This window comes from Rhinolophus ferrumequinum, chromosome 19 (assembly GCF_004115265.2).
Source record: "Rhinolophus ferrumequinum isolate MPI-CBG mRhiFer1 chromosome 19, mRhiFer1_v1.p, whole genome shotgun sequence".
Classification (NCBI taxonomy): Eukaryota; Metazoa; Chordata; class Mammalia; order Chiroptera; family Rhinolophidae; genus Rhinolophus; species Rhinolophus ferrumequinum.
The window spans coordinates 47,238,131-47,496,584 of NC_046302.1; the positions used below are offsets into that span (position 1 = coordinate 47,238,131).

The following is a 258,454-nucleotide window of genomic DNA, read 5'->3' on the forward strand; positions in this document are numbered from 1 at the left end:
GGACCAGAAGTGGGCTAAGAGTTGTACCTAGTGTGCTTCCATGGAAAGAATCCGCCAGAGCTGGAAGAGCAACTAGAAGCATGAGAAAGGGAAGGGCAACTTCAGTCAGAGAATGGTGGGCCAGGTGAGTCAGTACAGAGCTTCCATTTTAAAACAGGGGGGAAAGAAGTGGCTTTTCTCTAATTCTTGTCCTCAAACTTGTGGAAATGAACCAGAAGAATGAACTGTGTGGAAGTATACTTGATTCGCAGAGAAACTAGACAACAGCCATCCTCCAAATCAGTCCACATTTGGGCGTTGGGATAGGGGACAGAGGGATCCATCAGCAAATATGTATCAAGTATCTACTGTGTTCCAAGCACTTCTAGGTGTTAGGGACACAGCAGTAAACAAAAGAGGTAAAGATCTCTATCCTCACAGAGCTCACATTCTAATGAACGAGATAAACACTAACCATCAGGAGTCAACCACGTAGTGTGTTAGAAGCGGGCGTGAGTGCTGGAGGATCTAGGAGGGAAGAAATCAGAACTGCAAGGTACTGTTAGGATTTGAGATCAGTGGTCAGTGAGGGGAGAGTTTACTCATTTCGGATGTCGGGGGGTGGGGGGTCACACCATGGGAGGGCTAGGGCAGAGGAAACGCAGCCCCAAGGAAAGTACTGTGGGGAACTTCTCACTGGGAAATAGCCGCTACCTTATTCCACGCAGAGGTGGGTAGAGAAGGAGGAAGCAATAGGAGGGAGACAGACGTGAGATGTCCCATTAGATAGAATCACTTCTGAGACTTCTGGGCCCTCAAATGGAAGCTGAGAGACTTTTCTTGATTATAGCTGATCAAGGACATGTGATTTTTTTTTTTGGAATAAGCCCCTGCTTTGATTTCTGTCTGGGACCATCTGGGCTTCTCATAAAAATAATAATAATAATAATAATAACATAGAATTTTAAATTCTTGATCTAGCGGTACAATTAGAACTTGTACATATTTGTTTGTCACATCATAAAGTTGGAGTCTGTGCTCACACGACCACACAGAGGAAGCTGGCCTCCATCTTGCCTTTCACCCTTTACAAAATCGCTTTAGAACACGTGGGCTCTCAGAGGGTTTCAGAGCTGCTAGGACAAACAGTTGTAAAATATACCCTGTACCAGGAGGCAGAAGAGGTTTTTGTGTCCCTTTGATTTTTTAAAAACAATTTAAGCCCAAGTGACATCTGCGGATCTAAATGGGGGTAGAAATGCCAGGCTGTTCACTTTTGCACACATGTTCTTTTCCAGCGGAACAGAACATACAAATGGGACACGAGCCAGCCCTGGGCAAGTTCCACCCATCCGCCGGCAGCTGAACCCAGGCCCAACACACACACAAAACTATATATTCACAAATGAGAATGCTTTGTAATTAGAAACGATTGTGACTTCTTTGGATATTCTTTTGAATAAGAATCTATTGCAACTCTTAGCTATTATGAGGCTATGAGCAGCTTGGCCCGGGATACGCTGGTACAATAGATAACATAAAATTTTAACACAAACTAGACATCCACCGTCCAGAACACGGTGCCCATTGGCAAGGAGTCATCACATCCCTGCCATTCTCACGAGTGATAAACCTGCTGTTGAAAACACAGGCCCATTTTAATGAAGCATTTGTTTATTTTTGTCATCTGCCCGTCACAGAGTCAGAGAACCCTGTAGGAAATGGAGACACTTATATGTATATGACCACCCTGATGTATCAGGTACAAACTCCCCAGCTAAATCCAGCAGGCCGTCCTAGCTTGATGCCTGGTTTGAGCGTTCATTGTATTTATAGATTTCTGACACTGTATTCTTATGGAAACAAGGGGAAAATCAATAGAAACTGGATATGTGGCAAACTGAGCTCAAACAATGGCTATGAATGTGGGCATTTCTGAGCCCCCAGAGCACCACCTTTGGAGGGGGAGAGCTCACTGCACACTTACCGTTATTTGTGCAAGGAAAACAGTGATTCATCTCAGAACAGAAGGTCAGGGTTTGGGTGAATGCACAGATGGCCACACAGCCCCACAAAAGCCATCCCTGACAGCCGTGGCGGGGACAAATCCCATTGAGGGTGACCCTTCTGTCCCTGGTCTTCCAAATGTTTTTAAACAGATGAAATCAGATTACAACAAACAATAGGGCACTTTGGAAAAAGAATGGAAGCATCTGTGAAAGGAGAAAAGGACAGCTCCATCTAAGAGGGGCATCGCATGGGCTGACTGCAAACCGTGAAATCTGAGAGTAGAAAATCCTTTCCCTTCAAATTGTCTCTCCAAGATACACTTCAAAGCCAGATAGAGGGGAGGAGGGTTACAGGATGACTTTGACTTTTCATTTTGTACCTTTTGATTATTTTTTAAAAATTTTAATCACGTGTGCTGATGCTATCTTTATTATTAAAAATTATTACTAAAGAAAGTACCCTGGTCTGTTGAGAGGGCTGTGGACACACGCGCGTGCACACACACCCACACACACATTCTAATCAAAATGTGTCCTGTACCTTTTTGCTACTGTGAAACGTCCTAGAATTCCACTGCTAAATGCATCTGTAGGATCTCCATGGGGAAAGCAGGCTGCAGGCTGCCTGGGAGAAAAATGAGCATTTTGTCATTTGTAAACCAGGATAAATCACTTCATAAAAAAGGCTGGAGATGGCAGGGTTTTCTGAAAAGATGAGATGTAACCAGCTGATGTGTTTTCTCCTTCAAACCCCTTTTCAAAACAAAAACTCCATCTATGTTCTCTCTTTTATTAAAACCCCATGCCTGAGGAGAAGAGTATTTTAAAATAGAAGTCAGGTGTCCTCAATGCAGCCCATGCCCTGGAGAGAGGCAGCTGGGGAGTCATTCTGTACTATCAGTGTGGCGCGGGGTCCAGCGCCTTGCAGGGCAGGGTGTCACAGATCAGCGTCGTGGCGTAGCTGGGTGTTCCAGACTGTTAATTGAACTCTAGGTCCGGCCATGCACCTCAACATTTCAAGACCCTCCTACCTGTGGTCTAGACACCCCCTCTAAGTGTGGTCCCTGGCCAGCATGGAGATCCCCCCAGAGCGTGCTAGAAATGCAGGATCTCAGGCCCCCCCAGACCTACCCTATCAGCCTACACGTTCACAAGATCCCAGGGGACTCCCAAGGGACTCGTGGGCTCTTTCAGTAGGAGAAGCATTGGTCATGCTGCTCAGAGGAGGGCGACCAATTCTTCCAGGTAGGATCAGGGAGTCGGTGAAGTGGTCTTTAAAAAAACAACCAACTATCTGAAATGGCTACATAGTCTGGGATTCCAATGGAAAACTCTGGAGACAGTCAAAGAGATCAGTGGGCAACAGGAGTTGGGAGGTGTGGGGACAGAGTCCCAGAGAGCAGTTGCCAGGCTCTCGGCCTCACGTGGAAAGGTGCCGGCTCGGGTAGTAGATGGCCATCAGCTGTGACTAGTTGGCCGTCAGCTGTTACCGGTTAGCCACTAGCCACTGATATAACTGCCGTGGCTATGCTAGCAGGTGCGGATTGCAGTTAGCAAGTGAGGTGGGTAGGCAGAGAAGTGGATGGCAGGTTGCGGATCGTGTGGCTCCTGCTTCCTGTGTTTCCAACCCGGCCGCCAGCGAGAATATAGTGAGTATATGACTCCCCTATATCTGTGGCTCCGTGGGTGTTCCTTTTTGGCCTCACCGTGTCCTGCGTTCTTATGTGGGGAGCGGGACCAGAGACCCCGCATGACACCCTGCATGACAGGAGGGCAAGAAAGGAGGGATGAATTGTGGAGCGCAGTGGATTTGCAGGGCAGCCCAACGAGTCCGTATGATACTGTCGTGGTAGCTACGTGTCATTATACGTGTGTTCAAATCCAGGAAGTGTGCAGCACAGAGTGACCTCTAATGTAAACTGTGGACTTTAATCAAAATGCATCAAGAGGGGGGAGGGGGTTCACACAATGTGAGGGATATAAAAGATAAACTTCTATGTATTACTTTGTCTTGTGCACCTGAAACTAATACTAAAAAAAAAAAGCAAGGAAAAAAAATGCATCAAGATTGGCTCGTCAGTTATAACAGGTTATCACACGAATGCAAGGTGGTAATAATAGGGGGACATAATGGAGTGCGAGTGAGGGACATATGGGAATTCTCCCTACTTCCCCTCATTTTTCTGTAAACCTAAAACTGCTCTTAAAAAAATAGAGTCTATTTGACGACAACAACAGAAAACTGGCAACAGACATCCTCTCTCAGTTTGGGGTACATAAAACTGTCCCTGAGCTGTCTACACATTGTTTCCTCTTGCCCGTGTCAGCTGGTGCCATGCTGCTCAACACCTGGGCAGGACGCACACTGGCAGGGAAGGACGCCCACATGGAATGGGTGGGCCGGGCTGGGATCCCTGGGCGCTAGTGCACCCCACGCAGATCTGCATGCATCTCCCTGTGTCATTCAGCCGGGGTCAGCCCCAGTTTTACAGAGCGAAGGAGATGGTGAGCAAACCACAGTTGTGATCTAAGCACGGGGAAAAGAACACAGACACCAAGTGCTCCATGCTACAGGAAACTTAGTAGCAAATGAGTAAATTCCTAATCCTGGGGGAATGTAAAATAAGGCAGAACCTCTCAAAAACAAGTGTCTGCGCTAACAGAGGCACCTGACACTGTTGACTTAAATATGAATTTAATGAAACAGGACATTATCACTGGATGTGTGGATCACGTTGGGACATGGCCTCCCGTTTCAACAGCCACCTCCAGCCACAATAGCGTATTCGACACCAGTGGGACACCTGGACCAGGTAAAGGAATTCATGTTTTCTGTTTAAAGAACAGCTGGAAGTGTCTAGAAATCCACTAGGTCTAGGAAACCACTAATGTCTAGGTTAGGAATGGGCGTGGGAGGATTTGGGCTGTGGACAGACCCAAGCCCTTGACGACACAGTCACGTGCAAATATACAAATCGACACATAACTCGAGGTCGGTAAAAATGCTACGGGTATGTACAAAGATGGACTGTCTTTGAGACTGATAATTGATTCGGTCTCTCCGTAAGTCTGATCACAAACTCTGCTCCGAAGTCATTTCAACGAAGATGGCAGGTGACAGCTTTAGAGGCCGCTGGGAATAAGGATTGTCACAGCACTTTCTGCAGGCTACGTGTTCTCTCCTGGGTGTTTTCAGACGTCCACCCACACGACTGTGCTGCTTGGGGGTAGCTGTCGGGTCACATGGGATGCTAGGTTTTCTTTTCTGCTGGGGTCCCGGATGACGCCTTCTTCGCTGTTGTGGAGTTTGGCTGAATTTTGTTTTTCGCGATGCTTGGCTTCTTCTGTTTCTGGTTGTTGTTTTGAAGTGATTTCAGCCCCAGCATTTTACAATACTTGTTACACTGGTGCAGTGCTTTAAACTGATCAATGAAGGTCATGGAACAATTGCCTTTAAATCCTTTGTACCTGTGAGTTTGGGTGGAAGGAAAAATAAGTGTTGAGAACAGGCCCTTTACCTGTGTTACAAGAAAAATTTTGAAAGGGGAAAATAATGGTGCATGGAAAATATCTTTGTTCCTCTTTTAGGTAAGAATGGCCAAATGGTTGACACGACTATTGATAGAAAACAACGAAACCTGTGGGATTCAGCAAAAGCAGAGACCCGTGGTCAAGGTGTATGAGTGGCAAGGGCTCTGAGCGATGACAGCTGTATCATTGCCCCTTTCCTCTTCTCCTAGTGACTAGTGCTGGACCATCTTGCTAAACATCACAAGACCTCGTGATGATCTGAAAGCTACCTCACCTCACCCAGAGGTTCTGGATCATGAATTCTAGAACTTTGGGGCTGGATGAAATGATTCAGTTTAGACCCTTCAATTTACCATTGAGTGAATTTAGGCTGGAGGTGGTAGGGCCAGCCTAAGCAAACCGAGCAAGTTAATGTGAGAGACATGAGGATGCAGCCCTCTGCGTCTTCCTCCTACAGAAGAGCTCTCTCCTGTGACACCTCGCCGTCTCCCCAGGAGGAGAAGAATCTGAGCCTTTGTGTCTGGCAGGCTGGCCTTCTGCCTTGGAGTGGACTCAGGGGCTGTTCCTTTTGGTTGGAACATTTAATACTCAGACTGTAGGTGTTTTTGCATCCCAGTCATGGTAGGTTAGTGTCCTTTCTGAATAGACAAGCCCCAGATCCCGTCTTCCTACCCACCTGCAGAGGAACATGGTCCATCAAGAAAGCTGGCCGAAGGGTAGTTGAGAGGATGAAATGAGAGAATCCATACAAACCACCTAGCTCAGTGCATGACAGTCAGTTAATATTGGCCATATTATTATTATAATTATCAATATTAAAAATGGTGCAACTGATGAGGCCTTCCGGTGGAAGGGATGTTGAAGCTGACATCAAAGGCTGAGGGATTTGCCAAGTAAAGGGGAGGGGCAGGGCCGTGCCTGGCAAACAGAACCGTTGACATCATTTGCAAGGCCCAGCACCATATAAAACCATGGGCTCCTTGCTCAAAAATCGTTAAGACTTTCAGGATGACAACAGCAGAACATGCATTAAACGAAGCCCTTCGGAGCGTGGGGCCCTGTGCGGCTGCACAGGTTGCACGCCCATGGAACTGGCCCTGCTGGGTGTGAGAGAGTTCTAGCCATGTCCAATTAGTAGAGCCAAACACAAACTGGCAAAAAGAAGTCTGTGATGCTGGCATCATGTTGAATCTATAGCTAATATAATTCAAGAAATGGGCCTCCTTCATTTGTTGGTAGAAACCATAAAGGTCAACAAACCTGGAATGAATGGGCTGGACTATGAGCTTTTCCCTCTGAAATCCAAGCCGGGTTTTAAGCTGTTAAAGGCATGAAAGCTTTCTTTCATCTCTGGAGCCAAAGCGCCAGTGAGCAGCTCCCTCCTGACACGTGTGTTACAAATCCAGCCTGCTCCCTCCTCCTCTTCCCTGAGAGGAAATGGTTCTACCCCTGGGAGTCCACAGTCCACTTTCTTGCTAAAAAAAAAATGACTCCGTTTTTAAAAGCCAAGCTCCCTCATTGAAGAAAAAGCCAGCCCGAGACAGGCGTCACATCTAGCAGGGTAGAAAAAATTCTGTTGCCAACCCTGTCATCTTTACATCTCTATCTCTTCGGGCAGGAGACCAGGAGAAAGGCTGAAATGCCAGCCTGACTGCATTTCCTTGGTGCCCCGAGCACTCCCAGGCAGGGTGTGAGGCCACCTGGGCCTGTATTTGTCAGTCGTGATGAAAAGCCAATCCCATCCTCCTCCTAGAGAAAGACCTCACTTGTCTCACCCGATTCCTGAGCTTCTCAGACAAACTAGGAAGATCATGAGGACGGGCAGGGCCTCCCTGTTTAAGCAAGTCACAGTCTTCTGTCTCAGGCTGCCTCGAGGCTTTGAAACATTCAGACAACATCTAGTCTCTGCAGAGAAAAATCATTAACTCACACTGTGAACTCCCAGAAAGTGCACCAGTGGCTTCTTAAGCACCGCCTGGCGGCCAGTGTGTAACACCGGGTAACAAGTGAGTCCTTATATAATGATTCCCACCTGCTGGAATAGAAAGGGATGAGTTTGGACAGAAAAGCAGGACTTATGGGCAGCCCAGCAGCATCTGGGAGCCCAGACCTCTGCCCGGGAATCTGGCGCCTTCTTTTCCTCCACGTCCCTCTTTCTTTAGAGTCCTTACAGAAAGCCAGTAAGGCATCAGAGACAGGAGCGGAAGTTCTACAGAAGACCAGTGTGGGCATGGTGAGGCCCTACAGGGAAGGCCGTTTACGCGGCCCTTTCTCTGCCCCCAGCGCCCTTCAAGCCCCAACTCAAGTGCCTTTCGGTGGAGCCCTTCTGGCCGTCTCTACACCACAAGAAGAAATCTCTCCCACCTGATCCCTGTATCTCTGTGAAAACTACATCTACTTCTCACATCTGCACAGACTATGTTCTCTCCTAGGACACTACTTTTGCCCCAAACACCTGTCCAGGGAAGGCTTTTCAACAAAGGTCAAGGGAACAAATGAATGGATACCAGCCCTGTCCTCAGAGCTACCTCATCTTGTCCCAGAGTCGTTCTCCAGATCACTTTTCTGAACTTCTCTTTCTCAATCTAATTTTGGACTCTCAACTTGGCATCTCAAGCAATACTGGACTTGCCTCCCCTCGCTCTCTGATGTATACATATTTTTTGCTACCTAGCGTCTACACAATTAAAAGTCTTTCTCCTTTCACAATTTGGTCCCTGTCTCAGCCAGGAATGCCTGGCTTCCACTTTGACCTCTGTTCCCTCAAACTCACAGCCATTGTCGTTGCCGAGGAAGAAAAGAGGGCAACATCCTTTGTGTTGTTAGATAAGTTAACCCAGAGTTTTTCAAAGGACACGAGTCCTCTGAAATTACACCAAGCTCTCCTAAAATACCATGCAGTGGGAAAGACAGGTTCTCCTGCTCAAGGCCCACCTTGCGTGCCACATGTACCAACTGTCACCCTCGGGAATGGAAGAGACCACAAATCTGGAGTATTGTGACATCTCTGCAGCATGACCCCCATTGCAGACGCTCTCCGTCTTATTCTTGTGGGATGTATGTACTGGGTTGGAGAGTGTCCCTTCCAAAGTCATGTCCTACCCAGAACCTCAGAATGTGACCTTATTTGGAAATAGCGTCATTGAAGATGTAATTAAGATGAAGTCATACATAAGAACGGGCCCTTAATCCAGTATTTCTGGTGTCTATATAAGAAGAGGAGTAGAGATAGAGACACGCAGAAAGAATGCTACGTGACGATGGAGGCAGAGATTGGAGCAATACATCTGTAAGCCAAGGAATGCCAAGCAATGCAGCAACCTCTGGAAGCTGGGAGACAGGCATGGAACACATTTTCCCTCACAACTTCCAGAAGGAGCCAAGCCTGCCAACACCTTGCCTGTTGGACTTCTGATCTCCAGAACTGTGAAAGTTCTGTTGTTCTAAGCCATCCAGCTTCTGGTCATTTGTTATGGCAGCCCTAGGAACCTAATACAATAGAATAAAGAAGAACCCTGTATTTGCAAACTCTTCCACACATTTCCATGTTTAGAAACTTGGGCTCTGTGGGATTTTACTAACTGGATCTTTTTATCCTTAACCTCAAATTAGTATAACTTTCTAGCCCATCACTTTATATTACTCTATCCGTCCCCCAGCTCACTATTTCCAGAAGTGGAATAATACGTCTATTCCACTGAGTGTTACCCACTGGAGGGTTTTCTTAAATATTTTTCCCTCTGGATGGGAGAGGTGCATACAAATTACCCAGGGATCCTGTTAAAATGCTGGCTTGGATTCAGTAGGTCTGGGGTGGGGTCTGAGAGTCTGCACTTGGTCCAGTGGTCCCACTTGGAGCAGCAAGGACTTAGACTGAAATGGCAATGACCTCAAATCATCCCTATTTGCTTTGGAAACATCTTTATATTGAAACCGGATCATGGTTTTTTCTTGAAATTGTGTCATACATTGTAAAATCACACTGTAGCATTTCACTTTGGAAGGTGAGGGAATTAGAGGGAGCTATTTATTTCCACAAGCCTGCCCTCACTGGACACAGATTTATTCAGTACAGGTATACCTCACTTTATTGAGCTTCACAAATGCTGCATTTTCTACAAATTCATAGCAAGGCCCTCCACCAGCAAAAAGATTACAACTCGCTTTATTACGATGATCGGGAACCGAACCCACAATATCTCCACGGTGTGCCTGTTCTTACTATGACATGAAACCGTGCTAGGCCTATTTCTCCTGCTTCAAAACCATTCCTCTGTCCTCTCATCTTGATCATGGATGGCACAGCCTTCCAGACTCATACAAAAGTCGCCAGTTGACAGCATGGCCGGCTTCCCTCTCAGCATATCCCAGCTTCCCTGGGAGATTCATTATCTCCAAACATACCGGGAGCAAAGCTGCAGAAACTTCCAGCTCTGGCTGTGATGAAGAAATCAAAGTTCTTGTCTGGCTTTATAAAGGACTTGTTTAAAGAAAACTAGGTGAGACAAGAATAACCTATAGAGAATTCCCACACTTTGGGAACCCTTTTAGAAGTAAGTCTACTTATAACACAAGTTAGTCTTGTGAACAAGGACATCCCTTTCTAAGGAAAACTTTATAGGGAAGGGCAACAAGGACATGCAATTGAAATAAACCCCTAGTTTGGGGGGGGGGTGTAAAATAAAGCTCGGATTGGATTTATGGACAGGTAGAACCAATTGTCACCTATGTGTAAAAAGAGAGGCCCTGGAAAGCCTCCCACCCTGAAATCATCGAGTATGCCTATAGTTCCATCAATCCTCTTCATTTCTTCATTCTTTGGGTACCAGCTATCTGGCAGGCATTACAGGGGATTAAGTGGGATTAATAAGGAAGGTGACCCTTTTCCAGAATCTGGCCATCTTGTAGGGAATTGAAAGACACATAAGCAAATAGTTACATTACGCTGTGATGAAGAACTACAGTAACCCAGGGGATGTGATTTGTCCCACTGCCTGGCTGGCTCTAAGAACATTTCACAGAGGAAGGAGAGGTTTGGGGTCTATCTAGCAGGGCGAACAGCATGGGCAAAGGTTCAGAGGACAGTCTGAGCAAGAGCAGGCATTCTGAGGAAAGGTGAGGCCAGCGGACATGTGTGGAAGGCTTCAAAAGTAATGCTATATAATATTTCCTGTGGGTTGGCATGTCTCAAAATATGTGCCAAGGAGCAATAGATGCCTTGAAAAAACAATAATTCTGTGGTGTAAGCACTGTGATGAATGCTACATAAGCTCCCTCCCGGCCCGCTTCCGCATTCGAAACACACGTCAGCTCTTCAAAGACTCTATGAAGTGCCACACTAACAAAACCACCTAGGGTTTCCCCAAACCATGTGACAACGGAAATCTTGCTATAAAAACCGCTTCTGTTAAAGTCAACTGAGCTGTTTGCGTTGGGGACCATTGTAACATAACCAAATATGTGTTTTCTAGAGAAGTTGTATTCTGAGGTTGTCTATCGGCTGAACTTCCTCCCCTTGGACAGGTGTGACCTTAGCACCTGACCCCCACAAACACCATGGGAACCCTCACCCAGCCTATCGCTCTCGCCCCCTGGTGGTGGTCCTTGCTTCCCGCCTTGTCCTGCAGTCTCCCACAGCAAACCTGAATGTTCAGTCAGGTCACCGTCACACAAGTGCTCCGACGTCTCCATCTCCCTTAGAACAAATCCCAGCTCCTTCCCTTGGCTCGCAGCCTTTCTGGTCTCACCTGCCCACTCTCTGTCCTTATCGCCAACCCCTCCCTCAAGCCTCGGGTTGAGCAACAGCCCCTGCACAGCTGCCTCCATGGACGCAAGCCCTGGCATTTTCTTCCCTGATATCCACCCGGCCTAGGAAAAAGCAGAATGCTGCAAGTTTAATGAGAGCAAAAGCATGCCCATGGTCTGGTTCTCTGGTTCTGCCGGCAAGGGCATTCTAGAAGCTCTGCAAACTTGCAAGGTTCCTGCTCTTACCCGCTCTCGTTGCTTGTGAAGGCAACCCCAAACCAGGAGGGCCTCTGTGATGTGAGCCCCAGGGGAAAGAGTGGAGAGGGGCCCCCAGGGAGTTGATGGAGAGCCAATCAGCTACTCTGGGTCCACTGGAGGCCATGAGTCACACCCCCACAGACAGGCAGAGAGCACATGGTCCTCTCCTTAATACCTAAAACAGAAACTGAAGTTGGGGACAAAGGGAACAAAGGATGGGCTATTGGAGATAAGACACGCGTAAAATAGGCAGTCTGACGTTCACCTGCTATCCTAAGCTCCAGAGCTCTGATTGCCAAAGGCTCGGCCTCATTTAAGCTGCAAAGGGGCCTCTCCCTTTAGGGCCACAGGTGAGAGCAAAGCGTCAGCGTTCCCACTCAGAAGGCAGGGTGAGGGTGGGGCAGAGGCCACACTTGAGTGTGTTCAGGATCCCACAGCGCTGCCTGCAGGGGGTCTTCCTTATGTGACAAGCCCTGAAATCCTCAGGAGGGGCTTTGGCTCCTCTGGAATGCCACTCCACAAGTAACCCCTCATTCTTTGCCTGTCCGTAGGCTCCTTCCCTCCGGCTATCGGACAGCTCTTTTAGACACACACACACACACACACACACACATACACACACACACACACCCCATTCCTTTTTCTAAGTCCCCTCTAGGCTTTATTTTTGTCTTCTCGTGACAAACAGGTTGAGTCCATGACGTCTTAGAGGCACACTCACTCCCTCTTCAATCCCTGTGACCTGGCTCCCCACCATGTCATTTTGCTTAGACTTTCTTAAAGGCGCTAATACTTTTTTCTGGACACTTCTGGCCTTTACCCTGTCTTATTCTCCTGCTCAGGTTCTCTGTGTCCCCTGGCTCTCTGGGCTATCACTTTCTCCTCTTTCATCCCCCACCTACTGTCTGCCAGGCTGTCCTGCAGGGGGCAATCTTGAGTTCATCACTCTTTCCAGATGTTCCTTCTGTTTAGATTTGTCTCTGAAGCCGGATGAGAAATGTCTGAGAGCCTGGCTGTGAGTCTCTCCGGTCCTGGGGATGGAATGGGCAGGGGGATAACTAGCGAGTAGTGTTGGGGAACAGCAGGAACCCCACGGCTCTCTAACTCCAGTCACTTCAACAGAAGTGTCCTTTGTAAGACTTTTGGGCAGAGGCCAAGAGACTGCCATGCTATTCCCACCCCGTGAAGGGGACGTGTCCTGCCTGACTCTTGGGCCCAGGAGACTCTGAATACACACTAAGAGCATTGCCGTAGTGTCAGCCTTGCCAAAATTGTGAAAAGGGGAAATGTTCCCTACATGGGCCACGAGACTTTCTTGGTGGCAAAGACTGGCCAAATACATCAGCCACCGGCTAACTAGCTCTACTACTTAATGGCTTGATCAGATTAAAATAGGATGCAGGCTGCCTTTCAGCATGAGTGACAATGGCAGCAGTGTGGGAAAGTTGGTATTTGGGTGTAAAAGTACCCTTTCTCAGGTCTTTTAGGCTTGCGAAACTGGTCTGACATTGGTGAATCACCTCTAGGTCTGGCTTCAGACATTCACTGTAGAATGTCCGGATTCTACAGTGACCTGGGCCCTGCCGTCAGCTGCACTTAAAGGAAGTTAGGAAATTCTGTTCCAACGTCCTTTGTTTCCTCCCCTCCTGGCAGATTTGTGCATTGCATTAAAGAGTCCGCCTAGAAGCACCACACACACACACACACACACAAGCCTGTTCTAGGGTTATGTTTCTTGAATATCAGATCCCACTTCCTTCCACTGCCAAGTTTTTTCAGCCCCTCCTCTCCAGGTATGGTGGTGTCTCGGGATTGTTTCACATCCCAGGTGGCTGTTACCCCACCATCTGCTCCTGGGTACACAGGGGCTCCAAAGTGGGCTGCTCTTGGCATGGAGGGCAGAGCGTTTTTTCCTGGAACTCAGCTTGACCGAACGTGGGGTCTATTTCAGTCTTTGCTCTTTTTCATGACTTGCAGAACTAGAGCTAAGCACACTGACGCCACTAGAGAATGCTTGCTGGAGGCAATTGTCCTCACCATGCGTCTACCTTGATATTTGGGCCCTTATCATCTCATGTGTGCCCTTCCACGGGAACAAGCCATTTGTGATTCTGTCCGGGGTTCTTCTGAATTTGGTTTCCATGTCAGGGGCACCTGACACCTGCCATGCATCCTTATGTCTCAACATCCTTTGTTCTAAAGGTAGAAAGTCACAACGCTGGGTGGTGGCCACACTGAGAGGCGACTTTGTGTCTAGTCATACCAATCCTATTTTTGTCCAGTGCTTATTTTCTGCGAAGAAATGTGCTCTGGGTACTTCTCTTTGTTTTACTTCGATCCAACAATGTGAAATGGACTTTGGAGGGGAGACGATAGAGGGCAAAAGTATTGCCTCTGCTGCCCTCTGATGGCTAACTTGCAACCTTGCCATTCCCCAGAAACAGCGGCTGGCCGGGGCGGGGTTCGCAGGACCCACTGTGACATGCGCAGGTCTGCTCGCCTGCAGGCACAGATTTATAAAGGTTTTGCTTTGGCTGGTCCGTTAAATTTCCAAATCTCCAGTTACAGAATTAGGCATTTTTCCTTCTCCCCCTCAGAGACCTCTCAACGGCTGAGCAATTTCAAATCAGAGATATGGTCAACAGTCTAGTTAGTGTCTTGGGTCTGCCTAGAAAACGGATTATTAGCTGTTGAAACAATCCTATTTGCCACACTTTGCAGTTTGACGCTTTTGTACTCAACACTGCCGAAAGACGATGGGTATGGAGGTACCGGTAATGCATTTCCAGACATATTTATATTGCTGGCTCCAAGGAGAAATATTACATACTTGTGTTTTAGGGACCATACCACCAGGTAAAGTTGCATTCAAATAAGTAAGTCACGACAGTTGCCTGTTTTCTCTTATGAAATTAGAAGTAACTGTTCACCCTCAAAATAGACCACATCCTCTGACTTTACTAAACAAGAGAAAAGTCGGGTGGCATTTATGGGGGTTTCAGCAGCCAAATATATGATCCAGATTGAGACACAGGGAATATTTTCTTTAAATGACCCAATGGCTCCTCTTGCTGCCAAGTATCCCGAACCCTGCGGACCAAACAGGGTGGGCCCTAAATTTGGGAGAATTTGTTTTTCTTTCTGTTTCAAACAATACAGAATATTGTTTATCATTATTATCATTATGAATGATTCTTAGAACAAGTCAGATTTGGCTTCTCGTTGCTTCTCTGTTCCATGCCTTGAGATCTTTCTAAAGTGGTCAAGCGCCCATATGTAATGCTGTCTACACAGAGCACTGCTTCTTAAGACGGCACCCAGTCCCCAGGCTCCCTTTCCAGCACAACTCTCCCTTTCCAGCATGGACGCATTAAACATACACAGGGTGCTTGCTAAGAATAAAGAGAATGTGCTTAATCAACGTTTAGCCATCAGTCTTCTCTCCTGCTTTCCAGAAGCCCTCTGAGGCCCTCCCCAACCTTTCCTTCCCCCATTTGCCATTGCTTCCCACCTGACCTTTTTTCTGCCTGTCTGCAAGCTGCCTCTGAACTTGAACCTTTTCCAAGTCTCTTCCCATTGTCTGAACTCCGTTTTGCAGTTTTGGCTTCCACTGGAGAGTTTCTTCGATCAAATCTGTCCTCCAAACCTTAAGGACCTGCCCCTTTTCCGGGGAAGGCTTATTTCATGCAGGGCCCTGCCTGGAAGCAGGCTGCCTCCTTTTTCTGCACTGCCTGCTCCTCACTTGAGAAGTGAGAAGGTCGGATGTGGTTGCTGGTTTTCACGCCAGAGCAGAGAGGTTTCCAGGGGCCTCCCAAGACATCTCCCAACCACCCTTTGCACTCCGATCAGAGGTCCCCCTTTTATCAGTTTTTTAAACTGGGATTCTAAGAAACATTTCTTTGGGGGGAAAAATTGTGACTTAAAGGAAACGTTTGAAGAAAAGTTTAAAACAAAATGGACAAGATGATCTAATATCCTTTCCAAAGTTCTCGATGCTTCAGAACACCCTCTCTCGCCCACCTCCTGCTTCCTGACCACTCCGTGGGTGGGAAGACAATAAGTAACACTTTATAGACATTTTGCCCTGGGCTCCAGCCATCAATTCTTCTAATGGGTCTTGGGCAGCTGTCCCAGGCCAGAGAAATCACATTAAAGCTGAGAACAAAATCAAGGGATCGGATTTCTTTTTAAATTAGGAGAAAAATGTGATCTGGGTTCCTGGATGTTGTTGAGATGCTTTTGAAGGATGTCTTAAATAATCACTCTCTTAAGCTTCTCTTAGTTTTTAAAACTTCTTGGGCAGCTTTCTGCTGTGTTTTGGTAAAAAGTTATCTAAATAATGGTATAAAATTTGAGCACAGGCCAGGCAAATTCCTATGACAGCACAAAGCAAGGCTGCCACTAGGAGAATCAGAAGTGGCAGGATCAAGATCTGAACCCGTCTTTCTCTAAAACCCTGCTCTCCCCTCTGCATCACACGTCCTTCTGATGTACTCTCTTCTCCAGCCCAAGGCCGTGACCAAATTCTGGTCAGCACTGAGGATGGAGCATGGAGATAGTTCCAACACGAAAGTTTATTATCCTGAGCAGTTTCTGAAAAGGAAAATACCCAAACTGCATTTTTCTAAAACCTTTGGCAGTCAGTGAGAACTTCGCAAATCAGACTTATTGATCTGGTGGTTAAAAGAAAGAGTGGTCCCCCGTGCACTTCCCCCGCCTGCAATCCCTCTACTTTTCTCCGTCCTTCAATAAGGTCGGAATCCTTGTTAGCATCCTTGTTAAAGCTTTGCTGACGTCCATGGTCTGAGATACCTGGAAGCTCGCGTGGGTCAGTCGTTACGAGCTAGGAGAGTAACCTGTACTGGTCACACGTTCTTTTTTCTGTATTTTCACGCTTTCACATGTGGGGAATGCTGGCCCTGGAGGGACTGCCCCTCCCAGGGCTAGCCAATTCCTGGAGAGTAAATGACAGACCATCTAAAACACCTTTCATATGCAAACTAACCAGCCAGGAGCCCGCCCCCACCACCTCCTCTCCTGGCTCTCCCCTCAGAGCCACTGCCCGCTCCCTAACCAGCCCCGGGCAGGTACCAGACGACTAGGGACAGCCCCTACACCCCGGAGCCCACTGGAAATGTTCAAAGGAGACAATTTTAAGTTTGCTTACCCTGCCTCACCCATTCCTTCCCACAGAAACCACAATGATGGCTCTTGCCTCATTTTCCCCTCACTCCTGCTGTCTGATCCACACTGGTGCTTCCCGGTGTGCCCCCACCCCTCCCAACCCATGGCTGGCATGCCCCCTCCTCTGGGGAACTGAGAGCAAACTAACACTTCGGTTGCAGATGTCTCCTGATCTGTTGGCCTCAGCATACCTGAACAATAATAATACCTACATTCAAAGCAGAAGCCATTCCTTCTGGACGGCACTCACCCCGTTGCCGCCTCCTTACACACGGTCTTAGCTCCTGGGAACAGCAGCAATGGGCAGATGTAAACCGGTAGCACCCAGAGCTCTGTTTTCACCAAGAACCACGAAGAGCTTGCGTTCTCCTCAGTGGTGGTCAAACAAGGCAGTGAGAGGCACTGTTTGTTAAAGAGACACCCCAGCAAACTGGGATCGTGCCATCTAGGCATGCCGCCCCCTGCCCCCCGCCCCAAAGCAAAGCAACACCCTACACATGTTAGGCAAACAACCCAGGTAACTAATCGTAGCTCTTCCAGAGCCATTTCCTCCTGTAACCATCACCATGGAAGTCTGGGAGCTGCCTAAAGGGGTACTTGGGGGAAAATATGCTAAAGATATGCAAACTGCATTTACTGCGCTCAATTACAAAGTAAATACATATATACCCATATATATATATATATATATATATATATATATATATATATATCTTCATTCTAATAATGAAGATATTAAATGTAGAAAAACGGAACGTTCATAGTTAAAAGGAATCCCAGTAATGCTGGCATTCTGCCCCCCCCTCCCCCGCCCCCAGGACTCCTGTTAGTAATTAATCTTGAAATGCCTTTGCAGAGTTCTTGTTTGTTTCAAAGTTAGGAAACAAATTGTTTCCCTGGGAGAACCAAGTCCATAAATGTTTTATGTAAGTGAGAGAAATGAATTGAATTCGTCCCAAGAACATTTGTCACCCTCAGTTAGGACAAGAAATCTGCTTTGCCCACATCAGCCAAACAGTGTTTGCCCAGAAGGTGTTTGGAAGCCCAGAGTTGAAGGATAAGATGCACTTGACTTTTTTTTTCTACTCACCCTTTAGCTAAGGTTGCTATGCCAACGTCAGTTAACTTCATTCCTACACCTATAGGAAGAGAGAGCAAAGATGGAATTTGTGTTACCCTGGGCTGCTCAGAAAGATCGGACAATCTATTCACTGGGGTAGGGGGTAGTGACAGCCCGTCATCATTTCCCTTCCTGCATAAACACACGCTTTCCTCCTTGTTTCCATCAGTGGAGGCCTCTTTCTGTCAAGGCTGACACCCTTTCACACATGTGTCCAGCCTGATGGGAGGGGAGTGGGTAGGGCCGGCCTCTGACGCAGCAGCTCAGGGCAGTCCTGCCTCTCTAGGGTGGTGGCTATGGGCACTTGCTCCAACTCAGTCTCACCATTGCAACCTAGTGATGGGTCTTTGATGGCCGGGCACGGGGTGCACAGCGCCACCCCAACAGTCTTCCCGCACCTGCCAGACCCAGGCCTCACGCTTGCTGTTGTTCCTCTCCTCCCTTTGACTCTTGTCCTACCTGTGCCAGGCGGGGATGGCTGTCTTCCCCAAGGCCAACAGGTGATCTGCTCCCTGAGGGCCCTGGCAGCATAGAAACCGGTCTGGGCTGTGGACATAGGAACGAGCATCCTGCCTAAGCCAACCCTGAGGTTTGACCTGATGGCAACATAGTTTTCATGGGTCCCCACTCCTATGAACATTGTTTTCTGAGGCTTAGGGAAGGCTGCTAATGGGTTAATGCTCCGATTCAGGAGAGTCTCCCTGGAGCAGAGGAAAAATACAGGCCATGCGGCTATGCAGGCTGGTTCACCAGCCAGAAGCAATGAGCCCTGCTCTTCGGCAGTGCACCTGTGAGCTGAATTAGACACGGCACTTTGGGTGAGCCAGTGAGCATTTTAAAAGCTTCTTTCACAGCTGGCGATGAATCCATATCATTCTTTCAAAGCTGCTAACAACGAGAACATATGTAGAAATGCTTCACATAGCTTTTATGATAGGGACTGAGCTTTAAAAAAAAAAAAAAAAAAAAAAGACACCAGATTGCAAAAGCCCTCTTTGGACATCTTGTTTCGTGGAAAGTTGTGTTTAAAAATCACAGCTCTAAGCTGCATGGAAGTCCAATTTGAAAAGTCACTTGGCACAGGGTCTTTGAACTTGGGAATTGCTTTTTATGGTTTCTCACAATTACCAGCTGTCACTTACAGTTTAGAAAAATAGAATATAATTTTTAAAAGGAAATGTCTCTCTCTTGATTTAATAATTTGCCAGCAATTCCACCAAGGTTATTAAGGGTCTCTATAGGATAATAATTTAAATTCTAGTGTGCAGCTATTAGACTGAGCTGGGGTAATGACCATCAACGGGTTGTTTCTGGTGGAAGGAAGGAAGTAGGCAGCGTGATGAGTTCATTCTCCAGGACTTGAGTGCATGGGGCTTTTGGGTGACAGCCTCTAGAGGTCTAGCCTCTAGAGCCGCTAGAGGTCTCACCATTGTGCAGACCATCGGGCCAAACCCCAGCCTCGGCTTTCACCCCTCAAACCGGCAGGACCTGCCACAATCCTGTGAATAAGCAAGGGGAGGGGATAACGTTTTTAAGAGTCTGAGGAGGTAATGGTCGAGTTTGGGTTTGTCTCTTTTATTTAATCCTAATTCCCGTGTCTCAGTAAAATTATAAAATATGGATATTGTCTAGAGAATGGATGTGCTCTATTGTGCCGTAATGCCGATGACAATAGAAAGATTTTTCCCAGCAGCAGCAGAGGGCAAATAAACACCATTATGAAACACAATGCCACCACATTAAACCACACACGTCACTTACAGAGAGATGTAATATTCCACTAGAGTTGTTTACTAGTGCCTGGAAATGAAACTAGCTGTGCATGAAGCTCCAGGGTGTTACTTTTCAGTTGAAGGATTATATTTAATGCAAAATGAACTCTGAAGGAGTAAAGCTGGGGGAGTATTAACAATTGCACAGCAGAGTCTGTTGAGACCATATTTTGGGAGTGTGTAGCAGGGAAGAAGCCTCTTAAAGCCAGCAGGTATGGCTGCCTTCAATTTGCAGGCCAGTCCCATCTGCAAGACTGCAGCGTTGCACTTCCCTGCTGGTCTTCGGAGAGTACCCAGCGGGACCCTTTAACTTCAGGGGACACTTGGAAATCTCTTGCCAATTTGTAGATTTGTGAGTGAGTGCAAAGAGCTTGGGGTTTGGAGTCAGAAATCATGGGTTGGAGTCTTGGACCCCTCTGCTTGTTAGCTGAGTGACAGCAGGCAATTAAATCCCTGTCTTTGGGCCTCTGTTTTCTCATCTGGAAAATAGGGGTCATCATATCTTCTTTGCAGGGTTATTTTGAAGATTAAACAAAAATCACAGGAGAAAATATGTGCAAACAAAAGCTAGTACAATCCAAGTAAGGTCTGTAGTCTAGTTAATGAGATTGTGCCAACACCGATCTCCTGGTTTTGATAATGTACTACAGCCTTGTAAGAGGTTAGCAGTAGGCGAAGCTAGATGAAAGGGATGTGGGGACCACTCCGGACATTTGTGCAATTTCTTACGTCTATGGTTATTTCAAAATAAACATTTTTTAAAATAGGGAACACTTATTATGTGTTAATGCTTCGTTAAATATTTCACTATTTAGTATTTATTTCGTTAAATGTTTTACCCGCTCCATCTTGCAAAGCTGAATCCATCTGGAAGCGAATCTGCCGACTTAACTTGTGAGTGAATGACCCCTTATGAGTGAATGACCCCCAACCTTTGACCCCACCCCCTTCCCCGGGGTGGACGCAGGAATGTGTACAGATATTTCTGGCTAGTCACTGAGTTTCCGTCACCCCTTCCTCTGGGGCAAGGCGCCCTACATGTTACCTATGTCTTCGGTCATCCTGGCCCAGGGCCTGCTGACATCGGGCCTGTCAGCCTCCCCTGACCACCCATGCACTCCTCCCGGAGCACACAGGTCCATCTCTGAGGGAGGAGGAAAGGAGATGGCCTAGGAGGGGAAGGCAGCAGAGATCGGTGTCTTGCCACTGCCCGAGACAAGCATTTCCTGTACGTGAGTTCCCTCTTACATTTATTAACCAACAAGCTGGACTTGTCTGCCTCGTTCTGTGGTCTCTCAGCTCCTTCGGCATTTGGGGGCTGATTTGTATACCCTGCCTTTTCACAGAACACTATGTCACGTGATCCTCACAATAACCCCCTGTGCAAAGTGCTGAGGTGCAGAAAGGTGAGTAATCTGCCCACGGCTACCGGCTAGGCAATTGAGGAGCAGGGGCAGAACCCAGAGGCAGTCTTACTTCTCATCAGCGTGTTCTGATCTTATTGAAAGGTCTTATACGACAATGTCTGGCATTTAGTAGGCATCCAATTATAGTTCAGATGTTTCTTACCAGCCTGATTATCTGGGAAGGAAAAGGAATAGGAAATAGAAACCCCCTGTGGCAGAGCTGGTGGGGCCCCACCCACTGCTCTCACACTGACCACTTCCGTGCACACTGGCCCACCTCCAGGTGCCACCACTGGCGTGTCTTTGCCTGAGAACTTTCTCTAATCACAGAAGGCTGCTTTGCTCAGCTTGGCTTGCCCATAAGTAGCTGCCAAGTGCAGGCGAGTTAAAGCCCCCACCAGGAGCAGCGTCGCAGTGGGAACTAAAGGAGGCTGGTGTATAAATACGCCTCCTCCCTCACTCCTTGGGTACAATCATTCTGAGAAGTGTGCTTTGCAAAGGCTCCCAGAGTTCCCCCAGCAGGCGTGAGCTTCAGGTGCCCAGAGCAGTAACTAGCTGTATTACAAGGTACCCTACTGGCTGCCTTCCCTTTCCCTGTTACACTTCTCCGCTTTCCTATCAGTGTTTCCGGGGATCCCCCCTCCCTGAATTGTGTGTACTTGGACATTGGTGTGTAGTAAAGGATTGAGCTCGCTCAAAGAAAGGTTCAATCCTTGCCCAACTCTTGAAAGGTAACTTCCCAGCCCTTGGAGTGTGCTGCTCGACAGGAGTATTTCTGTCTACCTGGGACCTTGGGCCATGTGGTATCAGAAGGACATCTGGAGTGGCTAGAGGCTAAGGTCAAGCTCAGCAGCAGTCAGTCATGCCTATGTGATGGGCCCCAATATAAACTCGCATACCAAGGCTCAGGAGAGCTTCCCTGGTTGGCAGTTCTCCATATGTGTTGCTTGCTACACATCCCTGCTGGGACAAGTAAGCATGTCCACATGACTCCACCAGGAGGGGACAACTGGGAGCTCCCACCTGGATTTTGCCCCATGCCCCTCCTCCCTTTGCTGATTTGAGTCTGTGTCTGTTTGGCGTAGTAAACCGTAACCATGAGTATAAAGGCTTTTCTGGGTTCTGTGAGTTCTTCCAGCAAATTAATGAACCTGAGGGTGGTCTTGGGGACCCCAAACTGCAACGCGTCTCAAGGCTGTCTCTGTGGGAAACCTAAGTGTGACATCTCCCTTTCATACAACAAACGTATTCCTAAAAAATGTGCATATAAATTGAAAACATGCTGTCAATTCATCAGGAGAGCTTGAAATCTAAAGTCATTGCGAAAGACCCTTTCACCTATTAAAAATGAATTATCACATCTTAATTTATCTTTTGGCATTTCCGGGCTTTCATATGTGCTTCTGAGTCTATGCCTGTTGAGGACATAACAATAAAGTCAATCTTTGGTGGCCTATTATAATGGGAAGGCATCATTGGCATGAATTATTAAAATGTACTTTACATCTCCATTGGCTGGTCATTTTAGGCTCCTCTGTCACTCCTTGTTTCTGCTGAAACATTAGTAACACCTCCTGCTGGTGAAGATGCTTACGGGAACCCAGCAGACGGCCCTCACCGTCACGCCCCACCTTCAGGAGTATTCCAAGCCCACAGCACCCCCAGAGCCTGGGGCAAGCTGCTTTCCTCACCTTGCATGTCCGTGACCAGGAGACAGCCACCTGTTTTCTGGTATACCCAGTGCTGGAAGGTACAACACTTCTGACCAGCCTCTGATTCCCTTCTCAAGAAGTTGATTTCCTTCCCATCCCTAATAGAGTATTTCACAAATTCTCCAATCAGCTCCTCCTCCACTGTTGCATATGGGATGTTGTTCTCAGGTCGATGGATAAGAAAAATAGGAATGATCCTGGAAGGGAAGAGAATATGGGCACACGTCACCTTCTCAGAAGGAAATACTGGGTGCGTTCTATCTCACCTGGAGTAGCAGGGAGCTTCAGAATAAGCCCGGGTTCCATTAGATTTAGACTAAAAATTCCCCAGTGATTAGTCAATGGATAAAAGGATGTGTTTCTGTTTATTTGTCCCTACAGTTGGTCAGAAACTCTTCCTTGGGATGGAGTTTAATTGCTCATGTATAAATGAATGTCTTATTATCGTCACATCTCAATGACCCATTGGTCACGTGACTAAATCCATCTATCTATCCATCATATAGACAACTTTCCTTCCTTCCTCCCTCCCTCCCTTCCATTCAGTCAACAAATATTCATTCAGTGGCTTCTAGTATCAGACACTCTTCCAGACGCTGTTCCAGAAAACAGCAGCAAAGAAAACAGGCTCTGCTCTCATGGAACTTACTTTTAAGTGAAGGAGACAGACAATAAACAAGTAAATGGATAGTTCTACGTGCTGTGTGACAAAACAAAGCAGAGCAGAGGAGTTAGGTAGTGCAGGGGTTGGGGAGGGGCTGCTATTTTATTTAGGGCAGTCAGAGAAGGCCTTGCTAATAATAAAGCACATTTGAGCAGGATCCTGCAGGAAGTGTGGGTAAAGGGGCATGAGGATATCTGTGGAAAACTCCTCCAGGCAGAAGCAACACCACATGGAAAAGGCCCTGGGGCGGGAGCATTCAGGGCATGTTGAAAGCATAGTGAGGAGGCCAGGGTGGCTGGAGGGCAGTGAGCACGGGGAGATGGTAGTAGAAGAGTGAGGACAAGGGAGGGTCTGGTTGGCCATTTAAAAAACTCTACCCTTTGTAATGAATTGGATGAGAAGCCATTGGAGGGTTCTGGGCAAAGGAGTGACATGATCAAACTTCTGTGTTCCAGGGATCATTTTGCCACTTGGTCTGGAACAAACTGTGTGAGGGCAAGGGCAGAAGCAGGAAGACCAGTGAGGAGACTCTGCAATAATGATGGCAGCTGGAGTGGAGAAGTGATCGGATCCTGAATGCATTTTTCAGCACTAATCCATTCAGTGTCACACCATCCTTGCTGATGATTTCATACCAGCTCCACTCGCCTCTTACCATACCTCCTCCCCCAACCTCACTGTTAGCTGATGACTTTGCTTCCTGTTTCATTGTGAAAACTGAAACAATAAGAAGAGGACTTCTAAAAGCTGCCATCCCGCATATTGCTACCTCCCAAGGTCTGCACCTATATCCTCAACCTTTCCACCCTTTCTGTGGATGAACCCTCCTTGCTCCTACCTGAACCATCTCTTCCACTGTGCCTGGATCCCAACCCCTCTCAAATACTCAAGGATATCATTCCAGCAATTGTTCCCCACTCTCTTCCATTAATTTCCCCCTCTACAGAGTCATTCCCAATGGCATAGAAACGTTGCAGGATTTCTGTACAGCATGTTGACCCCACAGCCCACTTCAACTACTGACTCATAGTTTGCATCAAAACTCAATTCAATTGTAGACTCACTGTCTCCAATCCCTCCCCTCTCGTTCTCTCCTGAACCCACCCAAAGAGGCTTTCCCACTAAAGAAGCTTTGGTCCAGGGCACCATGTCACTGAGCCCAGTGGTCTCTTCCCAGCTCTCATCATACGTGCTCTCAGTGGCACTGGACACAGTTGATCTCACTTCTTGTTGAAACACCTACCCATGGTTTCCAGGAACTTACTTCCTCTTGCTTTTCCTCCTATTTCCCTGGGTACTTCTTCTCTGTCTCCTTTGGCGGTTACTCCTTTCTCCCCAAACTTGAGACTCTCGCATGCCCTGGGGCAGCTCTTCTCTCTCTGCACACACTCCTTAGTGACCTCCTTGCTTTAAGTACAATGCGTATGTCAACCATTTCCACATTTATATCTCCAGCCCAGACCTCTCCCCTGAATTCCTGACTCACGTTTCTAGCTACCTACACTCCATCTTCACCTGATGTCAACAAGGCATCTCAAATTGAACACAGCAAAAATTGTACTACTCATCTACCCCAAACGCCTACATGTGCCCCATCTGGGTGACTGGCAACTCCACCCTTTTCATTCAACAAATGTCTACTGAATAGCTTGTGGCAGAATCTCAAAAACTCACCGGGGAAGTGGAGATGAAAAAGACAGAGTTCCTGCTTTCCAGGGCAACCACGGGAGCACCTAACTCCTACCTCCTAACTAATAAAGACAGGCAGACTTTCCAGGTGTGGTGTGGCCAGACTTGAGTTGTAAAGACTGTATAGAAATAAGCTGGCAGAGTGGGAGGCAAGAGGGTGGGGCATGCCAACGAGCCCAAACCCTCTGGGTGCCATTTTGAGGACTCATCCCTCCATATACTGTCACCATTCATGTGTTCACAAATTCTCCCACAATAAGGAAGAGGAAGCGGTTTGGGATATCAAAATGTCCTAACCCATCTTCCAGTCAGTGGCATATTTGCTGGGGTGCTGATGAAGCTAAGCTGATTAAGCCCGTGTGTGAAAAGCCCTTGTGCAGGCTCTTTCCAAGTCCCTGCATAGTCTTTATATTCATAATCTCGTGTTCTCTTCCTTAGAGAGGGCCCCAAATTGTGTATGAATCAAGCCGCACAAAAGGTGGGCCTGCCTCTGCCAGAGGGCACTGCAGTTCCATGCGTGGTGGACTGGTTACCAGATTGGCCCTCTTCCTCCTTGAGAAGAATTTCAGAGGACCGAGACTGTGAAGAGGGGGACTAGAGGAGAAAGAGAACGGGGTGAGTTTTTATAATGCGAAACCGTGACTCGCTCCAGATTGCTGTCTTAGGGTATTACACAGAAAAGCAATTATATATTTTCCTGTCTTATGTTAATTTTTCTTGAAGTTGCTGAGAAATGTTTGGTATTAAATAAATATGTTAGGCCCTTCTTGGTAAAGAGCAGAAAGTATTGGACTTTATACGTGGTATGTCCAACATATTACCGCAAGGAGAGTATTTTTCCCATTGTGTGAGTTAACGGGGTCAGTGTAGACAAGAATTCCTTCCTTCTTTCTTCTCTCAGTTTTTACCGATGTACATGAATGACTCCTGTTCTGAAATTTCCAACATGCAGCCTGTCTCTTTCCCCTTAAGCATGCACATGTGATCGCAACCAAATAAACAGACCAGTGAACACAACCTCCAGGCACCCTAAAATTTGCTGGGATGAATAAATATTTAGCCAATGAGTAGGTAAAAGTAATCAGTGTGATTTATCTCTGTAGGATTCTGGGAAGTGGATACTACGTTCTTATAATCCTGGTCACCAATTCACTCTTTGCTGACACAGCACCACATTTTATTTTCATCCTAAGATTAATTGTTTGCAATAGTCTCATGTTCTCTTATGTTTGCTTATTGTTTAGACACCATAATATCCATGAGAATAGATACCCTTTCTTCTCTACTCAACATGATAGATACACTTATTGAATACATCCATCCCTCTTTCCACATATACATTTATTTAAAGAATATTTATCAAATGTCTTTCTGTAAGCCTCTGATGACAGGATAGCAGCCATGTGTGCCCTCATAGCTTACAGACAGAGAGACCATTTGAAATGCTTGTCCCACTGGTCTTTTTAACCTCTCGTCAGTCCAGGCCCCCCCAAGTTCCCAAAAAGCCAGAGGTGGAAATACAAGAGGGTAAACACACTTACTCTGGCACTTCTCCAAAGCCTTCCAGAGGCTGTGCTTCAGCAGCATATATCTTGGCATAGTATCTGGCAGTATTTTGAACATAGCATTCCTATATCACCCAAACACATGGGAAAAACAAGTGATTAGAGGAAATTCAGAGAGCTGCTCAGTAAAGCTAATCAGATTTCCTAATAGAGAACAAGCCAATGGATTCTGAAAGCCATCCCTTGGTCGAGGGCACAGAAGCAACAATTACTGCAACCTAGAGTTGTCTACTTGCAGAGGAGCTCTGAGACCTGAAGAAACTATCCAAGTGAAAGTCAAGTGGTCTCTGGGGTCAGGTGGCCCTGAATTATAAAATTTGTACAACCACATGGCTGAAGTTCATCCCTGAGCTAAGGGGTCTGGCCCCTCGGCAGGATGTCAGATAAAGCTTGGGACCTGCTGGGTTTCCCATGAGTCTTCCCATCTGAGGTTCTCCTTCAAAGGTATAATATGAGCTGTAAGGAAGCACCTTGACAAGGCTTATGGAAAGCAAATTGGATTCTGCTTTCCACTCTGTCGTCCCTTTCTAAGAGGGAGTCTGGATGCCGGGGGATTTTCCACAACTGGGCCAGAAAGTACTTGAGATGGAAAGAATACTCAGTGAAAGAAAAGAAAAAGAAGGGTGAATTTGGAGAAGAATGAAATACAGTTGGCAAAATTCTATACCCGGAGAAGATGGCTGCCTTCGTGAGCACCAAGTACCACATGACACGGCCACATCTGAGAGAATCATGGACGCTTAATGCTTGGGAACACCCAAGGCAGTCATCTAAGTATATCTAATCTACTCATTTTATAGGTAAACATTTTATAAAGGCCACCTAGTTTGGAAAAGAGCCAGATCCAGCTCTCCTGAAAGCTTAGCCCATGCTGATGTCAAGAGTGAAATACATGGACCAACGTGGGAGGGGGAGTCAGGGAGAGCAGCTAATGCTTTCCTCCTCTTCCCTCTTGCCTCAAGAGTACTGTGATTCAATAACAGAGAGACGTAGGAACTCAGCGAGAGATGAGGTCACTCATAGTTTATGGGCTGACATTGAACCAAATTCAGGAAGACAGGAAACAAGACAAATGCTTCTGTCCTGCCCTTCTAAATATACCCCACCATCCCTCCTCCATCCAAAACAAAATGCTCCTTATTTCAGCTGTCCTTGGGGATCCTGGCATCCAGTCGAGCTTAGAATCCCCACTTTCTATGTCATCCTGTGTCCAAGTAGATCCAAGGCCTCAGCGATCTCAGGGAGCTTCTTAGAAACCAAAATGGTCTCAGCCCAGGTCGGAACTGGTGAGATGTCTCCAGACGTAGGCTGAGTCCCATCTGGCTGACACGAGGCCAAGAAATTATTCCCTGGAACTGAGACGGGATTCCCAGCAGTCAGCCTTAATCCAGGAGCTCCCTTATAACCACACCCCAAAGGGAGAAAATACCGTCTTGGAGACACTCCCATCAGTTCTGAGTCTGATTATCAGGGGGTCCCTCTCACACCTCAAGTGACACCTTTAGGGCAGGTGGACCCACCTGGGCAGCGAGATTGTAGTTCCTCTGGACGAGCTCATCGTTGTTTCTGGTCCCATAGGCAACGGCGTTGTGTACCTTGAGCACGCAGGCGTGGCCGGGCTGGAAGACGGGCAGGAGGCCCTGCATCACTTTGCTGCGGAAAGCTTTCCGGTGGACGCCTTCTCCGAAGTGCAGCTCCTCCGTGGCAATCTGACCTCGCAGGCGGTCCCCAAAGTAGCTGTCACGGAGGAAGTCTTCTTTAAAGATGAGCTGGCTGAATTCAATCTCTTCACATCCTAAAACATAGCTCACTTTTAGCTGTACACCACGTCCCCTTCCGTGACCCAAATCCTGCGTCTCATCTTTGCGCTGTGCCTCTGTTGGGAGGTAAGCGTGGTTTCCCCTTTCAGGTTCTACAGGTCAACCTCGTCATTGTCCCTATGGAGGAACACTGGTGCGCCAAGGGCAGGATCGGGGGATATCGGAAGGTCAGGGTGAGGCCTCAGTGGATCAGATAGGAGGGAGGGAGATTGGTTGGAACAAAACTGGGGAGACTAGGAAAATAATTTTAGACATATTTGGAAAACATAAGTAGAACCATGAAAGAAAATTAAAGGTAAATTGAAAAAATGGGTGAGGTGTACAAGAGGGGGGACGAATAATAAGCTGTGATTGATCCATGTTTCTCAACCTCTTTTCTCATCCTTTTTAGAATTTGTTTCTTAATTGTTCCCCATAAAACTTTAATACTGCAGATGTACTGTATATCTGCTTATGTACTGTATGTATATCTATGCTTTATACACAAAAAGAATACGTTTTCTTGCCTCCCCCCCCCAACCAATTTTTGCCCTTTTGGGGGCGAGACTGGCTCTTGAGAAAGCCTATAAGTGGTAACTATAACAACTAGGTAGGCAAAAACCAAAACGAAAAAAATCAAGTAAAAAGAGCTGCCTTTGGGAAGAAATTGATAAAGGTAGAATGATTTCAGATTTATTTGTAATAAGAAAAGTAGAATTATTTTTTTCTAGCAGCTGTTTCAGAGTTGATTTTGCACACATTTCAGACAACAATGGATTCAATCAGAATGTTCCATTTTAAACTAGACCAAGTCATACTTCTGAGTGGCTGAGAGAAGAAAGCAGGATGGCTTTAATGAAATAAGATTGTTTAGATCTTTTTTAAAATGACTCCCACTCCTCAAAGTCAGGGCAAACTGTCATCTTCCTGAATATTTAAAAGAAGAAAGACATTATGGCTTGTGTGGAAGTCCCACTTCACAGTTCTGTTTAGAATATTTGCAGAAATATTTTTCTGTCTTTTTAAAAATATATTTTCAAATCATATCTGTTAAGAGCAGTCTATGACTGATGGTAGCTGTTAAAATTATAAGGAGACTGAAACTCTTTATAAAGGGTATTGATTAATGTCTAGGCCAAGTTGTTGCCAGAAAGAAAGGAAGAAAGAGGACAGGTGGAGGGTTTTCAAATAGAAAAGGTGGGTGAAAGTGCCAGTGGAAAGAGTATTCAGGAAGATGCTCCAAGAGTTTTCACAAAGGCCAGCAGAAGTCTCCTGCTGAGGAAACTACCCTGGGTTTCTACTGAGAATTGGGGTGAAGCAGTAGAAAAACAGGTAGATAAATTTTGAGATAGTTGTATACAGATTTCTTCCTAAGTAACAGAACCAGAATTTTTTTTTCAATTTATGGTTAATTTAAAAGTTAAATTTAAAAATTAGATAACGAAATGGAGAGGGAATACTGTTTATATTACCCAGATTTTCTCAATTCCAGCTACATATAATTAATTTCATTATAGTAATTTGGCCCCTACTGTCACTTAGGAAAAGTTTTATATGTATGCACCAGAGCCCAATAAATATAAGCTATATTTCCTTTAAAATCTATTTTCCTTTAAAATCCCCACACTTCCAAAATTCAATTATTCTTAAAAGTAAGACCTTGTGCACTTTATGCTTGAAGAGTCATCATATTTAATGTTCCAGATTATATGCTTAGAAATAACAAGAAAATTTTTTGTGCAGTACTGTATACGGTATCATTAACAATCCAATCTATAATTTCCAACCAAAATATCTACTTAACAAAAATTAAAAAATAAATAAGCAAATAACTCTTGAAAGTCCTGTGTGCTATCATTAAGTTGTGCTATTTTGTATGTTATTTGAACCATTACTCATTTGGGGCTTTCTCATGAACTGAGTTTTACTAGTTTATTAATTAGAGACCAATTTGTAGAATGTCATTTTTTCCTACTCAAAGATATAAAACTAAAATGTTTAGTGGTAGAGAGCCCTTCAAATAAAAAAGGTGGTAAAGAAGTCATTTGAAACACCTTCATCTGAAAGTGTAAAGGGAAAGGCAGGATAGGTGTGGCCTCCCAACACGATGAGTGATTGAAACTGGACCCCCCAGTCTCAGGGAGAAGAAGCTGGCAGAGGGTGATGTCATCAGGGTACAGACCCAAACCCTGCGGTTGGAGTCACAGGGCAACAACAGGGGTGTCATTTTCACCAGGTGGCCAGTAGCCTCTGGGGTCTCATTCCTGACTGGTAAAAAACTTGAGAAATGAGTTTCTGCAAAACTAAATTAATGAGGTCATAGCAATTATGTGAGGTGTGACAACCAAGCAATGCTAAGAAGCAGAGGAGACAGAGAAACACTTCTTCCGAAGGTCGTTTTGTTTTCTGAGAGGTAAGAAGGAAGGACATTCTTTTGCGTATTTTGACTTTTGGGGAGATGGGCACAGAAATGGGGGAAAGATTTAAAATTATACCACAAATACACTACACAGTAAACACAGGTCCTCAGCATTTGAGTGGGTTGGCGAAGAGTTTATATTTAAGTTTGTTGTTTTGGATAAATATCACAATATTTGCTAGACCATTTCGAAGCCAAGATCCTAACTTCTTGCCTTTAATGTACCGAATCTTGGTTGCCTTTGCTGTCTTGCTTTCAAGAAGATTTCAGGTATTTTCTTTAAAAAATAGCATATGTGCTACATCTTTAAGAAATCAATGGAATTATCAGAGTTTTATTTATCTCTTTCCTAAAAGTGACCAAGTGTCAGACGTGCACTGTGCCGAAAGCTGTGGTAACATGGGGAGTGGGGTTCTTGAGAGGCTCGCTCCAGCTCCTGAGAGCTGACTGTGGGCAGCTTTCCCAGCTCCACGCTCTCGTGATGTCACACGGTCAGTTTAAAATTGGCCACGGTGAGAGTATTTACACCACAGAAATTGGAAAACTCTATAATTCAGGGCCTTCTCTCCCCACCCCCCAGGCATGTTGTTAAAAATTTACCAGCACACCACTGGGTGGGAGTGGGCACATACGAGGGAACGGGTAATTTTCCCTGAAAGGAAATACATGACAAGCCTGGACTCCATCAGCCTGTACTCAGTGGGTGGCCCGCTGGCAGGGCGAGAGTTCAGGAGCAGCTGTCGAGCGGTTGCTACACCAGGTGCGCACACGTGCCAAAGGAAGGCACAAAAACCCATCTTTCATTTTCACTAAGATGCAAATGAATGGAGTTATTCTCCTAGACACCTGGCTGTCTTTGGGAATCTGCTCAGCTAGACACACTGGAAAGTAAACTACAGAAACAAAACATGCTACAGAAGTGCCAGAGGCTGAAAAAGCCCATGCAGATGGCTGAATGCAAGTCTGACGCTTAAAGGAAAAGGCCTGACCCCAAACTCCTCCTCCACATGTTCCCAGGAACCACCCACCACAGCCTGATCTCTTTCATAAATGATCCACTTTTGGATACTCCTCGCCTCGTGAGCTTATACTAGGCCTTACAATCGGGTTGAAATGGCTCATGAACCATCATTCATTTCACAGTGATTCCTGCGCTCTCTCCTGCGTGGTTAGAAGAATCGTGAGAATGTTCTTCCACCACTGATTCCAGGAGCTATTTCATGCTTTATGGTGGGCCCATCTCCTCTGATACCCATCTCAGATTAGCTTACCTTTAGTATCCTGGTGGCTTGAAAGTTGTTCGAGAACTAGAAGAAGGTACAGAAGACAATGCCGTCAGCGAACATGAACACTCCGAGCTGGTTGGAGCTAGTGGTTCTTCTTTGAAACTGAAAAGCTGAGGCTTACCTTCCGTGGTAAGATTAAATTCAGCAGTCGCTTTTCCATAACTGTTCTCGATGCTGCAGTAATAGAGACCCTGGTCCTTCTGACTGGCTTGAAAGATGACCAAGGACACAGCAGAGTTGTCTCCTGCACTGCAGTGGGGGACATTAACATTGGCTTGCATCATCATTCTGAAGTTGCATGTTTTCTAAGACACTTCTGAAGAAATGGCCAAATGCAGAAAGGGCTGAACAGGAGTGGAGCTAAGCTAGGGAGACAAATGCAAAAGAAGCCTCTGCCATGAGTGCCATCAGAGTAACACTGCTAAGAATTACATCGGCTGGAAGGAATAACCTGGGAACTTCTCAGAAGACCCCATCATCCATCACCAGCCCCGGGGAGCCGAGGAAGGGGCGGGGTTGGCAGCATCCATTGCACAACATCCCATCTAGGCTGAGAAGTTCTCAGGTGTCCTTCCTATGGCCAACCAGTGAGAACCCGCCTTCAACAGCAGCCAGTTTGTCATTCCCTGGTTGTCAAGCAGGAGTGATGTGACCTGTGCTCCAAGACATTGCTCTGCTTTCAGGCAACCCACTCCATGGGGACAACGGCCCTTTCAAAAGCCCAGGGCACCCTGGTGACCAAGAAGGTACTGATGGCCTAGGCAGCACTGGAGGGTGCCAGCTTGAGAGCTTCATGGAGCCAAGACACCACTTTCCTTTTCTTGGTGTCCTCAGAGTCTATTCGCTTTTCCCTAGCCACGAGAAAATGTCCTGAAACCTAATTTCCACACTTTAGCCTGTTAAGGAAAAGTATACAAAATGTGGGGACAAAAGCAAAAGGCTTGCATGTCCTGTGTATGTCACTGTTTAATGGGCTTACCCAAGGAGAACGTAACTACAGGAGGGCACTTCTATGTTTGACTTTGCTATTTACTATATCAACAGAACCCACCCAGACACTAAGTCGGGACTTATAGGTTTCTGTCTAGGACAAAAGATACCGCCCACCCCCTACCCAAGGTTTAGTACCTCTCAAACATTAACCAGTTTTGTATACACGTATATTTGCAAACCAATTTAAACATTCTTTTGCCTGATTGACCATATAAATCTCCATTGCTCAGATGCTCCTTTGAACAGCTTACCATCTTACTGACTCTTCACTATTTAATGAGTTGAAGAAGATCTTTGCTACATGCTCCTATTATGTTTGTTTGAGAGATTTCAACTTTTTAAAAAATTATATCTTGACAAGGCAGTAAGATATTGCATGGAGGGACTCGTAAAGGAAAACACTCAGCTGGAACTAGGGGTGAGAGAAATGCGCTGACATTTGAAAGCCCACCTGAAATAATGTAAATGATTTCTTACTATAATATAATAATATTATACTATTATTATACTTACTATTATATAATAATATAAAGGAATTATGACTCCCACATATTCTCCAGGATTAGCATAAAGAAGGTGACTGGGTGCACCCACAGCGGACAGTGTGGCCGAGAAGAAGCGAAGCAAACATCGGTAAGGTCTTGGCCACAGGTCATCTGTCAGCAGCATTGCCATTAATGTGGTATGTTCCCTAGAGCGAGATTAGGTTTTCTACAGACGCCTCAAATGGAAAAGGGACCTGAAAGAGTCAGGTGCCAAATCTGACCTGAGAGCAAAGCGGCAGAAAAGGCTGGTTACGTGCACTTGGCTAAAAGTATTTTAAATGAATAATTAGTACTTCTGTTTTATAAAGCTCTAGAGAATATGCTCGATTTAAAAATCAAGCTATTATTTCTCCATTCTAATTCTTCTCATGCCATACATAAGACAAGCAGGGGAAGGATGACATTTTAGGCAAAGCGAGTTTATTACACCGATCACAATCCAGTTAGACTTTCTGGAGTGATGCTATAGAAACAAAACTATAGCGCAAATGTTTCATAGTTGCAGTGGGGACATTAACTTCCAGACATATGTTCCAAGCAGACATATTTGATTTAATTATACAGAACACTCAAATGTTCTCACTTTTTCAGTCTACTTGTGAAAAGATTAATACCTCCCACAACTCAAGTCGCTGAACTTGGATCTCCTTCAGCAGAAAGAAGCTTCTGAGAATTGTTTGGGTTATGCCGGTTTCCATCGAACCAGATTATCTGTTTCCAGAACGAGCCACACTTCCTCAGGTGTGTCCGGTGAAGCTCGAGTTCATCAGTTCACTTGAACAAGCTTTCATTGCCAGGAAGTTGCTGTAGGAAGCCATTGACCAGATTCATCCCACACGGGTATTCTCACTCTCACCTCCTCCTCCTTCTCTCTATCGCCTGGGCCTCAGAAATAAACCGGTTTTCCCAACTTATACATGGTTGCTTATTACCCTCAATAGCGGCTAATTTTCTGCAACCCCGTGGATTGTTTTTCCTTTTGATTCACCTTCCGTAGCGTTGTTTGATCTTTGTCAGGTTCATGGGAATTTATGAAACAGAAAACACAGCAAAACTCACAGACGTACAGAAGCAAGCGCTTCAATCTTGTCAAATCATCTTCTAGCGCTTCTCAGACATGTTCCCCGAAATGTAATGAAAATATAATGGTTTCAAAATTTTTAATTTAAAAGTGTAATTTAAAATGGCTTAAATTACATTGTTAAATGTGATGAAAGGTTTCATGACTTCCTAAGGCCACAAAACTCAATGGTGGCAGAGCCACGGCAAGAACCCATCACCCTTTCCCTGTCCAGACATCTGTCTTCACTATTTACTCTTCTTGGATACTTCGGGTGTGAAATTTCTGCTTCGGTTTTCCTTTTTACTTCCTATAATTTCTTATTTTATTTTAGAACTACACTGTGAAATAAACAAGCAACAACTGTGAAACATAACCAGGGGCACATATCTCACCTTCTCTGCACTTGTACTATTGACTTTGAATCTTTTGTCCACCAGATAGTAGACTCTTCATGAATTTCTGCAAACTGGCAGCTTAATTTCACATTTCCGGAGTGATCAGGGAACATCTCGGCTTGGATCTTTTTCAGCAATACCGGAGCTAGAAATGAGAGTTGCAGGTCAGTATTCTTAGTATAATAGTTGCAAAGGGCTTTACAGTGGGCAAAAGACTTTCCCATTACATCTCACTTAATTCTCACATCAATCCGAAGAGATGGATAATAATTATGACCCTCAGTTTACAGATGAGGAAACTGAGTGTCTGAGGGGAAATGTGGCTTGTCTAAACGTAGGAAAAGGAACAAATCGATGTAATAGAAAACTCTTATGAGAACATTACTTAAATGAGAACATTACTTAAAATTCCTTGAGTGAGGTTGAGAGATATGTTTTTTAAAAGATGAGGGTTGGTGGGGGGAATTATAGATACCTAGTCTATACTAGAACCTGGTTCAAATAAAGATGATTTTAAATGATCACCAGATGGTCCAGGTCAAAATTAGAGCTGGGGATTAGGGAGTACAACCTGGATTATACAAATAACTGTGGTTAAACTCCCAGATGAGAAAGGTAACTGATCAAGAGTTATTTGCTGAAAGATATTCATCCATCTTTCCTCTGATTACTGTTGTCTTTGGCTGAAGATGTCCTAGTGGTTTGCAGTGATGTCTGATAACAATTTCAGTAGTACACCTGATGTGTCTACTTGAATGAAATAGAAGCAATAAGGAACCCGTTCCCAGGCTTGGGAGGAGACCTTTGAATACTGCTTTTTAAATCAGGCATGAGGGCTCGGCAAGCTAGGCAAATGTGTAGTTACTCGGGGCAGCCACTGGGCGGCAGCATAAACGTTAGCACAGGACAAGGATAGCGGACCCAGCCAGGTGATCAGAATCATTTGGCCGGCAGTGAGGTTACTGGAAATGTGGTGTCAGTTGATTAGAGACCAAGTTCCGTAACTCTGCAGCTTTGGTAATATAAAATATTATAATCCACAGCCAAGACAAAAGTCATCAATACTGATGCTTTGTTCGCTCTATTGCCTCAAATTCCCGTGCTGTGGAATAGTCGATGTGTCAAATGTGCTTCCCTCTCCCCTTGGCTGCCAACAGACACTTGGATAACACAAGGCATATTTAAGGGCTTCTTTTCCTCCCAGTAAGTGACAACGGGCTGTTTGGGAGACACATTCTCCAACTAGAGAGCAGCTGAGGGTACTCCCACTTGATGGGAGAGAGAGAAAATATACCAAGTAGTTATCGGTGGCAAACCCCATTTCCATTCATTGGGCCCTCCTGGCTGTTGCCGGCTGTTGCCGGCTGTTCAGGCCCCCAGTCTCAAACTCTTGGTCTCATCTGGGACATGTTTCCTCCAGGGCCCTTCCACCACAAAGTAATGGCAGTCTTCCTGGGTTATCTGTGGAGACCTAAATGTTCCTCAGGCTGCCAACCCCGGACACACTCTGTGGTAAGTTCTGAACACAGAGGAAATTAGGGGACGGAGGGAAGGGCATAAAATGGGCAGTGGAACTAAATGAGGGTCTTTGAGCGATATGAAGCTGGCTTGGACAAGAGGCCTCAGGGCTTTGGAAAGGACCCCTGTTTGTGTGGGAGAAGCGAGCAATGCAGATGAGGGAGCTGAGAGGTCTGGGAGTGCAGCTGGACTACGCTTTGAATGTCAAAATAGGTCACTCAGTTTGTTTAATTTCTTTCAAAAATCATCCACGTCATCCCCACCCCCAACTCCCACCCCACCAGGTCCCGGGTGCGAGAGCACCGCCCCGCCCAGAATGCTGCACCCCTCATCTTTGCCATTCTTTGTGCTCACGGAGGCCGTGTGGCAGCTGAGATCAAGTCTTTTTTCTCAAGGGTAACTTGAATAACCATGGACAAAACTTCCAAATAGACTGTTCACCTCTGGTGGGAACCCTCTTTAGAGATCTTTTAAAGCATTGCTTCATTGTCTTTAAAGGTGCTTTAAAAAGTGTGTATTAATAACCTGGTTGGATCCCTCCAAAGTCTTCCGAAGGCAGTTTGGTCTTTAACTCTTTCTGTAGCAGGGCTGAGGGCCCATGGGATGTGGACGGGGGACAAGCCACAGCCTCCAAGTCTGAGGACTCCACTAAGAGGGAAACACCCTCCCCTGGAGCTGGGGGGGGGTGGGGTGGGTGGTGGGCAGAGTTCTCTGCTCCAGTCCCCGCAAGCGCCTTCACTTGCTTCAATATCTTCTCTTCTGACTTCTATCAGGTTTCGTGGGAAGGGGCTAAAACATGACATAAAAGACGCTAAAAGTCAGGTTATGGGACAGAAATGGGGGTTGAAGTGATTTCCTGGGCAAAGCAGAAGAGACTGCAATTACCAGGACTCTGAGCCTCAAGGGGTCTGCACCCTGGAGCAGAGACCCCAGGGCACTTTAGACTCACATAAACGGGAGGGTGAGTTGGAAGGAAACTTTAGGTTCAAATTTGGAAGGAAACTCAATGTTCAATGAAGCCCTTTTTACTGAAAATCAATGATTCAAGAGGAGACGCCCAAATTGTACCTAAATGTTTCTTTCTGGAAATCCTACTTAGCGTGTGGTCTATTTAATTATACTAATTAGCTACACTGATTAATGCTTCTGTTTATCTTTTAAAAATATTTTTTAAAGGATAATTAAACAGAAGGGAATCTTAATCACGCTCCTTCGATTAAACATACCAATAGGCAGCCAGTATCGGTGGTTCTCCCCCCAGATTACCTGGGAACTTGTTAGAAATGCAGTTTCTCGAGCCCACATGTGGAATCAGAAACCCTGGAGGTGGAGCCAGCAGTGTTTCAGCAAGTCCTCCCGGTGATTCAGGGGCCGTTGGAATTTGAAAACCACGGGCCGACCTATGTGCCGAACCATTTGGTCACATAGCATCTGTGCCCACCTGGTCTACACCCACCTTAATTGCACAGGACTCAGGAGGACACGAGAACTTCACATCTGGTCGACAAACCCACATTTTTAACAGAATGCCACAGAGCCTCACCTTTTCCTTCTCTTTTGCAAGGTGGCTTCTTGGGGTCTTTTTTCTCATCTGTGTGTGATACGGATGTTTCGAGTTTAGGAATCTTTTTAAGAAAGCCGGAGTTCTTTCTGGCGTTTTCCTTCTCTTCCAATCTCAGCCTCAGGGCAGCCACCTTGGACAGGATTTTCTTCTTTACTCCCTCAGCTAAATATCCACTTCCTATGATTTCCTGCTTCTTCTTGACTTCCTCTGATGCAGCCACTGGGGATCTGCCAGTCTGGGCTGCCATGTAAGTGAGGCTCTGCTCGCCTGACTTTCTCCCATGGCCCAGGGTGGCACCGGGTTGACCTGGGCCCTGTAGTGTCTTAGGAGCTGTCTCTGATGCACATTCTCCTGAAATGAACGCCAAAGTGACTGCCGGGGAGCCAGATGCACTTGTGGGTTTGGTTTCCCTATTTTGGGGCTCCTCTGTTTCAGGTGCCTCACTTTTGTGGCTGATTGAAAAGTTTGTGATGTTTCCCTCAGGAGATAAAGCAAAAGGTGATTGAGGAAGACCACTGGGAGAACACAAGTGTTTCCCACACTTACTCATGATAGCTCCCCTCTCCTCTGAGTCAGAAAACGCACATTGAGGGTTTCTGGGCTCCACTAAGTCGTTCTCAGAGACACCAGGAATTTGACCTGTGGCGTTGTGAGTGTCAACTCCAACAGACGCAGGAGTCATTGCGAGGCAGCTAGAAGGAGGGGAAGTGGGGAAAAGAAAATCTGCTTCATGCTCTTTCCTTTGTTCAGCCTCCCCTGAGCTGCTCCCGTGGCCTTCTTGTACTTGACTTCTGCTGTCCCCACTTGGAATTGTCTCCCCACCTCTGTCAGGACACGGGACTTGGGAAATGGCAGCTTGGATGTCCACTTTTGCTTTGTTGTGTTGACGTGGACCAGCCTCCCCTCTGTCACTGGCTTCTTGGTTTCTGTTGATGCTGTTTTCACTTGAAATGGTCCCCCCACTTTGCTGGGGGCATGGGACTGGCCAGATGGCAGGTCGGACGTCCACGCTCCGGCCCAAGTGGCCATCATTCAATGTAGTCTCCTCTCTGATGACCCCTAGAGTGGCTTCAGAAGGCTCCTGTGTTTCCGCCTTCCACTCCACCACACCCGTTTCATCGATGGGGTCTACAGAGGACTCGAGGATTTTAGGGAAGGTCAGAAACTGTTTAAAGAAGGTAGGGTGAGCCACACTGAGGTGGTTTGCTTCTTGGTTTTGACTCACATTGCTAACGTTTTCCTGCCCTCTAGTTTCAGGAGCCTCTGATGGCAGATCCGTGACACATAATTCCTTCTCATCTACAGGGTCCACAGACGACTCCAGGAATCTGGGTTGGTTCAAATACTGGGAAGAAAGACTACTCCATTGTCTACAGCGGATTTTTCTGTTATTAGCAAGGGCTGAGCCAGACCCAGCCTGAGGACTATGAGCCAGTGCTGCTGTTTCAGAGAGGTCCAGCTCTGGCCCAGCAGCACCTGCCTTTGGAACATTAGATACAGCCCAGACCCCATCAGGAATCACAGCACCAGCTTCTGACTCCTTGCACTCAGAATCTGTCAGTTGTCTTGATGGCCAGACTTCTGAAACAGAAGCCTCTAGAGTTATAATCTTCAGTTTGTTGCCTGCTTCCCAATGTCCTGGTCCGCTCTGTCTGGGTTCCTCTGGGGGGATATTAGAGAGCAGTAGATCTCTGCTCACAGCCTGACTGTCATCTGCCACAGTAGCTTTAGCCACCAGGGACACGCTGGTTCCCAGGCCTGACTTCTGCCCTCTTTCTTCTCCAGAGTTTGGTGACGCATGGTCTAAGGGTCCTGGGTTGATGTCCCCTTGACCAGCGGATGTCGTAAGCCAACTTTCTTGGAAACTAGCTTCAGAAAGAGAACCCTCGTGGGGCAGGTTCTCCTGCTGGACTCTCTCTGTTGTTTCACTTCCTTTTTCTTGGAAATTCTCTTCAAGGTTCCTATCATCTACTCTGTCCATGGTGCAGCTCTTATCTCCAGGCTGGTTATCAATGTGAAGCGGGGAATTGCTATAGAAAGCTTCTCCCTCTGAGAGCGGGAGGACACAGACTGGGACTCCTGGTCCACTGGGAGCCATGCAAAGGAGATCTTTTGGAGATTCAATGGTAGAACCATTTAAAATATGACCCAATGGTCCACTGGAAAGTTGAAAAACATTTTCATCTGGTACCTGAGGTGAGCTCTGCTCAGGGCTCTCTGCATGGCTGTTCTCTGCAATTGAAACAGGCAGGTATTTGGCTGGGTAGACTTGGGTGGCAATGGTAACAGTGGGTGTGTCCCCACTCTCCCTGGTCACCTCAAGATTATCAATTAATGTGGTTGACATCTCTTGAGGAAACTTCACAGTTGAACTATGGCTGGCTGATGTGTCTGAGGTATCCGGGGCACTGGTACAGGGGCTATCGTCACCTCCTTTTTCAAATTGCACCGAAGAGTTCTTCTCGGGAGACAGAGGCTGTCGTTCCTCAAGACCTCCCGAGATGCCAGGTCTCAGCCCCTCCTGGCTAGCCTGTCCTCTGGAGGCCAGTATGGAGCTAGAATCCTCTACCTCGGCTGGATTTCCCCCTGTGGCACCTTCACCGGCGTTTTGTGACATGTTACAGGGGAAGGTACTGATAGGAGGGAAGGTGACCGAGTTTCTGTCATTGTTGCTCACGCATGCAGACTGTGGAGGCTCAGAAGCTTGTGCTTGAAAAGGAACGTCCAGTGTTTTGTCATCAGGAGAACATAAATCGGATACTTCACTTTGACGTTCTACCAGCTCTGAGTCCACGGAGCAAATTTCTTGAGGCAAGTATTTATCTACTGGGGCTCGAACAGGAGAATCCATGGTTTCACATGTTCCTTGGTCACCTGCTTCAAAATGCTCCACCACACATGCTGCTTCTCTGCTTCTTGTCCCATCACATACAGTTCCCAAGGTGGGGACAATATTTGCAGGACCAGGGGAAGCAACAGAGAGAGCCTCAGGCTCTCTGGAGTCAGTGCTGCCCACTTCGGGGAGATGCATTGCCAGCTCACAGGGACATGTATCCGCATGATCAGCGTCTGGGAGGCTCAGCTCTTGTCCCTGGTCTTCCCAGGAATGTCCAGGTGCATTGTCTTCTCTGTCTTGGTTTTCTTCATGCTGTGGGCCTTGAATACAGCTTTCTATCTCCAGATGTTGGGCCAGTGATGCATTTTCCTCATTGATCTCTCCTAAGTTGGGGAAGGAATTTGTTGTGGTCCCAGTAAATGCAGACTCTTCCCTGGCAGGCTCTGAGAAAGCTGGCATCTGGCTCAGAAGGATTCTCTCCCCGGCTGTTTCCTGAATGTGCACCTAGGAAGATGAAAAGTGATATTAATAGAATTGTTTCTGGAAGAGCGCACAATAGGACATAACTGCAATCTAAAGAGTGTTAATCCTTGATGACTGTAATAATAGACAAGAAGAGCAATAGGAATGATTGAAATCTGAACATTAATCCCCACACTCGCTCCAGCTATTAGAGATTTCCTGGAGAAATGCAAATTTAAGCAACTGTATGTTCCAGGGGACCATTGGTCAAATTGCCCATTGTAAGCAAAGAAGTTCCTGAGAATCATCATTGAATGATTTTTTTTTTCTCTCTCTCAGGAAAAAAGAGGGAAATAAATGGAATGTTAACTATTTTGATCAAGTAAGCCATAAGAGCTTGTAAGCCATAAGACCTTTCCAGAAAGATGAATTTCCCATGATCATAACAAATGAAAAATGCAGTGCTTATAAAGTAGCATAGAGTTATCTTCATCCCCAGATATGACAGCTTGATGGTTAACAATGTTACTGAAGAACAGAGAGGCACATCCTTTGAGGCCACCTCTAATGAAGTAATAGGATTATGATTGGCCATCAGCACTGCCAATCATTTCTGCTCCGGGACAGTTATAAAATCTCGAAATGCCACCCTCACTTTAAAACAGATGTCTTGTGACAGGTGAACCCAGGACTATTTAAGTTTAGGGAAAGAGACAGACAGGGAGAGGGAAGGAAGGAGAAAGGGAGGAAGGAAGGAACCTATCGTGGTACCATTTGAATGTTTTGTGATATTGGATATTGTTTAAGCAAGCACCAAACTTTGACTAAATTCTTGTCTCTTGAGATTTTTAGCTCACCGATTATTTTAATGCCTATCAACTTTGTGCCCAGCTAAGGAGAAGGGAATTGCTGCTCATTTTGGACTAGCATTGCCATCTTTGCCTCCAGGACTCCTGCTTTGGAGCAGCCACATTCAAATGTGCAGAAACCGATAACTGGGCTTAAAGACGGGAGGAGACAGTCTCTCCCCCAGTGTTCGACAAAGAAAAGCTGAAATGTTCCTGTGCACAGGGCAGCTCCAGAGACCTGAGGCTTGTTTCCATCACCCACAGGTGAGACTCACCAATCCCTTTACACACGTCCAGTGGCAAACAGGACAACAGCATAACCACACCTCCTTCCTACTACCCCAAGGATGCTTGCGGCCAGCAGGGATTCACGTCTCATTTTCTCCTTAAAACTACCCTGATGTCCATTTAACTCAAATTTCATTGGCATAAAAGTACTAACTAAACAAGAAGAAACTTACTATAATTCCTGTGTTAGTTATAATCTCCATGAGTGCTGGGACCATTCATCGATTCAACAAATATTTATGGAACACTCCCAAGGTACTAGGGAGAATCCCAGGTGATGAGGGTGCAATACAGACACGCTGCCCGTCTGCAGGGCAATCGCTCCCATTCTACGTTGTATTCGAGGCCTGTCACAGTTAGCACCTAACAAGCGCTCCGTAAGCACTTGTTGAAAGAAGCACGGAGTGAATGAACCGTGTACGAGGTGAGACAGCTCTACCCAACGTCATCCATTCCAGCTCTAAGTTGGAAGGGTTTGGACCCACCTGCTCCTGACTTTGGGACAACTCTATTTTAAAAGGGACTTAATCGTACACAGTAGGCGGGGGCAGTACTGGTTCACACCCTGGTGTTTCTAAAACGAGAACAGATTTACTCTCTGCCGATAGCCCGTTTTCTCATCATATTAAACTGGAAAGGGGAAAACAAGAAAGAGAATTTCTGGAAAATAAGAAGTAAGGTTTGACAAAGGTATCGAGGCGTTTAAAGTGTACATGGTTTCACCTCTACACCTGAAGGTCTTTGACACCTGTACAGAGCGTTCATTTTATTTGCTATTTCGGTTCAGGTTTGTGTTTTTTTTTTTTTTATAATGAACTATAGCACAAATACACTGAACTATTAAGCTCGGAGAGTGTGGGTAGCTGCCTGGTCATGATCTGAGATGTGCAGGAGACTGTCTAACCAAAAACTCCAGGGCCCTCGCTTCAGCCTTCCTCTACTGCCTGAATTTCTACTACCTGTGTCAGTCCTTTATTTTAAGATCTTGCCATCATCACAATAACATCAGTGCCAGCAGACATTTATGGATTAGCTGCCATATGCAGAATTCTCTGCCAGGCACTGGACAAATTTTTCCAAAGGGCTCAAGTTAAAAAGCCACTGTTACTTACTGAGATGTTACACACGCGCTATTGCTTGCTACCGTATCAGCAGAGTTACAGGCTGACATGGAGAAGACACTAACACCTGGAGAGGGTAAAACACAGGACAAGTAAGCTTTGATTCAGAGGAGTTTGGTCGTTGGAATATAGCATCGTAGCCTCGATTTACAAAATAGTCATGTTCCTATGAAGGTATATTCACTCCTCCTCTCTCTTCCTTTTAAAATAAAATCCTACTTTAAATTAGCCTGGTGAAGCCCCACATGTAAAAACAATATGGCGAATCCTTGACTGTGTAAATTCATGTACTTGGCAAACATTGACTAAGCATCTATGACATACCAAGCTCTGTTCTAAACACGAGGATGCATCAGTGAACATAACAAAGACTCCTGGCCTTTTGGAAGATACGTTCAAGCAACAATCCATAGACTTAGTCCACTGCTGATGGGAAATTCCATAAATTTGATTTTAACTAACCAATGGGGTTTTCTCAAAGCGGAGCTTTTAATAGCCTGGTACATACTTGTCAAGGCTTAAAGGCCCGTTCTAAGGACAGGCCCCTTGGTCTCATGCAGAAGCCAACTCAGAGAAAGAGAAACCAGACTCACACCTTTCAAATAATTCAGGCCTTTCATTTAAAACATCTCTTAGTTAAGGCATTATGAGAGAACTCCAACAAATGATTCTCCTGCTGCTTAGCTATTCTCATCACGGAGTGAATGGTGAGACTCAAGAAGTTTTGTTATGTTTTCATTCATGTGAAAAGAAGGAGGGTTTGGGGCTCTAGGAGGAAGCCCAGTATAGTGTGTGGAGTGTGGACTTGGAGGACTGGCCACCTGGGTTCAGCTCAATCCAACACTGCATGCACACTCCCAAGTAATCTCTTTGGCCTCTCTGACCCTCTGTCTCTTCCTCTAAGGCTAACCACACACATATCGGCACCATCCTGTCAGCACTCACTGTTCTCTGTGAAAAGGAAGTAGTGGCTAAGGCAAACAGAAAATTGAGCAACTCTGACGAGCAAAGCAGTGTGCTGTGGGCTTTACGTAGGCTTTCTCATTTGATTGGCAAAACAAATCTGAAATACTATGCGATCATGTCCTTTACTCATAAGGGGAATAGCCTGGGTCCAATCAGAAGATAGAAACCATGGAGTGGGTTAAATAAGGGCAGGTGAATATCAAAAATTATTCATTGCAATAGAAGAGTAACTAGGGTCGAGGGAAAACAAGATGGTGCTCTAAGGTGAGGGAGAGCAAAAGGAAGGACAGCGTGGAAGGAGCTCAGACCTAGTTGGAGAAGGTGTAATCAGGCCACCACATAGCAGAGACACTCACTGGTTTAGCCAGGCCAGAGCTGACCTGGACCTGCTGGGTGAGCAACAGCCCACCCTTCCTCATGCAGGCGGGAGCAGGTGGTCTCCAGGGCACTGGCAAGGCAGAGACCAAGGCCTTCAGCTTGGGTGGGTTACATGTGGGGGGGGAGGGAGAGGGAAAGGCAGTCCCAGACATTCAGGGCCACAGGTGGTTGTATACAGGCCACACAGGGGCGTGTGGAAGAAGTCTGGATGTTGACACAGACAAGAGGCCTCCAGAGCAAGCGGACCATGCCAAGCTCCGGGTTCTGGGTAGAAAGGGCTGCAGGAAGCTTATCATGAGGCCAAGGTCACAAGGTCACCGATGGACCATGTTCTGGGCCCCATGGCTAGGACAAGCTCTATGGGATGACTACAAACCCCTATCACTAACCGCCCCCGATGCTGAAAATGACAGGAATTCTCTTCTTCTTGCACTGTCCTTCCAACACTCTCTGCTGACACAGCTTTACATCGAGCTTATTTTAAGAGACATGGTTAATGGGATTCTATCATGGAGCGCCACTGACGGCTGTGCTCCGAGCTGAGAACCAGTAAATTGGGAACTGGCACATGAGGTCCCTGATGTACAGACTTAGGAAGCACCCCACGGTCCCATAGTCAATGGCCTAACCAGGATATATAGTCAATTAAAGCCATTTAATGAAAGCCATTTCCAGATTTTCTAACGAGAGAAGTTAAGACGAACCTCACCAGATGGCTGGGAACTCCAATTTAAACTCAGAATCTCTGAGCTTCTGACACACTTGGGTGGAAGACTACAATGGTCCCTATTACATGCCACATGATCACTTGTTTGTCGGCTTCCTCGAGCTCAAAGGGCAGGGATTCTGTTTTAATTTCTGGATTTCCAGAACCTCAGACATAATAGGGACTCGATTCATTTTGCTGTATGAGTAAGCGCGTGAATGAACACAAAAAGAGGAAAGGGAAAACCAAATGTAGTAACACTTCCAAACCTGTTTTTGAAAGCAGCACTGAGCCTGAAAACTTACAGTCTTCCCTTCCAGCATTTTCCAACCCCATCTCTATTCAACATGCCTCCAATTCTGCAAACACGTTGTTTTCATTTACTGGCCTCTCCAAAAACTCTGCTTCCTGTGTGTGTCTGCCACGAATCCCATGGAAAGCGTGTGGCCTTGCCATCCTCCTGGGATGTTTAGGGTTATATCTCATCATTAATGAGAGTGACCTGGATGCCAAGAAAGTCATGACACTCATTTGAGTCACTAACAATAGAAGATGGTATGAGAGAAGATCCCTCTTCTTAAATAGCTTGTAATCCAGCTGAAGAGACAAGATGCACATGGAAAAAATAAGTAACAATTCTCGACAAGTTGTGCTAATGGCCAGATGGATGGACCTAACATGCTGCCACAGGAGCAGTGGGAAAATCACCGGAGTCTTCTTCTTCCACGTGATGGACCAGATCCCTGCAGTGCAAAAACCAGAGGTTGCACCCTTATGCTTTACGTATCGATTCTTAGATAATTCTGGAACATTTCTGTGCCTCAGGAAGCATCTCTACCGATTAGAGTGGGCAGATGTGGTAGACGCTGTTGGTTGACTAACTCACCAGCATCCCCAAGCCCTTTTGCCCTTGCTACTTCCAACTAAAGAGGCTGGACAACTGCATACTCTCCCAGCCTCCTGCATAGTGAGACAGAGCCAAGGGGTCCGTTCTGGCAGGTAAGACGGAAGGGAAATTCTACTAAGCAGCTTCTGGGGGAGCTTTGCTCTCCTTACAGAAGGCACGGATATGGTGGGCACTGTGTCTACCTCTTTCCTTCTTCCTGTAACGAAGATGTGATGTCTGGCACTGCAGCTGTCATCTTCCAGGCCTGAGGCAACCAGCACAAGAATGAAAAGCCAACACACTGTGGCTGGTGGGACAGACAGAGAGAAAGGAGTTGGGAGTTTATAGGCATCCTTGAGCCGTGGGAAGAACACTGCGACCTGCTACCTCCAGACTTCCTGAGGTCTTTCTGTTTGAGGCCAGTAGCAGTTGGTTACTCTGTTCGCTGCAGCTAAAAGCAGTCCTAATGGATACAGGAGGAAAATATATTGCTGAGGGATAAGGGAAAAGACATGTGAGGTTCATCCTGGAGCCTTACTGGAAGCACTGGGTGAACTTGGGTAGAGATTAGTTTGAAGGACAGTGTCACAAAGGGCAAAGGGCTGGTCAAAATGCCAAGGGATCAAAAGGGCCTGAGGCTAGATGAAGTCCAGCGGGGGTGGGGAATGGTGGGGAGAATGGGGAAATGGGAGAAGACGGATCCAGGGCCGGAGAATCAGTCACTTAGCTCCTTGCTTCAGCGGGGCAGCACTTCCATATGCCAACAAGCCCTCCCGCGGGATGATTTTCTTTCTCTAACTCCTGTTTCTTTTCAAATGTTCTTTGAATGTTCTTTCCACCTCACCTGGATTAGATACAAACAGCGCCGTGTCCTTCAGTGGTTGTCTACACATCATCAATTTGCTCCTGCGGTTCCAGGAATCTTTAAATGGGAACATCCCCCACTCCCCAATGCCCTGGGCTGCTGTAGCCTTGCCCACAGCTAACCTTTCCTAAATATCTGCTGAGCCCTCACTGCCGGCTCAGCATCAGAGGGTCATTCGTCATTCTCGATAGATCAAATCCATACCACCTGGGCCTTCAAAACTGAAAACAGCCCAGTCCCCAGCCAAAGAAAGCTTAAAGGCAACCTGAAATATTTCAGGAACTTGAGTTTATTTTTAGGAGTCGCCAGGTTGCCCAGAAAGGAGCTTCACTTAAAGGTTTTGAATGTTAAAGTAACACATAATAAAGTGGAGGACACTCCTCTAATGTCCCCAATCCTGAAACCCGATATTGAACACCCCTGTCATTTGACCAGCTCATCTTCATACCATTCCCTCCTGGGAGACAAGAAATCTTCAGCCAGCTGGTTTCAGCCTGTCCTGATTTCTTGAGAAAGTTGTAGCATGTGTAAAATACCGATTTGATCTCTTATTGAGAGAAGACTGGGTTTCCACGAGGAAAACCCTTTTCCAGGGATAAGGGGCTGGAATCTGCCTGGTGACACCGTGTGAGCAAAAGAGCACTGGACCATGAGCCAGGAGCTATGTGTGTTCATTGTGAATCTTGGGTGAGGTGTGGCAAGTAGCAGAACTTCCATTACGACTGGTAACGGCAATAGCCACGAAGCCCAGTACAGCCCTGAACACACGGCAGACACTGCTCTAGTGCTGTACATACATGAACGCAGGTCGTGTTTGTAAAATGGCATAGACACGTACACCTTGGGGACTTTGGGTTTTGTCATGTGAGTGAGATATATACTCGTACACACAAGAAGACCATTTGGTGAGAAACCCCACGTACCGTGGGTCAGAAAAGCATCCATCTTCCTTCCCTGTGTACATCTTCATTTTCCTGCATCCCGGAGTGTGCTGAGAGATGGGGCGGGGCTAGATTTCCTTAAGTGTGACCGGGAGATACGCAAACCTAAGAAACGCGGAGTTGGGAAGGCCAGCAATTTTTCTTTCGTTTCACCAAGCCTTTCTGAATAATCCTCAGGTTTTTTGCTGTGTTGTGAAGACACTGGACTCAGATGAGTTGGTGAAAGGAACGTGGAGTGGGGTGATGGAAAAAGGATTGGACCTCAGACAACACAGGGTTTGTCTGGCTCCACTAGCACATGGCAAGTGGCTTTGGAGAAGTCACCGGATCTCTCCGAGGCCGTTTCTTCCACAGTAAAGTGAGAGGGTGGAGAGTATCTCTTGGGCCACACAGCTCTGGTGTTCTCAGACCTGCTCCCATGTAAACAACACAAACACTGAAATGGGGCTTAAACCTCACCTTCCATTTAGAACCAGGCTTTCCTTTGACTCCTCCTAGATCTAAGTCTATTAACTAAGAGTGTTTTTAGGGGAAAGGACACGATGTGTCACCGTACGTAGATCAATCCAGAACGAGGCAGTGGGGCCCGAGAGAGGGCGGGGGAAGACACAGTGGACTGGAGAACAGGTCACCCTGGGGAAAGCACTCCCTGGAGTCCTAGCTCTTGCCCTGCCTCCCCCATCGCTGCTTCTCCCTCCTCTATGAAGTAAGTAGATCGCACTGTGTCAGCACAGGGGCCCGGAACAGTTCTGGAGGCTCCCAGACCTAGTCCAAGCCAATGCAAGCTATCCCAGCCACAGAACGGAAGACCAGTGGCCACTGGCCCCCAACTTTGCTAACCCTTTTTTGGGACCGTAGAAAGTTACAGCTTCTTCTTCCGAGGCAATCTCATTTTACCCACACAATTTTGCATATAATTTCAGGGGCCTCCAGACCCTCTTGAACCCGTTGATCCCCATTTCCGGGCCCTGGGATCATGGAATGAGTCCCTGCTGTCGATCACGAACTGAGGAATGAGTGAATGGCATGGTATTGTTTACTTCCTACACACCGAAACTTCTCTACAGACTTCAGACTGGATAACAAGAGGGGAAAAAATTAAACCTTAGCCAGTTCCTAGGAGAGCGTTTTCAAATCAACATCTCTCTTCACCGTTTCTAGAATTTGTGAGCAAAATCAAAACCAAGGTAGTAGCAATTACCGTACTGCACTGACAATAATACCATGTACAGAGCAAGTTCTTGTAAACTTTAGAAACAGGAAGCGCTTGTCACGGTTACTACACTACTATTTTGCCCGTTCAGTGTGACTTCAAAGTGTATAGTACTGATGGTATTTGGCACTTGGAAAATCTGACTATAAACATAAATATAGGCAGGTCGCCTGTTTGGGATGCTCAATATCAAAAATGAGGAGCAAATGCAAGCTAATATGCCATATGTCTCTTCTAGGAAGTAGGAGGACAGCCGTGTCTTCAGGTTTGGTTAAGCAAAAATATCCCCTTAAAGAGTACAGGTCCAGGAGGGTACGGTTTCCCCGCCGGCAAGAACAGTTACTAGATGAGATCCAGAGACAGCTGCATTCAGTAGGAGAAATAAAAGTTCTTGGAATAGTGAGATCCACGAGAGGAAGGACAGGGTTAGTCACGCTCATCTTGGTGCAAGGTACATAGTAGGTGCTCAAAAAATAGGTCAAATGAGTGAACACCTGTTCAATCTGCTCTTGATCCAGTGTCAACATAGATAGGAAGCCTGTGCCCCTTTGCAGTCTGGTTCTCTTCTCATTCTCCATCAAGTTCTCTGTTGAAACATTGATCGAATCTCCTACCTGAACAATTGCCTGAGAGTCCTGTGCTTTGGTTAATATGTGGGTTCTACTAAGCTATACCTCTTCTTCATCACTAATAATTTGGTGCTTGGTTAGCCTTGGTCTTCTTTAGATCTAAACTGAAGCCATCTGTTCTTGTTTGAGTAGAGAGAGAGAAGCATCTCTTGTTTTAACCATTAACAATTGAGGTTTCCAATATATACTACCCGGAAGACATCAGCATAATTGTACCGTGACCACCAGGCACCGAAGGTGGTGATATCCAATTGACCATGGGCAGAGTTGTGAAATCACAAAGTGCAACTGAAGGGTTAAGTTTCACACCTATACTTGAAAGATGAAGGGCATCAAAGGCAGGATGTGGGCAGGAGCATGGTGCAGAGTCAACTGGAAATTCAGGGACCTCCTTTGATGGAGCCATCAAAATCTACTTTCCCCTTGTAGGTGGAAGGAAAAAGAATGATTCACAAAGAAGTTTCTGGGAAGCTGAAGTTGTTGGGGAAATGCTTTGAGAACCAAGAAGGAAAGAAAATGTCTGGGATTCAACGCAGTGATTTGAGCTAGGAAAGGGAAAAACATGCTTAGCTGATATCTGCACTTACGGTGGTTTGAGAATTCACACATCTATATAACTTCTCGGACGAATGAGTTCATGCAATCTCTTTATTCTTCCTCTGGAACTGATCTGGTCTTGCTCATAAGCTCCCGATCACAGGTAGGGGCTTGGAGAATGAGTGGAGAATGAGTTGTCGCTCTGACTGAGCCAGCCTCTGATCCAATAACTTGAACAGACCTTAGAGGAATGTTCAGGCCTTTAGTTCCACCCACCAGGACCCTGCTCCTCCGGCAGCTGGTGGCTGAGCTGCCCTCATGGGTAGATGGGTGGGGGTCCGGTCCCCATGTCCCCAAAGGGAAGCCGGGAAAGAGCTCCTGTCCTCACCGTTTCCCTTAGCTTATTCTAACACAAGGGTGCAGTCAGGATGGGTGTGTTTTCTGGGCCCTGACTCCATCTCTGTGAGGCTTTTTGTCCCAGCATCTCTGAGGAGGATGTTCAAGGCTTGGGTACCCTTGTTTAAACCCTCCTGCTTTCTGACACACTCCTGCTCTCTGATTGTCCAGAGATAAGACTGATCTAATACGCAGAAAGGAACTTGGAAAACACTTCTCTCAACAAAGCCCAAATTTAAAAATTATGGTCCCGTTTAAACAAAAGCCAGGCCAACACCTGTTTCTTTCCATTTGCTTTCCTCAGCACAGCCCTAATCGCGGTCTCCACCTCTCACCCCGCAGATGGCCCTATCTCCCACGCCACTTTGGAAAAAGGTCCTGGAGGCAGAAATGAGAAAACAAACATTTTTTTTCTGATGCCTCCCTGTACACACCACTGGCAATGGTATTAGTTTGCTAGGGCTGCGGAAACAAATGACCACAAACTGGTGACTTAAAACAACACGCATTTCTTCTCTCAGTTCTGGAGGCCGGAAGTCTGAAATCAAGGTATCCCAGGGCCAGGCTCCCTCTGAAGGCTCCAGGGAAGAATACTTCCTTGTCATTTCACCTCATCTTGACTCATGGCCTCACCTTAACTAATTACATCTGCAAACATCCTGCCCCAAATAAGGTCGCGTGCGGAGGTTCCAGGTAGACGTACATTTGGAGGGACATTCCTCAACGCGCTATAGCAACCCTTCTTTCCCCAGCCTGTCCTGCTGGCCCTCCCTCCCCACCGTCTCCAGTCTGCCACCAACTCTCTGCCCGTGAAGCTTTGTCACCTCACTGGGTGGTGTGGACTTGAGAAGAGAGTCGGCATGGTATTCTAACAGCAGGACAAGTACAGGGAGGCTGACATTCTTCTGGAAATTACGCCTGTTGCGGTGGTAAGCAAAGCCTGTCGGGAGAGTGGAAGTCAGTACCACCAAGGGGCTATTTCTGGTCCCTGCCCTGCTCCTGTGAAGGCTGGTGTCCTGGAGCCCAGCCTTCCAGCCCCTGTAAGCAGTCAGCCACTTCAGAATGTTCCTAAGGGAACTGCCCAGGCCTGAACTGGATGTCCTTCCCTCTGCGGATGGAGAGGCAGTGACGGGGGAGTTGCTTGTGCTTGCTCTCAGATATAGACCCCAACTAGAAATCTTAAAGACGAAGGAGTCAACGGTTCCCATGATGGTTATTTTCCTACCCGACATCACCAGTTTGATGGTAAATGTTAAAGCACTTGTTTTTAAAACATCACTGAACAAAAATGCCCGAAATCGCAAAGCAGTATCAAAATACCTGTGCTGACTCAGAAAGATAATTTTTTCAGCATCAGCAGAAAGGGGAACTTACAGAATTTGCAATCTTACCCTCCTGCCCCGCCCCCACCCCACCTCAGCTCTGCAAATGCGGTGGAGGCAGTGAATCGGAGGGGGTGGGAGAACGTGCTTTTTCATGTTTCTGTCTTGCCTCTTTAACTAGATTTAACTCAGTTTGACAAATTGTATTGACAGCCACTGTACTGTGTCTGTTCTGGGCGTTACAGATGAATCAGAACCTTGTCTGTCTCCACGTAGCTCATAGTACAGCCCCGCTGGGCAAACCAACAGCTATAATGTACAGTATATGTTAGCAGAGAGAAGCATAAAACATTATGGGAGAAATCCATTCTCCTTCAGGTTGAGGAGAAGGGACAAGTGTATCAGGGAAAGATCCAGAATCCATTTATTTGCTGCCTATGCATTTAAATTTAACACTTTTACTTGTCTAATCCTTGTTGAAAGCTCTCCATGGGCCAGGCCTCATCCTCACTGGGAGGATGAACATCCCCAGGGAAAGACTCTGCCTTCTTGAAACTTCCGTTCTGTGTTAAGGAGGTAGACAAGGTCAAGGAGGTCAGCAGATGTTTTATCAGGAGAGAAGGCCGAGGAAACAGCATGAGCAAAGGCACTGAGGCAGGCAAGTGCTCAGTTATCCAGAATGACCACGATGTGGGGAGCATGGAAAGGGAAGGGGGGAGCAGGGTGACAATGTGTACAGAGGCTAGAGCTAACGTGCTGTGCGTGGCGTTCAGATTGACTCCTGCAGCGAGAGGGTCCACACAGTCTGACAGGGGCTGGGAGGGTGGTGTTGTTTTAAACAAGGGATTGCCACCCCCAGCTTTAGGCTTCGGGACGATGGTTGCAGTAGCATGTGGACAGTATCTTAGAAGAGGGAGACACTGGCCCAAGTTGTCTGGAAAGCCACCTATTGCAACGGTCCAGATAAAATGATGAAGCCTGGGCTATAGCAGTGGCTGACGGGAGGGAGAGTGTTGTGTATAGAATCACGTCCCCCAAAAAGATACGATCAAGCCTAACCCGTGTCGCCTGTGCATGTGAGTTTATTTGAAAATAGAGTTTTTGCAGATGCAATCAAGTTGAGTTGCGGTGACTCTATATTGGAGTGGGCCCCAACCTGATGACTGATGTCTTCATAAGGAAAAGGAAATGTGGACACAGAGACACAAGGAGAAGGCCAGGTGGCCAGGTGACCACAGAGACAGAGACTGGGGCGATGCAGCCGCAAGGATCGTCGGCAACCCCAGAAGCTACAAGACAGGGGCAGGGAACGGCTTCTTCCTGGGGGCCTCCAGAAGGAAGCAGCCCTGCCAACGCCGTGATTTCAGGCCTCTGGCCTTCAGAACTGGGAGATAATCCATTTCTGTTGTTTTAAGCCCTCGGAAACCCATAGAGAGAGGAACACACTGCGGAGGGAGAATGGGCAGGATTCAGGGACTGGAGATGAGGAATGCAGCAGGGACCCCTCTCGCGTTTTCAACTCAGGAATGTCACTGCAGGCTCTCTGAGGGGTTGAGACACCTGCTTGTTATAATACTGTACACATTAAGTCGATGCTTCATACACATGTGTTAGCTCAACTGTCATCTCTGGGCTATATAATAGAGTCGCTGTACAACTTGGTTATTTGTGTCAAAGTCCTACTGGGGGTTCTAGGGGAAAGGTGAAGGCAGCATGCCCAGGGTTGCTAGGCGGGGCAGAGTCGGTTCAGAATCGTGACAATAGATGTCTGCCGTTCCAGGCTCTGATTGCAGGGGACTGAGAGGAACTCGACACCTTGGTGGAGTGCCGTGTAATGGGTGCCATGGTTCATTTCTCTCTGTCACCACAGGCCACATCCTGAACTTTGTCCTCAGCCCTGATCATAAACAGCCTGTAACATCTCGGCGTGCACTGCCCTGGAAGAGCTCCCAAATGATGTGGGAACCCCCACCCTCCCAGCATCCTGTCAGGTGGCCCCCACCTCCGCTTCTCTTGAAGATCCTGGGCCCTCGGGATGAGTCACTCCGCCATCTTAGTTGGTTCTTTGGATCAGTCACGGGTTAAGAGGCTTCTCTGTCTTCCCTTTTCCCTTTTCCCAGAGGTATGGAGATTCAAGGGACCTGCCTGAGCTGGTGTGTGTGGGGTCGGGGGTGTGAACTAGCCTGGTCCATCTGCCTCAGTGGAACACCACCAGCTCAACATGCATGGAGCAGGGCCTGCAGGGAGCATAGGACAGGTCTAGAAGTTCCACAGAAAACAGGGTATTTGAGCTGAGCTGAGCTTTTTTGCAGAAGAGGAGGATGATACCAGAGGAGTCCAGGAGAAGCTGGCTGCTGCTTTCCCTGTTTCTTTCCGCCCTTGCCCTTCTTGATGAAGGTGACTCAGAAGAGAAACTGGGGCGTAAGGGAGCAGCCTGAGGGGCCACTCTGGCTGCTGTACATGTTTGGCTTTCTGCAAGTTCAAATCCATCAGTATCTTTTCCAGCCAATCCTCTGAGTTTCTGTGTCCTCTGAAGAGCACAGCTTAGTAGTGATTATGAGGCCAGATCCAGATATGGATTAGCATATTCAGCAGCTTAAACCTTTCTGCCCTCTTCTAATCTTCCTGTGGCCCACCCCAAGCCCACGAGTCCTCTGGAGGGTAGAACCGCCATTCAGAAACTTGAGATGGGGAGATCAAGGGACTCAGAGACCCTAAAAGAGACACTTCCTTTCTGTTGCTTTGTTGTTGAAGGAATATTACACCACGGTCGCTCTTCTAGTATTTCCTTCCTGCCCTCTCTCCAGTCAAGCAAAAGGGGAGGTGATTTCTCACTGCCCGGGGGGGCGGGGGGAAAGGGGTGGTGGTGAGTGAGAAACAAATCTGGCCTGCATTCGAGACACAGCTCCTGGGCATCAAAATGTCTAAAATCTTAGGGGAGTTTAGAGGATTCTCAGAGGCCCGACACCCTTCCTAAAGGAGCTCCCCCTTTACTCTCTGTTTTTATAGCACTCGTCACTATGGGTGCCACAGCTGCGTCTGTTCATTGTCTGTCTCCCCCACTGGAAGGTAAGCACGCTGAGGGTGGGACTTTGCTCACTGTTACGTCCCTGGCACCGAGAAAGGGGTCTAACAGATAGTAGGTGTTTGATAAACATTTGTTGAGAGAACGAAGGACACAGAAGGAGTATTTTGATCAGAGACTAACCTCCCCTGGTGAGAGACAGATCTGCTGGCCTGGGAGTGAAGGCAGGAAAGAGGGACCTAGGATGTCTCTGTTCCCAGCATCCAGACCAGTGCTGCTGCCGGGAAGTCAGCAAGATCCTGGGGGACATGGCTATGTGGCACCCTGCAAGATGGGCCATCAGGCTCCTCATGTGGCATAGAAAGAACAGGAGCCACCAGACCTGAGGCCACGTGGGCCAGGGTAATCGTCACCTCTCCGAGGTGACCTCATTGACCAACAGCACCAGGACAGTACGTGAGGACGCACAAGGACTCGGGTGATCGTTTCCTGCAGGCTGCAGACGTGTGCTCAGGATGGTAGCATTATCATGATATGTCTTGCACCCAAGTGTTGGGCTGGGCTTTGTTCCAGCCGCCTCGGTCAGTGAAGACCCAAAGGTTTGTTGCATAGTGCTTACATCCTTCTGTTCATCATACAAAGAGCAGTCAGAGGGATGGTGTAAGGACCGTTATTGGACACGTGTGTGAAGCAAATGAATTTTGGACTAGTGGGGGGTTTTGGGGTGAGGAGGCAGGCAGAGGTGTTCAAAGGTATTTTGAACATAGCAGGAATATTCTATTGTTTGTCCGGCCCTTGGCTGGGTTTCTTCCCCCTATTTAGGCCAGTGATAAGGCCCCTACAGGCTCTGGCCCCAACCTTCCTAGACTATCATCTATACCAGGGGTGTCCAAACTGCGGCCCGTGGGCCAACTGCAGCCCGCATCCATTGTTAATTGGCCCGCAGCAAATTCCAAAAATATATTTAGTTTACTTAAATAAACCAGGTGAGGCAATACGTACTTCACCTCGAGTGAGTGGCCCGGCTGTGTGTGTATTTTACCGCATGTGGCCCTTGGTGAAAAACGTTGAAAAAGTTTGGACACCCCTGCTCTATACTCACCTGGTTCCACCCCAACTAGACCTTGCTTTCCCCTGACACATCCCCTGAGCCAATCAATGCGCTAATACGGGCACTTTTAATTATGGCTGATGACACCAGAAGTTTGTATATTCAGTAAAAACAGGTCAGGTCTCTTCTTGTAAGCTCTTCTTAGCAATTCAGTTCACTCACGATGTAGATCTGGAAGTAATTAACCTGCATTCCTTTAAAATATATGTTAAAACTCTTATTTTCATGCTTACAGCAATTAGCTTAAGAAAGCGTTGAGATTCAGATCACACGTGGGCACCCACCATGGCCGAGTCCCACCACTTTTTGGTTAACTTCATCATGTTCTCCTCTTTGTCAATGGGTGATGTCACAAAAAAAAGAGAGGCACCGTGGAATTCTGACCCATGCCAAGTTGTCTAAAGGAAGGAATTCTCACATAGGCCTTAGAAAAGCACCGTTTTTACCAATATTACCTAGTCATCGAATTATTACTAGAGACTCTATCAGCTTTGGAAAAGTCCTCACCTACCAGGTGGTGAAGATATCTTTTATTGTCTGGTGGGACGTTGCACACCAGACTTGTTGGGTAGATCCCCAGAGGCTGGGAAGGGAATGGCTGCAGCCTGAAGAGCCTTCATCATCTCAGCAGTGATGCTGGATGCCCATTTTAGAGGAAGTTATCTGATCCCCTTGCCCTGAGAACTGGTCTGATACTGGCCTAGCGGTTAGTATATGGTTCTAACTAGGAAGGCCGTGGGCTTATTTTTTAACTATTTATTTTTTGAAAAAACAACTGTCAAATACGTTGAGTAGATAATAAACACACACAGATACACGATGGAGAATTTACAAGGCACATAGTGAAAGAGTATCAAGTGGCCGTTAAGTGTCCCTCCTACCCCCGCCACCTTCTCAGTTTCCTTCACCAGAGGCAACCACAGTTATCAGAGTTTATTTTCGTTCTAAAGAGAGTTAAGGAACTCGGACCTAAAATGGAATTGGTAAGCTAGGTAACGTCTGTGTTTGGGGCTGAGGGCCTGGAGTCAGGCAGACTCCGTTCAAAGCCGGGCTGCACCACCTCCCAACCCAGAGCCCTGGGACAGCAGCAGGATTTATCTCACTGGGTTGTTGAGATAATTAAATCTCGACAGAGCTAACCCATTGAAGTCTCAGCACAGCCCCTGGCACATAGTTCCACTATATAATGGGCAGCTATTCTTAGCTATTGAGCAATTGAATGTGCTGGGAGGGTGGGGTGGGGGGTATTGAATACTTTCTGGGAAATGCCCTAAGCCTTTGTGGTCCCTGGAAATCCCTGGGAGTTTGTCAGAAATGCAGGATCCCAGGCCCCGCCCCAGATCTTCTGAGTCAGACGTTCTCACAAGCTCCCCAGTGGTGATCTCAGTACGTGGCCGAGTTTGAGAAACACTATCCTATATGAGCCCAGGAATCCTGGAAAGGACTGGGATTCCCAGCCTCTGGGGAGACAGCCATGCTGCGATTTCTCGTGATGAAAACTCATGACAAAAGCATTTTTAAGGGAAAATCCATTCCCCCTCACTCTCCCCAGCTTTTGTTCCACATAGGATTTCCCAAGCCCGGTAACCTGTGAGCTCCATGAGCACTGAAATGCGTCCTCTTTTGTCCTGTAGTTTGACAGTAACCTGATAGATGGCTTGGGGGCAAAGTGGCATGTTGTTTTGAAAGTGATACAAGAGACACGTGGAGCCTGCCCAAAAAGCAGCAGGGGTGCCCGGATGCCAACTGGGACACTAAGGCCCTGGCAGTGGGGGGCTTAGAGCTTGTCATTGGAAATAAAGGCTGCATGAGGTGAGGGGCTGCTAGGCTGTCGGGGTCCTGGGGTGACAATTGCTGCTGTTTGCCTCTCATTCCGAACTAGGAATACATGGCATATGGGAAGCAGCCCTTTCCTTTAAGATAGAATTACATACGACAATGGGGAATACATGTCGTTATATATTTGTCCAGACTCATAGAATGTGCAGCACCAAGAGTGGACCCAGGTATGACCTATGGACCTTGGGTGACCATGATGTGTCAATGGAGGTTCATTGATTGTAACAAATGTCCCGTCTGGTGGGGGATGAGACCATGCATGTGTGAGGGCAGGGAATATATGAAAAATCTGTACTTTCCGCTCAATTTTGCTGTGAACTTGCTATAAAACAGAAAGTCTGGAGGTTTTTTGTTGTTTTTTTTTTAAAAAAAGGGAGAGCAAATTACATTTTGTCACTGGTTCAGCTGCAGAAAAGAAAACCAAGGCCGAGGCCTAGGGTAGCATGCTATCTAAAAATCACAATTGCAACAGAAATAACTAAGAGCTGGGCTGTCCGACCCAGAAGCCTTTCGCCATATGTGGCGAGTGAGCATCTGAAATGTGCCTAGTGCAACTAAGGAATTGAATTTTAAATTTGATTTCATTTGAATTAATTTACACATAAATGTAAAAATGGACATGTGTGATTCAGTTGGGAAAACATTTTAAGTAGGTTTGGAACAATTGGGTATGTGACTCTACTCTTTCAACTGTTGATTTCATTTAACCACACTACAGGACAAGCATTTCCAATGAATAGTCATTGAGATATGCTCTAAGTGTAAAATACACCGGAATTTGAAGACTGAATACAAAAAAAAAAAGTGAAATATCTCATTAATATCTTTCATAGATTACTTATTGAAATACCATTTTGGTTATAATGAGTTAATAAAATATTAAAGTTTATTTCACTTGTGCCTTTGAACTTTAACAAAAAAATGTGAGTTCCAAAAAAATTCAAATTACATATCTGGTTGACGCTCAAAAACTGCTGGTGGGAATGTAAAATGGTGTGACTGCTTTGAAAAACAGTATGGGAGTTCCTCACAAGGTTAGACATGGACTACCCCGCAATTCCACTCCTAGGTATTTTCCCAACAGAACTGAAAACACATGTCCACACAGAAACTTCTACATGAATATTCATAGTGGCATTATCCATCATACCTACAAAGTGGAAACAGCTACAAAGTGGAAACAGAATGTCCATCATTTGATGAGTGGATAAAAATAAATGTGGTTTCTCCATATAGTGTATATGATCCAGGAATAAAAAGGAAGAAGTATTGATGGATGACCCTTGAAAATATTATGCTAAGTGAAAGAAGGCAGACGCACAAAAGCCACGTATTGTATGATTCCATTGATATGAAGTGTCCAGAGTAGGCAAATCTATAGAGATAGAAATCAGGGTTTGCCAGGGGATAGGGGGGAGAGGAAAATAGAAAATGACTGTTAACAGGCATGAGGTTTCTTTGGGCGTGATGAAAATATTCTGGAACCAAATAGTGGGGATGGTTGCACAACTTATGAACATACACAAATTGACATGTGCAGCTTGCATGAACTCCTATTGGTCAGTGCTGATTTAGATGAAATATCAGTTTCTTTCCCAGCTACCCCTGGTGCAAGCACAGAATTTAGCCACAGCTAATCAACACGGGTGATTTCTGCTGCCCCTACCCCCTCAGGGGACATTTGGCAATATCTGGAGACATTCTTGATTGTCAACAGGATTGGGGATGAGAAGCAGAAATTGCTCCTGGCCAGAGAGGCTGCTAAACATCCTACAACGCACCGTTGACCATAATGAAGAATTATCCGGCCCCAAATATCAGCAGGGTCAAGTTTGAGAAGCCCTGCAGTAGAGGCTGCTCAGAGGTTCCCAGTTTTCTTTGCACCACCTCAGCCTCTTTGACTGCCTGAGGTCAGAAGGTACCTTCTGGGCATGACCTTCCCACAATGCTTTCTCGTGGAGCCCGGCCACATCACAGGTATTCTCAGGCCAGGAGCTCCTCTGGACACTGGAGATTCTGCTGATTCAGAGACATTCTAAGCAGACTCCTGAAAGTGCCCACAAGTTCTAGAGTGGAGTAGCTGTGGAGTCCATGACTCTGTCCTGACTCTCTGAGGCTTCCTGAGTTCCAAAATGTTATACTTGCTTTAATATTTATAACATGTTATATGTTGGATAGATTGCCATTTTTCTTATTGTTTTCTCTTCCATGTCAGATTTTCTAAGCCAAAGACAACTGGAATTTGCAGTCTGTGTGTCACAATTGGGCTCTTTCTGTGAAGACTGAAGTCAAAACCTGAAGAAGGGTATCCTGACTTGCTTTGAGGTATTTTGAGTTAAAATTATCCTTTCTGCTGTATTAGTTTCTTATGGCTGCTGTAACAAATATTACCACAAACATAGTAGTCACTTAAAACAATGCAGATTTATTATCTTACAGTTCTAAAAGTCAGAAGTTCGACATACATCCCACTGGGCTAAAATCAAGGTATCAGCAGGGCTGCATCCCTTCTGGAATCTCCAAAGGAGAAACCCTCTGATTTCTCCAGCTTCTAGAGGCTGCCCACATTCCTTGCTTGACTCGTGGCCCCTTCCTCCACCTTCAAAGCCACCAGCATGGCATCTTCAAATCTCTCTCTGACTCTGACCCTCCTCCCTCTCTCTTTTACTTAGAAGGACCTTTGTGATTACATTTGGACCACTGGATAATCCAGGCTAATCTCCTCGTTTCATAGCCCTTAATTTATTCACAGCTGCAATGTACCTTTTGCCACGTACAGTAATATTCACAGGTTCTGGGGACAACAGCATGGACCTGAATTTGGCGGACCTACTTTTGTTCTGCCTACCACACTGTCACCTGGACCTGGGTACTCTGCTGGGGTGGTTCCTTGGCCAGCATCCTGCCACCCTCATTCCACAAGGAGAAGAAATTGGGACATGTTTGCTTTTCCAGAATTGTGGCATTTTCCCAGTCTGAGTGTTGAGGTGGTTAAATGTGGACTTTCCGGATCCTAATTCTTACGTGAGTGCCCTATGCCCCAGAATGGTCAGTGCGAGATGTATCTGTTATGGAATGAATTGTGTCCCCCTCTCAAATTCATACGTTAAAGCCCTAAGCCCAGTACCTCAGAATGTGACTGCATACGGAGATAAGGTCTTTAAAGAGGTGAAGAAGGAATAATGTCATTAGGGTGGGCCCTACTTCAATCCGACTGGTGTCACTGTAAGAAGAGGAGATCAGAATAGAAACAGAGAGAGACACCAGACACACACATTCACAGAGAGGTGACCACGTGAATGCACAGTGAGGAGGTGGCCATCCGCAAGCCAAGGACAGACGCCTGGGAAGATACCAGCTCTGCTGACTCCACCTTGGACTTCTGGCCTCCGGAATTGTGAGAAAATAAATTTCTGTTTTGAAGCCACACAGTCTGTGGCATTTTATTATGGCAACCCCAGTAAACAAAAACACTACTTTCCCACGTTTATAGCTTTGCATCGTTTGAAATGAATCTTTTCATATTACTTTGGTTTACCAAGTTTCTGAAATTCTTGTCACACGTGCTGAGTTTGACATCCCCTTTCACAGGGGGGCCTAATAGATCACATGATGATGTTTAACTTGACATTTATTAAGCTCTTCTAACTATCAGGTGCTGTATGTATTCAGTAAAGCTCACCACTGACCCATAAGGAATTACAGTCCAGCAGGACAGACGTATCAGTATACGGCCAGTCTAACCCAGTGGAATGAAGAGACATACGGCTATAGTGGAGGGAGTGAATCAGGGCTGGATGGTTATGCGGAGGATATTAGAATCCTGAAAATTAGAATTGCACTGAGACATAAGGGCCTTAAACTGAGAAAATGACCAGGACTTTAGCTTAGAGTCTGCCAATGACCAAATGGTGGGACCACAGGCAAAGAGCTTAACCCTTCTCTCATGAAACTGTAATTCCTCAAAGGAATTGATTATATAAATAACTTTTGTAATTTGTTTACAAGCATTTTCTCATATCCTTAAATATTTTGAAAGCATGATTTTTAATGGCTGCATAGTGTTCCAAAGAATTTTGTACCACTATATTTAACCATTCCTTCATTCCCCGTTGCTAAACTTTTAGATTGTTCCATTATTACAAGTCATGTGGCAGTGAATATTCTGGTCCAGCAAGCTGTTTACATCTCTGATAATTTCATTAGGTTAATTGCTGGGCCAAGGCTTGCATTTTAAAAGCATTAGTAAATACTGCCAATTTGCCATCCAGAGAGGTTGTACTAATTTGTACTTCTACCAGCAGTATAGGAAAAAGCCTGAGTTTCTTCACAGTCTTATCAACACAAGGTATTGTTATTTTATAAATAATCTCTGAAAATTGAGGAAGGAAGGAAGGAAGGTAGAAAAGGAAGGAAGGAGTTGATAAGTTTATGGTGTAATTGTACATTTTTTTATGAGTTGCCTATTTGGTTCCTTTGCCTCTTTTTGATTAAGCTCTTCATCTTTTCATACATTGTTATCTTTGCCTATACATCACAAATACTTTTCTAAGTTTTCTTTTCATGTGTTTTTAAATTCTGTTTATGATGGTTTTTTATGTGCAAAATTCTTATATTGTCAGAGTTATCATTTTTTCCCCTTTATGCTTAAAAAGACTTTCTTCACGTTGAGATTCACATTTTCTTCCACTTTATTTGACATTTATTTTGGTCACTGATGTGAAATCAGAGATTCAGGAGACTTTAGGCCTTGGAGAGTTAGAGATCTAACCCCTTAAGCTCACACCCAGGAAAGAGCCCCAAAAAGGAGGAGAAATGACTCCATAACATACATCTGGTTAATGACAGAAACAGGACCAAAATCAAGAATTCCAAGGCCCCAGTTTGTTTTCCTGTTTTAAAAAATTAGTTTTCAATAATATAGGTAATAAATAAATACAGTTTCCTTTAATAATATTACATTACAAATTTCCCCTTCAAATGTGAGATTCTTATTTCCCTCCCCAAAGTTAGTCACCATTATCATTTTGGTGTAGATCGTTCCAGACTTACAAAAAAAAAAATTCTATCTACTTATATATGTATCGAGTATGTACAAATAACATACACTATTATGGGTTGGTTTGGGGGCATAAATGGTATCATGTTCTATGTATCATTCTGCAATATACCTTTCTTACTCTACATAATGTTTTGAGATGTCTATCATTTGAACAGGCCACACTTTAGCCAATTCCATATAAATATTTCCTTACACAAACAATTCTGCAACATGTATTATGGTCCATGTCTCCTTGGGCCCATATGCAAGCTTTTCTCAAGAGTGGATACTGAGAAGTGAAACTGCTACATAATGGGTAATATTCTTTTTAATTTTAAAGGATATCATCAAATTACACTCTTGTTGGCAATGTACTTACTCATTTCTCCATAATCTCACACTTGATATCATCATCCTTTAATTTTTTTGTCTATCTGATGGGTGAAAGATGTTATATTTTTAAAATTTATATTCTCCTAGTTACTCACAAGGATGTACTTTTTCTCATATGTTTATTAACCATTTGTAGTCCCTCTTTTATGAACTTCCTACTTGTTTAATTTTATCCTTTTTTAATTCAGTTATTAGGGGTATTTTTATCTGTTTTTTATATACTTTGGAAATTAATCTTTGTCTATTACTTATGTGCTACATTTTTCTTCTGGTGTGTCACTTTCATTTAAGTTTATTTACAGTGTTTTTTGTTATATAGAAATTTTTAATTTGATGTAATCAAAATTAACCTTTTCATTCTTTGTTTTATTTTGTTTTTTTATTGGGGAACAGTGTGTTTCTTCAGGGCCCATCATCTCCAAGTTGTTGTCCATCAGTCTAGTTATAGAGGGTGCAACTCACTGGTCCATGTGGGAATCAAACTGGCAACCCTTTTGTTCAGAACTCACACTCTAACAAAACTGAGCCATCTGGCTGCCCCTGTTTTGTTTCTTTTGGTGTGGTTCTTTGCGTCCCCAGAACTTATGGCTTTCAAGTTCATAAAAGTAGTTTCCAATATTTTTTCCAGTAGTTTACAGTTTTGTTTCTTTATATTTAACTCAGAGATCTATCAGGAGTTTATTTGGAGTCCATTGTAAGGTACTGGCCTTGTTTGTTTGTTTGTTTGCCTATATGACTAATTGTGTCAGCATTAAAGATTTTATTTCTTCCCTAAAATTTGAAAGGCTGTTTCTATCATAAACCAAATTCCAATATATTCTTGGGTTTGATTCTGTACTCTCTACTCAGTTTGGTTTATTGATTTATCTATTTGGGACTACTACCATACTGTCTTGATGACCATATCTTTTGTCATTTGTATTGATAGATGGTTGGTTAGTCCCACTTTTTTTCTATCCCATTTCAGCAAAACACATTCATTTTCAGTGATAGCAAAAAAAAAGGAACAGTAAGGCATGTCTCTGGCCCTTAGCTCCCACCCAAGGTAGTGATGAGGGATCTGCTCCAGGGACTAAAACCCACCCTCGCAGCCATGTGACCCTCCTCTCACCAGCCTTTAATGCTGCCACCCAAATTCTTGTCACTGAACTACTCCTCAAAATAAAACTCAGCTGGAGATGACACACCTGTTTTGGATTAGTTACAATAAATCACGATCTGTACTTGTTTCAGTTGCCGGACAGGTGAAGAAAAAGCCTCAGTTATAGCAAGCCAACTAGAAAGCAGCGAAAAATTCAAATCATGTGTTTTGTTTTTTTCCTCCTAGGTCAAAGTGGTTACCCTTCACAAGCCCTAAACTTCCTGTTGCTTCCAAAATCCTGTGATTCTTTACAGGAAGGCCTCAAGGTGTAGTTTTTCTTTCTAGGTGTCAGTCTAATTAAGCCCATGGTTTAAATGTTACTGTCCATGAGAATCACCAAGAGAGCATATCAGAAGTGCAGATTCAACAAATCTGAGGTTAAAATTTAGAGATCTGTATTTTTAAACACGTACGTGAGTAGGTGATTTCAATGCAAATAATCCAAGCCCTCACTTCGAGGCACTGCTCTGAGGCCTCAGAGCACCTGAGCAGAAGGAGGTGTTCAGGCCCCCTGTGAGGTCTCCGTGCTGTAACACGTGTTCCGTAGTAACTTCGCCCTCGGAGAGCAGGTAACAGAGGAATGGGCCTATGAGATCACCTAACAGGGGAATGGCGTCAGTATAATACAGGTGCTGCTTTGGTTCATATGCAATTTTTCCTAAGCCAAGGGGCTCTGAATTGCTGGAGGAAGTTATAGAATCTAGAGCGAGAAATGGAATAGCCTTTAGCTCGGCTTTTGCATGGGCAGCAGGGAGCCTTTCAAGCTGTATTTTAATAAAAAGCTGAAGCCTGCCCCAAAGCTCCTCTCTGCTAAGAAGCGACTTCAGGCAGGTGTGTCTGAGAGCAGGTTGCCGCTCCCAGGCCCACCTGATTCACAGCATCCCCTCAGGCTCGGGGATCCACTTCTGTCTTCAGGGTCTCAGCACCTTCCAGCTTATTCTGAAGGGCTGCCAGGATTTCCACTCAGTCATCTGGGGTAGTTTTAAAATCTGCCATGGCAGCCATTGCCCAACCTCAGCCGCCCCCCCGGGTGGTCCAAGTGAGTTTCCTGGGTACGTTTTTTTTACTTTTTGTCTCTGATTTAAAAATGGCCTATTTATGAAGTGGCCTGTGAGGAATGCTGTTTCTCCAGGAGCTTTGGTATTTTAAGTGTGTGATTTTTGCAGGATTGAGGTATTTGGGAATGCACATATTGCACTAGAGTAGAAACACCTTGTGTGTGGAGAAGACCCATTGCCTCTGTGTGAAACGTAGTCCTGAATAACCTGGCTGCTAAGATCCTGGAAAACAGGGGGTAAGGGACTCCAGAATCCCCGAGGGAGCTCTTGCATTATGTGTACAACCTTTAGCTCTCTGCAGCCCTGCTTGGTGGGGGTGGAAACTGGAGCCCCCCCCCCCAGGACGACCCTTGTATTCCACTGGCTGAGGGCTCTAGGCGTACATGCCTGAGCCCTACCCTGGAACCACTGAAATCACGACTTCCGGTGGTGGGGCTTGGGCATCTGTATATTTACAAAAGACTACAGGTAATTCTAAAGCACAGTTACGATTCTCAACAAACAATCACCTGGGAGCTTTCAAAACGCCCAATGCCCAAGCCACACCACAGACCAAATTACATCAGTATCTCTGGGGGCAGAATTCATGCATCAGACTGTTTAAAGGTCCCAGGAGGTCCCATGGGTAAGCCAGGGCTGAGACCACTGTTTAGGATCTTTTCTAATTTGAGAAAATTCTCGTCTCTGTAGACCAGACTTTCTGAAACTTGTGTGTGCATATGAATCTCCTAGGAATTGGGTTAAAATGCAGGTTATGATTCAGCAGGACTGGGGCAGAGCCTGAGGTTCTGCATTTTGACAAGCTGGTCTGCAGACACACTGTGAGTAGCAAGGCTTAGGTAATAATGACTTTCTATTGATTATTTAATTACTGCAATGAGCCAGGGCATTCAGTGATCCTGCAGGTCCAGGACAGTAATGGTATTTGGCAGAAGTGGCACAGCCGGCTTTGTGATTAAAAACAAAACGGCTGTTTGTGTTACTCCCTGGATCAGCCATGGAGTGGTGCTGACAAGGGCTGCGATTGCCAGGTGCTGAGAGATGAGCGATTATAAACTTCTGCCTTCCCATCATGAGTAAAGAGAGAGAGCTGGCTTGTCAGCCTTCGGGACTCAGTTTTAACAGTTGTTATTTGGGGGGAATACATTTTATTATGTAAATGAATCCAAGATCTCAGGTTGTGCTGTCCCAGATATGAAAACTATATTGCAAGAAGGTTTGGATTATCTGCTTATATTTTCCCATGCTTAAAAATAGAGAGAACTACTATGTGCCCTGCCTGTCACTGGATGGCCATGGAAAGTTTGAAGCTGCTGGATAACCTGTTCTTGCACTGACTGTCTAACTACTAGGTTGAACTTAGATTAACGTGAAGTTTCATACCACAGTTAACACATAAACCTACACAGATGGCATATTTCTATAGATGTTAATACACACACACACACACGAGTACAAGTAAAACTGGAAAAATCTGAGTAAGATCAGTAGATGGTATCACTGTTAGTATCTTGGTTGTGATATTATACTATACTTTTGCAAAACGTTACCATCAGGGGAACCTGGACAAAGTGTACAGTGATCTCTATTATTTCTTACAACTGCATGTGCAATGTACATTATTTCTTACAACTGCAACGTACAATTAGCTCATAAAATTTCCAATTAAAAAAAGATATAAAACACTTGTAGCCAGCCCTCCGTATGTCTTTCATATGGGGAGAAAGAACATATGTGTTAAGAAGGTAGGTAATAAACAAAATAAACAGGATAGTACTTATTAAATGTTGATTGCATACTAGGTAATGTGCTGAGCATTTCACATGCAAAACTTAAATCTTCACAACACCCTATGAGGTGAGTAGTAGTAGTATTGTTGTTGTTATTTCTGTTTTAGATGAGGAAATTAAAGCAGGGAGAGCTGAAGTAGTTTTTCCCAGAGTCACCGAGTCAGAAAGCAGTGGAGCAGGAACCAAACTCAGATTGGGAGCCCTCAATACTATACAAAGCATGTGGACGAGATTGCTTAACTCCTCTGGAGGGAGAAATCATAGGTGAGGATGAGGAAAGTGCTCCAGGGGAGGTGCAACTTGAAGGACCCCACAGGACTTGGCCCCGGGACCAGATGAGCTGAGGTAGCAACCAGCCAAGCGAGGGCACTCCAGACAAGAAGGTGGAAAACACACCACATGTCCGAGAAAATGCTTCGTTTTCCAGATGGAGAGACTGGTGGGTATGCCCGCTTTGCCTCTCAGAAGTAGACGGAAGCAATACGTGGAAAGTCTTAACTGCTAAGGGGTTCATGGTGAGATCTTCCTGGATCTAATTAGCCATTTGTGAGAGCGAGTAAGACGCTGAGAAAGCCAAGGTGGTGTGCGAATCGCCAGCAGTTTCCCAAGGAACCCACGTGCCAGGTGTGGATGGTTGAGCACAAACCAACACATTCCCAGGGAAGCGAGGTCCTCGTGGAAAGTTGGTATGTGAAGGGAACCTGTGACCATGAGGGCCATAAAGTGCTTGAGACCAGTCATCACGGGATCATACCTGACTACACATGGAATTTCATCTCGTACTGTGTGGCTACTGACTCATTTAATTACAGAGTGGCTCTTGTGTGGCCAGCACTATTGCAAGGACTTGGGATACATCACTGAAAAAAGTACAGTGACCAAACTCCCTGCCCCCGTGGAGCTCACCGTCTACGCTTAGTGCTTATTGCTGATCAGGAAGATTCTTCACTATCAGAGCCTAAGAATACATGTCCATACTGTACACGTGAAATCTCATGACCCCAGAGAGAAATGCAAATCTCTCTGGGGTAAAGCTGGGCAGCCAAGCAGAAGGAAAAACATAGCACTTCTGATTTAAGAGTGACAATGATCTTGTGCCAGTGTGGCCTCGGGAAACTTAAGATGGGTAGCCTGTCAGGCCTTGCCTCTGAGTTGGATCAGGAAAGTGCGATCAAAACCAAGGTGAAGGATTGGCAGTGTAGCCTTGAAGATGGTTCAAGTTAGCCTGGTTACCCTCTCTGTTGTCCACTCCCAAACTGGGATTAACTTTGGAATCTTCCATAAATGTAGAGTAATTGGGGGCTTTCCAGTCCTAGCCTGGGGAAGTATTATTTCAAGACAAATCAGAACAAGATGGCCTTGCATTGTAAAGGCAGGAAAGGAAGACAGGAAGTAAGTACAACTGGAGACATGTGTTTAGGCAGGAGATATTCTACAATATAGCCTTGTGCTTATAACACAGTATTAGAGATACGGAATTTTCCCCAGAATGCTAAAAGCTATATACAGATGAAGCGACAAGCTGCTGGTCACTGTCTCTACAAAAGACACCTAAAGGTAAGTGAATAGTATTACCCCCCAACCAAGGATTTTTAATCATTGGGAAATTTTAAGTTCCCACAAATGTCTAAGAATAAATACTTAAAACAGCTTTTGACTTAGTTATGGAAAGATTCACCAATCCTTATTTTTTTGAACAGTATTATAAAACGTTGGATTTATTTCCTAATGACACCCCCCCGATTCTTTTGTGTCACATTTACAATGACGTGAAGCCATTTGCTGTAAATTTGGCTGTATTGCATATGAGTGTGAGAAACACAGACATCTCCTGCAGTGGGACGGTAACTTTTTGCTTGGGTCAGCAAATCTCACTACACCACTATCCCTGTGACAACATTCTCGTGCTTTTCTCAAGGCAAAATGAATGCCACCAATCCAGAGATCCTTTTCCTACTTCAGGCTGCACAGAACTGCTCCTGAATATACAGCTTCCATTCACATTTCTGGTTGGCCCCTGAGTGAGAGGTCAGCTCCGCTCGGACCACAGCAAAGTGGAAAATGGCCCTACTACCTGCAGAGTACAAGCTTTCTAAATAATAGTGTTCACGATTCTCAGAGAACAGTCACGCCACAAAACACAGGTCGGACCTTGAGCTGATAGCTAGGGAGGTGGTTGTCCACTCATGAATGTGTGAGCATGTACGAATGTGTGAGCAAGAGTCCCATAAGAACTTTGAGATAAGAACGTGCACGAGGCAGATGGCCCTGCTCGCAGAGATGGCCCATTGTATGAGGCTGCATGGCCAGGAAACGAGTGAGCCTGTGGTAACCAGGGCTCTCGGTCTTGGAATTTAGGGTGCAAGGTGAAGGAGACAAAGGGGGCTCCTTCCTTTGGCTCCTCTCAAATTTTGGCAGTTGAGGGAGCTTAGAAATTGCCTCCCACAGTGATAGGTCTAAAAGGAACATTGTCTATGGCCCCCTCCCCTCCACTTATACTCCTTTGTGGCCACTTGACACCACCCCCAACCTTTAATAGTTAAAGTAATTTGCCCAGTGAAATGCTCAATGTGGATAAACAACTGTAAAAATTCACTTTGCTGAGCCAGGAAGAGCATTTATGTAAAGGAAAGGAAATGCTATATTTATTGACATGAGAAAATGAACATTGTAACTGAATTTTGTATTAATATTGGGCCAAACCTCCTCCATAAATTTATCTTGCTCACGAATCTGTGGTCACTGGTGTGTGATCAGCAAAGTGGTGTGTGTTAAACAACCAAATAGGATTAATCTGACTCTCCTGCAAAAGTAAAGTCTAAATGGAGCTTTTAGAGGGCCAGTTTGGCTAGTGGAGTAGAACAATTTGCTTAGTAAGAGGCTATGTCAGATCTGGAGGTTTTTAGATTGACTATTTCATGACTGAGTCTTTAGAAATCAATGTATTAAATGTTTACTTTTCACAGAGACAGTTCAATAAGTTCGAATGCATTTGGGAAAAGTTTATTTTCTTTGGAGTATGTCTAGTCTTCTATAAAGACAATGCTAGGTTCCTACTACAAAGTTCAGGGAAGGGAGAACACAAGATATAGTAAAAATAATTGATAAATAACTCTTCTTGGATATTTTTTTAAGAAAAATGAAATCTTGGCCATAGTACAGCATCAGTTCAAAGCCCATTTGCGACCCTTTAAAATTACAAATATAATAAATTCATGTATTTAATTATTCCCATGAATTTAATTCCATCTCTTTCAAATAAACCCCCAAATCAGTAACAGGGTAAAACAAATTTACTTCCTGGCAGTATATTCTTAGCCTGTTTTGTATTTTGTGGTCTAAGACAAACAAAATAAAACACACATCCGATCAAAGCATCCCATCAGCCCAGCAAAACCAAGTTTGTCCACTTTCTCCAGGATCACCAAGGGAGTTCTACAGCGCTTTCAGACACACCGAAAATTTTCATTGTTACTATGAATTCTGATTAAAGCCAGCACTTACCATTTTCAAAGTGCTCCTGAAAAGTGACTAAAAAGAATGTTTTGTTTTTGTTTTTCTTTTAAAGTTTATACCCAAAACATTTGCTTGAAAAACTTTCTGAATAGTGGCATTGCCCGGTAAAACACATGCAGTAGACAAAATATCAGATTTCTTTTTCCAGCTGTCCAGAATCCCATTAGTGCCTCTTACTTCTGTCTTTTGCTATAATTAGGATGGCTTAGGGTTTATCTGGGCCTTTTTTCAAAACCAGATTTCCTTCCTAGCAGCAGCAGCTGTCATTCACAAGTAACCTGACTGTGCCGTGCTACAGCAATCAAGATAAGAATTGAAGGGACACACACACAAATCCCTTTCATCTTGTAATTTTGTAAAAGAGGAGTCTTACCTGCCGGTGATCACTCTGGTCTGGAACCCAGCTTGTTTCAAAGAGGTTATTAACCTGTACCCCTTCTCCTTCCAAGTTCAAGTTTCCTTTTTGGGGGAGTGCGCCTGGTGGGGTTTGCAGGGTTTTTGCTTCTTGCTCTGCTTGGGTTGGAATAGTACCTTCTCCTGCATGGAACTGGGAATTCAGATCAGTAGCTTCTGTTTTGGCATGAGAACTCTCTTTTTCCTCACTCTGGGCTAGTGGGTGCTTAACGGGTTCTTTGGGATAGAGGAGATTAAGGGTGCCGTCTGTTGCACTGTCTTTCAGGTTGGGGTTCAGCTTCTTGGCTTTTCCCTTAAATCCTGGTCTCCTCACCCTGGCAGATTTCTCTGAGCCCCTCTTGGTCCATAAATCCTTTTCCTCTACTGTTTTCTCAGCCGTGGTCTCCAAACGCTGGTTCATCCCTGACTTTTCTAACTCACCAGACAAGCGCTTTCCTTCTCTCTCGGTCACTGCTTTATCCATGTCAAGCAGATTGCCACCGGCGAATTCCTCTCCTGCTTGGTGGCTGTCTCTGGTTTCCGCCTGAATTCCTGGATAATCATTTTCGGCAGCAGCAATGGGTAGTTTATATCTCCCCTGGTCTGTCACCGTAGACGTTCCATCCTGCTGAGGTCCCAAAGTCAGAGTCATCCCTGTTTGTGGGGATGAGGGGCTGTGGGTAGAGACTTGGTGGCGTCTTACCCTCACTTCTTGGGGTTGTGAGTGATAACCACAGAAGCCAGTGGTGGCCTCCATCGGCCCAGTGTTATCTGACACCTGAGGCCCAGAACCCATTTCACTGAGGAAAGGCTCACATGCCCCCAGGCAACACTCACTGAATTCCATCACTTCGTCATCGCTTTCTAATAAAAAAACATGCTCAGGCCCCTGCAAGTTCAATTGCCAAACTGCATTAGAGTAATCCGTCATAACATCGGAACATTCCAGATACTCCAGGTCATCATCTGAAAACTCCTCGGTGCAGGTTAGGGTTATCTCTGGGCAAAGTTCATAGTCACTGTCAGAATCTCTGCTGGAATCCTGTGGGTTTTCTTGCTTGGTGACCATGGCCCTGTCACCTGGGTAGATGGAGGTGGCTACCTCCGACAGCGGTAGGCTGACGCTAATGTATTTCTGTACCTTGGGATTTTGATGACTAGAGTTTAATTCTTCAGCATTTGGGCCGTCGTTGGGTAAGGCACCATCCGTTAACTTTGATACTTTGGGCTGCATTGTCCCGTGGCAATATACTTCTGGTTTATCGGGAATATTACTTGCATTTGGAAAAAGCAACCCATCTGCAACTCCCTCTGTGTCATTTGGATCGCAAGCCCCTTCAGTTTGTCTTACTCCTTTAACATCCAAGGGATTTTCAGAACTGGATGCACTACTGCCATTCCTGGCCAGTAACTGGAGTGAGCGTAAATGGTTACATTTGGAGGACGGGGAATCAGCTGACATGGGAGTACCCAAGGAGGGACTTTCTTCTTCCTTATAAGGATGCTCTTTCTCATCAATTGGATCTGTGCTTTTCTGCTCAGATGTCTCGGTTCCATGGTTCCAACCTCTGTCCCTGTCATCTTTCAGGTGAGGAGACAGTTGTGAGTCCTCTGACGAGCACTCGACTTCAATGGAAGCAGAACAGCAGATCATTCCAGAACCGTTTTTAGCAGAGATTTGGTACACAGCAGCGTCATTTGGGGAACAGCTAGGATGAAAAGAACATACAGGTAAGTTTGCTATGTTTGGACGTGCATGCCAACATCTCTCACGTCATGGCACATGCAGAAAATGGGCATGGTTTTTACTGCACACTCTAGCTAGATCTGTGGTCTCGCTGGAAAGGGGTCTGTGGTCAGAGGCAATTGGCTTCTGGTCTCCGCTGCCCCTAGTTCTGCTGAGAATCCTGGGAACCTCAGCGTTCTCACTTAAGATTTTCCATAGTCCTACCCCAAATTGAAAATGCTGAGAATTACTTAGATGAATTGGGACATTCATCTAAGTCTAGTCTCTTCTTCTCTCCTTTTATTTTAAGCCATTTTTATGCTATGGGAATTTGAAAAAACATTATTTTCTGGAGGGAGGCATTTTACACAAATAACTGAAGTATTCTACCTCATGTCGTGGAACAGCATAAGCAATAGCTCTTTTTAAGATCGTACCAAGAAGCCATGGTTCTTGCCGGGGGGCTGTAAAAATAATAGCATATTAGGATTATGTGTATGGAGATCAGTGCCGTTTCCTCTTTAATTTAACAGGACTATTTGCTCTAAACCACAGCCAGTGAGCCCTCTGGCTTACATAAAGCAAGCCATGTGTTCAGCTTTGGCCCAGAAGGAAAGGAACTGACTCCTGGGCCACGCCAAGCCTGTTCTCCCTGCTCCAGAAGTGACGGTGAACGGCTCCTCTGGCCCTTCCCTATGTTGATGCCTGGAGCCTGGAGCCTGAGGTGTTTGGCTGACCTTCCCGCTGAGACCCCTCTCCAGGCTCTGCAGTCCCAAGAAAAACTTGTTGCACTTGCTTTATGCCCGTAATTGGCACTCTCACTGATTTCCTTTGACCTCATGGGAATTGTAATATTGCTGATCTCAGTCTCGGCTTTATCCAGCTCAGAAGTCAACAACCTTTTTCAGACGGCAGGGACTGTGGGGTGGGCTCAGACTTAGAGGCAATGCTTAGACCTTGACTGATCTGTGTAAAATGTGCACAAACATTAGTCCTGGAGGGGCCGTGTTATCCACTCACAGCTACGGCGCCGTCTTCCGTATCCTTTCTTCCTCGTTGGCGGGACCCCTGTGTCTCCCCATGCTTTTATGTGCTCATCAGCCCTCAGTCGTTGGGTACCAGCTAACATAGGTCTCTTTTTCGGAAATCATAGACTAATTCTATTTCTGTGAATACATTGTGTTGTTGTTAACCTGGTTCCCAAGTATAGGTTGGTGGAAAAGTAATTGCGGTTTAAAAGGTTAAAAATAGTTGCAAAAACTGCAATGACTTTTGCCCCAACCTATATAAGCCAGGCAGAGGTGACTGGGGTTGGCCCACCCTGACCCACACCTGATATCCGGCCTTGCACGGGGAGACTGAAATTTAGGGCAACTTTCTGGGGAAATAGTACCTGCCCCTGTCTATTGTACAAGGTTCTTCTCAGGTTCCAATGAGAAAATCACTGTGAAGGGGCTTTGCATAGCAGAAACTTTATGCCACATGTATTTTATAAGAAGGTGGATACAGGTGTTAGCTAATGGCAACCATATTGTAATGTAAATGTCTCAAATCAATGTTGTACACCTTAAACGTACAGAATGTTATATGTCAAGTATAACTCCATGAAAAAGGAATGGATGGGGAAGAGCTAAAACCAGGTTACCTCTGGTTTTCAAGGAGCATGCAGAAGCATGACCAAAGAGTGCTACTTAAAATTCTTGAATCAGAATCTATGAGTCAAGGGCCTGAGAATCTGCTTTTAAATATCCCAACACATTGTGCTACAAACGGTCCTTGGTCCACCCTTAGAGATACCCTCATCCTCCTGGTCATTCATCAGGCTGAGGTCTCCTCAGTTAAAGCTGATAGAGAGAAAGTCATTTTTGCTTGAGTTTCACATCACCCACGTCCTTCCCTTCATGTCTCTTTTCAATCAGTGCTTGGAGATTTGGCCTCAGTTATGAGCTTACAAGGAGCATAAAACAGTGCCATGGGCTTCTGGAAAATCCCAAGTAATTCTGATTTCCCGATTTATCCAGGCCATGATCTCTCTGCTAGAGAAACCGCCATTCCTGAAGGTACCATGACTTGGGTGGAAAAGAGACAGGACGAAAAGAGAAGAAGGGCGAGAGGCACAATGGACCAGGTAAGAAATCAGTAAAGGAGGGGTACAGAGAAGGTTCTCAAGCATCAAGAAGGGAAAACAAAACGAATTTTAGAAACAGAGAGAGAAAAATATAACTGGGTTAAATATACTCATTCAAGTTCTGAATGACAACAAACAGATGGGAGAATGTTACGATTTAGGAATGTAGGATTTTATGGAACATGTGTTTTAGCTGATGTAAGATTTACAAGTCAGCCTAAGTACACTGAGGAAGAAAAGGAACTCAATTAAGTATAATTAACTTCTCACTGGCTAATGAACACCTTTGAGAGGGTTATGGTTTGTGGTTGATGCATCCTGGATAATTATCTCTAAGCGTCCTAAAGATGAGGGGGAGGAAATCAGGCCAGGAACCCAGCACCTGTTGAAGGCCTCCTCTGTTACACAGTGTGCTGGCTGTTGTCTGCGCAAAACGGAGGCTCAAAGGAGTTGAGAAATTTCCCCAAAGTGACAAAGCTAGGAAGTGGTGGAGCCAGTGAGGAGACCAGAGCCTTCTCCCTCCGAAGCCTGGCTGTGTATATCCTGTTAGAAAACTAGCATTCAGAGAAGGGAAATGACAGAGCGTGGAGTGATCATTTTTGCAGTTGAAGTGTTTCTGTCCTAAATCTTCATACTTGACAAACTCGTGGCAAGTATCTTCTAAGGTGCCCCATATTATGTGAAGAGCTGAGGAAGAGTCAAGGAGATACGTGAGGTATCATGTCCAGCCCTAAAATACTAACCATCCACTGGAGGAGATAATATGAATTTCTCACAGAATCTTGTACGTCAGTTCTGTGCTAAATTATATCATACAAACAAACTGGAAGAGCAAGGGAGTTCAAAGAAGGGACTTCAGTGGTAGCGCTGAAATGGTGTGAGCAGGGTTGGGGTTTAGAATCTTTGCAAGATGCTGGCAGAGTGACCTGTGTGCCCCACAGTGATTTGACAGGTAGACAAGACCATCCAGGAAGAAATTCCCTGAACAATTAATTGAGTTGCTCCTTACATATCTTTCCTTTTGGATGAAAGAAACAACAGCATTCCTCCCCCTTGCTGTGAAAGTCTTGCTTAAATACTCTAGTTTCTTTCCAAATTACTAATTTCCATATTAAAGGAATAGAGCTGCCTGCAACCTTAAGTGGATGGGGCTTCTTCTGAGCTGAATCCCCTAGGTTGGTCTAAACCAGAGGTTCTCAAATATTTTGGCAGCAGGACCCCTTTACACTCTCAAAAATAATTGAGGAGCCCAAAGAACATTTGTTCATAGGGATTATATCTATCAATATTTACCATATTAAAATTAAAACAGAAAAATTAAAAACATTTATTTATTCAGTTTAAAATAACAAAAATAAACTCATTACATGTTAGCATAAATAACATACTTTTATGAAAAAATACCTCTAGTTTTTCCAAAACAAAGTAAAATTTCCTAAGAGTGGTATTGCTTTACATTTTTTCACATATCTTTAATGTCTGGCTTAATAGAAGACAGCTGGATTTTTATATCTGCCTCTGTATTCGGTGTGATACAATAAATTGTTTTGGTTGAAGTATGTGAAGAAAATCTGGCCTCAGGCCTCACTACATAGTTGGAAAAGGAAGGAGTATTTTATAGTCTTTTCATATGATTGCAGATACTCTTCTCTGATACTATACACAGATTAGTTGCAATGTGGAATCTGAAACAATATCAATGAACTTTTCATACTTGTTATATAAAATCCATTGGTCAATGTTGCATTTTACTGCATGTTTTACCCATGCATGATTTTGTAATATCATGTATTGGTCATTTGGAAAAACTTAGTTCATGAGATCTTCCAAATATTAATACATTTCAACATACATATTTTTAAAATTTACATTTATTATCACTACTGATCTTATCAGAATAATTTTGAAATATTGGAAAACTGTCAAGCTTCTAATGAAAGATACAAATATTCCAAATTTCTAGTTAGGGAAATAATACGAACATTAATTTATCATAATTATGTAAGTCAATCCTGTGCTAAGTTGCATGGTAGAAGAGTGAAGGACAGCAACAAAATGGCAGAGTAAGGACTTCTGGAGATTTCCTAATCCATAAAAGCAACAAAAACACTTGGAAAATTTGTCTGAGTCAACTTTTTGAGAACTCTGAAAATTAACCCCAGGCAATCTGAGGAATATTTATTGAAGATGGGGCAGGACAGAGTTAAAGCATTTCCAAAGCCCCATTCCAGGGAACATTCCCAGGGAACATTCCCAGGGAACTATCATGATTTGACCTCTCTGGTGGCTCCCTGGAAGATCCCACTCACAGGATTATCTTTAAGTGATCTGACTTATAGCTCACCCCATGGTGAACATCTTCCCTGTGGACATTTGTCACAAAAAACTTCAGAGGCAATTGTTTAATATCATGGCTGCCTGCGGCAGGGGGTAACCACTGAGACAAACAATAGGCTAACCACAAAGATTGAAAGGGAAAGCTAAGGAGTGAGAGGTCCATAGGGGGGCATATTCCTGGGAATCTAGAAGACCATGCCCATGTATAAGGTTGTGAGCATGGCCAGGGTTATATATATGCTCGGGAAAGACCTGAGAAGACACTAAGCTCTCACCTCTAACTGACCTTAAGGATCTATGCTAGCAGGAAGTGAAGGCAGAGTTCTCAGCTGCCTGGCTGGGTGCTGAAGGCATGCATGCCTCAACGTGTGCACAGAGTCCCTCAACAAAAACTGGCATCTAAGGAAATCTCTGTCCAATCCCTAGTTAACCACTAAGCTAACTGGTTAGAGACTGTAGTGGCCACAAAGAATACGGTTTTTAAAGAATTCATTCAGAAAAGTCACTAAACAAACAGCAACAAGCCTTGGGAAGGGCTTAGCACATTATATTGTTCAAAATGTTCAAATTTCACACCAAAAAATTATGAGACATGCAAAGAGAGAATAAAGTGTGGCTCATACACGGAGAAAAAAAGTAGTCAATAAAATCTGTCCTTAGACTTGCTAGATAAATATTTTAAATTATTTTAAGTATGTTCAGGAAACAAACAAACAAAAAACACATTTAAAGAACTAAAGGAAAGTATGAGAACAATGTCTCAATAAAGACACAGAAATTATAAATAAGAACCCACCAGAAATTCTGAAGTGGAAAATTATAATAACAAAAATGAAAAATTCACTAAAGAGCTCAACAGCAGATTTGAGAAGACAGAATACACAATCAGTGAACTTTAAGATGATCATTTGAGATTATCCAGTCTTAGGAACAGAAAGGAAAAAAAGAATGGAGAAAAGTGAACAGAGTCTCAGAGAACTGTGGGACCATCAAGCTTACAACTTAAGTACTTGGATAATGAGAGTCCCAGAAGAAGAGGAAAGAGGTCAAAAGAATATTTGAAGAAACTAGAAGTCCCTAGTTCAGAGAAGGGACTGTAGTGATACTTGAAAGCTTGGATGTTTTTAAAAATTGAGTTATGACTGATATGTAACATTACATCAGTTTCACACGTACAACATAATGATTTGATATTTATATATATTGCAAAATGATCACCATCGTAAGTCTAGTTAACATCCATCACCGCACATGGTTACAATTTTTTGTCTTGTGATGAGAACTTTTTAAGACCTACACTCGTAGCAACTTCCAAATGTACAATACAATATTATTAATCATAGTCACTATGTTGTTCATTACATCCCCAAGGCTGATTTACTTCATAACTGAATGTTTGTGTCTTTTGAAAAAGATTGGATTTTTATCACTGGCAACACATACACTTTTAATTTTCCTTGAAGTGGCAGGCCTACATTGTTCATTTTTGAGAAAATGTTTGCCAAATACCCAAAGCTGAGTAACCATCATTTGTCCATTGTTCTTTCAAGTAAAAACTGAACTCCATGAAAAAAGTGTCTAGTTCAGCTTGCAACTTAAACAACCGTACAGATACTTTTCCTCAAGATGACCATCATCTCAAGGAAATCCAACAGAGCTGCTCTAGGCATATTTCCTGTTTCATCACCCAGAATCTTAAAAGGGCGTTAACAGAGTTGTCAAGACTTAATAAAATTCACAATGTTTACTTATGCATCAAGAGCATTATTAAGGAAAGATTTTTGTGTTTTTGGCTTGTTTTAAACGGTGACTGTATAGCAGTGAAGAATTCCATGACAACTAGTAGAGTTTGGGACCACTGCCTAGATTCATGCTACAACCCCAACAGTTTTACCATCCATTGCGTTTTACCATCAGCGCACAATGTCAATACAGTACAAAAGGAAAATAATGTTTCAGTATTTTTGTGGTATCAGTTTTGATCTTAAGGACCCTCGGAAAGTGCTTTAGGGAACTCCAGGGGTCCATGGACCACACTTTGAGAACCACTGCATAAAGCTATTCACCAGAAGAAGCCGTAAAATGCTCTCAGTATTCTCTCACAGCCTGACAGCCAGATCTGATGCTGGACTCGGAAGAGGGGCGCTAGCATGGAGGGCTGACTGTTTTTGCTCCATACAGTCATCTATGCACTTTCTTAGGCAGATGACTTAATCTCTTTGGGCCTCAATTTCCTGATTTACAAAGAGAATGAAAACCTGTATCTGGATTCCACCCTCCAGAGATTCTGATTTGATGCTCAGTACATGGGTCTATGTGATTTCATTGCTGGCAGGAGGAGGCCAGTTCCATCAGTGCTGGCGGTGGAGGGTCGGAGGTGGCTGATCTTAGAAATTCCTCAAGATCCTGTAAACTTAGGATGGTTTTGTGCCTTGGCAACAAGGGTCATAAATGTGGGTGAGAACTTAGAGCACAGGGCAAGTGTCCATAGGACTAGTAACCCTATAAAATAAGAATATGAAGACAAGCGGATAGGGAGTAGAGTGTAACAAGTACAAAAAGAAGGCATGGAGTTATGGTCCCTCTAGCTGCCAGAGCAATAGACCTATCGAAATGAATATACTTTTAAATCCCTACATTTCAATCATCATCATCATCATTATAATAACTTTCACACGTATTATTTCATACATCTATTTATTCATAATTCCACTGGCACAAATAAAATAAAATCAGTTACTCCCAGGTGGACTGAAAAGAGGGTTCTCCAGCTCTTCTGCCTCTTGTCTCCTGGAGATCACTTCTCTGCTCCGCAGAAACTCTCCCAACAATATTTAAATTGCTGGAACTCAAACTGTGCAATCTAACCAGGTGCCCTGAAGGTAGAGTTCATAGACAAGGAAGCTGAAATGATTGGCTAGAGGTAAGATTTGGAATCCCCTCTGGATTGCAGATATTATTCTATTTTATGATGCATTCCACTTTCCAGGGGAAGAAAACAAGATCTGGGAAGGACATGTCTGCAGTGTCTTCACTCATGCAGTTAGGAATGCAGGGCTGGAGAGGCCTCTGAAGTAACCCCCCCCCAAAGGTGGCTGTAAATTTTCTGAGCCTTGCCTGCCCATGCAGCTGGGAGGGGGGAGAGGACATCTGTGTCCTTGCCATAACCATAGCACCAGGTGAAGGTCAATATTTTCTCATACTAAGTATCTGTATTTTCTTACTTGCCTAACTGCTGCTATCAATTTTATTAATTGAATTATTCAGAATCATTAAAGGAATGAGAAACACTTTTTCATGTCCCAAAGCTATGTTGGTTACAGAGATGGAAGAGTTCTAACACTAGAAACACACAGAATTTCTTGATCGTATTTTCTACAAGCAGCTAGATACATTTCAAAACATGATGAGGAGATTCCTCATACATTTATCAATTTATTCGGTTATTTAGCCAACAGATATATTAAACCATACGTCTGAAGAGCTGAGGGGGACCTGAGCTATGCCGTTCCTGGGCCTGTCTGTCTCTCACCCCCTCGGCACCCTTCCCCTGTTTTGCTCTGTATCGTGGGGATGATCCCTTCATACCATGTTTTCCTGGCTCACGGGACCACTGGCTTCCTGCTGCATTTGACCAAAGAGAGGCAGGAGAGGGGAGACTGGGAGGAAAGGACAAGTCAGCCTCAGGTGGCATTTCTAGTAGGCGCCACCTCTTCTGTAGCTCTGGGTCCCACAGAACAGGCCCACCAGGGTTCTGCCTTCTGCCCCCTGATCTGGGACCCAGAATTGGTCGTCCTGCCACCTCCTTTTGTCTCTGCAGCCTAGGAGCTGGTGTCTTCCCACTGATGCTAATCTCGGAGTAACCTCACTGCCTGCCCCCACCCTACCCCCTTTGGTTCAATCACCTGTATAACCCTGCATTTAATGCTTGAAAATGATTTTTGTTTTCCTGGTCAGACCCCGGCTGATACAGAGATGATTTGTCTTACAGATATTGGAACTGAGGCCCAGAGAAGATGTGACTGTCTTAAGTTATACAGCTAAAAAAAATGATAAGGAATGACTACCACAGGTAGGCACTGTTAGCCACTGTATAGAGGATAAGATATGAGATTCCTAGGCCCTCACTCAGAAGCTCCTCTTCCAATAAGGGAAACATATCTATATACAGACAGCTTTGATATAGGACAGCATGTGCTCAGGGCATTAAAAATCCGACCAATTATAGAGATTCAGAGGAGGGAGATGCCAGATAATGAGGGAAGGTTTCCTTGGACTGTAAAAGCTGAAGCCAGCCGAGGAAATCCATGGTAGGATTTGGGCTGGAAAGATGGTATGTGCCTGGAACTGGGGAGGGGCTGCTCATTTCCGGTAGAAGGAATAGCCAGGCCCTGTCAGGAAACAATAAACCATTCTTCATTTGGGACCTGGGGGAGCGGTGGGCTGTAAGATAGGTTAACTTCATTATTTACTGTTTAAACAGGACACTTTAGAGAGTCAGAAGGGACACAGTTAATTCTTACACCAAGACCAGAGGCAGGAACTGGGGCAATGCCAGGGAAACTAGGTTGACCCAGAAAATCAGGAGGCACGGTCACCCACCAGGAGGTCGGCAAGGCCCAGAGAGTGGAAGATTTTCCTTCCCAGAGTGAGGGGTTTGGACCTCAGGCTCCAGTTCACTGGGAAGCAGATCAGAGCAGCTCCTTGGGGAGGAACGGAAACCTTCTGGAAGATGCTCCTTACATTTGCACAGAGTACAGGTGAGGATGCAGCACTCCTGCTTGCCGCTACGGATATGGTCTGTGGCCTCTGGTTGAGCAGGAAGAAGGAATACCCCGTTCTCCTATAAGTCCTGTGGGACCTACAGTTATATGTACCCGGCCACTGGGTGGGACTTGAAAAGGGTAACAAAAAATTGGTGGTGTAAGACTTGGTTTTTTCCCTTGGGGAAACCGCCGATTTTGCCGAGAGATATTATCAAATTCCAAAAGGCACAGTTGAGACAGTGAGCCCTTCCAGTGGTAAGGAGGGAAGAGGTCAGGGAGGCCTGGATCTTCAAGGAATAATGCCAGGAGCTTAGAACTTGATCCCAGTGAGAGGGGAGGGCATTCTGGGCAGATGTACCAAAGCTGGAACCAGCAGGTCACGTGTAAGGGACAGTAGAGAAATGAGCTGGCGTGGGGAGTCGCAGGAGGTAGATGTGGTAGGTGAGAACCCTAAACGGCAGCAGCGAAGGTTTGGAAGGCACAGAATTCTACTCTGGAGCACGGCCTGAGAGCCAACTACAGGGGACGTTCTACTTCTCTTCACCACGTGCAATCCTGGGCAAATCGGAGAGGCGGATTGCAAAGCTGTGTGGCGTGGGGCTTAAGTGACAGACGCAGCAGCAAGCCTATCTGCCCGCCTGCTGAGCGATGATGGACAAACTACTAAATGGCTTGGGACAAGAACTGCACCTACACCAGAGGGAGTTAATTCCTATAAAGGGCTTAAAGCAGGTCCTGGCACCCAGTGAGGCCCACATCAGTAGTTCTCAGCCCCGGCTGAACGTCAGGCTCACCTTGAGTGCTTTTGGAAAACACAAGTGCCAGAGGGTTTTCGGGACAGTGAAAATACGCTGCATGATACCATAATAAAAAACATATCATTACAGATTCATCCAAAGTCACAGAACGTACACCCCCCAGAGTGACCCCTGGTGTAAACCATGGGCTTTGGGTGGTACTGATGTGTCAATGGAGATTCATCAATTGTGACAAATGTCCCACTCCAGTGGGGACGTTGATAGTGAGAGAGTCTGGGGTGGGGGACAAGGGGTATACAGAAACTCTGTACTTTCTGCACAATTTTGTTGTGAACCTAGAACTGCTCAAAAAAAAAAAAAATGAAGTCTATCTAAAAGAGGGGAAAATACCAGTGCCAGGGCCCCAGCAAAAAAAGCAATTAAGCATCATTGTGGGGGTGAAGGGCTTTGCCATTTTTTAAGCTTTCTGGAAATGGGCGCCAGAGCTCCAAAGCACCGAGCTAATGGAGTGTCAGGTCTTGTATGTTAGGAAGGATGTGGGAGAACTGGTCAGATAGTGGTAGAGGAGAAGGGACCTTTGCTTGGGCATGTATGGGGAGTGGTTTCCTGGCCCTGTTTTGGTACAAAAGTGCTGAGCTTTTGACAACTTTTTGAGCCTCTGGGAGCAATGCACGCTAACCAGACATTTTTTAAACAAGAAATGAGCACATTGACTTCAGAAAGAAAAAATTCTTTGGCATTACTACCATCAGATCAGGTGTTGTGAACAGACGACTGACCCCTCTTATCAAAAGAAAACTCAAGGGTAGCTGGAAGCAGCCACCATCCACCGCTATCCACCACCCAAGGCCATGAAGTTAACATGGTGTCCCGGAATGTCTCCAGAAATCTCAAGGGACATCACGACAATAGAAAAGCTCCTAGATTAAACTGTAAAGCCACCTATGAAAAACATGGCATCTTGAAAGCAGGACAGAGAGCAACGCAGCCCTAGACACCGGCCCGGAAGACCCAGAGCTCTTAAAGGCAAAGTAGCTTACAATTCTGAAGGCTTAATATTGCTAATTCATCAGACACCCAGGATGCCCAAAACCAAAGTTGATTTTCCTATCCAAACCTGCTTCTCATCCGAAACATCCTTAGAGCGGGGCTTCTCGTGCATTAATGTGCTCGGAAATCTCCTGGGATCTCGTTAAAATGCAGAATCTGATTTCCTAGGCCAGGGCTGGGGGCTGGGAATCAGGCATTCTAACAAGCTCCCCGGGACGCAGCTGGTCTAAGTCCCCTTCGAGTGGCAGGGCCTTCCAGTTGCTTCCAGCTGTATGACTCCAAGTATCTACAAGAGTGGAAGTCCCTGTGTTAAATTCGCAGGAAAATCATCAGCTGTCACTTGACTTGCTGCTTCATTTGAACTGAGTTCCCAGCATATGCCTGGCATATGCTGCCCACCCCCATGCAGCTCTGTGGGTGTTCGAGTTGGTTTAGCTTTTTTTGAAAAAACCTAATTGCTGGACCCAGGCAGGGACACTGCACAGAAGCAGACCCAAGGACGTCTCTCTCAAAAGCCACCTGGGAGTCTGGTTAAGGAAAAAAGCCAGCACAATTTAATTGCTTCTCTTTGAGTGCTGCTCTGTGCTCAGAGCCTCTGTGTCCCTCTCTGTCATCTTTGCCAGGCCATCTCGTTGCGCTTCTGCCTCGCTCCCATCTCCTGGTGGCCTCTGGGTGAGCAGGCATGGCTCCTGGCAGTGACAGGAAAGCAGGGAGCCATCTCCGTGCCCGGGAAGCGCAGCCCCATGTTGGGGGAAGGCTGGTCAGGGCCAGCAAGGAGGGAGAATCCCCATCCTGCTGAAGCAGCACCACAGGGAATGGAAATGACAAGGACAGAAAGGAGGTGGCCACAGAATGAAGAGAAGCTCAGGCTCCCTGGAGCTCAGTGGATGACAGCAGCCACTGACATTGTGGCCTTCTCCTACAGCTCCTGTGGGAGGCTGTTTAAAATACTTCCTGTCTTCCAAATCCCCTTAAACAGCATGAAGTACCACTAGGCTGTCCACAGGCATTCAAATCAATTCCCCAAGTTCAGATGGCTGCCCGTGGAATGGCTCGGTAGGGGAGGAAAATGTCGTCCTTGACAGTCTTCGGGTCTCCTGCTGGGTCTGAAAACTAAACTGACAAAGACAGACTAACAGGAGAAAAGTATACACATTTTATTGAATTTGGGCGTGTATGTGGGAGCCTTCACAAGAGAATGAAGACCCGAAGAAGTGACGAGAGCAGACAGCTTTTGTACCTTTTAGACAAAGAAACAATAAATGTAAAGGATTGATAAGACAACAGGGTTTAAGCTAGAGGTAGCAAGTGATGAAGAAGTAACGAGAAAGATAAGGGTTGGTTTAACAAGGTTTCTTTGCAAGACTTACTGGCCACAGATTCCTCATCTCTGGTGATAAAAATGTCCTCCCTTCCCCTGATTTCACCTGGGAGCTTTATGTCCTATTTCAGGGAAGAAATGCAACAAGGAGAGGGCAGAATGACTTTCCTGCTTCTGCCATTTAAAAAAAAATTCCTTCAAATTAGGATATTTAATATGCCAAGGTGCCATATTTTGGGGTAGCGTGTCCTAAACCCAATCAGCTTTTTTCCCTCACCTCAGAGCAAGACTCTGTGAAGAATATAACAAAAGCACTGAACGTGTTGTGTAATTCATCCCATGAATCTTTAGTGAAGAGACAGTCACTAGACACACAGCAGGGGACAGATCAGACGAGTCTTGGCTCTGACGGAACTTATATTCCAGTTGGGGGAGACTCGCAAGAAACAAAAATCCACAGAAATATACATTGTGACTGGAGACACCCCACGTGTCCATCCACAGGGGAGCGAAATAACAGATTCTGACAGATCCAAATGATGAAACACTGAAACACTGCCCAATACAAGGAAAGAGCTATGAACACACCAAACAACATGTAATTCTCAGGATAACTATGTGGTGTGAAAGAAGCCAGATACGAAAGAGTGCATGCTTTATGATTCAGAATTTGTAAAATTCTAGAAAAAACTAGAAACTCGTCTCCAGTGACCGAAAGCAGAGCGCCGTTGTGTGAGGATGGGTGGGCAGAGACAGGGGCAGGAAAGCAGGATTGCCAAGGGCACTGAGATACCTTTTGAGGCTGATATTTATGTTCACGATCTTGATGGTGGTGATGGTTTCAATGGTGTGTGCATGTGTCAAAGCTTCCCAAACTGAATGCTTTAAACACGTGTGGTTTCTTGTATGTCAATTATACCTACACGAAGCTGTTAAATATGTGTGTGTGTGCACATACACACAATGTCAGGGGCTATGTGAAAAATAAAGCAAGAAAAAGAAGGAAGGACATGCTGGGGGCAGGTGGTGCTGTTTTAGACGGCTGGTCAGAGAAGGGCTCAGTGATCAGGTGATTTTGAGCAAATCCTTAAGGACATTAGAGAACTAGCCATGGGGGAGAGAACATTCCAGACAGAAGGAAGCACACAGGCAAAGACCCCAAGGAAGCACACTACAGGCCTGATTAACACCTTTGAGCGCTGAAACGGCTCAGAACTGAGTTAAAGCTTCAAGATCGCCCAAGCTTCACGTAGCAGAGTCTCGCATCTGTCCTGCCTACCCAGAGTCCACGTCTGCAGCCTGAGCTTGGCTTCTTAGCACCTGAGGAAGCAGCAGTCACACTGTACCAGCCGTGGACTGTGCACTAAGATTCTCAGTGAAGAATTCAGAGACCTGTTTGATCACGTCTCCTCTGAAATGGGCAGGCAACCTGTTTCCACTTTCAAATACTCATGACTGAGAGTGAGTGACTGTGTTTCACAAAACACAGAAGAACTCAGGGTAAAAAGAGTTAACATTTACTTAGCATTTACTGAGTGTCAGGCACTGTTCTAAAAACCTATGTGTAGTATCTCATTTAGTCTTCACCCAACCCTGCCAGGTGAACACTTTTAGTATGCCCACTTTACAGATATAGAAACTGAGGCAGATGGAGGATAAGCAATATACACAATTAAGAAGTAGGGCCAAGACCTGAACCTGGGCACTATGACTCTAAAGCCAGCCCCCTTAAGTCGCCACATGTGACCTCACAGAGTCCCGAAAATCTCTGATTCTTAACCAATGGCTTCTACACACCTTCACGCCTGTCCTTGTACATGGCTGGGACACCGTCTATATTTGGGGCTGTCCTATGGATGAAATTGTGTCCCCCGAAAATTTATATGTTGAAGTCCTACTCCCCTAGTGTGATGGTGTTGGAGGTAGGGCTTTTAGGAGGTTCTTGGGGTTAGATGAGGTCATGAGGGGGGGGCCTTCACGATGGGATAAGTGCTCTTATAAGAAGAGACACCAGGGAGCTTGTCCCCTCTCTCTGCCCTGTGAGGACACAGCAAAGAGACAGCCATCTGCAAGCCGGTAAGAGGGTCCTCACCAGAACCCCACTATGCTGTACCCTGATCTTGGACTTCCAGCCTCCAGAACTGTGAGAATTAAAGTTCTGTTGTGTAAGCTCCCCAGTGGTATTTTTGAGCTGACTAACACAAGCAGGGTCAGATGGGCCCCGCCAGGTCCAAACCCCTCTCACAGGTTGAACCCAATCTTGGGTTCATCTGGGACTCAGGTGTGGGCTGTAGGAAATCCAAGAAGATCCACGGCGTCCACTTAGCCCACCCACGTTCCAGGCTGATGTCTCCGGAGCTGAGGAGTCGAAGCTGCCAAGACTGGCCCAACCTTGCAATTTTCAAAAAAAAGGGAACTGGTGCCTGTGTTTTGGAGAGGGCAAACCAAGCTGTCGGAAGGGAAAGAGTCCGGAGCAGGCCGAGAGGAGGCATAGGTCCAAGGCAAACAGCAGGTCACAGAGAACTCTAAGACAGAGCGATGGGAGGAAGAGGTGGTCGGCAGGGCCAGGACAGGCTTCCAGGTGATGGGGCAAAGGTGGAGGGAAATTTCATGGGACGCCCTTGGCTGACTGCACGACAGAGAAAATAGGGCTGGCTGGCCAGGACATGTCCCCAAACCGAACCTTGTTCTTAGTCCTGCTCCCACTTCCCGCACCCTTCCCCTCGGAGTTGGAGCAAAGCCCTTCCTGGGACTCACAAGGCCTGATTTGGTTCCAGCTCTGCCCCTAAGTAGCTGTCTGCTTTTGTCAAGTCACCTCTAAAGAGGGTGCTGGTCAAATGATCACTGGTGCCCGGGCGGGGACGTTTACATCAGTGAGACTCCCCATCTTGTCAGTCCTCAGAAATGTCAGACAGTGACGCTGTGATGACAAAGTCAAGCTGAACCCCAGCTGGCCAAGGAACTTCCCTAATGTTACTGGTCTACTCCCAGTTCTCAGAAGGTGCCGATGGAGTGGCATTTTCAGTGACATTCAGCACATGTCCAATTTCTAATGATCTGTTCACCTTCCTCTGGCTGTCCCAAGGGATCAATCTGTCACCTGTCCCCAAACTCACATCGATATGCCATGAGAATTAGCACCTGGTGGGAGCAACCACCCAAGTCTGGTGCCCAGGAAAAGATAAGGGGTCACACAGAGAAAGCTGAGCGTTCCATGGCCTGGCTCCTGTAACCATTCACTCCTCAGAGACACTTACTACCAAAGTCAGAACCGGAATGTGATGATGGGTGATGGATTCTGGCCCAGACCTATCAACCTGGAAACTAAATGGCAATTTCTCATCAGACCCTCAGGACTCATTCAAGAAACGCTCCAGGCGTAGCCTAAGGACTGGCCAGGTGCACGCCTGCTGAGTTCATTCAGAAAGAATGCCACAGGAGGCCGCCTGAGCTCTGTGCTGGGAACACACAGGACTTCTGGGTGCCGGAAAATTCTATGGCTCATCCTTAGGACTTATTACACCTACTTAAGCTCATGGGAACACGAAGTTCACAAAATGCTTTCCAACCTTGGATAAAAGGCATTTTCTGTCTTAGCCAAGAATAGCAAGAGTCAGTCATCTTTATTTCTACCCAGTGATTTCCTGATCAAACACATTCATTATATTTTATCTTCCAAGAGGGAAATAGTGGCAAGGGAAAATACTGCCAAAGTAAGCTCCTTTTCTTTCTTCCAAATTGTCTTATTTTTAATCAATTCCAATATTATAGTTCAGTGTGGGGCATATGTTCAAAGCGTACAAAATAACCAGTATTTATAGAGTATTCTAAGTTCTTTGCATGTGTTAGTTTACTCCCCACACCAACCCTACAAAGCAGGTACTGTCATTCTCCCCATTTTGCAGATGAGGAAACTGAGATACAGAGAAGTTAAGTGACTTGACCAAGATGATACAGCTTGTAAGAAGTAAATCTGGGGTTTAAATCCAGATCCCTTGGCTTTAGATCCTTACTCTCAATGGTGGAAATAATCTCCTGTCCTTTGGAAGTGAAGGTGATGGTGACAGTTCTACCTTTAGCAGGATGTGTGCCTTGAGGTGTTTCTTCCAGAAATGGAGGTCTTTTTAACTGATTCACCTCTGCTTGTTTGCCCAGCCACATTCACAATGAACAGCTCATGTTTCTTAGATGTTTGACAAGGGGTTTGGGTTACCCTGGGTGATCAGGTATAGAAAGAGGATGATGGGCCCTCCAGGGGCAAAGTCTTTGGCTCAGACAACAAGCACTTACCAACAATTTTCTGCCCACTACAAACCAGAGTGGCTTCGAGAATGTCACACAGTATCCTAAGGCTACTAGCATCTCTGTGTCCACCCAAATGTGAGGAATATGTGAGAAGACCGAGACTTCATTAAAGTCACAGCTTCTACCTTCTAGAAGCCATTTGAACAGGGTGTCAGGTACAAACACATATGACAAAACAACCTCAACGCTTGTGTCTGGGTTATAGCTCTCCTGTTAAATGCCCGTTTCCTTCTTGTCTTTGAAAATTCTCCCCTGATTCTGACACGGTTCAATATTATCCATGTGCCATTATTCTGGCTCTAACACAACTGGTATTATAAGCTGGGCACACAGGACTGAGCCTGATGATGCCAGAGAGAGTGGCCAGCAGCTCCATCTGACCACCACACAGCACGTGAGCCGCAGGGACGGGAGGCGAGTTGGGAAATGTAGGTGTGTGGGAAACGTTGAAGAAGAAAAGGTCTTCTGAGCGTGAACGTCTCTCATGCTTGACCCCTCCTCTGCTGTCTTCGTTCAGGCTCACCCTCCAATCCAGTCTCAAACTAAAGTCATAGGGATGTTCTAAAAAAACCAAACCTTCCCATGATCCTCTGCTGCCCAAAACTCCTTCACAGATTGGGCATTGCTTTTTAGGAGAAAGGTGCAAACCCCTTAACTATGGCACAAGGGGTCCCCAGGGCTCAGCCCCACTCGCCCTCCATCTCCGGGAACCCTCCCTGTGTCCTGCCAGGGACTGAATGCACTGCAGGACTGTGCGGTTCCCCTGGCCATTGCCCCACTGTGGCAGTGCCCCAAAGGGGAGCTCTGCAGGGCCTGGCCCCTGCCCAGCCAATGCCAGGGTGGAGCTGATGAGAGAGCCAGGGGGCTTCTGGGCCCTCCCTCTAACCCAGGCACTGCTACACCATCCACCCCACTCTCCCTCCTTTCCCCTCCCTCGTAATCTGTGCTCTCTCCGCACAGGAGGACGTGATTGTGACCATCAAAAGGGGCCTCCTTGCTGCAGAGAGGAGTGTCTCTCTCTTTCTCTCTAGGTGTGGGTTTCTGGACAGATTTTTATCTGTTGCTTTGCTGCCTTTCTTTAAATTGTGATCATAAGAGACCACAATTCCCCATTTGTATACATACCTTGCCACCTGCTTTCATTATGAGGTAGAAAACATCAATTTGCATTTTCCCACCCTCCTTCCACCCCCACATCTTTTGAAAAAAAAAATTTTTTTTTCATGCTACAGTGCAAACCATGCTGTTATTACTGCTGTTGCCCTCCTCGGGAATGCTTCCTTGGCTTTCCATTCCTCTGGCCTGCCGTGCACACTGGACCTGTCATAACAGAAAGGTCACAACAGCACCGGTCAATCTCCTCCAAGTGGCCTCATTTGCCCAAAGTACAGTTTCATGAGATGGGAGTGGTATGAGGAGGAAAAGGCAGAGAGGATGGACGGAGGGGGTGCTGAGGAAAAAGGAAAGATCGGACAGTCGGTGCAGAATCGCAGAGTAGGCTGGTCAACCAGAAAAGGCCCTTGGGAAACACAGAAACAGGAGCTTTCAAGTATCTACGAACACAGATTTAGTGACCTGAAGACTAAATTCAGAGGAAGAAAGGAAAGTATTTTTCTTTGAGGGAACTATGAGTTCATCTGGTGGTTTATGGTAATTGATAAGGGCAAGAAAATCTGACACTATTATCAAAACTATCTTTTAATCTTTGAAAGGCATTCGCACAAACACCATTCATTTTCCTAACCAGCATTTAACATACTGGTAGAAGTCGAACTATTTGCAGAGGAATGTTTTAGCTGTAAAGCATTTTTCATCTCAGGCAATACGTTGGCATTACCAGGGATTCAGACTGCTTTAGTCAAGGGGGAAGACCAAGCTTTAGTGGGTTTTAAAAGCTCCCCAGGCAATGCTGAGGAGCAGCTACAGTTCAGAGCTACTGGTGTAAAAAGTCAGAACTTTCAAAAATCTTTAGTACCCAGATTATTTACTATTAAGCAGAGAAAAGCAACCACCATCTGTTATCACGTGCCCTACCATCATTTCTTGCATTTGGTCCGAATACTTTTCCCAGCAGGTGGGCTACTTTTCAAAATGGCAGCCAGGAATTTGGAAAGAGTGTATTCTGTCATAGCAAATCTTTGATTTTACAGAAACCACTCCTGGACATAAGAGCAGAGAATGAGGGCTCCCTACCTCTTCCACAGCACAAGTTCTGTCCCTAAGTTTCTCTCCCCTGTGTCTGGTCTCTCCCACCTACCCTTGGGGTTTCATCATGGCCTTCTCATTCCTTCATCTCTTAACTCCCTAAGACATTAATTTTGCCTATGTTTCTGGTCCTGCGTAAACACCAAATAACACTAATAGCAAATCTTAATTCTTAAATGGCATTCTATCTGTAAAAGAATATGCGTCAATTTTCTATTCTGGCTAAAAAGTGAGTATAATATTTATCTTACTGTAAGACTAAAATTAATCAATCAAAAATAGGTATTGTGTGCTCAGAGGGACAGAGGCACGGGTGGGAAACATACAAAGAAGTACTGAGTATAGATCCACAAGGATTTCACCATCTAGACACGGGGGATGAACTATAGCCCAAAGGCCAAATCTGACCCCCCAACTGTTTCTATAAATAAAGTTTTATTGGAACACAGCCATGCTTTAAAAAAAACAAACATATTGTCAATAGCTGCTACTGCACTATAATGGCAGAGTTGAGTAGCTGTGAAAGAGATCATCTGGACTCCTAAGCCTAAAATACTTACTATTTGGTTCTTTGTAGAAAAAGTTTGCCAACACTGATCTAAACAAACTACCACCACCAACAACAAAAAACTTATACATACATATAGCCATCCTTTTAACAGATATGTATGTTGCAGGCATTGTATTAGGTCCAGCAAATGCCTTAGTATGAAACAGAGAGGACTGCTGCCCCTAGGAGGCCCACAGTCTACTGAACTATCCACCACTCCTGAGAAATAAATAAGTGCCCAAAAGGAGGCCCGTGGATAGGAGAAGAGAATACTTGAGGCTGGACACATCCTTGAGTAACCAAAATTACTTGTGAACCATAGAGGTAGATTCTAAATTGAATGGGGTGAAAAGGTGAGAGAGGATGGTCTTGGAAAAATCGGAAAGTAGAGGCAGGAAAATCCAAACTATGAATGAAAGGGCAGCAAATGGCAGTTGGGCTGTCTCCCAGTACATTGAAGGGTGAGGGGAAGATGGCGTGATTTGTTTACCACTTGTCTTCCATGCTGGACCTGAGGTTGTACGAGAGGGTGTGGACCATGTTTATGTTGTTCACCTCTATCCCAAGAATTAAGCAACATGCTTGCCATACAATAGCTGCTTGATTAATATTATTTAAAGAAGTAAATATTAGATGAATAAATGGATAGCTTGGATATAAGGTCAGATATACTGGGAGAGCCAGTTGAGTGAACATTTCAACTATGATCTCGGATCTTACTTTGAAACAAAAAGGTGAATCGGGAGATAAGGAAGCCTATGCTTATTGAACAACTACTACACAACAAGCCTTTTATGAGCATTAATTCATTTAATTCCCTTAGCCATCCTTTTATTTTATGTATGAAGAAATTGAGTTTGGGAGACAAATTGAGTTTGACATCACACAGCCAGAAAATGGCAGAGCCAGAATTCAAACTCAAGCCTTACTTGGTTATTCTCAGATCCACGGCTATTATTGTCACACCAGTCATTGTCATATCATGCTCTGCTGAACCTCTGGCTCCTCAGAACCCCCCATAAGGGACATCGTGACAATTCTGTAGCATTGGGGACCAAGAGCACAGACTCCCACCCAGCTTCAACCAGAGCAGTCATTTTCTGTACTTCACATATGGAACTTCCTGATTTCATCCACCTAGTTCTTGGGGGAACAAAATGGAATTAGAAACCACTATTTGGGACCATGCTACTTCCTAAAATAAATCCAGAGGATATGGTTTCTAGCCTTCACCCCATCACCGATTTGCTGTGGGATCAAGGTCAGTCACTTCTTCCTTCTATTCTTACACAAGAAAGATTGGATGACAGTGCTGAAATCCTATTGTGCTTCTTAACTTTCCAGAGAGAAGGTTAATTGAAAAGCTCATTTAATGAATGAAAACGGCTGGGCCCCCTGGAATAAAATTCTAAGTAGTTATAATCCCATCCATGGCAGCAAATTAGGGGAGTGTGATTAGTTACCAGGCAGAGCTCAGCAAAGACTCATTGCTGGATGCCTGCCGATCACATCCAACATTAGGACTCAAAAAGCAAACACGAGCCAATCATTTGGCCTTACCTCTTAGTAACCAGCACATGACAGGGTTCAGGGATCTCAGTAAACAGTCCACAGAGACTCCTCCACTTACCAATAGAGATGTAACACATGAATATACTGATTCTCGAAGAATTCATAGCTGGAAACAATGTCACAGTCCTCTATGGTTTGACCATTCTTATACCAAGTTACCTCTGGCTTGGGCTGACCTGATGATACAAAGATAAAGATGTTCTTATTACATTAAGTATTTTTTTTACAAAGGAAAATAATAAAGCTGTGAGTAAGCATGGGTCATAAGTCATAGGGATGAGCATAATGGAGAAGTCGGTTGGGGAACTAGAAAAGCTCTCTCGTTGGTACAACGGATTCATTCAGTCAACACTACAGGGCATGTTATGTGCCGAAAACGGTGCTGTGCTGGGGTGGGCGTAGGGCCTACAAAACGAAAATCACTGCCTCTAATCTCAAGGAGCTATTAAGAAAAATAATTTAAAACTTAGAACTAAGACCAACATGAAGATAGTACCCTCTTTCAAAGTCATATGGGGACAAAGGCCCATCTAAGAATTATCTAGGGCACTGTACTTTATTTCGTTCAATGATCACTACTGGTTAAAATTCCCAGATTTAGTGAAGTTCCATGTAAACTTGTAGATGTTTATCCAATAAAGCCACCCATGACCTCTGTCTAGCAGAAAAGATAACCCCATAAATTATGGTTTATTGCCCTATGGGACACTGACTAGTGTTTTACCTAATCCAGCAATCTGAGCCTAACATTCCTTTGTTAAATTGTCTATAAATACCTAATTCCTCCAATGTTCTTCAACCAGGCCTTAATACTTCCTGTTTCCCTGTTTATTTAAAAAGCTGAAAAAAAAGATCTTTGAAATGTTAATTTCCTATTTGCATGGGAGTCACTTTATCTTTCTGAAAATTATACTTTAACAGTGCTTAGAGTCGAGTGTATGTTACGGTACAAAAAAGGGAAGAACAAAGTGGATGAGCAGGTGCCCTGTCTTCCTGAGGATGAAGGAATCTGGAATGTAGGTTTCCAGGCTGGTACTGTGCACCTGTGACTGATGTCATCACGGAAATTGATCTATGCTTTCTCCCTCAGTAGGTGTTCATCTTCCCTGGGCGATCATTAACCAGATATAATGTTAATAGGTTAATCTTGTAACGCCCCCAGGAATTCCATTCACAGCTTGGGACTTTTTCCCCTTGTGATGGGGCAGGAAGGTTTCCAGTGCATCCCAGAGAGCTTTCTCACTAGTCTCCATGTCATTGAAAATTCATCGAAATGTGCTATATATACAGGAGGAAAGCCTGGTGTTTGGAAAATACACCATTCTGAATCCATTCCAGGAACATTCTTGTGTGTTCTGTCTTATGACATGATTTTTGGCAAGCAACCCCAGAGACCACTGAGAAGAGAACTTCATGTTCTCAGACTCAGACCATAGACGGGACTTGAGGATGCTCAGAGCCCCTCTCTCTCCATGTGTCGCCAATTTGGGGTCTTCCAGCGAGACTACCTCTGTGCCAACACCACGAACGTGATTGGTGGCAACTGGGTGTTCCTCTTTGTTCCTCCTTCAAGGAGGGACCCGAATAATTGGTTCCTGGCGCTAGGAGCAGACAGACCTGCATGCAAGGACACATCCTTCTCCAGCACCCGTGCGGCCGAGTCTCTTTCAAGCAAATGACTGAACCACTAAAAATGAGTTTCCCTGAAAAGCCACCGGGAGGTTGATGATCATAGTTCACTTCTGCCTATTCTTCTCAGCCTTGTGTCCCACTTTCAGTCAGTTTTACTAGATTCCTCCTTAGGAAGCATTTAATTGCTCCCTTTTGTGTGTGTATGTGACTTTTTGAAGAAAGTATAGCAAGTATGCATGAGCTGGGCCTGGGGAACCCACCCTGATCTCTCAAGACTTCAATGTTTCTTTCATGCAGAATGATTGGGGCTGAACGATTCCCCCAGTTTCTTCATGGCTGACTGGTTTTTTCCCTTTGCAAGGTATAGATCTGAATAATCAGCCAGAAATGAGACCTGCGCGGAGAAGTGGTATCTTGTACCTTGTGGGCGGTTCTCTTTTTTCTCTCCACTTGCTGGAAACCTCCCCCGATAATCCTACCCTTGTTTTTAAGGGCTACCTGTCACAGATTGAGAGCCACCTCCAAAACGTTTCACAAGTACCTGACTAATGTGTGTGGGGACCAGCTTCCTGGGGAGACAGGGGGGCCCTATTCTGAAAGCTCAGTGTTGGCGTTCTGCCTGTACCCCTCTCTGAATGGCTATTAATAAACAGAGAAAAAGAGAGGACTCAGGTTTGGGCTCAGAGAGGCTGAGTGCCCAGTCTACCCTCCAGCATCCAGACTGGAGACGAGATTTTATTACAACTTCTGCTAAGGGAGAACTGCCAGTTCAGAGGCTGGCACTCCTCCACTTAGGACTTAGAAAAAGGGATCAGGGGGAGAAGAGTTTTCTGTCTGCCCTCAGGAAGGACCACTGGGGCGTGTTTTTTGAGAATAGAGACATAATCCAAGAAAGAAAAGAAAGCAACCCACAAGGTACAGGGTAACACTGCTCTCCCCAATTATTTTCCTTCTATTTTCTTTTAATAATAAATCCTTTTCACTACTGGGGGTACAAATTCCGGGTCAGCTCTGGGTTATTTATTCTCTGGTTCAGGGGGAATTCCGGGGCCCTGCTTTTCCTGCACTGGGCACTTCTGCCTTCCTCGTAACCTTTTCACTGCTCACTAGCATGCCTGAAGCAAGCAAGCAGTGGGGAGACAAATTTAACCAGTTTTTGGGTATCAGTAAGAGAGTGATGGAAGAAAGAGTTCAATCAGTTGTCTCAAGTGAAGTTATTCGTGCCATTCCTATGTGCCACAGGAAATTAAGGGTGGATTATCTGAAAAAAAATAACTAGTGTGGGAGTTGCCTAACCAAAAACCACAGTGTGAAGTAAAGATCACAATAATGTGTCCAGGAAGTGACTCGAAGAAATCGTTTAGAAAAAAAAAAATCATAGAGGATTTAGTTGCTCGGTTGGTTGGTTACGTAGAATAAACTTCCCAGGTAATTTTCCCAAGTGCTGTTTTAATAAGGCCTTTGTAAGCCAAAAGGCCTGGTCCGCAGGACGATTTCAGAGGGTGATTAGCAAGTGATGAGTACCAGCTATTATGCAGCGAAGGACGGCGTCTGACTTCTCAGGAACTTTCTGGGAAAGCAGCGTAGATAAAAAACCCAGTGCGCGCCTCTGGGGCCCTCCTGAGTCTGTCATCCTCTCATGCCACATGAATCTGAAAAATAAAAATCCCCAACATCACCATTTATTCTGGGACTTCTCTGACTTCCCTAAGAGTTTGAGAAACCCCCGCAACCCCGTTAGTAGTTCTTAGAGAGAAAAGGAGCATGAGGCGACTCCCTTGGCTTATAAAAGGCTGGGGTTGGCGCTCAGGCTAGTGGGCAGGTTGGAAGTCCTCGGACAGGCTTTCCACCCACACCACAGCTAGCATTTTGGCGAGATACTTCTCTGTGGTGCCTGTCCTGTGCATTGCAGGATGTCTAGCAGAATTCCTGGCTTCCACCCACTCCATGCCAGTAGCAACCCTCCCCCAACTCGCGACAATCGAAAATGTGTGCAGACACTGCCATTGTCCCCGGGGAGGGCAGCGCTGGTTGCAAACCACTAGCCCTAGTGGATCCCAGGGCAGCGAGAGGCCAGATCGACAGGGAAGACCTGCATGTGCCTACTCTTGATGCCACATCTACTCAATTCTCTTTCTCTCCTCAAAGTCTTCTCATGTTGAGCTTAAAAAGGGTGTATGCCTATTAGCCTCCAAAAAGGGGAGTTGACTAAATGCAAAGGACTCTCCAGGTGGGAGGTGTTCTGAACCTGGGACAGACAGGTGCCCCGGGAGGGCAATGACGGCTAGTATTTTCAAACAAGCATGCATTCATTGATACAAATTGACATTTAACACCTGATTGGTCATCGGGTATGTTCTTTCATTTCTTTTAAACTACCTACTGAGTGGTTATGAATACCTCCTACATCTTACAGACAAGGAAGGTGAGGCTTAAAGAGGTTCAGGACTCTTTCAGGGTCATGCACACAGCTCCAGTGGCTGTGCAGGCTGACACCTTTAGGGTGCAAGGTGACCCCACAGCTGCACTGTGCACCGCTCCTGCAGAACTGCAGCAGCCCCAAGAACCGTTGTCTGAAGCCAGAGGACACTTCCCACCCCCTCCTCTGGGTACAGAGCCAGCACCAATCTGCCGAATCGAGCCTTTGTGGAGCTTCAAGCTTGGAAATCACATTTGTCTCTATCCATAGTCGGGTCCCAATTCTCCCGATTCCCGCACACCACGGAGCTCAGGAAAAGGAAAGCCCACACCACAGTAAGATACGTTTTCCATGATCAGAGGAGGGGTGCTTAGACGCTGCACCTGGTGACTCCAGGGTGGCTGAGGGCCCTAACACAGAAGCCCGAGCTAAGCTAAGTGGAAGAAGCTGGATCTAAACGGCCACAGCTGTATGGTAGAAGGGAAAACCCCTCTCCACAGGGGTGTAACAGCCTCTTAGGCATTTAGAACCAATTCTTCCCATTTCCTTCCCACTTTCCAGGTTGTTGCAGATATCCAGAGGGCCAGCTTGCCAGAGACAAGTTCCCTGACAACAGTTCACGGTTTCACCAACACTTGAAAACCTTCCGCTGAGAGGAAAGTGAGTAAAGGAGAGGGATGGGAGGTAAACAATGTTTGAGGACTTGTGCTTCTGCTTAGGACTGGCTACGTAATTGGCTGGGCCTGGTTCAAGATGAAAATAAGGGGTTTCTTGTTTAAATATGATTACGATAGTTAAGATGGCAACAGTGGATCAAGAAATGGAGCACTGGGACCCTTTTGGGCACAGGCCCTTGTGTGAATGCACAGATTGTGGGCTTAGGAGGTCGGCCCTGCCTGGCAGACGCCTCCCGGGGAATATTTTGCCCACAAATGCCTGCTGGTGCTTCCCTCTGAGGCCTCTCCTGCTGCATCTGATGTCCCCGCAGCATTTCCTTAATCTCAAAATGTTCTGTTTACAGGTATGGTCAGGCCTTGAAAACCAAAAAGCATTCCCACGCTGCCCCTATGTGAAACACCAAAGCTCTCTGAGTATCAGGGTTAAAAGAATAATAATTTAGGAGAGTACACTTCCCTTCCTCAGAACAGTGTGTGCAGAAAGCAACTTTGTGCTTAGACCTGAGCATACGTAAAGGGTAAAAAAAGCCGTAAGTTAAAGAAATTATTATGTTAGCATTGAAAAAGAAGAAAACTGTCTGGGTGTGGGTCGGAGCGTATGGGCTGGCAGAGAAGTTTGAAGAGTTGCGGAGATATGTGGGGAAGACTGAGCCAGAGAGATTAAAAAGAGGATTTTAAGAAAGTTTGCTCTGTGATTATGAATTGGATCCTTTTGACATGCTTTAAAAAAAGACTTGAATTGCGTTTCCAGTTATTTTTAGTTGTAGGACACTTTAAATGTAACTGAGTGAAGAGATTGGACCCCATGGAGGCCCTGTTCAACATGTGCTACATTTAAAAGCCTTCGTAGGCCCCTCTCGGTGTAGATGGTGAATTAGTTGCACAGAACAGGAAGAAAATTCATCTGCAAGATGGCAGGATACACACCTCCATTCCAGTTTAAGTGCCAAGTACATTTGCTGGAGGGTTCCAATTAGTATAAAAAGGCCAGATTTGACACGCATTTTTATTTACTTAGAAGTCATAGGAATGGCTAATGGAGAAGTTGTTCTCAAGTACGTTGGAAGCAAAAATTATCTTAAAACAATAATTCAAAAGGACACCTTTTATGCTATCCGTCTTGCACAAGAATGCTTAAAGAAAACTTAGTGAGTGTTGTTGAATTGTTGTATGAATCAATGAATAAGCCAGAATGAATGTGGCTCCAACAGGACACAGAGAACCAAAAACATGAACAGTGATATGCTGTCTTTTCACTGTTGAGGAAACGTGGGCCCACCCTCACAAAATACGTGCAGAAAGAAGCTTTTCTATTAACACCAAAGTATTTACTCATCCATCTTAGAGGTTTGAACTGGTGATGAGAGCTGAACCGTGGACTTGATTTGAGATAAAAAGTTGGTATTTCTCAGAATTATAGAACACATAATTTTAAGGCTTCAACGTAAGCATAAGACAGAAAGAATGGAATCTAAGTCCCATTTAAAATTTTGTTGTGGTATTTCACAGCTCGAAGTACAGATTATATTCATGATTTCATCAACTGTCTTTGAATCAATATAAAATATAGAACAAGGGTTGGTAAATGTATAAAAATGCGGTTTCAGAAAGAAAGAGAGAGAGAGAGAGACAAAGAAAGAGTCTTAGATTTAGAAGCATTCTCCAAATAAAGATATTTTGTGCGTTTATTGCCGGTCTGGTAAATTTCCCAAAGAGGAGGAACACGCAATTTACATATTTTGTATCCCCAGTCGGTATATTGATTTGGACATGGCACATAGTCAGGCTTTATTATCCAAGAAAAGCAGTGGACTAGACGTCAGAATTTTTAGTCCTAACACTTCCAAAACTTATCATTTTTTGAATGGCCCCATAGCATAGATGGTTAAGAGCTCTAGAGTCAATTCCCTGGGTCCAAATTCTGACTCCACTCCTTCCTAGCTCAATAAGCACGTCACAACCTCTCTGTGCCTCCGTTTCCTCAACTGTAAAATGGAGGCATAATACTTGTACATACTTCGTAAGTTGTTGTGAAGATTAAATGAGTTATTCCACGTAAAGCTCTTAGTACAGTGCCTGGAACAAAAGTAAGTGCTCAAAACAGTCTCAGAGACATAGAGGAAAAACTGAGGGTTGCTAGATGGGAGGGGGAGTGGGAATAAAGGGGAAGGTGAGAGGATTAGAAAGCACAGTCAGTAACCACAGGATGGCCATGGGGATACGAAAGTCAATTTGGGGAATGTAATCAGTAATGTTGTAAAGATTTTGTAGGGTATCCGATGGACACTTGTCTCATTAGGGAGACCACCTCAGGGATGATGTAGATGCCTGATCACTGCACTGTACACCTGAAGCTGAAGCTGAACAATAGTGAACGTCAACTATAATGTTATATATAATACATATATATAGTTACAAGCAGCAGAGTGCAGCATTAGGAATAGAGACAGTGGAAATATAATGGCTGTGCGATGTCAGAGGGGTAGTGGATGGGGGCAGGGGGGTTGTCACTGTGTGAGGGATGTAAATGATAAATGTCTAACTATTACATTGTTTTGTGCACCTGAAACTAATAACAAAAAACGAAGGGAAAAAAAGTAAGTGCTCAGTAAATATTAGCACTATTTTTTTTTTTAAGTGCAGCTTCAAGTTGGAAACACTAGCTCTTCTTGTTGACTGGCAGTGGTGCTGACATCTCTACAACACTTTTTTTTAACAGCTTTAAATAGAGGTAATTCACAAACCATTCACCCATTTTAAAGTACACAATTCAATGGCTTTCGCTATAGTCGGAGTTGTGCAACCATCACCACAATCAATTTTAGAACTTTCTCACCACCTCAGATAGAAACATACACCCCTTAGCTTTCACCTCTCCATCTTCCAATCCCCACCTCCAACACACACACACAGTTCAAGGCAACCATTACTCTACTTTCTGTTTCTATGGATTTGCCTACTCTGGACATTGCATATAAATAGAATCATATAATATGTGATTGTTTGTGACTACTGGTTCCTTTCTCTTCACATAAGGTGTTCCAGGTCCGTCCATGCTGTAGCGTGTGTCAACCTTTAGTCCTTTTGATGGCTGATCTGTAACCCTTCCTAGGAAAGTTGTTGGGACCTTGGCTCTCCACATCCCTAGGAGACTTACTCAGACAAGGGAGGTTGCGGGGCGGGGAGGGTGCAGAAAAGAGGATCTCATGGCTGGAAAACTCTCCTGACCAGCAAGCATCATAGGACTACAGACCAAACCCAGGCTTTGTCGCTTGCCAAGGACAAATCTATGTACAGCTCTGCCATTTACCTGGTTGAGGTATTGAGCCTGTTTCCCCCGCTGTAGAAGGAGATAATGACAATGTTCTAAGAATTAGAATACTGTATGGACATGGCCTAAGAAGAATCTGTTACATAATTGGTTTTCAAGTTGGCAGTCATTAGACTTTAAGGAAAGATTTCACTTGTTTCAATTTCCTTTTCTGCTGTGGGTTACCACAATGATTTTTTTTTTTAAGTGATATACCAATTAATGTCTAAAAATCTCTCCTGCTATAATATTCACCTGTGATAGTAATTTACAAGACACCTCCCATCCCCTTTCCCAGGACCCACTGGTGGGAGAGGGAAGAAAGGACACATCAAGCTGTCCAGAGTTGGGGTGACATCGAGGACCTTATGTGTCATCTATGACTCCTCCTCAGGTGACTGCTTCCTGACAGTGAGGTCCCACAGGTTACAACACTGACAAACACACCAGTTGAGTCACACAGCTGGTTCAGTGACCACAGGCCTGGGGGTGCTGACTCTAAAGGAAAAAAACAGTTAAGTCAGGCTGTGGTTCATGTTTCATGACTCCTCCGGAGGTGAGAACCCTTGAAGACAGATTTATCATGGTCTGCTAGAGATGGAGAGCCAATATTGAATTATTGATTAGCAGAGGGGACCGTGGTGGGATTCACTTGACAACCGTGGAGAGGTAACATGCTAACTGGAAAGAACACAAGCCTTGTGTGGTTTTGTTTTTCACCTGTGTGGTCCAGGGCAAGTTGCTTTCCTTATAAAAATGATTAATTATACAGATCCTAAATGTATGGATTTGTATCCTTTAAAATACATACAAAGGTAAAGTCTCCCATAAACATTATCCCCTCATTTCAGCACTTTCCCAAAAGGAAGCATTTGCTGTCCTTTTCAGGCCTCTTTCTGTCCATTTATATATATCTATATATATATAGATATATATATAGATATATATATAGATATATATATATAGATATCTATATAGATATATATTTAAATATACGTACAAATTTTTATACATATTTAAAATATATTTTATATATTTTTTTAATTTTATATATATTTTAATATTGAAAATATGTATTGAAAATATGTAATTTTATATATATATAAAATTTTGTTGTATGCATGGTATTAAATTGTATATACTTGCCATTGCAGTTGGCATCTTACTTAATAGTAAGTTTTGGCAGTCTTACGAGGTCAGGACAATCCATAAAGGGCTGCGTCATTTTAAAAACTGCTCGATGATATCAGTACAGCATGGGAATACCACACTCAATCTATCTGTCCTTGTGTTGATGACGTATACCTTGGCTGGAGTTTTTCAGGCTGACAAATGTGTCTCCAAAAACATTCTGGCACAGGCCTCCTTGGGGACTTAAGTGGTTCTCTAGACTAAATACCAAGAAACGGAATTACTGGATAAAAGAGTAGTCACTTATTACATGTCGATAGCTTCTCCAAAATGGGCAGGGCCCTTAACAGAATAGCAAAAGGATGTGGTGATAAAGGGCCTGTGGTGATTCTTGGGTTCTGATCTCAGCTCTGCCCCTTACTAGCTTAGCTTCTTTCTGCCTCACTTTCTTCACCTGTAAAACTAAGATAATTGCAGTATCTACTTCATTTGATTGGTAGGAAAATTGAGTATGGATAAAGTTCTTCTGAATAGCATAGTTAGAGTTATGTAAGTGTTAGCTGCAGCCAGGCGCTTTGGGGTTAACATCAGCAAAATCACAAGAAAATCTTCGTCTCAAATTGCGGGAGAACAGGTAAGAGGTATAAGAGAATTCTTTGAATATTTAAAGCTCTCAAGTGATACCAAGTTTTATTTTGGCTAATCTGCCCCACACAGATAGCCGGCGGCATGGCTGCTGTCAATCGAAGGTGTCAGAGAAGAGCTCTTAGCCACGCGCAGATAATGGGGAACCGGCCCTTCTGGAGCGGGCGTGAAAGCCAGCTGTCGGAGTGCTTTCTCACTGGGGACAGGAAGGCTTAGTTCTGATTACCCAGCTTAATCCAATGGCAGTTGGGTTCCTGAATTTGCCATCTGAGTTACTATAGATTTGGGTATCCCATCCACCGCCAATCAATACCAGTCCTATGTTAGTCAGGGAAAAGGATCCTCCCCAAAGATGAGTTCGGGAATTTCAAAGGGTGGGGAGGAGGGGGCAGACCAGGCGGGGAGAGACAACTAACATGTTTTCAGTGCCTTCTATATGTCAGCCCCCAGGCTGGCCACTTCATAGACATCATCATATTTAATCCTCACAGTGAAAATACCAGGTAGGTATTCTTTCCCGTTTCACAGACAATGACTTGGAAGCTTACAGTAATTTTAAAGGGCTGATGTTACAAACCTAACTCCTCATTGCCTACAAGTGGCAGGGCTGGGACAAAAGTCCAGGAATGTTGGCACTCAGCATTGTGGTCTTTCTTAGGTATGATTTTAGGGCTGTATGTGAGAAATAGAAGCAAGAAAAAAAGCCCGTGAAAAGATGCTCAACATCACTAGTCATTGCGAAAATGCAAATGAAACCACAACAAGATAGCATTTCACACCCACTAGAATGGCTATAATAAAATAGATAGCCAAATGTGGGCAACGATATGGGGAAAAAACAACCCTCAAACGTTGCTGGTGGAAATGTAAAATAGCACATGCATTTTGGAAAATAGTTCGGTAGCTTCTTAAGAAGTTAAACATAAGTTTACCAAAAGACCCAGAAATTTCATTCCTAGGTATTGATCTACTCAAGAGAAATGAAAACATATCCACACATAGACTTGCACACAAATGTCCTTAGCAGCATTATTCATAATTACCAAAAATTGAAAATAACCTAAATGTCCAGCTAGTGAATAGACAGACAAAATGGTAGAGCCCTACAATGGAATACCATGAAACAATGAAAAGAAACAAACTAGGATACATAGCACAATGTGGATGAACTTCAAAAACATTGTTATTATGCTCAGTGAAAGAAGCCAGACACAAGAGACCGCATCACATATTGCATGATTCCATTTCTAAGGAATGTCCAAAAGAAACTACAGAAACCAGAAGTAGATTATTGGTTGCTGGAAATGGACGCAGTAGAGAGAACGCAATTAACAATAAATGTGCACGAGGGATCTTTTGAGGGTGGTGAAAATGCTCTAAAAATGATCTACGCAATGGTTGTGCCCCTTGATCAATTTACAAAAAACATCATTGAACACTTAGAAGGGATGAATTATATAGTATGCAAAATATGCCTCAATGAAGTTAGTCTTTAAAATAGAGGAAAGAGACAAACATTTAATAAGCACCTACTACCGTGTTTCCCCAAAAATAAGACCTAACCAGACCATCAGTTCTAATGCGTCTTTTGGAGCAAAAATTAATATAAGACCCGGTCTTATTTTACTATATGACCAGGTATAATATAATATATAATATAATAAATATAATATAATATAATATAATATAATATAATATAATATAATATAATATAATATAAAACACTGGGTCTTACATCAATTTTTGCTCCAAAAGTCACATTAGAGCTAATGGTCTGGCGAGGTCTTATTTTCGGGGAAACACTGTAGGTATATTGCAGCATTGCTTGTGACAGCAAAAGATTAGAAGTAACCTAAATGTCCATCAATTGGACTCTAGTTACAGTACATCTATACAATGAAACTTTTTTTTGGGGGGTTGTAACCACATTTTTTTAAATTAAAGTTTATTGGGGTGATAATTGTTAGTAAAGTTACATGGGTTTCAGGTGCACAATTCTGTAATACATCATCTATATATCACATTGTGTGTTCACCACCCAGAGTCAGTTCTCTTTCCATCACCATATATTTGACCCTTTTTACCCTCATCTACCACCGCACCTCCCTTACCCTCTGGTAACCACTAAACTATTGTTTGTGTCTATGAGTTTTTGTTTCTTCATTCGTTTGTCTTGTTCTTTTGTTGTTTTCAGTGTTATATCCCACATATCAGTGAAATCATATGGTTCTCAACTTTTTCTGTCTGACTTATTTTGCTTAGCATAATAATCTCAAGATCCATCCATGTTGCTGCAAATGACACTATTTCATCTTTTCTTATGGCAGAATAGTACTCCATTGTGCATATATACCACAACTTCTTTAAACAATCATCCATCGAAGGACACTGGTTGTTTCCATGTCTTGGCCACCATAAATAAAGCTGCAATGAACATCGGAGCACATATATCTTTACGGATAAATGTTTTCAGATTTTTTGGGTAGATACACAGGAGAGGGATTGCTGGGTGATGTGGTAATTCTATTATTAATTTTTTTGAGGAACCTCCACACTGCTTTCCATAGCAGCTGCACCAATCTGCATTCCCACCAAGAGTGTATGAGGGTTCCTTTTTCCAGTGGAATTTTTTTTTTTTTTACTTTTAATAGCAACGGGCATTAAAAAAGAATAAGGCAGTTTCTGTATGCATTGATATGGAATAATCTCCAAGATACAACATTGTTAGTGAAATAAGCAAAGTATAGAAGAGAGTATAGAGTAAGCTATCACTTGTATGAACAGAAAAGAAATATTCTAATATGATTATTCATATTCATAACGATTTTAAAACCACACTAGAAACTGGTAACCTGATTGCTCCCAGGCCCAAGTGTCTTAGGAAAGCTGGGGATGCAAAGTTGAGGACAGTGATTGTCTCTGCATAGCCTTTGGGACATTTTTAATTTATAAATGTTACCCAATAAACAAATGCAATTTAACTTTTAAATATTAATAGTAAGCAACTCCCTGTGCCCAGCAGTATGCCTGACACATAGATACTGGGAACTCTTAACACTGAGCTGTAGCTGCTACTCTGCTCTCGGGATTTGTGAACTTTTTCTTTTTAATGTGGAAAAGGGCGTCTTGCATTGATATTCCCTTCCCCGGCTACTTAAAATTGGTGGCAGTTTCCAACTTTTTAAGGGAGGGTTAAAAAAATAGCTCAAGTTTAAATGAAACAGGGTGAGGGAATTTCGCACGTCCTCTGATTTTACAATTGAAAAATGCCCCTGAAACACAGGAAAGGGAAGGGACTTTTCCAAGGTCACACGGCTGGTTAGTAGCAGAGTCCATGATTCTTTTTTTTCGTTTTTTTCAGTGTCCATGATTCTTTTCATATATATATATATATATATATATATATATATATATATATATATATATATAATTTTTTTTTAATTTATTGGGGTAGTGTCCATGACTCTTGATTCTGATTTTCAACTTATTGTGTCGACAGGACACATTCCTTTGCCTATTTCATCCTTGTCCTCTCTCGGGGTAAAGACGGGAAAGAGAGGAAAGACCATGATGCTATAAACCAACAGAGTGTGACAGTGTTGTTAATGAGCCCAACTTCTGTGAATTAATTGGTGAAATCCCTGTGTATGAGGTTGAACATAGTGGGCTGATAGCTGTGTCCAATCCAGGTCTGCATCACCAGGCTCGTCACCAACCCTGTCTTGGGCTCCTCCTCCTCTCTCCTCCACATTCTCCCAGGCTCTCTGTGTTTTCATACTCCCTTCCCCTGGTGACAAAACTGGAAGCCAAATATTTGGACAATGTTTATTTTCAATTGCACCAAGAGATGTGGAGTTTCCCTGTGGAATTTCAGGCATCAGCCACTTTAGGGGAGGACCTGGGAAAAGTTCTGTCCCACTCCCTGCCCTGCAGGGGCAGAATAAGCCCACCGCTGGTGTAAGAACTGAGCCTGGATTCATTATGCTGAGCAAACCACCTCTCAGTAAGCCTGCTTAAAGAAAGTCAGCTATGGGGGACCAGGGAGATAGTTCTGTAAGAGTTTTCAGTCTGACCACCTTCTACCATCATCTTCCAACCCAGCCAGCCAGAGGGTCTCAGGCGAGAATTTTTACTTTTGCCTCCACTTGCCCTGTTTTCTGAATAATTTTTTTTATTGTTCTTTAATTTTCTTTTAGTAAAGTGTGCTTTAGAGATAAGGAGCACCACACCCAATAATAAGCACCTGGGAGGGTAGGGGGGCATACTGCATCCAAGGGATTGGACCATTCAAAGACAGGACTATTCTGTGGGAGAATATTTTAACTTGCCTGGGCAGGAGTTTAAAGCAATCCCATCCTAATTCTTTAAAGTATGAAGTTACCCATGGCTAACCTTATGACTCAGGAAAGAGATGGTATGAATATAGAGGCCTTTCTCCAAAATATCCCAAAACTCCTGAAGTGACCATTTTGCATGTCCTCCTAACGCCATTCCACACCTCTCCTGTGGTTCAACAACCCTAGTGCTGGGTGGACTAGACCTTGCCCTTCCTGCTTTGTGGGAGCTGAGTGGTCTAAAGGATCAAGTACTCCTTGGTGACTGGTTTATTAACCCAAATCTAAGCCATTATTAACCCAAATCTAAGTCAATCAGCTCATGGTTCTCTCCAGACACTAGGTCAAGGGTGATCCAATCAGTGCAAAGCTTATATCTTTCACCTAAACCCAAAAAAGAAAGCATGTGGATCCAAGGGGAGGCTGCTAACCATTTGAGACTGTGAGAAAACGAACCTGAAGTTGAAACCAAAGCACCGAGAAGAGTAGAGTCTCTAGAAGTGAAAAGAATTGGAGCCAGGAGTCCTGACCAAACTCCTGGACTTTTCCATTGTGGGAGCAATAAATTCCTGCTACTGTTTACACTAGTTTGAGCTGATTTTTTATCGTTACTTCTAGAAAGCATACTATAGCATTCATACCTTCTCCTCCCTGGCCCATGGAGCCTGAAAGTCCTACCATTGGCCCTCCATTCCAGATCTCTATGTCGGACATGCCTTCACCAAGCTATAGACAGAAATAAAGGATTTACGATTAGATGGCTTCATCAAAGACTGCTTCTCCAAGAAAGTTCTGGCTACAACTGTAGCAAGCTTAGCCTAAGCAAACGAATTTCTGATTTCGATTCACATCCTGTCTTTTTCTGCCCTTTATGTTTTGTTTTGTTGTTGTTTCCTTTATAGAGAAAGACCAACTTACATCTCTATGTGTTCAAATCGCACCAGTTTTCAAACCCCAGCTCAAGTGCTAGTTTGCCCTTCTCACCTCCCCTGATAGCCTCAGCTGGAGAAACAGCCCCCTCCCAAATGACTGACTGTGTACCTCAGTGTGCCCTCCCCACACTCAGTATTCCCCACAGACATGCACTGCTGTAAGCTGTTTGCCCGCAGGACACCGGATGGGTTTATCTTTTGTCCTCTCCACAGCTCTAGCATATTATGGCTGGGCCTTCTGCATCTTTGAGAAGTAGGCAAGTTTAGTGATTGGAAAGAACAAGCACAATACGTTTTCTTCAGGAATTACAGGCCGAAGAAAGGGCTAAAGCAGTGGTTCTCAGGAGTGTGGTCCCTGGACCACAGAATCAGCATCACCTGGGAACTTGTCAGAAATGCAAATTCTTGGGACTTTCAGAATCAGAAACTCTGTGGGAGGGTGGGACCCAGTCACCTACCTATGTTTTAACAAGCTCTCTAGATTCTGTTGCACTTTACAGTTTGAGAACCACTGGACTAGAGGAAGGTCTTAAACTACCGACTGAGGAGGGAATGCATCTGGTTTTCTAAGAGCAGGAAGGAAGACCAAGTGAAGATCAAGGTGAGTTGTGTGACCCTGGACGTGCTGGTAGCAGCCACGAAGGAGATGGCTTTGGGAGGGGTAGGGTGCTATGTACTCAGAAGGGAATTATTCACCACTATTGTCTCCTCAACCTGTGTCTGTCTTTTTGATCTCATGTCCAAAGTGTCCAAGTCATTTGGGGCCATCCCAGGTGGGTGTGCATTGGCCAAAACCTCAATGAGGGCTCCAAACATTTTTAAATGTTTCAATTTTTCCAACCCTGAGATGACATGATCACTTTCTCCCAAGTGTCTTTACATTTCTGAATTTCCAGGTTACCTTTTTTTGGCAGAATTAAACCCAGAATAACAGGATTCCTTATGAACCCATCATTAACTCAAGCAAAGAATTTATCAAGATGCTCTGACGTGCCTGGGCAAAAGCTGTGGGGCATCGCGGTAAAGACAACAAGGGCGATCAATAATAAAGACGCTCATCAGATTCTTCAGAGCCGTCGCATGAGGCGAGCTCGGGATTCTTGTCTGCTCCATCCCTCTGTGGCTGACTCGCCCTCACCCCAGAGCAAGGGAGCACAATGACCTTGAACTTCCAGCCACCACTCCTGAGATGACACTCAGCTACTGTCTCTGCTCAGCCGCCCAGTGGCGAGTCCACTTCAGAGCATTCTCACTCCACTCACTCAGTGCCTGTGTCTACGCAGGAAGGGAATCAATGCAAAGCTCAACGCTAATCTTTGAGGAAAGGCTGGGCTTGTGCCTTAGTTTTCATAGTAATCACAGACATCATCTTGTATGCAGAAATTCACCCTCACCTTCCATTCCTATGGATCCATGAAAACTCATATTTAAATATAGTACTGATATGTACTACTAAAAATACTAAAAAGCATTACCAAGCAATGTTAATAAATCTCGACCTCTCTTTTTGCATAATAAATACATCATCAACCACTTTCAGACAAAAATAGTTTTTCTTATGTATTGTAGATGCATTCTAAAATATATTATTTAAAATTTTTTTCCTCTCAAACACATTGTTTTCAAGTACAGTATTTTCCTCAAAAAATCTAATTCTCTATGTTATTTTTGTTTCATCATTGCACTGATGTCAAAAATGTGTACTTTCTATTACTTTATAGTTTATATTATGAAAGCATTCTGAAATTTTAGGGGTGGGGGGGAGAGAGAGAGATTTTTACTTAGCTATAGCCAAGGGGAAGAACTAGCCTAGTGGAGAAGCTACGATGTGACAGATACTTTAGGGGTGTTTACTCATCGAATCCCCCATCAACCCTGTCAGAGTTGATGTTATCTTCCTTTTACAGATGAAAACACTGGACTTCAGACAAGCTGAGAAATTGTGCTAGAGTCACTGCCTCTCCCCATTTCCACCCAGAGTAGGACATTCGATCGCATCCTCCCTGCATAGGCTGATATCTACACGTAAGTGCACTCTCAAAAATGAATTAAATGGGGGTTGGGCGGATCTTTGCAAGTGATGAAAATAGGAACTTGACCATACCTAAAAATCTTCCCCAAACTGTGATTGGATGTTTTGCAAAAATGTCAAAAAGGCAATGTAATTTGGGAGCTGAAATACCGGGGTTACCAAAAAAAAAAAAATGTATACAAGTAGATATTTTGGTCAACGTTGCTCAAGCAGTAGTTCGCCGTAATCAGAAGTATCTGGACGCTGATGGGAACCACTTTGAGCACCTCTTGTAATTGCAGAAATTAAACTTGACTTTATATTCATCTTTCGTTATCGGTATATATTGAGTATTACAGTTTTAATAGTTTTCCCTTCTTAAAATGTGTATACATTTTTTTGGCACCCTCTGTACAATTAGTTTGTTTTAAATCCAGATCTCCAAGATCTGAACATGTTTTTTTAACTGTTAGTGCCTTTGAATACAGGATTTGTCAATTTGTTGATTCAGAAGCTAGCCTACAACATTCTGGGTTTCAGTTCAGAAGCCTCATAGCAAAGAATCTCATTCAATTTACCCTTAGTTGGTATACTATTATAAAACATCTCCTCCCACTCCTGGTTAATTAATCTTCAAAAATGAAGGCAATCCTAACTTAAGGAAAAGGTTGTGGAAAGGAAATAATTACAGCAGAAGCAGCTTTAAATGCTGTTCTTGCTTTTATCTATTTTTAAATGATTGCCAGATGTCTGTAACTGATACCCTTAATAAGTGGTTTTAAAGTTTGGATGTGTTCATCAAAATGTAACATGGCAGTGGTGCCATTTTATTAATGGCGTTTTTGGGGTAGACTCTTTGCCTTAAATTTTTTAAAAATCTGTGTAACAACTAGAGTACAACATCATGCCTCTATAGTTAACAATACCGTATTGTACACTTAAAAAATTTATTACGAGGATATATCTCATGTTAAGTGTTCTTACCACAATTTAAAAAAAAAAAAAAAGGACAGAAGATCTATTTTAATGACTTGATGAGTGTTGGCAGCAGCCATTTTGAAATGCCTGCTAGCTTTTTAGCAACTTGCATTCCTGCTGTCAGACAAGTTACTGCTGTGTCCACTCAGAAAGTGAGGGTTTTCAATCATCCAGATAATCCAAGTAAAAGGAATAATTTTTGACTAAAATACTACACTATTTCAGACAAAAGTATCTGAGGCCTGAGTTACCTGAATAGTTACCTCAAGTTTTCAAGTGACTTTGCAAAGCCTGTACAAATCACTCCTTTGAATCATCCTATATGTTTGTTTTTTCTCATTGTTGAGATAGTCATGATGCGAAAGAATCTCTTACAATTATTGTCAAGCCAAAGTAAGCAGACATAAAAGAAAAAATTTTTCCAAGAGGGTCAAAATGCACCTATACTGAAAATGAGGATTTGGCCACTTTAAAACCCTATACACCCAAATGTACCACATACCCCCTCCTTTCCTTCTGCTCAGTTTCGTAAGAAAACAATCTGCTTTGCTCCCTTCTGTAGACAATGTAAACAACTACATATTTAAAGCACAGCTATTCCTTATTTAAAAACCAAAGTCTAAATACTTACTTTTCGGTACTTTTTGTCCCAGAGACGTGCTAGGAGAGCTGGCTCGGCTGTGGGCTCCCCAGGCTGTGTGTGAAGCATTGACTGGGTGCCCCTGATCCCGGGGCTGGGGATTCAGAGAAGCTACAGGGCTCAGGGTCTTTTCCACGAAGGAGTCAAAACACACTTGGGTCTGTTTCCAGAAAAGCTCCTATCTTCCTAAGAGGGAAAATTCCGTGCCCAGGGAAGTTCTGGAAGAAGAGCATTTTTCCCTGCCCTTGGATGAACTAGGTCATTGCTGAAGCTGGAGAATATTTTTTAGCATCACAGTGATGAAACTTGAGGGCTGTTCCTGCAGTAGGTGCGACACTTGTTGACGCTGGCACAGGGGCCTGGTGAAATGCAGCCCCAGTGAGCTGATGAAACCCAGACAAGCTGTCACTGATGTCTCGGGAGACCAAGCAGCATTTCGCAAAGTCCCTGCAGGACCTCAGGTTTAGTTGCTCGCTCTAGAAAAGTCTTGCTGCCTGGTAAGGTGATTAAGGCTGGGATAACACCAACAGTTCTTCTACCAAGGGTATCAGCATCTGAAGTACGCATAGGAAACCCATGGAGGGCGTGGAAGGGAGGCGAAAAGAATCACACGTATGTTGTTTGTTTAGAACTGGTATTACACAGTCGTTCTCTGAAGTTCTCTGAGAAAGCAGAAGCCACAGCAAGGCAGGATCCACCCTCCTCTCCACTCCTCCTCCAGCAGTCATTCTGTTCTCTCCCTCCCCACACACATGCTCTCTCTCCCTCTGGTGACTACAGTAATAAGAAGAGAATAGAAAGAGAAGAAACCTACAGAAGTAATACCATGGACCCGTGTGCCTTCAGACTCTTGGGAATTGTTCCTGTTGACAAAGTAGATTTTGTAGTGTGGGCATTTCTTTTCTTGAATTTTGTTGAAGTTATCATTCTGTAATGACTTTGCCTCTCTACGAAAGTATTGTAATGTACCACACCTGGAAACTGACAGCTTAGAAAGAAGCTTCTTATGAAACTGACGGAGGAGGCTAAATTTAGCAGCCCTGAGTGGGTGACATTGAAAGGGACATAACTAAATAGTCCCTCTGTCCTGAGCACTACAGCCCTCAAAAGCACGTTGTTTTTTACACAGCACAGTGAGTGCATCACAAGGCCTTCCTTGATAGAATGAAAATTTTCACAAGACAAAAAAAAAAATCATCTAAACTTATTTAATATCAAGAACTGTGCGGCTGGTGTGTGCTTTTTTTCAGTTTTATCTTCATCTGAGAAGAAAGATATTGAAAGTTGAGAGACTCTAAAAGAATGACGGTCTCTTTGGGAACACAGCCGTGAAATGCAACAGAATGCAGAAATTACCAAACCTTGGTGACCGTGGCTATCAGTTGGTGTTATTATAGCTGGATCCTTTTCAGAGGGTCTTTCCAGATAAGAGGTGCTAACTTGAAGATGAGAGTGAAGAGAGGAAGAAGGTGACGTGATAAAAAATAAACAAACGGTATCGCACAGCAGCAGGATAGGGCAAAGCCAAAAGGAAACCAACATCCCCAATGCAGTAAGTAAATGAAATGTGGTCTTGAAAGACGAGTTGCCTGGGAGTTCCTAAATGGAAAAGTTGACATTCATTATGGAACTTAATTTCGTTCCTCGCAAACAATTTGAAAGATGAACTCCGTCAACTCCTAGCGTTCGTCTCCTAGTAAAATAAAGTTAAGGAGCAGAGGACTGTATATATATATGAAGAAACCTCTTAAGAAACTCACGGAGATGGCTAAAATTAGCAGCTCTGAGTGGGTGACTTTGAAAGGGACGTAACTGTAAATATTCACTCTGTCCTGAGCACTACAGCCCTCAAAGCACATTGTTTTCACACAGCACAGTGCATGTATCAACCAGACCTTCCTTAATGGAATGAAAATTTTCACAGGACAAAAAAATCATCTAAACTTATTAAATATCAAGAAGTGTGTGGTTGGTGTGTTCTGTAGATATGGATTTCCCTGTATTTCTCATTAGCCTGCAGCCATAGAACTTTTGTTTTAATCTTAGGTTTGGGGAAGTAAACCTGGGAGAAAATCAGAAACAGAGATCTTTGGATTTAACTCAATTAGAACAGGACACTGTTCTGAATTTTCCTTGATTATTCAAAGGGGAGGATAGAAGGAGGTAGAAGAAGGGAAGTTGGAGAGAAAAAGGAGGGCATATATTTGGGTCCCTCTAATAGCACTAAAAAATGTATGAGTTTGTGATTAAAAGTAAAGACCTAAAAAATGTTTAGGTTTTTCTCAGTAAATAGTATGAAATATAAGAAAATAGGTTTAAGCAATCTCTTTTTCTGAAGCTATGGGAAAAGGAAAAAAAAAAGAAAGAAACTTCATGGTGAAGAGATTTTCCTCTAAGACGCAGAATTGAAAATGTATGTTTGTATCAGATGTTTTGTGATTGCTTCTCTGAAAGGCCGTTTGGGCTTTGTTGTTCTCTTGAATGAATGGGTACCACTCGATTCACAGGCCACTCTAGGCTTACAGAGGACTGGCATCCAGTCAGTTCCCCACTAATCTGAATATTTAAAGAAAATTCATTAGGCTCTTAAGCTGCTCTTTGGTCCCATAACTTGGGCTTGGATGGGTACGTGAGGGGTTTATCCGTTCATTTTATACCTCCTGGCACAGAAGGTCCTCGAACATTCTTCTCTAATGGTACGAGTGATGAATGCCCGTTCCCGGGTAGAGCACATTCTTGGCTGCAGCTTGGTACCAATCACATGTCAGGTCAGATCAGATTTTCTGCCAGTGTCTTTGGGCCAAGCTGGAACCAAGCAGGTCACTCCTGCTGCAGGGAACAGTCAGCGTTGGGGGGTCCCCCCCAAGACTGAGAGCATAACTCGCTCTCCATCTCAACAATCCATCTTCATCCAGGTTCTTGTATTTTTTGCACTCTGTGTGGTACTTCACTCTGTGGACGTGATCTGAATCAGGCATTTGCAACCTTCATTCAGTTCCCTGTATTTTAAAAGGCTGGCAGTCACTCAAGTAGGTCAACTCAAAAGGCAATTTTCCCCTCTTTCGCACAGTTGTGAAAGAAATATTAATGTGAATAAGGCTCTGTTCTTTCATGGTGGTTTTCATCCCAGGTAACAGATGTCTATAAATTTCTTCGTGAGAACATGACATTTTTAAATATTTGCAAAATAATCATTTAAAAAATACAATTGTATCAGAATTCACGTATCTGAGAGGGAACTTTTCCAAACATATGAACGTTGTTTAGAATTTGGATTTCATTTCCCCCCAGAGTATCAAAACTATAAATGCTATTTAGGTTCACAGAACACCTTACAGAAGTATTTAATCTCTCATGTTACTGAAGTGCTGTATTTCAGCTACTTAAAACTACAAGTATAAAAACCAGGTTAAAACTCAAGTTAACTACATAGGACAGTCTAAGTACCTGGAAAAAGAATCCAAACTTTCATGTGGTAAAATTCTGGCACAGTTTATTCCAGTCCCTCAGTTTCATTTTAAAAACAGCCACAAAAAAGTATTACTAATCTCAGAACAGAACAGAAGCAAAATTCCAATTTTCACAAATGTGTATGTTGAGCCTTACACCCAATTTCACAACTATAAGTCAAATTAACTATTTGAACAATGTATGGAAATTTACATTTTTAAAAAATATTTGCATATGTTACGTATAGTCGGTATTTTATAAAAGTTTCCTTTTTAAGGATTTTCTTCTGATTATAAAAGCAATGCATGCTTATTACTGAAAATTTCATACTAATTACTGAAAGTGTTTAATATTTTTATTTCAAATCTCCCCCCATCCACAGATACCCACTATTTCGGTGTATTTCCTTCTCCTTCTATTTCCCCTTTGTGCATGTTCATACATAACAGTTTTCTTTTCCATCCTTTTTCTTTTTCCCACTTAACAATTATAATAGAATTCCACTTCTCAATTATAATAGAATTCTTGAGGAAAGCCTACATATTATTCTATCACTGGAACGTGTTATACTTTATGTAGCCAGGGTTATAATAGATATTTAGATCGCTTATATATTTTATTTTTATAAATGATGTGAAACACTCTTACAAATAAATCTCTGGGCACATGGATCTTATCTAAGGACAGGATGTTCAAAGTGACATTAGTGTGTCAAAGGTTAGGAATATTTTAAGGCTTTGAAATATATTGCCAAACAAAACTCTAGCAGTTGTACTGCCTAATGTTTCCACCAGCAGGTAAGAGCCCGCCCACCTCACTGAGAGAGGATCTTGGCACCAAACGCTATCCCTGAAAATGTTTTTGCCAACCTGACAAGCAAAATTGGTATTTTAATGTACATCTCTTAGATTATTAGTGGTCTTAAATATTATTTTATAAGTTCATTGGCCCTTTTTTTTAATGAATTGTCTTTTCGATTTTTTTGATCAACTTTGTTATTTGAGTGTTTTCCTTTTGCACATGTAAAAGCACTTCATATATAATTTGCTGCAAACAGGTTCAGTCTTCCAGTTTGTGGTTTGCCCTTTTATTTGTGAAGTCTTAAAATACAGAAGTTACACATTTTTATTTAATAAAGACTCTCTCAGTGGGAGGGGGTGTGTTTAATAGGTACAGAGTTTCAGTTTTGCAAGATGAAAACGTTCTGGAAATCTGTTCACAACAATGTATACATATAACCCTACTATACTACACAGTTAAGAAGAGTTAACATGGCACATTTTATGTTATTTTTTTACCACAATTTTTTAAAAACCATCTTTCTCTTTTGTTTTTTTTTCCTTTGTGTATAAAGCCCTCGTCCCTCCATGTACTTATCCACCACCCCATGTTACTACAGGGCAGAGCGGAGACTAAAGTTGGGTTTAAATCAAGCTCTTTTCCCTCTTTTTCATGTCACTTGGTCTGTGCAAACATGCTTGATCAGTTTATGCCTTTTTCCTTCTGAGAACCCAGATATCTAAGGTTCTCAGTTTCCTTGCTGCTTTAGGGGCTTCCGCTCTTTGCAATTAAGAGATTGATACAGGTATAACAGTTAGGATTTTGGTTTGAAGACTCTAGACTTTCCCCCCATTAAAAATAGAATGAAAGTCTTAGGACTTTCAGCTATGAGTGAATGAGGAAGCTAGAAAGTCTTCTCCCCCCAAAACAACTATAAAGATGGACAATATAGGCAAACAGCCATTTTAATGTTCCGGAAATAAAGCAAAGGCATGCGACAATGCGAGAAGCATTTATGGTTTAAAAACCCGTCAGCAGCAGATACTAACAGTGAGTCTCTATGGCATTCTTGCCTAGAGCTGCTCCCATTCCCCCATGCAGCTCCAGCGTCACAGAGGTTCTGCCAGGCAGGCTGTGAATACTGGCCTTTGGAGCAGTGGACCACACCTCTGGCCAGCAGTGTTATCAGTGAAGTAACTCTTGGCAGCAAATTGAGTAGAAATGGCCAGCTTCTGGCCTGAGAATGGGATTGGGGTTGGAGCAAGGATCTGTCTGGCTGAGGCTGTATGCATTACAGGTAGCAGTGCAGACCAGGGAGGATTCACCTGTCCATTCACACTTTCCCAGCATGCACAGAGGAGACACGAAAGGGCCCAGCAGTAAGTAAATATCCAGGCAGACTCAAAAATGGCCATAACTTGAATGCATCCCGCTACCCACACGGAGGTTTACTGGCAGAGGATGGACGTTTTACCGGCTTAAGGCATTTGAACACAACTTCTGTCCAATCATTAATGGAACACTAGGCTATGAAGACACAGGGCTGACCCCTAGAAAGCCAAGCTTTAAAAACTTTTAAAGAAAACTGAGCAGAAATATTTGTGTCCACATACTTTGGGGGAGAGACATATTTCATAGATCTACTTCAAGCAAATTACTAAACTGAAAAACAAACAGCAACAACAAGCTGGGGAGGGGGACGACTGGAATTCAGAGGTACCACAATATGTTATCTAAAATGTCAAGTTTTCAATGAAAAATTATGAGACACGTAAATAAAAAGGACAGTGTACTCTTATGCCGAAAAAAGCAGTCAATAGAAACTGTCTGAGTGTCCCCAGTATTACCCTGATATCAAAGCCAGACAAAGACGACACAAGAAAATAAAACTAAAGACCAATATATTTTGTGAACGTAAATCCAAAAATCCTTAACAAATTGCCAAACTGAAATCATCAATATATGAAAAGGATTACACATCATGACCAAGTGGATAAACCCATGATTAAATTAAGAGGCTTTATCATCTGATGGTTTAACAGCTGAAAGTTGAGTCACGTAATACACTATTAACAGAATAAAAGACAAAACCACGTGATTATCTCGATAAAGGCAGAAGCAACTTTGACAAAATACAGCATTCATTCCTGATAGAAACTCTCAACAAACTAGGAGTAGAAGGGAATTTCCTCAACCTGATAAAGTGCATCTATGAAACAAAAAACCCACAGTGATTATTCTACTTAATGGTGAAAGGCTGAACTATTTTTTCCTTAATATTAGAGGAAAAGAGAGAACACTGACTCTTGTCAAGAGTACAGGAGGATCTAGGCAGGGCAATAACGAAAAAAGCATCAAAGCATCCAGAAGGGAAAGGAAGATGTAAAACTGTCTTCATTCGTGGATGACAGATCCCATATGTAGTAAATCCCAAGGAATCAACAAACCACTGCAACTAATTTAAAAAGATTAGCAAGGTCACAAGATATAAATCAATATACAAAAATCAATTGTATTTCTATATACTGACAACTCTTTGAAAATGAAATTAAGAGAACAATTCCATTCACAATTGCATCAATAAGAATACTTAGAAATAAATTTAAAAGAAAACTGGTATACTGAAAATGCTGAAAAGAGAAATTAAAGATGATTAAATAAATCGAGAGACATTCCATGTTTATGGGTTGGAAGACTCAATATTGTCAATGTGGTAATTCTTCTCAAATTGATCTATATCTTCAACACAACCCCCATGAAAATCCCAGCAGAGTTTTTGTAAAAATTAATAAGCTGGGGCCAGCCCAGTGGCTCAGGCGGTTAGAGCTCCATGCTCCTAACTCTGAAGGCTGCCGGTTCAATTCCCACATGGGCCAGTGGGCTCTCAACCACAAGGTTGCCAGTTCAGTTCCTCGAGTCCCGCAAGGGATGGTGGGCTGCGCCCCCTGCAACTAAGGTTGAACACGGCACCTTGAGCTGAGCTGCCACTGAGCTCCCGGATGGCTCAGTTGGTTGAAGCGCATCCTCTCAACCACAAGGTTGCCAGTTCGATTCCTCGAGTCCCACAAGGGATGGTGCGCTGTGTCCCATGCAATTAGAAACGGCAACTGGACCTGGAGCTGAGCTGCGCCCTCCACAACTAAGACTGAAAGGACAGCAACTTGAAGCTGAATGGCACCCTCCACAACTAAGATTGACACAACTAAGATTGAAAGGACAGCAACTTGACTTGGAAAAAAGTCCTGGAAGTACACACTGTTCCCCAATAAAGTCCTGTACCCCTTCCCCAATAAAAAAAAAATCTTTAAAAAAAATTAATGAGCTGATCCTAACATTTACATGAACATGCAATTGAATTAGAAGAGCCAAAACAATTTTTAAAAAGAACAACAAAATTGAAAGACTTATACTACCTGATTTTTTAACTTAATAAAAAGCCACAGTAATCAAGACAGATTTGGCACACGGTTATATGCTGCGAGTCTATATAGATGTATAAGAATTGAGAATCCAGAAGAAAACCCGTACATTTATGTCAATTTTTTATCGAGCTATGTCAATTAATTTTTTGACGAAGTTACCCAGATAATTCAACAAAGGAAAGGAAAAGAAAGGATTGTCTTTTCCGCTAATTAACAACTTTATTTGGTTATACGTACGCAAAAAAACTAATTTGACACCTCACACCGTACACAAAAATTAACTCAAAATTGATGAGAGACCTAAGCTGTAAGTGCTACAATGAAAAACTTCCAGAGGAAAACATAGGAGAAAATATGATTTCAAGTATTTTGGATATATACCCAGATATGGGATTGCTACATCACATGATAGTTTTATTTTAAATGTATTGAAGAGCCTGCATACTGTTTTCTATAGTGGCTGTACCATTTTACATTCCCACCAACAGTGTACAAGGATTCCAATTTCTCCACAACTTTACCAACACTTGTTATCTTTTGTTTTAGTGATAATAGCAACCCTAACAGGTGTGACGTGAGATCTCACGATGGTTTTGATTTGCATTTCCCCAATGATTAGTAACGTTGAGCATCTTTTCAATTACCTGTTGGCCATTTGTGTATCTTCTTTGCAGAAATAAGGACTTTTTAAGTCCTTTGCCTGTTTTTTAATCAGCTTATTTGTTTTTTTGCTATTGAGTTTTAGGAGTTCCTTATGTAGTTTGGAAGTTAACCTCTTGTCATGTATATGATTTGCAAATATTCCCTCCGTTCAGTAGGTTGCCTGCCCTTTCACTCTTGTTTGCTTTGCTGTACAGAGCTTTTTTTCAGTTTCATGTAGTCTCCCTTGTGTAGTTTTGTTGCCTGTGCTTTTGGTGTCACATCCAAGAAATTATTGCCAAGATCAATGTCAAGAAGCTTTTCCCCTATGTCTTCTTCTAAGAGCTTTATGGTTTCAGAACTTGAGTTCAAATTTAATCCATTTGGGGTTACTTTTTGTGTATGGTGAAAGAGAAGAGTTTGCTAGGCATGTGGATTTCATTCTTTTGCACGTGATATCTAGTTTCCCTAACACTATTTAGCGAAGAGATTATCCTTTTCCATTGTGTTCTTGGTCTCTTTGTCAAAGATTAATTGACCATATATGCATGGGTTTCTTTCTGAGCTCTCTCTTCTGTTCCATGGGGCTCTTTATTCTGTTCTATGTGTCTGTTTTTATGCCAATACCATATTGTTTTTTATTAGTATAACTTTGTAATATAGTTTGAAACCAGGAAGGGTGATGCCTCCAGCTTTGTTCTTCTTTCTCAAGATTGCCTTGGCTCATTGGCATCTTTTATGGTTCCATATGAATTTTAAGATTGTTTTTTCTGTTTCTGTAAAAAAATGTCATTGGGATTTTAGTAGACATCGCATTGAATTTGTAGTCTTCTTTGGGTAGTATGGACGTTTTCAACAATATTAATTCTAATCCACGAACACAGGATGTCTTCCCATTTGTTTTGGCTTTAATTTATGTCAGTGGTGTTTTATAGTTTTCAGCATACAAGTCTTTCACCTCCTTGGTTAAGTTTATTCCTAAGTATTTTATTCTCTTTGGTGCTATTGTAAGTGAGATTGTTTTCTTAATTTCTTTTTTGAATAATTCATTGTTGGTGTATAGGAACTCAACTGATATTTGTATGTTGATTTTGTATCCTGCAACTTCACAAAATTTATTAGTTCTAACAGGTTTTGTGTGTGTGTGTGTGTGTGTGTATAGTCTTTAGGGTTTTCTACATATAAGATCATGTCATCTGCAAACAGAGATAATTTTACTTCTTCCTTTCCAATTTGGATGCCTTTTATCTGATCTTTATTCCTGAGTCACGTTAAAAAGCATGGAACCTACTAGGTAAACCGGTGACTTTGAATGATTACTTCGGATTTCAATTCCCATGTGACCTAGGGAATAAATCCTCCTGAACATGATATTCCTCGTGACAGATACCCAGAGAGCCAGGAGTCTAAGACAGAATTATCACCAGCCACCTCGTGTGACACTTGCTCCTTTGACAGTGTTATTATGCTGGTCTCTTATGCAACAAGACAGCATGAGCCCGTCCTCAGACAGCTGTGAAGGTGGCAAGGGGGCTCTGCAAAGGTCAGGAAAGAGCTCCTGAACTTTTTCACCATCTGCTGCCTGCTGGTCAGGTAGCCTTGAAGACTTTAACGCCCAAGATTCTGCATTAATAACATTAATTTTAAAAGCATAATAAAGGTTACCTGATCTTAAATCAGGGTTTTTGGCAAAATATTATGTTTCTTGTTCCTACCATTTACTTTTATAGTTTCATCATCAATTAAAAGACCAATCTATTCTACCTAACTGATAAATTAGCAGGATAAGTGTAAGTACCTTGCCTGGAGCTAAACTTCACAAAGGAGTTCCCTCTAACTCTCAGCTTTCTGAAATAGTCTACCCCCAGCTTCCCTCCTTTGTTGAACTCCAAAGTCCTGGCTAAACTCTAAGCTGTTAGATCCCTCTCTTGCTGTAAAAGACTCATGTGGCTGGGTTCTGGGCTCAATTTTGCCAGCCCAGCAAACTCCTGTCTTTGCTGCCCCCATGAGAGGGCTTGTGACTACATTCTTAGAATATGGCCTTTCTTTTTCTTTATAGTTCACACCCCTGTTTCTCATGAGTCATCCAAACCTGTCTTCCTGAGGACAAAAGCAGAACTTCATTTTCGGATGGAAAACTACTGTCCCAACCTGCAAATGTGGCTACATGTGATAGTAATAATATACCAACCAGTTGACATTTGTGTGCGTTACACAAACACTTCTCCATATTCATTTACTTTATGAGTGTTAATTCCTGAGTCCATTTTTTCTGTCCCACTCCCCCCACCCCCACCCCACAGCGATGGGACCACAGCGACAGCCTGCCAACCTCCTCTTTCTGTGTCTGTCACCATCATTACCACTTCCTAGCACCACAGCCACCACCAACAGAGGCTGCCAGCAGAAGTGAGCAGACTAATTTTCTAGAAACAGTTTTTTTGTGTTTTTGGGTTTTTTTAAGATTTTATTGGAGAATATTGGGGAACAATGTGTTTTCTCCAGGACCCATCAGCTCCAAGTCCGGTTGCCATTTTCAATCTTTAGTTGCAGGGGGCGCAGCCCACCATCCCATGCAGGAATTGAACTGGCCACCTTGTTGTTGAGAGCTCGTGCTCTAACCAACTGAGTCACCTGGCCGCCCCTCTTCTAGAAACAGTGTTGTTTTTCATATCTCCCTTGCTTATAAATCTTCTGTGATTCTCCATCATTAATGGAATAAAACTAAAATATGTCAGCCTGACATTCCTGTGATGAAAGCCAACCCAGAAGTAAATTCTGAGGGAAACGTAAGTCTTGTTTTTGGGTCACTCTGCTCTTCTGTAGGGAGGGTGCAGGCCTTGTAGTCAAGCCTTCATCCTGTCCAGGTCCCTCCCCTTATCAATTTCAGCCGTACCCTCATCTCAGTCGATTAATGATGTGTATAGACCAGAGTTAAATCTATGACAAAGTGTCAGTGGCATATGTCATTAGCACCTCAAAGGCTTCTCAAAGAGAATATATTTTATATTGGCGTGAAGCTAGACTCTCCAAGAGCTCATTCCTGGGACCGGAATACGTTGACCTATAGGTAGAAATGCTTTCACGGAACTCCGCTTCTCCCCAGTAGACACTCTGTATCCCCACCAGTCCCTTCTCTTCATTTTTCCCCAAACACTCTCTATTGATCTCACCTGCTGGATCTTTACTAACACTTGTCCTTCCAACTCCTCATGGCTCAACTTAAAGGGCACCCGCCTCCTGGCAGCTCTTCATCCAACACCCCTGTACCTCCCTTCTCTAAACGCATGTGTCCCTCATTTCTCTTAGCACTGAGTTCCCTGAATTCTTTACATCAGTGGTGGTGGTGGGAGTCTTTCAGAGAAGACTGGGCAGGAAGGCTGTGCCAAGCTGTGCTCTCTTCTTCCCTGGAAATGTGCTCTGGCCAAAAGGAGGGGATTAAGTGGCCGGAGGCAACTACATTTTGTTGCTGCCTCTGACTGCTTGGTCTCTACATTTCTCAGCCCCATTTGTAAAGTCCTGCGAGGCTTGATGCCTGTCTTTTCGTTTCTTTGTGGTTCCTGCCCAGGATGGCACAACACCAGACCAACAATCGGTCCTTCTATGGATATATGCCTTATATGGATACCTCTGTCTGGACTTATCCAAGATACAGCTTGGATTTTTTTTTTCCCCACTTCATTTCCATTTCCAGTCTAAAGGGAGCAGAGGATCCCTCTTTTCTGGAAGAACAATTGCAAGGGCCGTTCACGATTACCCAATTCAACTTCATTTTACCCATACTACAGATTCAGACAAGCAAAGATTCAGACATATTCAAAGACCCAGTGGGGATGGGCAGTGGAGAATGATTTTGCTACATTCCGAAAACCACATCATGAAAATAAATTAATTTTGGATGCTGAGTGAATCATTTGTACTGCTCATGAAAAATTATTTGTGCCACAATGTCTGATTACCCATTGTTTGACCAGCCCTTTTCACTGCAAATAAAATGTCTCCAACCCTAGAAGCACTATGGATTTTCCCATTTTAGTTTTTCCCCAAACAGTAAAGCTGAAGTACTATAACAAAACAGCACTTCGGCCCCTAGATGTGTGACCCTGGACACATTTTACCTCCCTGAGCCTCCTTTGGTAAATGAGAGTAAGTACAGCTCCTCCCTTGTGTTGACGTGAGAGTGAGTTACTTATGGAATGTTCCTAACACAGTACTTGCTCTATGGGACGTGCACAGTCATGGTTAGTAACTGGCACCATAGTAGGGGGTGGGCACACAGACTAGCAGAAGACAAAAACCTCTGTCCTCACACAGGTGTGCCCAGGTAGCCAAGGAAGTGAAGAAGAGGGGATCTCAGAGGGAAGGGGGAGAGTAGGGCAAAGGAAGCTTCCTGGCAGTGACATATGAGAGGGGTTTTGAAGGATGAATAGGAGCTTTGGGGAGGATGAGGCAGGGTCTGCAAAAGGACATCCTGACAGATGTAACAGCTTCTGCAAAGTGATGAGTGGAAGAGCTAGGCTTGTTTCAAGGAACTGCAAAAGTCGTTTGGTAGAGCTGGAATTTAGTTAGAGGGGAGTTGGCAGGGATGGCTTCACAGGCCTACAACCTGTGAGGCTGCAGAGGGCCGCTTGCTTACAAGGGCCCCATGCTCAGTCTTCTGTTCTGCGGTTGCCATCATGAAATTATTCATGTCTAAACAAGGGGCCCTGTGTTTTCATTTTGCAGGGGGCCCTGCAAATTATGGAGCCATCTCAAGAGCAGATGTAATATATACTTTGTTAAAAAAAAAACAAAAAAACAAAAAAACAAAAACGTGTAAGTGTGGGATTACGGGCAAGTTACTCATGGAAAAGGACATATAGGTATTTTTAGAAAGGGGACTCATGTAAGAATTAATATTGGTACCAGAAGAAATCTTGAGGATATCTCCCACGTTAGAATTCAGCAAGGAGTAGTTTTTGGCCTAGTTAGATGTTTTTAAACATCCATACAAATGTAGATACAATACCATATCAGACATTGGCTGATGGTGGCGGATTTCTTTTATCTTAGCTAAGAAAGTATTGTATGTTTAACTCATCTGCTTTTCTCTGAAAGTCTTTTGTGTCCCCTCTCCTGCCAGAATTAATAACTGCTTCTTGAATGCTCTCGTGATATCCTTGTAGGTGAGTCTTTCATATTTTCAAAAAAATTTCCTAGAAATTGAATTGCTAGGGCAAACAGTCCATTTTTCCTTTCAATAGATATTGTTTAATTGTCCTTCAAAGAGTTACACTAACTAACATTCTTCTTAACTATATGAGATACCAGCTTTAAAACATGCTTGCCAATACAATGTAGTATCAGACTTTTTTCCTTTGTATTTCCCCAGTTCCTTGTACTGCCCTATAATATAGGAGTCGAAACTCTGTGATTGATTATTTGTTTGATTGATTGATTGATTGATTGATTGTTAAGTACACGGGGTAGGTTACATCAGTTATCTAATTTGATCTTCACAAAAAGCCCCCCCAATGTAGGTGCTGTTATTTTCACCATTTTATAGATGAGGAAACCAAGATTAAGAAGTTTAAGGAATATATGTGAGGTCACCTGTCACCTGGGCTTGTCTGACTCCAGAGTTCATCCTCTTAATCACAATTCTACTTCTATCTGAAAACTTGCTTTTGTTTATTTACATAAGTAAGCCAGGTTTTACTATAGAAAAATTAGCAACTATAGATAAATGAAAAGGAAACATCAGTATCTTTAGATAACCCCAATTACCAGTTTGGTGTACATTCCTACAGATTTTACATATAATTATAAATATATGTGCAATTATAACTTATAATTATATATTAACTTATTTATAATTACTTATTTATCAAAATGAGATGCTCTTTCTACATATTCTGTAATCTGTATTATAATTTTTCATTTGGAATCTTTCCATTTAAATAAATATTTAGACCTAGTGCAATGGTGTGTCATTGTATAAATGTAACTTAATTCCCCCATTTACCAGCGATGATATGCATGCCGGTTTCCCTACTCCTCGATCACATTGGACATTTTCATATCTTTTCTTATCATTATCGTTGTTTTCATTATTCCTTTTAACATTTGGCAATTTGGGAATCTAAATAGGTATCATATTCTATTGTTTAATTTTGAAATCTTTTTCTTGTATAATTTTTAAAAAATTTTCTATTCCAGTTGACATACACTATTGCATTAGTTTCAGGCATATAATTTTGAAATTCTTAATGAGAAAGATTAATTATTTTTTTCCATTAGGTTTCTAGCCATATGTGTTCCTTTGTGAGTTGGCAGTTCTTATACTTTTCCATTTTTCTATTGATTTCTTATTCTTATTGATTTGGAAGAGCTTTAAATATATATATTAAAGACATTGACGCTTTTACTGTAACATACATTGCGAATCAAACACATTTTTCTCATTAAAACATAGTTCCCCATGTTCTTCATTGAATTTTCTTCTTTGAACACTGGGTTAACCACAGGAAAATTGTAAAATCAATTAAATTTTTCTCTGGCTCCCTCCCATCGCTCCTTGACACTGTCCTTCCCCTCTTCTCTTTGTAAAATTTCTGAAGAATGCCTAACTTGATTAATAATATCTCTTACAGGTTGTTGTACAGGGTTTTTATACAAAGTAGATTAATTATTAAAAGCCATTTTTTAAATGAAGTTCCTTCGCTTACTAGCTGCCTCATAAGATTGTTACAATAGAATTTTTTTGTTTGCCAACTGAATAGCTGGAGTCAGCATAATTTAATTGCATTCTGTTATTTAAACAGAGGTTAAGTATCTCTTCATATGTTCAAAAGCCATTTGAGTGGTTTTTGTCTGTGAACAGCCTGTGCATGATCTTTGCTCATCTTTCTGTTGATTATTAGTCTTTTTTTAATTGACTTGTGAGAGTACCTTATATTTAAGAATAATACCCCTTACCCTGAATATACTTACCAGTTTATCACTTGGATTTTTACTTTATGATATTTTTGCCATGAGGAAAATCTTAATTTGTATATAGACAAATTTACCAGTATTTTCTCTTAAGTCTTCTGAGATTTTACATTTTCAGAAAACCCTTCCTATTCTAAATATAAAGACATTCTCCTGAATTCTCTTTTTATATTTGTATGGTTTTATTTTTTTTTCCAACTTTATCTAAATCTTTGGTACACCTGGAGCTTGTTTTGGTGTGATGCACAAGTAAAGGAAACAATTTTTTTTTCCCACTTGTGTCAACAACTAATTATTCAAAATCAAAATTTCCCCACTGATTCAAAATGCCACCTTTATTATAATTTAAATTCTCATCTATTTTGGGTCTCTTTTATGGTTCTGCATTTGTTTCCATTGATCTGCCTAACCATGCACTGATGTAAAACCATTTTAGTACTGATGACTTTTTAAATTTATTTTGATAGGGCTGGTTTCTTCTCATTACTCTTGTTTTTCAAAAACTTCTTTGGTGTTACCTGTTTACTTTTCCATAGGAACTTTCTAATCGTGTTGTCTGGTCCCTCTCCACCAAACTCCTGTTGGTGACACGATCAGATCTGAATTTCAAAAAGATCATTCTGGCTGCTGTATAAAGAATAAGGATTCATGAGAGAGGATCAGTGAGAAATGCTGTTTCAGGAGTTTACAAGAGAGATGGGGGTAACTTGGACTAGAATGGCAGCGATAGAGATGGAAAGAAAATCGGATCGAGTAGTATGGAGGAATAAAACTTGACAGGACTTTGTGGTGAAGGTGATGTTTCAGTTTAGGAAGAGGTAGGTGGTTTCTAGTCCTGCCTGGAGCAACCCTAAGATTTAGTCCCATTCTGTAAAGGCTCCACTCTGGATCAACACAAGGATGCAGAGTTAGTATTGGAGTTGCCCTGAAAATCAGGGTCCTCCTGGGAAGACTTGGAGCTCTTCTGTAAAGAGATATCATGGTTCAGACAAGATACCCTGAAGTGAATTACCACCCCCACCATCCCTAGCATCTGATCCCCAAAAGTCTGATACTTTTGTCCCTAGTATCAGACCAAACCACCTTCTAAAGCACTTCACAGGCTGTGGGGATGTACCCATGACCTCATGGTTCTAAATGGCAATAGTGTATTCTGAGATATTCTGTCACATCACATTTGGGGCGTGGAGAGCCAACTTGTGGTTAGTGAGGGAAAAATATGATACTTCAGTTTTCCTTTCTTCAGTTCCTCAAAAAGTTCCTCAAACAGAATTACCATAAGATTCCACTCCTAAGTATATACCCAAAATAGTTAAAAATGGGAACTCAAAGAGATCCTTGTATACCAATGGTCATAGCAGCATTGTTCAAAATAGCCAAAAAGCGGAAACAGAAATGCTATACGCATGCAATGGAATATTATTCAGCCTTAAAAAGAAGGAAATTCTGACCTATGCTACAACAGGGATGAACCTAGAAAGCGTTATGCTAAGTGAAATAAGCCAGTCACAAAAGGACAAAAATTCTGTGATTCCACTTATATAAGGTAACTACAATAGGCAAATTCCTAGAAACAGAAAGAAGAAGAGTGGTTACCAGGGTCTGTGGGAAGGGGAAATGGGAAGTTACTATTTAATGGATATGTGTTTCTGTTTGGGTGATGAAAAAGTTCTGGGAATAAATAGTGGTGATGATTGCACAACATTGAGAACTTAACGTCACTGAATTGTACACTTAAAAATGGTTGAAATGGAAAATTTTATGTCATGTATATTTTACCAAATTAAAAAATGATAGATTTTTTTTTTAAGTTTTCTTTTCTTAGAATGTGTCATGAGAGAGGCACCTCCCCACACCACTGAGACAAAGCATGATCGTGCGATGTTGGTTATAAGTAGTATTAGTATCCTGTGACCTAGGTATTACTAAGTAGGCAATATACTCTCTCACCCAAAACAATGCAAAATATTTTGGGAAACAAACTATATAACCTGCATCTCCGGAAATCCCCTCCCAAGTAGCTAACCACAAAGGGAGGAAGCATATCAAGGTGAAACCAAAAGTTTACAGTCAAAACTTAGAGTTCATATTATTTCACTCTGTACTAATGAGCGCAAGTGCAGATGTGCACATTTGGCACATTTGATACGATTGGGGCATTTAAGTTTTCTTTGCCTTAGTCTTTCTTTATTCCATATTTTAGGGACATTCTTCTTCCCGAATGTCTTTTAAAGAAAATAGGTCTAAAGCATTTGATTAAACAGAAGCTATTTAAAACTCACTTGATAAATCACCTGAATATTAAGTCGCCAGAACTAGGCAGTATCCTTTGAAGAGCTCTGATGACAGCTGGGATTGAAACTGAGTTACTGTTGGTCAAACTCATGTTACAAATGACTGCTGAGCTAGAGATGCTCAAGTTGACAACATTACGTCCATGCAAAAAAATTTTTTGTATGTTCCAGAGGACACCCTTAGTGGAATCTGTCATAAAATGTAAGAACATCTAAATGAACAAACATTCCAGAGTGAACAGCAACATGGTATCCAGAACAAGGAAAGCATAATTGATTATTATTTGCAAATAAGTGGATTTAAATTATAGTGATAAAATTATTTGGCAAAATTCCACACAAAAGTGAATTTTTCTAAACACATAGTCATCATGAGATTAAAGAGCGTGCAAAGGTTCAGGTGTTGGCTCAATGATAAGAAGGAATAAAGAGAACTGCTTCTCAAGGGAGGGAGGTAATAGTCCTTCCAAGTCATTGCTATATGTGATGAATATATGTGCTTTGAAATCTACAAGTCTGTGGGCATCAATGAGCTGGGAAAATGACAAGTTAAAGAAGACAAATGTAACAAGATGTTAAAATGAAATTTTCAGCTGAGGCACCTAAATAGACACCACATTCTATGGCAGTACAAGAATACTTAAGTGCAGGATTTACAAAGCTGGTGGCATAATAAAAAATAATAACCACTACACACCTATTAGAATGGCAAAATCTGGACAACACCAAATGTTGTGGAGCAACAGGAACTCTCATTCACTGCTGGTACAGCCACTTTGGAGGACAGTTTGGCGGTTTCTTATAAAACTAAACATACTCTTACCATACAATTCCACAGTCTGCTCCTTGGCATTTACCCAAAGGAGTTGAAAGCTTATATGTCCATGTAAAACCTTTCACATGGATGTCAAAGCAACTTTATTCAAAATTGCCAAAACTCGGAAGCAACCAAGATGTCCTCAGTAGGATAAATAAACTGGGGTACATCCACACAATGCAATACTATTCAGTGCTAAAAAGAAATGAGCTATCAAGCCATGGAGGAATCTTACATGCGTATTACTAAGTGAAAGGGGCCAATCTGAAAGGCTACACACTATGATTCCAGCTATATGATATTCTGGAAAAGGCAAAACTATGGAGACAATAAAAAGATCAGTGGTTGCCAGGGATGAGATGAGGCAATAAATAGGTGATACATGGAGGAGTTTTAGGGCAGTGAAAACATATTGTAATGATGGATCTATGCCATGATATGTTTGTCTAAACGCATAGAATGTACAACACCAAGAGTGAATTTTAGGGTAACTACCGACTTTTGGTGATTATGATGTGACAATGTAGGTTCATCATTTGTAACAAATGTATCATTCTGATGAGTGACGTGGATAATGCGGAAAACTATATGTGCGGGGACAGGGGTATATGGAAAACCTGCATCTTCCTCTCAATTTTGTTGTAAATCTAAAACTGCACTAAAAAAATGAAGTCTAAAAATACGATTTCCTGTTTGGTTAACCACTTGGAAAAATAAAATACTTATTTAAAAAAAAGAAACCCTACTGGGTGATTTGCTAGTTAAAGCATTTACAGAAAGATGGTGTGATGTTAGACCCAGTACCTAGAGGGACAAACTGCCTTAGGCAATGAAGGGAATCAGACTATGCCACCCCAAAATATGTCACTTTGGCAAAGTGATTATTTTAAGTTGAAGACATTTGAGATTCAACAGATGCAAGGGTGGGAGGGTAGCCTTCTGGGAGCTTCCCTTACCTGATAAAAAGTACAGTGGTATCTCGGTTTTCGAACGTCTCCGTTGACAAACATTTCAGTTTACAAACGCCGCAAATTTTATGGATCTATGGTATCATTAGATAGTAAAATTCATGCTAAATTTGCAGTTTTAGGGGTTAATTTTAAAGCTCTGGAACGAATTAATCTGTTTTGCATTACTTTCTATGGGGAAACCGTGCCTCGGTTTTCGAACTTTTCAGAACTCGCACGATCTTCCAGAACAGATTACGTTCGAAAACCGAGGTACCACTGTATTAATTCGTGGGAAATATGGCTGCCATAAATTCCTCTTTAGGGTGGATCTCCCAGAAGGGAGAACGCAAATATAACCCCAAATCCCTTCGCCAGGGGAGAGTAATGACCCTGAAGAAGACTGAACGACCACTCCTACCTCATACTTATACAGACAAACGTTATCACAAATTTTATTATCATTCATCTGTTCTCTTAAAAGCCTATTGGCTCTCACCATTTAAGAAGCAAGTTACTGCTTTTGATGGTTCACACATGCATCGGAAATAAATCTTTCCCCCTGTTAACCTGTCTTTTGTCAGTGTACTTCACAGACGCCAGGTGCTGAACCTAAGAGGGTAAAGGAAAAGGTTTTTTTCCCCTCCCTTACAGCAAAAAGGGGAATTTGTCGGCTCAGCCAACTAACCTGCAGGAAAGGTAGATGTGCGCTCGGCCGCAGGAGGACCACAAACAGGGCCTGGAACACCACCAACCCTTTCTCCTTCTCTCATTTCTGCTTCTGTCAATGCACCAGTCACTCTCTCCCACCACAGCCTGGCTTCTTCCACAAAGCCATGCAGACATGGCCTCCAAACAGCTCTGACTCATACCTCACAGTTTTGCTACCTGAGATAGCCTGAGACCCTCTTCATCTGGTTGAAGGTCAGAAACCTCCGGGACTGGCCAAGCTTGGGGAACCTGACTACCTCCAGCCAATCACTGGGTTCAAGAAGCAAATTCATAAGCAACTGGGGGTTCTCACTGAACCACACATTGAGAAGCAGCATTTCTGAGAAGAGAGTGCTACTCTCGGCAGATAAAACAGTACACATTCACTGCATAGTCCTTCCAAACACCACTGTGAATGCCTCAGCCAGGCCCTCCGCATGGCTCCCTTAGCATTCTAAATCCTCACCTCTTGGGCATCCTACATCCCTGAATTTCTCCACTAACATTGGGTCGGCGGGAGGGCTGGGAAGCGGTAGAATCCCACCAAGAGTCACAGCCAGTCATCTGGAGCCGTTTTGTAGTTTGCCATCTTCCTTTATTCATTCCATCTTCCTTTATTCAATTTCAGGAACAGTACTGGCCATTATTCAAGACTCCCATAGTGCCTACCACGTAGCCGTGAAGGCTTTCTCCCCACTCTGTACTCCCTGTATTCAGTGTTATATATCTCAAAAACCCAGACCACAAACTAAACTGTGCCATGCTCCTCCTTAGAGTAAATCTTGGATTATCAAATTATGGGGAGTGGGGAAAGATCAGCCCTTGTTTCCCCACCCTGCCCACTGTCTGCTCTGTCTTCATCTCCCCACTTGGGTTGGTTCCCCTTCTACTGAGACCCACCCTGCACTGTTACCAATGAAGGAAGGTAAGATTAATGACTCTAGCTGTGAAGACTGCGCCTGCCTCACCCTTCAAAGCTTCAGGGAGATAAATTTAGACATAAAACAGGAAGTAATTCTCTGTGTGGCTGAGAGAGATCTAAGGGAAGTTATTGCCCCAAGATATTTTAAAGCTAAAGTGTGGGGGAGCACTTCTCAAACATTAGCATGGTTCAGAATCACCTGGAGGGCCTATTAAGCGGATATTGTCGGGACCATGTCCAGAGCTTCTGATTCCCAAGGTTTGGGGTGGGGCCTGAGAGTCTGCATTTCTAAAAACAAAGCTGCTGCTGTTGGTCCAGGGATCACACTTTGGGAACTACTATAGCGGGTCAAGAACAGACAGAAAACCTCTCTAGGCCACAGAGCTCTCATCTGACGTTGAAGGTGTTTGGCTAGACTGGCTAAGGATCTCTTTAGAGCTGACATTCCATGATTACAGTGTTAAATAGGAGACTACATGTGTACTTGTGTTGGGCGATTCTCATTCTTATTAATAACCTTCTAGGATTAGGAATGATGGACTCAGAGTGGAAGGAATCTGACCAATGAAGGCATAATTATTTCCTGAGTAATAAGATACAATTGAATATTTTTAAAAATGTGACAACCATGAAGAGTCTGAGAAGGTCCCTCCGTCAGAAACCCCAGGAAACTGAGAACAGGTCACCCTTGGCAGCATGGGGAGAGCCAGTATTAATGGATTTCACCACCTTTGCACCTGAGTGTGCTCACCTGCAAAAGTAATGGCACCATTTACTGGAAATGGTCATGGTTGTCACATTTTTTAAAAATATTAAATTATATCTTATTACCCAGGAAATAATCATGATATCATTGGTCAGATTCCTTTCACTCAGTCCACCATTCCTAATCCTAGAAGGTTATTTCTGTTTGTTCCCGACCCATCTCTAGGCCTTTTGATAAGAGTCTCTGGAAAACTACTGAACTACATACTCCAACAATACAGAAATTCTAAGGTCTAAAATGTTGCTTTGTCACATTTTCCATGTTTATATAATTTATCTCCTCAACAAGGTCATAGGCTCCTAGAAAACGGGTTCTGTTTTATATTTTGTCCCATGAGCTGTGTCTGAAGGGATAGTGAGGACCGGAAATCCTGAGTCCCCTTGTCAATATCAGCTTGGTTCCCAAGGGACGTATGTATGAAAGAGGGAAATGTTATGCAAGGCACAGTGCAGACAAAAGTACTCTCTACCAATAAGTAAGTCATCAGCCAAAATCCTTTTGGTAGAATTCTACCATGATAGAATGGCATAGACTAGTGGGAACCACTACTTTATCTCAAGGCCTAGAGCAGAGCTGGCCTTATCAACTGCTCTCTCCATACTTCCTGTCTTTTAGGGGCCACCCTGATCCCGTATTGCCTTTCAGTTGCATGTCTAAATCCCCACACCACCCCTGGTCTAGTTGGCCTTGGTCCCAAGCTCTTAGGGCTGGAGTAGGGAGTTCCCAAACAAGACAGCAGGATGCAACAGGACCTAGTAAGCAGACTAAGGCAGCACTTAAAACACAAAAGAACAGAAATACAAATATCAAGGAAAATAAATGACAAAAGATTAGCTGAAGGTAAGTCAGGATGACACGGGATGGTGTATGGTGTATGTCCACCATCTTGACAATCCTATAAAGGTAAATGGGCTCATTTTTCATGCACTAGCTCTATGGTCTCTTGGTTGGGGTGCTCTTCATAGCCCTGGCTCTTTGGAATCCTGGCTGAATAGGACAGCTTGCAGCCCATCCTGGGGAGGGAGAGGAATTCAAGTGGGGATTGGGCAGAGGGTGGCGAGCAATGACCTTGCTAGAAGCTGGTAGGAGCTGGATGCCTAGGAGAAGAAGAAAGAGCCTTTCTCCCTCAAGAGTGAGCCTGATTTATGGACCATCCCGTTCACCTGGCCCCTCTACTGGTCTTCTTTGCTTCTCCCACTTTTAACATTCTTACTCTGTGAAGGGAAAGGGAAAAGAATCAAGTAGCCTCAGAGAATTTGGCCCTTTGACTCTCATCAGCGTCTCCTTTCCCCACTATGCCTTGATTTCATCACTGACGTACAGAAGTACTTCGTCTCCAAAGGTGGAATGAAAGGCAGAGATCCTAGGCTCTCCCTAGAGTAATGGTTCTCACCTAGACTACATATTAGAATCAGATGGGGAATTAAGAAAAAAAAAAATCCCAGTGACTAGGCAGCATCCCCAAGACAATTAAGGAAAAATCTTCGGTGTGAGACCCAGACATCGGTGTATTTTAAAACTCCCCAAATGATTCTAAGTACAGACCAGGCTGAGTGCCACTGCCCTGGAGGTTGTGTCCCTTCTTAAGCCTGGCTGCATGTTAGAATCACTGGAAAGACTTTAAAAACCACTGTTGCCTGTGCCTCACCCCAGACCCATTAAACCCAGAGTCTCCAGGGATTGTGGCCCAGGTATCAGTATGTTTTTAAGGTTCCTCGAGTGATTCTTTTGTGTGTGTATGTGGTATGTAACATAAAATTTACTGTATATAACATAAAATTTACCATTTTAACTTTTTAAAGTATATAATTCAGTGGTATTAAGTACATTTACAATGTTGTGCAACCATTGCCACTATTCCTTTCCAGAACTTTCTCATCATCCCAAATAGAAACCCTATACCATGAAACACTAATTCCCATCCCTCTCTTCTCCCAGCCACTGGTAGCCTCTATTCTACTTTTTGTTTCTATGAATTTGCCTCTTTTAGATAACTCATATAAGGGGAATCATAACAGTATTTGTCCTTTTGTGACTGGCTTATTTCACTTAACATAATGATTTCTAGGTTCATCCATGTTCATAGCATGTGTCAGAACTTCCTTCCTTCTTAAGGCTGAATATATATACACACCACCTTTTGCTTATCTATTTATCTGTTCATGGACATTTGGACTGTTTCCACTCGTCGCTGTTATGAGTAATGCTGCCAGGAACACTGGTGTACAAGGACCTGTTTGAGTCTCTGCTTTCAGTTCTGTTGGGTATATACCCAAAAGGGGGATGGCTGGATCATATGGCAATTCTATGTTTAACTTTTTGAGGAATGGTCATACCCTAATATGATTCTTATGTGTGGTCAGCATCCCTCTGACATCCTAAGAGAGTACCAATTGGTCACTGGTAAATATTATTGAATGAATTTCTTCATTCATTGCATTGTAGGCCAATGCAATTGTTGCTGTCACAAAGTCAAACGACTATTGGATGGATTAGTGTAGTTAGTACTCTTTTGAAAACCCCAATAAAGTATCTTATGGTCATGAGAATTATCACCTCAACGGCCATTCCTCTCTTCAGTGGAAATGTGTCCCCAGTGATTTGTTAGTACTGATCGCTTAAGTATCAGAGTTTCTGAATGGCTTACATTGTGGCTAATAAGTGAGATCTGATTCAAGACTCTTCCTGTCCTAATGCCATATCTATCATGATACCTAGTATTATTCCTGTGCTCAGACACATCTCCTTAAATAGGAAGGAGAGCATGTTGCACATATGAATGTCTTCCATCTCATAAAGTATTGCTAAACTGTCTGCTGATAGCATCAGGAGAGTTCCGTCGTATGTGAGGAATTTTTTTCTCTTGCCGCTCCATCTGGTACTTTCTCCTCAGTAGATTCACACTTCCTTCCTGCTGCCAACGGATTACTCACCACTCCCTTTCCTTGCCAGAAGCAGAGAGAGAGTTTAGTCTAACTTGTACGCTAAGCACTGTAAGGAAAATTGACAATGACTAAAAAGTAAAAGGTATCTTAACTAGCTCATCTATCTGGGTTAATCTATGACTTTCATTGTCTTTGATTTAGCTATTTGCAACTCTGATAGAAGTTGCAGAAAACTGATGGCAATGCAAACCATTCATAATTATAAGTAAATAAATTATTTCAGGTGGAGGATCAACTGCCTCCCTTCCTCCACTGTGGAAGAAGTCAGTTTTGCAGTTATTAAGCTAATTCATTTCAGCATCCTCCTGGGCTTACATATTTATCTTGATCTTTGGATTCTCCTTTGAAGTGGTTGTAACATCTTTCTGGTTCCCTTGTTCACTAATGTGTTAAATAAAATCTTTGACACGTGTTCATTGTACATTTGTTGAGAGCCATGATTTTAACTTTCTTTAAAAAAAAACAAAAACTATCCTATCCAAAATCCATAACACCATCAACACCAAATGCTGGCCTAGTTGTGGAGCAACAGAAATTCTCATTGTTGGTGGGAATGCAAAAGGGTACAGCCACTTTGGGAAACAGTTTGGCAGTTTCTTATAAAACTAAATATACTCTTACCATGCAATCCAGCAATTTTGCTCCTTGGTATTTACCCAAAGGAGTTGAAAACATGCCCACACAAAAACCTGCACATGGATGTTTATAGCACCTTTACTCACAGTTGTCAAAATTCATAAGCAACCAAGATGTCCGTCAATAGATGATGGATAAATAAACTGTGGTACATCCAGACAATGGGATATTATTCCATGCTAAAAAGAAATGAGCTATCAAGTCATGAAAAGACATGGAATAACCTTAAATGTTTACTACTAAGTGAAAGAAGCCAATCAGAAAAGGCTGTATGATTCCAACTGTATGACATTGTGAAAAAGACAAAAATATGGAGACAGTAAAAACACCATTGGTTGCAAAGGGTTGGGAGGGTGGAAGGATGAATAGAAGGGGCACAGAGAATTTTTAGGGCAGTAAAGATACTATGTATGATACCATAATGCGGATACATTGCCATTCAATATATATTTGTCTAAACCCATAGAAAGCACACCACCACAAGGGAACTATGTAAACTGTGGCCTTTGGGTGATTAACTATGGCCTTTGGGTGATTAAGATGTATCAATGTAGGTTCATTCATTGTAACAAATATACCATCTGGTGGGGGACGCTAAAAGAAGAGGCTATGAGGGCAGAAGGTATATGGAAAATCTCTGTACCTTCCCCTAATTTTGCTGTGAACCTAAAACTGCTCTTAAAAAAAAAAAAAAAAAAAGGAGCCTTAACAAAAACAAAAAATTTAAAACCATCCTTTAACAGTATTTGGCATAGAACTTGGCACAAGGTAGACATGCAATAAATATTTGTTGATGATTGAATTAATTAATTAATTGATTAATGGATTTAAACAAGTACATAAGTTCTTGCCACGGATGATTCATTGTGAAGGAAGGATGTGAAATACTAGTGTGATGCTTAGGTACTATTCCAAAGATGAAATCAAAATGGGAAAGTCCCCCTAATCCTTTGGGAGATGCCAGCAAGAAGGGGCTGTAAGGGATGTGGAGATCCTGTGTCTGAGAGAGGACGGAGACGCCTCCACACACAGGCTGTGTCAGAGGCCATGAAGGCTGCTGGTGTGGAATCATGGTAGGAAATAAGCAACGCCATTTAAATCAAGACTCCTGTTTCCTTTCCCTCTGCTGTAGACAGAGCCCAAGACCTGCAGGTTTTCTCCTGCACTGGGCCATTGAAAACCTATCCAGGGGCCGGCCTGGTGGCTCAGACGGTTGGAGCTCCGTGCTCTTAACTCCGAAGGCTGCTGGTTCTATTCCCATATGGGCCCTTAGGCTCTCAACCACAAGGTTGCCGGTTCAATTCCTCGAGTCCCACAAGGGATGGTGGGCTCTGCCCCCTGCAACTAAGATTAACATGGCACCTTAAGCTGAACTGCCTCCTGGATGGCTTAGTTGGTTGGAGCGTGGGGCTCTCAACCACAAGGTTGCCAGTTCGATTCCTCAAGTCCCTCAAGGGATGGTGGGCGCCCCTTGCAACTAGCAACGGCAACTGGACCTGGAGCTGAGCTGCACCCTCCACAACTAAGATTGAAAGGACAACAGCTTGATTGAAAAAAGTCCTGGAAGTACACACTGTTCCCCAATAAAGTCCTGCTCCCCTTCTCCAATAAAATCTTAAAAAAAAAAAAAAAAAACCTATCCAGATATAAAATAATATGTCACTCTGGCATTTTTAGTTAGAGTACTATCTATAGAGAGATTGGGTGAAGGGAAAAAAATCTATGAGTCAGTTTCAAGGCTTGTGTTTTGAAGATTACATCAATGGATTTCCATAGAATGAAACCACAGCTTCCTGCCAATTGTCTGGATTCACAAAGATCTATGTCACTTTTAAATAATGAGGAAGAACTCCCAAGTATATTATCTATAGACATGCATGAACATTTTTTTTTTTTTAAGGAGGGCGCAGCTCACAGTGGCCCATGCAGGGATTGAAGCGGCAACCTTGGTGTTATCAGCACCACACTCTAACCACCTGAGCTAACCGGCTATCCCCTTGACATGCATGAACTTTTAAGGGGCATTTAAAAGCCAGCTCTCCACTCTGTTTTTCTCCCATCTTTATATAAATGGTTGATATATAGAAAAGGAAGCTATATTGCTGTTTATTATATATGTGTGTGTAATTTAAGTCTCACAACAATCCTTTGAAGCAGGTACTATTATATCTTCCGCTTTTTACAGATGTGGAAATTGAAGCTGAGAGGTTAAATAACTTACTTAAAGTCATACCACTAATAAGTGGCTGCATCAATATTCAAATTCTGGGCAAATTCTAAAGATCACATTCTTGCTACCATACTATTATGCCCCATAGAGAACCACAGAAGTGAAATTGCATAATAAAAATATTAACATTTGGTTGGGAGGGGAAAAAGACTAGTCATAAAAGGTAATGTCAGCCGAAGGTAGAGGCTGGAGTGCGGTGAATGCATAGGTTATAAAATTGCTAGGTGGAAAAAAGGATCTGGCCTAGAATGAGATAAGAAAGGCGCTTGTCTTAGGTGTCTTGGAGTCGATAGGAGAAGCAAGGGAGGAGGTGGGACGCCCCTGATCAAATTGGGAAGGATACTCACAGGGTACATAGGTACCCACTTTAACCCGTAGGCACATACGAGAAGCTATATCAGCAACACCTTGCATATGGTAGACTTAGAAAAAGGAAGTCTGTTGAATCTCAATTTTAAAAGACTAGAAACTAGACTCATAAACTAGACCAATAAAGACTGGAAGACTTGATTTCCATAATTGGTCCATGTAGTTAATAGACTCAAAATATTTGTTCAATGATTGAGGACAAAACAGAAAGGCACTGGAAGTGACTGGGAAAAATTTACCAAGGCAAACAGTATGAAAGAAGCTTTTGCATTTGCAAGGATAATAGCTATCGGTTATTATTCACTATGTATGAGCCAAGCAGAATACGTGCTTAATATACATCAACTCCTTTAAATCTGGTAACCACTCTATATATACTATATTTTCAGTCCCATTTTAACAGATGAGACAGAGAATTAAGTCACTTATTCAAGGTCATAAAACTAGAATCGAGCAGCTTTTTCTGGACCCAAAGGTTCTGCAGTTCGCCATTATACTGCATTCTGAACTCCGAATTTACACTGTACACCAATGGCTTGTACTAGAATGTGGTGGAGACTGTATGGGGCATCTACCTCCCCAAAAGTAGAAAATTTGGGTGTCCAAATTATTGCTACCAAAAATCCTGCTGTCCTGTGGGATGAAAAAGCTGATGCACGAGAAATTGGGCCAGGAAGCCTTGTGTCTGGGTAATACCTGGCTGGTCACACTTTGTTAAATTGCTTGCTTTTGTCCCAAACGACCCTATAGTTTTCAATGGGACAACGACCTTGAATATTGCTAAGCTTGGGAAAACGAGCTTAGGTGACGTCTGCATTTATCTCATCTATTCTGGACCCTTCCAGGGGAGGATATTCTCTCTAAGGTTGCCTGCTTTGATTTATGAAGATTGTGGGTGGCAGTCTGACTTGGAGGAAACCAGGCGATTCCTGCTAAAAACAATCACTTCCAACATCTCATTCGTTTTAAATAGGCCACAGCCTAGCTAACAAAAAAAAAAAAAAAAGGCATAAATTTCGGGCAACTTCCATTAAGTATCCGGATGCCTGGCATCACTTCTCTTCACAACGCACACACACCAATCCCTGAAACCAGGAAGCCTCCGCTGAGGTTGCCCAATGCGGGCGCTGGTGGCGTCGCCCTGCACACTGAGTCAGCGGAGCGCGCCCCGGGAGCAAGCGGCCAGGAACTGGAGAGCTGCGTGCTCCCGTGTTTGGCGTGAGGCAATCCTCCTCCCACGGTCTCGGGAAGCCCCGACGCCACAGGCTTCCTCGCCGTAGTGGAGCCGCCTCGGCGTAGTTCCTCCGCGGCTTCCTCCTACAGCGGCAACCACCCAACCCTTCCTGCTCCGCCAGGACTCCACCTCCCCAGGTTTGAAGCGCGCGCCTCACGGAGCGCGGAGCCGGCAGAGAGGGCCAGGGAGGCGCGCGGCTTGTGCGCACGCGCGCAGTGGGCGGCCCCGCCCCCGCCTCCAGGCCCCGCCTCCTCGGGGCGGCTGGGGCGGCTGGCGCGGCCGGTCTGCCCGGCTCCTCTTTGCAAACCTGTCTCCCGCGGGGCGGGGAGCGGAGCTTCCTCATCCGAGTGCGGTGCAGCGCCGCCGAATTAGTCCTTCCGCCCCCGCCGCCGCGGTGCCCAGGCGAGCGAGGGGGCGAGCGGAAGGTGCGCTGGAGCCGAGACCCGCGATGTGGCCCGCGGGAGCAGCGGCAGTGGCGGGGTCGCCGGCGCGGGACATGTCGCGGTGCGTGGATCTGCTGCAGGCCCTGGCGCCCCTGGCCTCGCAGCCGCCTCCGGCCGCACCCTCGGGGCCGCCGCTCCCAGCTCCGGCCAGCGCGACCCTCAACCGCCTTCCGGAGCCGCTGCTGCGGAGGCTCAGCGGGGTCTTGGACCGAGCGCCCGAGGGCCGCGGTTGGAGGAGGCTGGCGGAGTTGGCCGGGAGTCGGGGGCGCCTCCGGCTGAGGTGAGGCGCCGGGGGGGTGGGGGGGGGGGCGGTGCTCAGGGGTGGGGTCACGTGGGGTGGACTTGGGCTCGGGGCGCGAGGGCAGTGTGGGGGGGCACCCTGGTGGGAGGGTGGACCCTGATGCTGGAGAGCATCGGGGCCATGCGAGACGGTGCAAGGGCCGCTGATGTGGAAGGAGGAAAGGACGTGGGGACAACTCCAGTCATCTTCCAGAAAGAGAGAGCCTTCCCCCAGCAAAGCCCTGGGAATATTGGAGCTTGGATATTGAACCCCGGTGTTCACACCCTTTTCCGACGCTCCCCCCCGGGAGCTGACAGAGAAAAGTCGAGGTTGACCTAGGAGTATATTGAGAGGAGGAAGGCTGTCAGGAGAGCGTTGTGACAGGCAGTGACTCGGAAGGACTTCAAATGCAAACTAGCGGGACACGGGCACAGACCTGGAAGGCCTGAGGAAGGTTAGCGAGAAGTGCATGCAGGTAAAGAGGTAATGGAAGAGTTTGGGGTGCAGGAGTTCATGATGGTTTTTATGTAGGGAGAGGGGGATGGTGGAAAAAACAAACTGAACTCTCCATCTTCCTCCATCAAACCTACTTACCAAGTCCTTTTCACGACTTCGCTATGAACATGTATAAGTAAAACTATTTTCCTGCTACCAGCCTTGGAACCGCTGTGCTAGTGGTTCTTGAACTTTTGGTCCCTGGACTCCTTTAAACTCTTAATTATGAAAACCCCAGAGCGTTTTTAATGTGGGTTCTATGTATTCCATACATATAATATATACTGATATTTCCCATGTTAGAAATTAAAACTAAGAAATTTCTAAAATATTAACTTCTTGAAAAAGAATAACCCATTACATGTTAACAGAAACTACATGTGGAAAAACAAACTTTTCCAAAACAAATAGTTTAGAAAACGCACTGTTTCACATTTTGAAAATCTCTTTAATGTCTTGGCCTAACTACGGAGGGCTGGCTGCGTTTATGTGCCTCTGCATTCAGTGTGTTGCACTCTCACAGATTATGTAATGCCAGACACTCCAATGTACACTCCTGGCAGAGTGAATGAGAAAGATAAATGACATCTTAGTATGAAAAATCATTTTGACCTTCTGGGTCCTGTGAAAGGGTCTCAGGACCTGCATGAGGGTTTCCCAGATCACACTTGAACCATTACTCTATATCATTGGCATGATTTTGGTCTGCCTTTGAACCCTTTAGCAGTTCTTTTAACTTCTCATGTGACTAAGCTTTGTCTTGTACTGTAATTATTCATATACTTCTTTATAAACCTGTTGCGAACAGGAACCATAGCTTAAGAGTGTATCATGCATAGAAGTTATATTACACACTCTATAAATACTTTTGAATTGAGAGGGGAGACATTCACTCAAAGTTATAGTTATTGAGTGCCTATTATTTGCTAGAAGTTCCAGAAGATAAAAAGAAGACAGATATTTAGTTCTTATTCATAAAGGCTAACTCGTAATGAACTGTCATTCTGGAACAGTCACAAATAACATGTTAAGTGCTATGTTGGGTGTGAATGATAGTAACAAATGTTTATCATTTATTAAGCACTTAGAATAGACCAGTGTACTGTTTGCATGGATTATCTACTTGAACCCTCACAACAACCTTCAGTTTCAGAGTTTGGGGTTAAACCAGAATCTGGGAGTATTTGGCCACACAGAGGAGTAACAATAGAGGATGGGATCAAGAAGTTGTAAACTGGCAAAGATGAGCAGACAAATGGTATAATTTTTTTCTGTTCTAGGAAATTGTCCTTTTGGCTACGGAAAGAGAATCCAAAATACTATTATTCTAGGTCCATAGATTTCTGAATTTCTAGACTTACAATAATGTGAAAAGTTGTTTTCTTTGGGGGTCAGACCACCAGATCTGTGATTAGTTAACTGGTGCTATTAACTAGTTCTGTAGTTACTGAAGGCTCTGGCCTTTCCTAAACAGGGAAGGGCCTGGTAGCAAGGGCTCCTATTTGTGATGAGAGAAGAAAGTAAGGCCCTGCCACTGAAGAAGCATGGCTGATGGAATCTAAGAGTAGTGGATACCCCAAGCCTTCAGTGAGGTTTTGTTAAAGGCTGTAGAACTGTGTTAGCTTTCTTTGGGGGAACTAACAGAAAATTCTGAACTCACATTTCTAGTGAAGCTAGTATAGACAGAAGGGCAGTTGCCTACCAAGAAGTGACAAGCAACAGAAGGCGTGCATTTGTGGAATCTGGGAATTCCAGCGTGGGAAGTCTGATAAGAGAGGTGGAGTTTCACCAGTCTGCTAGGATGCTGAGGGTTATAGTTCATAGTAGGTTAGTTGTGGTGAGAAGAGCCGGGGCACCCTGAAGGTTGAAGAATTGGGGGACGTGAAGCTCATATACCTGTTGAAATCGGGATTAAACTGACATAACAAAAGGTTAGCACTGGGAACTTGGGGGCTAGAGAGGGACAAAGGAGGGGGCAAGGAAAGCTGGTGATGCTTATTCTGTTTAAGACAAAAAGTTATTTTAACGTAATTTCATGCTAATAGCAGAAGAGTGTCTATGTTAGTAGAAGGTCCTAAAGGTGTTCTTTTCTAGTGTCAACCTAAGAATTGTAGAGGGAAAGTCCAAGTGGTATCAGTTCCCATGAGGGTGTGAAGTGCTTTCCTTAGGATCACTGGATTCACAGCCCTAAAATCTCAAAGGTTGCTTATTCTGTTTCTTTTCACTTTTTTCGGACTTTATACATCTTTCCTCAAACGAGATGAGAATTTAAGCCACAAGAGTCCGTTCTGAACTGTCCGTCAGGGATTAGGAAAAATTATAAGTGTTTTCAGATGGTTACTGATGACTCAGACTAAATCCTTACATACAGTAGCTTAGTTTCCCACAGCCGTGTACACATGGGAATATAAACTCAGCCCTAATTCCATTAACACCCTTCGCTGTCAGCGTAGATAGGCACAGGTTCTGAGTGTCTTGCTCAAGCTGCCGAAGTACTATGGTGGCATGGGACCTAGGAGCCCCAAAGATGACAGAGCTTTCAGGAGGCTCTGTGCTGCCCAAATTCCATGAAGGAGGGAGCTTAGAAATGGGGCTGTGGAACATGGACCAAGGGAAATGGTCAGTCACTGCCTACCTGCTGTAGAGAAGGTGCTTTTAGCTGCAGAAATCCTGGCCTGGAGAAGGCTGGTAGGAAAGAGAACCGTGAAAGGCTGAAACAAAAGCTTTCCTCCTGTCTCTCGCTCTTCCGTCTCTATGTCTTCTGTCTCTCTCTTCAGTCTGTCTCCGCAATCTCTGAATTTTGAAGTGCCTTAGGGCTCAGGCTTTGTGTCTCTTTCTCCACACTTCATCTAATCCCCTCAGGGTGTTACCCTTTAGTCTCAGGATTTTACATATGTTCAGATTGATTACTCTCAATCTTCAGTCCATATCTTTGCTTTGAACTCCCAGGATTCATGTGTGTAGATGCCTGTTTGCTGTGTCCTTTTGAATGACTGATAGATGTCTTAAAAGTAACATGTCCAAAACTGACAAGCTTCTTCACTTGCAGTTTTCTGCATCTCAGTAATTGCAACTATATCCCTCCAGTTGCTCAGGCCAAAAACGTCCGAGTCATTCCTGCTTCTACTTTCACACACACCATCCATTTTCTCAGCAAATCCTGTCTGCTGTCCCTTCAGTATAGATCTAGAATCCAATTCCTGCGGCTACAGCACTGGGCCAAGCCACCAATACTTCTCACGTGGAGTAGTCCAGTAGCTGCCTAACTTCTCGGGCTTTGCCCCACCCCCAGTCTGTTCTCAGTATATCAGTAAGAATGATTCTTTTCAAACATTAAATCACATCTTACCCTTTCTCTGCTCAGAACCTTCCAGTAGCTTTTCCACTTCAGAGGGAAAACACCATTTAGCTACCTGTTAACTCTTGGACCTGATATCTCAATATTGCCTCCCTCCTCTCTCTACTCTAGTCACACTTGCTTTCTTGCTTTTCCTTGAACACAATAGGCTCTTTGTACCTGCTGTTTATTCAACCCGAGGTGGTCTCCACAGATAAACCAGGACTTGCTCCTTTACCTCTTCAAATATTTGCTTAAAAGGCACCTTCTCAGTGAGGTCTTCTCTGACCACATTATTTAAAATTACCCCCCCCCCCATCTGCTCCAGCATTACCTTTCTCTGCTTTGTTTTTCTGCAAAGCACTTGAATGGATGGATACATGCGCGCGCATGTTATCTGTCCTCCTATAGAAAAATCCAGGAGAGTAGGGAATTTTGGTTTGCTTGCCGCTATATCCGCAATACCGAGGGAAAAAAGGCTGGCCTATTTTAGGTGATTAATAAATATTTGTTGAATGAAGGACTAAAGATTCCAAAGAGTAAATGTACCATAAAGAGAAGCAAAAGAACCTAAAAGCAGTGCCATGCTTTGGACCCTAAAGGGTGTATAATATGTTTTATTTGATTATATACTTTTAAAAGTAAAGTTAAATATAGGTATATTTTTTAAAAGCGAAGACCATTTGCTTCAGTAATAGTCTTTTAAATTAAATCAGAAATTCCAGATTAGGGCTGGTAGAAACCACTTCAAAGCACAGTCTTACAGGAATGTAACTAAAAAAGGAAAGAAAGAAAAGTTGGGTGTGTATAAGCATCATCTTAGCTGAAAACCAGTGCTCGTGTGGAAAATCAGTAAAAGGAAAGGAGATACAGAACTTTCTTTTTCTGCTGTGCCGCTTGTTTTGGAAGAGAAATCATCGTCCACTTCACTTTGATCTTTATTTGGGGGAGAAGAAGACAAGTTGTTTTTCATTTTCTCTTTATCAGTATAAACATTAATTAGAGCATCACTTGGTTGCATTTGATGAGTTCTTAATTTCATGTATCAGATCCTGATAACCTTTCTGAATCACAAAAATTATATTCAACATACAGCATCCTTATGTTTATAAAACTCATATTCTCATTATTTGAAAACTTGGTGATCCTCATATTGTCTCTAATACTGGTTCCTTGACCTGGGCAGTACAAGAACTAGTGAAAGAAATTTTTACAAAATAAAGGACCAACAGGCATGCTCAGCTTCCTTTTTTCTACTGTTGTAGTCACCATTATTTCATAAAAGAACGGACACTTTAACATTTAAAAAAAGTAGGAAAGACAATCTTTGAGTAAAAGGCAGTCTTGTCCTTATTTTTATCAGTTTACCATGGGCTTCAGATTGCGCTGCCACTGCACTGCGTCCAGAATTTGGGAATGGATGATTCACACTTAACAAGAATAGAGTATTGAATATATAAATTTACTAGGATATTTAGAAAAGAATGCCTAGTTCATATAGAGATATGAGGCCTTGGAGAGCATTATCAGGTTACCAAATAATAGCTATGCAAAAACATTTTTAAGGAAAAGCTAAAACAGTTTCAGAAATAAACATAATTAAGAGATTAACCTTAATATTCTTTTGCTGTCCCCGTATTTTGATTGCATAATAAGAGCTAACTTTTACCGAGTGCTTATTATTTGCCAAGCACTGTGCTAAGTACTTTGTACATGGATTATCTAATTTAATTCTAACAAGCCTATGAGATAGATGATATTGCTATTGAAATTTTGGGTGCATGCATTTTTTATGAGATAAGCAACTTCATCACAGAATTATAAATCTTGGGTGACCATTATATAAATGCTATAGCAGCCTTTTAATAAAACTGATCAAAATGAATGTGGATTAAGAATATTTCAAGTCATATGAAAGTTTGCCAGCCTGGTACTATTACGTTTGGCCCCTTCCACCTCTCCTGGCTTCTAGACTTTTCAACTGGGATTGAAATTCACTCAATAATCATTTAATAATGAATAAGACAGATTTTAGGTATTGAGGGAGTAAATATATACATGTGTGTGCATACCGGGGTGCCCAAAAAATGTATCCACATGTCTTGTATTCTTCTTGTTTTTATTGGTATATATTTAGTATTACAATTTTAATACAGTTTTTTCCTTTCTTAAAATGTATATACATTTTTTTGACCCCCTCTGTATATGATGGGGTTTTTGTTTTCAAGGAATACTGTAATCTAGTTGGGTACAGAAGACATGCTTAGTAGCTCATGGTTTTAATGGCAAAATCATGTCAAATAATACATATATACCAGGGTTCTGTAAACACTGACTGATGGGACAAATTCAGGCCACTGCCTGGTTTTGTACAGCTTATGAGCTAAAAATGGTTTTTGCATTTAAAAATTGTTAAAACAAAAAACGAAAAAAAAAGAATTTGTGATATATACTACATAGCCCACAAAGCCTAAAATATTTACTCTCTGACACTTTACAGGAAATGTTTGCCAAATGTGGTATAGAAGATAAACACCTTTAGGTGACTGCATCTAAAATGTGTTTGGTGGGCTGGTGTGGTCTGGGAGAATCCCACAGAGAAGCTTGAGTTTATATTTAACTGTAATTCAAATTGACAAGAGAGGAAGCAGCGTCTGCAAAGGTGTATGAGGTGTGAATTTGACAAGTATGTCGTGGAGATTATCTAAAGGCTTTGGTTGGCCTTTATTGTAGGTTAGGTCTCTTTGGGAAGGTTTGTTTTGTTTTTGTTGATGTTTTGATTGTTTGGTTTTACCTTATTTTTTCCTTCTCTTGAATGTGTCATACTTGTACTTTCCCTTCTATGAAATGACTGCAATCCATACTCCTCTGTCCCATATTTATGGCTTTCTACAGTCTGATCTTAACCTGTCTTTCTAACCAGTATACGACTACCTAACACAGTAACACTGAAAAGAATGTAGTGCGTGTATGTTCAACACCGACACTAAAAAGGAATAGTTTTAACAAAAGGACAATGAGACAGAATGTAAAGCTTCTGTAGAGCAGGGACAGCAGACTTTTTCTGTAAAAAGCCAAATAACAAATATGTTCAGCTTTGCAGACAAACCACTCAGCTCAGCTGTTGTTACAGGAAAGCAGCCACATACATTTGTAAATGTGTAAATGAATGCATATAGCTGTGTTCCATTAAAACTGTTTACAAAATCAGGTGACTGGACAGGTTTGGTCCACACCCCCAGTGTTAGGGTATTTCTAGGCATGTAGAAGTACGTTGAATGTCAGTAGCACTGATTCTATTTTTTAAAAATTGTTGAAAAGTGAGTGCACATAGTTAAAAAATTCGCTAGTACAAGAGGCTTTATAATAAAGAGTGAATGAATCATCCAGCCATGAGCTCTGCTCCCCTGGCCCCCCTCTCTAGGGCAACCACTGCCCCCAGTTTCTTGGCTATCTTTCCTGAGTTAGTCTGCATACATAAGAACAAACACATATTCTTGCTAATAGAAATAATATACAGAACATACACTGTTCGGTGTGTTATTTTCTTCATATGAATACACACATAGACACACTACTTTGTTAATACAAAATACTCTATGCTTTTTTTTTTTTCATTTTTCAATATGTCTCAAAGATCTATGCCTCTTTTTGGTGCCATGTTATACTTTATATAAGTACAAAAAAGAATAGAGGGATGTATCTGATGTTCCTGTCCCCTATCCCCAATTAAAGGTAAAAATTTTGATCAAAATCAAGGCCAGATTTCTCTCGCATGCAGTTTCTAGATTTCTGTCATTCTCCTGATTTGTAGCCATGGGAGCTGAGTTGGAGATGGGAATAAAGAAGAATCGCCTGTAATGGCAGAAGGAGGAGGGAAGGACAGTGGCATTCAGAATGTAAATAGTTTTTCACCGCTCAACAACTTGTGATTTAATCCCCACAACACCTACTATGGTGACAAGCCTAGAGCAAGCATATCATGTTGAAGAAAATCGTTGACTTGAATTAAATCTGTTGTTTGCAGTTGTCTGGACTTGGAGCAGTGTTCTCTTAAGGTCTTGGAGCCTGAAGGAAGCCCAAGCCTATGTCTGCTAAAGCTCATCGGTGAGAAAGGTTGTACAGTCACGGAGCTGAGTGACTTCCTACAAGCTATGGAACACGCTGACGTTCTTCAGCTTCTCAGCCCCCCAGGTACGTTTTTCCCTTGGGTATGTTCTCCTAGAGTACACGGAGACAAACTTGGAGGGAGAGAGCGCATTTGACCAGATGATTTGTGTGAACGATTGTTGGAAAAGGTAAATGAGGTATGGAGCCTCATTTTTTTTCCCCCGGGTTGAAACTAAAGAACCCATGAAAAGCAAATGCAATATATCAACATTGATTGGATTGTGGTTCAAAAAATCAGCTGTACAAGACATTTTGGGACAAGTAGAACAATTTCAATATAACCTGCATTATTAAATATTGGGGAATTATTACGTGACAGTGGTGTTGTAGTTTATAGAAGAATGTCTTTAGTCCAAGGCGATGCATACTGAAGTATTGAGGGGTAAGAGTTCTATGACTTATGTTGAAATAGTACAGCCCCCCAAAACTAAAAGTACACATTCGTTTTTATGTATATATTTATATGAATGAGATAAAGCAAATATGACAAATAGTATTTAAAATTTTGCCAACGTGATGCTTCTGAAATATTGATTGACAGGACTGTATGATTTTTTTTTTGAATATACCAATATTGAGTGAGGTTTCTCACTTCCAAAGTCAGCCGTGAGGAATAGGAAACTGCCCCTCCTCTCCACAACGCCAGGTAGAGTCGGTCAGCTCCAGTAGCGTCGTGTAGGAGGGACCAAGCCCTCTAAGTCACCAGGCGCCAGCGGCACACAGACCTCTTTTCTGAGGGGTCCAGTTTGCCACTACAGGTCCCACTAGAAGCAGAGAAGCCAATGAAGACCTGAGGGAGCCGTGGACGAAGGACGTGATGCTCTCTGTTTTACATGGTTTTGTTGTAAGCAATTTTTATTACACGACAGACTTGTTTGTGATTTTTAAGTTACCGGGAACCTAAAATTATAATTCAGATCTTATTCTTTGTCGGTTCTGGGTTTGGAGAGTTAGGGGCACATGGTAGTGGTGTGCTATCAATTACATGTACCAGAAACCCCAACTCAGGTTGGCATCGTAAAGGGAATATGTTGGTTCTTCTAACTAAAAAGTCTTGAAGCAGGGTGGCTTCCAGAAGGGATGCAGGGGACGGCCGCCGTTTCCAAGGAGTTGGTTTAGTTTTGTATTTGCTCGTCCCTTCTTGTCATTGGTTTCTGTCTAAGACTGACTTTCTACAGCCACAGGATATCTACGAGCTCTTCTTGCCTTTATCTTGTCCCAGCAGAAATCATAAGATTCACTCTAGTTAGCTCATTTTGGTCACGTGCCGGTCCCTACACCTGTCACTGTGGCCAGGGAGATGGAATTTGCCGAATTGCCTGGCTTAGAGCCAGGGGTGGAGTTGAGTCAAGTCAGCTTTCCAGAAACCACACCAAACAACAGTGGACCTGTTGGAAGGAGAAAGGGGCTAACAGATGCTGGGGAGGGAACTGAAACGTCTACTGCAAATGGAAAGGATCCTGGATGATGAGTCAGGAAACTTGGACCCTTAGATTACCTTCTGCCTTACGAGGCCTAATGTAGGTGATAAAATAGACCTCTTAGAAATGCCTCCTTTGTGTTACACCCTGTGTGGGATACTCAATGTGTGTCTCAGGGCCTCTTCATACCAAGAGGTATGCGGGTACAGACCCGTCTACATAACACTGTTGTCTGTCACTGATCAGTAAACTTCTCCTTAAGGTGACATTTATTAACCTTTATATCCCCAGTGCCTAGAATGGTACCCAGAAGTTGTGACGATTGAAATCTGCCCGTCTTGGGCGCTCAATTAGCTACCAAGTTCTCATACTTTATAGAATACCCGGGCCTCTGAAAACGTAAGAAATCTCTTTGGGAAGTAAGTGTAACTTTTATGTCTCATTGTTGTTCTCAATAATTACCCTTAATTACTCTGACCATTGGTCGTCAAGTCTATAAACCGAGAGGAAGTGTTCTCTAACTCTCGGGGTTGTAGGAGTTACGTGAAATAATGCTGCATTGAATTACATCCAGACGACAAGTGAGGCCCCACGTGTCATGATTTGTAGTGTAATCACTGGCCTGAGATCTAAGCTGTGCCAGTTTTTCAAAGCTTCCCACGTATGAAATTGGGTTTCACTGAAACTGAGTCACATATTTCTTTACGTGCAGCCTGCAAATTTTAACAGTACATTTTGATCTTTGACAAGCCAGCAATGAATGCAATTCTATACTAATAAACATCAGTAATCTTGAGAAAAATTCATTTCTGCTTTTTGTTTTTTCCTCCAAATAGTGGCGCTACCCTTTACTGTCAGTGTTCCTTTAGGAAGCTCAAGCTGATATTTGGCCTACAGGCTTTTTCAGTTATCCCCTGAGACTTTCTCACATTTGAGGGGAGAATAAAAAAGGAAACCAGTCTCTACAGTACCATTTATGCACTGTTTCTGTGAAGTGTTGTCCTATTAGCCATATTCCACTAGGAATCAACTGTTACTTGAATGTTAATTCTTGATTTAAGAGGAAATATTTTGAGATCTGATAAAGGTCAGTCATTTCAGTTAGAAATAACTTACTGTTAGCTTTCTATCTGCATCTTATGTGGATAATCTAAAACTTACTGTATTTACAGACATTAGAACAAAGAAATAGAAGAATTATAGAGAAGAATTTTAATATTTTAATATAAAGGCTATTGAGGACAAAAGTATTATAATTATATTAAGAATGTAAGCTCTGATAGAATCAACTTAAGTTGAGATTTGCTCATTCACTCAGTAAACATTTATTGTATTCCAATACGTTTGCTGTTGTTCCAGGCATTGTGGTTGGTACTCTGAATTCAAAGAAAACAATAGTTCCTGCCTGTTGAAAGTTCATATTCTAGTAGGGGAGAGAAACCTGTAAATGTACACATCAGATACAATTACAAAAACAAGTATATATAGACTAAGTTTTATCTGATCTCCAGTTTTTCCTTTTCAGTAATTTCCTGAATCTTGGCGAAAATACAAACTGGAAATATTCTAATGTTTTCTCTCTTTTTTTGTAGTAATGCAGTTTCATAGGAGAACATTAGCTGTTAGTCCACAGAAAGTCCAATGATTTTTCTCTGATTGTCTTTATAGAGAGGTATGGTTTGGGTACGATGAGTTCTGTTGAAGACGCTATAAGCCTATGAACAGGACTTTCAACACCTAAATGCAGGGAGAAGGGGAAATTTTAGATTTATTTTGCCATAGTCCATTTCAGTTGTTTGTGGGATGACAGCCAGAGACAGCCAGCTGATGGCTGTAGTTTCTCTGTTTTTGAGAAACTGACCGAGATTCTTTTATGGAATTGTTGGGTAGCCCAGGGTAGCTGGAGAAGCGTTCTCCTATTTGTAACTGGAATGATTTCCTTGATTAGGAGCCGACCTCAGCGGTCCCTCGCTTAGCATGAGGTCTGAGACAAGGGCAGCTCACCCCCAGACTCTTGCTCTGAGGGCAGCTCACCCCCAGACTCTTGCTCTGAGGGCAGCTCACCCCCAGATTCTCGCTCTTTGTGGGCTCTGATACCTGATGTGTTTTCTGAAGAAGTGCCACATGACTGACACTACCCCGCCTCTGCTTTCTCTGTAACTGGGCTTTTCCACAGCACATGAGTGGCCCACTTGCCCTCAGTCTGCTCTTACCTGTACTTGCTGTTAGAGGAAGTGCTTACAGTTTTCATGCTTGGATGGTTGCCCTCCCCACTTTCCAGCACTCATTGTTTCCCTGTTCTTTGGTTTCTGTGGTCATCTCATGGGAATTGGAAGGGGGTAGGGATGTTAAATGAATGTGCTGAAATTGTTTGAACCGAAAGTCCATAATGATATTTTAAACCTTTATTTTTTCATTAAAGGATCAAAGCCCCTGATCCCAAAGTAAGCTATGTTGGCATCCGTTTGCTTAGCGAATGCACATAAACGTAGATGTTTTTATTTGTTGCTTTTAAGTGAAAATGTTTCGCATGTGTATTTATAGGCTCTGTCGATTAGAGTTATGTAGGTCACGAAATGCTTGCCAAGGAAGTAATACCCTGACCGGGCATTGATTAAGTAGAGGCCGGACAGTGGGGGAGAATTTGGAGAGAGTTAACATCTTCTATGTGGGGTTCATTAGATGAATCCTAAGGTTCTTTCCAGCTCCAGTTTTGTGATGTTGGCATTTTCTTTCATTCTTCGCATAAAAGGTGCTTCACTCTCTGTGCATATCAGATGGCAGTGGCAGAGTCGTGTGAGATCTCGTTGTGGCATCTTTTCCCTTTGCCACCACCCGTTTTTTATTTCATGTCACTTCACTTTTTCTCTTTAATCCCTTATAGCACACTCATTGTTAGATTTCTGATAATCAATTTTATTTTCCTTTACTTTTATTGTCTTTAAGACAAGAGCAAAGATTGTTGAGTATTATTCATTAGTATCCAAAATACCTTTACTTCATATTTTCCCTTCACAATTCTGTGAAGTAACACAACAGTACAATTACAAACATTTATATTTTAAATGTGAACAAACATTTATGTGGAAAACGAGATTTCCAAAAGTTATCAGTTGACCAGAGTCACAGTTATTGACAAAGGTAGGTGAGAACCCAGGTCTGCTGACCCTGACCTGAACTCAGTGCCATTGCCGTAAAGCTAGGAGATTTCGGGGTTCTTTGGGAAACCTAGTTATGGATTATTCCCTGTTGCCTCTTTGACCCTTGGACTTCAGTTTTTTTCTTCTTGCCAAATTAAAAAGTACTCAAGTACTATATCTTATTATAAGGGACTTTTTTTGTTTCATAAGTGACAGAAATTTTTGAAAGGAAAATAATCACGAAGTGAAAAGAGGCAAAGGTGGTATGTGTGGGAATAAGAATAAGGAAGAAGCAAAGAGATAGAAAGGGAGGGATAAATGGGGTCTGAAAGAATGTGTCTCAGTGCCGGGGTGTTCAGGGTCACTGGATAACGTAGGAGAATAAAGGATCTGATGAGACGAGGTTTAGCCACAGTGGGTGCAAATGTAATGACTTGTAAGAGGGACATCCGTGAACATGGTTGTGTAGTGGGGGGAGTTGGTTGGAGAAAGGGGAATGGTATTTATTGTGGGACACTGTGGGCACTTTTCAATGATAGCTTAGACATTTTCAGAATAACTTTGAGGAACAGTTTTAGATGGAACCTGATGGAAACATTTTTTGGTTCTTGACCGCTGAAAATAGATGCACTGTAATGTGTGCAATAGATGTGTTCCTGGAAATGCTGTTTGTAAATTCCATCCATTTTTAAGTGCATCGTGAGAGAGAGTAACGTACAGGGAACCTATGACAAGTCAAAACTCACCCTAATTTACCCGTTTTGTAATTCCTGCAGGGTCTTTGCCTTTGTTGTTTAGCATCACCTATCTGTGATCTACACAGGTGAGTGTTGAGAGCACATTCCTCAGGTTCCATCAGACCCAGTCAGATTCTCCCATCTTACAGGAAATTAAGTAACCTCGTTGCCTTCTTTGCAGATGGTATCTGAACATAGGCATGTTTGCCAGGAAACTGTGCATTCACCCTTTAAAACAGAACTTTCATTTGTATGCCGTGGTACACCCTCCGTAGCACTCTGTTCCACCTTCTTTCCTTACCTTCATTCAGCACCTGTTGACTAGTGGGCGCTGCATGAGGGTGGTTAAAGGTTGACCAAGGTTCCCTGTCGCCTGGCGCTATGTGGGAGGAAGGAAATATGTGTGGTTAAAACATGGGAGGTACTGTGACTTCTTTTCTTTACAACTCACCAGGGCGGTTTCCAAATCACATTTTTCCTTTCAATTCTCCGTCTTTGAAGCAGTAAGTAATAAATATCGTGTATTTTCTTGCTTGTTGAAGGCTAGATGACTAAAATGGTTGGTACAGGACAGATGTATGAGCTTTGCGTCTCAATGTCCATTAAAAATCATGTAGTCTCCCACACAAAGGAGGATGCCTGTTAGAACACACTGGCCGATGGGTCCTTCCCACTGAAGTCATCTGTCCTTTTTAAGACACTCTCGGGAGAAAGCCTTTGCATTGCCATCGTTTTTATCTGTGTGCTCTCTGTAGGATAGCAGAGAATACTTGGTAAGTTTACAAGCACTGTCATGGTTCAAGACATTGTACTCTGCCCGACACACTCCCTTCAGCAAGAGCAGCTCACTGTGGCGGAAGGTGGCATTCGCATGGAAGGTGCAGTAAGAATCACTGGAAAATGATAACTGAGGTGGCAGGTGGGCTGATTGATTGTGGTCATCATGTCACTATATGTACATAAATTAAATCATTACTGTTGTACACCCTAAATATGTACAATTTTTCATTGTCAATTATACCTCAATAAAGTTGGAGGGAAAAAGAGAGTCAGTGGGATAACAAAAGTAAGAGGGTTTTAAAGGCCAAGAAAACCTGTTTGTATCCTGTTTCTGCCATTTTACAATGAAAAAAAAAAAATTAGGCTCAAGAGAGGTTAAATAATTTACCCAAGGTAATTTGGGTGACCTTCGGCAGATTACTTAACTTTATCTTCTTCATTGTAATGCAGATCTAATTAATTATCTAACTCGTATGGTTATTTTGAAGGTGAGAGAGCAAAATGCCTGGCATATGTAAAGCAGTAAGGTGCTGCTATAGTAATTATTATTATTATAAGCATTCATTCAACAGAGGGGTGAACACCCACTGTATCCCCATATGCCTGGCACTGTATCCCCAGGTGTCAGGTAACTGGGGACTGAAACACACAAGGTTTTTGGTCTTGTGGAGCTTCTGTTTCAGTAGGTGAGACAGACGATACGAAACAGGAAGTTCAGTGCAGTGAAGGACACACCGCAGAGCGAATGTACCACAGAACCAGGAGGGAGCTGTAGCTAATTTAGCCCAAAAAAGCTGGAGACCTGGATGATGAGGAAAACAGACTCTGCTATGAAACATTGGGGGCTGGAGGGAAAACCCAGCAGAGGGCTAGTAAGAGGAAAGGCAGTCAATAGCTTGTGTCCCGGAAGAAAGAGGTCCGAGGGGCTGGAGCGTGGTGAGCAAAGGAGGAGGAGGGTAGGTACGAGGTCGGAGAGGTCAGTTCAGGGAGGCCCTGGTAGGCCCTGGCAGGGAGTTTGCATTTTATTCTGAGTCCAATGGGAGGTCCGTAGAGGGTTTTGGTCAGAGGCACTCTTGTGTGACATGGACTCATTTATGTTTTAAAAAGATATTTGAGCTGCTGGTTGGAATCAAGGAAACAAATTAGGCTGTAATGATAGTTGAGTCAAGAGCTGATGGTGGCTTGGATTAAGACACGTGCAAAAGCTTGATGGACAGGACTTTCAGTTACAGTATTTGTAAAGAATGAGGACGCCAGGAGGAGGGATGCAGGAGTGACTGCTAAGGTTTTGTCCTGAGTAACTGGACACGTGGGGTAGGCTGGAAGCTGATGGATCTTCCCTGACATGGGGGAGACTGCAGGCTCTGGGGGAGGGATAGATTTTGTTCGAGAGGGACTTGGAACGTGTTAGGATTGAAACGGCTATAAGACACCCACCTCTTAAAGCCAATTTAGCCACAGCACTTATATTTTTCAGATTTATACTCATCCCCTCCTGTTGTTGCAGTTTCTTTCCTCTTGTCACACCTAATCTTTGTATCTTAAAGATGTGATGTAAGTCTCTCCTGGCAGATGAGTGGTGTGCGGGAGCACTAACACACACTTGGGAATTGGCAGGCTTACACAAGAGTGCTCATCCCGTTTCCCAGTGTCACCAGGTACTTTCCTACCAACGTGTATTACAGAACTCACAGACACTTGACTTCATCCACCCTGTGCTAACCTGGCATCAACGTAAAGAATTAATGAATCTGAAAGCTCTCCCTTGGCAAAAGTTTCAGTTCTTTTTTGAGAGGCTCTACTCCAGTAAAGGTTTTTCTAGGGTTTCTCCAGACCCTGAAATGGTAATAGGTATGCTATAAATATTTACTCCAAATGTTTTGGACGTTGGTATCTTTCATGGATTTCACATACCTAGTTTACCTCAACTACTATTTTTCCCCTAGAAAGTTTGGTACCTTTGATGTATTAAGAGTGTTATTATTTGGATCAACTCCTTCAATTGTAATATCGTTTTGTTCCTTTGGATGGGTGGACTGAGAGGAAAAAGATACTGTCATGAGATCATATTCAGGATAGAGGAGGAAAGAAAATAACAGTAGGTGAGGGAAATGAAGCTTTCTGAGAGGTAATGATCTTTCTCCTTCCTGAAAGGCAGCCAACCCAGCTTTACGTGTTACCACCTTGGCAAATGTGAAATTTCCTAACTTTAGTTTCTTCTGTATCAGTTATCTGTTGCTACATAACAAATTACCCCAAAACCAACAACTTGAAACAACAACTTTTTATTATCTCACAAGGTTTCTGAGGATAGGAATCCAGAAGGAGCTTAGCTGGGTGGTTTAGGCTCACATTTTGGCCTCTAATGCGATGGCAGTCGAGCTGTCAGCCAGAGCCACAGCCATCTGAAGGTTACCCTGGGTTTAGAAAACCCCTTTCTCGGATGGTTCATTCACACGGCTGTCTGCCAGAGGCCCAATTTTCTTTCTAGCGTTCGGGCCCCTGTGCAGAGATGCCTGAACGTCCCGTCCCGGTGGCAGCAGCTTCCCAGAGAGAGCGACTGAGAGAGGCAGGAAGGAAGAAGGGAGGGGAGAGGGATTCCATTACTGACTCCGGGATTTTCTTCGAAGCTCTTGTCAAAAGTTTTCCAAGGTTCCTTGCTGATAGTCAAATGAGAAATGTTTGTATGACATGTATGAAATTTATGTCCTGATTTTCTGTTGCTGTGCCTTTCTGTTTACAAACTAACTTTCATTTTAATACTAAATCACAGCATTGAAATTCAGGTGTTCCTTGTAGACATTTTCTATGGTGTTTCAATTCAACACTTGTCTTTACTAACAGTGCACTAACTCCGTTGAGGTGCCAGCCATTCGAAGAGCTGGTACTGAAAACTGCTGCCTGGCAGCCATCCACTGTAAGGTACATCCTGATTTCAGACATGTTCAAATGTGGAAACAATATTTCTAAGAATTGAAGAAGTAAGACAAGCAGTTGTGGGAAGTACGATAGATCAAAGTCTTCTGCTAGCGAGTTTCTTTCCTCCTAGTTTTTACAAAGCCTGCAACTCTGAAACTCGGAACCTGGTGGGGAAGGAGATGTGAATGGGTGATTGATAACAAGGATGGATATGCAGGTTATTTCCAAAATACTTCTTTTTTTTGGTTTCAGAAACATACACAAGGAAAACCCCTTTTCTGTGACTTCATTTATGTAACTTTTTTCTTTAAAGGAATAAAGATCACTGTAAACCCAGAATCAAAGGCAGTCTTGGCTGGACAGTTTGTGAAACTGTGTTGCCGGGCAACTGGACATCCTTTTGTACAATATCAATGGTTCAAAATGAATAAAGAGGTAATTTTTTTCAATGTCTTTTAATTCCTCTGTTATAAGAAGGTAGAATGATAGAAAATGAATGAGTGTCTTTAGCCTCAATATGTTCTTAGGAATTTTGATCTGCTGTGTTGTTACTGAAATATTCAGTGGGCATTATTTTGGTAAGACAATTGCAAAATTTTGTCTAAAAAATTGTAAGCAATAATAAAACCAATTCTCTCATCTAAAAATTATGGAAAATAGGGATTACTTGGAGCAACAATGGTAACCAAGAGGAGAAACATCACATTTATGCAAAAATCATGTTCCAACCAAAATCTTTAATTAAAAGTCTTTCAAGGTAACGTGGAAGGCGAATACAACATTATTTTAAGTATTCCACATAACTGTATTATTTCAGAAGGTTTAGGCTATTGTGAGATTGTGAAGTAGAAGTCATTTGGGGGTGGGGGGCATTTATTCCTCTTGTGGAAGTGTCTGATCCCTGCACCATCCGATCACATATTGGAATTGTCTTTTCTTAAAAGTTCTTCAAGCCACTCGGCCACTGGGGAGTTCTCACCGACATGGCTGGTCCGTGTTGTATCTCGTTTAGTGGGCTTCTCTCTTCTCCCTCACCCAGCTCCCCTTGCCCTCTTCCCTTCTGGATCATACCTTGAAACTCTGTATTCTTTTCAGCCTGTGAGTCAGATAACTAAGTTTTCTTCCAAACTCAATCATAAGTCTACATTTGCAAACCTAAAACTGAGTTCAAGATTATGATCTTTCCTTGAATGGGATCGCCCTATCTTGCCTTAGAAGAATTGTGTAGTTTTACACAGTTTTGTGTTTCCATCCCTGCCCCACAGGGAAGGTAGAGCAGCTGTGCACGTAGTAAAAAGACTGCGTGTGGGCTTTGGTGCTAGACAGGCTGTGTTGGAACCCTGGCTGCGGTCACTAGCAATGTGAATGCCTGTTGTCGAGGTTGTGGGCATTTCGCAGGAAGGAAGCTTTGTGTTCTTAGGCTTTCAAGAAATGGTAACTAATGTTATCTTTACCAGATTTCCTCAATTGCAAAGTTGCTTTCATTTGAATATACACCTTTTGAGGAAGAAGTGATGGATAAAACTTATTACATCGAATAGATCATTTGTCAATCATGTCGTGATTTGAGAAAGGCAGGAATGTAGGGGTCAGGGAGTACGTGTTAGACTTGAAGAGCTGTAATGGACTTGACACTCTGACAAGCTGAGTTTCATCAACCCACGCCTATGTCTGTGGGTCTGTTTTAGGAGAGAATTCATGGAGCAAGTACTTGATGAGCACCTGCTTTGTGCTGGCCATGTTCTAAGGCCGCGCTGATGAAGCACAGACAGCAAGGGCACTGCCACTTCCAGTGGGGACAGACAGTACGCACAGGACACAATCCTTTGAGTTAAGAGCTATAAGGAAGATTACCAGGGTGATAGAAATTGAGAAGCCACTAAAGGTCTTCAGCAGAAGTAACATGATAGGATTAATGTTTTTAAAACACAGACTGTGCTAGATGAGAAATAGTGGTTGTGTGGACCATGGACCAGGGGGTGGCAGTGCGGATGGAGCAAAGCACATAAGTCTGTTTATTTTAGAGACAGAGTTAACCAAACCCCATAGATGGATGTGGAGCCTGAGGAAAAGGGACAAGAGATCAAGGGTGACCCCTAGATTTTTTTTTACTTAAGCATCTGGGGACATGTTGCATACTGAAGTGTTGAAGATTAGGAGAGGTATAGATTTAGGGAGAAAAATCAGGAATTTGGTTTTAGACATGTTAAGTCTGAAATGCCTACTAGACATCTAAAGGAGTCAGCTAGTCCGTTTGGAGACAACATTGAAAGTTTATATAGTGGAGGAGGAACCAGTAAAGAAACTAAGAAGAATCTGCAAGAGAGATAGGAGGAAATCCAGGAGAGGATGACAGAAAGCCTAAAAGGGGAAGGATTTCACAGAGAAAGGGGTGGTCAGCATTTCAGTGCTGTGGAGAGGGGGTGGGTCCAGAGAGATGTATTTGGGGCTTTTTGTTTATTTGTTTGCTTGCTTGCTTGTTTGTTTGTTTAAAATACAAGGCACTAGAATATGTTTTTGAGAGTGATACAATACAAGAAAGATGCTAAAGCAGAGAAAGAAAATTACAGGAGCCAGATCAGAGAGGATGGGATTGTCTGTCGGAGAGGAAGAAACTTTTCCTCTACCCTCTTCTGTTCAGTCCCTGCGGGACTGTGCCTTAACTGACAAAACCCGGATTAGCAAGAGAAAAGGTTTATTCATGTGGGAACTTAACAAAAGAAGTCGCTCCGTGGATGGTTAGAGTTAGAGGCTTATATACCTAACTTAGTAGGGAAAAGGTAGGAAGGAGAAAAGGCCCCTTTGGGAAGAACAAATGGGTTTCTTTAGGAAACACAAAGGGGTTTCCAGAAGAGTAAATGGAGACAAGAAAGTCTGTGATACTGTTTATTCATGCAGGTGCGAGTGGTTTTTCCATCGTCTTCCTGACCATCAAACCCCCCTGGAGTGGGGATTTATGGTAGGTGTATTCTTGGTATCCTTCCTGGGAGTAAAAGCCGCCCTGAAGAGGGAATTTATGGCCGCCTCATTTCCCAGAAGGTTCTGCTTTTAGTCAGATAAAGAGAGCTCTGAGAAGGCTTTTTTCCTGCCTCTGTTGAATCCCAAATGTCTTCAGCTTGAACTAATCTTCATGCCAGGCGGCGGTTCTCAGTGGATCCACAGATCCTAAGTCCAGGTAGCCTTTGTCAGGAAGACACCTTTTCTGTTTCAACAGGAGGGGAAAGAGCAGTTATAAGGAGGTGCAGACATAGATAGGAGTGAGATCTGATGGGAAGAAGAGGACAGAGTTTCTGCGTGAGGTCCGTGGCTGAGGGAAGTAGGACTGGGTAGCTCTGAGGACAGAGAAAGTACACAGTAATAGTCCAGCAGGAGAGGAAACGTAGCACATGAACAGGATAGGATTGCCAGGTGGTGCTACCGTGTTTCCCTGAAAATAAGGCCGGGTCTTATATGAAGGTTTGCTCCAAAAGACGTATTAGGGCTTACGTTCAGGGGATGTCCTCCTGAAAAACCATGTGAGGGCTTATTTTCCAGTTAGGGCTTATTTTCAGGGAAACACGGTAGGTGCAGCCTGCTACCCTGCCGTCAAATCTTCAACAAAATGCTCTTTCTGTCACAGTTTCTGAGAGGGGGGAAAGAGTTGAATTCAGTTGGGGTTTGGAGAGAAAAAGAGCTGAGCTTGTGAAAGTACTTTGCAAGGGAGCTAATATAATATATCATGGCACTTAGGCCCTTGGCAGTGTGTCAGAGTTGGGGGGCGCTGATAAATTGAAGGGAGCAGCAAGGGTGAAACGAACCTTAGTGTGGTGACCAAAGTTTGGGAAACCCTTGGAGGGCCGTTTCTTCCCATCACTCATATGCTTTCCACAGCCCTTCTCTGCCCAGACCTTCAGAGAAGTATATTGGGAGAGGAGCCTATCCGCTTCTAGAATTTTGCAGATGAGAAAATGGGCTCTTGAGGTGAAATAACTTGGTCACGTGTGCACAGCTAGTTCGGTCAGAATTCAGGTTACCTAGTAGCCAGGCCAAACTTCCTGTGTACTCTGTCTTTCATGTGGTGTTTGTCATGTTATATGACTACTTAACTCTTAAATGTTGCAATTGCAGATTCTTTAAATACCAACGATTGAACAGTTTTATATGACAGAACAGATACTTTCCTGTTCGTGCGTTTGGGGAAGATATATGGGAGAGAACTTATTAACTCTCTGGTTAATGGATTTGTAGAAGACTGTGGATTTCTTCAGTCCTAAATTATTCAAAATGTTGTTAGAACTTGGAAAAAAGATACACTTTTCAAAACTCCAAGGACATCATACATGCTACACAGCACATTTTTTTCATAAGGCATGTTTTGACGAGTCATTCACTGACATTCTCTTATTAATTCTTTCACAGATTCCAAATGGAAATGCATCAGAACTTATTTTTAACACAGTGCATGTTAAAGATGCAGGCTTTTATGTCTGTCGAGTCAATAATAATTTCACCTTTGAATTCAGCCAGTGGTCACAGCTGGATGTTTGTGATGTCACAGAAATAGCAGACAGCTTCCAGGGTAAGTAATTAACTTGAATGTTGGCAAGGGAATTGCCTTATTTTATTTTATTATTTTATTTTATTTTATTTTAAATGTTTTCTTTTAAATAACTTCAAAGTATGAAAGTATTACCCAAAGCACGCATATATACTTTCCCCAATATAAGGTCACCAGTTGTTAAGATTTTATCCCATGTTCTTTAATTCTCTTTTTCTGTGGATGGATTCACACACACACACACACACACACACACACTCACACACCTTAGGATAACACGGCATCTTTCTCAGTCTGACCCTGCTGCTGACCTCTTAAACTTGCCTTCTTTCATGGATTTGAATGGTGTAGTCCCTGATTTGGGAAGAGAAAAAAATCTGATACAGCCTTGCTGCTCACTTTTCAATTCCTTTCTACACTGTACATTTTTCTCCCAAACTACTGTATTACTCCTAAAAATTTGTGCTATAGAATAAAACTCTGTCTAGTTGATGTAGACATGAAAGGGCATATATGTATCTTTCCCTGCAATAAAACATTTCATCAACCTATTTTTACTCTTTGTCATCCACCTTTTTAGTCCAATAACTAGTATTGATCAAGAAAAAAGCAGTCTACTCTAAAGAGTAGCTATCAGATAGTATTTTGTTATTCACACACACACCATCAAGACCATATCCTTTGTCATTTTTGCCAAACAAAAAGAATAGAAGGGAAACAGACTTTTGGTTACTATTCTTATCTTCCATTCTTCTCTTGCAATTCAGCTTTTCCTATACCTAAATAAATAAACCATCTCAACAAATAGTCATGATTAATTAAGAGAGTTATTTATATCTTTCTAGACTGTTTCTGTGCATGTAATGAACTTTAATATGTTTATAAATGGAATCTTATTCATTCAACAAATCACATGCAACAAGGGAGACACTGAGTGAACCGCTGAGTTTCATGATAGAGACCTGGAATTGCATAACACTGACAAGCCCGCTGTCCTCGACGAACTTAAACAGTAACAAATGAATGCTCAGTAAATAATCCTTCTGGTATCTGCCTTGGGAAGAAATGCTAGTGATAACCCATCCATAATTATTCAGTGCAAATAATAAAACTCCTTATTTTAATAAGTCAAATCCAACAGTAGAGTGTATAGCTTTCTGTGTTAAACGTGAATATCACTCAAGATGTTAGTAAGTTGTTTGCCGCCACAAAAAAGATTCTGCGGCCAAACACATTTGGAAACCACTTGAACTATTTTCCCCTCTGACTTTCACAATGTATACTAAAATGCTGAAAGCTCTGAGAAATGCTGCCATTAAAAGTATCTGTTTAGAGTGGCCGGATGGCTCAGTTGGTTAGAGCACGAGCTCTGAACAACAGGGTTGCCCGTTTGATTCCCACATGGACCCATGAGCTGCCACTGAGCTTCCAAAGTGGCGGCTGGATGGCTCAGTTGGTTAGAGTGCAAGCTCTCAACAACAAGGTTGCTGGTTCAATTCCCACATGGGATGGTGGGCTGTGCTCCCTGCAACTGAAGATTGAAAACGGTGACTGGACTTGGAGCTGAGCTGTGCCCTCCACAGCTTGAAGGATGACTTGGAGCTGATGGGCCCTGGAGAAACACATTGTTCCCGTTATATTCCCCAATTTAAAAAATTGAAAAGAAAAAAAAATGAAGGATGAACTTGAAAACATTTTTTTTAATTAAAAGGGAAAAATTTTTTTAACCTATGGATTTTATTTATGTTTAATGATATTTTTCTTTTAATTTAAGGAAGTTTGGATTGCGTCTCTGAAACCAAGCTGCAAATCTGTGTTGAACCTAGGTCCCAAAAGCTGCTGCCAGGCAGCACGTTGGTCTTACAGTGTGTTGCTGTTGGAAGCCCCATTCCTCACTACCAGTGGTTCAGAAATGAATCACCGCTAATACACGAGACAAAAAAGCTATACATGGTAGGAAGTTGGATTTGGGGAGTATTTTGTGTTAGTATGTAAAGTAAATTGTATAATTAAAAATTAAGGTAAACATTGAAATTTATATTCTTTGGGATGTTTTCATGTTTTCAGAATTTTTGTTTCAAGTCCCTTGTTATTTAATATTAATTGATTCTTAAATTTGCAAAAGTGCTAGAATATACTGGTACCAGGTCTAAGGGCTTATACTAAAATGTCAAATAGTATTGCACCGAACTCAGTATTATTGAAATCATTGTATCATTTCCTTGCTAATATGTAACCTGATGAATGAAATAATCTAAGAATGTCTAAAGCCTTCTGAAACTTTGTTTTGTAGTTTTTATAAAGTACAAAATAACTTTTTCTCCAAACCAACTTAAATTAAAATTGAAGAGGAAATGTGTGTATGTTCTGATATTAATGTAGGTGCCTTATGTGGATTTGGAGCATCAAGGAATCTATTGGTGTCGTGTACATAATGACCGAGACAGTCAAGATAGCAAGAAGGCAGAAATCATCATAGGTAAGCAGTAGTAGTCGGTGTTCTGACAAATGGAGTATAATATAAGCTATATAAAATGAAACATTTAAGCAAAGGCCATTCTGCTACTTTTTACCCCATTCTATTCAATGGTGTGTTAAGTATCAGGAGTTACACTGTTTATATAGAAAATTGAGAGAATATATACTAAATTCATAATCCACTTTCATACACCAGGAGCAGAAAGAACCAGAAAAATCGTTTTTTATTTAGATATTTTTGAATATTTTATTTTAAACAAGTATGGCAAAAATGTATTAAAACTTTAGTTATCAAGAACTTGCGTTAAGTCTCGTCTCTGGAGAGAAAAAAAAGAACTTGCGTTAGTGGGAAAAGATTTTTAATAAAACATTTGTTAAAAAACAAACATCACAGACATATGAAGGAAAGCATGATGATCAGTCAACACTCCCCATTATAAAGTACATAATTGTTCTACTTATGCTTAATACATTTATGGTTGTATTGTTAATAGTCGGAAATGTTGATGCATATGTTGGTTTGCCAACATATTTCTGTGATATTTATCTCTCTATTTGCTTGATGGCTGCCCTTCCTAAGATCATGAATTACAGTATATTCACATTTGTTTTCTCTGGAACAAGGAAGAACAGATGAGGCAGTGGAGTGCACTGAAGGTAGTGTAATCCTTTGGTTTGAAACCAGATATCCTGCATGCTGGTTCCTCTTGGGATTGGTGGAGTACTGTAACCTACTGAGTGCAGCAATGGAAAAAATACTAGCTTTAAGAAATAATTTTGATCTAAGGATATTGTGTCTTTGAGGGTTTGTCAGTTGCCATAGGACACTGTTAAATTGACATACTATGAAAATAACTCAGTTGATTTTCTATTGCATATAAGGAAGGATAAAGTTCTGCATAACATCTAATGAATAGTGAACATTTGCAATTAATTTCTAATGCTGATTTTTATCTTCACAAAATTTGCAAAAAAGATGGATGGCTATACTGTCATGGAAAGTTGTTTAGATTATTTTATCTGTTTTTGAGCCATGATAATATGCCTCTCAAATGTGAATGTAATTTCTATTAAAGTTTCAGGCCAGGAGATTTATTGTTTAACACATGTTATATCAAATATTAAACATTTTTTTAATATAAAATTGATAAGATCCATTTTTGAAGCGACAAAGTTGCAGCTTAATCTGCCGTGTCACCTTTACCATAATATATAAAGAGAACTAAAAATCTGTTTCAACATACGCTTCTAATTTGTTTTAATTAAAACACTGTACATAAGTTGTAATGAGTACATTTTAAAACTTAAGTTCCCTTAGTATGATATCACATTATTTTGCAAAATTAGGTTTGTGGATTGCAAAGTATTTTTTCAATTTCTGCCTCTTTAAACTATTATATAACCTTCGGCTCTACCTGGATAAATTAAGAAAATAATGCTAAATCTTATGTTTGCTGATTTTTCTGTTCTTCAAATCACTATTGTGTCCCTTTCAAATACGTAATTACTGTTTTCATCCCAACACATGACTGTGAATGGGAGTTCTCTATTCACAATGGGAGTATCCGAATGGGAGGATACGGGAATTCCAGTCTCATGGTCTATGGGCTTTATAGGAGGGAAGTTACATGAAGAAATCCTAACCAAACTCCTCTTTCTTCTCTGACTCCTTTTTTGCCTAATTGCAAGACTTTTAAAACTTCCTAACGTTGGAGACCTATTAGAATGAATAAATAAAACTAGCTTTGCTGTCCCATTTGGCTTCAGGGTGATGGCTGTAAATGATGACCTTTCTTTACCTGTAAGATTCTCCCTATAATTTTTGCAGTAACATCATATCGTTATATAATAATTTTCAAATAAATCTGTTCCAAACACTTAGAGATGAAAATCCAACTATGAAACTACTCTTAGAAATTTCAGATGGAAAAATGAGATCCAACATTTCTTTCTAAAAATATCTACAAAACTGAGACATTTTATAATTGGTTGGTTGACGCAGATCATGAGCAGAGTCCTATGTCATATCATTTTTTTTTTACCCATGGAACATGATGTTATCAATTTCATTTTATGTGTTTCGTTAAAGATATTTGATCAGGACAAGGGGTGGGGATTGAATTAGGGGAAGCTCAGGGCATTTGTTAAGGCAGTGAAACTATTTTGTATGAGCACTGTAATGGTGAATAAGGGGACGCAAGTTTTACAAAATCATTTAGTAGGAGGTCAGAGGAGGAGCCTCTTGTCATTTAATGAAAATAATAATAGCTTAGAAATCCTAAATGATACCCACAACAGTATTCTTTCCTATTTAATACTTGCATGGCTTCTCATTTAAGGTCTATGGAAAGTTCTAAACTGATGAAACATGATAACATGCTTTAACAGCTCAAAACCTTCTTTGATTAGTCTTCAATATGTGTGCCAAGTTGGCAGTTGGATTACTTAACCCTAATCTATTTTCTCTTATTTTGTTTCAGATGAATTAAATCATCTCGGGCATCCTGGTGAGTAATATAAACATAAAACATTGGTTTTAGATTTTTAAGTTATTGAATACAATGACTTGAAGATACTGTAGATATTCTTTTGCTATAGTAGTATTAGTAATTTTTTTCTTTATTAAAATAATATAATTCAGGGTTGGAATTATATGAAGTACAGTTCCATGCAAGTGAAAATATTAAAAATATTCTAGATTGTAAGGCTACAAGGGTGGAAAAGTAAGTATACTGAGGCAACATAAAATATCAATGTACCTTTTATCATTGTGTATGACTCTGAACCATAAAAAGGCAGTTAGTTAGTGGGTGAAGTACATAGTATTCAATTTGAAAGGCAAGAAGCAGTCTTTGAAAGTAACAGGAGTTAACATTTCTGAACTCCCCAGACCCCAGGGACCTTGTTCAGAGTTCCTCAATCATAGAACATATATGAACAGGAAGGATGTCTTGATCTGAAGTAAAAGGTGTGTTAGCAGGAACAGGTGGAGCTGTGCAGGTAAGTAGTAGGTCAGTGACCATTAAGAGACTGACAGTTGGCAGGCGTGGTCATCAGTCATTGGCCAGTTTTAACCAGAGTGGATTTCTGAACAAATTCAGCTACAGGAAAGCTTTTACTCTCCCTAGGCAGTGTAATAGTGAGGGGGACCCCTCGCAGACAGAGGACGTGTATAGGTCGTGGGCATTCAGAAAGGCAGTGATGGAACCCGGGAATTGAGCTGAAAATAAAACCTTCTAAGACTTGATTATGAAGGCAGTTGTATCATTTAATATTTACAGAGAGTTCTCTTATTTCCTGACATGCGATAGCTCATTATCGTAGCACCATATCTAGTTTGCTTAGTTTCGTGCCCATATTTTGTTAGTAAGTATCTGTTATTGTTAATAAACACCTAACGATGATTGCACTGTGCTGATTACATGTAGGCGAATTAGACAAACCAGAAAGCCAGTGTCAGCTGAGTGTCATTCTTGCTGTACCGATCTGGAGCTCAAGGGGAGCCTCAGGGAGCTACCCAAGCATCCAAACCTGCCTGCCGTCGGGGAACCCTCCTAGTAATGGAGCCAGGTGTTTCTCTTGGTCTGCTTAGAATCCTGTGCGCCCTGCAGTGAACATTGTGAAAAGTGATTTCAGGAAAGCTTTTGCAAATAGCCACCACTTCTAAAATAGCCACCAAGCTTCTAAAATTTTCTTGGCATCCTTTCATTTTATCTGTACTCTTCAAGACTCAGACACACCAAAACATTTGAGTTTTAGAAAAATAAAATTGAATAAATTGAATAGACTCCAGTAGCGTATGAGTCGTTTAAAAATGCACAGAAGTTACCCTCTGTGTAACTGATTGCATTCCATCTCTCCCTGTATCTCCTCCTGCATGGTCGCCAGGGGTTGGGAGTATTTCATCTTATGTAGAACAGATGGCAAAGAGCACAAAGTGTGGAATGAGATTTGCTCCAAGCTTAATAACTTTGGGCAAGAGACTTAATCTCTCTCTGCCTCAGATTCCTGACCTGTTTAATGGCGGTGGTCATCCTCTGTCCCTCGTACAGTGAGGTTCATTTCAGTCAGTTATATTGAAAGCACGTAGAACAGCACCTGGCAGGCATTCAGTAAATGCTAATTCCCCTGCTGCTACGGCTTATTCCCACCACCCACTGTTTTCACATTGTCACTTCTCCCTGGAGTGTTCAAGATTATCATCCCCAGCTCTGGTGATCCGCCGGCTCTGATTCTAGCTTTGTCCATCCAGGTATATGTTTTTATCAAGAATTTGAAAATCTTAAAATCATAAGCTCCCTGTGAGAAACCAGAGTCTGTCTTTTAATGTCACTGATGTTATTGTTCATTGTTTCCATATACCTCTAACCCTGAAGAAACTTGTAGCACGAATAATAACATCTTATGTTTTTTACATTTTCACTTCTTTATAGATAATAAAGAGCAAACAGCTGACCAACCTCTGGGTGAGTAGAGCTTTAAAATGCTTGATCAACATATAATTATGATATATATCTCTTATGGTGATCGTGAAAAGATTAAAGACATTTTAACTTGACAGCTTTTGTAATTATTTAAATAAGATTGGGACCAAATGGTGTGTTTTGGATATTTGTAAAGGTAATTGTAGAACAAGAGACTTAAAAAGATTATGAATTCAGTCTCTGGGACCCAGTCCGCTTCTGTGGAGTGATTTCTTTGTTCTGGCAACATGCAAACATACAAACATGTAAAGAGAAAGAAATGTGTATGTTACACAGAAGTGAGTAACACTGTCCCGGGATGGGGTTAGTTAGAAAAGCAGCTGAGAGGCTGCAGGCACCGCTCTGCATTGTGAAGGATGAGTAGGCGAAGGGCCTCCCAGACAGAACCTAAAAGGCTGGGTACAGCATGGCAGGGAAATGAGACAGTGTTGGATTTGCAGAACTACAAATACCACTCAGTGAGAAGGATGCAACCAGATCTTCAGGAGGCCCATTTCCCATACAGGCCCTCGCAAGGAAACTCTTGGGTGGAGGGGTGAAGGAGATTTGTCTCTCTGAAAGGCCAGTCTTGTATCGGTGCAGAAAGCAAACTGGAGAGAGACGTTTTTGGTTAGGATAAAAATGTAAACACTGTTGCGGTCATCTAGATAAATAGTGAGAATCTGCATAGGCGAGTACCATGAGAATGCAGAAAACAGGAACAAATTCAGAAGATCTTTAGGTGATGGAATCAGTAAGCTGTTTTTGTCATCTTGCTATAGGGCATAAAAAGATAGAGAGGAATCACTTGCCTGTTAGGATTCTTGCTTGGACCACTCAGGGGAGAGGGATACAGCCCACTGAGTAGAAGAAGACAGACTCAAAAGCAGGCTTCAGAGGATGGATGACTGTCAGCGGGTGCCTACCCAGTGCGAGGTGTTTGTGTCACATCTCGGTGAAGTGTGCAGCAGGCGGTTGTATATGTGGGACTGTCAGGCGAGGCCAGGACCACGGGTACAGTTAGGAGTGTCACCAGCAGAGACGTGGAAGTTAAAACCAAGGAGCAGCGAACGTGAGATTGCTACATGCCTTCGAGAAAAGGGCATAAAACTGGCTAAGTTTTTGGGTAGGTGGTGGGGAGGGCGAGCATACAGTGGTTTTTTTTTAACAATTATAATCAGTTGTCATTGGTCAGATATCATAAAAATTCAGATTTCTGGGTTCTTTTAAAAAGGGGTAGCTTTCAGTTATGGCTAAATAGTGGCTGCCCCTTTAAAAAGGGACGTATGCTCACCTGTTTCCCTGTTGTGAACATTCTTTCCCTTTGTCTCCCCTTTTCTCCTTCCCCACGTGATCTCGCCATGTAGCTAAATTTCTTTACATGGTGGCTGGATCCCCAAACTGGAAGCTGTCACACTTCTTAAGGTTTAGACTCAGAACTAGCAAAGTGTCATGCCTCATTATGTTGTTCAAAGAGAATCGCAGGGCGGCCCAGAGTTGGGGTTAGGGCCTGGGGGCTGGTGTGACGGTGACTGCACTACACAAGGGCAAGGCTCCCATGGTTCATTGGGGGCTGTCTTTGACCACAGCTGGAAAGGTGGGCATGGACTCCAATAGGAATGGCTTTGTTTGCCAGACTAAGGAATTTGGACTTTTTTTTGTAGGACATGCGAGTAGAGATTAAAAGGTTTTCTGCATGAGACCAATAAGGACTGGATATTCAACCAGTCAGATTTGATGCTAATACTCAGTTTTTGATAGATGGCTCAAGATTCTATTTAGTAAGTACTTACATGGCACTAAATATGTGCCAGGCCCTTTTCCAGGAGCTTGTTAATGCTGAGTCATCGTAGATGAGAGGCGATGAGTAACACGCCCATATATATTAGATGTGGGATTCATGATATAACACTATACCAATGTTTTAAAAAATACATTGCTTGGAACTTTGGAAAATGTTTAGGATCATGTAGTTAAAATATCTTTCTGAAGTGGTTTTATTCTGTTGCTTTATCAACTTGCATTCGTGTTTCCTTTTTCCAATAAATGGTGTGTGTTCAAGAAATTGTGGGTGGCTGTTACAGTAAATGTTTTTCTGCAGAAAATTTCTTCCACTTATTTTATCATTTGAAAACTATCATAAATTGATTATTTAGTTGCTATTTTGAAGTTTCCTCACTCTTACTCCTCAACTTCAAATTTTACTATTTCTTTATCATCTCTCTAAACTCTGACCGTTTTCTTTCCCCTTCTACAACCAATTTCCTGCGGTGAGTCTTTGTCATCTTATTTCGACTATTGCAGTCTGCTTCTCTGCTCTAAACCCTCCGCACTTCGCTTGTCATTCAGGAACTGTTTTACAAGTAGATTGGGCAAGGTAAGATTTATTTACTCATCATCTCCATTACCATTACACTCAAGAAAATGCTCTAAGACATTTTAGAAAGTAGCTATTAAAAATCACCATTAGGGAAAACATTTTGAAGAATTATGGCTACAATGTATGTATCAATTATCGATATATATATTTTAAGGCACATTGTCGAACACTTGCATTCTATAAACTATACCAAATATTCTTTGCAAACAGATAACAAAACCAGTGAATAAAGAATTAGTAGTAACAGAAACAGCCTATGATGCTAGTTTGACAACTGGCTTTTTTTCTATTAAGTACCTTTTAATTGTTTTCTGACAGTAAAACTTAGTTTAGGATATGTATTAGAATTAGATTAGCATCATGTTCCACCAAAAACCTACTTTGATTTGCAAGCACTTTACTACCTAAATAACTTCGGGCACCTCATGATTTGGGCTATAATGGTGTAAGCCAGAGATAACACATTCTCTTACTTCCCTTTACTTAGAAGTCGATTGACCTAACTCCTTCCTCATGGTGAGGTGGGGTCTGAATTCTTGATAGGCTGGTGGGCTCACAGAAAAATGCACTGACAATTTTCTTTCTGTGGATTTGCCAGCTAATAGTCTTACTATATAGTGAGTACTTTGGTGTAAGAGTGCATGCCTAATTTATATAAGAAGAAACTATTTTTTTTAAAAAAGGAAATATAGTGATGTTAAGTTTTATACTGCCTCCTGTTGAAACCTATCCTTAGTGTTCTCAAATTTTTCATTGTTTTAGAACTAAAGAGAGTTTAATAGAAGCTTTATGTCTGAATCCTTATATAATCTTGATATTTGGCCTTTCTTTTGGGTAAAAGAAGAGAGTATCACTTGTATAGGAGTTGAAGTGACTTCTATTAAACAGAAATATGACTTAGGTATCATTTGTTTTCTCTTCTGAAAGGTGTATACTCATACAAATGAGTGATTTGTAAGAGATCTCTGAAAACGTAGATATAGAATAAAGATACCATGGCATGGAAATATTGAGGCTTTTCAGAAAGTGGGTTTTCTGCTACTTTGAAAGAGTCACGTTCTTTGAGTTGGTACTAGTTTTTCTCTGGACCTTGTTTAACACTAGACTTAAGTATTCTGTGGAAAGAGAAAATTTCACCAGAGAGATGTTTGGTGAAATTTAATCAACTTAATGATTTGAAACATCTGAAATTCTGTTAAATATTGCAGAGATGAAGTCAACAATGTGATTATTTGTGCTTGCTACAATTTCATAAGAGTGGTATTCATAATAATTTATAAGTAAACTACTTAGCAACACTTTGTGACAAAGGTCAGTCACCTAGTCCTAGCCTGTGACATAAGGTAGCCTGCAATCCTACCCAGCCTGTCTCTTCAGCCAGTTACTGGTCCTGCTGGGTGCTCTTGTTACACCATTTCCACTGCTCTCTTATGTCTCCTTCATGGATTTATACCATAGCATCCTCAAGAAACACACTATAACACGTTCCTGTAGCCATGGCATGGTCTCATATCTTGAACTTTGAATCCCACCTCAGACTAGCAAAGGTACAATTTTGAAGACCTCTTAAGCACTAGGCTATGTCCAGCCTCCCACAGATGTTTTTGGACAAACTCTACACCTGATGAAGCCAGCTGGTACTTTTTAGGCATAGGTGTGGATCTTTTTGCCTCCAAAAAACAGAAAAAAAATTGGTATAAGAACATATCTTTGAAAAAAGTATCAAAAAAAAAAAAGTCTCAGTGCACTAAGTCAGAAAATAAACTTTAAGATATTCATACAAAAGTCTTCACGTATCCCCAAAGTAGCTGTATCTCACCCAAATGGGACATTTTTTTAAAGAAGCTAAGAGAAGCTCTTCCCATAAGCGGCCTGAGACGACCTCTAAAAATGGTTCACTATTCACTTGACCCAGAGAACCCCACAAAATCATGTAAATTGAGAGGTTCTAATCTATGTGTTCATTTGAAAAACACTCGTGAAACTGCCCAGGCCATCAAGGGGAGGCATATCCGAAAAGCCACCACGTGTCTAAAGGATGTCACGTCACAGAAGCAATGTGTGCCATTCCATCATTACAGTGGTGGGGTTGGGAGGTGTGCCCAGGCCAAACAATGGGACTGGACGCAGGGTCAGTGGCCCAAAAAGAGTGCAGTATTTTTACCGCACATGCTTAAAAATGCAGAGAGTGATGCTAACCTTAAGGGCTTAGATATAAACTCTGGTCACTGAACACAGCTAGGTGAACAAAGCTCCCAAGATGCTTTGCAGCACTTACAGAGCTCACGGGCGGGTTAACCCACGCATGAGCTCCCCCTGCCACACTGAGATGAGAGAGAGCAGATTGTTCCAAACCAGAAGAGGAGGTTGCACAGAAGAAACAGATCTGCCAGAAGAAACTAAAGAAACAAAAACTTATGGCCCAGGGTAAATTCAGCATCAAATAAATGCTAATAAAATATGAAAAAAAAAAAGACGAAGCTAAGAGAAGACAGTACATCACCTGAAAAAATACAGATACAGTACTTGTTAAGTTGCTATTTTTTTCTTCTCTTTGGTATTTCCCCTCACTTGCTCTGATATGAATTCTTCCTGTTCTCTTTTGGTATTTTTGTTTTTAGCCTTCTTGTCAGCAAAATAGAATTTAATTTGATGGGAACCCAATTTCAAACATTCCTTGTTTAAGTTTAAAAGTCTGGTTCAATATTATATTTTACACTTTTGTTGTAATTCAATAAAACTATACTTTAATATTAGTTACCATTATGCTTTATATACAGCTAATATCCTTTTCCTGGTTCTCGAAAGTATCAATAAGTTTAATTTCAGTTGTTTCGTTTATTAGACTCTGTGGTCCTCGGTATAGGTCTGCTGCACAAAGTGAACATTTGAAGATAAATAATAATGAAATCTTATTTGTAAAGCATACTTTTTTATTATAATGATACCCTTTCCATAGCTTTCATTTTAATCTTTGTATTCTCCTTTCAATCCCTCTTCCCACCCCTTTTTCAACAGCAAAGGATAAGGTTGCTCTTTTGATAGGAAATATGAATTACTGGGAGCACCCCAAGCTGAAAGCTCCTCTGGTGGACGTGTATGAATTGACCAACTTGTTAAGGCAGCTGGATTTCAAAGTTGTTTCACTGTTGGATCTTACCGAATATGAGATGAGGAACGCTGTGGATGAATTTTTACTACTTTTAGACAAAGGAGTATATGGTAAGATATTTGTAATCTCTGTTTTTATAATTAGGCACTATTTTCATTGTACAAGTTAGGTTAAGAGTTAAAAATCAGAGAAAGGTGCAGTAAATAACGTTGTTGAATTGAAGAGTTTTATTATTGTAAAAAATATTTGATCTTCAATGTAATTCCATATGAATAATTCATTAATGTCTTTACTTGCATGTCTTGTGTCAAAACAACACTGTTCTTATTAGAATTCTTACCAGTCTTAGGTGATTTTGTTTTTTATTGATGACAAGAGCTACAGCACAGTAAAATTTGATGACTAGATGGTAAATTGTATACTCGTATATCTTAAATATTACTCTGTGAGGGGGGGTAGTATAAAAGGTAACCCAATGTACATTCTGTATTTGTTTCTTTTTTCTAACTATCACATGGTATTTTCTGGTCTTTAGTGGAAACTAGAATTTAACAAAGACATGTTGATGAATGAGGCATATGAACAAAATTTGTAAACTAAAGTTTTATACATACAAGTATATAGCTAAATGGACCTCCACAAAAATTGTAACAGTAAATTTTTAATGGTTTTTCTCATTCTTTCATTTAAATATTTTAACACTGCATATATGATAAAGATTTTCCGAAGACACCAAATGTGCTGTCAGTAGTAATTTCTTTGGTGATTTATTTCTTTTAATTGGTATAACCACAGCTGTAGGAAAGCCAGCTGTTGAGTTCCTGTGAGCCGTGTTCCACAGGAGTGGTGCCTACCATGAGATTGTGCGGTCACATGTAACTGCCAGGAAGGTGACATTGCTGGGCCCATTGTGAGGAGTGCCAGTGATGAACAAAGAGCAAGCATCAAGTGGCTTCTGTATCTTCAATTTTACTTCAATCATTTCTAAAATTAACCTTATTGGTAATTAGATTGATATAATGAGGCAAGCTTGCTGGAATTGCTAATGGTCTCAAAGGAGAATTTTTAATGGAAGAAAAAAATTTTTTCAAGATTTAACACATCACTGTATATGGGATGGGGAGAATCTTAAAATCTTATTTAAATGAATTTTCTCTTAAATAATAAGGATTACAGTTATAGCACAAATGAATCAGTAAAGTAAATACCTCAAATTTTGGATTTAACTCTTACGCTGACGTTATAATAACATAATCTTGCCTATGAGTATTATATATGGCGTGATGACTCCGGGTGAATCTACCCATTTTTCTTATGACAATATGATAGAATACACTATGCAAACGTGCCCCCTTGATAATGCTTACATTTTTAATCCAGAATAAGGTGGCTGTTTGATTATTTTTATATAATTTATCTCTGTTTTTAAAGTGCCTAGATGGCTTAACTAGGAAAAGGCTTCTAACACTTCACTGAAATGAGATAAAAGGAAAAAATATTAACCAATTTAGGTTTTTGGATGGGTGAGGCATTTTAAGAGTGACGGAATTATATGAAGAATTATGTACTTGATTATTTATTCTCATTTCTTATTGATATTGTCACCTTGGCTTTAAGTCCTTTGTTTGACTTTGTAAATCAAAACCTGTAATTGCCCCTGTGAAGTGGAGAACCAGAAATATTTACAAGCTGTGGTGAGAGGAGTTCAGCTTATTCTGAAGCTTTGTCTCAATGTAAAAACATCGTCTTGGAGTATGGAATATAGAGGCGCATTGGAGCAAAATGTCAGCGTAAGAAAGCTGGAAAGTTTTTAAATCCTACTGATTCGTGTCTTAACAGGGTGGCTGCATTATATTTTGAAGTATTGTGACTATTCCAAACATGAGACACATCCACATTGGATGTAAGTGTGGTAGAGGCTTGAGGGTATAGGGCCTTTCTCCTGGAGGGTACCGTCCTCTCCAGCGGCCAGCCCCACGTCACTAGGAGCACTTTGTGGGTGGGGAAGGTGGAGGCAGAGTCAGCACGAACAACATTAGCTACGGAGAGCACAGGCGCTCAGCTTGATGCCCTTTGTGTTGTATTGCCCTCGGCTTTGTGAAAGAAGCAAAAATTGCAACAGAACAGAAAATAAGTGAGTCACTTCTAAACATATATTAACATAAGAAAAACAATCTAAGAACAGAAATAACTGCCTTATACGACCTGTCTTTGAAGGTAAATAAGAATCAAGATTTCCAGTTATCTTCTATTGATAACTGATATCCACCCCACCCAATGCCTTTCTACATTCATCACTTGCTGCACCTTAGCTGTGCTTTTGTGAAGAAGATTAGAGGAGCCTGGCCAGAATATGGCAGAAGCCTTACTCTGCAGGAGTCATTCAGTCTGGTACTAGCGGTGTGACTATGACCGAGGCATTTACCTTTTCTAAGCCAAAAAGGATTTATAAAATGGATAGAGTGACTTAATGAGGTGGTTACAGAATAAATAACTATTTAAATAGATAAAATAACTATTTCTGTGCCTGGCACACTACAAATGCTCAAAATACTGTGGCTATTGTTATCGTAATTTCCTGATTTCAAGTTTTCATTCATCTTTGTGTGGGGGATTAGGACTAGGTAGCATTTCATTTCAGGCATCAGTTAGAGAAACCCAGCTTGCACGTGTTTTTATATATGAAAGTTCAGCCTATGATTTCATTTGAAAAAAATGGAGGGGCAGTTAAGTAATAATGTAGGGAAACCATAAAAAAGCACTACACTGAGGTTTTATATTTTCTGAAAGTACAGTTAACGAGAAAGCCAGCAGATTATACGGAGACAATATAATACAGCAGTGGTTAGTTCTTATTCTCTCACTTACTAGTTGTATGAAGTTGGATGAGCTATTAACTCTCAGTGGCTCCGTTTCTACATCTGTAAAAGGGGAATGATAATATTCCCTGCTTTGTGCTGAGGTGTGTGCTATGACGACTGGATAAGGTAGTATGTAAGTAAAACTCTTTCTTGGAACAGTGCCTGGCATAGAGAGCTGCACAGGCTGGCAGTGGTGGCGGGGGTGGACGTTCTCATCAGAGCGTTGTGCCAGGTACACTGGAGCTCAAGTGGGAAAGTCTAACGTTTACAGAATTCTGTTTTTAACCACATTAAATTTGCCGTCATTTATAAAGATAACCTATTTTGTCCTTCTATCCTTGTATAATGGGATAGTTAATTAAATTAATAAGCAGTACTAGAAATGGAACTTTTTAAAATACAGTGATTTGGTCTAATTCCTTTTACGTAAAAATGCTTAATCTCCTGTAATATAATTTGGATGTAGCCTTTGATACAAAATGCTTATACTTTTCCTAAACCATTTTGGGCGGAGTAAAGGTGTTTTGTTGTAAGTGCCTGAATTTCCACAACTGCAGAGCTGGACATAATGGTGTTGAAATAATGGACCCACTTAGCTTCCCCTGGATGGTGGAGCCTAAACCTTCCCTCGAAGTTGCTTCGTCTGCAAGTCAAGTCTTGCCAGAGCCAGACGTGTGAAATGATACAATGGGAGCAAACCCCAAGCTGTCTGCCTGGCTGTCTCTAAGTAATACCACTTGTAGAAATGGTAGCATTTTACTGAAAATCAGACCCTTTACAGAAAGGTCCCTGGATCTACATCTGTCCTGATCAGTTTGCATTGTTAATTTAATGCATCCAGAAGGTTTTTATGGAGTTCTGTTATATCCATAGCCTAGATAAGTGGTATGCTAGGTGTCGAGGGAGATCCAGAAAATAAAGAGCGTGATCTGTACTCTCAAATTAATAAGTCCCTTGATACGATGAGAAAAAGTGCTACGTATGGAGTCCAAACACCTTTCAGCTGTATGATTTTTAACCCAATCATTTAATCTTTTTAAATTTAATTTTCTCATCTACAAAATAGGGGTAGACCTCGTTTAAAGATTGTTATATGGATTAAAATCAGATCATGGAAACGAAGGTACTATGAAAACTATGGAAATGCTATACGATGTATAGGATTAATGTCTTTGTTATGATCCTTTTCATCAGAGAAATTAAATATACATTGAACTGTAAAATGTCAATAAGCCAGCATGTGATTAAGTGTCAAAGAGCGCTGCTGTGGGATTTTAAAGAGGGGAAAGAGTGAAGTGTGTAGAAACTTAGAAACCAGGTGATAATTTGCTGAGGGTTCTGAACTTGAGATACCTCTGAGGCTTGGTTGAGATTTGCATAAACAGGAAGGAGATGGAGTGACTTGAGCAGGGTCATGGAGGTTAAAAATAAGTGTATCTTGCTCTAGAAGCAGTAAAGAGACTGATGGGGAATCGAGTCAAATTTTGAATACTTGATAGAGGAGTATACATTTTACTCTTTTAAAGTGTACAATTCAGTGGTGTTTAATATATTCACAAGGTTGTGCATCACTCACCTAATTCCAGAGCGTTTTCCCCACCTCTTACCCATCACCAGTCACTCCCCATTCCTCCGTACCCCACGCCCCTAGAAACAGCAAATGTACTTTCTGTCTCTATGGGTTTGCCTATTTGAAACATTTCATAGAAATGGAATCATTCCGTATGTGGCCTTTTGTGTCTGGCTTCTTTCACTGAGCATAATGTTTTCAAGATTCAGCCATGTTACAGCATTATTTTTGTGGCTGGATAATCTTCCATCATATGGATAGACCGCATTTTGTTTATCCATTCCTCAGCAGATGGACGTTGAGGTTGTTTCCCCTTTTGGATATTATGAGTAATGCTGCTGTGCACATTCGTGTACACACATTCTTGTGTGGGCCAGTGTTTTCAGTTCTCTTGGGTATATATCTTGAAGTAGAATTGCTGGGTCATATGATAATTCTAACTTTTTGAGGAGCTGCCTAACTCTTTCCAAAGTACCTGCACTATTGTATATTCTCACCAGAAATAAGTGAGGTTTCCAATTTCTCTACATCCTTGCCAATACTTGTTACTGTCTGTCTTTTTAATTATAGCCCTCCTAGTACGTGCAAAGTGGTACCTCATTTTGTTTTGCACTTTCCTGACGAATAGTGATGTTGGGCGTCTTTCAGTGAGCTTGTGAACATTTGCGTATCCTGTTTGGAGAAATGGTTATTCAAATCCTTTGCCCATTTTTTACTTGGGTATTTGTCTTTTTGTTGTTGTAAATAAGAGTTCTTTATATATTCTGGGTACAAATTGCCCTTATAGATAATGTGATTTGCAAATATTTTCTCCCATTCTGTAGGTTGTCTTTTCATTGACTTGATCTTCCTTGCTTAGTGAATTAAATCCACTCCCTTTGTCATGATTTTCAAAACATTCCCTATCTGTGCACTCTTGCTTTCATTTATTAATACAACAATCATGTAATTCCTTACCAGGCTAGTCTCCTTTCTGTTCCCTGTCATTCCAGGTCCAAGCCTTGTTTGCTTCTGTGGTCACCGCCTATATAATATACCTGTGCGCGCACTCTCTCTCTCTCTCTCTCTCCAAATTGTACCCATTCCCCCAAGACCATCCATTACTGTTTCACCTCACACTGATATTCTTCTTTGCACTTTACTCTTCATACAGGGTTGCCCTAATCACGTACTTAAGTGCCCTAATGGCACTTAACTATACACTGACTTTCTTTGTTGTTTAACTAACAGCATGAGTATGCCTGCCTGAGTTGCAGGAACTTTGTCTTCCTTTTCTTTTTCATTTCCTTCAGTGCCCACGTGATTCTATACAGGGCACGCATGAGACATAAAATAAACCCATACCAAATAAATGGGTGTGTCCGTTTCGACATTTTTTTTTACCTGAAATTCTACCTATTAAAGAACCATTTTGGGGCCGGCCCGGTGGCTCAGGCGGTTAGAGCTCCATGCTCCTAACTCCAAAGGCTGCCGGTTCGATTCCCACATGGGCCAGTGGGCTTTCAACCACAGGGTTGCCAGTTCAATTCCTCAGTTCCGAAAGGGATGGTGGGCTCTGCCCCCTGCAACTAAGATTGAACACGGCACCTTGAGCTGAGCTGCCTCAGCTGCCTCAGCTGCCTCCCAGGTGGCTCAGTTGGTTGGAGCGCATCCTCTCAACCACAAGGTTGCCAGTTCGATTCCTCAACTCCCTCAAGGGATGGTGGGCTGTGCCCCCTGCAACTAGAAAACGGCAACTGGACCTGGAGCTGAGCTGCGCCCTCCACAACTAAGACTGAAAGGACAACAACTTGAAGCTGAATGGCACCCTCCACAACTAAGATTGAAAGAACAACTTGACTTGGAAAACAGGCCTGGAAGTACACACTGTTCCCCAATAAAGTCCTGTTCCCTTTCCCCAATTAAAAAAAAAAATCAAAAAATAGAAAAAGAACCGTTTTTCTCAATTTAATAGGAGTTTCAGAAAAGTCGAAGGCCTGGATCCTGCTCTCTGGGACCAAATGAACCAAATTTGGTTTTGGTGGTCAAAGCCACATTGTCTACTAGGAGTTGGGGCTAGAAATACAAAGAAGTAGAATTTTTGTTGTTTCCTGTCTAAATGCCTTTTTACTATTAACTTTAGAATACCATATAAAGAAGTCTTATATCCAGAATTCTAAGAGGTCAAAATTAGTGGGCTCTAGAGATTGCATGCTTGGGGGATGTCTTCGCAAGTATTTCCGTAAGGAAGCCCATACTGATATTTTTGTTGGGTTTGTTTGTTTGTTTGCAGCTAAAACAAACTTCTTTTCAAGAAAGCCTTAGGAGCTGTTTGGTGCAGTTTTTATAATATCATTTCTCAGTAAAGAAATAATGGCTTATCTGTTGAATCCTAAAACGAACCCAAATTTTAGATGATTAATTCAAGAGATTCTAGATAGAAAATCACTGATATTTGTATCTTATAACAAAAAGAAATAACCCTGAAATCAGATTTCCCTTCTCTGCTTAGAAAAAGCTACATTTATATTATTATAACCCTTATTGATATTGTATGGAAATGCCTATGGAATTTCTTATCCTTGACACTGCAGTTGCTATACAAAGTGTGTTTATTTGTTCATCCATTAAGTACTTCCTAAGCTCCTGCTGTGTGCCAGGAATACACAGATAAATGTAAGACTGTGCCTGCTTTGGAAGTAGCCCCCGAACTCGTGGACGAGACAGATGAGTTAGCGAAAAAGTCCTTAGCCTTTTTCTTTTTATAGATATCATGAGATAAAATTGCATACCATATTATACCATTTGTTATAAATGTATTTCTTATATGAATTAAAGTACACTTTAGGACAGCATCTTAATGTGGATTTAAAATGCAGTACTTGAATGAAGACGGTTGTCAAAATAATTTTCAATGCAAATGTAGTTAACATTGACTGTATTTATAACTGGGTATCTCTTAAACAAGCTTTCATTAACTTCAGGAAAATAAGTCATGTTTGTTTGTTTTTAAAGAGTGTTCAGAGTGCAATTTAGAATTAACGTTTACCCCTTTATTTCCTTTCAGGATTATTATATTACGCAGGACATGGTTATGAAAACTTTGGGAACAGCTTCATGGTCCCTGTTGATGCTCCAAATCCATATAGGTCTGAAAATTGTCTGTGTGTACAGAATATACTGAAATTAATGCAAGAAAAAGAAACTGGACTCAATGTGTTCTTGTTGGATATGTGTAGGAAAAGGTAAACAATCTAATATTTAGTCAATGAGGCTCATTGGGGTTAGTTAAAGATCAGTGTTGGCAAACCCGTGAATGCTAGGAGACCACTTACTTTTGTGATTTTTAGATTATAAGCTGAAGCTGCTTAAGAAGGAAAATAACTTTCTCTCTATGCGTATTTACTTATTTTCCTTTTTGCTGTAGAACAAGAGAACTAAAGGGCCCAGGTCTTATTTACTCATACAATGACAGATTCATCCCCTCAGATGACTTTAGGTGTCCCTAATAATCACTGCAGTTAGTCCTCCCGAATTTCACGGGCACAGCACCCATAGTGGCGGGGCCGCTGGTCATTCTGGTCAGTCCCGGTCTCGCTGATGTAGAGAGATTAGCTGAATCAGATCAGATCCCACTTGTCTGCACTGTGTTCCTAAGGAAGGGAACTAATAATGATTCTTCTCAGATTTACTATGCATTGCCTGCTCTGCGTTTACCAACCAAAATCCAATGCCAGAGTTCAAATGTAACTCCAGTTTGAAAGCTAACAAGAGAAAAGACGGGACTCTGCTGTCTCCACAGTGTAGGTGCCCTGGATTGTATTTGGTAAAAATGCCGCCGATTTGATCAAGGAATTTGGAATCTAGAATTTTAACTTATGTGTAATAGAATAGTGTTATATCGTATTTTTAATTGTATTATTATGCTCTTTGAAAAATGCTGTTTAACTTTTCATATTTGTATCTGTTCTCCTCCTACCTTTTAAATAGAAATGATTATGATGATACCATTCCAATCTTGGATGCACTAAAAGTCACCGCCAACATTGTGTTTGGATATGCCACGTAAGAAAAGTTTATGTTTATGTTCAAGATTCCTTTATTCTTCGTTAAGTTTTTGATTATAGATTAGAAGCCTGGAAATATCCATAGACATATAAGCATAAATTTGCTTCCTTGATAGTCTTGATAGCAAATTTTAAATAATTGTCTTTTGCACTTCATGTCTTGACATCTTCTTTTTACTAAGCACCAAAGCATTTAAATCCTGCGTAAAGATTAACTCTTTATTTAGGAAGTCATGCAAGAAGCCCAGAGCAAATAAGGCCCATCAGTATTTAGGGAAACCCCAAGTGGCGAGTGTTTGCTTCTCCAAAAGTTTTTCTTTTTGCTGTTTTTAAGGTGTCAAGGAGCAGAAGCTTTTGAAATCCAGCATTCTGGATTGGCAAATGGAATCTTCATGAAATTTTTAAAAGATAGATTATTAGAAGATAAGAAAATTACTGTGTTACTGGATGAAGTTGCAGAAGGTAAGATAAAAAATAAAGAGAAAGCTCCTCGGAGTTTTCTGTTTGGTAATTATTTTATTCCTATTGTTACAGTGCAGGTTTGGAATTAGTATTTATTTTTTATATAAGGTTCGGCAACACTCCTATTTAATTTGTCCCTTCTCTCTTGACTTTGCTGCATGCCCTCTGTGCAGCATTACTTGAACCACCAGGCTGACTCCAGACGTGATATGAAATAAGTGAAGTTTAATCCTCAGAGCTCGTTCCCGGGCTCCTTTGCCTGGTGCTTGGTGCTGCCCAACAATTGCCAAAATTGTTCTAGCCGCATTCTCTCTCAGGATCAGACAGATGACACTTCACAGAAATTTTGAGGCTCTGGTGGGAAAAACCTAGGTTCTTTTTTTTCTTTTTCTTTCTTTATTTTCAGTCAATCTGCACCTGGAGTTATCTTGGGAAGTTTTGTGAGGTTTGTTTGTTTGCTTGTTTCATTCTTCCATTGTACTGTGAAAGTTCATTTTATTTTATTTTGTCTTGCAGTTGACACCCAGTATTATTTTGCATTACTTTCAGGTGCACAGCACACTAGTCAGACAGCCACACAACCCACAAAATGTTCCCCCGATAAGTCCAGTATCCGCCTGGCACCATACATAGTTATTACAATATTATTGGTTATATTCCCTATACTGTACTTTATATCCCCGTGACTACTTTGTAGCTACCAATTTGTACTTCTTAATCCCTTCACCTTTTTCACCCAGCCCTCCAGCCCTCCTCCCACCTGGCAACCATCAGTTTGTCCTCTGTATCTATGAGTCTGTTTCTTTTTTGTTTGTTCATTTATTTTCTTCTTTAGATTCCACATATAAGTGAGTACAGATGGTATTTGTCTTTCTCTGTCTGACTGTTTCACTTAGCATAATACCCTCTAGGTCCATCCACAAATGGTAAGATTCCATTCTTTTTTGTGACAGTAATATTCCATTGTGTATATGAACCACACATACAAGATAATTGTTTATCCAAGTGTCTGTTGAGGGACACTTAGGTGGCTCCCATATCTTGGCTACTGTAAACGCTGCAGTGAACATAGGGGTGCATATATCATTTCAAATTAGTGTTTTGGATTTTTTTGGATAAATACTCAGAAGAGGAATTGTTGGTCATAAGGTAGTTCTAGCTTTAATTTTTTGAGGAACCTCCGTGCTGTTTTCCATAGTGGCTGCTGAACTTAGTGGTTTTAAAGTTTGGCTTTAAGGACATGAGCCTAGAGGTCTACATCACGTCTTCCATGTCCTCCTGTTCCCTTCCCTTCCCTCCTGGAATCATGCTGTGCTCGTGTCAGGTACTGAACACGTGCATGTCACATCAGTAGATTGACATATATTTTTTGAAATGCCATTTTATAAGCCATATCAAAAAGAAGGAAATTTTGTTGCAAACTAGCTCGCTAGAAAATGGAATTTCATAGACATCATAAAGATGGCAGTTTGAATATAAGGTACCTGAGTGTTTCACTAACAGTTGAATCACATTTGTTTATTTTCATGGTTTTACCAGTGTAGATCTTCTCACTGGGTCACTTGACTTCACCACTTCCCCACTGAACATAAACAGCTGGGGCTTTGGATCTCTTCTAACCAGAGAACTTCTGCTTTTATCAGTTTTGCATATTGAGCTGCTATGGATTCAGTATTTTTATCTGTTTGCTCACTGCCAGATCCTTACCACGTTGAATCATGACTGGCACATAGTAGATGCTTAGGAAATTTTTGTTGCGTGAATAAGTGACATTGAGATCTAACCTGATTTGGTGGAGAGTTCTTGGCCTAAATATTTAAAACATAATGAAAGGATTGTGGTCTTAAAAATATTTACTTCTTACCTTTTAGATATGGGTAAATGTCATCTTACCAAAGGCAAACAGGCTCTAGAGATTCGAAGTAGTTTATCTGAAAAGAGAGCACTTACCGATCCAATCCAAGGAACGAGTTATTCAGCAGAATCTCTGGTGCGGAACCTCCAGTGGGCCAAGGCGCACGGTACCGTAAAATACCTTCTGGGAGGTCTTCTATGATCTGCTCGTATTAAACCATGAAGTTTGACTGTAGCTCTCCTCCCAATTTTGCAGTAGAAATAGTTTAGCCTAGTGGGCAAACCCAAGACGAAACAAAGGTTTCGGTTATAGATATTACACTGATTTATTTGATGTTGGGAATGTTAAATTATTTCACTCATTATTTTCAACACTGGTAAAATTAAAATGTGATCATTTTAAAAATAATTTTCAATTTATCTAAGGTAGAGTTCCTTAGATTCTCCTCTATTGTGAGCTGTGGAAATGTTCTATTTCAAAAATCAGACAGGCTTGGCTTCTGATCCCGTATCTTCCACTTGATAAACATATTATCTATAAAAGGGGGAGAATAAATAGTACTTACTTGATAGGATTGTTGATACTGAATGAGATCACACATTTGTAAAGAGAATGGTGGTCAGCAAATACTGTACCTTGTATGCTCATAAATGTACTGAGCATTCCGTCTTTGATGCTTGGATCAGTGGGTTGGTGATAAAGAGGAGGTGAAATTCATACCTGTAATTTAATTACCTTTGGTAATTCTATGTAATTTAGTGAAAAAGTAAGTTTAAATTATTGACTGAAATAAAGATTTTGGATTTTCTATGAGTCCCAAATGTCTATGCTGTGACTCCCTTATTATGGATAACGGAAAATAATTGTATTTGTTGAACTCCTATATAGTATCTTTCTTTTCATAATATATGAAAGGATATATTTTTGGTAAATTACCATATTAAAGCACGTTAAAATGTAAAATGCCATGAATGTAGTCTCTTGGCATTCCAGATAATTGGATAAGTAATTGAAATTGATTCTTTTCCTTTAAAAAAGCTCTAAACAACAGTAACAGAATCTCAGTGGTAAAGATCAACTGTAAACAGAACCTTTCATAAAATAAAACTGAAAGATCAGATAGAAAGTATTTGTAACAAATTTGGTAAATAGATAATTAGTATATTCTATATAAATGGAGAACTGTCACAATTGTGAGGAATCATCAAATAGCTATATCCAACCATCCTAAAGCATTAAGTATATATAAGAAATATTGACTACGATATAAAAACAGAACAAAACCCAGAAATACTACATTCAACAATAGCAGAATTGTTAAAGGTAACCATTGAGTGACTTGCATTATTAAAAACTATTTTCATGAAGATTGCGGCAACAGGAAAAATATATCTGCAATTGTATGTATACTTTCGATTACCACTGTAAAAATTATATATGTGTAGCAACAAGAACCATAAGAAAACAGTAAATGAAAGATTTTTATTTGCTTGACCGGCTGAATATTGGGCTTTTTTCCCCCTTTTTGTTTTTTTGAGGGAGAGAGAGAGAGAGAGTATGTGTGTGTGTGTGTCTTTAAACAATGTTAGTTCTATAACATTTTTAAGCAAAAGAAAAAGCTCTGTGTATTTGTCCTATGAGAAGTATTTGCTTGTTCCTTGTCATCAGAAAACTTACCAAGCATTCTTTAAATAATTATTTATAAGTTCTTCCTGTTCTTTTTCAGAACTTCCAGAAAGTATGTGTCTTAAGTTTCAGTGTGGTGTTCAGATTCAACTAGGCTTTGCAGCGGAGTTTTCCAACGTTATGATAATCTATACAAGTATAGTCCACAAACCACCCGATATAATAATGTGTGATGCCTATGTAACCGACTTTCCACTTGTAAGTCTCTCCTTTTTTCTTTTATTTAAAATGTAATGTTCTATTCTCGCTTATTAAAGACTAAATTTTGGAAAAGTTAAAGTTGATGGCAAACATAAAAGAAATCTGTATATGTATATATACCGCGTTTCCCCGAAAATAAGACCTAGTGAGACCATCACCATCAGCTCTAATGCATCTTTTGGAGCAAAAGTTAATATAAGGTCCCGGTATTATAGTATAGTATAGTATATCCAGTATTAAATTATATTGTACTGTATTATATCATATTATAATATATAAGACCCGGTCTTATATTATATTAAAAGAAGACCGGGTCTTATATCAATTTTTGCTCCAAAAGACGCAATAGAGCTGATGGTCCAGCTAGGTCTTATTTTCGGGGAAACATGGTAACATATATAAACACTTATTTGTATTTTAGTAACGAAATATTTAAAAACTAATTGCAAACGTACCTTAAATTTGTCAAATTTAGAAATGTCTAAAGTTCACCCAGGAAAGAAGCCTTTAATTTCTCGTACCCTAAATCAGACACTGTATGTGAAGGAATAGAATCCTATACATATGTCAAGAATAATTTCCATTTAAAAACTCTTGTTTCCAATATGAGTTATTACAATAGTAGAAGCCTTTTTTGTCAAGTTACAGTAGTATATTGGAAGAATAGAAGTCTTTTCTGTTCTTTCCAAGCATTTAGATACGGTATTTACTTAATGTTGGTCTAAAGAAGCCAATAAACACACTCCTGTTTCCTACACAGGTGTAGGAAATTGAGAAGTAAGCAAGGTAAGACAAACAAATACGAAACATCACCTTTGCTGAAAGGCTTTATGGAGGACATTGCTTAGTGTAAGAGCAAATGGTCCAGCACTGAACCCCATAATTAGACAGGTCTATCCACCAGTCTTGGCAGCTCTGGACCAGAATAGACTTCTCTGGACGTTGGGCAGGGCAGAGCCAGAGGGCTTCTCTCTGGAGGAGCAGAACATATCTTCTGCCCTTGGCCAGGGGTTGGCTCTAGAAGAAGGAAAAGGAAGGGCTGCCTTTGGCATGTCCATTGATTCTTCTTAAATATACGAATTATATAAATGCGCCTGCACTTTCCCCAAAGTGATGAATAAAGAGATTCCAGGAGTCAAACACTAATGAGACTCCAACCTGAATCTTGAATAGGTTTAGAAGTGTTTCTAGGAATAGTTTGAAAGTAACTATTTCAACGCAGTAACTATTTTTAAATGTATCAATGCAGAATTTAAAATGCCTATTGTTAGTCTAGCAGAATTTAAAATGCCTATTGTTAGTCTAGAATGTCGTTTTCATTGTTTCTTTAGTCCTGGATAAAAGATGACCTACTCAGGCCAGAATTCATGAGAGAGCAAGACCTGTTAAGATGTTTTATTGTCATCAACATTGTGACTTTCATTGATTTTATTAATAACATTTAATGATTTTCACAGGACCTAGATATTGATCCAAAAGATGCAAACAAAGGGACGCCTGAAGAAACTGGCAGCTATTTAGTATCGAAAGATCTTCCCAAGCATTGCCTCTATACTAGACTCAGTTCGCTGCAAAAATTAAAGGTTATTACTTTTCCTGTTTATGACTACTAATGGAAAACTTTATGAAAGCGAAAACTTATTTTGGCACGTGTACCTTGCGTTAGTCCAAGGATGTGCTGCTTCATTGGGTATGAAATTGAAGTAGAGATAACTGATCTGCAGTGAGTCTTAGCAGTGACCCTCTTCATATTACATTCTGTTTCTGATGATGGCCGGAGGGTGTTTGCGTGCAAGTATTTGTAATTACCTTCCACGTTGGTGAAAAGTTAGAGACTTAGAACATAGTCTGCTTTTAAATATCTAAGCATTTTCAAATAATCATTTCCCAGTTCTGTGACTTTCTACAAAACAAATAGCAAGTTATTTTGATCTTTTTTCATTTCTCGTTGACTTACAAATTAGAAGCTACCTCTATATGGTTGAGCTTTCTAATAAAAGCATATCCTTGCCAAATCTGAGTTTTCAATTTATGTATAGCTGCATGACCATAGAATATGTATTAGCCAAAACTTGGGGAATAAAATGGGCTCGATTGACAATTACACAAGGACAGAAGCCTGTTGTCATCCTGTTCACAGCTCATCTACTTACAGTCTTCTTTCATCTTTGAATGTCAGTCCATTCTCTGAGTCAGTTATACTTCTCCGCCTATGATTGTGGGTTATTATTTCATAATATTTTAAAAATAGCTAATATGTTGACCTAGGTGTAAAGCCAGATGCTTGTTTCAATAAAGGATCATTCCCCATCTCCAATAATAGAGAAACATAAGTTTTCCAAGCCCCACTATTTGGAAAATACCTTTTCACTGTTCATCAGGAATACAATACAAGATCTCTGTGATTTTGACTACTTTTGTAGTAAGAATTAGAATTATACTAATTCAAAGTATTGAATGAGGGAAAAGGAAAATGATTCTAGCCAGCCTTTCTTAGTGTAGGGAAGGTGTAAAGGGTGCCTTGAGGTTTTGGAACCTGGGAAAGGGGAATGAGGTGGATTTTCATTGTTGTTTGGTTTTTCCTGTATTTGTGTGATATTTTAAGATTGATACACTTTCACTGTTGATAAAAATAACAAACCTTTTCCTTTTCAGGAACATCTAATCTTCACAGTATGTTTATCGTATCAGTACTCAGGATTGGAAGATACCATAGAGGAAAAGCAGGAAGTGAATGTTGGGAAACCTCTCATTGCTAAACTAGACATTCATCGAGGTTTAGGAAGGAAGACTTGCTTCCAGACTTGTATTATGTGCAATGGCCCTTACCAGAGCTCCACACCTACCTCAGCAGGAGCTGGACATTATCACTCATCTCAAGACTCATTCCTTGGTGTTTACCACTCACATCTTGACAGTTCAAGTAATGTCAGACCATCAGAAAGTTGTCATTGCAGCCAGACTGCAGATGGATTTATTTCAAGGCATCATACTGAGCATTATTTATGTCAATTTGGTAGAAGTAACGTGCCAGTCGAGACAACTGATGAAATACCATTCAGCTCCTCTGATGGGCTCAGAATTTCTGAAAAGTGACCTCCTTGGTTTTCAAAGTTATCGTAATTACTTGATGCCTCATATGCCACAGTATTTATATAAAGTGGGATATTGTGAAAAAGCAAATATGTGTATATAGAGAGAGAAAATTAGTAACAGGTATTTCGTGGCAAGCTCAGGACTCTGAGATGTTGTAATATATTTGTTAACCACAGACTTCCTCCTTTCTCTTTTAAGATTTTGTGAATTGGCTGATTCGTTCTGTAAGAGTGAGGTATGGATGTGTATATGTTTGTTTCTATATAACAAAAGTATTTTCATTTTGACCACTCTAAGAACAGTGGGAATGACGTTATTATAGAATAAGTCATCATATTTTTAGAACCAGAAAAAGACTCTTGGTGATCATCAGGCTTAACCTAGTTTTATCAGCTGAAAAAACAGATTGAGGTGTCTTGTTTAAGTTAGACCTGGCATTGAGACTTCTCTCCAGATTTCTAGTCTGGTGTTTATTCCACTACACACCACCTTCCTGACAGATGCTGAGACCGCTATTATTTTTGTAGGTAGATTTAAGATAGATAGGTAACTATGTATGTCTATATATAATCTAGAAATGTACAAACTTTATAGGACTTTGATACAAATGTCAGTTAAGAAGTTTGTATATAAATCTTATGTAGAACAAGATGAAATTTCCTGTTCTAAGGTCGTGAAAGATATGAGAGGTGATGAAATGTTTGTCTACGGTAAAGCTAGACAGCAGGATAATTTTGCCCTGGATAATGTTGGTAGCTGCTCATCTGAATCTTCCAAACATTGGGCATGTCTTCCTTGAGAACATGTATTTTCTTATTGAGTTTTACTGGCCTTAGGAGATAATCTTATCACCTGTGCTTCTACCTAAAAGCAAGTTTAAAAGGCAACTGTCGGGCCGGCCCGGTGGCTCAGGCGGTTAGAGCTCCATGCTTCTAACTCCGAAGGCTGCCGGTTCGATTCCCACATGGGCCAGTGGGCTCTCAACCACAAGGTTGCCAGTTCAATTCCTCGACTCCCACAAGGGATGGTGGGTTCCGCCCCTGCAACTAAGATTGAACACAGCACCTTGAGCTGAGCTGCCGCTGAGCTCCTGGATGGCTCAGTTGGTTGGAGTGTGGGCTCTCAACCATTGAACTGGCAAGTTCAATTCCTCGATTCCCGCAAGGGATGGTGGGCTGCGCCCCCTGCAACTAGCAACGGCAACTGGACCTGGAGCTGAGCTGCGCCCTCCACAACTAAGATGAAAGGACAACAACTTGAAGCTGAACGGCACCTCCACAGTTAACATTGAAAGGACAACAACTTGACTTGAAAAAAGTCCTGGAAGTACACACTGTTCCCCAATAAAGTCCTGTTCCCCTTCCCCAATTAAAAAAAAAAAAAAAAAAAAAGGCAACTGTCAATGACAACGACAAAAAAAAAATTGAATGAGTAATTTGAAAACACCCCACAAAGGAAATCTCAGGCCCAAATTGCTTTACTGCTGTGTTCTACCAAACATTTAAAGAATTAACATCAATCCCATACAAATCTCCCCAAAACCAGACAAAAACAGCACAGCAAAACTACAGACCAATTTCTGTCATGGGTATGGATACAAAACTCATCAACAAAATACTAGCAAACTAGGTCTAGCTACATATAGAAAGGATTATACACCATGACCCAGTGAGATTTAACCCAGAAATGCAAGGTTGGTTTGACATCCAAAAACCAATATAATATGCAAATTTTTCCCATTATTCACAGTAGTTATAATCTATAAAGTCACCAATAATATGAATTAGTGAATACAGAGCCATAGCTCCTAGGGTGTGTGTGTGTGTGTGTGTGTGAGACAGATGATAATCTTAAATCCTAAAAACAACTTACTTTTGGTATATTCTGTTTTCTATATTTTACAAAAGAGAAAATGAGGTTCGGAGATACTAAGTGACTTGCCTGAGGCCACCCCACTACCAGGTGCCAGCCTTGGAGTTCAAACCTGTCCAACAGGCCCCAGAGCCAGAGCTTCTTGCACTACACGGCCCTGTCCCCTCCCTGCCTTCTCCATCCTCTGGTCATCTCTGTAGGAGAGTAGAAACATGAAGCACTGCAAGAGCACTGCCTTGTTCGACCTCAGCTGAGAATATGCACATCAGGGAACTGAACTTCTTCACCAGTCTGCACATTTCCATGAATGATCATAAAAGTGCTATGAGTATTGATATGGGGATTACAAACACGTTGGCAAATTCACAAATTCAAAATTGTGAATAAGAACCATCTATGTACTGTATTCATAAAGGACAAAATTACCACATGATTTTCTTAATAGATACAGAAAATGGATTTGATAAAAGTCATCAACCTTTCATGACAAAAAATAACAAGCTAGGCATAAAATTTCTTCAACATGATAAAGGGCATCTAACATCCTACTTCATGGTGACAGACTGAATGCTAAGATTGGGAACAAGACGAGGATATTCACTCACCACTTCTATTCAACATTGTACATGAGGGTTTAGCCATGGCAATTAGGCAGGCGAAAGAAATAAGAAGCAGCCATACTGGAAAAGAAGTAAAACCGTATGTATTCACAGATGGCATGTCTCATTATATAGAAAATCCTAACGAATTCACTTAAAAACAAATGAGTTCAACAGGTTACAGGCTAGATACAAGATCAATACACAAAAATCAGCTTTATTTCTATACTAGCAATGAACATTGTGAAATTGAGATCGTTTTTTATTCTATTTACAGTAGCATCAAGATGAAAACAATAAAACTACAAAACATTTGAAAGAAATTTTAAAAGACCTAAATAAATGGAAAGACATCTTTGTTCATGCATTGGAAGACTTAACATTGTTTAATGGCAGTGTTCCCCAAATTGGTCTACAGATTCAATGCAATTCCCATCAAAATCCCAGCTGGCTTTTTTGCAGAAATTGACAAGCTGATGATAAGATTCGTATGAAAATGCAAGGGACCTACAACAGCCAAAACAATCTTGAAAAAATTCCAAAACTTACTATAAAGCTACAGTAATCAAGACAGTGTGGTACTGGTATAAACATAGGCATGGATCAAGAGAATGTAAAATAGAATTCAGAAATAAACCTGTACATTTATGATGAATTGCTTTTTTTGACAAGGGTACCAGTACCATTCAGTGGTGAAAGAATTTTCAGCAGTCCTAGGACAACTGGATAGTCATGTGCTAAAAGGACCCCTCCCTTATACCATACACAAATTTTAATTCAAAATGGTTCATACACCTAAATATAAGAGCTAAAACTATCAAACTCTTACAAGAAAACATGTAAATCTTTGTGACCTTGGGCTAAGCAATGGTTTTTTTTAGATGCAACCCCAAAAGCACAAGAAAAACAATAAATTGGACTTCGAAATTAACTTTTGTTCTTTAAAGGATCCCGTCAAGAAAGGTTTCTTTCCCTCGGGGACCACTGTCCTGTGTTCCTTGTCTATTATCTAAAAACTATTATTTCATGTATTTTGTCTGGTTTTCTAAGTTTTTAAGGTGGGAGAGTAAATCCAGTCCTATCATTCCATCATGGCTGGAAGTGAACGTTTGCAAGTAAATTTTAAAACGAGTCACATGCTCAAAAAATAATTTCCGATTAATTTGCATATATTGCAAGAAAGTTCCACTTTTCTGGGCAAACTATTTCCCTTCCGATTCACTCTTCCACCCCACACTCACTTGTTAAAAGGCAGCTTGTATCTACTTATCTTAGGAGAACAAGTGCTTCAGTATCATCCAAGCTGAAGGTATAAATGTTACACAAAGGAAGGGAAGCAGTAAGCCTCGGGGTGGGGCTCATGGCTTTCTGTCTGGTAGGTGCAAGGGGTTTACACACACGGTCTCCTTTAACAGCCTTGCAATTCAGATGTGAAGAAACTAACTGTTAGGCTAACCCAAGATGGTAATGCGCCCTGGTTAACCCAACTGGCAAGTAGCAGAGACAGGATGACTGAAACCCAGAAAACAGCCCATTATTTTGTTTCCACAATGTTGCTGCTGATTCTCCAAACAATGACGAGATAGACAATTGCTGAGTAATAAATGCTGACTCGACACACGAGTGGTATAACGCTACTAAATGCTCGGATTGGATGAATTATTAAACACTGTCTAAAAGATAAACATCTTTGTTTGAATGAAATTTGCAAGAAAACATCCTCCACTGAAAACAGGAGGAATGGCATCTTGAATTTGGTAACCTGATCTTGGTGTTTTTCTGACACATCAGGCAAAGAGCCAACAGTGATTTCTGGGTGTTAACAGTGTGGCTTAATATTTTATTCTTCTAAGTATATGTAAAATATTTTTTAAATATTGAAACATTCTTAAAGGAGAACATAAAATTCCATCTCTAAGTGTGAGAGTCACAGGTCACATTCCAAAACTTTCCAAAGGAGTTGACCTAAAATTAGTAATGTTGCTATATTATGTTCAACATAGTTAGGACAGGAAAAGGTGTTAAAAATGTTTTTTTAAGTATTCTCGTAAGCTTTTGTTTGGCTACTTTCGACTTTGTGTAGAATGGTCCTACTGTGTGACAAAGATGTAGTGTCTTCCCTAAAAACATCATTTTTATAATATACGCATATATCTTCTAGTACGTCTGACCTCAGGGTCATCTATTCTGTGCCCCAGCCTGGGCAAGTGGCTTGATCTCCCCAATTTCCTGTTCTAATAGTTGACCTAATACATGAGTCCAGTGGTTTTCAAACTGTTCAGAATAGCTTCTCTCCGAAAGGGTGGGAGTGGGACTCCCCATCTTTTTCATCCAGAGCACTTCTGCTTTTGTCTGTTTATGTGCTGCCTTTCCAAGTTTGCTTTGGTTTGCGTACTTTCTCCGCCAAAAAGCATGGATCTAGTCTCTTCTCACTAGATGCCCCCATTACTTAGAGATGCCCCCTCACACACACAGCCATTCCCCTTACCAGCTGGGCAAACACAATGTTGAGAAAGAAAGGAAAGAAAAAGATCCCAACTGAGCTGTGAGGACTTCTCACCTCGCGGTTCAAGGGAGGAGTTCAGTAGGCCAGTCCACGCGAGCTGCCGATGACAAGTCAAGGCCGTGGGAGCAGGTACTGGCCAGCAGTTTAGCCAACAGCACTGAACTTGGCCCTCAAAGCAACTTTGTCATTCAAGATGTGGCTTGCTGGTAGGTGTTATGAACAAGGCAAGACGCCATCTGATACAGCCCCGTTTGAATCAGTTATTGCTAGTAGGTATTAAGTTTCTTAAAGCCCGATTTTGCGCTTTGGTGTCAGCTGACCTAGTTGTTGCCCTGGGAAGTATCCAGTTTCAAGGCATGCAGGGGCACACCCACCAGCAAGGCAACGTATGCCTGTTGGGGAAGACCAGGTGGGCAGCTCACTGGGTCAGCACGCTCGTACATGCCGTCCCTGGAAGCACCGCTGTATAAAAAGCCAAGTCACAGCCAAAGGTGCTTTTGTAAGCATGGAGGGAGCTCAGATGAAGCCAGTGGTTAAGAACCAGATCGTGCAGGGCTCTGGATTGCATGCTGAGTTTTGTAATCACCCTCTTGGCTATTGGCAGACTTTGAAGGAGATCAGACAAGGGGCGTGACAGCATCACATTGATGTTCTGGAAATTGGCTGCTGGGTCAGGTGGGAAAGACCTGGAAGCAGGAGACCTCTTTAGAGACCCTTGCAATGATGGGAACTGAGAGTGGACAGGACACCGAGGATTCTGTTTTAGAAAGAAAATGGGGGCATGTGGCAATGGCAGAGAGACAAGCTGGTGACGGGGGCACCGTGAAGCAACAAGCAGGATGAGGCCACATCCCCAGGGAGGCCAAGAGCCAGAGCCCATGGGGGTGGGGGGGAGGGTGGGATTGGGGGGACAGTTGAAGCTCACCTGGCCCAAAGGGCTTCAAGAGTGCAGTCCTGGTCACCCGGAAAGGGCTTGCTATACTGAGGCCAGCCTGCACCCACACAGAGGAAGGGTCGGACCAGGGAGAAACGCTAGGGCCTTGAGCAGGGGAGGACCCAGCAAAGAACGTGCGTGGGGACCTGCGGGGATTCCAGGCACCCCTTGCAGGACCGCTGGCTCTCCTCCAGTCCTCCTGGGCCTGCCCCTGCTCTCTGGGCCAGGCCTGGCCTCGGCTTTCCCTCTGGTTGAGTTCTGGGGAGGCCATGAGCTGAGATTCCCAGCAGAGGGCAGCACAGGCTTGAATTTGTCCTTGGCTCTCGGCTCTGAGGACCCAATTAGTACCTTCCCAGTCTTCTGTGGGAAGAAGGCACTGAAGAGGCGATTTTGCATTTTCACAACCTGGAGTTTCCACACACACTCAGGGCCTCCCCATCTAGCGCGTGGCTTACTAAATGATGGGGAGAAAGGGGGTGGGAGGGTGCAGAGGGGAGCTGCCAGGGGAACCTAAGGAATGCGTAAGGAAGGGCTGCCAGGGCAGCAGTGGTTGGCAGCCAGGCTCAGCCAAGCCATGAACGAGCCCTTGCCAGTGGTCACTCCTCTCTCCCCGCCCGTCCTCACCCGCCAAGACTCTAGCGCCAGAAAGCACCATCGGTGAGAAGCACCACTCCTGGCCATGGGCTGGACCACATGCCATGGCCCTCCTCTGAGGGGGGCTCCTGCCTCCTGCCCACCTGGGGTCCCCCTTGGCGGGGTTCTGGGCTCAGGAGCAAAAGAACCTACAGTTCCAGCTGACCTTTGAAACTTGCACACCTAGCAAAGAGAAAATAGGAGATTTGTGGACATTTCCCCAGAAGTGACCCTGGGCTTGAGCCTCAGAATAGAGTGTCAATCATGTCAATCATGGATGAAGTTCTTAGGTCCCTTCCACTCTAATTTTTTTTTTCTTCTTTTTTTGGTAGTATGGGGACAGAGTCTTAGAGAGCAGTTTCCAGGCTCTCGGCCTCACGAGGAAGGGTGCTGGCTCGGTTATTAGATGGCCATCAGCTGTAATCAGATGGCCGTCCGCTGTAACTAGTTGGCCATCAGCTGTTACCGGTTAGCCATTAGCCACTGATGTAACTGCCGTGGCTGAGCTAGCAAGTGCGGATTGCAGTTAGCAAGTGCGGTTGATTGGCAGAGAAGCGGGTAGCGGATCGTGTGGCTCCTGCTTCCTGTGTCTCCAACCCGGCCGCCAGCGAGAATATAGTGGTATGACTCCCCTACCTAGGGCTCCGTGGGTGTTCATTTTTAGCCTCACCATGTCCTGCATTCTTGTGCAGGGAACGGGAGGTGAGACCCTGCATGACAAGTAATGATTGTATTTTTTTAATTGAGGTAAAATATACATAAGATAAAACGTACAGTCTTAACTATTTGAAGTGTACAGTTTAGCCACGTTAAGTGTATTCACATTGTTCCCACTCTAAGTTTTTAGAGTGATTTCTCATGTACAGAACCAGAGGCAGAGAGATGGACTGTGGACCTCTAAGAAAAAACGGAGGCCTGGAGAATGATTTCACTAAGAAACACATGGAAGGAATTCCAAGGTGGGCATGAGACGTTTTTCAGGCCCCTGCACCTATGAATCTCCAGGACACCTCTGCCCAGGGGAAGAGAAAGTAGGGGAGTGGGGGTGGGGGTGGGGGTGTTATATACTATACATCTCAATCATACCTCCCCCAGGCCTTCCCCATCACTGGCCAGACAGGACCTGCAGCTCACCTAGAAGGAGTCAGTGAGTACCCCAAAGTTATCCTTGCCCACGTTCAGAAACAGGACCAAAGGCTTTTCAAAATCCTCTGAAATGTCACTTTGAAAATAATCTGTACAGTATGTAAATGAAAGTGACAAAGAGTTATGACCAAAAAAAAAATTTTTTAAGCAGTAAGGTGCCTTAGCTATTTGGCCCTGCAGCAACTAGAAAGCTGAACAAGACAAAATTTGATCCCCAATGCAAACTGTGGGTACTATTGAGACACCGCCTGCTATGAGCCTGGCACCAGGCTAACAACTTTGCCGGTCAGACCTTGGTGATGGAGGTGTGTTATACTGCCTTTTACAGGGGAAGAAACTGAAGCCAGAGGGCTGGCGGACTTGGCCCCGGCCACAGAGGAACCAACTGGTGGAGCCTGGATTTGGACCCTGGCAGACGGGCCCCAGCCACATGGCTCTTTGGCCTCACCTTTGCTGTCACGGTGCTGGGTGCTGGAGTGCAGCAGCCATGAGACCAGCTGTGGCGTTTCTGTCCTGGGGTTGCTCAGAAGTGGAAGGAGGGTGAGTTTCCCCTCTTTGAGCAATGTCCGAGGCAACCAGCCCCAATGAGCTAGAACTGCCCTGAATCTGTCCGTCTTGATGGGTAAATTAATTTCCACATAAAATCTTTAACAAGGGTTGGCAGTGCAGCCACAGCGGCGTTCACCCACAGTCACCAACCCGCCCACCTCTTTCCACCACATGCCCTCTGTTTTGGCTTTAGGGAAACAATGTCATCAAAGGACCTGAGAAAATCCAGAACTTTTGAATAACCCAACATGTCTTGGGATGTGATGTCTGTGGAAGACGACCTTGTCCTGTCCCTTCTTTTTCCTTCTTGACCTTGCTGTTCAGCTCTTTAAGGGACTTGAAACTGAGAGCACCTGGTCATGGAGGCTGTGTTCTCCCTTGACCGGAAAGGGAGAGAGAAAAGTAGAACAGGAAATGTAGACTGACTTTTTACTTTCCTGTACTCGGTTGTTTTAAATGCATTTGGGTTCTTATATTTCAAGCTAGTGGTAGGTGGAAAAGAAAAAGGGTTGACAACCTTTTTTTCGGGCGCACCATGCACCTGAGCTCACTGGGATTTTAATTAATCTCTCCTTTCTTTGCTCTTCCCGTAGCTGACCTGGCCCTTCAACCTGTACCCGCCCATTGTCATTGGGGAAGGGATGTGGGAGGGACCCAGTAGCTACTCTAAATGGTGACAACCTACATCCATTTCTCATCACCCAGCTATACCGACGGAACAAAAAGTGCAGCCTGTAGTGCCCAGCAGTTGATTTGTATCTGATTTGTACATAAATAAATGCACACACACTTTCCTTTTTCCCTTTGTCCCTTAGTTTTCATAATTGAGTCCTGCTTTCATTTGTATGTACAAGTGGGTGATATTTTAATGTACTTTCAGTTATAAGTGTTTCAATAGATACTGAGTATTAAAAAAAAAAAAATCCAAAACAACAAAAGGTACTGAGTGTGGAGACCGCCATGCCTGCCGTTGCGGGTGGGCTGTGTTTGCATCTGCTCCTTTCAGTATTTGTGTCGTTTTGCAGAGATGGCATTTTTCCCTTGCTCATATTCCCAAATGCAGCGGCAGTAGGTGGCTTTGGAATTCTTGCCGTCCCTTTTGCCAAGTAGTAGTGTAAGTATATAAGTGTCCTCCATGCTTCCCCAGCCACCCTTAAAATGAAGTGTGTGCCCACCCTTCTGCACCATGCACACACACATACACACACACACACACACACACACACACACACCCCAGTCCCTTGCCAGGAAGTGCCCCCAGTAGGGCAGCTCATCCCGGGACATATCAGTTAAAATGAACTATTTCTCGCTTTATCTGCACGGAGCCAGATTTTTCAGAGAAAATAGGATATGAATTCTGTGTTTGGGGGATGGCATTCTCTTCCCATCCTGTTGGACCAATTTAAATGTCCATTTCAATTTGTTTAAACCTGGGTTTCTCAATCTTGGCACAATTGAAATAGGGGAGACAAATAGTTTTTTGTTGTTGGGAGCTGTCCTGTGAATTGTGGGATATTTCAGCAGCAGGATATTTACTGGCTTCAGCCTACTAGATGCCGGTAGGACCACCCAAAATTGTGACACCAAAAATGTCTCCAGACATTGCCAAATGTCCTCTGGAGGCAATGTTGCCCCAGTTGAGAATTGCTGGTCTAGTGTTTAGAAGCCAGGGATGCTGCAAAACACCCTACAATGTGCAGGACAACCCTCCTCCCCACAACAAGAAATTACCGGGCCCAAAATGTCAGTAGTGCTGAGCGTGAGAGACCCTGCCTGCCCTGATGGTTTAGCCCATTAGTCATGTCTTTTGTGTTTTTTGCAACTTAACAGACTCCCATCTGACACATGCCTCGCTAAGATTTTTCTCTATACAATCAAAGGATTGACCGAACTCTATAAAAAGTAAGGGCTCTGAAGAGGGAAAGGGTGCTTATCCTAAACTTGGGGCTATCCCAGACTGCAGAGATGGCATTTACCCCTTCAAAGGGAAAGGAGAGCAGGAAATCGGGTCTCCAGGGGACATGACCAGCAGGATGCCGAGGGTATGATGGTCCCTGTGACCTCAGACCATGGTTTCTGTGCAGAGTCTCCCACTGGGGACTTCAAAGGAGACAGCAGGAGAGAAGGGCAGCGACAAATCTCATGTGCTCGGGACCTGTGTGGATGGGAGTCCGTGCCGTGGTACAGGGACAGCCAGAGGCACCCATGCGCTCGGGGACCAGATCAGGTCCTAGAATCTACCATCAGATCTGACAACAGGGCAGATTTGTGACCAGGACCATGATGCAGGTTCTGGATGCTATCGCGCTGTCCTCACTCTCTGGGGAAGGTGAGACTCCCGTCCTTCTGAATGGCGCTGCCTTGGGGATGTTCTCTGAGAAGCAGAAGGAAACGCTTACCTTTGGTGGGTGTGGCTGCCATTGGGATTCCCGTTCCTAACTCAAAGGCAGAAACAGTCTCATTAGCGATAATAAAAAATGATAACTCCAGGTGCTTCGGCTGTTAAATAAGCCATTTTCCTTTCTCCATGACTGCAGTGGCCAAGGCTGTCTCCACAATGCCACCTCCCCAACAACCTGGGTAGCTAGAGGTTAAAGGGCTTTTTCTGCTCTGGTGGAAAAGAAGTGTGTGCTGCTCCAAGATGTCAGCGCACCCCTAGCTCAAGAGAGTCCGAGGAATGGCCTCCCTTGCCCCCAAGGTGGGGACAGAAGAAGCACAGCTCCGATTCGCAGAACTCCAATAGGCACCTCATGGGTGAAATTCTCCAGTTTTTTCTCTTGGATTTAGAGAAATGGACATTATGGAAAGATTTCCATATTACAGAAGTTCCCCCTCTTGATGTCGTTGATTTCCCAGGGGAGGAGGCAGAATCATGGCCCCCAAGGACATCCACGTCCTAATCCCCAGAACGGGGAAGGTTATCTTCCTGGCAAAGGGATTTTGCAGATATGACGGACTGTCTTGAGGTGGGGAGGTTATCCTGGATTTTCTGGGTGGTGGGCCAGTGTCATCACAAGGATCATTATGACAGGAATGGAGGGAGAGCTAGAGGTGAAAGGAGAAGGCGATGTGCCAGATTTGGGACCAGAAGCAGAGATGGGAAGGATGCTCTTTAAAGATGGAGGCAGGGACATCAAAGCCAAGGAGCATCGACAGCCAAGAGAAGCTGCGAAGGCAAGGAGATGGGTTTCCGCCCAAAGCCCCCGGGCCAGCCATCTGCCGTTCCTTTCTGCGTGCCTCTCTGTGTGACTCTCTTGAGAATCATTTTAATCTGATTTTACCTGTGTTTGAATGTTGTGGAGGAGGAGAAGGGCTGATATGAAACTTCCAACTCTTCCCCCTGTTGTCCTGCTCAATGACTAGCCCAGAATTAATATTTTTCAGAATGTTATTCCTTCCTCGTCTTGGGGCAAGTAAAGAGTCTCCCTTACCTAGAACTTACAGCGTAAAAACCTTGTTTACAAGGGAGGTTTACTGCTCCGGCCTTGGGGGGCAGGGAGTGCTCTGAAGAACAGCTTGTTCCTTGTCCTGACTCTAATGTCCTACGACTCCGATTAATGGTCCACCAGTGTTCCCTTTCCCAGCCAGTCATTTCCGGGGGATTTTGTGAGGATTCACAACTTAGCATTTGGAAAGAACTCCTTGAACTCCTAGAGAAATAAAAAAATCTCACGGCTGGAAATTCTGATGCCTTGTAATGAGTCCTTATAAAATCCCCAAAGCACTTAAAAACGCAGGTTGCTCCCCAGTGATAGTTATGAGGTGCGTACATATATATATATGTCCATACCGGTTACGTACAAAACTGCCATCCCAGATCACATGTCATGTACCAGGAAGACAGTTATGCTCATTACATCACCTGTCACTTTGGCTTCCCGTTCCCGGAAGGCACACAAAACCCCAGGAGGGTGTTTACATGGACCCTGGTATCACCCGCAGTCGGAAGAGAGCCTTGTCCAGTGCCTGACACAGGGTGGGGACTAAGGGTTGTGAACAGATGGCATTTCTCTTAATGATAGCAAAGTGAGATGACCCATTACTGGAGAGACCAAGCTTCAGAGAAGCAGAAATGGATGACATCAATAGTAGTACGCATTTCTCCTCTTCTGGTCATTTACAGCTAAGAAATGCACAGTGCCGGACGGGCTGGCATCCGTCCCTGACACCAGGACTTTCCTTCTTCGTTCTCGGCTCCTCAGTCCTGCTGCTTCTTTCCCAAATAAGCACAATCTAGGGTAGTGACACACTGAGGATGTGGACTTCCGTTTGGAAGCCATTCTCTGAGTATTGTCCCTCACCGGAGCACCACCAGGGATGCCAGAAAGCACTTCTCAGAAGTCCACTTCTGGTTTGGCTCATTTTCCCAGAAAAGGAGAGGACGGAGAAGAGGGACTTTCAACTGTAGGGAAGCAGACTAAATAAGTACAGAAGAACACAACTTGTGTTCTTTATCCTTCAGTGACGATTTGGAGGGGTCTTTGCGTGTAAACAGCCACGAGGGGGCACTGTTATTCCCTCAAACTGCTTCAGCGGGTGTAGAGATGTGGTGCGTGCGCCGTGTGTAGGGTGATGTGGGCGGGTGTTGTGCGGCGGGGTGTGCGTGGTATGTGTGTGTTGGGGTGTGTGGCACGTGGCATATGTGTGCATATGTATGCTGGGGGTGAGAGGCAATTTCCCTCTCATGCACCCATCACACTCAGCTAGGCAGCCAACGCCTTATTTTCCCTTATCCCCAGCCATTCAACCACACCCCCTCCTTCTCCATCACCTCTTTTTCATTCTCAGTCAAAAATTAGCAGAGAGGTGCAAGAAAACCCAGCAGAGATCGTGAAACAAATACCAAATCAAAGCTATTTCCCAAACACCTTGGGAAGAACAGTGAGGTCCTCGCTTCTTTGTTACCCCATTCTCTCTCTCACTTCCTTTTCCTAGCACCCCCACCCCCCATTCCTCTCCAACCCTAGACAGATGCTTTATTGCTTTTCGGGAATATTTCCCCATCATTCTGATGATTTCCTTCTGGCAGTGATATTCGTTTGAAAAAAGAGCTGTAGACAGAGTAAAGACCTCAAAGGAATGATTCTTTAAAGTTGGCTCTTCAGGCACGTTTCACATTCGACCATCTGGATCTGGAGGATATGTCCCCTAAAATCACACCAGCAGGGGAGGACCCACCTCCTCGGTCTTTGTGTAGAATTCTCCTCAAAGGCCTTTAAACGCCAGCCTTGCCTGAGAACCTGGACGGTACAGTCAGGAAGGCGAACCTTACTCGAGAGCAAAAACATCTCTATTCATTGATTTTGTTCTTTCTCCACCTGCTTAATAGGCATTAAAAGCCAACCACTGAAGGACCGCCTCCAGCCGTTTTCAAATGCACTGACATAATGGACTTGTCTCCGTAGAACAAACCTCCAGGGACTCAGGGTAGGCAAACGATTTCTAACAGTCAGGATGCAGGAGGGACAGTCCATGCTTTGGAAAGAGCTTGCGTGTTGCTGAGCGCTTGGAGTTCAAATCCAGACTGCACCATCTGAGTGGCTGAGTGACCCTGGGCAAGTTATGGAAGTTACCTGAGCTTCCAGGTCTGTGTGTCTGTAAATCGGGGTTAATAATCCTTGTGCACTAGCTTATTGTGAGTCATAGAAATCGCACAAGCACATCCCCAAGGCAAAAAGGTCGTAGACAGAATTACTGTCATTACACACCACACATGTGCGAGATGTTTATTAAACACAGGAATATCTCAATCCTAAGAGCAACCCTATTTTGTAGAAGTCAAAAGTGCAGCCAAGGAAATTAAGTGCTTCGTGGCCAATCTGAACTGGCGGAGGAAGGCTGTACTGGCAGTGGTAAGACAGATGCTGGTCTGGGGTCCCCTTCCTCCCCGGGAGAAACCAACTGGGATCTTTTTGTTTGTGTGAGGTGGGGGGAGTCGGTCTTAGGATGGGTAAGATTTGGGTTGACGTGCGCTGTTCTACGGTACACTCTTCTGTGTTGGTGATGCAGCCAACAAGAAAAAGGCCCCTCAGTGAAACAGGTGACACTAACTATCATGACATTTTCCAGGTTGAAACAATGGTCCTTAAGGAATGGCATGATGGGAATTACTAAAAACAGCAAGGTCTCCCTCCAGAAGACATTTATTTTATTTTATTTTATTTTTAATTTATATTGGGGAATAGTGTGTTTTTCCAGGGCCCATCAGCTCCAAGTCAAGTCGTCGTTTTCAACCTAGTTGTGGAGGGCGCAGCTCACTGGCCCGTGTGGGAATCAAACCGGCATCCTTGGTGTTATAAGCACTGAGCTCTAACCAACTGAGCCAACCAGCCACCCCCATTTATTTTAGTTTTAAAGGTTTTAGTTAAATCATGTTTGTGAAATACACTAACTTCTTGGGTATGGCAGGAATGGTGGCTATGTTTTTAGATCTGGAAGCTCACATGTCAAAGAACCAAGAGCTGTAAAAATGACGAGTGACAGTACCTTTCTAAAAAATATGGCATATCTAGTCCACAAAATTTGCTGGTGTCTTTAGGACTGCATGGTTTTATTGACCCCCTCGAGGCCATCAGAACTAACTTTTAGTATCCTGGCCGAAAACTGAGACTGCAAAGAGGACAGACGGGAGACTTTCGTTTGCTTTTGCAGTGTGTGTGGGTGCGTGGGTGTGTGTGTAGGAAACAAATGGGAAGGAGGAATGTGGGGGAGAGATGGACATGAAGCAGGAGACATGCAAGAGGCAAGGGGGAAGGGAGAGAGGACCACAGCAAAATAAGGACATGACACAGGGCCTCCAGAGGTTAAAGGATTGAGCAGCCCTGCAGTAGAAGGGACTTGAGAGGGAGAAGACTTAAAGAAGCACCTCGAATAGAAATGCTAAGAACACCTAGTTGTTTTGACAGGGCTGGTCAGAAAGTGCCAAGCGTGAGGACTCGGGGCTGAGAGCCAGGACCAGCTGCCAAGCAGGGCTTTCGGGAACTGGTGTACTCCTCTTCATCAAAGGGAAAGATCCCAGGCCTCTTTCTAACACCTCCTCCCCTTTCAGCCTGTAAACAAGGAGCTCTCTTGTGCCCACAGGCCCCTTTCTAGCCTTCTCCTCCCAGGGAGGGGGATGAGGACCGTAAAGGCTCCCCCCCCATTCCGTACCCCATGGCTCAAGCGTGTCCACAGCTCCCTCCACCTCTAAGAAGGGAAGGCCCTGGGAAGGCTGGCTCCTCCCTTCCTTCCCCCACTGCTTTTCCCAGCTGGGGCCCTCCACACAATGGAGCCGGGCCAGGCTCGGTTGCTGAGGGAACCAGCAACTGGCCCAACCCCCTTCCCCACAGAAATAGCCAGAGGAGAGGAGCAAAGGATCAAATTGCCGTAATCTCCAGGCTTCAGAGGAGGCTGGGAGCCTGGCCAGTGTGACGTGGCAGCTCCCCATTGGCCCAGGGGAAGCTGGAGGCCACAGGCCTAGTCTTACCTCTCCGTTGTGCCCCACCTCCACTTCCCTCTCCTCAACCACAAACCCCCCAAAAGGGAGACCACCAGATTTGCTTCCCTCACACGGGAAGAGAGGACCAAAGCCAGCTGCTGCCTGGTTTTACTGTTTGTGATCTCTCCAGCTTGGAATCGAAAAGGAGCTGCCCTAGTAAGAGACTCGATTTTGTTTGGTTCTGACTCGTGGTCTGTAAACGTTGGTGGAGAAGAATCAGATCCCCTTCTACCTTCAGCTGAGGCTCTGCACGAACGCATGAAGGTGTGTCTCCGCCACGGCACCACCGGTCCACCCTCTCTCCTGGCTCAATGATGTCCATAGCTCTGCCGGGATGACAGCTGCAGCACGGCATTCAAAGGCCTTCCTTAGATCTTTTGGTTCAGGACAGCTTGCCCCGAAACTGCATGAGGGCACACGGGTCACTTTTAAAGTACCCATTCCCAGGCCCCATCCCAGCCTACAAATTCAGATTCAATTAGTGTGGAGTGGGACATAGGGAAAGGTATGTTCTAAATGCCCTGGTGATTTTAATGGGTCCCCTGCACTGAGAACCACTGCTGGCTGTTTCAGAAATGAACAAACTGAGGCCCAGTGGGGCGAGTGTCTGGGCCAAGTAGACCCTATCCACAGTGAACTTGGGACAACACTGTTTTCTTAACTTGAAAAAAGTATTCTTTCTGCCATATTACATTTTCTGCTTTAAATTTTTTTTGACAGTCATACACACACTATTTAGGAAATTTATAAAATACTGGAAAGTATAAAAAAGACAATTAGGTCATCCATAAACCCCAACACCCAGAGTTAGTCATGTTAAATTTTGGGGTTATCTTTTCATCCATTTTTCACATACTTGAGTTACAAAAAGGTCATACGGAGGATGCAGCTTTTTGTCCTCTTTTCACCCCATTTTGATTCGCAGGATGGGCCCCTTATACACCGCTGGGCAAAGTATGAATTGGCAATTTGTTTAAGCAGGCTCTTTGGCAATGAGCATCAAGAACATTATTAAATTATTACCGTTCAGGGGGTGGCTGGATGGCTTAGTTGGTTAGAGCGTGAGCTCTGAGCAGCAGGGTTGCCGGTTCGATTCCCACATGGGCCAGTGAGCTGCGCCCTCCACAACTAGATTGAAGACAACGAACTGCCACTGAGCTTCCGGAGGGGCAACTGGATGGCTCAGTTGGTTACAGCGCGAGCTCTCAACAACAAGGTTGCAGGTTCAATTCCCGCATGGGATGGTGGGCTGTGCCCCCTGCAGTTAAAGATTGAAAATGGTGACTGGACTTGGAGCTGAGCTGCGCCCTCCACAACTAGATTGAAGGACAATGACTTGGAGCTGATGGGCCCTGGAGAAACACACTTTTCCCCAATATTCCCCAATAAAATTAAAGAAAAAAATTATCACCGTTCAGCTCACTACTTCTATTTCTAGGAAGCTATCTTCAAAGAATGATAGGATGCATGTAACAAATTTATTTACAGAGACTTTCATGTTAGTGTTCTTTATAATAGCCAAACTTAACCTCATAAATGTACAAAGCTTATTCATGAGATGAAATACTCTGTGATCCCTGAGCGTCACGTTTTCACAGAATGTGTACTAGTAGCTACAATAATCTTTCTTTTCACACTCCCTCCACATCCTGAGACCTTTGTCCTCAAGCACATCTTCTAGGAAGATCCCTCCTGATTCTGCTGTAACCCCTTTGGGTGCTCCTGGGTCATCCATCTTTCCTTTCCAGATGGCTTGTAGCGTTTATCCTCAGACCAAATGTTTTGGCAGTTTATTCTTTTTATTATTATTTATAATGTACTACTTTTACTTGCTCTCTGGTGTATGTGTAGGTACGAATGTGTATTGTGGGTACACACGTGGAGGTATGTGTGATTGTGTGTATATGTATGAGAGAGAGAGAGAACTCAGGATTCTAAGTGGCTTGAGGGTAGGACCATGATTTCCACCTCTCCATTCTTTGTCACCTCTTCAGTTTCAACATATCTAACACTAAATTCATCTTCCTCAATTCTGTTCCATTTCCACAAATAACTTTTTGAGTACGTAGGATGTACTTCTCTCCCCAATGGGATCTCTTCCTGAATTATCAATTTCTTTAGTGGTATCACCTAAACCATTCTCCGATTCAAATTTTTGGAACCACTGCCCACGGAATCCTAACATTTGCATTTTTTAAAGGTTTTGACATATGTCTCTTTCCGTCCCATTTCCGATACCGTACGCAGCAATATCCCATCGCTTACCTTCTAAACAACTCTGTCTCTTGACTGGACCATCTGCTTACAGCCCCTTCTCCCTTCAAACATTCAACCGTTTGTTTAAATTATTTTTATCCTGTCACTTCTACTCAAAAGCCTTCAATGGCCACTTTTAAATAAAGTGCTAACTTCTTATCCTGGCACATGGGTCCCTCCTTAATTCAATCCCAATCCATCCATCTTCCTGTTTTATATCACAATTTATGTCACAATTTATATAAATTCCTAATTAATATCCCTGATTCCTGCCAAATCGGTGTATACACCAACCGCAGAACACATGCTGTGTTCTCGTGACTTCTCCACTTCCTAGCTGTGTGATCTTGGATAATTTGCTTAACCTCTTCAATCTCCACCTCTCCTCTGCAAAATGGGGATAATGTTTGTGGTGGCTGCTTGCTCGCAGGTCAGGAAAGAATTCATGAGGCAGGTAGAAACACAGAAGGAAGATTTATTAAAGTAAGAGAAAGGTTGGCTGGGCAGAATTTGCTGGAAAGTACTGCATCGAGTCTTTGTTTCTCTCAAGTTTCATATTTTCTGACAATTTCTAGGATATAAATTGCTTCGGCCTGTAGTGGAATTTTCTATTGAGTTCAGCTTTGTCCGTTGGGGTGGGGGAAGCAGTTAAACTGGTTACTACGACCTTTGCATATGTTTTTGTAGATTTAAGTTGGAGCTAGGAGTGGATTCCATACAGATGCAAAACCTTCCCCAAGTCACAGGACCTGCATGGCTGAAGTAAACAGAAACATTGAAACTGGTATGCATAGTAAATGTATTGGAAGCAGAATCATTAACATTTTCAGAAAGGGAACGAAGAAAAAAAAAGAAAGCTTTCAAAAAGTCCCAAGCTAAATTACACTTGTTAAATCAAATTATACCAGAGATCCAAATCTCAAAATAGAAGATTTAGTGCCACCATTACAATCCTCCTGTCTTCACAATACTAATGATACCGTCTTTGCAGGATTGTGTGAGAATAAAAATGCATGAATGCAACAGCTGACATTGATTTGCTCACAGTTTTGCAGCTGAGGCAGAGTTTGGCAGGGTAGCTCTTACCTGCTCCAGGTAGTAGCAGCTGAGGTGGACCCATGGGGCTGGAGGGTCTATTGCCAAGATGGCTCCCGCACGTAGCTGGCAAGTGGTGCTATTGGCAGGTGCTCAGCTGTGGCTACTCTGGTGCTGGAGCCTCAACTGTCCTCCATTTGGACTTTCCAGGTGGTTTCTTGGACTTCCTCACAGCATGTCAGCTGAGACCTAAGAGAAAAGTAGAAATTGCCAGTCTTCTGAAAGGCTGGGCCTGGAACTGAGTGGCAGGGCATAACTTCCCCATATTCTATTTGTCAAAGCAGTCATAGGCCAACCCAGACTCAAGGAAGAAAAGAAAAACCCTCTGCAGCTGCAAGAAGGAGGGGGGCCGTGCATAACAAGGAAGGAAAGAATTGATGGCAGCCCTTGAGCCGAGTTACCACCGCAGGGTGTCTGCAGTCCCCTCTCTTGTCTGGTAGAAGAGATGCGCAGCAGATAGTTCCCATCTCACTGAGCTCCGAAGGCCTCTAACTTTCCTCTGGAAAACCATCGTTCTGCTGTCTTGCATTGTGAGTTGACTTTTCCCCTGTGCTGTGATTAGTTGTGACATTCCTGATAAACAGTAAGCTCTTTGAGGGCAAGGCCCTTAGCTACAATCTACATTTGGTATTCCCCTCACAGAGATTTACACAGAGTAAACGCCATAAATATGCAGCACTTGATATATTTTCCTCTGACAGTCCCCGCACGGGGAAGGGAACATAAGAGTTGCTTTTATTGAATTTGTGTACCATGGGAGCCTCGCTGAGCTCCCGGGAAAAGGCAGAGAAACAGCTCCTTTGTTCTCCAGCTCTACCCAGAGCTGGGCCCGGAGCCTTCAGAGGGGGAAGCTCGCAGTGAGGAGGCTGCAGACGAGGGAGGGAGGGAGGGAAAGAGGGAGGGAAGGCGTGTTGAGGAAATTCCATTCTAGACCCTCATTTCCGAAACTGCTCTGTGATTAGCCGGGCTTTGTGCCGGGGCCCAGCCGGAGGCAGAGGCCAGCCCCTAGGTCATAAAAAGTACCAGGAAAACACAAATGCAGGTCCCCTTTACAGCCCTGAACAGGAGGTTAAAGAATTTGCTTTGTTGTTTGTTTATCTCTCAGACTGAAGCTAATTATCCCAATTACTTTTTTTTTTAAAGTTTACTTGTGATTCTATTTTAAGTTTATTTCTTCTCAAAAAGAGGCCTTAGAACACGTCTTTTTCCCCTTGGCTCCAAGGACTCAAGCCTGGTCTTTGCAGCAGAGAGGGTGGCCTTGGGATCATAGGTCAGAAGCCCCTTGATTGTTCCCAAATGCACTTCCAAGTAGCCATAAAGTTGAACTTTGCTTTGTTGCAGGGGGCCTCTGGGCCTGCACTGGAGGGGAGCTCCTGGGGGAGGCCATCTCTGTGGTTCAAAGGCAACTGCTCTGTTTTCACTTGGCTTATGGTTTCAATCCTTGAGTCAGTCCTGAACCCAGTCCCAAGTTGCTCCTGTGGGTGGGAGGTGGGGATGGGAGTCAGGTAGAACACTGAACACTCGGTTTAACCCAAAGCTGCAAGCCTTGCAGAGACACAGTGGCTTTGGAGCCAGAAATTGTCAGGATTATAGTCAATAGCCAAAAATTCCCCTGACTGCTTTCAGAAGCCCCAGGACCATTTACCCAGAATGGCAGGAAAGGATGCTCCCTGCCCAGAACCAACCAAGAAATCCTCACTTCCCAGACCAGCCAGGATTCTGTAAAATGAAGCTGAATGCAAGACACTGGGGTTCAAAAATGAGCCCCAAGTTCTGGCCTTACCCAAGGGTAGAGGTGTTTGCAAGCTAGTGTAAGAAGAGGAGGTACACAGTCCCAGACCATTCCCCAAAACAAGTATCTCCACTGATACCTGAAATCTACCATAAATACAATGTAAATTTACATTTATTGATGTGGAAGGGTATGTTAGGATATATTGTTCAAGGCGTGGCCGGTTGGCTCAGTTGGTTAGAGCGTGGTGCTCTTAACAACAAGGTTGCGATTCGATCCCCACATGGGCCACTGTGAGCTGTGCCCTCCACAACTAGAGTGAAAACAACTACTTGACTTGGAGCTGATGGGTCCTGGAAAAACACAGATAAACAAAAGTTTAAAAAAAGAAAGGAAAAAAAAATTATATATATATATATATATATATAAATTGTTCAATGCAAACAGCAAACTACAGAGTAATACATGGTGTATGGCCCCATCTGTATACGGGATGCATGCTCACGCACACACAGGAAAAATGTGGGAGAATATACATCAAAATGTATACCCATGAATGCTAGGATTTCAAGTGATTTTTTTTTCCTTTTATTATTTTTGCATTTTAGGATTTAAACTCTACATATTCCTCATGTAATTTTTTTTCAAAGAGAAAACATAGTATTTGAGAATCAGCTCTTTAGTTCACTGTTTTTCAAAATGTGACATAAAAACACCAACATCAGACTAGAGAGGACGACCCTGAGGTGTAACTCAAACCTCTTGAGTCAGAATCTGGGGGGCCTGAAAACCATCTTTTACAACACCCTCTCCAGGCAATTCTACGGAAATGTAATCTACCTGTGGATGTTAGCTGTCTTCGGCGGTTCTGGCTCCAGTATGAGGCATTGCAGTGGCCATGCAACCCTTCAGCCCTGGGTCTGTTTTCCTTGCGGACCTTTCTCCCGTCTCTATCTCCTGTCTCTGTGTCCTCAAGTGCCAGAAATAACCTATCATCCCTGGTCCTTTCCCTGCCTTCACCCAACAGTCCTCAGGCAGAACTTTGCACTACCGTCTTCCTCTCCCTTTCCCTTGCTCTTATCTTCTCTTTACCTTCACTATACTTTTTTGGCTAGAAGGACTGACTCCACAGGTTGATTTGCATAATTCTATAACTCAAGGAAGACTAAAGCTGTAAACCAAATTAAGCATGCGAGCAGGCAGAGAGGGTCTAGAAAACTCCCAGGGGAAGTGCGACCCTGCGCCTTGATAGAATGTGATCCTACATGAGGTATTTACCTCTCCAAGCCTCAGTTTCCTCAGCTATAAGATGGGGACAGTCATACCTACCTCACAGAGTTGCTGTTACAAGGTTTAAAAATAAGATTATGTATATGCTCAAAGTATCTGGTGCATGGTAGGTACCCAACAAAAGTAGCTATTACCCACCTGAACCAAAGAACTCATGAAAAGTCTGAGATAGAAGTTCTCAAACTCCCCAGGGAGTTTAGTGATAATGCACATTATTAAATCTTCCCTTCAAATAGTCCAAATTAGTCCCTCAGTGGGGATTCCGAGCTAGTCACCCCAAGATATGCCTCTGTGGTATGCAGATTATTTTGAGCTAAAGGCAACTTTAGCCGCAGACTCAAGAGAAACTTCTGCCTCTCCCTTAGCCTAGAAGAACTTGAATGAGGGGCCTGCCTAGAATAAGAGATTATCAGAGATAACCTCTTTTGACCTACTATAGGGTCTATTCTCTTTACAAGCTTCTATTTACTAAGCATTTGCTCTTCTCATCATCCTGCAATGACCCTTTGAAGCCCCCAAGGCACCTTACCTCGTCCCTAGCTCAGACTGTCTCACATACCCGGGTCCCCTTTCTATCTCTGAACCTCCCGTACATGTGGGGTTCCCATACATACTCGTGTGTATGTGTTAAATTTGGTTATTTTCTCTTGTTAATCTGTCTCGTGTCTAACAAGACCAGCCAGAAGAACCTGAGGGTAGAGGAAAGATTGTTCCTGCCCCCCACCTCCAAGGTGAGACCCTAGGAAACTGGTATCTACAAGTACCCCAGGTGATTCTGATCACATTTTGCAGGTGGCCCCTGATCATACTTTCAGGGACACCGGTAAGATTTTCACCAGCGAAACAGAAGTAACTGCAGTTACTGAAGTCCTCTACACAGGCAGTTGCCATTGAAGTAGTCATCCATATTGCACATCACGGGTTGGCTGAGGCTTGGGTGATCTAAACTGGGCCCAGCTGGCCATGGTTCCAAGCTGGGGTCTAGGTCCAGTTTTGCTCCTTGTCTTTCATCCTTGTTGGACCAGTAGGTATCCAAGGTATGTTCACCTCATGCCTCATTTGCTAATAATAGTCCATCAGCCAAACAATGACATGGTCACACCCACCATCAATGGGGGGAAGGGTGGATATTATACTCTGCCTCAGAGACATGAATGAAAAAAACAAATGCTTGTTTCTCTAGAGCAAATCCGGCTTACAGCCTCTTTTCATACTGTCCACAAGCTAAGAATGGCTTTTACTGTAAGCCATGGAAATGTCAAGGCTTTTACGTTACACAGCGTTACTACACAAATAGAGGTGAGCAATTTCGTATTTTTGTTTGTTTTTAAATTAAGAGGGACTTAAAGATGTTTCTAAGCTATGGAGCAGGAACCATGGAGAAGGAGGAAGGGAACCATTAAAAAAAAACACAATGGGGCTGCTGGTTAGCTCAGTTGGTTAGAGCGTGGTGCTGTTAGCACCAAGGTTGCCGGTTGATCCCCACATGGGCCACTGTGAGCTGCGTCCTCCTTAAAAAAAGAAAGAAAGAAAGAAAGAAAAAACAAGAGAGGGAGGTTAGTTAGAGGACAATGGTCTTGGAAGAGAAGGGTCCTTGAAGAGGAAGGGATAGCTTTTTTCCTAAAGATTTGTAGAAATGGGTTGGGATCTGGTCCAGAGGAGAAGAGGGTGGGGTGGGAGGCGTAGGATCAAGGTGTGAGGTGATTCTCAAGGAGCAAAAGAGGACAAAACAGGATTGTTCAGGGACAGAAATACCCAGCTCTTGGATGTCAGGAAAAATGGTCAGACTTGGAAATGGGCGAAAGGGAATCCTGGTGTTCTTGCATAGAGTGCTGGGGGTTTTCGAGTGAACCTTCCTGGAGTTATCTGAGTCTACCTGAATGGTGTGTCCCTTGAATTGCTTTTGATTGACTAAGCTACTGAACAACTCTGGGGGTGGGGGAGAAATGAAGTTCTAGAAAACTGAAAACACAGATTTACCCTGTCCTTAGGAATGTACAGATGCCTGTTCATGGCCATACAAAGGAAGGGTATCCTGTGGAGAATAAAAATCTAAGTTAGATTCTCATTTGAACCAGTTGTACTATCTTACTGGTGTCTGAACTACTCTATATGCTAAATAAAATCTTTGACACCGGTTCATTTTATATTTGCATGAGTGTCATGATTTTACTTTTTTAAAAATTAGAATGTAACATAGGATTTTTAAAAAGCCTTGGAGATTAAGAAGAAAATACAAAAATTGAAATGATTTTTCAGGTTTAGTGGTCGACATCCTCCTTCCACAAGCATTTATTGAACCCATAGTTTAGGCCAGATGAGAAAAACCATAGTTTAGGAAAATTAGAAAAGGAAACGACCATCTGCACATTGCTTCACCAGCTTTAAGAGCTATTTTATAATCTTGTAAATTTAGAAAACTGATAGTAATGCAGTGATTTTTGTCCAGAGAGATGCAAGTAAATTTTGTCCAGTTGAGGTGCAATTGATCCCCCCACTACCACCACCAACCCCACCTCCCCCGCAGAAGGCAGTTTTGCACTTATTAGTAAATTCACCCAGTATCCCTGACTGACTATATGTGTCTATTCTTAGGATTCTCCTCTGAACTGGTTTTGAACACTTTTCTCATTCATTAATGAGTTAAATAAAATTGTGGACACTTGTCTATTTCATAGTTGTGTAAAAGTCTTAATTTTACCACTTTTGAAATGATTTTCCTAACGACATGTGAGGTATCTCATTTGAGAGTTACTACAGCCCTGGGACGCCGTCACTGCTGTCATTGTTGCGCCCCCAATTTGAGGATGACGTCATTGAGGAACTAAGAGCTAAGCTCACACTAGCAGAGTGGCAGAGTCAAGTCTGGACTTTTCTGTCTTTAAATCTGTTCTTTCCACTGTTGAGTTAAAAAAAAAAAATGTGACAACTATCACATGATTTGCTTGTCATTGATGAGCGTAGGAGCTGTGTGACCTGGTGAGCAATGGGCGAAACAGTCTTGGGCACATGATAACTTACATGCAGATGCTGGAAAAGGCGCTACTAGGATGTAACTGCCCGCCTTGCCAAAAGCGGGCAGCGCTTGCAGTCAGTAAGACTGCAGATGAGTACCAGGGCCAACGGGAAACGGGTATCTACTTATTTTATTCTCCTCTGATAGATCATAAACCAAAATCCTCAACAGTTCAGTGTCTCACAAGTACAGTAAGTTCATCACTTAATGTCGTTGATAGGTTCTGCGACTTTAAATAAAATGATGTATAACGAAACAAAGTTTACCACAGGCTAACTGATGTAAACAAACCTAAGTGCCTGCAGCATCTCCTCAATGCTGTAAAGATATGACGTTGAACAAAACAAGATAGTTATTTGAGGACCTGCTGTGTTTTCCAAAGTCTTCTTGTTTTGCTTCTCCCACAAATAAACTCTCCCCCCAGGTATGTTAGCACTTCAGGTAGTTCCACTCTAAAGCGGTCTGCATTTTTTCTGAGTGTGATCACTCCTTTCCCACAAAAAGCCCAACATTAAACGAACACCTGTGGTGGATGAGCTAGATATTTGCAGGGCATTTTACAAACGTTACCTACACAATAGTCTGTAATCTCTAGTTATTCGGTTATCAAATACGTAGTATGGAAGTATAATTGTTAGTGATACAAATATGAAAATAAACCCAACTGGATCTCTGCCTCGAGTTGTTGCGTCCAATGGCGAGTCTTACAGGCAAACAGACAATTACAACACGACGTGCCAATCACTTGTTGGTGGGAGCATGGAGAAACCAGTCCCTGCATGTTTGAGAGAGTCATGGAAAGCTTAATCGAGCTAGAGTTTGCATGGAGACTTGAAGAATAAGTGGGAGTTTGCCAGAAGCTTCTAGACAGAGAGTGGTGCTGTAGTAAAGGGGAAGAGAGAGCACAGGGTATCCAGGGAGCAGAAAACAGTTGGAGGTGGTTGTAGTAATCAGTATGCAGGGAAGAATTCCAAATATGAAACCAGACAAGTGGTCAGGAACAAGTCATGGCAGGCCACGAGGTAGAAACTTCCCAACAGGCAACAACTAAGAGAGCCATTGCAGCAAGGGCTTAGGATATACCCCATACAGAAGGACCCACTGGATACCTGGAAGGGAAGGGAAGGGCCCTTTTGAGATAGACATACCCTGATGATTGAATCCAGACACATCCGTCCTCAGTTTCCCATCTATGTCCAAACGCCAAAACAGCTTCTGTGGCACTTGTATTAGTCTGTTTGGGCTGCCATAGCAAAATACCACACACTGGGAGGCTTATAAAAAAAAAACACAGAAATTTATTACTCACAGTTCTGGAGGCTGGAATTCCAAAATCAAGGCACCAGCAGCTTCGGTGTCTGGTGAGGGCCTGCTTCCTCATAGACAGCCATCTTTCCTCTGTCACCTCACAGGAGCAAGAGAGCTCTCTGGGGCCTCTTTTAGAAGGACACTAATCTCCTTCATGAGGGCTCCACCTTCATGACCCAACCACTTCCCAAAGGCCACACCTCCTAATACCATCACCTTGGGGGTTAGGATTTCAACATATGGATTTGGGGGAGACACAAACCTTCAGACCGTAGCAGTATTCAAGATCGATACTCAAATGAATGGAAGCTAAGACATTGACTTGTGCAATTGTGAATATTTTGTCCCTGGATGATTTCTTCGTGGACTGAGGTCTTCAGTTCTTTGCTGTGATAGTTTCAGTTGGGAAGGAAGAGGGCAAATGTTCAATGAGTCTGAAGGATTTACACACTGTCACGGCAAAGCAAACTGTTACTGTGGCAACATTACATGGCAAAAGCCAATGAATGTTTCTGTCATCCATTTATAAAGGTCTTTGGAGATGCTAATTTTCAGGATACAAACGACCGCCTTGGAGAGCGATGTTTCTGGGGACCTCTGAGGCCACACTTGAGTGAGCGTTGGTCCCTCCCTCTCTCCATCTGCCACTTCCCAACCTCCACCCAGCCTCACTGTCCCCACCTCTCACCCTTCAAAGAAGGGAGAAATCTGCAGTAGGTACATTTTCTTCACTGACATCCTCATCCGTGGGGTCCTGAGGAAGAGTCTGCAGAGATAAAAAGAGAAGGAATTAATCTGTTCCCAAGAGAGGGCCTGCCTCAGCTGGCTGACAGCCTAACCTCCCCTGGGTTCTGACACATTCCTTTTATTTGAATGCACTGTCTTTTTATTAAGTACTGTTGAAAAGAAACAGAATTTTGGATAATTGGCCAGTAGCAGCATCTTTTACAGCAAAACAGATACAGTCATTAAAATATCTGCGATAAACACCGTAGGGGACAGCCCATTAATTTTTAGCCGCAAAAGGCGTTTTAGCCCTATATCCGCTCCGCTCCTTAACTAGTCTCACTTCTGGATTCTTTGTCTATTGATTTTGACGTAAGAAAGAGAGGGGGAATTGCTCCCACCAGCATGCTCATCCCTCCACAGCATCTTTGGGGCCCCAGGAGCACCCAAATGTTGGGGCTTATGCTGTCATTGGAGCCCCCACCTCTTTGCTGACACCACGCCTCATCACCACTGCCCATAGCGCCTCTCTTCTCAGAACGTCTTAGTAGTGATTTTTCAGAGATTTCCCGTGCCCCACTTATTTAGCCTTTAACCCTGCACTTCTCTGCACCAGCCTGCAGTTACTGACCCCAGAAATGGAGAGAGTTTGAAGGCAGCTGCTCTGTCTCCAGACTTTCCAACCCCATGTCTGACAGAAGTCTATGTGAGCTTCTATTGCTGCATAACAAATGCCACAAACTTAGCCACTTTGAACAGCACCCATTTATTAACTCATAGTTCTGGTCAGGTTCAATTGGGTTCTCTGCTCTGGGCATCACAAGGTTGAAAAGATGTCGGCTGGGCGGGGCTCTACGGAAGAACCATTCTGTTCAGATTGTTGTCAAAATTCAGCTCCATGCAACTTAAGATTGACGTCCCCATTTCCTTTGCTGTCTGTCATCTAGCAGTCACTCTCAGCTCAGCTCCTAGAGGTGGCTCTTTGTTCCATCCATGTGACCCTCACCATCTAAGTTAGCAAGCGTACATCGAATCCTTCTTATGTTTTCAGTCTCACACACTTCCCCTTTTGCTAGCAGCCAGATAAAACTCTGCTCTTAATAAGCTCCTGTGATTCGATTAGGTCCACTCAGATGGTGTCCCTTTTTTATTAAATCAACGGATTAGTAACCTTCGCGACATCTGTAAAATCCCTTTTGCCATGGAATAGCACACAATTAGGGTTGGTAGCACATCATATTCCCAGGCCCTGGGATTAGGACAGGACATTGGGGCAGGGGCACTTTATGATTCTTCCTACCACAAAGGCTCAGAATATATGCAAAAGCAAGGACTGTTCGGATCAGAGGAACTCCCCCCGTACAGTTTCTGTCCACCCTCCTTGATATGACAAACACTGCCCTGGCCCCCTGACCTGCTGACAACTGTGTAAGCTTAACTGGGCACCATAATGATCCCAACGGGAACACCTCACGTACAGGGTAGAGGAGCCAAGTGTCTCCAACACCCACAGCTAATCACTTCTAGCAAGTCCAGGACTTACCTAGCCAACAAGCCCGTGAGCCACACGCAGCAACTTTGCTCTCTGAAATCGGGACAGAAGTGGTCCGTGGCCTTTCAGCTTTAAAAGTTGCCCATTTCTTCTCTCCAACCTCATCCCCTAGAGCCTAGACCTGCACTAGATGGGGGTCGTTGTTTGACAGTAAAACTTTTCCATTCATTTCTCAGCTCTTAGTGTCTTAGTCTTTTTTTTTTTTTTTTTTTTTTTGACCAGCTGACTCTCTGCTCCCTGACCTGACATCTTTTTACCCCTTGTTGTGTCTTCTATCCTGTGCCAGGGTTCCATCCCTTCTCTCTTCTGCAGCTCCTGAAAGTTTTTTTTCGCCTCCACCTGCAGGTATAAGAGTCTCCCACTCCCCACCCCAGATGCCACTATTTTTATTTCTCACCACAGGTCTCTCAAACTCTGTATCTCGGGTGCCTGGGGCATCGTAGCAATCAGTATATTATTTGTTAATTGAATGAGCGAGCAAGTGAATGAATGAATTGGTGAATTTGAGTCATCTATGTTTTTCTAATCCGTTATTCTTTAGTATCAGTACCATGGGGCTGCCTTTCTGGTTATAGGACCAACCATTCCTTCGTTCATTTATCCCTGAGAGTACAAAGATAAGTATGAGTAGGATAAACATTTTCTCCTAGGCTTTTGAAGAACTTGTGCTGAGCAGGGAATCTGGGATCTGGGACATTTCCCCCTTTGGGATAAGCTTTGCCAGTCCAAACCTGTCTATAAAATTCAACATCTAGTACAAGCTACTGTCAAATTTAATCGTTAGGACTCCAGGTCCGCCAATCCAAGAGTGATAGGATTCCTTTCTTTTGTTAAATACAGCATTCTCATTGTTTTTCACTAAAAGAGACACTTAAATTTGCTTCCCACCAGGTTTGAAGCTGGTGCCTAATGTGGCTGAAAATGTTATTGAGCCTAGCGACGAAATCCAATGCGCAGGGCTCCGGGCTGAATGGCAGCCTTGTTTCCAAGGCCATTCTCCTTTGTCTGCTGGGCTCTCAAATGACATGTTTGGACACAAAGCCTCTTAGGTAGAAATTACTACATTTGCAGGCATTCCTAATTTGGAGCAAGGTTTATTATTTCAAAGTCTTTTTTCAAGATTAGACTTCAATGAAATTACAGCTGAGTTGCAACCCTCGTTTGAAAATATTTTATTATGTTTATTAGTATTCTTGTTAATTTTTTTTTTTTTTTAAGTTTCCTCTTTGAAAGAGAGCCATTCTGCACTAAAATTTTCCAGTGAGGATTTTACTTTCTTCCCATTCAAGTCATTTCCTTAACCTCTGAACGATGTTTATCTTTAGGAGTTTAAAACCTTTCTGTGTAAAAAGAGCATAGAGAAGACAGCTGATAGGGCCTAAGCAAGTCAGAATCCTTGGGGAGTTTGGGGGAAGAAGCTCTTTTCCTAACGACTAGACTATTACTCTCAGGCCTGTACATTAAGTGGTTCCTTAGCCACAGGGACAAGTTTGGGCCAAGGGTGCCGGAGGCACAGGCATCACAACCATTGATCTGAGAGCCCGTCTGTGCTCCCTACTCTCTGTTTCCCTATAGCATGGTCCTTTGGTATCCATGGGGATTGGTTCCACAACCCCACAGATACCAAAATCTGCAGATGCTCAAGTCCCTTATATTAAATGGCATAGTATTTGCATATCATCTGTATTCGTATAGAAGCTACCACAGGGTATGCTTACACATTACTGTATTTGTGTGGATTCTTTGTAGTGCTCAATGCATGGCAAGTTCAAGTTTTCTGTTTGGAACTGTGGGATTTTTTTTTTTAATATTTTCCATCCACAGATGTGAAACACATGGATATGGAAAAACCACAATAACGGCTCTTATCTATGCTTTCCTCTCACCCTTTCTGCCTCCTGACCAACCCCAGTGCTTTCCCATGTGGCCCTGTGTGGCATGGTGTGCCTCTTGTTTCTAGGGAACTTTGAGGAACAAACTATGTTTTTGATAGTAGTCATCTCTTCACCTTTTGGCCTCCTCTTCCCTAAATAATAACAAAATCTACATTTTTAAAACACCAACGCTGCGCTTAGACACACTCCCAGGAAGTAAGAAAGACAGAGAAGGACGATTAAAACGTTAGTCCAGAAAGCTAGAGGAGCATCTGTGAGGGAAAAGGGTAGGTGAGCAATGTTTCCTGATTCTGGGCCTTGTCCAGGTGGGCTTCGTCCAGAGCTTGGAAAATGATAGTATGTCAGCTCCATTTGCTCATGAGCAGGTAAGGTTTCAAGAAGTTGAACAATTTGTCCCAGGCCACAAAGCCACACTAGTGGGCAATAAGGCCAAAATTAAAACTCAGTTGTATTTCATTAATGGTCAATGCCAAGGTCGTGGGTTCCAGTCCAAAATGGTGTTGCTGTCCACCAAATCCCCTAAAGTATCAGAGACAAAGGTTTAAGGCATTGTACCTCCTTCTGAAGGTACTTCAGACAGTCAGTCAGTGGTTTTCTCTGAGTATCTGTCATGTTCTCTTCTCTGGGCTACATGCGATGAGGATGGAGGACAGTCCCGGGCATGAGATGATCCACACCTGGGAGATTTACACCTGGGTAATCTCGTCTGGGATATGCAACTAACACAGAGGGAGCAACACCACACAACACAGGGAAGTATTATTAGTCGGGTGCCAGATTGTGTGGTACAAACTGTACAAGACAGAGTACAGGAGACTGTTGAGGACTTAAGAGAACTTGATTAGAACCTCGAATGGGTAGCAACTGGGTAAAGGAAAAGATAAAGGATTTATTTTTAAAAGTATGGCAATTCCTCAAAAAATTAAAAATAGAATTATCATATACCCAGCAATCCCACTTCTGGATATACACCAAAAGAAAATGAAAGGAGAGACTTAAAGAGATACTTGTATACCCGTGTTTATAGCAACATTACTGACAAAAGCCAAAAGGTGGAAGGAAGCAACCCAAGTGTCCATTGATGGATGACTGTGATATCTTGGGGGTGCCAAAAAAATGTTTACAAGTGGACACTTTGGTCAACGTTGCTCAAGCAGTAGTTCGCCATAATCAGAAATGTCTGGACGCTGATGGGAACCACTTTGAGCACCTCTTGTAGTTGCAGAACTCAAACATGACTTGTATTCGTCTTTTGTTAGCGGTGTATATTGAGAATATTACAGTTTTAATAGTTTTCCTTTCTTAAAATGTATACACTTTTTTTGGCACCCTCTGTATATATTGGCTTATTTATAAAAATATACATATAAATATATAATTATTATACAGGAAGGAAATTCTGATACATTTTACAATATGGATGAACCTTGGGGACATTACTCTAGGTAAAATAGCCAGTCACAAAAACACAAATATTGTATGATTCCATTTATATGAGGTACCTAGAGTAGTCTAATTTGTAAAGCCAAAAGTGAAATGGTGGTTACCAGGGTCTAGGAAGAGAAGAAAATGGAAAATATTTCTTATACGTACAGCGTTTTTTGTTTGGGATGATGAAAAAGTTCTGGAAATAGTGGTGGTGATTATACAACATGTGAATGTCTTCATGCCAGTGAATTATACCCTTACCATTATAAAAATTATAAATTTTGTGTCATGTATATTTTACCACAATATAATAATTAATTTTTAAAAAAATTTTTGCTCTATCCCTTTAAGTGCCAAATCTTGAGACTATCTGTTTTTAATGGAAATTTTCTCAAACCTGTGAGACACGCCCCGCTCTTTTAAACAGAGCATACCCATCATGACCTAAACGTCTCTTGAGAGTCGGCATCATCAGCTAGAACGAAATGCAGCCAGACCTCTAAGGTTACCAGCCCAAAATTGGTTCAATAAGTTACCCAACGCACTCACACTGCTTGGCAGTCTACTGCTTTAGTCTGTTTTGCAGTTTTCCTCTGTCTCCTCCCTAGTTTCCTGCAGCCAGCAGGTCAGCATTTCCTTGCAAACTACTGTTTTATTTTTTTAAACCTATGAGCTGAGAAAGCAGAGAAAAAAGTGCGTTCAAATCAGGCCCAGTGTAAGAGTGAACAGGCTCCTCAGAAAGGGGAGGGAGGTCTTCCATGCAACCTTGGTCATCTAGACATGTAACTTCTCATTGTCTTCTCCTTTGGGGTGTTTCGTGAACATTTCAGACTCGACGTGATCAAAATGAAAATGATTACTTTCCCCCCCAAGCTTGCGTCCTCTCCAGTGTTCCCGAGCTCTGTCATCTCTGTGGTCATCACAACTCCACACTCTGCAGTGAACACGTCCCCGTCACAGCTCTACTGTGTCCAGTTGATCCTCTTGACCTCTTCCCATTTCCGAAACTCTGGTGAGGCCCTCAGCACTGACTTTCAAAACTATGACAATAGCTCCATTTCTCGTCCAGCCTTTAATCTCGCCTCTTTGCACCTCATAGCAGCCAATCACCATCCTTCCTGGTTACCGACACTCGACTTTGCTTTCAAAACCACATCAGTCATGTCAGTCATGCCTACAAAGCATTGATGCCTCCGTATCACAGTGGAATAAATCCACCTTCACCTCACAATCTGAGCCCGACCTATTTTCCCAGCTGACCTCATCTCCAACCCGCTGCCCCCAAGTCATTTTTCATGACTGGCATATCTCCAAACCCTCACGAATATTCCTCATTCTTTGTAGCATGGCTTTATGAAATTGCACATTCGTCAAGTCCAAATTCAAATATCGTCTTGGTTGGTGCCACACGAGCCTCTGCCCCAAACTCTGTCCCTGCCCTAAATTAGTCACTCCCTCGCCAGGACGTCCAACACGGTGTTCCTACCTTGGAGGAACTCAGCATTCGAAAGGAGCTGCTTGCTCAGGAGACTCTGCGCAGAATCGGCACAGAGGGTCATATTCAGCAACTTGAATTCTGGTTAATCGCTTGACTCTCTTTCCTGCTGTAAAACACTGTCTTATTTAGTTTTGTATCCCAGTGCCTAGCACAGCACGTTGAACAGGGAGACACACAGCAGCCATTTGCCAGCTTGAAATGAATTATGGAGACTGTGTTACAAATTAAGCACCCGAATTTGGGATTACCAGAAAAAAGGAGAGAAGAAGAAATTGTACTGGAGCCAATGATAAGTCTCATTCCTGTTTATGAATACAGAAATCCTGTCAGCATGTAAAAATCCAATTGATAAGTTGGGGAGATCTTTTGAGGCAGATATAACACCCATGCCTCTTATTAATTGTTAGCATGTCCCTTCCCACCTGTACCAACCCCTTTTGTATCGGTCTCAGGTAGGAAAACACATGGTGCCAATAAGCTGGAAATTCCCTAGCCATGAGTTTTTCCACTGTTACATCTTCATAAGGAGCAGGGAATCCCACACACAGGCCGACCTCACCACTATTGCGAGTTTGATTCCAGATCACCGCAATAAAGCAAGTCAATCATCTTTCTGCTGGTAGAGGGCCTTGCCTTCAATTAGAAAAACACGCAACATCTGTGTAGCATAATAAAGCGAAACACATTAAAATGAGGTGTGCCTGTATTTAAGAAAGCAAAGTATTCTCTGCACGTCTCTATGGTAGCCCTCATCACTTTGGATTATTATTCTTAAATGATAAAAGTTTATTAAAAGTTTTCTCCCCAGATTGACTGAGCTCCTTTAAAACAGAAGTCCTGGGCCCTGGATGGATGGATGGATGGATGGATGATGGATGGATGAATGGACAAGTATTTTGCTTTCAACAATTGATGTGAACTATTGCCTTTCTTACCTCCCCCACAGTCAGAATGACATAGCTCCTCTTCTAGGCTAAACAGAAAGGATGGGCCTGCCTGAAACTGATACATTGATTCTGTTTCACGGTGGCTTCACTCATGCATCTTTCTCTTGAACTACATTATTAGCCTTTGACGGTGGAAGATAAGGGAGAGAGGGAGATCATTTTACTCCATAGTTTTCACCTGTTCTTTCCAAATTAGCATTTCTAAAATTTATTTTCATTTATGTGTTTTTAAAGAGCTAATATGCTCACTAGATATAAAATTCAAGTAGCTGAAAGATATACAGATAAAGACTTATACTCAGTTCCCATCTACAGGGTAGCCTCTGACCGTACTTTCTTGGCTATCCTTTAGAGATAGTTTTAGCTTATAAAGCAAACTCATATTTCTTTCTTCTTTAAGCAAATGGAAGCATACCATATACCAGCCTTTCACCACCTTGGCTGCACATTAGAATCATTTGGGGGAGGGTCCCAGAAAACTTAAATCAGAATCTTTGGGGGAGGGACCCAGCCATCAGTATTTTAAAAAATTCCCCAGGTGGTTCTAATGTGCATCGAGTCCAGAATCACTGCTTACACATCGTTTCACAACCTGCTTGTTTTTGTTTAACAATACGGCTCCAACATCCTTCCATACCATTATGTGAGATGACCTTTTAAAAAAAACACACACACAGCTGCCTAGTATTCCATTGCATAGATGAAATATGGAGGACATTTATGAACACCAGGCAGCTTCCATTATTTTGCTCTTACAAACAGTGCTGCAATAACCTTTCACATTTATCATTTTACACATATGCATATACGTCACACATATGATATAGGCACAAATGTAGGATAAAGTCCTGCAAGTGATATTGCTGAATCAAAGAACAAGAGCATTTGTAATTTTGCTAAATATTTGTGGTTTTGCTAAATAATTCATGCTAAATATTTGATAGGTGTTACTAAATTGCCCTGTGAGGATTAATTATCAATCTGGGTTCACAATGAGTTTTTAAAGTGGAAAGTATGATTGCATTTTGGAGATGTATACGCTAGGACATAATTACTGGACTGGGGCTTCGATTTCAAAAAGTGCCTTGAGATTGGAGAAGCAGATCCTTTGTCGCAGTCAACGGGTTACCAGTGTCTTTCCTGATAGGGCTGGCTGGCTGCTCAGTTTCTTGTTCTTTCTTGTCATTGAAGAGTTTTGTTCTCAGAAAGGAAACAATATGTGCCCTTTGATGTGGTTCAGAAAAAAGACCAACACCACATTTTAAAATACTTTTGTGGAAGAGCTTCCAGAAGTGGTTCTTTAGAAGAAATAACTCCCAGGGCGATGGCTCAAACACGAGAAGTCTTTAGCACACTTGGAGAATTTCTGACTCTGGAAGAATTCTCTCATTTAAGAAAACACAAAAGCAAACAATGAAAAATGCAGATACGATTATTCTCACTCTGATGGGAATAACTTTCCAACCCAAGTAAATCTTTACTTTGAGGATGTGCCAGGATCTGAAGACAGTAAATCAAGCCCTGAATTAGAAACACACTCTTGTACAAAGACGTGCTTTCCTAGGAGCAAAAACATTCCCTTTTGGAAGTTTCCACATTTTTATATGATTGAAGATTCTGCCCTATAGCATTCATCACCTCTGCTTTCTTTTTTAATCCTCCTTTCTCCTTTTCTAGCAGAGACAGACAGACACAGAGAGAGTCAGAGACAAACAAAAAGAAACAGGGAGATAGAGAGGAAAACTGAACAGATTTTTCTTCAGTTATGACGTTTTTAAAATAGTTATCAGGATGTGCTAAGAGAAACGGACCATAATAAAATACAATCATTTTCATGTTGAATGAGTTTTATGGTATTCCTACATTTCTTGAAGAAATTCAAGCATCAGGCATTGAATGGTTTGTCAGTCAAGTTTCTTTGATTAAAAGCAATAGAAATTGACTCATGAACTTAAGGCAAAAAAGGAGGAGGTTATTTGAGTGATACTGAGCAACTACAGAATTGAAAGCCAGAAGCAAAGTAGATCTGGGACCACAGTGGCAGAGATTGATAGTGAGCTTCTATTGGAGATCTTGCCATCCAGTGGTTTTTTCTTTTTTTGTTGTTGTTTTTTTCCCCCAAATTCCCAGGAAAAATAATCTGATTGGTTTGGCTTCATCACCTGCCCCCCCACCCCCCGTGGTCAGGGTTTGATACCAGGAAAGGATATGGGAAGTTGAGAAATAAGCCAGTAGAGCTGCAATAGTTACTCCCCAAACACTCAGTAATTTATAACCATAAGTATTTGACCTGGGGTAAATAGAAATGCTATATTGAGATGCTATCATAATAGCTTATGACTTCACTCTCAACGGAAATGGGTGGAAGTCTGATTAGGATTAAGACTTGACAAACAGTTCTCAAAATTCCCTTGTGAGACTCGGGGATTCTTGAACATGTTTCAGTCTCCTGGACAATTCCTACGATTATTTTTTTTAAAGCGGGCATTTAAAAAGCAGTGTGCTTATATTTGTATACCCATGTTCATAGCAGCATTATTCACACTACCCAAAAGATGGAAGCAACTCAAGTGTCCATCGGACAAATGAATGGCTAAACTAAATGTGATGTCTACATACAATGGAATATTATTCAGCCTTAAAAAAAAAAAGAAGGAAATCTGGCATTTGCTACCACATGGATGAACCTTGAGGATATTACACTAAGTGAAATAAGCCAGTTACAAAAGGAGAAATATTGTACAATTCTTCTTACATCAAGTAGTCAAATTCATAGAGGCAGGAAGTAGTATGGCAGTTGCCAGGGGCGAGGAGGAAGAGGTGGAGAGTTATTGTTTCACGGGTGTATCATTACAGTTTTGCAAGATGAAAAGAGTTCTGGAGATGGATGGAGGTGATGGTTGTACCATAGTGTGAATATACTTAATGCCACTAAACAATGGTTAAAACAGTAAATTTTATGTCACGTATAGTTACTACAATTTAACAAAAGAAAAAAGCAGTGGCTGAGGGTAGAGATGCCAGCAGCAGAAGTAAGGGGAGTCAAAAAGGCAAGATGAAATTAAAGAGTATATTTCTACACAGGGCTCCCTTTTCATGGCTTCCTGCAACAGGTTGGCTTGGCTGCTTCCAATGGTTGTGCTTGATCCATTCTTGAATTTTACAGAGTAAAAAATTCATGAGTTCTAAAGAAAGATTTGAAAGGCAGAAAAGGACTTCTTTTTCATATATGGTACCAGTCTAGTTGGTAATCCAAACCCCGTGCCTTGACCCAAACTGTCCTCCCAGGATTGCTCTGCAGAGCCCGGAGTGGGGGGGAAAATGAAAACTTTATGACCAAAAGCACTATTTCATTTCCTTTCTAAACTCCCCGTATGAAAGGCTACCCATGCAGGCTCATGCAGACACCGAGCAAGGCTTACCTGTAAACTGAAACAACCAGATTTCTACTTCCTCTATGTTGAAAAAGCAAAACAACAAAAGGGCAAAACAAAAATGCACACAATTTAAATGCATAACAACTGCTGGTTTTCATCTGAATAATTCACAACGGGTCAAGTAGTGAGGTTATCAACAGTCTTTCGTGGGGTTAGCTTCAAAGTGTTATTTGTTACCCTCGCCACACCATGGCTTTCTGCTTGGTTCCATTGACGCCCCTCCTTTTTTGGCCCCTCTTCTCAGAGGCCCGCCCAGCCCTTTGCGATCCAGTAACGACCCACATTATCAAAATCTCTTCTCACAAGTCTTTCTATAAAAAGTCCTTTCTATAAAGTCCTCCTGGACCTCTTCAGATGTCTTCCTCCAGCTATCATATTAATTACTTTTTTGTTGTCATGCATGGCACATAGGACTTTGGGCTATCAAAATATAACTTTCAAGAAGTTAAAAACCTGACTCCCAGATAAATAGAGAATGAACACATGTCAATTATTTATGTAACCCAATCACGAGGGTGCCAGGAGGATGGCAAAGCTGGTTTCAAAGGAGAATTCGATGAACAGAGGTCTGTGCAGTCAGTCAGAAAAGGCATCCTAAAATAAGTTTTCTAAGTCACAGACAAAACCGGTTAATGTCCCGTGGGGCAATAAAACTAGAACCTTTAAAGTGATCTTCGCTAGTTTTGGAAATCTACAAGTTAACATGTAACTTCAGAGACAAAACAAAAGTATATCTCATAGAGAATTAAGTGCATTTTGGATGGGCTTTGGACTAGAAAGTGCTCCCAAATGATCTGGAAAGGACATGCAGTCATCCTTTACCTGACAACAAAGTTTTTTGGATTAATTTTTCTTGACTGGGTCAAGCACCCAATTTTATGAGAAACCCAAGTTTGGAGAGATTAGGTAACTTGTCCAAGATCACACAGCTGGTGAGGAGCTGAGCTGGGGCTTGAAACAAAGTGTGCTTCGCCACAGCACAGCACTTCTCCAAATGCAGATTGAAGGGCCAGAGATGGACGATGCATAGCAGATAAGGTTAGCAGAGGACACGTCTTACCTGTGTGCGCACGTGGGAACCTGGGGGATACAAATGCGTATCAGTCATCAAGAAAGTCCCACGACCTATCTAGACAGCCTCTGGTACCACTGGAGCTATGCAAACAACAGCCAGGAAGCAGAACGAGTTGATCTTAGGTGCCACGAAGCAGAAGAGCTCTGTGAGCCCGTGTTTTATTTCATCAGCTGGACTGTGAATTCTTAGATAGAAAGCGGTACTCATAGGTTTGTTCTTAGGTGTTTGTTCAGTTCCATCTGTGGCAGTTTATAGGTTGCAAAGAGAGCCACAGATACGCATGTGTCCTATATCACATGTTCTTCCTACAATGGGACTGACATTCCTTCGACCCCTTGTATCTGGGTGGTAGCTCCTCTCACTGATGGAGCACAGGAGAAGTGCTGCTGTGTGATTTCTGAGGCTAGGCAGTAAAAAGATAGTTTCCACCTGGTTCTCTCTCTCTCTCTCTCTCTCTCTCTCTCTCTCTCTCTCTCTCTCTCTCTCTTTCTCTCTCTCTCTCAACGTTTGCCCTTAGAACCCAACCACCATTTTGTGAGGAAGCCCAGGCTACATGGAGAGACCAGGTGTGGATGTTCTGACCAGCATCCCTTGGTCCCCAGCCAACAGCCAGCATCATGCAAGTGAACTCCTAGACACGGGAGTGAACGAGCCAGCAGATAGATGGTTTCAGCGCCCAGCTTTTCAAGTCTGCCAACTGAGGCCAGACAGTGTGGAGCAGAGATCAGTTTTGGCTTTGCCCTCTGCATTGCTAATCCACAGAAATCAAGAGTGTTCTGTTCTGTTTTGTGTTGAGCTACTAAGTTTTGGAGTAATTTCTTTTGCAGCAATAAATAATTAATATACTATGTTCTTGGTACTGTGGCATTAATAGTTCCAACTTTTCTTCAGTGGTTCAAATGTAAATGTCATGGAGTTCTTATTGATTTTCTTCAGCCATGACTTTGAACCTTGTTCAAAGGCTCAAGGGTGGCTTGCTGTGCTCCCTGGATGGTGAAGGAGCTTCCCAGCATCTTATGTCTCAGCTATGGTGGTTCCTATTTGAAATTGGGTGTGCCACAAGTCACATAAAGAGATAACTACTCATAGCCTTGAAAAAAAGCCAAGGGCTTGGCCTGGAAGTGAAGAGAAATTGAAGATGTTTAATAATGATTCTTACTGGGGGGTGAGGAGGAAGTTTGCGCTAACCTATAGAGTGGAATTCAGGGAGGATTAGACCAGATGTGACATGGCCTTTTCTACCCTGTTGTCTACATGAACATATTTCAATGAGTGCTCCATCCAATGCATAACTGCATTTTGTGGGGAAATGCTTTGCTGGAATGCAAGTGTGCACATTTGTAGCATTATGAAGACTCGTCATGTAGTCTCCTGAACTCACAATGGTCAATTATGCTTCTTTATATTTTCTACCTCCTAGCTTAGAAGTTCCCGGCCTGTGAGGTATGAGATCTCCCAAGTCCTTTGCCAAAGAACCTCAGTTCAGAAGAAAAATAAACTAAACAGACCTCTGATTAAACCACTCATTAGTGCAGGCTGACTTGGAGCTTTTGACCTCAGGGACACAGAAGCTGATTAAGTAGTTTTACCAGGAAAAGGCTTAAATTAGATAAAGTGTACTTTCAGGAACATTCCTTGTTTAAGAGCATATGCACAATAAATTACTACAAAGAGCTGCATTTTAAAGATTCCTTGATTAATATAATTTTACTCCCATAAGCTAGAGCTTGTATTTAAAAAAAAAAAAAAAAAAAAGACAGCAAACAAAACAAAACCAAACCAAAAAAGGCAGTCAGCATTACATAGCCACAAAGAAGTTGGAGTCTTATTTCTGCCATTAGCACCATAATTACTCTGAGTCTCAGTTTCCTCACCTGTAAAATGGGAATAATAACAACCTTGCCTCACAGGGTTGTTCTGAGGATTAATAGGGTAATTAATACATGGAAAGCCCTTCACGAATGCCTGTCACACAGTGAGAGAAGAAGAGCTGTTTTCATGACATTCCCCTGTAGCCTGCTTGCATTTTACTCATCCGTGTGTTTATCATCCGTGTCCCCTGATAAAATGTGAACTCTTGTCTGAAAGGAACCTCTATGTCTGTTTGGTCAGTTAGATATTTCAGGGGCCTGGACCAGTGGCTAGCACAGAGTAGGTGCTGAATAAATAAATGACCAATTTTCATGTATTTCTAGATCATTGTGTAATATCAGTATCAGTAATAACACTAATAATAATTGTTAAATTATTAAATAAGGAAGCTATTACTGTGAGGTGGGATTAACGCTGTGGCGACCTCCATAAGTGAACCAAAATCTAAGCCTGTAAATGCCTCAAGGCTGCAAAATCAAAACCTAAGGACAACCAATCACAAACTGCCAACTAGGCTTTAAGCTATAGCCAATCGGTAATCTCCTTGCTTTGTTTCCACCTTTTCTCTATAAAAGTCTCTCCCGGAGCTCTTGTCTGTGGAGTCCTCATAACCACTTCTGGTTTTGCATTATCCAATTTAAATCCATTTTTTCCTCAAACTCCTACAATTTTTAATATGCCTCAGTTTATCTTTTAAGGCAACTAATGAACGTTGATCACTTATTGTCAACCAGATACTAAGATTTTACACACATCATCTTAATTCTCATCACAGTTTTTGTGTAAAGATGATTCTGCCCATTCTGTAGATAAAGAAATCAAGCTTTAGAGAATAGTTTTTAATATCCTCCAAGTCACATGCTGCAAGCAGAAATAAACACAGACCTGACTGCAGCACCTGTTCCCTTGAAGCTCTCTCCCTGACTAAAAGACAGTTTGTAAACAGTGTCCCAGACAGAGCATCCCCTAATATTTATTAGTAGTTGATAGTATTAATCCTGGTAACGGAAATTCCATTTGTTCTAGTTCTGACTAGATTAGTCATGTTCTTAAATTTTCTGTATCTTACGATGTTTTGACATCGTGGGTGGGGACGTTTACAGATTCCAGCAGAGCCTGCCCTTCCAAGGAATAGCTAATTCCTAAAGATAATCACCACTTGCAGTAAAGTTCACCTTTCATATGCAAACAAACCAATCTCAAGTCTATAGCCCATAACCTCCTTATCGAAGTCTCACACACTGAGTCAATATTTCCTCTGCTCTAAATCCTCCCCGGGCCAGGTACCAGGCAACCAAAGACCACCCCTATAGTCCAGAGCCTGCTAGAATTATCCAAACTAGCCCATCCTAAAAGCTTGCCCTGACCTGCCTTGCCTTTTTCGCAGAAAACACAATAAAGACACTGGCCTCAGCTTTCCCCTTCTTCCACCTGACCAAAACCTGGCACTTCCCCTGTGTCCCTGTGTGGCATGGCATGCCTCTTCTCTCGGGAAATGGAAGTAATGAAAATCTTCTTTCAGTGGCTTTGGCCTCTGTGGTCACTCAGTCACTTATGTAAATTAAAATTCTGCAAGTACGAATTTTAAACCCCTGGCGTCCTGATTTGATTCAGGGAGGAACTGCTTCAGGTGGCTTCCTGTAGAACTGAATCAATACCGTCCAAAATGCCTTTTTTTATTGTGTCATGGTACTATTTGCATAGTTATATGCACAAGTTTAAGTCTCGGCTCACCACGGAGCCTGTGGACTCTGAAGCAAAGTGTTAAAATCACTTGTTGTTTTTTCTTTGTTTGTTTTTAATTAGAGTTTATTGGCATGACTATTGTTAGTAAAGTTACATAGACTTCAGGTGTACAATTCTGTAATACATCATCTATATATATCACATTAAAATCAGGTTTTTTAACTATGAAATTGTGCCCATCGAAGTATTTCCTACTATATTTTTTGGCTTATTCAGCAGCGTCTTGTTGATTGATTCATGTAAATGCTGAAATCCAGAGAATTGGAGGAGCACATTGTAAGTCAGAGACTCCTAGTTTCCGGCAATATCTCGTCTCATCTTTCTTAGTAATGTAAATTTTATCAGAGGACAGGCCACCCAGAATAAAGATTATGTTTGCTGACCTCCCTTGAAGCCAGTTATGGCCATGTGACTAAATTCTGGCCAATGGGATGGATAGACGCGAAAGTTGTATAGCTCACAACCATTTTCTTCTCTCTTCTTCATTATCCCTTCTTGCATCCTGATGTTTAGAATGTTGATGCAGTCATGTTGGACCATAAGAACTGGTCCCTGAAGACTTCTTAGAGAAGATTGCTTACTTCTTCAATTTGTCTATCGTGTTAAGTAGCTGTTATTTGGCTTTTTCTGTCAGTCACCGTCAAGCTGAGTCATTAGTAATTCAGTGGCAAATGGTGTAAGTGAAGCACTCAGGGAGGTGGCATTTAGTGATAAAATTGCTAACTACCTAGCTTAGCTGAGATTGCATTCTATGGACAAGAAAAGTGGTAATAATAATAATGGCTTGCTTTTCATAGGCCTTTATCATTTCAAAGCATTTTCAAATGTATTTTCTCTTTTTGTTTTTATTAAACTATAGTTGACATTGGCAATGGTGTGTTAAATATACCCTCCGCCAACTTCCCCCTTCCCCCAGGATTACTTGAACCAAAGCCCAGAAAGCATATCATTTCATCTGCAAATATTTTACCATGTATCTCTTAAAGATAAAGATAATTTTTATAACTCTGTTTACATCTCTCTGGCCCCCACACTTTGCATCTCTCTGGCCCCCACAGTTTATGAGAAGCAGACTTTATCTTCTTCCTTGTTGTCTTCCCAGAGCTAGAGCCGAGGCTGGCTTCATGGATGTAATAACTGTACACTTGCACAGGACCATGGAGCTCAGAAGGATCCCGCGCTCGGTTTAATGCTCGGTAGCCGCCATATTGAAATTCATAATCGTTCTTGAGAGAGGGTCCCACATGGTCATGCTGTACTGGGCCCCACAGATTATGTAACCAGTCTTGGCTATAGCTTAACCAAACAATAAGCATAGGTGATGGAAAAGAGGCACAGTTCAGAGCTCTGCAAGGAAAATAGCACACTCGTGATCTTGACCCTAAAGGGATCCTCCTTCCGTATTCCCTCGCTCAGTGCATGGCACCACTGTCCTTCCAGCTTGCAAGTCTAAAACCCTCTCTCTCAACTACCCATCCCCTCACCATGCCGGCTATCACAAGATCCTAACATTGGCAACTCCAGATATTTTGTATAGGACAGGAAGGGAAGGAAAACCTAGTTTTAAGCTCTTACTTTTCAGGTGGAGGAATTTTATCAAATTATCCAAAGGTGACCCCATTTACTCCAGCCAGGTCTCCTAAGACCAATTCATAAACTAGAAGGCTGAACTGTTCATGTCCAGGAACAGCTTGAGTGATCAAACGATCGCCGTAAATGATCTGCTGGTCAAGTCATCAGTCAGGGAAAATACTGGACACACACGGATGTGTTCCTGTTCTTTGCTGCCCCCTTTAGAAAATCCATGGGGACCCCCCCACACACACCTTTTCCTACAAATCATTCTTTCTTGAGACAGATCCAACACAAGTGTCTCTGTTGCATGCTGTCCCATGATGGGCACTCTGGCCCCGAGGACAGTCACGTGGGCGTCCACAGCCAAACTACCAAACTCCACGAATGCAAGAGATTTCTACAGTGGCTCACCCCCTCTAGTGACTTTCATTCCGTGGGTCTCTCTAAATCCACGTTCTGGAGGAAGGGTCCTCAGACTCAAAAGCTTATGGAAGCCAGGCCTCTGAAAGGGTAAAGCAGTCTGAGACAGTAGGGAGTGGTGAGGATTGTGGCTACTTAGAGCTCCCAGGCCCCACCGAAGGAGACAGCAGCTCAACTGTCACTGGCTAGGGCTACGCCCAGATGCAGGCTCCTCTTTACAAGAGCCTCCTACTTTATACATAGAAGTCACAAGTCCAAATTCTTATGTGAAATATCTCAATTTCTAAACATTGGTGCATGAAATATGTCTTTCATTTTCTATATTTCTGATGCTTTGACGTCCGGGTCTTGTGGACCCTGGAGGGACTGTCTTCCCACAGTTAGCTAATTCTTAGAGTAAACAGCTCCCCCAACCTCCAGCGCACTTCCAAACCCAAACCAACCAATCCAGAGTTCACACCCCAACCACCGCCTTTATCAGGCTCTCATACTCTGGATCACTGTTTACCTGCCCATGGCAGGCATCAGACAGCCAAGGACACCCCCTATACCTGCTGACATTATTCAAATGAGCCAGTCCTAAGCCTGCTGACCCTGTCTTGCCTGTTCCTTTCCACGGGAACCACCATCAAGACGCTTGTCCACAGTTCCCCACCTCCCTCTGCCTCCTGACCAACCCCTGGTCTTCTTCATGTTCCTCCCTCCCCCTGTAGCATGGCATTGCCCCCTCTTCTTGGGAACTGTCAGAAACTATTTTTTCAATGGCAGTCATTTCCTGATCTATTGACTTTACTAAACTTCAATTTTTCTATTAATACACTATATTTTGAAACAGTGGGAAACACTGATTTTTTAGTGGTGAGAGCAGTGATGTCTGTTGTAATAGGGAAAAGAACCTAACATCTATTAAGTATGCCTGTACTTGGCCTTGTGCCATGCTGCTTTCCAATACTTCATTTCATTGAATTTTCACATCAATCTTGTATTGTATTGCAGTGTACCATCAATTTCTTTCTTATAGATAAGGAACCTGAGGCCCAGAGAAGTTAATTATTTGTCCAAGGTCACCGAGTAAGTGGCTTAAATGGAAACTGAATTTGAGTTTTGTGCTTGGAGAAAGCAGGATTAAGGGAGGAAGAGAAACAGTAATTCCTAAAACATTGAAGATTAGGACTCAGTGTTGTCACAGAGGCCAAGAAGAGAAGTTGTCCAAGTGGGATGACCAAATAATAATTTCTTTTTCTTAGGACATTAAGAAAAAAATTTTGTTAGTGCCCATTGATGATGGTAAATGCTAAATAAAGATTTTTGTCTTGTTACAAGGTACGTGTTTTACTTTGTATCTAAAAATATAAGGGCTTTGTCAAATCACAATTTAGCTGTGCTGGAGGAGGAGTATCAAGCCTCAAGGTAGGTATTACTCCAAGTTAATAAAACACCTACTAGTACTGAGCTAACAGAACTAACTGTAAGTGGCTGCTGTAACTTTGGCCTAAGGTTATTACAATCAGTTTGTATGAGGTGATAAACACTGATGTGTTCAGTATACTAAGCCGGTAACTTTGGCAGTTTCAGATTAATTATTTGCATACACAAAGAATGCATATTTAGATCTGAATTTTTTTTTTACAAGTTTTTTTAAAATTTTTTTATTGGGGACTATTGGGGAACAGTGTGCTTCTCCAGGGCCCATCAGTTCCAAGTAGTTGTCCTTCAATCTAGTTGTGGAGGGCGTAGCTCACCTCCAAGTCCAGTCACCATTTTCAATCTTTAGTTGCAGGGGGTGCAGCCGACCATCCCATGAGAGAATTGAACCAGCAACCTTGTTGTTGAGAGCTCCCGCTCTAACCAACTGAGCCATCTGGCCACCCCAGATCTGATTGTTTTTTAATGTGCTATACAAATGTCTCAAAATAGAAGAGGTCCAAGGCATCTCATTTCTGGGATGCTACTGAATTTCTTGCCAGGTTAAACTCTATTTTCAGGTGTATGACTCATAAGACCACTCTGATCCTCAAGTAAAAAGAATGGCGAAGGAGGGGTGGGTCCTGAGAAGACAGGATCCTAAAGGGATACTGGGCTGGCCCTGGACCTCCAAGCACAGCTCACACGTGGAGAAGGCTTCTTGGCCCTGACCTTTTATGTTGGGATTTAGTTCTATACCTCATATTCATAATGTCAACCGTAGCACAAAAGTCAATTAGGCTTTCCGTCACCAAAGCGGATTTACTCGAGAAAAAGAAAGGATTGCACTCCTGTACACGCACGCAGACAAAGATGGAGGAAGCACTCTATAGAGCAGAAGAGGAAGTGGAGGGGAGGCGCTGTAGCAACCATGGAGCTATGTTGCAAACATCGAGTTCTTCCTGTAGGGTTCTCAGGGCAACAGAAGGTGTGAGAGAGCGCCTCCCACAGGCCTTCCTGATTCCCCTCTAGGTTAAGGTCTCTGTCAAACATTTTGACAGTAATAGTAACCAAATTGTGCTTCTTGTTAGAATGAGCTCCCATGCTGTCTTCAGGTTTGAGGTGAGAAATTAAACTAGAGAAATGCAGATGGGCTGAAATTACCTAACACTTACAAATCTCAGCGCATGTGCTTTTAAACTAGGAGGCTGAGTCTCAGGCTTCAACGTTGGTTTTAAAGCCGCTCAGGTCATGTTGGTTGGTATCTGCTGATACTGGGCCTGGCCGCTCCACAAAACTAAGTTAAGACCTCCAGGACCTCTGTTATGCAGAGGTATTTCAAATCCTCTGAACTGTCCTTGGCTGAACCTTTCTCCACTCCCCCAGGCCAGCTAAGCTCTATTTTAAGAGCTTGCAATTTAAAGAAGTGAAGAACCAGCAAATACATAGGGTTGAAATTGAAAAACATTTTCTCCAGGGTTAAGCCAAGTCCTGGGGTTAAGACTTGTTAGTGGGGCCCACCTGCTATCTTTTTAAATAGATAAAAGACTTTTCAGCCTCTTGCCATGAAAAACTACATCCACTCCTCACCGCCCCTTCCGCTCTCCTACACCCTGCTCCCCCCACCCCCCAAAACCCTGTAATTAAAAAGGCTCTTTTCAGACTGGAATACAATTCAAGCACAATCATTATGAAAACCCTGTCCTGTTTCTGTGGTTACTGACAACTCCCTTTGTGTATATCTGATTAAATCAAACCAGGGACTCCCGGGTTTGCGACAATTCCTAGGAAGAGAGAGCTATGTTGGTTTTAGAAATAGTGTTGCAAATCTCAAGTATGGGACCTCTTTGGGTTAGAAAGTAATATTATTTATCTCTCTGAGACCACTAACAAATCAACCATGAAAAATTGATAATGATTTTTGTCACCGGCATCCTTTTCCTATCATGGCAGCATTCTATTTCCCTCTCCAAAGGGAAGCAGAAGGCTTTCTTGGACGAACTGTCCTATTTTCTTGCCTTTAAGAACACAAATGAAATCACTAAAAGTATTGCTTTAGAAACTATTTCCAATTCATTTTTATCCTATATATTTTTAGTACTTTGGAGCAATTTACTTCTCATTTGAAAAGAAAAATTGATTCTTATTTAAAGAAAAAGCAACAGTGGGTTTTCCTTATTCCCTAAAAAACTTGAGAGGTGAAATGGTTCTCATATAAACTTAAAGACAACAGTGAGGTTACCCTATTCTTACAGAGAAGCATACAATGTACAATACTTACACTTTTTGACTGGGCCTAGAGGTTGTGTTAGCTGCTGTTACCTTTTCCCCTTCAATTTTGTTACTTCTGTTCCCATTCTAGAATTTCCAAAGTCCTTAACTATAAAAACATTTCTCGGGGAGGCCAGATGGCTCAGTTGGTTGGAGCACGAGCTCTGGAACAACAGGGTTGCCGGTTCGATTCCCACATGGGCCAGTGATCTGCACCCTCCACAACTAGATTGAAGACAACAAGCTGCCACTTAGCTGGGGTGGCGGGGGTGGGGGTGGGGGGACAGGAGGGGGCAGCCGGATGGGATGGCTCAGTTGGTTAGAGCACAAGCTCTCAACAAGGTTGCTGGTTCAATTCCCACATGGCATGGTGGGCTGCGCCCCCTGCAACTAAAGACTGAAAACGGTGACTGGACTTGTAGCTGAACTGCGCCCTCCACAACTAGACTGAAGGACAACGACTTGGAGCTGATGGGATCTGGAGAAGCACACTGTTCCCCAATATTCCCCAGTTAAATTAAAAAAAAATTCTCTTCCCTTGTATCTTTTTCTGATGGAGAAACTGACCTTAAAATGGTTCCCTGCCACGTGGAACTGAGCTAAAATGGTGGCCCGAGCAGAGAGACAAGTCCCCAGCCTGAGCCCCAGCCCACTTCTGCATAGCCCCCTCCAAGCCACACCCCGAGCCAATCACCAGACGACACCTACCCCTTCCCCGACTCAAGGAAGTCCCCAACCCATAAAAACCTTCTCAGTACCTTGCTAGGGGCTCAGTCTTTGGGAAGGAGCCTGCTGAGCCTGCCAGCTAAATAAAGCTGACTCTCCTAACTCTCTGAGTGCCGCTTGGGTTTTTTCCTGTCCTTGTATCCATAACATTTCCACCAACCTTATAAATGGCTTAGACATTTCCTTACCATCAAATTCACAAATAGGCTATACTGGGCACTAGTCTGGGTACTACCAGAAAAGGACGATGATGGAACTGACCCCACCGACCCTGTTTTCTGCTCTCTGTCGGCTTCTGTATGCACAAGCCTTTCTTTGCGTGAATTAGGCCTCTTCTTGCCACCGTGCCAAGTCCTACTGACTGAGAGCAAGCTCCTTGGGAGCTTCATTTAGATCGTTAACTTCCAGTGACCCGTCGGTCTTATAGGAATCTTCCTCATGCTCTGCCTTGCTTGAATTCATGCTTTTTCCCTAACTCTGCACATGGTTGCTGCAATCTATGACAGATGGTCAAGTTAGCAAAGCGGCAGACAACCGAGGTAATGATAAAAGATCTTAAGAGTGACTATCAAGGTACACAGCTGGAATAGAGACTCTGAATGCCACACTCAGCCCTGAGTTGCCCCCTCTTTCATCTCTAGGCTCCCCCTGGCACCTGCCGCTCCCTTGGTGCTCCCAGGAGCTAGCTTTTACCTTGTGCTTCTATTGTGCCTACTTCATTCAGCCCGTTCTTACAGAGCGTTTTCCTGTGTTTTATTCTTGCACCAGACTGTAAGGTGTCATTCTTCTGGGGAGGGTCCTCCAGTGCCAGCACGCTGCAATGCCCAAGATGCCTATTTATAAATGTGAAGGGCATTCTTATCTATTACAGTGACTATTGGTAAGTATTGATGCTGTTGGACCTCCGTGAGACATGTTTTACAGAAAAAGGATAACCTTCTCATAGAGTAATCTTCAGATAGAGCTAAAGGAAGAGTGCTTTAGATCAGAACCAGCAATATCTTTTCCCTGAATGAGATCATGAAGACCTAGGAAGACCTTAGGAGGCTTAGGAGTGGAGAAAATAGTATCAGACAAAGGCGGGAGGGAGGAGAGGGCAAAAGGGAAGAGGATTACAGAGGCACACCCTCTTGTGAGATTACATAGTGATTAGCACAGTGAAAATGAATATTTATGAAGGCGGCGCTGATTATATTACAGGGGATCATTTGAATAATCATGAATATGTGTCTGTGCATTTGGACCTAATGGGACAGTTTTCTGTCCTTAATGAGGCATCAGCGTGCGTTTGAAGAGCTGGGGAGAGGAGAGTGGGAGCAGAGAGAAGGAAGCGGACAATAGGGGTCACAGGGCTTGGCACGTATTTTTCTCACTGTACTGCTTTCTTATCTCTGCAGTCTGGTCTGTATAGGTCTGGTGGACAATGTCTGGCGATGCACTGGGTGCCTGTCCCCACATAGGCTGAAATGGTTTGCTGTTTCTTCTAAACCTACTCTGCACTTTAGAGGGGGGAAACTTGACACTCTGTCCTTAGCAGATTATGGAACTGAGTTTTAGGAAGATATCCAAGGTCACACAGCTATATCATGGCTAAACCAAGCCTTCAGATCCATACTCCCAAGCCCATAGAGTGAATGAATATACATCCCCTTTGCCTGGTTGATTCTAGGTTATGCCTACTGTCCTGCCATAATTACTCATTTGATTTTCCCTTTCATTCACAAAAGTGTAACCATTAGGATGTTAAACGGTTTGAGGAAAGTACCCATTTCTTTCTTTTTTCCTTTTTTTTTTTTTTAATTTATTGGGGTGACAATTGTTAGTCAAGTTACATAGATTTCAGGTGTACGATTCTGTATTACATCATCTATAAATCCCATTGTGTGTTCACCACCCAGAGTCAGTTCTCCTTCCCCATTTATTTCTTTTACCGTCAGTCCCTAGCAGGATGCCAGGAGCCCCAAAATGATGGTGGTTGTTTTGAAGGGAGAGATCACAGGAGGGTGGGTGGCAGGAGGCAGGAAAGGCATTAAGGGATGGGAGCATTTATCTGTTCATGTGAATTGTTCAGTGGGTGAAAGAGAAAGGCTGTGGAAGTGTGGAAATTTCAATCTCAACAAAGTGAGATGGATGAGCCTCTCAGGGAAGGCCTACATGAAACCTGCCCCACACAAGGCAGGGCATAAACCAGAATGCCAACTCGGTTATTTTCTACAGAAAGAAAGAGCTCTGCTTGGTCCAGGCATGCTCCTGTGAGCAATACAAGCAAGGGAGAGGAGAAGTAATCTCGCATCCTGGAACAGGACGAGCCTGGGTCCAAACTAGCTCTTTCTTTTTCCAGTATGTGCAGTTTGGCAAGCCCTCTAGCTCTCTGAGACCTGGGATCCTTGGCTGGAAGCTGGACTGTATGAGGCCAAAATGCAACAAGGAGTATACCCGAGGTTCCTAGCACAGGATGCCCACCAATCCACAGGAGTTATTATTAGGCTCTCCCTGTTGCAGGGTGAAGCCGAATTACATTCGGGGAGCCAGCTCAGGGGGACCTAGAGCAGGGGAGGTAAGCGGTGATTCAGCTATGCATCCTCTCCTCGCAGGGCTGCACCTGACACGTGAGCTGGCACCTCCCACCGGGAAGGTTCTGGGTCAGGCTCTAGCAAAGCAGGAGTCTGACTGGAGTTTATTTTCCCAAGGCTCTAAGCTAACCACCCCCCCTTCTGATTGACACATTCTTTCTTTAGATATGCTAATACTTTCAATTAGATTACAGTCTTGTCTTGCCTTGGCAGGCTTTCTCTCTTAAGGGGACTTTGTCTGTCTCAGGCCTTTTATATGAGACTTTTTAATAGTTCATCTCTAAGGAGGAAAGCAAACTTTTAACCTTTTTTCCCAGTTCCTTCAGAAGTATCCCAGTCTGGATACCTCCAACCTGGACCATATATCCATTTAACAAAGATATACAGAGCGTGCCAAAAAAATGTATACACATTTTAAGAAAGGAAAAAACTGTATTAAAATTGTAATACTCAATATATACCGATAACAAAAGATGAATACAAGTCATGTTTGACTTCTGCAGTGACAGAAGGTATTCAAAGTGGTTCCCATCAGCGTAACTTTAATACAGTTTTTTCCTTTCTTAAAATGTGTATACATTTTTTTGGCACCCTCGGCATTTGAGTGTCTACTGGGATCTTGGGTGATTTTTCTTTTTTTTTAACAGAAGAAACTACATCTTACTTTCCTGATCTACAGACCAGGTTGTTCAGTGAGTTGTTATGAAGATGAAATGCAGTCATCCTGAAGAAAGATGAAATGAGAAAATCGTGGGTACCATAGTATATGGTGTATAGTAGACACTCACGAAATTTGTTGAATGAGTGACTGAATAAATATTACCTATGATTATTGTTACTCTTGCCATGTGCCAGGCACTGTGCTACTCTTTGGGGATATAATGTTGAGCCAGACCGGGGGTCCTGCCCTCCTGGGGTCTACAGCCCAGGAGGGATAGAGACAAATAAGCAACCCCTGGGCTGTGGAATAAATGCAATGCCTGGGAAAATACAGGGTGCTATTGGAGCTCCTAGCTGGAGGACCAACTTCAGGGAGAAGTTCTCTGAGGCGGCCCAGAGGAAGTGGGTTCTAAGCTATGACATGGGCAATGAATAAGAGTTAACCAGGCACAGAGGTGGAGAAACGAAGCACCCTGGGACAACGCCCTCAAGGCAAGAAAGGCTTGCTTCCAACAGTGAGACCCTGAAGACCTATAAAAATGTACCTTGCCAGGGGATTTGGGCCTGGGAAGAGGCTGGGGGTGAGCAGGCGTTGGATTTTGGAGGGCTGAGTAAACCACACGGAGTGGATTTTTCCTAAGAACGTTGGAGTGTTTAGGAGATAAGGGTCCACAGGCTCGATAAAAATTAAGAGCATGGAGGAAAAGCTAAAGGAGGGTTATGGATGACTCACACCTTTCAAGCTTGGGCTCCATATGGAGCAGTGCACAACAGACATGGCACCAGGCAGCCTGGGATTGAATGCTGACTCCACGGGTAAAGGCTGTATGCTTGAGAAAGTGACCTAATCTCATTTGTAAACTGAGATAGTCACAGGACTCAGCAGTTGGGTTTGTATGAAAATGTGGGTCAAATGAGATAATGTGTACAGAGCAAAGTACTTGGAACGTTACTTGGCGTAGAGTAAGTGCTCCCGAATGTTGGGTATTATCCTTGTTACCGTACTACATCACACATCCAAAGAAGTCCCAGATCCTACCGCCAGCTATGCAAATATGGATCTGAGGAATGGAGGGGGCGGGGGAAGATTTCCAACTGCCCAAGGATGGAAACTGCAGGAAGGTGGAGCTCCTCCTCTAAGTTGAGTCACTGTTCTTCCGAACTTGGTTACTTAGTTTCAATCGCTGATTAGAAAAGGAGGAGCTGCCAGAAGTAGGTGTCCGTCCCACCACCCCTCAAAGGCAGACATAACTCCTGGCAGTTCAAGGGAAGTCGAAGTACTAGGAGAAACAGAAACAGAGGCGAGAACCACAGAAGTATAGCAAACTCTGCAACTTTTGAGAGCATAAAGGCTTTGTTCTGAATACGTCTCACCCATGAAGGCAGGAGAATGTCGTATGAACTTGAGAAATAACGTTATGTTGGACAGAACATAGCAGATTCACAAGAGCTCCAAAGCAAGACAGCCCAGTGTTAGGTATCTCTTTTCTGAACCTCAGCACCAACCTGTCTGGCTGTCTAGGTCTCACGCCTGTTTTGACTTGTTCTTTTGAGAGTGGTTTCTTGGATCTTTGCAATTTTCTTGGCAGATTTTCGGTACCAATCTGTCCCTGTTCACCTCACTTTCTTCCTACATCCCACCACTACATTGTTGGTGTTTGGTCAGTTCAGTGTGTACTGAGATACACATTGCTCACAATTATGCTGGAGGGTAAAGGCACAGCCAAGCTTACAGGAATTAGCAAGAAAAACACATACATGGCAACTTATTTGTATAAAAGTAGATGTTTTCTGGTTATTTTTGTTTGTTTGTTTTCCTCCAGGTAGGTGGGATGTCAGACAGGCAGAAGGAAAAGAACATTTGGCTTCCTTCTGGGTAAAACCCAAGTTCAATCCATGGCAAGAAGCACTTATTGGCTGCTGTTGGGTAGAAAAGGTTTGCTTTCTGTGCTTCCAACCACTGCTCTGGCTTCCTGCCTCTGGAAAAGACCCAGAAGAGGAATGCCATGGGTCACAAGAGTTACTTAGCTGAGTAAATATACATGAGTGATTGGAGGAGAATTACAAAGTCTTCTCTAAGTAAGCGAGTCAAAACTAACACTACTCGGTTGTCAGAACAGCAGAGGAAGCCGCCCAAACTATCACCCTAGACACATCCAAGTTATTTTGAAGACTAGCTTTTGAGGACAGTATTTGATGGGTGTAGTTTTGTTTTCTATCTTATGGAAGTGAGTGCTCAAGAGAGGAATAACAGAGTGAATGCAGTTGGGGAAAGAAGTCGGGTGATTATAGACGGGAGATACTGGGCGAGACAAGGAATGGATAAGGGTGTGTTAAAAACAGAAAAGGATTTTGTTTTTACTGCCAAATGTATGGCTTAATTCTGATTTGTGTCAGCAGGATTTGTAAGCTGTCCTTTGCCTGGGGTTCGGCAGTTTGGTATGTACTGGTGGTCTTAATCCAGTATCTGGACCAGAAAGCAAATGTTTTCATCCTTGGAATCCCCGTTACAATTGAAAATTTTCCAACGAGACAGTGGAGGCCAGATGGAAATATGGCATGCTTTGTCCTGTTAGCACTAAATCCTCAGTTGGTGCCGTATTGCTTTGTGCTTTCTTCCTTCACTCCTGAGTACTTATTAGTGCCTACAGCGTACCAAGCCTGACCAGGCTCCAGAACACTACATTTGGGAATTTAGAGCAGTGAATCCAGCAGACCACATCTTTGCCTCTGGAGCCTGCGTTTGAATGGGAAGGCAAGGAATTAAAGATGCAATACAATTAAGGTTGCCAGATTTAGCAAGTAAAAATACAAGACAAGACACCTAGTAAAATTTGAATTTCAGATGAACAATGAATAATTTTTTTGTATAAGTAGGTTCCGAAGATGACATTGTATTTTATCCGGTAAACTTAAATATAATGCCAGGTAATGGTAAGCGCCGTGGAACAAATACAGCAGAGTAAAGGGCTAGCTGGCTAGGGCTGGAAAGGTGCAATTTTAGTAAGGGTGGTCAGGGAAGCTCCCTCTCTGACAGGTGACAATTGAGCAGAGACATGAATGAAGTGAAGGAGGGAATCAAGCTGGTAGATATCTGTGGAAAGAATATCCAAGAGAGCAGGAATCGGACTTCAGAGGCTCTGAGGTCCAATTCCAGTGTCAAGAATTGGGCTCTGCACCAGCAAGCTTTTAATAACTGATGCTAAAAAAAACAAAATTCAATTGAGTAAATTTTTTTTTTAAAGGTGAGACTTTTTTTTTTTAACTTTATTGGGGAACTATGTTTTTTCCCAGCACCCATCAGCTCCAAGTCAAGTTGTCGTCCTTTCAATCTTAGTTGTGTAGGGCGCAGCTCAGCTCCAAGTCCAGTTGCCGTTTTTTCAATCTAGTTGCAGGGGCTGCAGCCCACCATCCCTTGGGAGAGTCAAACTGGCAACCTTGTTGAGAGCTCATGCTCTAACCAACTGAGCCATCCGGCTGCCCCTAAGGCAGCTCAGTGGCAGCTTGTTGTCTTCACTCTAGTTGTGGAGGGTGCAGCTCACTGGCCCATGTGGGAATCGAACCGGCAACCCTGTTGCTCAGAGCTCGCGCTCTAACCATCTGAGGTATCCGGTCGCCCTCAACTGAGTAAATTTAAAGACCAAATTGGCTTTATTCAGTGATTCATGAATTGGGCAGCAGCCCATCTAGCAAATAGAAAGGACCTTATAAAGTGGGAGGCAAAAGGAGGTGGGAAAAGGAAGTTTCTGACAGAGTAGTATGTTTCAGGCAAGGTCACCTTTCTCTGGGGGAAGGGTGGGGACCTATTGTACAGATGACCTCACTAGTTCTGATGAGGTAATTTTCAGATTGACTGGTTAAAGGTCACATTCCCGGGAGAGGATGAAACTGAAGTCAGGTAACTATTAAGTCTCGGTTTGCTGACGTGGGGCTTAGCACAAGTGACTCCATGTCTGATTCTTTAACACTGGGGCTGGTCTAACTTTGGGTCAGTCCACAGTTCTCTTAGCCATTCATACTAGATGCCAATTCTACAATATGCTTATCAAAGTCTCGGTGGTCCAGGATGGAAAAGGACAAAGAGTGGAAAGGAGACAGGGTAGTCCAGGGAATTGCTGAGCCTGGCCTGGAAAGGAATGCAGCCTCCAAGCTCTATACCAGGGGCTATGAGAGTTCCTTTGGGACCCTATGCTAGTACATTTCTCCATGCCAGAGAGTATTACTGGGATCTTCAAAACAGGTGAGTCAGTCAGGTAGAAGGCCTGCTTTAAACTCCATCCTACAGGCATAATAGTTTGGTATGAGTGTTAGTGTCCCTATTATTTCTACACTTGCACATACAGTTCATGGCTGTAGCCTCCATCCTCGGAAAGTGCCCTGGATGCAGATAAAGAACAGTTTTCCAAATGCTACCTAGAGATCCACAGCTCTAAGACAAAGGGAGGCCTTCCCTGGCTTTATATATCTTCATGGGCTTTTGCGATTTAATGTTAAGTGCTTACATATTCGCATCTTAACTAAGACAATAATAAGAAAGGAAAATTTTTTCTGCAACAAGTTTCCTAACAGAAACAATAAAATATTTTAACACAAAATAAACAGGTTAAGAGAATAAAAATCACAACGTAGTTCTTTTCCCAGCTCTGCCCTTGGGGTCCCTCAGATCCTACCCACTTGCTCTTGCAGGAGTACTGCAGTGGTCTTGTTTTACAGATGGCAAGAATTTCCCCCTCGTTTATGGCAAGACTTTCTGGATTTGCTAAGGAAAAAGGGATCAGATCTCTTTATTGAAATTTTTCCAAATGCTTTATTATTCAGTAGGTTCCAGAGAGGAAGGCTTTGGGATACTTCCGTGTGTGTTCTCTTTCCTCTCCAGTCACCTGGCACTACAACCTCAGACAGGATGGATGAGATGAAAAAAGATGAGGCTAGAGTCAGTTTAGAAAGGACTTGAAGGGACAAAATCAGCGAGAACCAAAACGGGCTACCCCCACCCCACCCAGCCTGGACGTTGAAAATTTAAACTACACCTTAGAATCTACATTAACATGATTTTGCTATTCCATTATCTTCATTAGCATTTTTTAAATTCTTCCAGAACTCATCTGCCCAAGACAATGGTTTGATTGTTTCTTAGAAGAACTTCTCCAAAGACAGATCAACTCTTCTATGGAAAAGACACAATAGTTAGTGCTCTAAGATTCTTTAAATCCCTCACTTCAAAAGTCCTCACCTTGCTGTTCCCACCAGTCCTGAGCTCCTATACCTCCATGCCAATTCCACCTTAAATCAAACTTGCAATTCTCATTAAATTCTGACCTTACTGCCCAAGCTTTTCAAGGTGGTGTTCTTCCTTATTTACCACGGTAAGCCTTAACCTTAGCTTTCCCTTATCAACAGGCTGTGATGATCATGTTTGGGGGGGCAGCTTTTGAAAAGAGGGTCCCCCCCCCTTTTTTTTTTTTTTAGAGGGAAGGAATAACATGGTTTAGATGCACTTCATATGATAAACTGTTGCTTCAGGGCGGTTTGGTGAGAAGAAATTGATAGAAAAGAAGTTGATTAGTTAAGAAGTCTCTGTAGGGATCAGGTGAGAGATTTGTGCTTAAACCAAGACATCAAGGCAGGTAGGAGCAGAGGGCAAGTATGTCGGGAAGGCTGCAGAAAGAACTGCAACACTCTCCTCTTGGATGTGGAGGGGGGCGTGGAATCTGGCAGGGGTGGGGAAAGCAGTGTGGTTCCATGGGGTGGTATGATGGCAGTGGAGGACAGAAGCGGAGGAGTGTGTGTTTGGACCTCCTGGGTTGGAAGTCGTCAGGCATTTCTCTAGTTTACTTGGCAGTTCATGGCAATCTGGAGTCAGGGAGATGTTAGGACTAGAAACCCAGATTTGGGGATCCAGAATAAAGAGATACTTGAAGGCCTGAGAGCGAATGTGTTTTGCCAAGAAGCAGAGATTTAGAAGAGGGTCACAGATAGAACCATGAGGAAAATGGTTCACAGATAGACCCATTAGCGTCACAGATAGAACCATGAGGAAAATCCGTATTTAACAGGAATGAAGAAAAATCAGCTAAGAGGAAAGACAGAAGGAATGGTCTTTATGGGAAGGGGGGAGGGGTCTTGGAAGTTAAGGGAGAAGTTCAAGAAGGCGCTGGTGTGAGGAGCCCCATGCAGAATTCCCAAAGGAGGGAAAATGTTTCAGACTATCGTTTCATTAAGGACAGCAGCCAAAAAGGGGCCAGAGGGTTTATTTTATACCCTAAGAGAAAGATTCTTTATTCCTGTTGACTTAATTTGTGTTTAGAGCACCTAGAGGGATTTATTTAATGTTCTTTACAAAGATATTGAGTAGTGTGCGTGGTATGCGTATACGGTGCCTAGTGCCTGAGGTAGCTGGTCGTGGTTTATGCTCTCAGGTTTCCTTGTGCTGCAGTTGAGTTGACTTCACACTATACGTGATGGGGTGGGATGGACAAGATGGATGGAGCAAGGTCAGAGATGAAGCCCTGCCAGAAAGGGAGGACCCAGGAGCTCTCTGCAAGTGGTGTAACCTAGACCTTTACATTTGGTGAGAGGCTAAGGTGTAAACTCTAAAAAGGGTGTGATGATGATTATTTATCTGATACTTGGAATAGTCAGCGCCACATACATGTTATTTCCCCAAATCTAGACTGTCAGTGCAATGAAACTAAGGAGTACACGTTTTCACTGTGTCCAGCAAAAGTTGAGCTCGTCTCCTCACGAACATTTTTTGAACCCAGTGACTTTTAGACCCTCGATCCATCACACCTATATATTCACTTATAAATTAAATGTAGGGAGTACTATTCTGCCATATATATTACAAATTATACGCAAAAATAGACATATAAGAATGAAATAATGGGCTAAAATATTAAAATTTAACTTCCTTTATTAGCAGTATAAACTATTATGCTGTCATTACAATTCTTAATATTGAACATGTTTTTTTGGGAGGGGAAATCTTGGTATAACATTGTGATAAAGCAATTTGAGGGTCTTGTTCTAAATTGAGGTTTTTTTTTTTTCAACTTTCGTGGTTTTAATCACTGTCATAGTAGGAAAAGATGCTTTCTTACAGTGGTGTACCATTGGAAGAGATGGATTATTTTCACCACTTACTTAATGATAATTCTCGTTTTTCAATCCCACTTACCAATTACGCAAAAGATTTAGTTCAAATTCAGGTGATGAATCTCTGTTTCCCTATGTCAGTCGTCAATTGTCCCTGCAATGTAAATGGGAAGATGTTGCATTTGATGTTTACGTTTAAACCAATAGGTTCGAACACAGTGAAACACCTCACCTGGGAGTTTTTTGTTAACAGTTTAGGAAATTCTGTTTATGATATTTTAAGCATACATATCTGAGAGTTGTCTAAGGTAATATTCATATATAGCTTTTAAACACCAAATCATCAGTGATTTGCCAACATCTGTTTCTAAAATGCTCTCTCCATAGCATGACTTTTCTTTCTAGAAGCAATCAGTTCTTTTTCGGTGGTTAAATATTATCTTTACTTCAGAAAGACAGACTAAACATTTTTTGGTCTAACAAAATATCTGCCAGGTAGCATATTACGGACAGCATTTACCAAAAGAAAATGTCAGCAAGTTTGAAACCACTCTTTTTAAAAGGACAGTGAATAACTTTAAGTTCTTTGCCGTAACATGACCAGCAAATCATTGAATGATACAAAAGATTTTAATAGTCACACCTCATCTTTCAAAGTGCAGTAGAGGTCCTCTTTTTATTTTTATTTAAGATTTTTATTAAAATCTAGCTAATACATATTATGTTTGTTTCAGGTGCACACCCTAGTTATTCAACAATAGAGTTCCTCTTAAAGGGACTGTTGTGAAGTCCTTCTTCACACCCCTTCCTCCTAAAAATAAAATTAATCTCCCTGATGATATCCTGTAGCAATTTATGAACTTCTGGCTTCAGTTTCTTGGCTGTAGTAGCTTATCTGTAAATGATTCAGTGATGAATTTTTTTGTATTGGAATTTTTGTAATTTAATCCCAGAATTTTAACTTTCTGTATAGAAGCTGCTTCTTCAGTTGTTATCGTTACACAGTTAAAAAAAAAAATCATATGTTGTTTTGATGAAAGAAATCATTTACTGTTGAGAATATACCTTCCCTGCTAAACTTTTTGTTTACTCATTCATAAAAAATAAGTTTTTTCAGAGATGTCATTATTGGAACAGGATCAAGCATATACCCTAAGTAGCAGCCTGTTAGAAATAGCTGTACTTTTCTTTCAACAGTAGAACAATCCTCCCACACTGTGTAATTTATTCTAATACATGTTTCTTCAAATCTACAGCAATATTTTCTAAGCGTCTTCCAACTGTTTGCTGACAAACGAATGTATTTTATTTTGCAGTCATATTTTCTGGGTTTTATTTTCATATTTTAACATTTGTTTGTTTATATTTGTGTTTTCTACCTTTCCAGAAATAACCAATGTTTCCCCAGTGCTATCTGGCTTTTGGTCTTTTGGCATTAAATAAATTTATGATTAAGTTTAGCAAAAATTATAAAGCATTTGATCATCTCTTATCTCTCAACATCATTGAAAAAAACCCTATAGGCATTTTTAATCAATCTTGATGTTCTGAACATCTAATTTTTAAATGTCTTTCTGTGTGTGATGCCATTGGGGAGACCTGGGTGAGCCACAGTGTCACTATCCTTGACCTCACAGGTTTCTTATCTCATGGGCAGAGAGCCAAGTAAACCTTAAATATCATGTGAAAAGGACAACGTAGGGTCACATGTCAGGGGCACCCATACTAAGCTTGTATGTGTGAGGACAGGTCAGGGAAAGCTTCTCTAAGTGAGTGACATAAATTTAGACCTAAAGATAAATGGGAGTTAGATGAAGGTGACTGGGGAAGGGTGGGGAGAGTCTTTCTGAAAGACGGAGAGCAATGTGAAGGCCTGCCAGTGAGAGCAATCAGGTCTAATTCAGAGAACAAAAAGTTCAACAAGATTGGATGTGAGGAGAGAGAAACGAGGGATGTGGGCAGGCAAACGGGTTGACTCATGGAGAGCCATCTAGGTCATTTTTATTGAGTCTGGACCTTATTCTAAGAACAATAGAGAGAGATGAAAAGGTTTGAGCAGAGGAACCTTGAGCAAAGGTTTGAGCAGAGATGATATCTTTAGAAAGGTTCTCAGAGTTTTCAGTGTGGAGGATCTAGTATTGGAAGTTGGAGGCCTGGAGATCAGTTAGTGACCAGTTCCAAGTGGAAGTGATGGACCAGAGGTTGATTCGGGGTGATGGACATGGACAGAGGGATTGGAATCCACAGATACGTGGGAGGTAGAATCTACAGCACATGACGATGGAGTAGACGGGAGGTTAAGGAACTGCCATCAGAGAGTGGAGTCACTGGGGAGATGGGGCTGAGTTTCCTGGAAATAGGCTCTGGATACTCTCTGGAAATCTACTCGTGAGGGACTGAAGAAGGCAGGATTAGGCAGAAGGAAAAGTTGACCTACAATGCTCTGGAGACTGAGACCTCAGCCAATTTACAGGAAACACTGGAGCTTGGGTGGCCCTTTAGAATTTGCCCAAATTAAGACAAGTGGGTCAAGCCTGTGTATCTCTACATCAGCTAGACACTGTCTGCTCCCTGGGGCGGGGGCAGGAGTCGAGTGGGGGTGTGGGTGTAGGGGGTTGGGGGGTGGTGTAAACTTGGTCAAGAGAGTTTCCAGGAACTGACACAAGATGGTAGCCAAGGCAGTTTGCAGGGAGGGATTCAGCTGTGAGTGCTCAGTAGCTAATAGTCTCAGCAACTAGGCGTTAGGTGTACACCCTGAAGAGAGGTTCTCTAGACAAAGTAATACAGTGTCCACTCCGGTGCAAAAGATCTTTTTTTTTTTTTTTTTTAATTGGGGAAGGGGAACAGGACTTTATTGGGGAACAGTGTGTACTTCCAGGACTTTTTTCCAAGTCAAGTTGTTATCCTTTCAATCTTAGTTGTGGAGGGCACAGCTCAGCTCCAGGTCGAGTTGCCATTGCAGGAGTTGAACCAGCATCCTTGTGGTTGAGAGCCCACTGGCCCATGTGGGAATCGAACCGGCAGCCTTCGGAGTTAGGAGCATGGAGCTCCAACCGCCTGAGCCACCAGGCCAGCCCCAAAAGATCTTCTGTTTATTTTTGGACATGCGTACTTTTAGGGGCCTGTAGGTTTATTATCCATTCCTTAGTTCACTCACAAATAAGTTAATTTCAACTATGGGATGTGCAAGACATTGTGCTAACTGGTGTGGATGGTGGGGGTGTTGGGGCAGATGCAAAGATGAAAATTCACATAGTGCCCAGGAAGTCTCTATGCTACCGGAAAACAATGAGATCTGTTCTCAGGTGAAGCTGAGTCTCCATTTCCTGCGTGTTCTCTTCTCCATCTGGAAGGATTAAGCCTGATTGCTTTTCCTTTTCTCAGATATTTTTCTAGCTTTCTCTTCTTTCTCTTCCCCTCCTCTTGGACTTAGAGCGTAGGAAACAAGTCCAAACATCAGTTCCTTTCAAAGAAGCCCAAGTATGATGTAAAAGTTACAGAGGGGTAGGAAATCTTACACAGTTCTCCACAGGCCTTGTCATAGTTCTTGAAGAATTCTTTGCTGGTCTCCCAAACCCCATACTTTCTGGCTCTTCTGTGATGCTCTAGAGTTCATAAAACAACACTTTCTTCGGTCCCTACCCTTCTCTTTCCTTGGGCAAGGCTGCCTTTCCAGCATGTAGGCCTAAAAAAGACAGTAGGAGACAAAGATTAGTGGATCCCTCCAGAAGCTAGGACGTCAATGAGATATCTAGGGGCCCAACTTTGAACTGTGAATTAAACAAGGAGGCCATTGGACTGAGGTAGCTCTCATCCTGTGGTGACTTCTGTAAGCAAACCAAAATCTAAGCCTGTAAATACCTCAAGGTTACAAAAATCGAAACGCTAGGGCAATCAGTCATAAACTGCTAACTGGACTGGAAGCTAGAGCCAGTTAAATAATTTCTTTGTTTCTGCACATTCACTGTCTTTCCTTGGCTCCTGTAGGTGGAGCGCTCCTAACCACTTCCGGTTTGGCACTGCCCGATTAGCATAGATTTTTGCTCAAATAAAGTCTTAACATTTAATATGCCTCAGTTTATCTTTTAATAGAACACAGTCCCCAACCCTTCAGGTGACTGAGTGATGAAAAGCCTTTGTAGGCATTTCCAAATTAGGGTTTGGGAGCAGGGAGGTGGCTTTGCTACAGAAAATCTATTTATGAAATCACTTAACAAAGGATAGGGGAAATCCTTTCCTAGACCTCCCCTTCTGGCAGACTAATAATAATTTAAATCTGCTTATCATCTCTTTCAAGGGTATGTTTTTGGAAAATACAACAACCGAAAATCCTGATTCTATCACTATGTTGATGTTAAAAATAAAAAATGGACTTTTTTTCCCCCCTTTTCTTTGCTGGCCGCTCAGCTTTAGATCTTTCAATTATAATGCTAGTGCAGTGTTGAGCAGTATAATAATTACTTTAAAAACACACCAATGAATTGAACATATTAAACTCATATAAACGCTTAGGCCTAGCTTAGTTTTTAGCTAAAAAATGTGTAGCTCAAGTCACGGGGCTGGCAGTTGAGGAGTGGCTTGTAAGGCCATTTGATGGTGAGATAAAGAAAAGGCTTTTCTTTTTTTCTTCCTTCTCCTTTCCCTCAAGGAACGCACCTTTGTGTGCTTTGCCTAACAAAGGAATTTCTAAATTTCATAGTGGAATTTGGAGGGGAAGTATGATGTGAAGACTGATACCTATATATACACGCCTGCAAAGCTGGCTTCAAACCACAAAAGGATTAAAAAAAAAAAATGCTGGGATTTTGCAATACACTGATTGGAGGAAAAACTCAGACATTGAGAGTTAGCAATAAAAACAGGAACAACAAAATCCGAAAGGGTTTGGAATTCCTTTAGTTTCTCTTTGACATAATAATGATATGATTTCTTTGTTCTGTCCTTTCTTATCAACAGCACTCAAATAATAGTTTATTTCATTCTTGCAGTGGAGTTACTTCTATTGTTAGCTCAAAGTGGAGTGGTGCCCAAGATAGCCTTACATATGTAGACGAGCATGAACCTTTGTACTGATTTTTTGGAAGAGGGGTGGTGTCATTTTTTAAAAAATTACACTAAAAACAGCTTTCTTCTGCTGTGAAATTCAATAATTGCATTGAATGGACTAAGATGGGTGCTTTGCTTTTGAACTATTGGTCTACCTGGCAAAGGGGTTTCTCCAAATTCCTCTTTGTAAAAATAGAACTGAGATAAATTGCAAGCAATTCTCTTTTACTTTTGGTTGTTTATGGGTTTTAAAAGCAGATGCAATGTTAATTTGTCGTTTGTGCAAATGATGAATTGTGCTTTCAAACTAATTTCCTCCAGTCGAGCCTTGACCAAAACACGGCTTTGTACAAACCTCTGCTCAAAAAGTATTTGGCATTACGAAGCCATGAGGCAGTTCTACACTGAAGACACTTTGCGATAAGCAATCCAGACTTGAGTGCAATTCTTCTAACCATTCAAACACTGCAGTGCCGTGCTTTCAACTCTTTTGAGAGAAGGGACTGGGGGAGGGGCAAGAAAGTATTTGAAGTAAACAAAGATTTCAAATCTAGGAAACCTAGGATTTCCTATAATATGCATGTTACGAAATTCCATATGTTGTAATACACGTAGCGTATCAAGATTTCAGATTAGCAGGTCTTTGGATACTTTTCAATACATGCAATGTTTCACGTGCATATTAATAAAGGCCCACCTTTGGGAGAAGGAAAAAGGCCTCCTTTCAAATGAAATGAAGCCCAGGTAAAGTTGAAACTCAACCCACAGAATACTGGCACTGTTTTCAGGCTAAAGGAAGATGAGAGTTTCAATTTCATCATCTTGTAACACTGATAAATGTGATGCCGTGGCTGGCAAAATTTGCAGACTACATAGGTCTTTCTAAACACGTGTAAATATGTGTCCCGATTTATGTGCAACTCCAAACGATTTGCTGTTTGAAATGAAAGACCAACAAATCTTCTGTGAGACAATCATTTGGTTCATTTACATGAAAAGCCTTAAATAGCAAAAATGCTACTTCAATTTACATCATACCGTGTCCCCATAACAGAGGACAATGGCTTCCTCAATGGAAGTGAATGCAAAGGAGAGGCATACTGAGATTAAAAAAAAAAAACAATTTCCCAGCACTTGGCGAATAT

General features: G+C 42.8%; 2 protein-coding genes and 1 long non-coding RNA gene across 6 annotated transcripts; 2 read left to right on the plus strand and 1 right to left on the minus strand.

The window, feature by feature from the left end:
* Nucleotides 1–4,677: 4,677 nt before the first annotated feature.
* ALPK2 (alpha kinase 2) lies at nt 4,678–142,888 on the minus strand. Of its 2 annotated transcripts, XM_033087438.1 has the most exons (14): nt 113,336–113,952; nt 109,425–109,509; nt 97,792–97,919; nt 94,694–94,811; nt 71,898–73,626; nt 38,196–41,556; nt 35,132–35,279; nt 32,260–32,387; nt 32,124–32,159; nt 28,155–28,429; nt 26,611–26,699; nt 22,696–22,913; nt 17,797–17,845; nt 4,678–5,456 (listed from the first exon to the last, which is right to left on the minus strand). In XM_033087438.1, exons 3-14 carry the CDS (start codon nt 97,913–97,915, stop codon nt 5,240–5,242), a joined length of 6,492 nt encoding a protein of 2,163 aa, XP_032943329.1. In that variant the 5' UTR covers nt 97,916–97,919; nt 109,425–109,509; nt 113,336–113,952; the 3' UTR covers nt 4,678–5,239. The 2 variants fall into 2 exon arrangements, with proteins under 2 accessions (XP_032943329.1, XP_032943330.1); XM_033087439.1 differs by lacking the exons at nt 109,425–109,509; nt 113,336–113,952 and adding an exon at nt 142,786–142,888.
* Nucleotides 71,872–75,772, plus strand: LOC117011762 (uncharacterized). Of its 2 annotated transcripts, none has more exons than XR_004421064.1 (3): nt 71,872–71,942; nt 73,506–73,648; nt 75,665–75,772. It is a non-coding gene; the product is annotated as an uncharacterized LOC117011762 (long non-coding RNA). The 2 variants fall into 2 exon arrangements; XR_004421063.1 differs by lacking the exon at nt 71,872–71,942 and adding an exon at nt 72,984–73,111.
* Nucleotides 142,706–193,137, plus strand: MALT1 (MALT1 paracaspase). Of its 2 annotated transcripts, XM_033087440.1 has the most exons (17): nt 142,706–143,201; nt 151,061–151,227; nt 160,514–160,635; nt 164,599–164,758; nt 166,512–166,690; nt 167,120–167,216; nt 167,840–167,872; nt 169,696–169,722; nt 171,649–171,681; nt 177,077–177,280; nt 184,648–184,825; nt 185,571–185,645; nt 185,982–186,109; nt 187,981–188,130; nt 189,691–189,848; nt 191,309–191,434; nt 192,507–193,135. In XM_033087440.1, exons 1-17 carry the CDS (start codon nt 142,927–142,929, stop codon nt 192,945–192,947), a joined length of 2,553 nt encoding a protein of 850 aa, XP_032943331.1. In that variant the 5' UTR covers nt 142,706–142,926; the 3' UTR covers nt 192,948–193,135. The 2 variants fall into 2 exon arrangements, with proteins under 2 accessions (XP_032943331.1, XP_032943332.1); XM_033087441.1 differs by lacking the exon at nt 167,840–167,872 and having other exon boundaries at nt 142,856–143,201; nt 192,507–193,137.
* The last annotated feature ends 65,317 nt before the right edge of the window (nt 193,138–258,454 follow it).

Excerpts from the sequence above, each read along its gene's own strand:
- ALPK2 (XM_033087439.1), bottom strand. The coding sequence starts at position 97,915 with ATGTGGCATGAGAGGATGACAGACTCAGGAGGGCCCCAGAGGCGCGCA. Across the intron at positions 73,627-94,693 it reads CATGTGTTACATCTCTATTG|CTGTTCCCCAAATGACGCTG; the intron begins GTAAGTGGAGGA and ends TTTTCATCCTAG. Across the intron at positions 5,457-17,796 it reads ATAGCAACCTTAGCTAAAGG|GTACAAAGGATTTAAAGGCA; the intron begins GTGAGTAGAAAA and ends CCAAACTCACAG.
- MALT1 (XM_033087440.1), top strand. The coding sequence starts at position 142,927 with ATGTGGCCCGCGGGAGCAGCGGCAGTGGCGGGGTCGCCGGCGCGGGAC. Across the intron at positions 167,217-167,839 it reads GAAGGCAGAAATCATCATAG|GAAGAACAGATGAGGCAGTG; the intron begins GTAAGCAGTAGT and ends CTCTGGAACAAG. Across the intron at positions 191,435-192,506 it reads GTTCGCTGCAAAAATTAAAG|GAACATCTAATCTTCACAGT; the intron begins GTTATTACTTTT and ends TTTCCTTTTCAG.